The following is a 249,914-nucleotide window of genomic DNA, read 5'->3' on the forward strand; positions in this document are numbered from 1 at the left end:
ACAGAGTAGCAATGGAGACACTTTAGTGTTTTTAGATTTTTTTCATGGGAAAAAGAAGAAATCAGTTTGTCGAGTCGTATTTCCCTGAAATTAAGCTATGTTTATTTTCTTTAATTTTTTTTAATAAAATCTGATCCCCATATATATTGATCATCTGCGCCACTTGCTCATGCACCTTGTCAGACCTGCCTCAACCTAGACATGTAAGAAAGAAAGACCCTCGACTCCATTTGATTAAAGTGAAAGGTTCTTTTACTAAAGTCAAGCGGTTGTAGTGAAAGTAAAGCTAGATCATGCGCAAAGGTTATACTTTTTCCACTTTCCCTGCTCCCCCCACCAGTTCAACAGTGTCCAGTATTATTCCTTTTTGAATTTTTGGGAACCGCTTTGATGTTGGTGCTTCTCGATGTAGTTTCTCATTCTGTTCCAAGCCATCTGTCTTTGGCAGCTGATTTATTCCATTTTTCCACCTCTGGTTCTTGTCACCTTGTCTTTCCCCTTCCATTTGTCTTCCCCTTCCCATGTCCCAAATTTCTTCCCCTTACTTCCATTTAGTGCTGAAAGGTACATGAATATTTTCCCTTCAATTTAACTATTGCATAGTTTACTAAAATTACTAGTATCTTATATATCAGACAAGTTCATTTAATATGGTGAAGATAAAAGGACTCTTAAGTTGAACTTGGTGAATGTATCAACAAATTTTAAGCAAGAAGCTAAACAGTAAAATTGATCCCCCCCCCAAGAATTCTATTGAAAAGTTCATCACAAATGAAGGCAAATATACATGTCCCAGGATGATGTTTCAAGATCTAATCTGGGTTGGTCACTGGGACAGTTTTCCTAGCTTTCGGATTCGTGCTACAACCCATCCTCAGGGAACTTCTACCGGAACATGCTTTCATCAAAAATTCATCTATTCAGGCAGTATATACTTTATTCTTTTTACTGGATGTATTGGCAAATGTATTTAATAATTGCCAGACATAAACAGAATCCCATTCTTATTCTTTGCATTTAACTACTTTTCTTTGTAAAGATCAATGAAATAACGTTTTAAACTTTAATCTGATTGACTGGATACAGTTTTCATCAGATAATGCACTTATTGTATGATGCGATGATCTCTACATTTAAGTTGGCAATTTGTAAGGATAACCATGTCAGGGTGATCAATATTTGGAATTGTATTGTACGTACTGTACAGATAGTCCTCAACTTATGATTTTATTTTTTTTTAATTTAAATTTATATCCCGCTCTTCTCCGAAGACTCAGGGCAGCTTATACTGTGTTAAGCAATAGTCTTCATCCATTTGTATTATATAAAAAGTCAACTTTTATTGCCCCCAACAATCTGGGTCCTCATTTTACCTACCTTATAAAGGATGGAAGGCTGAGTCAACCTTGGGCCTGGTGGGACTTGAACTTGCAGTAATTGCAAGCAGCTGTGTTAATAACAGACAGACTTAGTCTGCTGAGCCACCAGAGGCCCTTATGATTGATCACTTAACAATCATTCAGTTACAATTTTTTAAAAAAGGAGGGCTTATAACCTGGATTCAAAGTTTCCATGGTTAGGCCTTCTCTGTAGTCACATGATTGAACTTTGAGCACTTGGCAACATGGCCATATTTATAGTCATTTGCAGTCACATTTTACAACAGTTTTGCCAAAAACTGGCACTTCTATTTTTGGCAAAATTGCACCCATAGAGAACTGTTAGTTCCCTTAATGACTGCAGGGATTTTCTTAATAACTGCTGCAAAATGGTCATAAAATGTTATAACCATTACAACATAAGATTTTAATGGGCAGGCTCTATTATAATTGTATGTCAAGGACAACCTGTGTGTTGAGGGTCTTAGGAATGAAAAGCATGACAGCATAGAAAGGACTGTAGAAATGTGGAAATACCATTTTTAAATAAATCCTATTGAACATAGTAGCATTGCCAATACAAAAACCACACGTATTTAGTTGCCATTCATTACTATGGTAACATCCAATACAGATTTAGATTAATCAAAAAAAGACTGGTATTATTAGATGATGAATGTACTTATGACAATAACTAAAGATACTGATATATACCTCACAAAGTTATATATGGATATCACAAACCAGATGAGGATTCTGTGGATTAAAGTTTAACGGATCTGGAGAGGACTACATTGATATAATACAAGCTAGAGATGGCCTAGCTTTAGCCAGTGTTTCCCAAAAATACTTTCTCTGCCTTTTTAAATTTTCTGACTTCGACAGATAACTCCCAATATCGAAGGTAGATCCACATGAGCTTTCCATTTTTATTTTTATTAGTATTTAATAAAGTGCTGCAAAAGGTATCATATCTGAAAATATCTTTCAGCCCAGCTTCCAGTTCCAGTTCCAAACCAATTGGATCAGTTGTTGCTTTGGCTAGCATTTTTTTCTCCACTGCCAACCGATGATATCTTGGCAGTACAAGGCTGCAATACATATCCTGCCTTTCCATTAAAGCTTCTTCAAACCCTTTTAGTAAAATAGTGGCTTTTGTTTGCCACTGATCTTCCTTCTCCAAGCAGTTCTTATACAAAGCACCTGCAGCACCAGAATCCTGCAGAATTCGCTTCTCTTGCTCCACCTTTGTACGCTCTTGTTCCAAAGTTCTTCTTTCTTCTACCAATTTGTAACTCTGAGAGATGAGTGCGTTGCGATAACTTAGGGTTCTGTTCCGTTCTTTCTCCAATTCTAATTCTAAGTGGGCAACCATTCTGCGGTTTTCTATAATTATATCGCGATATTTAGATTCAAGCTCTTTCTGTACAAAAGACAATTTTCTATAGACTTCTCTTTTCTCTTTTTCTATTTCTTTCTTAGATTCTCTGGACCAAATCCAACCTGTAAGACATTAAAATAACCTATAATGGTAAATACTAGGACTGGTTTCTAACTTACTGTTAAGCCAAACTTGATAAAGAATGCAACAAGTCTGAACTTATTTGAGATAGGACAAACATCTCTGAATTCTTCCAATCTTAGATCCACATTCTTCTGCAGAACTTTGTTTCTGTTCTACACTAAGCATACAATGAAAAAGCAAAATATTAGACACCTAACATTATTTCTGGTGAAATAATGTCAATAGAATAAAATGGAATCAGAGGTCAATGAGCTTATCCTCAGAGCAGGGTAAATCTTACAACTAGATACCTAACTGCATTGCATAGAAATGGATAGGGGAAGAAAATGAGGCTCTCTTAGAATAGTTCTCTATATGAAATTGTTTTCTCCTTCCAATTGACTTTTTAAAAATTGTGGCATAATGTAACATTTTTCTTCCTTTTTTATAACACATTGTAACTTATTATTTTCAATTTTTTAAAAATGTTCAATGCTTACTCAGGTTTTTCATTTTCAACCATTAATTATATTGCTAGGGATTTTTTACTATAGTAATGTCACTCTATGTATTGGTCTTCTATCTTTTCATTAGATGTAGTCCTCAATTTACAACCATTTGTTTAGTCACTGTTCAAAGCTACAACGGCATTGAAAAAAATTACCTATGACTGTTTTTCATATTTACGACCATCGCAGCATTCCTCTGATTACATGATCAAAATTTTAATAACTGCAGTGATTCAACTATGGAAAGAAAGGTCATAATATGGGGCAACTTAACAACTATCTTGCTTAGCAACAGAAATTTTGGGGTCAATTGTGATTGTTAGTTGAGGACTACCTGTAATCTCTTACCCCTCTCTTCATGGCTATTCATTTAATGATTGCACGTTTTATGTCAGCACAGATTATTTCCAAAAATGAAAGAGGCAGAAATAAAGGCACTAAGGGAAAGTTACATCTTATTTTTGTCAGGGGAAAGTATTATGGTCCCCTGTCCTTAAAATTATTTGGTACTGATACTGGCCATCGTGAATCCACAAGGTTGCCATCTTACCAGGAAGTAGTTGATAGGAACAGAACTGGTTGTCTCATCACATTAATCCAATGGGAAAAGGGGAGGAGGTTCACAGGAGAAATTCAGGTTCCTATGTTTCTGGTTGTCGTGAAGGAAGATGATGTCATGGAAAAGGGGATGATGCAGAATTGCAATACTTCTCTTTGATTGGGAAGATGGGAAGGGGGAAGAGGTGGTAGTCTAAGCATAAATGTCATCCAGTGCTCCTGCCAAAATCCTCCAAACTATCAAACATTTAATGTCCTGCATTGTTTCCAGGCAATAGTCCTGGAAAAAATGGCCAAGCACTAAAGAAGTGTGTTCTAGAACCATTATGAAGATTTTTATTTCTCTTCTATTTCTCACTTGCAAGCAGTACAATAGATTAAGGGGAGCAGAAGTCTATATAAACAATACTATTATGAGGAGGGACAAACAAGAGATGATGTTTCATTAGCTTGGATACTGATGTCCTGTTCCAGGTAAACATGATGTCATAATCTTTTTCACTGCAGTCAAGTGTTCATGAGTGTCTGAAAAATAGGAACAGGGTATACTCCCAAGACTAATTCTTAATAGATATGCCTCTAAGATCTTAAATTGGCCCCTAACTGGTCAGTGCAAATTAGAATGACTAGAGTGAACAAGGGACAGGAAGGATGTGGGAGGTTTCATTCAAATTGGTCTGGCGGTAGAGTTTTACAAACATTATCAAAGTGGGCTCAATAATGAGAAAAAAAATAAAATACGGAAAAATTCTTTTATTGAATTCTAGACTATAAACTGTTTTAGGCTGAAGATTTTGTAAACCTGCATGGCCATGAGTTAGAAGTAATCATACTTCTCCTACTGAATCCCTGTAACATTTCATTAGCCAAATTCTAGGCAGTTGGCTGACTGACAGAAAAAAGAAAGTTTGTTTCCTGCAAAGTCTGAGACTTGAGTATTTTCTTTGATAAAGGAAGAAATAAAAATGTTGTAGGGAATCTTTATGTTTTTAATACTACAGTGATGCTAGAGCTCCTGGGTTCAGGAAGCCTAGGAAGTCATTAAAATAAGCACAAAATATTTGTAGGATGATTCAGTGTTAACAATGGATAAGGAGAACAACTTAAATTTAAAAGTAATCAAAAAATTCAAATTTTATTTAAAAGTCACTTACGGAAGGCAGCCAATCCCAGCATTGGAACCAACAAAGCATAATTCCATTTGCTTCCATGATCTTCATTATTTCTTGCATTAGGCTGAATGTTCCAGTTAGGAGGAGGGTTATTTAAATTATTCATAGGCAAACCTTAAAATCAGAGAAAGCAACTCTTGAGATTCTTATCACCTAACGTTACACTTAGCTATTTAAACTATATAACTCTGATAGAATTCCCTGAAAAATTACTTATACCCATGACATAGTGAGAATACATGAAAAATATAAGGGAAAAACATATTGCTGCCAAATCTGAACACTCATATCTTTCATTATGCTTCCCCAAATAATAAAGATTTAGCCAGATCATCAGCTAGTTCCTTTAGCACTTTGGAATACAATTAATACACTCTTATATTTAAAATCATTCATAAGAAGCATATGTTTCCTGACCATGTTTCTGATGGTCTCAATCTTTAGTTCTGCCATTTTATCTATTCTTCATACTTTCTGGTAGAACCAGGGCTGATTTAGGGCTAAAGTCAAGTAGGCCAAATTAGAGGAACCAAATTTTAGGAATCCCTATTCTTATAATCTATTCAGAGAAGAAGGAAGTACACAAAGTGATATTGATATTCAAATCCTGAGAGGAACAGTTTTAACAGCAAGATACATTTAGCTGAAGAAAAAAATGGGGAGGGAGAGCTATAATAATCTTCAAATATCACAAGTGCTATTATTAAGAAAATGAAGCAGAATTTTTCTCTGTTGCTATGGAGAGCAGAATTCTGTCCAATGCATGGATGGGAAGTAAATTTTAGTCAAATATTAAACAAAAATTCAGGTAAGGCCTATTTGGTGATATATTAGACTATCTTTGGAAGGATAATCTAGTTTCTTCTCTGAATGTATTTTAGCAGAAGCTGAAAAATCATCTTTCAAAGACTATATCATACTCTGTATTAAATAGGGAGTTGGATTACATTATCTCCAAAGGTTCTTTCTGTGATGTACAGTAATTTTATATGCAACAGAATTATCTAATTCTGATATAGGCATATTTATATCCTACAGAAATTAACATAGTAATAGGCATGGTTAAAGAACAAAAACTTTTGGGGGGGTTACTAGAATTCCTAGGAAATGCATTCATAAATAAAACCTCTCAATTTCATATTTATGTCATTTAAAAACAATCCAATGTGTTTTCTCTAGCATCACTGGAGGAGTTGTAGTTAATCATCATGGGGTTACTCATCAGGGCTGAAGAACTCATTCCGTTTGTTGAGCCCATTTTTCCCCAATAAAATCCACCATTTAACTGACTATTCTTTAATAAAAAGTTTTGTGGAAATCTATAGGAAAAACTCTTCTTCTAAGAGAAAGATATGAAATGTTCCTTCACACAGATTTGTGTATATGTATGTAAACACACACACACACAAACATCTGTATCAAGGAACATTTCAGCATTTTACCAAAAAAATAGAATAGTTATTATACAGTATTACCCTCTTAAGTATAAATAGGATTAATATGGACTACAAAACTGTCAGGGCCCAATACTGTTAACTGCAGTTGTCAACTACGCATATTGTTTCACAAGCCTCCTCTCTTTTTATTAAACTAACGCCACTTGAAATAGAAAAACATGCAAACCCATACCAAAAAATCTTCACGAACATTAAATAAAGGTAAAAAGAAAACCCACGGCCAGAAGTTCTGGCAAAATAGCATTCCAAACCCTCCGTAGCAGCTACAGAGCCCATGAGCGTTCATTGCGCATGCGCAACGTACTCGTTTAGTGCGTTTTTTTTCTCCTCCAGGTTAAAGCCCCTTCATCGCGAGAGTCAAAACCATAGAAGACATCAACTATAACGGTTTTTCTTTTTCAAAATGGATTGTCCTGATGGTGTAGTAGAGTATTTAAAGCTTCGGAGCTTTCCGATCCTTTGATTTTCATACCTTTTCATGGAAACTTGGAAGCTCTCATAACTTTTCACAGAAACAACGAAGGCCTGAAATGATAAAAACCTACCTGAACAGATTTGTTTTGGGTTTTTCCTCGCACTGGTACTAACCAACCAGGTCTCTCCGTGGGACGCTTGCTCAGTTAGGCACCACTTTCCACACATGCGCAGTAGTGTAATGTCCTACCGGGTAGAAATGGCGCTGACTTTGGGGAGGCTGCGATATTTGCAGCTGTTCTGCAAGGTACGTCCTTGGTTCAGGCCGGATCAACTATAATAAATTTATATTTACCTTGCGCTCGAGGGTGGGTATTTCAGCTTCAGTCGGAGAACAGTGGCGGGATGTGCGACTTTATGGGCTTCGTATATTCAGCCCGGGTCAGGATAAGATACTGGAAGTTTCGGGTTTTTTTTTTTCCTGATGAGGCATTCCGTTCTCCAGCCATATTTCTACAAGGATATATTATATATATTATATATAAAATATCTTGTAAATGCTTTAAAAAGTATTTTTTTGTCCGTATATTTTCTTGTTGAGAGACCTGCGTTGAACTTTGTTCTTAAAAATAAGCGTATTTTGGTCTTGAGATTAAAACATAATTTACACAGTAACAACTTGCTAATATGGAGATGAGATGTCAGTTGACAGCGCTGATAAGTGACTTGTCTAAAATCTCAAAACATGATGACAAAGATTTGAGGTGATATAATATATTTGGATAAGGAAGAGGCCTTTTGGAAACCAAATACTGTATAAATGCAAGAGACACTAAAATGACAGAACCGACTTCTGCAAACCTAAAAGTATACATGACTACCACACAATCTTAGTAACAGTATTCCCACACGGGAATATTTTAATAGAATGCCTATACTTGTGAGTAAAATAAGGAAACATGCAAAATGCAAATAGTATGGCTAAGTTATATAAAGAGCCATTATTATGAGATCTTCTGCTTTGATGATTATGAGGCAAGAATGTCTGGAATATAGGACACTTCAAGTTAGTAAATATATTCTTATGTTCTAATTATATTTTTTCTAAGGACAGCCTAGTATCTTATGGACATGCTTCTCAATTTATTCTTAGAGTAGTAATGTTTGATAAAATATGGTTATTTTATTACAGTTGAATGTATTTAAATGAAAGAAATAGCTATTTCTTTTAAAATTTCGTTTTTACGAGAGATAAGCTCAGCATATTACACAACTAATACACTAATTTTTTTTAGGTTGATTTAGCCTCAAAATGAAAGATTCTTACGGCTGTATAGAGGCAAACTTCATTTTAACTATTGCTTCAAACACTGTTTCGAACCCATTACATGGGTCAGAAAGATCTAATACATCACCAAAATTGCAAAAAGAAAAAAAATTCCTTTACACAGAAACGTGTAGATATCTTTTACTAAAACCTAATAAATTTTAGATGCAACTGTCAAATACTGTGTTTTCCCAAAAATAAGATCCTGTCATAATTTTTTGAACCCTGAAATAAGCACTTGGCCTTATTGCCTTGTGCTCAAAAACCCGATTGGGTTAATTATCAGGGGATGTTTTATTTTGGGGAAAACAGATAGTTGTTTTATTTATTTATGCCATAAACTCTATCCTGTATGGTTAAGAGTATGTTATCAGAGTTTTGTCATTTGATCAAGAGTCATTCAATAGGGCAGAAGCTAAGTGCAAATTGTTAGATAATGTGTAAAAAAAAAGCCCTCGAAAATTGTGCAAATAATCAAAATGGGAAAATTGTTATGAATATTGATGGAGATATATTTACAGCATTATTGTAAGTGCTTGCATATAAAAAAGCAATATTTTGTGGCAATTATTAAAGATTTTTAAAATAGCAATAAAAGGTATAGCAAACTTTCAAAGGAATTTGAAATGCATGGAATGCAGCTTTGTCATTTATAATGCAAATTTAACTTTAGAAGAAAGTGAAGAAGCCTCCCCCCCCCAAATAATAGCATTTATTTCAATGCTCAGTGCATTGCTTAGCAAAATACGTTTTATAGTCCAAAGATAGGTTAATATCACACACATTACCATTTTCCAAATTGTTCTGACAAATCTTTTCAAGATGGCCAATGGAATTAATATATTGACAAGGTACATCAAGAACTGGCCTATTTTAAGAATTATTAATGAATAAGATCATGAGAAAATAGAAATATCATGGTCATAGTTCTCATTATGTGGGTACAGTCTGGGTACAATGAAGCACTGAACTTTATTATCTAAAATGTATTGCTGTGCCTTGGAAGTGGAGAGAAGGGTCTCTTTTATTTCTAATGCTGCTGAAATTTGAAAGAAATTGAGTGCAACCTTGGAAACAAACAAGTGGTGATGACGTTCCAATTTTTTTTTTTTGCCACTATTCTCAATACCAGAATTGACTGTCAAGAAGAGCTTTGGGAGTTCATGGGATTGATTCAAATACCGCTTATTAATCAAAACAACATTTTATTTAGGCAATATTTCACTATGCCAACTCAGCTAAATAAATATTCTTCACATTCTCTTACCTTATAAGCACTCTAGAAGTGATGATAAATCTATAAAGCAAAGTAAAAGTTTTATAAACTTTACTAAACTATATCTAAGCATTTCTAGGAGAAACTATATCTCTAGTAGCAAAGTAAAGCTTCTTGTACAATCTATCATGTTGGATAAATACAGGGGTGAAATGCTTCCGGATTGGCCAATCCGGTAGCGATAGTGGCGTGTGGTTCGGAGAACTGATAGCAAAAATCCCTGGCACCCCCGCCCATGCCCACCCAATCACCCGCTTGCTGCTTCTTTAAAAAAAATGCTTTTAAAAGGTAAAAAAAAAGGCTCTGACGATCACAGCTGAGCCACACGATCATCAGAGCCTTTTTTTACTTTTAAAAGCATTTTTTTACAACCTATTCGGCTGAATAGGTTGTAAAAAAATGCTTTTAAAAGTTAAAAAAAAAGATAGTGCGCCACAGCTGATCACCACCACCCCTGCGCACTGCTCTACTTACCCCATGCCTCCTTTTGGCATGCACTGCGTGTTCACCTTGTATTTGGTATGTGGTGTGCACTACAAATGCACGCGCATAGCACGCATGCACAGCGAGCAAACCAGTAGTAAACCAGTTCAGATTTCACCACTGGATAAATCTAAGCATTACTTCACATAGTTCTATTCCTGCTTCCTAACTATATACAGGTAAGAGAGTTAATTATGCCGCCTAAATTCTTTAGAAGATTCTTTTTTTGGTTGGTTGGATGTGGTCTTTTTTTCTTGACTTCATAGAAATTACCTGTGTTTAGTAGATTTGTTCCATGGCAGTCCTTTTTAGTGGATCTTTGGACCCCATTACTATTCATATTTTTTTCAAGTCTTTCCCCAGGCCCTCCAGAAAACAAAGCTTTAAAAGCCAACACTGCCTAGAATCTATCAGCCATTTCTCCTCCATTTCCTCTCATTCTCAAGATAATTTTTCTTTTAAGTCTCTACCTTCTTTTTTGCCAACTTAGCAGCAGTTGTCCTTTTCTTTAGGAAAGTTATGAAGTCATATGTGTTCATTCCTAGCTAATATTTGGTAAAATCAGGTAATATTGGGTATAGAAAGAATATTTTGGCTAGAACAACATATTAGCAAAAAGAAACTGCAGGCTATCAATCACCACGACTGCTGGAAAAGAGAATTTGTTTATAACAGATATTCAGCAATCATACTTGCATAATAGTAAAATGTTTTAGGGACAAGAGGGATTTATTCAAGAAATGTACATTTGTTCATGTTTTAAAGAAATTCTCACCTGTGATCTGATAGAGTTCTTATTAAATACTTGGATTCAAATATAATTTAAGTAATCTTTTTTAACAGCAGTAACTACTACTACTGCTATAGAAATCATATTTCTTTTCTTTGGAAAAATTCAATATTGGGGAATAATTTGAAAACTGAAAAAGCAGTCAAGCTTATTTTTCTGTTCTAGATTCTGAATGAAGAGAAAAATGGGTGACTCTTTAATATTGGCAACTACTATTTAGAATTTATTTTGATTTGGCTGATTTGCCATTATTTATTTAGCATATGGCATATACATAGACTAGCAATATAAATCAACATTTCAACATTTCAACCCAATAAAATTTCAACCCAATAAAAACATTTCAACCCAATAAAATATAAATGTCAAAAAGTATATGTTCAAATATCAATGCCTAGGCCATCTAACCATTGAAGCATAAACAAGCATTGTTTATATGAAAAAAAAAACCAGATACTAAACCGTTATATGCCCTTAGCTTACAGCCAGGCATGATGTGATCTATAGTTTGGCAAGGAACCCCACAGTCTCACTGAGTGGAGGATACTATGCTCCATTTATACAGAGTCCCAGCAGATGTCATGTGAGGTGCAAATTCTATTCAAAATTATCCATTGCTAACATGGTAGTTCAAAGCCTGGCACCGTTTTGTGCGGTCATTTATATGTCTTCCTATATAAATTTTTTACAGATTCTTACTATTATAGTCTTCCTGACATCTAAAACAAACTTTTTATGTTTGCTGTTTTGACAGTTCAATCCTGTTCAATCCAGTTCAATATGAAGAACAGAACTTTAAATATATTTGAAATGCCTGCAAATAGCGGATTTAATTATTAATTTAACTATAAATGTGATCTGATCTCCCCAAAAGGAAGAAAATAGACTCTGTATGGAGAAGAGAAAGTTTAGTGTATATATACCATATCCTATCTTTCTTATTACTTTAGTTTAAGAAGAAATATATTCTTATTGTTAAATGTTGTATAAAAGTAGTAGATTACTAAAAGTAGATATGAATTAATATTTATATTAACTTCATCTGACTAAAAGGGATAATAAACATTAATTTAGAATGAACATATTGGATGCACTATAATGTATCCATGTCCAGATTTTGTATTTTCCAGTATAACATTTAGCCCAGTACAAGAACAGGTTAAAAATCTAGATGGTATTTTGTCCACTTTTGTTGAAAAATGTTTGGAATGAATTCATAATTCTCCTTAACGTTTCTTATAATTTCCTTTTTTAAATATTTTGACAATTGCTGAGAAAATGTAACTACAGATATTAAATTTCTGCATACCATTTGGTTATGACGAGCTATGTCAGAAAAATATCATGAAATACAACTTGTTGCACTGTCCCAGGGTCATTTGATTGCCATGTGCAACCTTCCTACCTAGCTTCCGACAAGCAAAGTCAATGGGGAAAGTCAGATTTGCTCAAGGATTGCATGATTCACTTAACAACTGCAGTGATTCACTTAACAGCTGTGGCAAAAAAGGTTATAAAATGGAGTGCAACTCATTTAATAGCTTGTCTTGCTTAACAACTGAAATTTTTGGGATATCAATTTAGTTGTAAGGACACCAAAATGTTTGCTTACAACAATATGAGTATTAAGTATTGTTGTAAGCAACATTTTGGTGCCCTTACTACATTAGAAGATTTTAACTGTTATTCTTATCTTTCAGCAAAGGCCAGCCGCTTGTGATGTGTTTTCTCGTAATTTTCACTTCACGGCATATGGAAAGAAGAATGTGTCTGCCAAAGTATCTGATTCAGTAAGTTATTTCTGAATCACTTGTTAGAGTTTGCAATGATCCAAACAGCACACAAGTAAATAATTCAGCAGGATTCATTTATAGAAGAAACTGGTTTATATACAATAATATAAAACACGATGCATGTATACAATACCCATGCAGATCTTGCAATGTGGTAGCAAGAACAAGGACAAGTATAAGTACAAAATCACAGAAGCAATATTGCAAGGACAAACAAACTCATATATATACAAACTAGTTAAGCTAAGTAATGCCCAGGCTCCGAGCCGTCTCACATGGCTCATAATAGATCCTGTTTCTTAGTGACCAAATAGTTCCCATTGGCTGACCCAGCTCATAATTTCCTATACACTGACATCACTTACATGGCTTCTTCATCCAATCCAGATATGCTGAAAAAGATAAGACATTAAGTCCACAGATTGATCTAAATTGTAGTGTAGTTTATTTCTGAATGAGTTGTTTGGTTAGCAAACCATGATTTGTGGTTTAACAGTTGAATAGTTGTGGGTTATTCAATAAACCTTGGTTAAATAAGACATGGCTTTGCATGCATAGTGTACATTTAGCCAGAAACTGTATAGGGTATGCATTTGTAAATTTTAAAGCTGGATTTAAATAATCCCATCCTCAGTTTTCTTTTGAGGATTCTGGCATTTAGTCTTGTTTGTATAGATCAGTCAAATTGCAGTTTATTTATTTATATAATCTATCCACCTGTTCAAGTTAAATACTAAAGATATAGTGATAGCTTACAGATATGATAGAGCGTTTTGTTAACATGGGAAAGAATAGCAGCAAAGGATTAAGGACTTGAGTTTAATGGTGCTTCTAATTGTTTAAATTACAGAGGATCACAAAGCTGGGGAAGGAATATTATTAATCAAAACCTAAAGAGAAATATTTGAATTTTTTTCAGCATAGTGCTTATTGATTGTGTTACTCTCTAAATGTAAATTGAAATAATAATTTAAATTGTTTTGGGCTATTGCAAATATTTCATCTCAAGATATTCTGCTTTTTTGTTGTTCAGATTTCAACACAGTATCCTGTAGTGGACCATGAATTTGATGCAGTTGTAGTGGGTGCAGGTGGTGCAGGTTTGAGAGCTGCCTTTGGCTTGTCTGAGGCTGGGTTTAATACAGCATGTATTTCCAAATTATTCCCGACCAGATCTCATACTGTTGCTGCACAAGTAAGAGACCTCTTTTTTTAGTCTCTTTCAAATTAAAGGAAGGAAAATGAAGCATGCCGCAATTGCCATTTGCTACCTAGATTTATATTATATACAGATGTCATTGTTTAGCAAAATATTGAAAAACATTTTGAATTAGGTGCCTCAATTCCACTAATTTAAAGAATGTGTTCAAAACCTGGGACCATTATTCCCTTGTCATTGAGATTTCAAAGCTCTTCACATCTGCACATTTGCAGAGTTAAGACTTCTGCAGTGTCACAGTGGTTAGCTGTGGTCAAGTGATCATCATTTTCAGTATTCCATGTCAGTTTCCTCCAAGCAAAGTCAATGGGGAAGCCAGTAAGAAGTTGGAAATGGTTCCTGCTTCCACTGTTTTTCTGCTTACCTGTGGTCATTTTGATTCTTTGCTTAAGTAAGGAAATATCTCAGGAAGGTGACCAAATGGGTCATTGGTTGTCTAGTTAATGGTAATGCTTAAGGCCTATGTTATTCTGATTTTCATGCAGAATACAGTGAGTTATGCATTATATATTTATTTTGAATTGGAATATTAATTCCTGGTAAAATTTGAAACTAATGTTCACGAGACAGATCATCTGGAGCTTTGGAATCAAGTATTGTTTTAGGGTAATAACACCAAACTTAATTCTCCATATCATTTAATTGTAAACAAATTGATTTCCTTGATTGAGTTTACATTTAATAAGTGAGCTGGATAAATATAAATTACCATACATTTATTTAATTATATACTACATATTGTCCTAATTATGTGGCATTCAGTTCTCTTCTGGATGGGAATACATTCTCCTTTAACTATCCCATAATATAGAAATGGTCCTTGATTCCCAGCGGCATCTGGATTCCCAGATGTGCTTTTCCAATTGCCAACTGTTAACAATTTCTGTATCAGACATGCTTGATAAAACTTGATTATACCTTGACTGCAGCATGACTTGTTTGTAGCAATGCTCTCTCTCTCTCTCTCTCTCTCTCTCTCTCTCTCTCTCTCTCTCTAATAATATATATATAGTTAACTTTGAAGAGTGTTTAAAAAGTTCACCTGGGATTAAATACAAATAGATCCAGAATTCTAGCAGCATTTTATTTCAGTGTTGAATATATATATTGATTACCAAATTGTTTTTTGGACAGAATGCAGTGGTTAATTTTTTGTAGATCCTGAAGGGTTGAGGACATGATTAACTGAGAGACTGCTGTTCTTGACATGAACTTGCCTTGACTTAAAAGTCAGCAAAAGAAAATTTCTTAAAAGATCACTTTCTGATCTTTAGAGAAAAGAATTGTATTCAATCAATCATTTTTTATTTTAGGTGCCAGGGTCTTGCCATTTACTCAGATTTTTTTAAAATTTAGGTTATAACCGGGAAAGGCTAAACCTACTATGCAGTTCTTATTTTTTGATTTATGAAAAAAATATCTCATGTTGATCTCTGTACTAAAGTTATGATTTATTAACATTTTAACAATTTGCCTCTACAATGGCTTAATTTATAGGGAGGAATCAATGCTGCTTTGGGGAACATGGAAGATGATAACTGGCGATGGCATTTCTATGATACTGTGAAAGGCTCTGACTGGCTAGGAGATCAGGATGCAATTCATTATATGACAGAGCAGGCCCCTGCTTCAGTTATTGAGGTACAGTTACTTAGATTCCTTGACTGTCTACAAACATTTCCATTGATAACATAATTAGGGAAAACAGTTTCTTTAGCTAAATAGCTGTTTTTCTTACTTATAGTATCAATGTGAAAAATAGGATACATGAACATTTATTAGTTGACTGCTTTTATTTATCTTTTAATAAATAACTGTTACATGAAAAAAAAACAGAAAAACTGCTGATGACCATTAATTTCATTGAAGATATCCTTTCTGAAAGGACAATGCCAAACAAAATGTTTATATTTTATATTATTTAAAACAGTGGTCCCCATGCCCAGCTGGGAGGGAGAGGGGAACCAGACTCTGCAAATGGCGGGCTGGCGCTCATGTCTGCACATGTGCAGCTCAACTCACGCAAGCAGGCTGCTGCATACACACATGCCACACAGCTCCACTGCAAGTTCTCTCCATCCTCTCATACAGCCCAATTCTGAATAGGCCACAGCCAGGTTGTAGGCTGGGGCCTGGGGGTTGAGGACCCCGATTTAAAACCATTATATATTCATTGACAAGTTTCAGGTTTGGATCACCAAAAAATTTTATATGATTTTTCTAGATTGAGATACCCTACTTAATTGTCTGTTTTGCAATCTACCTAAGTTTACCTAGTAGTCTTCATTTCCTCTTTAGGTGTTTTAATTTTTTTTTCTTTTTGTGTTCTGTGTATCATTGAAAAATGGGGAACTATCATCCTTAGTAATCAGACTATTTTTATGATTTTGGTATCATTATGTCCAAACTTCCTTGTGAAAAAAAATTAATTCAGAATTGGTATTTCAGACCTATCCATACAGTTTTCTTACCAGTGCCACATAAGTGATTTGCCATTGCTTTATTTTGGGGTTGATTTTGTCATTTGTTCTAAGTGGGTCGGCTTTCTTCATGGTGGTACAGTCTTCCTGGTCCTTATCAGTACAGATAAGGACCTTCCCCTTTTAGTTTTACAAGCAAAGATGACATACCAAAAAGAAAAGTGGTTGCAGGTTTTGCGGGACTTGACATTTTTGATAGAACTTACATTGTTCTCCCCCAAAATAATAATAGATGCAGGGAAACTATTTTTTACGTGCAGTATAATGTGCAGAATATATTTTTATATTATTTTTCTACAGTGTGGTTCTCAATTTGTGAGAATTGAATTATCACAGTTGTTAAATATTATGTGGACTAATACAAAAGGCCTCAGGACATATTTAGGTCCCTAAATGGTGTCCATAAATTGCTAAACTTAAATAAATTAAATTAAATTAAATTAAATTAAATTACTGCATTTAAAAATGGCCAAGAACTCGTGATCACTAAATTTTATAATATTTCAGTACTTTTGCTTAAAATGAGACTGAGTGAAAATATCAATATCTTTTGAGATTAAAAACAAATATACATGTTTATTTACATGTTACAGCCTTCTTACAGTACAGTATTATCATAGTTCATGAGTAATTTTCAGTAACTTCTATTAAAACCCCCAGTTACATAATAATGCAGAAACTTGCAACAAAATATACTAAATAGATTAAAATGTTGCTTAGTTTAATCTCCTTTTATTTTACTTTATTTGTTTTTGGGAGCTGGGATATTTTCAGATGTATTATATGTCACTTTACTAATTTTCCTTGTCTTTATAAATGTAATTAAATTATTCATCTCATTTTGGATTCTTCAGCTAGAGAATTATGGTATGCCATTTAGCAGGACAGAAGATGGAAAGATCTATCAACGTGCTTTTGGAGGTCAGAGCCTTAAATTTGGGAAAGGAGGACAGGCTCACCGTTGCTGTTGTGTGGCTGATAGGACAGGTCACTCTCTGTTACATACACTGTATGGACGGGTAAGTAGTTATTTGTGGAGTGGGGAACAAAGATCACTAAAGTCATGATTAACAGTTGCCAAAAAAGCCATTACAGTCCTAGGTTACATTAATAGGGGGATAGAATTAAGACCACATGAAGTATTAGTACTGTTTTATAATCCCTTGGTAAGACCACACTTGGAATACTGCATCCAATTTTGGTCACCAGGATATAAAAAAAGATTTTGAGACTCTAGAAAAAATACAGAAAAGAGCAACAAAGATGATTAGTGGACTGGAGGCTTTGGCTTATATATAAGTGTTTGTCAACTAAAAGTCCTAGATCCCTCTCATAGTTATTACTATTGAGCCAGGTACCATCTAGTCTATACCTGTGCATTTGGTTCTGACTCTGAGCATATGGTATCAATCCAACTAATGTTTTGTTCACATGTCACTGATTATTACTGGGTAGTTCAATCCCACATTCTCACATAATTTTGGATTATTCTTAATATAAAGACATTTTAAGTCAAAGGTTTTAATAGAAATAGTTAAATGAAACAACTTCTCAATTCCTTGTGATATTATCAAGGCTCTTAATATTAATTATATATATGATTGCAAATATAATGCATCTACTTTCTTTTGTCCTGCTTTTTAACCTAAAAGCATAAGCAAAGCATTGAATACTGTCACATGAACACTTGGCAGTTATATGTAAATTTACAGTTAGCAATACTAGCACATTCCCCACGACAACTTCTATTGATAAAGATTTTTATTAATTGCATTCATTTATTCTGGTCATAAATTTTTATTGAAACATAAGAAACAGAATGTAGCACTGGAAATAGATTTTGAGATTCTGCCAGAAAAAAAATCTCAGGAATATAGAATCTTATGTTATATGAGAGTCATCTTAATTGTATTATAATTGAGAAAGTTTTCTAATCAAATTTGGCACTTTGTTTCTTAAGTTACTGGAAAACATTCTTACTGATTGTTAGTAAAAAAAAAAAAAAATCCTAACAATGTGTCCTTGGATGGCAGAACCATTTATCCAGGAAATTAATAGTCTGCTTTACTGCATATGCTCAAACGGGCTAGGCAGCCATCTGTTACAGATACTTTAATTTAGATTATTTCACTGAACAAAGACTTGAATTTGATAAATACATTCATTCATCCAATCAGTCAATTTCTATAGTTGCCCATCATCAATCGGTGATTCTGAGCAGCTTACAATTGAAAAAATATATTACTCTTAAGAATACTAAAAATATTTAAAAACTAAAAACATCCAGATTAAATGTAATAGGATAGGCTATTTGGCCAGTTAACAATATAGCCAGGAAGCAGGATGCTTGACACATTTAGTGGCCCAAGTTTGAGAACATAGTCAGGTTTTTAGAGTCTTACAAAAGGATAACATGGTTGGGGCCATTCTAATCTCCGAAGGAAGGATGTTCCATAAACAGGAGCCAAAAACCTTGTCTTTTGCTCTCCACCAGCTAATATTCTTTGACTGACAAGAACTGCAGTATCCCCATTCTGCAGAATCCATTGAATGCTTTTTTTAGGATTATTGCTTTAACATTCTCATAAACGTATTAAATATTTATAAAATACCTAAAATAGATAGGTTCTTAGCCAGATTTATGGTCCAAATAAACACTTTCTAATTACAGAATGAAATTAACATTGCTTAACTACTGAAATTAATACTTCGTTCTCTTTCTCTCACCATCAGTCACTCAGATATGATACCAGTTACTTTGTGGAATATTTTGCTCTTGATCTTCTAATGGAAAATGGAGAATGTTGTGGTATTATTGCACTTTGCATAGAAGATGGCACAATACATCGTTTTAGAGCAAAGAATACAGTTATTGCCACTGGGTAATATGTTAATAATCATATGAAGAAATGTCAATGCCAATATCTGGGCCTTCTTGTTTTAATTCATCCAGCATTATTATTTTTTCATATAATATAATATGCTAGTTTATATTCTTCCATGCATTTTTGCCTTCTAGATGAGATAGGGCATGAGAAATGTAATACAGCCCAAATCTTTCATACTTGAATGTAACTATAAAATTTTTGTTAAAATGGAATTATTATTATTATTATTATTGTTATTGTTATTGTTATTTGCATGGATGCAATCAATACTGGAGAGATGGTAGGCTCGCTTCACTGGATGTGTTCTAGCAGAAGTTAGACAGGAATTATTTACCCTAAATGCCTACATTGAGTATAGTATTAGGCTTGATAGCCTAAACAGTCAATAGTTCCAAATAGTTTCCATTAAGATGAGTTTCATTCTGATATAGGTTTATCAATATATGAAGAGCTGAGAGCTGCATTCAGCTGGGTTTTTTAAGGAAGTAATTTGAAGATGTCTGTTGACATGCTTTCATAAGAAATATCAGGGGTGATTGTTTTGGGTCCATTTTTCAGCCTTTGGACATTTACTTTCTGCAGCATTCTGATTTCTAATAATAAAACCTCTGATGTGCAAAGAAATTTCAAGATTGGTTTCAAAAATTATGATTTATTTTTATTGTCTATGAGCTGGGGAATGCTAAAGATGGAAAGTTGTCCAAGTTAAATGGCTTCTATTCCTACGACGAAGATGATGATGATGATTGTGTGTGTGTGTGTGTGTTAGTTTAAAAAAAAAAGAAAAATGGTGTTATTAAAATGTAACCATTTTGCTTTTAAATACCAGCTACATGATCTGAAGTATGTTGGTGGAAAGTCGAAACATGGGAATCTGATTTAAAACTCTGTATTTCAGACATACAATAAGCCACTCTTTGTGGAAGAATGGGATATTATGATCTATAATACTAAAGATCAGAAGGGAAAACTTAAAAGTGATTCATAAATGGTATAACTGCATGTTGCTAAGATGCAAGTTGCTAACTTGCATCTTATTGGCCCAAATATTGGAAGTGGAATGTTTTAAACATTAAAGAGATGACATTATTATCACATATATTGGCATTAATATTACTCATGAAACATTTTCTTTCTTGCCTTATGAGTAGTAGATACTAACTATGAACTTTTTCCAGAGGATATGGGCGCACATATTTTAGCTGTACTTCTGCACACACTTGTACTGGAGATGGCACAGCAATGGTTACAAGGGCAGGCCTACCTTGCCAGGATTTGGAATTTGTACAATTCCATCCCACAGGTAAAAACTATCTTATTCTGTTATAGAGAACTAAATTTTGCAGCAAATCCTTTTTTTTTCCTTAATTTTTTAAAATCAACATTTTGTGCAATAGAATATTATGTATGTCTATTCATTGTTTTTATTGGATAACCTCTTCAATAGATTGCAGGAATCTTGTATATCTTTAGCAATTTTAACAAAGTAAAGAAATATCCCATGAAGTTCTATTTAGCAAATTATTTAATTAGCTTCCAATTATTTGAGAATTTAGCAGATACAGGCAGACTCAAAAACATACTCCACAGTATGGAACTATTTTGTCCATGTTTATGGCCATTTTCTCAAAAAATTGTTCATTTTGTTTCTAGCATTGAACAGATTTTGAATGCAGTGGCTTAAGGAGCATCTTCCAATACTATGACTACAGTATAAAAAAATTTGAAATTTTGTTTTTGTAAAATTGTATTCTGAGCAAAATAAATTCTTAAATTTAGGCAAAATAAAAACATAAAAAGATTAACAGAGTAAAAATAAAGAAATAATTATTTTAATCAAATACAAATACCATATTTTTCAGACTATAAAACGCACTCTCCCCCCAAAAAAGTGGGTGGAAATTTCTGTGCATCTTATAGAACAAATATTGCAGCAGGGGAGTTGGTGCAGCACTGATCAGGGCTACAGCGAATGGGCAGTGTCGAATGGGCAGATTTTTTTTCTTGTTTTCCTCTTCTAAAGCTAATGTGCAAAGCATCTTATAGTCTGAAAAATTCAGTAGTCCTTAACTTACAGCTACTACTTATTTTTCACACTTATGAGTGTTGCAACATCTCCATAGTTATGTGATCAAATTCAGGAGTTTGGCAATTGAGTCATATTCAGTGGTGGAATTCAAATAATTTAACAACCGATTCTCTGCCCTAATGATTTCTTCCAACAACCAGTTCACCAACTGCTCAGAAAGTTAACAACCAGTTCTCCCTGGTGGTGTGAACTGGCTGAATCCCACCATTGGTCATATTTATGACAATTGCAGTTTCCTGGGGTCACTACCGGTTTTGCCCCAGTTCGGGCAAACTGGTAGTGGCAGCTGCAGGAGGCTCCACCACTCGCCCGGATGTCATCACAGATGCTCTGTACATGCACAAAAGTGCATACATGTGCTTACTGTTCGGAACCGGTAGAGAAGGTAAGTGGAACCCACTACTGTTTCACATGATACCTTAACAACCTTCTGACGAGCAAAGTCAATGGGGAAGCCAGATTAGTAACGGCTGTGTTACTAATCTAACAACTGTGGTGATTCACTTAACCACTGTGGTAAGAAAGGTTGTAAAATGGGGCAAAAGTCACTTAACAAATATTTCTCTTAGGGCTCAATTGTAAGTCAAAGACTATCTGTAGACAATAGAAAAAGGCAACCTTGAAATATCTAATTCACATTTCTATGGCAACTTACTGGCATGTTTCTTTTTCTAAGACCATGATTGTTTCTGAAAATAGTAATAGGAGAGGAATGGGAAGTAACTGAGATGTATCAATTATGAATACTGCATTTTTTGTTAATTATGAAATAACATAATTCTTACATCATCCACTACATAAGTTTGCATTATTTTCTCCACTTTCTAAAATGTATAAATATAAATGCTTCCTTTTGTCTGTAGTAGTCTCTTTCATTATTCTTTGAAGTGAGTCTCTCCAATGTGCATTGAGCAATACTGTAGTGAGTATAAAATAATTCCAGATTCTATGTGCAGTTTCTTATATGTGGTAAATTTAAAAAGAAGACGGATGTCCATCAAGGAAGTTTAAATTGCAATTAATTGGAGAACAGGTACTATTACTATTATAGTCATGTCATAATGATTGTAAAATGGGTAAGTCACGTGACTGACCTGATTTTATAACTATTTTTACAGTGCTTGTTAAGTGAATCACTGCAGTCATTAAGTGAATCCATTGTTAAGTGAATCCTGGTCATGTACACCCACAATTGAGCTCAAAATTTCCATTGCTAAGCAAGGCATTTGTTAAGTAGTCATGCCCCATTTTTGCCACAGTTATTAAGTGAATTACTGCAGTTGTTAAGTAACATGGTTCTTAACTGTGAATCTGTCTTCTCCATTAAAGTTGCAAAAGATGGTCACATAACCCAGGACACTGCAATAGTTATAAATACATATCAATTGTCAAGTATCTGAATTTGATCATGTGACCATGGAGAAGCTGCAATGGTCATAAGTGTGAAAAATGGTCATGTCATTTTTTCCAGTGCTTTTGTAGCTTCCAACAGTCACTAAATGAATGCTTGTAAATCACGAATTACTTGCAATTGTTAAGTAAACCAGTGTTTTGCCAATAATTGGAAGTAATTGCAGGTTTTTAGCAAATATAAAACTTAGTCACATGTGATTGTGGGATGTTGCCAAGCATCTGAAGTATAGTCAGATCCAGGTTGTAAATCCCTGTTTTTGGGTACATCGTAAATCAAAGACTACTTATATAAAATGTTCCTTGAAAGTTCGAAAGTCTTATTTATATCTTGCTTTCGGGATATAAATGTTAGGCATTGGCTTTCAAAATATAAGGTAAGTAGTGTTTTCATCACTTGCTCAAAGCTTTTCAATATTGGTCATGTTGAAAAGCTCAACAAGGTTGGAACTGGTTGTCCCAGGAAATCCCTGGAATAGGAAAGCTAAACTGGGAAAAGTTATAGCAAAACCCATTTTATATTGTCAAACTATGTGGATATGTCTGTAATCATTGGTAGTCAAGCTTGACTTGGAAGAAACTACTTGTATTAAGATAATTCAATAAATTTTATTGTCAGGGTTCCGACGGATGCCCTAATTAAATCATGAGCCTCGTCCCCTTTCACACTAGGTCATCTCTTTGTCAAGACAAGATACTGACATTTATAAAATTGTATTTTAAAAAAATCAGTAAATAATTGCCAGGCCATAATTTGAAGCTGACCTTTGTAGAGTATTGTTCAGTTAGGTATTACATTACATCAGATGTTATAGTAAATTTTGTTTTGGAGATGATAGATATCATTGATAAAATGTTGTAATTTTAATATATTTTGAAGGTATTTATGGAGCTGGCTGCCTTATTACAGAAGGCTGTCGTGGTGAAGGAGGTATTTTAATTAACAGTGAAGGAGAAAGATTTATGGAGAGATACGCTCCAGTTGCCAAAGATCTAGCTTCCCGAGATGTTGTATCTCGTTCTATGACTATTGAGATCCGTGAAGGAAGGCAAGTTTAATCTATCAAGTCCATAAATGTGATTATAAAAGTTGCAGAGTACGTTAGCTAATTCAACATATTGTATCTTAAAGAATAAAATAGTTTCTTGAAGAGAGTTACAAGGTTAATTTATAGATTTCTTAGGAGAAGGAGAATAAAAAACCCAGCTAAATTTTGGATTCCATAAATAGTCTCTGTGAAAAGCAATGAGAATACTGTACTGCTTCACTTTCATCAGTCAAAAAATCTTGGATTAAAATATGTTGAGTCACATAAATTTTTAAACAGAAATAACATTTTTCTAGTTTCTTTAAATGAATCTGCTTGCTGGCTTCAGTTAAATATAGAACAACCAAACTAATACTTTTCCTTTAGTGCAGTACTTCTCCTTTACAAATTTTTCTAAGTTTTTTTATTTTTATTTTTAAAAATGTCTCTTTGGTTAGTTTTCTATAGATAGAGGAATCTGAGGTGAGCAACATTGATAGTTAAATTGTCAAGCGCATACCTAATAAAGGCCACTATGTTGATGTTTCATGATGTTTTACTTCACGTTCAGATGTTGCTAAATGTTTCTTAATTCAATAGTGTTAATTTAATGAGTAAGATTATAGCAAAATGTGAGAACAAATTTAAATAAACCAAGTAAATATATGCACACATATTTTTCCATTATTTGCTTGCAAAATAAAGCACAGCACATCATTATTAAAACCCACCCATCCACAATTTAAAATCAGTTTCCCTATAGCTTTTTTTTTTAAAAAGCAGTGATTTAGCAGACTGACAGATATGAAGCTGCAATAAGTCATCTTTTTTGTTTAACTTGTGCTTAATTGCTTTTTTATTCTCTCAACACTCATTTACAGATAATCTTAAACAAATACATGTAAGGATGTCATTGTTCTGTGTTACTGTATTATTATACAGAAGGAAACAATAGAAAAAGAGCAACTCATTCATAAGCCAGAAAACATTCTAACTACAATGATCAATCAGAACATTCCAAATTAACTTGAAACAAAACCACCTGTTCTTGAAACAGAACTCTTAAAATGCTTAAGTTTTCTTTCATTTTTAGATACTTGGAACTTTTATTTTGAGGTTAGAATATTTCAAATTCGTTTTGCGCATCCTTGTTATAGATTTGTTCCATTTGTTGTTTTTACTTGTATTTGAACTATGTATGTATGTATGTATGTATGTATGTATGTATGTATGTATGTATGTATTACATTTTTATGCTGCCCATCTCATGGATACAGTAGGCAGCTTGCAATATAATAAAAAATAAAGTAAGACAAAGCAATTAAAATTCAGAGAATTAAATAGAAAAGCTAAAAAAATTGTAGCTACTAACGTCAAATCAAGTATAAGAAAAAATATTTAGCTCTATTTAACATCTTCTTTTAAAATAACAACAGAGGTTGTGGTCCTGACAAAGATCACGTGTACTTGCAATTGCACCATTTGCCACCACAGCAGCTAGCAATGCGTCTTCCTGGGATTTCAGAAACTGCTATGATATTTGCTGGTGTGGATGTCACAAAAGAACCTATTCCTGTCCTACCTACTGTGCATTACAATATGGGAGGTATCCCTACAAACTACAAAGGACAGGTAATTTTCAAAACAATTATTCATTCATTCATTAAATTTATATACTGTCCATCTCACTATTGAATTTTAATTTTAAATAGACTAGATGTTCATTTTTATACACTATTTAAAGTTTTGACAGTATATCGAAACAGATGCTCTCATTAATTTTCCTTCTGTGCCTTAATCTAGTGTCAACATTTTTTTTATTATAAGGTGCCATGTCTTGTCTATATACATTTGTGCATATGTGTGTATATATATATATTGACAGGTAATTACACATGCAAATGGCAAAGATCAAATAGTACCTGGTTTATATGCTTGTGGTGAAGCAGCTTCTGCCTCTGTTCATGGTGCTAATCGACTTGGTGCAAACTCACTTTTGGACTTGGTAGTCTTTGGTCGTGCCTGTGCTCTTACCATTGCAGAATTATGCAAACCTGGTAAGTCTTTTTAGTTTTTAACATTTAAAATGTGTACCTTAAATTTTGCAATGCTGTATTTTGTAACACACTTAAAAATTAAGAACACTTCATTTATGTCATAGAAAATTACATGTAGTCCTCAAGTTACGACTATAAGGGGGCCTGCCCATTGGGGTCAGAAGTAAGAACAAATGTAAATGAACTACCTTAAGTAACAGCTAGTCATCCTTGCTCTTCCCAGTGCATTTGTTAATTAAATATATGTGTCATTAATTGGAGCATGGGGTATCTGAGGGGTGGCCTACTTGCCTTGGGTCTCCCAAGGCCTCCTCCATCCTCTGAGATACTCTTGGCTCTGCTTTTGCCCCTTGGGTGGCCATACAAGCCTGTCACACAGTTGATTGTCTTGCCAGCAAGAAATAATGGGGAAGGAAACACTGGGCACACTTGCCTTTTGTAGTTCTGCCACTGTTTTTCCTCCTGCCAAGTTGATGTTCCTGCCTTTCTGGGCCAAAAAAGGAACCAGTTCCCTGGCTTTTTAGAGTTTTTTGCCCAAGTCCATTGGTCACCAATCAGCTGGCCATCAGGAATTTGCAAACTCCTGGCTAAGGCGGTAACTTCAGGACTAGCTTCCCCAAAGTTTTCCCTTGCTTTAACTCCCTTCCTTCCCCAGAAAGCCAGATTTCTTCAATAAACAAAACAAAAAAGCTGAAAGAGCCAAACTTGTTGATCTTTCTCCCCTCCCCAATTATGTGCCTAAACAAAACTTCTCACTTCTCTCCAATCTCTGTCCTTTTTAAAAACCTGAGTCCAGGCTGAAGAGTACAGGAAAGGAAGCAAGCAAGCAGAGAAACTTTTTCTGCAGCTTTTTGCCTTCAGCAGCTATATAAAAAAATCAGCTCAGAATTTTGCAAACCTTTTAACTGTTTGTCTGAGTGCCTGTAGAACCTAGCTAGGAATCTAAAGACAAGTCCTAGTTAGGTCCTACAGGCATTTAGACAAAAGGTTTGCAAAGACCCAGCTTCTGTCCCATTTTGCTGCAGCTGGCTAAACTTCCTGAATTTTAACTGCAAAAAGTATTTGTTTGTTTCTTTCCTTTCCCTACTCTTCAGTCTGCAATCAGGGTATGTTTTTTAACGGGACTAGAGATTAGAGGGCAAAGGTGGGGAGTTTAGCACTTTATGGTGGGGTAAAAAGATCAATGTCTATTTCTCTGAGCTTTTTTTTTTCTTTATTGAAGAAATATGACTGTGGGATGAAGGAGATTAAAGCAAGACAAAGATTTTGGGAAGTTTACTTGAAGCTACTGCCTTAACATATAGAGTCTGGTTTCCCAAAAGTCTGCAAGAGCCAGGAGAAGTTTGTACTCTCCCAGCAGCCATCTGATCAGGTCAGAAAGCTCTGAAAGCAGCCACCATTTTCCACAAAGAATTGTCAGTCCTGAAAATCGAAGCATTAAAATTGATGCTTAAGGTGGCAAGGGAACAGCTCCAAGTGCTGCGGGATTACATTGAGATGGGATGGGAGGAAGAGAGGTGAGGATGCTGCAGCATCCTTGTAATCAGTTGTAAGTGTCCCCATGGGGACACTACAGCCATCATAACTTTGAAACAAAGTCTTACATAACTTTGAGATGTTTTATTTTTTTGTAGTACAAAATTCAGAGAATATATGTTTCTAAATTCTCATTACCTCTGATGAACTTATCTAATGTTATTTGGGAGCTTGGCTGCTAAAGACATAATTCCTCAATGCTTTCCAAAATCAGCAGACAAAAAAACAAGTTTAAACAATGTGATCTAGAACATGCTAACTCTGTCAGAATGTGTTGGACAGGTAAAATTAATAAAGGGGGCTAATCCATTAAATAACTAACTTTACACCGTGAACAGATTTATAATCACCATCTTTAATTGTATACACAACTGAATGATCCCTTCCATTTTATTGATTTTTTTGAACGGTAGTGGCCAGTACAAATTGTTAGTTGTATAGAATGGATTCTTCTGTATTTTTATAAGATAGATGGGAATGTGGGTAATATTATCTTTGAGGGATCCTTAGTGTTGTCTGAGCTTGGTTGTTTTCTTGCAGACGTTTCATTACCCAAACTAGGTAACAGCATCAATGATGATATTAGCTAGTTTGGGTTATGAAACATCTGCAAGAAAATAAGCAAGCTCAGAGAGCACCAAGATCCCACCATGTCAACCCAGAGCTACAAATATTCTCTTGTTATCTTCTGTGTTCCCTGCAAAGAAACACTATGCAGTTAAATAATAATTATGCTTATTCTTGTTAGGGGAATCAGCTCCATCAATTAAATCAAATGCAGGTGAAGAATCTGTTGCAAATCTTGACAAATTGCGTTTTGCCAATGGAAATGTAAGAACATCAGAACTGAGACTTAATATGCAAAAAGTAAGTAAGATATTTGGATTGGAGGATAGGTTTTTAATCTGAACTTGCAGTATATGTTTAATTATTAACTCAATTTCAGAATGTTCTAAATATTTTTTCCCCAAAAATATCTATCCTTGACTTTTTCAAATTTAATACTAATGCATCCATCCATCCATAAGCTAAATTGTTCTGACCTGGGCTTCCTGATACAATAAAAGCATACAATGAGTCCCAAAAACCCTCTTTTTATTTCCACGGCTGTGAATTCTGCTCAATCAGAGCCTGTTCATTCCCAATCTGTTCATTCACAGAGGAGTCCCAAATAATTGTAAAGAGTCAGAAGGAAATCTGCCACAGTTCTTCAGGATAATGGTGATAAACACCTACCTTTATCTCTGTTGACAAGACCTAATAGGCAATTAAATTTGCAAAGCCACACAGAAGACAGAGTCAACACAGAGCTGCAGTCTTAAAACCACCCAGCACGAACAACAGTTGCTTCCTGCAAAGGGCTCAGGTGCCTTTGCTCCTCCTTTATGTCTTGTCGGAGGGGCCAATCATCTCCAAGCTCTACTCCTGAGTCGTCCCTTTTGTTTTAACTGTTTCCTTCCTTGTGGCAGCTCTGTGCATGTGCGCACTGGGAACAGGATCCCCCTGTTCCTCTGCCTTGCTGATGTCCGACTCTGGAGGCTCTGGAGTCTGCACGTAACTCCCAGATGGCCCTGGCCCCATCTGTGCCTCTGATGCAGAGCCCTCGTCCAAGCCTTCCCCAGACTCCAGGACTGGCCCATGTTCCTCCCCAGCATCTTCACTGTCTGACTCTGCTGGCAGCTCCACAGGCCACCGGCAACATAACACAACATAACATAAATATTAATAAATTATCAAGGCCTAATTTGATATGGTTGTTGGGTTCAGCAACTTAAATTGAAGTTTGTTTAGTGACAGAGTCCAAGGCCTTTTCCAAATTGCAAGACGGGCTCCTAAACCAACCTGCTTTCCAATTCCATAGTGTTTCTCCTCGCAGCTCAAAATGCTCTTCTTTTGCTGGAGAAATGGAAAAGCTACATCGCAAAAGGAAAAAATGTGCAGGGAAACCAAAGAAGAATCTCTGAAGTCATCAGTTTCCCCAATGTGAAGCAGGAGAGATCAACTCCATGAGGCAAGTTTGTGGGGCCTTTCCAACTTCTTATGAAAAAAAGTAAGAACTCACAAAGTTGGAAATGCTGATCTTTTCTTTTTTTTTAGCCCCATGAACTTGCCTCGTGAAGTTGCTTGGTCTCTCCTGTTCCACATTGTGACTACTTCAGCCACAAAGTGACTACTTCAGGGAATTCTTATATATTTTATTATTTTATAGGCTAGAGAGTTTGAATTCAAATTGAAAGGGAAGGAGAAAGAATACCATCTTGATGTGTGCCTCAAAATAGAGTTAAGAAGAGATTCATGAATAATTACTATTGAATTAGAAATGAAATAATTCATTCAGTTCATAATAATCTGTCAAAATTACCCTTAAATATTTTCAAGAAACAACATCAAAGTCTTGTACAACATCCAGGAAGTTATAGCTGATGGGCCACCTATATTACACTAGAATAAAAGTGTCAATTACATATTTGATATTTTCAGAAACTTGATAGAGAACCTATGTAAACCCATTTAATAATTGCACTGAATGAATTTCTATCAGTTTCAAAAAACTTCATCAAAAAGCTCTGCTTAGTGTTTCAATGAAAATATATTTAAATTGTTAAAAATCTGTAGAGAATGGTCTGAAACTGACTGTGATAATATATGAGATTCCAGAAAATATTCTTGACTTAACAATTTCTATGTATTGGAACAAAAAAGTATACTCCTGTTGGAAGCTTTAATAGCTTATTAAATATCCATTTCGTATTAATTTAGACATAATTTTGTGCAAAAATGAATTTGAAATATAATTGTGTAATCAAGCCTTTGAAAAATTCCTGAAGTTTGATTCTAATCACCTCCAACTAGTAGTTTACACAGGTAGAAAACAACTATATATTTGTCTTAAAAGTCTGTGGGTGAGCTTTTGGCAAATGTAGAAACTTAAATTCTTACTTAAAGCTATCAAAGAAAATGAATTGAAGTGCATTGCTCCTTCATTCTTTATAGACAATGCAAAGCCATGCTGCTGTGTTCCGTACAGGCCCTGTCTTAGAAGAAGGCTGTGAAAAAATGTCCAGAATTTATAAAGATTTGGATGATCTGAAAACATTTGATAGAGGTATTATTTCAATACAGATTTCATAAAAGTGTGAAAATTCATAAATTCTTTCATCCAGTTAACCTAAATGTATCTGCATCATAATTTTATTTAAACAAATCAGACTGGGTCAATTGATCTGCAGAAAAGTAACTTAAAAATGACCTCAACTGGGATCAGAATTTCCATTGCTAAGCAAAGACGTTGTTAGATGAAACAGCACGTGTCTACACAGCTTACTAACAGCAGTTCTGGCAATTCTCGGTGTGGTTGTTAAATCAGGATCAGGATTATTATTTGGTATGGTCCTCATGCTATTCCTACATACTCACTCTACTTCAACTCTTCACAGCTTCTCTCCCCTCTGCTTCTGTCCTTGCACTCTGTCATCTAACCAAATTGTATTATATCACCATCACTTACTTGATATTACCCCTGCCACCTGCAACTATCATATTCTTCGGCCTTGGCATGCAGTATCTGTTGATGCTGGGCTTGCCAACTGCTACCTCAGGCGGGCTCCTGATGGGTGTGCCCCACTTCGGCTGTCTCAGCATGCTGCACATTCCCATGTGTGAACACCCTGTCTGCTTATCAGGATTCCACCAGATGCAATTCATTGCCTCCTCCTAGCTTCCAGCCATGGTGCTGCAAAGCAGCTATTCATTCAACATGGTAGTGCCTTATGAGATACAAGAAAAACAAGGTAAGTGAGTTCTGCAGGTCATGACCTGGAGCAGTCATAGTCCAGACAGAGGTCCCCTGCTCAGCTTAGGTTATGCCTCTCTCCTGTCCTGATGTTCCTGTCTGGCTTGTGACAGGACTGCTGTGATCCCCATCCTTACTCCCATTCTACCTCTGTGTCTGCCTTCTCCATTTCTGTTCCTAAAGAAGAAAGTCAGCAATGAATACAAAGTTTTGTTTACAAGACACATGTTTAAGGACAGCCCTTAAAGCTGCAGGCTGATCAGGAGGCTTGCAGCCAGAGAGGTGACAGCAGGCAGGGGCAGGGACAAGCATGTATATAGGACCCTCGGCCCTCAGTGCTAACACTGCTGAAATAGGGCCTGCAGCAGAAAGGGCTATGTTTAATGGAATGATGTATTTTTTCCTTGTCTCAAACTTTTTTTAGCATGTAATTTTTATTGAAAATTTCAACAATAATAGTAAGAATTAATGCAAACTCTCAAGTAGAATGAAATGAAAGAGAAAGAGAGAAAGAAATTACAAACTAAAAGTGGAAAAAGGTAAAAGAAAAGAAAAAATGAAAAATGTAAAGATATAAAAAAAGTAGTTTCCAATCTTCACAACAGTTATAAGTACAATTATATTTTAGCCTCTCTAACATTATGTCATGACTCTTCTTTCTATAATCTATTCTGTCTAATCATCAAATTTGTAAATCTTAATTTTTTTTTTATGAAAAAAGTCCATAAGGGATTTTTAATCCTCACTAAACATAGATATTGTCTTTTCTTTAACCAAACAAGTCAGGTTAGCCATTTCAGCAAGTTCTTCATCTCCTCCAACTGTTTCTTTTTTATTGGTATTGTAGATAAAGATCTTTGTGCATTCAGTAATCTTGCTGCTATTATCAAATGTTATCAATTATAAAAACAATGTTCCATGGCTCTTTTCTAGCTCTTACCATCAGTTTCAGGGGGGAAAGTTATGATTTAAGATTAAAAGTTGAATATTCTTTTAAAATCCTCTGAATCTCTGCATTTGAGACCCATCTTTTCTAACTTTTTTACATATCCACTCAGCAGGGGTGAAATGCTCCCAGTTTGGACCGGATCAGCCGGTAGCAAAAATCCCTGCCCCTCCCCCCAATGCCCAGCTGAGCGACGCGATCATCAGAGCCTTTTTTTTTTTACTTTTAAAAGCATTTTTAAAACAACCTCTTTGGCTGAAGAGGTTGTAAAAAAATGCTTTTAAAGGGTTAAAAGAAGGCTCTGATGATCCCAGCTAAGGTGCCTGATCCTCAGAGGCCTTTTTTTTTTTACTTTTAAAAGCATTTTTTAAAAAGTAAAAAAGCTAAAGCCTGCTAGGCAAAAAATGGGGATGTAGGCAAAAAATGGGGGGGGGAGTTCGTTAGAGAGAGAGAAAGAAAGAGAAAGAAAGAAAAAGGAAGGAAGGAAGGAAGGAAAGGAAGGAAGGAAGGAAGGAAAGAGGGAAGAAAAAGGAGAGGAAGGAAGGACTACAAACCTGGCACTAGATGCCGCTTCAGAGGATAATCCAGGGCTGGAAGGAATCTGGAGGTCATCTAGTCCAACCCTGATCCAACAGGACATTGCTAGTGAGTTTCTGTCTTTTGATCCCCCAGTCACATGGTTACATAATCATATCCATCCAGTCACATGACCTGCCCACAGAACCAGTAGGAAAGAAATTTAGATTTCACCACTGCCACCAAGCATGATAAAATTAACCTTTTTCTCATTTCCAGCATAAATTTGAAGTACACTTATACATACTAGATAATGTTTTTAGTATTATACAACAGTATATCATTCAATAAAAATTCTCTTTATAATATAAATTTTATCCTTTCAACCACATATTTTCCCATTATTCCCATTTGTACATTATAATCAATGCTTTTAGTCCACTGTATCATATATTCCTCAACCTTTTCATATTGTTTCAAAGTGGAATAAATTACATATTTTAACAATTATATTTTATCCTTGCTCCGGATATCTTAATAAACAAAACATTTTACAGTATTCATTGCTGATTTCCTTCTTTATAAACAAAAATGGAAATGGCGGAGATGGGATAAGGACTGGGTGAGGAAGCACCCCAGCCCTGTCACCAATAAAGCAGAATATTTGTAACTCAGGGTTGAAATGAGGGATCCTTGGTGCTCTATGAGCTTGGTTGTTTTCTTGCAGACATCTCATTACCCAAACTAGGTAATACCATTAGTGCTTATAATGATGTTACCTAATTTGGGTAATGAAAAAAACTCAGAGAGCACAAAGGATCCCTGTCACAAGTCAGGGAGGAGCATCTGTAGAGGAGATGAATATAAGGGATGAGTCTGCTGCAGGTCACAATCTGCAGCTTGCAACTGTCTTACTTTTGCATACCTCTCAGGAGGAGCAACCCATTATAGAAAAACAGCTATTTTGCAACACTACAGCCAGGAGGTGTCCGTGAGTTACTTCAAGGCCCAGCACGCAAAAGCGGTATGCACTTGGAAATGTGTAGCAGAAAACCCAGCCTCTGAGATGGCAGTGGCAAGCCCAATGCTGACACTGCTGTCATGTTGAGGAAGAAGAGATATATGACAAAGGTCAGCTGTGGATGGCAGTGGGTAAGTAGTGGTAATGTATAGGATGGCCAAAAAGGAAGAGATGAGGTGATAGGTGGGGATCACAAAGGCCTTGCAAATTATGGCAGATTGTGAAGTTCAGCTGGGGCAATGGAGAGTGACAGGGATAGGTGGCTGAATGCAGGGTGGCCAAAATGGCTGAGCTGGAAGGGTATAACAGGGAAGGAGTTGAAATGTATCCTTAGCAGCCCACCTCCATTTATGACCGTATGGTATGTTTCAAATTGGGTCCAGTCATGTGATTATTTGCTTTATGATTGTCATGACTTACTACCATAATTGCCAGACTTAATTACGGTTGTAAGATGTGGACTACCTATGCATTACAGTCTTAGCACAGTAATCTTAAATTACAGGGAAAAGATTTTGGTTGAAAGTTTAGAAAAATAGTGGGACCAAATACTAAAAAAGTATGAGAGGTTTGCCTTTGTTGCAGATATTCAAACAGCAGTTAAGCAACCAACTGCTCGTGTTGCTTTAATTTAATTCCTCCACTGTTCAGGGTTGAAATCAGTGACTTAAATAGCTTCTTCCAATCCTGATTTGTAGAAAATTCTAAAAATAAATTAAGTCTGTGGCAGGAAGGGCTGAAGTTATAATTTATGCAAATTGGAGGTATTTGTGCAAATGTGTTAATATCCTTTTTATTCATCAAAGAAATTATTTTAAGAATGGTTTCTCCTCATTTTCATGGCAATTACTCAGTCTGTTTTGGTATTGGGCAAGTTGCAAGTACTGTAATGTAAATCAGCAAATGTGGTACTATAGAAATGAAATCTTTGAGGCAATCTATACAGCTGCAACTTTGATTTCCTTGCCTGCTGCTGCTTTTCAGGAACTGACATAACTAAAATGTCATTTGGAAAACTGCTCAGCTTTTGGAGATTTTTTGTTTTTGTTTTTTTTCTTGCAATCTAGCCACCCCCCTCAACTTATGCATGAGAAATTCACAATTCATTTCCTTACTCAGAAGTATACCTTGTGTTCAACATTTATTGTTAAATATATTTATCAAGCTGTATTTGAGTCTTAAAGAAGTATTAAACTTTTTCTGCTTTCTGTGATAGTACCATTAAATTATACCGAAGGAAGAATCTGGAGAATTGCTGAAGTTCTTTCTTCCTACAATTTCTAAAACTGTTCCATACTTCTTGTTGTACTTGTAGGTGTTGTTTGGAATACTGACTTGGTAGAGACTTTGGAACTACAAAATCTCATGCTGTGTGCTTTACAAACTATTTATGGAGCAGAAGCTCGAAAAGAGTCACGTGGAGCTCATGCTAGGGAGGACTATAAGGTACATATTTATTTAGAAGTAATTTCTTCAACTGCTATCATAAATACTCTTAGAGTAGGCAAGATAATATAGAGCTGTCAAAGTCTATTTCTCTGTCAAAGAAGCTTTACTTATATTGCATTTAATAGCTTAAGAAAGTATGTAAACAGGCTGTTTTCTTTCACTGAAATTATAAAAATACATAATGTCATTATCTTGATCACTTTTATGTATTTCACATTTCTTAGAAGGGATTCTTTTGCAAAATGGTATAGACCACCAACAAGGAGAATGTGACTGTCTTCCATATTTTTCCAAAGAGGCATTTATTATAGAAAAAGTCTGTCTGTCTGTCTTTCTGTCTGTTTATCCCATCCATCCTGTCACAAAAGTACTATTGCTACTTTGAAGTTACGTTGGTTTCTGTTGCTGCTACATGTCTTTCCTTGTCCAGTTTTTCTTTCCTCTCTATTGAGAGGTGAAAGGAAGATGCTTCACCAGCTGCTTTACTTGGAAGAGCTTACATTAGCAATAGCACTTAGATTTACATCCCATCCCATAGTGCTTTACAGCACTCCCTGGAGGTTTACAGTATGACTGTAATGGAGCCTGATCCAGCCCTTATATTGCCCCCAACAATCTGGATCCTCATTTTACTGACCTCAGAAAGATAGAGGCAGAGTCAACCTTGAGTCCTGTCAGGATCAAATTCCAGGCTATGGGCAAGCTTGCCTGCAATACTGCATTTTAACCACTGTACCACCAGTGGTACACTGTACCAGGTGGTACAGTGGTTAGAATATAAATTATCCTGTGAATGCAATTTGTAGAATACAAATTATCCTGTTAGAATTATCCTGTGATAATACAAATAGTCCTTGTAATATGACTGTAATGGAGCTTGATCCAGCCTTCCCAGGGCTTTCTGCATCTCCAAGACATCCTCCTGCTCTGCTTCATTGCTCTTGGGTCCCCATATGTCTTTTCCCATGACCGCCAGTTTCCCCAAGTTTTAGGCTTGATTCCTCCCCACCAGGCCAAATATCTTCCTCCATCTTACCTTTGAAGCAATGGAACAGGTTGCTTTGTCACTCATGATTCCTGAACCTTGCAGTTCTGAGGAATCTCATTAAGGCAGCAGAATGGAGTGGTTTGTCCCCCATATGCTTCTACAAACAAATGGAGGCAAAATTGAGCTGCTTCTGTGTTGGCCTTACAAACCCCTACATTTTGCTGCATTAATTTGCTGCACAATGCTGCAGAGAAGTAGTAGAAAGCTTCTATAGAGCTATGCACACTGTATTAAGGCAGCAAACTAGAGTGATTTGTCCCTGGGCCACAAAGCGGTCACCCAAAAACAGCAGCCATTTTGTCCCTACCCACTTCTGGATGGAGATTAAATGGCAGTCACAAGACAAACTCCCATTTTGCTGCCTTAATGAGATTGCACAGCAATCATGTCATGCAGCAAAACAACCTGTTGCAGCACTATTAAAGGCTTTGGAGCTCTTCAAAAGGTAAGTGAGGAGGAGTATGTAGGCCTAAAGGAATGGGAATTGGTTTAAGGCTTGCTAGGAATTGTTTGGGGAAGCAAATACTTGTAAGGACTGAGGAGGGGGAACGTAAGTGGGGATCCTGCACTTATGCATCCCTGTCAAATGGCAGTGCTGCAGTGGCATTTGGAGAGTCTGCCATAATTCCCAACATCTGTTAAGCAACAATTGTAAGTTGAGGACTACCTGTATCTTTAATATCATCAAACAACCTCTGCCTATCTCAGACATTGGGAAGGACTTGATAAAAATGCCAGATTCAGTCTAAACATGTGGCTGACTGCAATAAATCATAATAATAATAGAAAGCAAAGATGATACCAATAGTAATAGGCACTTTGGGGCAATCCCAAAATATCTGGAGCACCACTTGAGTATCACCAGCATTGACAAAATCACCGTCAGTCAATTGCAAAAGATGTTTTACTTGGAATAGCTTACATCCTGTGTTGACAGCTTTAACACTATAAAAGATAATAATAATAATATCAGTGTTGGAAGTCTTCTAATCCAACTGTTTTTGCCTCTCAGGCTCCAGAGGCTTTCTAGGAACCTGGGGATGGTGAAAACAGCCTCTTCCCCCCACCCCTGATGCCCTCTGAAGGCCGGAAACAGCCAGTGGGATTGGAAAGCCCATTTTTCGCTCTCCCTAGGCTCCAGAGGCTTTTAGGAGGCTAGGGAGGGCGAAAATGGCCTGCTTCCTGACTTCCGATAGGCCTGGAAGGCCTGAAAATCAGCTGACCGGTGCGTTCATGCGCGCTGCAGTTGAGGTAGGGCAACGTTTGCATGCCCACCAATATGGCTCCGCGTGCCACCTGTGGCACGCATGCCATAGGTTCTGCCATCACGGGACTAGAGGTAATATGAAAGCAATTTTCCAGTATATGAGAGGTTGTGACAGAAAAAAGGGGGTTGTCTTATTTTCCAACGAACAAGATAAGAAATAACAGATACAAGTTTATCAAAGAGAGATCCAACCTAGACTTATGGAGAATTTCCTGTCAGTGAGAACAGTAAATCAGTGGAACAGCTTGCCTCCAGAAATTATAGGTGCTCCATCACTGCAGGTTTTTAAGAAGAGATTGGACATTATCCAGAATGTATAGGATGTGAGCAGGGCATTGGACTAGAAGACCTTCATGGTCCCTTCCAATTCTGTTATTCTCTTATTGTAAAATATATAAGGGCTGGGTTATTTAATTAGTAGACACTTGAATCTGTTATCAGTGTGAGGGCGAACACTTATATTTACCATTTAAGGATGTTAAGCTAGTTGTGTTGTTTTGAAACATACATGATCTTATCTGAATGTGAGTTTCAAACATAATATACCCTCACTTGTATTTTATGTTCTAGGTTAGGATAGATGAATATGATTATTCTAAACCAATTCCAGGACAGCAGAAGAAAACATTTGAGCAGCATTGGAGAAAACACACTCTCTCTTATGTAGATGTGAAGACCGGGAAGGTATAAAACATTTCCTTAATTTTAATATTTATTTAGGTGTACTATTTCTAGTAATGGGTCTTGAAAGGAATGATTAAATAAATTATTAGAAATAATAGAGAATATTGTCCTTGAAGGATTTATATGTATGTCTTGCTTTTCCTTGAGAAATTGGAGCCTTAACTATGCCTTTTCCCATCTTTCCTTTTGTTTTGTTTTTTAATATTGAGGTATCCCTGGTACAGAAGGTATAAGCCATGGGTAGTCAACCTTTTTATACCTACCACCCACTTTTGTATCTCTGTTAGTAGTAAAATTTTCTAACCGCCCACCGGTTCCACGGTAATGCGCTGTGTATGCATGACACTCGCGCATCGTGGATTGGGTTTGGAGGGGGGGCGCCGGCTACCAGCTCTGCTTGTCTGTTACAGCTGGGTGGTGTGGGGGGAGATGCGCGAGCTATTCTGGGACGAGGCTCTTTTGTTTGCGGTTGCACTATAGTGCCATTTAGTTTCACTAACGTGAACTAAACTTATGCGCGGGCGATACAAAATAGTATATTTTCAGAAATTTAAATTGTCACGGGGAATTTTCCGAAAACCTAATGAAAATGTTTTAAATAATGCTATGAAATTTTTTTAAAAAGTCAATTAAATTAAAAAAAAGGAAAGTGCTTCAGTATGGGACAAAATCCCTACCGCCCACCATGAAAGTTGGAATGCCCACTAGTGGGCGGTAGGGACCAGGTTGACTGCCACTGGTATAAGCTAAAGATTACTATGTGAACTTCCTTGCATAATTGGGACCAGGAATTAGTAACCACATAGGGCGGTGGCCCCCAACCTTTTGGGTGCCAGGGACCAATTCTATGGGCAGTTTTTCTGCAGACTGAGGAGCATGGTTTTGCACATGCACGGATGGAGCTTCGCTGACTTTCACAGCCCTGTTCTATCTGCGGCCCAGGGGTTGAGCATATGTGACATAGATAATAGAGGCCATGTCTGGGAGTGGATGGCAGCTGATTTCTTCTTTTGTATCAGATGAATACACTGATGTTGGAAGTATTTGTAATAGAATTATAAACATGAATTCTGTTTTAGGACCACAGTAGGTCAGATAGATATACAGATAGTCCTCACTTAACATGCATTCAATCAGGAACCATTCAAAGTTACAACCGGTTCAAAGTTATGGCTGTTGTAGCACCTGCTTCATACCGGGGTCAAAATTTGGGCATTTGGCAATTAGCCCACATTTATAATCACAGTGTGTGCATTCAATGCTTCCAACCCACCTATTCTTCCATGTCTCCCCCATGTCTACTTTGCAATCTGCCTTTGTCAACCCTTGCAATCCTAGCTGACTTTCATTGTCTTCTTGCTCCCACTGCTGACCCAGGATCCAGGTCCTGGGCACACCCCCAGAACATGTGGAAAGCAGCCTTGCTTGCTGAAGAAAAGTTGCTGGGCCCAGCTGGGTGGGAGATGGGACAGAGCTAGCAACTTGTATAAGGCAGGAAAAGTGGGGAGTCCTCACCTAACAATTGTATTTTTCCTTATCTAATAACTTCACTGAGATGACTGGAACTCCAATCACTAAGCAACATAGTTATGTAATGTGTCACCTAATAACTACCTTTTTAGCAACATAAATTCCAGTTCCAGTTAAGGTAATTAAATGAGGTCTACCTCTATTTCATATTGGGACTACAAACTGGATGATTTGGGGTGACAGGCCAGATCCAGCTTATAGGCCATAGGTAACCAACCCCTAGTTTGGATCATCATTATATCAAAATACTGTCATATTGTATACAATCTTGTTTTTCTAAAGTCATCAGTGTGGCTTACAATACAAATAGTCCTCACTTAACAACTATAGTTGGGCTTCAAATTTTAATTATAATTAATTGTAGTTGTTAATCAGGTCACATGCTATCACTTGATTTTACTACAATTACTATTGTCATAAAGTGAGTCACAGTAGAGTAAGAAAATCATGTAATCATAAGCTGATCCATTCTCCTGAATGGGCATTTTTGCTGGAAAACAGCAAAATAGCCCATTGGATATTGCAGTCATATGACTTAGACTCTGCAGCCAGTCGTGAATGCAAGCCAATTGCCAAGCACTCTAAGTATGATTATGTAGCTGCAGGGAGATTGGTGCAGTGATTGTAATTTTGAGGATGGGTTGTAAGTAACTTTGTTGGGTCCATTATAATTTTGGTCAATAAATGATCAGTCATTAAGTGAGGACTACCTGTACTCCTACTCTTACTTTAAATAATTTCTAATACAGAGGTACCTCAATACTCAATTGCTTCAAAATTTTGGTACGCAACACATTTTCCTGTGAAAATGTCCTAGAATTTATAGTATTTTGGTACTCAACACACTGCAAAAGGAAGTGGGAGACAGCCGCAAAGAGTGGCCAAGAAATTGACCATGCTTGGAAAGTCACTGATATAGGAAAAGGGACAGATCGGATGTCCTTTCCAGCTGAAACAAAGGGTCATGTAAGTGACATGATTTGTTTGATACTCATCCTTTTTAGTACTTGTGCCTCCCGGAACCAAGTAAGGATGAATACTGAGGGTATATATTGGGTATATTGGCAAATATTGGGTATTTGCTAGATGAGGAAATTAAAATCTAATTTAATAGGACAGGAGATTGGGATAAAAGCTTCTTTATTCATGCTACAGGAGGTTAAATAAAACCTCTTGGTCCTGCTTAGATGGTATTTATTAAAAGGACTGGTCCTAAGTGAACAGCATCTTATGTATTTCTGACGCCACACAACTAGAGATACATGTAGAAGTATCTTGATTTGGCTTCAATAGTCTCAGTGCTTACTAAGCCACTTTATATCATAGGTAAAACTTACATTGGTGTATGATCTGGAAACTGAAGGTTCACAAAAGGTTAAATAAATATGACCTGAAGTTTAAATTAAAATTTTGCTATATAAGAATTTGTATTACTTAATTACAAAAATAAAAGATACAATTTTAGCATGAATGTGGTAATATTATAGACCTGATTTCTTTCATAGAATGTTTTTCACATAAATAAATTTTAAATATTTATGGTAATATATCATAATAAATAAATGTAAGTCATAAAATTTGAATTTTAACAAGATAAATGAAAGTATTAATAATACTTTATTAATACGATGAACTTTTTTTTTAAGGTTTCACTGGATTATAGACCTGTAATAGACGAAACCCTGAATGAAGATTGTGCTACAGTTCCACCAGCCATTCGGTCTTATTAGTTATTTTGATTTGAATTTTTGTTTTTAATGCATATACAAACATACCAGGCAAATGTTATCCATTGTAGTAGATAAAAGTAGCATGTTACTTTAAACCTTTCAAAATCCAAAATCTGCTCTAATTTTTTATGCTTGATGTATGAGAAAACTGAGTTTTGAGACGTGTGCTATATATTGCAATATCAAAATGTTCTTGCATGCGAGTCAGTTTCTAATTTTCTCAAGACACTAAGAATCTGCTTATTGTTGCATACATTATTTTCATTCTCCTGTAATAAATTTCTAGTGTGTTATATTAAGAAACTATATGCATGTGATGGAAATGGGCTTTTATTGAACATAAGAGCATCATCAAGACCAGCAATGTAGAGTATCATTTAATAGACTGATTTGTGCTTACAGAAATTTATCATTGCATTGTAACTTTTAGTAACTACATGGCATTTAAAAATATAATTGCTGCAGTCATCATTATTATGGGCTTTTCTTGTTTGTTACAAGCACTGAAACTATCCTTTTCATTTTAGTGAGGTATTGAATTAAAATGAGTTTTTTTGAAAAAAATTCAAAGTCAGTAAGATAAATAAAGATAAATTGGTAACTTGTGTAAGATCTTCCATATTCCGCTTACATGCTTTGCTGGCATCCTGTCATAAAATGGGAGGGAAGAGGAGCAATAGAATGTAGAGAGTAGCGATGAGCAGGAAGAAAGGGTGACAGCTCTGACAGAAACAGAGGTGTGAGAATTAGCATGTTCAAGGACACCTGGCCTGGGGAAAGAATGTGAAACTGCACCTCTTTACCTGTTTCAGGTGTGGCTTGGTAGAAATAAAGAGCGTCCAGGTAGTTGCCTCGATAAGCTTTACATGTTTATTCAGATGAATAAAAACATGCTGCTCAAAGCAGGATGGACCCCTGAACACACTGTGACACTCATATTTATATGTTTGCTAAATTATGTACTTCATCACCCAGAAGGACTTTCAGATTTTTTCTGGGCTGAGCCCATATGTCTAAGTTAGTCACACCCCTTGCAAATCCTGTTGGGCCACAAGAAATCCACTGATCCCCCTGCAATGCTAAATCTCTGGTCAATGGCACAATGGCCTAGCAGGGAGTCACAAGCAATGAGATCAGTTTCATGTCTAGACCTGGTCAACAGTGGGAAATATGTAAGAGCAATTCACTTGCGATCTGTTGTACAGCAATTCACTTGCAATCTGTTGTAGTACAAAAGTACTGTTTTGGCTCCAGTGGTGGGTTGCTCCCAGTTCTGTCCGGTTCTATAGAACCTGTAGTAAAACCGGCGGGAGGTTCCACCCACCCACCCCAATGTCATCAAGAGGACTTCTGCGCATGCGCAAAAGCATGAGTGCTCCTGTTGCGAACCAGTAGTAAAGGTAAGTAGAATCCTGTTTCCCCCGTTGCTTTCTAAGCACTTCCAGACATGGAGGGTTAGGTGATGCCAACCATTCCTCCCAGCTCTGGTCAACAGTAGGGCAACTTGGACGAGACATGCATCCTTTCACACAACACAGGTCACTCAAAGCAAAGCACAAGCTAAGAGGTGAGAGAAAATGGGGGAAAGTAAAATGATCTTCCTTATCTAGTTGTTAGCCATCCAGGGTAGAAAAGAACTAAATACAGGCAAACAATATAAACCCTGGTCCTCCAAAATTTAGAACCTGTTGAAGAGTCAAGAAGGAAGGTACCATCAGAAAATCCCACAGCACATTTAGTGCTTTTCTGGTTCTGGGCTTCCCAAAACCGAGCACCTGTCCTGCTGTGGTTACCAAAAATATTTTGCTGGTTTCAGGTGTGGCTCAATAGAAATAAAGACAGAGTCTAGGTAACAGTAACAGAGTTGGAAGGGAATATTTGCCTCAATATGCTTTAAGCGTTTATTCAGTTGAATAAAGACGGGTCCCTCAAAGCAAACGGGAACCCTGAACACACTGACATATATTTGCCAAATTATCTGCTTTATCACCCAGAAGGACTGGCACATTCCAGTCTAGGTAAGATAGAGAAGTACAGAAATATCCACAAGAGAAATGGTCATCCTTCTCCCTTGGAGATATTCGAAGGACATTTGGTGTCTCCTATCACTTCAACCAAATGGAGTCGAGAGTCTTTCCTAGAGTCCTGAACTGAGGCAGGCCTGACATTAGGCTAGATCTGCAGTAGCGGTCAACCTGGAGAGAAGCTTCTGCTAAGAGGACCATGCAAACAGTGTCAGCTGCCACATGTGTCCTGCACTGGCTTACATCGGCCCCCACATCCGGGCCATCCACACCTCAACACCTGCCTTGCTTCACGATGGCAGTCTTGTCCAGTAAGGCCCCATGTGGCTGCTGGCCCATTTGTTCTGGCATTGGTGCAGCACCAGGGCAGGGGGCTGAGCAATGCATGGTGCTCTGGCCACTAGGCAAGGTGGGGAGTAGAGCTACCCCACACCGGCTTATCTCAGGGCCCCAGTAGCCAGGCCATCCTCACCTCATGGTCGCAGCACTAACATTTCACTCTGCCTCCTATTCCCTTGTGGTTGCAAGTGGGCTGGTGGCCACACAGGGTCTTGCTGGATGGGTTTGGAACCGCCACCACGATACGAGGCAGTTGTTGGGGCGGGATGGCCTGGCTGCGGGAGCCCTGAAATAAGCTCTTGCAGGGCGGGTGGGACACCTCACCTTGTGTCGGCATCACAAGCAACTGGATGGAATAGGTGGATGACCAGCTGCTCAGGCACTTAAGTAGGGCTTATTTTTGGGTAGGGCTTATATCGGGTGCACATGTAGAAAACATGCTAGGGCTTATTTTTTTGGATAGGGCTTATTTTCAGGAAAACAAGATAATTCACATAACATCACAGGTATTGCTCTGGGCTTGAAATTGTACATTCACAGGCTCCATTAATGTGAAGATGATGGACAGAGCGAAGTCCCTAGAGGGAGCCTATCAGCATTAGGAATTTGACCTAAACTTTGATGTGAACTGTACTCCCTGGTCTGAGGTAATGCACTTCGGGTCACCATGCAGTCAGTATATGTGCTGCAAGAATAGCCTAGCCAGGACCTGGACTGAGAGAATCCTGGGATGTGCCACAAATGTGTCTGTTGCAAAACAACTCGGTAATAGTCCAGATTACAGTATTTCCAGTGCTTTCTCGTAACTGAACAATGAGATTTCTTCCCAAGGACTAGTGGGATTAGCCACTGGTCGCAGGAGTCCTGGGGATTTCCCAGGTAGCTGCTTCATCGAGCTGCACATGGGGCAGTTGACAGCATATGCCTCTAAGTTCTTTTTCTTTTTTGGTCACCAAAACTGCCTTTTCATTAGGTGAAGAGTCTTTACAAATCCAAAATGTCCTGCCCTCACGTCATTGCATCACTGTAGAATTAATGTCCTCTAGCTGGCTGGGATGTACACTATTACCTTTCCACATGAACACATCCTTTAAGAACAGGTTGATTTTGTTCTGCTGAAACCATTCATCTCCCACCAAAGCATCCCTTAATAGCACTAGGTCTTTGGGTGATTGCAGGGGAGATTCACTCTGCTGTCTTGTGGGGGCTGTTGCCCATAAACTGCTGTGATGGGATGTTGGCGTTAACTACTTTTTCTCAGACAAGCGCTCCCTGCATCACTAGAAACTGGTAATAGCCCAGGGGGCAATTATACACTGTTTTCCACTTGACGCCATCCCCTGTATCCTCAGTCAGTAGTTCACCTCTCTCAAGTCCAACTTAGTAAAATCCTCTTTTTGACCAGATAGTTTGTTTCTCATATGTGGGAGGAGATACATGTTCTAAATGCAAATACAATTTAGGCTCCTATAGTTCATGCATAGCCTAAGGGATCCATTTTCAAGATCATGGGGGAAACCATTAACTTCGTTGGCTAAATTAACCCCCTAGCTCTCTTTGTGTCTATAAACTCCCAGAGTTCTTCCATCTCCCTGGATGTCATTGAGTACATTTTCGATTTGGATAGCTTGGTCCCTTGCATTATCTCAATTGTGAAGTCTGTGGGTCTGGGGTGAGAGCATGTCTGATTCCTGTTTGCTAAAAATGTCCAGTAATTCACGTTATTCCTGTGGAATCAGTTCACCACCTCCCTTTAGTGCAGTGGTTCCCAACCTTTTGTTGGCCATGCCCCACCTAAGTATCTCTAAAATCCTGATGCCCCCCCCCCATGACATATAATTCTTACTATTCAAAAAGTGAACTCCTCATGTGGAGGAAGCCTAAAAGGCCATTAATTTGATTTAAACAAGGCCCCAAAGAAAACAGCATCCATGAAGGAGAGAGAGGAAAAAGAAGAAAGACAGTAGATGTACTGAGGAACTTTAAAAATAATACTATGAAGGGATATGAAAAAACATCAAAGTAAGTTTCAAAACATATAATAGAGAACTAAAATGCATAAATATAAAATAATTTTAATGGTGCAGAAAGAGGGAAATTTAAAAAACATTCTTAATTTATGAATAATAAGATTGTCATGAACGAAAGGGGGGTTGTAACCAGTGGTGGAATTCAAGTAATTTAACAACCGGTTTTCTGCCCTAATGATTTCTTCCAACAACCAGTTTGCCAAACTACTCAGAAAGTTAACAACCGGTTCTCCCGAAGTGGTACGAATTGGCTGAATCCCACCACTGGTTGTAACCTATGACCTCCCTACTCGCTCACTCGGTTTGAACCTGTAGCTTAGTGGGGAAATGCTTTGGCAGCTCAGTAGGTGGAGGTGAATCACACAGGCCTGGCAAGACCTACACATGTGTGGCCCAGCCCCAGATTGCTCTGAAAGGAAATGTCTTGTAAAACATGGCCTGGGAAAACACGGACTAAAAATAACCATAAATCTAACAATTTCTTACTTAAACTTGGGTCCTGGTTCTGTATCCTCACTGCTGGGCTTCCCCTAGTAGCCATCCTCTCTTTCTCCCCACAGAGCAGCTCTCCCTGCAACCACCCATTGCAAAGAGAGAGAGAGAGAGAGAGAGAGAGAGAGAGAGAGACTCTGCCAGTCTCATAATCCTTAGTGGGATTATGTCTTAGTCTGATTATCTGGCAGTTGCTCCCTCCTCCCCCCAGCTGGGATATCCTTTTCAGATCAGGCCCTAGAAAATGCACTTTAACAAAGACAACAATAGTTAAATGAAACACAGCTGTTTCATCACAAATATATATGAACAATTAGTGGGTTTTCAAAAATTCAGTTAATAGCTCATTTTCAAATTGCCCCCATTAAAAATCAAATTGCCCCACTGGGGGGTGTGGGCAGGGGTGAAATTAAAAAAAAATTCCCTAGCAATTCTGTGGCCGTGGCTTGTTGGGGGGAGGTCATATGACTGGGTGGGCGTGGCCAACTCGACATCACTCACATCAAGGAGCTCCTCACCAGCTCCTCTCCTCCGAGCCAGTCCTTGTTGCGAATGGTAGGAAAATGGGGAGGGGAATATTCCTGCCTACCATCCTTCCCTCAGTCTGTGCTGAGATTGAGGAATGGATGACAGGTAGGAAAATCCCCATCCCCATTTTCCTGCCTTTCACAAAAATGGTTCCATTCCAGCTGCTCCCCCTGCTCCGTTCGCTCCCTCCTGGGGACTACCTTAAAAGGGACAGGCTACAGCAACTCCATTGTGAATGGAGGGAGAAAAGTTAGCATTCTCTCTGCTGCATTTAACATTGAATTCTGTGGCAGAGAGAATGCTAACCTTTCTCCCTCCATTCAGAACGGAACCGCTGCTCCCTTTATGGTTCCCTCCTGGCCCCTTCCCTCCTGGGGACTACCTTAAACAGACAGGCTGCAGCAGCTCCGTTCTGATTGGAGGGAGAAAAGTTAGCATTCTCTCTCTGCATTTAACATTGAATTCTATGGAATATCGAGCAGCTGGAAGAGGTGACTAGCTACTGGCTGGGCATGGGTGGGGCCAAGGAGGGGTAATTATACCAGTTCGGCAAACTGATGCCCATAATTCCTAGCGGTTTTCCAGAACCGGTCCGAACCGATAGGATTTCACCCTTGGGTGTGGGCCCCACATTGGGAACCACTGCTTTCACTTTCCCGGCCACAGGTGCGTGGCTGGCCCTTAACACTTTCACTAGCCCCTGCTGGTTGGCAGGTTCCCTTCATACTTGCTACTTGTCTCTATCCTAACTTACTTTTCTACCATGCTAACCCTAGGGTTTGGTCATTCCTAGGATACAATGAAGTGAATAGTCTCTACACTTTGAGCTTCACTAGCTTAGTCAGGCAGGTCACTGGCACTCCACTTGTTATGGATCCATCCACTTGAGAAAATGCCATGGGCTACCTTAGCTTTCTCAGTCTTATCCCCAGCTTCTCTACTACCTGGAGACTAATTACACACCTTGTGCACCCTGAGTCCAATACGGCTGTAAGAACCCCCTTTACCCACAAGGAGGACACCACAATCTCCACCCTGGCCTTCATAGCAATGATGGTGCCTCTTACCATTGGGTAATCCTCTCTACTGCTGCCACTCTTGTAGAAGACTGGATCGCTTCTGGTGGCGGTCAGAGTTCCTTCCCCAATGGACTGGGGGGATAACTCTATGACCTGCTACCCCAACCGCATCTCCTTCTTCAACTCTGTGGGGGAAGTGAATGCTGGTCACGACGCAAGGCACTTGGCTGCTCAAAAGCCTTCCTTTCCACAAGCTGAAGCAAGATCCTGAGCTTTGGTGAGGTTTTCCTCCTGGTCAGGGGCACCCCCCCCCATTTCTTCTGGGTGCTGATATCTTTTCAGGCACTCAGCAAGGTCAGCTTTCTTGTGCTGTGTGCTTACAATACTCCATCAAGTCGATTTCCACTTAGTACCATGCCTGCAGATTCTGAGACACTTTGGAATTTGTGGTATAACTTCTTGTTTAATCATCAGGCTGGTCATCCCATCTCAGCAGCTGGCAACCCCAATTATGACTAGGGCTCAGAGGAAACTCAAATGTCAAATACTTATTCAGCACGCTAAAAGCAGTATCAGACCCACCAGACTGAGTGCATTTTTTGTGATGGTTTAGTGTGAGTAGGGGCCAAACTATATGACCTGGAGAGTCAGCGAACTATGGGCTTTTGAAAAAGACAACAGGATATTTTGGCTTCGTAAAAATCCTACATTTTGTAAAACACCAATTCTAGGGAACATTGAATATGTTATGAGGAAGATTAAACTGTATGGAGAAATGATGGGTTTAAGAATAAATAAATCACAGACAACACACTAAGAACATAAATGTGGAACATCAAAAGTAATTGGAATTTAAAACTGGTTTTAAAGATGTGAAAAAGGTATAGTACTTTGGGGTGACTCTTACTCAGGAAAATTCTAAGCTTAACAAAAATAATTATGGTAAAAAATGGAAAGAGATAAAATTGCATTGAAATAGATTGCAAAAATTAGATTCGTCATTAATGGGAAGAATTTCAGTAATTAAAATGAATGTACTATCTAGATTGTTATTTTTATTTCAGACTATATCAATATTGATCAAAGATTCCATTTCAAACAGTGGTAGAAATATATATCTAAATGTAATTGACAAAATAAAAAACCAAGAATTAAATATAAGCTGCTATAAGATTCTAAAGATAGAGGAGGTCTGGATTTGCTGGATCTTATGCTAGTTGTCTGGTATGATTAAAAGATTGGATAACTTTAAAAAAAATCAAGGCTGTTAAACCTAAAAGTTTTTGATTGAGATTGGGTGGCTTACTATATCTGTGATATGACAAAGTAAATGTTAATCCTGGTTTTAAGATTCATGCTATTAGATGATTGATTACATGTTGTTGATGGAACCATAAAAAAAGATTAGCTGATAAAGCGCCACTTAGGCTATCATCTTATGAAGGACTGCATAAAACAGAGATAATATCAGAATATAAATGGATGATATATCGAGACTAATTGATGTTGGAAAAAGAGGGATTTAAGATAAAGACATGAGAACAATTAGTAAGTGAAAGATTTGTTTGTGATTTGTTTAATTATTATAGCATTTTTGAAAATTTTAAATTTGTAAAGAAAATTGTTTTCACAGGAAGTAAACCCAAACTGGATGCTAATTTATGTTCAGGATTTGATTTCTAAAGTATATAAAATGTTACTCAAGATGAATCTAAAGTAGTGTCCCCCAAACTTTTGGGCACAAGGACTAATTCCAGAGATGGGCGAACCAGTAGTTAAGATTCTGCACAATTTGGTGAACTGGCAAACCCCACCACTCATTTTTCTGCCTGTTTTCCGGGCTGTTTTTTGCAAGTTTTTTTACCCATTTTGGGCCATTTTTTGAACCAAAAATGGCTCAAAAACAGCCTGAAAATGGCCTGAAAACAGCCCTAAAACAGCCTGAAAACAGCCCTGAAAATGGCCTCAAAACTGGCCTGAAAACAGCTTGAAAAACAGCATGAAAGCAACATGACCAGCTGGAAAATGACTTGAAAAATGGCCTAGAAAATGGTCTGAAAAACAGCCTGAAAACAACCTGAAAAACAGCCTGAGAACAGCCTGAAAAACAGCTTATTTTGGGGGCATTTTTGGGCTATTTGGGGGGTATTTGGGGGGCGATTTTCAGTCCAAAAACAGCTTGAAATTAGCCCCAAAATAGCCTGAAAAATGGCCTGAAAATGGCTTCAAAACATCCTGAAAATGGTAAAAAAAAAACAGGCCAAAAAACAGGCAGGGATGGGATCAGCCAGTGGTGGGATATATAACTGGCTGAATCCTACATCTGCCTTTTAGACAAGTGGCCGGGAGGCAAGGATGGGTGTGATGAGTGATGTCACCTACCCAGTCACATGATCAACTGGCCATGCCTACCCAGCCAGAGAACCAGTTAAGTTATTCAAGTTCCACCACTGACCAATTCTGTAGAGAAAGGTTTTTCTGCGGACAAGAGGGGGCATGGTTTTGCATGCTGCCTGCATCTTGCAAATGGGACTTCACTTGTTTGCACAGCCCAATTACTGAAATGTCATGGACTGGTGCCAGTCCATGGACCTGAGGTTGGGGACCCCTGATCTGGAAGATGAATATTTTAAAGAGTGTAGGTAAAATGGGCAATTTTTTTTGGGTATAATATAATGCTAGATAAATGGGAGAATATATGGCTGAATGGAGTAAAATTTAATTAAATTATAGTTTGAAAGGAAACTATTATAAAATGATGTATCATTAGTACTTGACTCCAGATAGACTAGCAAATATGTATAAAGGGATTTTTAGTAAGTGCTGGAAATGTACCCAAAATCCAGGTTCCTTTTATCATGTGTGCTGAACTTGCAAATATTTGAAAATGTATTGGCTAAACATAAAAATGACAATGCAAAATTATTTAAGATACAAATATTAGTGAAAAGTTTGAAAAACGTTTCTTTTAGGTCTGATGGACAAGCCAACTGATAAAAAAAATTAGAGTGCTATTCCTTCACATGGTGACAGCTGCAAGGATTGTTACTTGCCAAACACCTGAAAGAAAAATGGATGTCCACTATTGAAGAATGGATTTTGAAATTGATTGAATTAGCAGAGATGATGAAATTAACTGCTTTTATTAGAGATAATGGACTAGGCAGTTCTATAAGAGACTGGAAACCATTTTGGACTTTTTACACGCTAAATATAATAACAGATGGTTACAGAGGTATTTGAAGATTAGTGTAATGTTTAGCTTAACCTGTTGAGTACTTTTTCTTTTCTTTATATATATATATATATATATATATATATATATATATATATATATTTATATATATATATTTATATATATGTCATATACATGTAATTGTACATATACATCAGATCAGATCAGAGCAGCAAAAAGAAGCTACTCTGAAAAGCTAAAGAATCAATTTTCAGCAAATGAACCAGCAAACATGTGGAAAACTCTTAAAAATATCACCGGCTATGGCAAACCTCCTTCCCAGGCTGAAGGTAATCAACAACTGGCAGATGACCTGAATGAGTTTTACTGCAGGTTTGAAAGGAAACTACAGCCACCTATCTCCACAACCCCCATCTCAGACACACCAACAACAGCCAAGCCTCCTACAACTGACCCCATTTCATTGGGTTCACAACCCCTAGTGATCACAGAAAAGGAAGTGCAGGACCTATTTCACAGACAAAAGCCAGGAAAAGCTCCAGGCCCAGACAAGATAACTCCTTCTTGCTTAAAAGTCTGTGCTGGCCAATTGGTCCCATCTTCACCCATATTTTCAATAAATCACTAGAGATGTGCTATGTTCCTTCTTGCTTCAAACGCTCTACCATCATCCCAGTGCCAAGAAGCCCACCATCAAGGAACTGAATGACTACAGACCAGTTGCTCTAACATCTGTAGTCATGAAAACCTTTGAAAGGCTAATGCTTCCCTACCTGAAAACCACCACGGATCCGCTGTTAGACCCCTTGCAATTTGCATACCGAGCAAATAGACCAACAGATGATGCTGTTAATATGGCTCTGCACTACATCCTACAACATCTTGAGTCTCCAAAGACCTATGCAAGGGTCCTTTTGTAGACTTTAGTTCAGCATTCAATACCATCATTCCAGACATTCTTCTAACTAAGCTAAACCAGCTACAGGTACCGGAACAGACTTGTAAGTGGATCACAAGCTTCCTAACAAACAGGAAGGAGCAGGTGGAGCTAAGCAAGATCAAATCATATAACTGTACAATTAGCACAGGGCCCCCAAGGCTGTGTGCTCTCCCACTTCTCTTCTCTCTGTATACCAATGACTGCATCTCCAATGATCCATTTGTTAAGCTACTGAAGTTCGCAGATGACACAACAATGATTGGTCTCATTCGAGACAATGACGAATCCGCATATAGACGAGAGGTCGAACGACTAGCCTTGTGGTGCAACCAAAACAATCTGGAACTGAACACACTCAAAACCGTAGAAATGGTGGTAGACTTTAGGAAAAACCCTTCCATACTTCCACCTCTCACAATACTTGACAACACAGTATCAACAGTAGGAACCTTCAAATTTCTGGGTTCTATCATATCGCAAGATCTCAAATGGACAGCTAACATCAAAAACATCATTAAAAAAGGACAACAAAGAATGTTCTTTCTGCGCCAACTCAGTAAGCTCAAACTGCCCAAGGAGCTGCTGATCCAATTCTACAGAGGAATTATTGAGTCTGTCATTTGCACCTCTATAACTGTCTGGTTCGGTTCTGCAACCCAACAAGAAAAACACAGACTTCAGAGGATAATTAGAACTGCTGAAAAAATAATTGCTACCAACTTGCCTTCCATTGAGGACCTGTATACTGCACGAATCAAGAAGAGGGCCGTGAAAATATTTGCAGATCCCTCGCATCCTGGACATAAACTGTTTCAACTCCTACCCTCAAAACGACGCTATAGAGCACTGCACACCAGAACAACTAGACACAAGAACAGTTGTTTCCCGAAGGCCATCACTCTGCTAAACAAATAATTCCCTCAACATTGTCAGACTATTTACTGAATCTGCACTACTATTAATCGTTTCATAGTTCCCATCACCAATCTCTTTCCACTTATGACTGTATGACTATAACTTGTTGCTGGCAATCCTTATGATTTATATTGCTATATTGATCATCAATTGTGTTGTAAATGTTGTACCTTGATGAACGTATCTTTTCTTTTATGTACACTGAGAGCATATGCACCAAGACAAATTCCTTGTGTGTCCAATCACACTTGGCCAATAAAAATTCTATTCTATTCTATTCTACACATATGTAAAGGGTGAACAGAATTTACTGCTTTTTCTTCTTTCAGCCAGGATGGATCCTACATGTTAAATGTTAAATTTAATTGATCACTTTTTCCTCTTTTTTTGTACTCTTTTTTCTTTTTTGTTGTTAAAGTTGAATGTATGCTTTTGTTTTGTTTCTCTGTTTGTTTTCTGTTTTGTATTTTATTTTATATGATAAAACAGTTAATATTATAAATAATAAATAATATTAAAAAAAGAAAAATCATTAACTCAGTAATAGTCCAACTTGAACTGCCAAAAATTCTTGGGCGCATCTATCCGGTATTCTACTGTAGTTTGCTAAAATCAGCAACCAGTTGTCCCCTATAATAAACTTTTATTAGCCTAATTTCAAATTGCAAAATAGCCTGAAAGAAGAAATCCTCATGTATGATGTTTTAAAGAGGCGTTAAAAAAAAAAAGGAAAGCGGAAGAAATGTTGCCATTGCCTAAGTAGTTATAGGTGAAAACCTATCGTATTTCCGATTTTTCCTACAGCTACCAAAAATAGATTTGCCTCACCAAAAAGGACACACAAAAAAGGCATCAAAGTAACATCTACGGAAGCTCGTTTGCAAGGGAAGCATGCGCATTCATTCAAAAATGTGTCGGAGATTCGTTCGGTCCAACTCGGTTTTTCTTGTTATTGTCCACGTTGCTGTGTCATTGGTTTATTTTCTTTATTTTCTTGCTCGCTTTCAACTCTACCCGGTCTTCTTGATTGGTACTGCGGGCGACGAAGTTTTCTCAAGTCCGGGTCTTTCCTCATTTTTTTTGGTACTTCCATTGGCTGCCTCTACGCCGTTTCCTGGCTCCTCCTTTCAGCTCTCCACCTTCCGACGCCATGTATCACTCGCTGCCTCCTTTCCGCCGTTTTTATTGTGTGGCCCTCGCTGTCAAGTCTCAGTTCCGAAGTGTTCGTCTGCAGAGGTTTTGCTACAATCAGCCCCAGCAACGAGGAATGGTGAGCGCGTAATTCCTTGCGTCGGGGAAGGGGACGGAATAAATGCTGGAAGGTGACCTTGGACAGTCTCTGGGTGTCCCGGCTGCTAATATTAGGGGAGGAAAAGAGGGAAGACAGCGGGAATAGAAGGTGACTTGGACTCCTCCTTGACGAGATTCAATACTGCGGAGAAGGATGGGGAAATGACGCCATCAAGTTGAACGCCTCCCAAGTACACATGGTGGAAAGCCCTTATTGTTGAGGTGGTTTCTAAAATACGAATGTACAAATTATTTTATTTTGCATTCGATGCAAAATAAAAATCATGGACTTATAAAGTTCATGCCATTCTTATCAATACACTAATGCTAACAAAAAAATCCTTGTGACTATGCTATTGCTCATCTAATCAAAGAAAATGTATATGATGTCTTTCAGAATCAAACTTCAGACCTTTCAAAGTGGTATGGCTTATTTATACATGCCGTTTAAATGGCCTCCCATCTCAAACTAATGACTGGGTAGTGGGGATATTTTTTAATACACTTCGTTCACATCTTTTTGTTGTTAAAGTTGAATGTATGCTTTTGTTTTGTTTCTCTGTTTGTTTTCTGTTTTGTATTTTATTTTATATGATAAAACAGTTAATATTATAAATAATAAATAATATTAAAAAAAGAAAAATCATTAACTCAGTAATAGTCCAACTTGAACTGCCAAAAATTCTTGGGCGCATCTATCCGGTATTCTACTGTAGTTTGCTAAAATCAGCAACCAGTTGTCCCCTATAATAAACTTTTATTAGCCTAATTTCAAATTGCAAAATTGCCTGAAAGAAGAAATCCTCATGTATGATGTTTTAAAGAGGCGTTAAAAAAAAAAAAGGAAAGCGGAAGAAATGTTGCCATTGCCTAAGTAGTTATAGGTGAAAATCTATCGTATTTCCGATTTTTCCTACAGCTACCAAAAATAGATTTGCCTCACCAAAAAGGACACACAAAAAAGGCATCAAAGTAACATCTACGGAAGCTCGTTTGCAAGGGAAGCATGCGCATTCATTCAAAAATGTGTCGGAGATTCGTTCGGTCCAACTCGGTTTTTCTTGTTATTGTCCACGTTGCTGTGTCATTGGTTTATTTTCTTTATTTTCTTGCTCGCTTTCAACTCCACCCGGTCTTCTTGATTGGTACTGCGGGCGACGAAGTTTTCTCAAGTCCGGGTCTTTCCTCATTTTTTTTGGTACTTCCATTGGCTGCCTCTACGCCGTTTCCTGGCTCCTCCTTTCAGCTCTCCACCTTCCGACGCCATGTATCACTCGCTGCCTCCTTTCCGCCGTTTTTATTGTGTGGCCCTCGCTGTCAAGTCTCAGTTCCGAAGTGTTCGTCTGCAGAGGTTTTGCTACAATCAGCCCCAGCAACGAGGAATGGTGAGCGCGTAATTCCTTGCGTCGGGGAAGGGGACGGAATAAATGCTGGAAGGTGACCTTGGACAGTCTCTGGGTGTCCCGGCTGCTAATATTAGGGGAGGAAAAGAGGGAAGACAGCGGGAATAGAAGGTGACTTGGACTCCTCCTTGACGAGATTCAATACTGCGGAGAAGGATGGGGAAATGACGCCATCAAGTTGAACGCCTCCCAAGTACACATGGTGGAAAGCCCTTATTGTTGAAGTGGTTTCTAAAATACGAATGTACAAATTATTTTATTTTGCATTCGATGCAAAATAAAAATCATGGACTTATAAAGTTCATGCCATTCTTATCAATACACTAATGCTAACAAAAAAATCCTTGTGACTATGCTATTGCTCATCTAATCAAAGAAAATGTATATGATGTCTTTCAGAATCAAACTTCAGACCTTTCAAAGTGGTATGGCTTATTTATACATGCCGTTTAGATGGCCTCTCATCTCAAACTAATGACTGGGTAGTGGGGATATTTTTTAATACACTTCATTCACATCTGTTTGGAGATAAATTCTGCCAAAGTCTTCCAGGAAATTCTTGATTTGTTTTCTTGATAGCTTTATCTTCCAAAGAGAGAGAGCTATTAACCAGTAGAGAGCTCTTTGAATAAAATGGAAGTCACAGGAACAAGGGCATTATGTTTGTGTAAAGCTGACATTTTAAGGGAAATTAAATCTTCAAGAACTCTTGGTGTTAGTTTTGCCAAGATAAAAGAAGCGGGTAGGTTGAAACCAGGCTAGTCTACTACCTATGAGACAATAATGCTGTTTCTAAAAAAGTAACTCCACTGTATTGCATGAATGAGAGGATTTGATTTCTGTACTGTATAATAGCTTCTATTTGATATATAGAAATTCTTGAAATTCTATCATAATTATTTTGAGTAGTTTGCAATAAATTTAGCTATAAGAGACCTGCATCCTTATTTATTTAAGATATTTATATAGGTACTGCTCATTGGTATATTGGCTGTTTGTACCAATTTTAGTTTTTGCTGAGAGAAACTTTGACCCTTGGCGAGTTAGTGAAATACCAAATAACTTGCAAGAGAGCAGTTGTTCTTGTTCTGAAAAAAGAGGGAGAAGGGAAACTGCAAATACTAAGCTTGGAAGGATTTTAGAACAGGTCAGAAATATATTGATTTCTAAGATGTAGGCATATTTTGACAAAACTTTTAACAGATTACCCCATAACATACTGATTAGCAAACTAGTGTAATGAATATATAACTGACTCAAAAATTATTCTGAGTATTTATCAATGGTTTTCAACAAATTGAAGAGAAATATCAATTAGGAAGCTGCAGTATTTTTGGTTGTAGAAGTATTTTACTTTTCCAAATCATGGGCAGTTCTACATTTATTGCTCCAAAGTGAAATACGGATTTAAGTTCTACAGAGTCAGATTCTAACAGAAATGGAATCATTAATTGGCGGTAGGGGGAAGAACAGGAGTTCTCTTTCACTTGCTGTGTTCCCAAAAAGCTTTTATTAAATATTCAGAAAATTGCCATTTTTCTAAAAACTTGCATAAAACTTTTCGCTTCCAGTTCTGTGCTTTCAAATCAGTCCTTTTTCTGATGCTTTTACTGATCGTCTTTTTCCGGTTCTCCTGTAATTGTAAGGTATGCCCCTGAAATGTACCCTGTTTTCTTGGAATAGATATATATATAACGTATATGTTATATTGGTATTTCTGTTTTATCTTGCTGTACACTGCCCTGAGTCTTCGGAGAAGGGCGGTATAAAAATGTAAATAATAAATAAATAAATAAATAAATATGGCACTGTAATGCATAACAGTAGATTCTCCATTCAGTATTAATTCAGAGAAATATACACACCATAAAATAAAAGGCTGAAAAACTTGTAAAACATGTAATCTTTATTAGAACATATAATAATAGGATTGGAATGGAATGGACCTTGGATGTCTTCTAGTCCAACCCCTGACCGTGGCAGGTGATACTATACCAATCTGAACTTTCTTTGGGCTTGATGGGATGGATACACATGATCATAGAAAAAGAATAACAAAATAAAATAATTGAGTTGAAAGGGACTCCAGAGGTTCTTCAGTCCAATGCCCCCAAAGCAGGAGACCATATACCATTTCAGACAAACAGCTGTCCAATCTCTTCTTAAAAACCTCTTGTGATGGAATACCCACAACTTCAATGGACAAGCTATTCTACTGGTTAATTGTTCTCACTGCCAGGAAATTTCTTCTTAGTTCTAGGTTCTTTTTTTTTCTTGATTATATTTCATCCATTGCTTCTTGTCTTGCTTTCAGGTGCTTTGAAGAATAAGTTGATGCTGTCTTTTTTGTGGCAACCCCTAAGATATTGGAAGACTTATCATGTCACCCCTAGTCCTTCTTTTCAGTAGACTAGATCCTTCTTTTCAGTAGATTAGATCAGCAGTCTCCAACCTTTGCGGCTTGGTGGCCTAGTGGAGTAAGAGAAAGGGAAATGTGTCACACAAGTTTATATTAACCCATATGCATTCAAGGAGGATTTTCTTGGTTTTATCCACTCTTGTAGAGCTTGTTTGTGCTCATCTAAATAATGTTCTTAAATAGCTTCTCTTGTGGGAAGTTGGATTGTTACTTAGTGTGAGCACTTAGTGTGAGTAGTTTTACAATAGATGTGTATTTCTAATTTGCCCTCATTGCCTCTGTTGGTGGGAATATACAGGAAGGGTAACTTATTATTTTTTTCTTCCCTCGTTAATTTTATTCCTTCGAATATGTTTTTTATCTTTTGTGTGTATTCTCTAGTTGGTCCTCTAGATAGAAATTGGTTTGGTTTTCTTCTATGAAGCAATAAGAAGTGCAGTAATTAGAATCTGATAATTTCTAATTACAGTCATAGACTCTTGTCAAATTAGCTTTTAAGAAGGCAAATGAATCTACTATAACATATGAGGGCAATTTTATTATTGGACTGAAAATGAATATGGACAAAAATTGGTATAAAACTAAATAAATCTGGAGGGAAAATGTTTTATTAGGAGATACGTTAAATTGAAATGTAAAAGTATATATACATATACATATACATACATACATACATACATATATATATATATATATATATATATATATATATAGGTTTTGGCATATTCGGGACTTTTCCCGTGTACGGTTAAAAGTATCTAGGCGACGTTTCGATGAGGTCTCACTCGTCATCTTCATCTTAAGCACGAAGCCAAAAACTCCAGCCTGAAGAGGACGAGTGAAACCTCATCGAAACGTCGCCTAGATACTTTCAACCTTACACGGGAAAAGACCCAAATATGCCAAAACCTACATACTTTACCCGTGAAAACCTACGAAAATATATATATATATATATGTGTGTGTGTGTGTGTGTGTGTGTGTGTGTGTGTGTGTATATATGTGTATATGTGTATATATATATATATATATATATATGTATGTATGTATGTATGTATGTATATATATATTTATATAGGTACTGCTCATTGGTATATTGGCTGTTTGTACCAATTTTAGTTTTGCTAAGATAAAAGAAGTGGGTAGGTTGAAACCAGGCTAGTCTACTACCTATGAGACAATAATGCTGTTTCTAAAAAAGTAACTCCACTGTATTGCATGAATGAGAGGATATGATTTCTGTACTGTATAATAGCTTATATTTGATATATAGAAATTCTTGATTTGTTTTCTTGATAGCTTTATCTTCCAAAGAGAGAGAGCTATTAACCAGTAGAGAGCTCTTTGAATAAAATGGAAGTCACAGGAACAAGGGCATTATGTTTGTGTAAAGCTGACATTTTAAGGGAAATTAAATCTTCAAGAACTCTTGGTGTTAGTTTTGCTAAGATAAAAGAAGTGGGTAGGTTGAAACCAGGCTAGTCTACTACCTATGAGACAATAATGCTGTTTCTAAAAAAGTAACTCCACTGTATTGCATGAATGAGAGGATTTGATTTCTGTACTGTATAATAGCTTATATTTGATATATAGAAATTATTGAAATTCTATCATAATTATTTTGAGCAGTTTGCAATAAATTTAGCTATAAGAGACCTGCATCCTTATTTATTTAAGATATTTATATAGGTACTGCTCATTGGTATATTGGCTGTTTGTGCCAATTTTAGTTTTTGCTGAGAGAAACTTTGACCCTTGGCGAGTTAGTGAAATACCAAATAACTTACAAGAGAGCAGTTGTTCTTGTTCTGAAAAAAGAGGGAGAAGGGAAACTGCAAATACTAAGCTTGGAAGGATTTTAGAACAGGTCAGAAATATATTGATTTCTAAGATGTAGGTATATTTTGACAAAACTTTTAACAGATTACCCCATAACATACTGATTAGCAAACTAGTGTAATGAATATATAACTGACTCAAAAATTATTCTGAGTATTTATCAATGGTTTTCAACAAATTGAAGAGAAATATCAATTAGGAAGCTGCAGTATTTTTGGTTGTAAAAGTATTTTACTTTTCCAAATCATGGGCAGTTCTACATTTATTGCTCCGAAGTGAAATACGGACTTAAGTTCTACAGAGTCAGATTCTAACAGAAATGGAATCATTAATTGGCGGTAGGGGGAAGAACAGGAGTTCTCTTTCACTTGCTGTGTTCCCAAAAAGCTTTTATTAATTATTCAGAAAATTGCCATTTTTCTAAAAACTTGCATAAAACTTTTCGCTTCCAGTTCTGTGCTTTCAAATCAGTCCTTTTTCTGATGCTTTTACTGATCGTCTTTTTCCGGTTCTCCTGTAATTGTAAGGTATGCCCCTGAAATGTACCCTGTTTTCTTGGAATAGATATATATATATAACGTATATGTTATATTGGTATTTCTGTTTTATCTTGCTGTACACCGCCCTGAGTCTTCGGAGAAGGGCGGTATAAAAATGTAAATAATAAATAAATAAATAAATAAATAAATATGGCACTGTAATGCATAACAGTAGATTCTCCATTCAGTATTAATTCAGAGAAATATACACACCATAAAATAAAAGGCTGAAAAACTTGTAAAACATGTAATCTTTATTAGAACATATAATAATAGGATTGGAATGGAATGGATCTTGGATGTCTTCTAGTCCAACCCCTGACCATGGCAGGTGATACTATACCAATCTGAACTTTCTTTGGGCTTGATGAGATGGATACACATGATCATAGAAAAAGAATAACAAAATAAAATAATTGAGTTGAAAGGGACCCCAGAGGTTCTTCAGTCCAATGCCCCCAAAGCAGGAGACCATATACCATTTCAGACAAACAGCTGTCCAATCTCTTCTTAAAAACCTCTTGTGATGGAATACCCACAACTTCAATGGACAAGCTATTCTACTGGTTAATTGTTGTCATTGCCAGGAAATTTCTTCTTAGTTCTAGGTTCTTTTTTTTTCTTGATTATATTTCATCCATTGCTTCTTGTCTTGCTTTCAGGTGCTTTGAAGAATAAGTTGATGCTGTCTTTTTTGTGGCAACCCCTAAGATATTGGAAGACTTATCATGTCACCCCTAGTCCTTCTTTTCAGTAGACTAGATCCTTCTTTTCAGTAGACTAGATCAGCAGTCTCCAACCTTTGCGGCTTGGTGGCCTAGTGGAGTAAGAGAAAGGGAAATGTGTCACACAAGTTTATATTAACCCATATGCATTCAAGGAGGATTTTCTTGGTTTTATCCACTCTTGTAGAGCTTGTTTGTGCTCATCTAAATAATGTTCTTAAATAGCTTCTCTTGTGGGAAGTTGGATTGTTACTTAGTGTGAGCACTTAGTGTGAGTAGTTTTACAATAGATGTGTATTTCTAATTTGCCTCATTGCCTCTGTTGGTGGGAATATACAGGAAGGGTAACTTATTATTTTTTTCTTCCCTCGTTAATTTTATTCCTTCGAATATGTTTTTTATCTTTTGTGTGTATTCTCTAGTTGGTCCTCTAGATAGAAATTGGTTTGGTTTTCTTCTATGAAGCAATAAGAAGTGCAGTAATTAGAATCTGATAATTTCTAATTACAGTCATAGACTCTTGTCAAATTAGCTTTTAAGAAGGCAAATGAATCTATTATAACATATGAGGGCAATTTTATTATTGGACTGAAAATGAATATGGACAAAAATTGGTATAAAACTAAATAAATCTGGAGGGAAAATGTTTTATTAGGAGATACGTTAAATTGAAATGTAAAAGTATATATACATATACATATACATACATACATACATACATACATACATATATATATATATATATATATATATATATATATATAGGTTTTGGCATATTCGGGACTTTTCCGTATGCAGTTAAAAGTATCTGGCGGCGTTTGATGAGGTCTCACTCGTCATCTTCATCTTAAGCACGAAGCCAAAAACTCCAGCCTGAAGAGGACGAGTGAAACCTCATCGAAACGTCGCCTAGATACTTTCAACCTTACACGGGAAAAGACCCAAATATGCCAAAACCTACATACTTTACCCGTGAAAACCTACGAATATATATATATATATATATATATATGTGTGTGTGTGTGTGTGTGTGTGTATATATATATATATATGTATATATATATATATGTATGTATGTATGTATGTATGTATATATATATATATATATATATATATATGTTTTCTGAGGTTTGGTGTTTGTATGTAGGTCTTTGGTTATGGGTTTCTCGCGTAAAATTGGAAGTGTCTTGGCGGCGTTTTGACAAAGTCTCATTCGTCATCTTCATCTTAAGCACGAAGCCAAAAGCACCAGCCTGAAGATGATGAGTGTGACCTCGTCGAAACATTGCCAAGATACTCTCAACCTTACATGGGAAAAGACCCGAATATGTCAAGACCTACATACCTATACCCATGAAAACCTACGAATATATATATATATATATGTATGTATGTATGTATGTATGTATGTATGTATGTATGTATATGTATGTATGTATGTATATAAATGGTGGTAAGCGTTTAAATATGATGACACAAAAAATTTGTACCCAGATGACACACTGATCAAATAATGATGTAATGTTTGTTATAAAGAGACAAAAAAAAAGGAAGGCAAATGAATCTGCCCTTTTTTCATGCAGAATTGGATATTCAAAGTCTGTATGTCATAATCATCCCAAACAAACATGCACTTTAATCTCCATCCTTGCTAACATGCAAGTCACAGATGAAGATATAGTTTTTAATGCTGTTTTTAATAACAAAGCAACAAAGAAAGGAGTGTCTTAAAACTAGGTAATATTTATTTTGGCTAAATTACTTCCTATATTCTATTACTTTTACCCCTAAAATAACTGAGCAAAACAAAATCATGCTTGGTTTTGTAATATGCTTGTGTATTGCAATATATTATCTGACACAAATAATATACTTGATTTATATGTGTTTAATTACATCATTATATAATTATAACACAATGTAATAGCAAAACAAAGTAATTTATAATTAGTTGTTTTACAAAACAATTGAAAAAGCAACTGTGTTTATTCTTAATCTTCTGTTCTACTTTAATGATATGGTGCAATCCTGTATGGTGGCCAGTTGATTATCTAAAAGTAAATGTATAACTAATTGAGAAAAAATGCTTAAACTCTGACCTGTGATTTGGAAATAAGTTATCAAGAAAGCATATGCGTTTGGAAAGTTTTGTACACTATTTTGTAACCTTGAATTATTTTAAAGTTGCTCTTATCAGGTTTCTAGAATTTTCTTTAAGGTTAACTTCAGATGCAATTACAGTGGTACCTTGGTACTCGTCTTTAATTGGTTCCAGGAAGCATGATGAATACTAAAAAATGATGAGTACCAACAAATCACATGACTTACCACATGACCCTTTGTTTCAGGTAGGACTTCTATATGTCTCTTTTCCGACTTTCCAGCATGGCCGACTTCTTGTCCACTCTCCGCAGCCGTCACCCTTTTCCTATCATAGCATGTTGACTACCAAACAAATGATGAGTACCAGGACAACATTCCCTCATCAAAATATGTCAACTACCAAATTCAACGAGTTTGAAGCAGTCGAAATATCGAGGTACCATGAGAGTCCTCAACTTACCACCATTTGTTCAAGGACCATTCAAAATTACAACTGCACTGAAAAATAATGTGGTACAACTAACAGTTCTTGTATTTATAATCCTGACAGCATTCCCATAAGTTACATGATCAAAATTTGGGTGCTTGGCAAGGGACAGGTATTTTTGACAACTGCAGCATTCTAGGGTCACCATTTATGACCTTCCTAGCCAACTGCTATTAAGCAAACTCAATGGGGGAAGCCAGATTCACAGTGACTGCATGATTTACCATATTTTTCGGAGTACAAGATGCACTCCTTTTCCCCAAAATAGAGGGTGAAAATCTGAGTGTGTCTTATACTCCGAATGTAGCCCTCTCCAGCTTCTCAAATGGAGGTTTCAGAGGCCGAGAAAAGTATCAGAAAGGGAGCTTCAGAAAAAAAAACCCAAACGGAGCTTCACGGAGTTTAGAAAAAAAGCCCCAAACAGAGCTTCAGAAAAGAAGCCCTAAACAGAGCTTCAGAGGTTTTTTTTCTGAAGCTCTGTTTCAGATGCTTTTCTCAGCTCTGTTTCAGAGCTTCAGAGGCTTTCAGAGGCAGAAACATGTTTTTTTCTGAAACAGAGTTTCAGAGGCAGAAAAAGAAGCAAGGCAAAAGAGTTCACAACCAAGGAACCTGTTGCTAAAATTCACCTCTGGGAACGGCTGATTGGGGGTATTCTTTTTTCTTATTTTCCTTCCCAAAAACTAAATGAAAGGATATTCAAAGGCAGAGGAAGAAAGGGAAGAAGAAAATTGTCTTTGTGAGTTTAAAACTATCCTAAGAAAGATTGATATACTTGTGTGATTTTATGACATATTAAGAAAAGATTGTGGACAAGAAAGCTGTTTTTTATTATTTAAAATCTTCAAGAATAAAAGAAACTAAATTGTTATTTAAACAGGACAGAAACAAAATGCTACTTTGTTATTTGTGAATTGTAACTAAAGAGTGACATCCAGAGGCAGAGGAAGAAGTGCAAGAATCGAATAGTTTTCGTGATCTCAAGACTATTCCCAAGAAAATGGATATATTGGTGTGATCACACGATGGTTTAAAGAAAGGACTTTGGAGGGCTGACCTCATATTCAGAGGCGGAGGAAGAAATGCAAGAATCGAATAGTCTTTGTGATTTCAGGGCTATTCCCCAGAAGATAGATATGTTGGTGTGATCGAAAGACAGCTTTAAGAAACGACCTTGGAGGGCTGACCTCAGATTTAAATATATTAAAGAATTAAGCAGAGAACTTCGTCATTAGTAAAATATAAATGACAATTATAGAATAACTATTAATGATTTCTTGGGGAAGGGAGGAAAGGATTATAGGGAAAAATGGGGAAAGAGGGAAATGAGTGTTAAGTAATTTATATTGTAGAAATAAGGTTTTATGTTTTATGTTTTATTTTTCTCTTTTTTTTCCTTTTAAGAATATGCAATGGAATTTGAAATGATTTGTGATAAAACTTCCAAGGGAATAGTTGAATATAATGAGGGCAATTATTTGGAGAAATGATACCTTCCCCTTTTAATATTTATGTTTCTTATTGAGAATTGCTTATATGGAAATTCCTTAACATAAGTTATTTAGAGGTAGAGTAAGATGATAAGAGGAAATAGTCTTTGTGATTTCAGGACTATTCCTAAGAAAGATGGAAACGTCTATGCGATTGTAGGACAGCTTTAAGAAAGGGTTTTTAGATGGTCTAACCTCTGATTTAAAAGCAACATAGAATAATTTCAGTTCTGTGAAATTTAAGAAGCTAATAAAATAATTACTAATGATGTATTGATATATTTGGAACATAGCTGGGTAGGGTAAAAAGGCTTTAAAATATGGGGACTAGACTTGATTTAAATATGGATTTCAGAATGGTGGGATGGAACAGAATTCTTTTATTAGATATGTCCCTAAGAGGGAGAAGAAAATATATTGATACAATACAGTGGGGGTGAAATTTGAAATATGTTTAAGGATGTACCTGACTGATATCCTGTTCAAAATGATTTTTTTTTATGTGTATAAAAAATTGTTTTTTAAAAAAGAGATTTCTTCCTTCGGAACATATATATATTTAATTCCATGAATGTTTCTGTTGCAAAAGTTGAACAGATTTGTTGGCAAATCACCATGCGATGGAGTCAACTAAACTTTTGGCTTCTCGAGCCAGCCTCCAGCAACCATCAACCAACCAAATACTGACACCGACAGATCTGTTCAACTTTTGTGACAGAAATATTCATGGAATTATATATATACATATACATATACATATACATATACATATACATATACATACACATACACATACACATACACTTACACTTACACTTGCACTTGCACTTGCACTTACACATACATACATACATACATATATATATATATGTTCCAAAGGAAGAAATTGGCTGACATAGTTCCTGTTTGTTATGTTGCCTGCATTTATGACAAAAAATGGTGAGTTGGTAACACCGTGGAAATAAGAACCACATCTTATTTGTGTGCTTCCAGCGCCTTTAGTTACATCATCAGGTCAACAGTATCCATTACCAGAAATGACACTAAAGAATGGCGTGTAAATTCAATAATAAATAAGCGATCATTGGAATTTGGCAGTTCATACGAACAGTACGGATTTTGGCTTGGGAACCATATGGGATACCACTTTAGGCTTGGAAAACAAACAAGACAAAACAATAATAGAATGCATGTGACGTTGCCATAGCAACATCCTCAACTTTGTCCCAATTTTTAGGGATTTATATGTCAGCAATGAAAAATCAACCCTACTTTTTTAGGGGGTTTGAAACATGCTCTTTCTAATGAGAATGATTTAACAGATTTTCCAGAAGGTCTTTTTTTGTAAAAGCAGGCTGAAAATACCCTATTTTTGGCATTTTTACAAAAAAGTCAACTTTACACTAAATTTGTAAACTATTGGTAAGCAGGAGAATAATATTTTATATTAGAAAACCTTGTGTTGCTAAGTTATTACGCACAAAGTTTCACATTTCTCATACCTTTCCTTCCAGAGATACAAAAAGCCAAACTGATTAAAAAGATCTATTTCTACATGATATGTCAATACCATATTGTAGAAAGTGGTTGACTTCTTTCATTTGGATGTGCTTGATGCCAACTTTTTTTTTCATTCTGTTTCTTCTTATTGATTCACAGTATTTGAATTCTTTTAATTGGGGGACACATTTTTATACATGCCAGTTTAAAAACGAGTATTTATTGGTATCTTTAGTGTTCTTTTTTTAATTTACAGGCTTCTTCATTAATTTTTTCTTTTTAGGCTAGTCAATCATCGTTTAGAATTGAATATGATACTTTTGGTGAACTCAATGTTCCAAATGACAAGTATTATGGTGCACAGACTGTGAGATCTACAATGAATTTTAAGATTGGTGGTGCAACGGAACGGATGCCAGTAAGTTATTCAAACCTGAATTTATTCTCTGAATAAAATTAGAGCTAGTATAGATATATGTTTACTCAGAGTTAAGGATTAAAAAAATAGGTTTTCTAATTATGTCTGCTTCTTATAAACAAGCAAGTAAGTGAGAAAGTAGGCCAGTGTGCTGTTGCCGTTCCTAATCCTTAAATATGAATTAGTTAATACATACACAGAGCAATGCTAGCTTCTAAGATATATTTGTTATCTTTGTATTTTAGAATGCTCCACAATTGATTTTTATTCCTAATAGCTGAAAAGTAGTTAACAAGCAATTTCCAAAAGTGATTAGAAAAGGAAATATGCAAACTTAGTGTTCTTTTAAAGACCTCAATAGTGATTTCAGCAAGATCACTATACTATTATTTTCACTGTCTGGATCATTTGTGAGTGATCTGAAATATTCTTCTTATACAGAAAGGAATTATGAAGAGCTGAGTTACTCACTAGTTCTTTATTCCACCATTGTTGTTGACTACTCATCAGTTTGCCCTTTCTGCCAGAAAGTCGCTAATTATTTTGATTTGTATGAAAAAATTCTCATATAATAGCAATATTCATTGATAATTTATGTTGACCTAGCTATTAGATAGTGTCATCATATAAACCATTTTGTAAATAAAATAGAAAGTACTTTTAGCAAAACAAGAGTGTTGGATTTATATAGAAGATAGCATCTAAGTAAGATAGCCTCCATTAGGATAGTTTTCTATGTTTTGTATGCATTATTTTATATGTGAAATTTTACATTTTTCTTGAAAATTTTAGGTTCAAGTAATAAGAGCTTTTGGTATCTTAAAACGAGCAGCTGCTGAAGTAAACCAGGATTATGGCCTTGAAGCTAAGATTGCTAATGCCATTATAAATGCAGCAACTGAGGTAAGATATAACATGTATGTATGACATCCTGAAATATTGCATTTAATTTTGGTATATAGATGATGATTTTTTTGCATAAAGTGAGGTATTTGAACAGTAATTTCCATTTAGTTAGGTTTTAAAGTATCTAAGTCTCTTAAACTGTTCAAATATGCTAAAGATAATAAACAGAGTAAAAGATTAAAGCTGAAAAAGCCAGTAATGTGTTTTCTTAGCAAATTCTTTGTGGTGATTTGATAGACTAATTGAGGATCTACTCTTCTGAAATATTTGATTGCATTTTTAAAAGTTTAGTTGGGTTGGTAAACTTTGTGTGGGAGGGCCTTCAAAGTGGTAACCAATCCTAATGTTTCTCTGTGAGTTCCAAGTAAATTTTCAGAGCTAGGTCTTCAACATTTTCTGAAGGCTGGGACAGTGGAGATCCACCTCACCTCTGAGGGCAGAGAGTTCCAAATTCTTCATACTGTCCAATTTAAATTACTTCTTTTAAACTAGAGCTTCCTGTGCCTTGTCAATTTCTTTCTTGCAGGCTAAATGTATGCAGGATACCTAATGCCTGTTCCTTATACATTTAGTCCTTAGTTTACAACCATTCATTCAGCAATTGTTCAAAGTTATGGGGGAACTGAAAAGATGTAGTTTTGATTAGTCAAAGTTGTGGCCCTCATACATGATTACTATTTAACTGCCTGGCTTGCAATTATGATGTAAATGCACCATTTGGAAACTTTCCTGCTGGCTTCCCACAAGCAAAGTCAATGGATAAGCCAGCTGAGAAGGTTACAAGTTGTCCCAGTAAGTCACTTCCACTGCTTTTTCTTCCAAGGAGTCCACTATGGAGTTCCAGTTCCCAGGGATCTCATATTCTGCAGCACTTCTACCTGCTTGCATTCTGTATTCATACCTACCTGCAGCAACCCTTTCACAGCCTCCAGCTGCCCTCTTGTTGCCAACCCACCTGAGGCTGCTGTGAGTTCTCCCATGGCTCCTATCAACCCACCCATGCTTCCTTGTGCTGCATGGTACACATGCACACTTCGTTGCTTTGCTGGAACTCCCCCTTCTTCCTGCTTAATGACTCCCATAACCTATGGTTACAATGGCTGCTGGGATTGCTGTTGCTAAGCAATGTGGTCACATGATGTTGCGCTTTATGACCGTATCACTTAGCAATGGTGATTATGGCCCCAATTGCTATTGTAACTCAAGGACTGTATGTAAATTTTAAATTCCAGGCCTCCTATTATTCTGTGTTTTTTCCCCTAGGATATGTTTGTTTTTATTACATTGAACTTATTTGTTTATGGTTGGGTCTGTTTCTTGTTGACATCTATCTGTTTGCTATTTCAAACATAAAACTATATGTTTTTCCTTGATGCATATTATATAGGAACACAAATAATAAAGTGTATGTTTTATAGGTATCTGAAGGTAAATTAAATGATCACTTTCCTTTGGTGGTGTGGCAGACGGGATCTGGAACTCAGACTAACATGAATGTTAATGAAGTCATCAGCAACAGAGCTATTGAGATGCTAGGTGGTAAACTGGGAAGCAAGGACCCAGTGCATCCCAATGATCATGTTAATAAAAGCCAGGTCAATATATTCTTCCTTTTATTTTTCCTTTTTCTGCATTAGCAAATATCTGTAAGTCGATCACAATATTTATTAGATAGATGTTGCTTAGCTGGGCATAAAATATTCAGTGTGTCTCAACATGTGCATGCATGTGTAAACTTCATTGTATGGCTTGCTGCATTTCTTCAATAAAGTATGTTTATTGTTGCATAAAAACAATTAACTGTGGGATTTCATTGACTGAGAACTAACTTCCTGGTACAAAATATATAACTTTTATGTCTATGGAGATTCTCAGTCATCCAAGTCATGGTTGCCCCAAAGATGCTTTTTCAAGAGGCAACTGGATTTTCTTTGAATATGTTTTGCTTTTTATCCAAGAAACTTCTTGGATGAGAAGTGAAATGTCTACAAAGAAAAACAAGGAGATCCTGTTGCCTCTTGAAAAGCACCTTTGGGATGTATAACTTTTAGTAGCTGTCTGGAATGCTGCATATTGTGTGTAAGCTTGGTTGAGTTACTATTAGTATTTTGAATGACATACATGACAGTACCTGGAAAAGTGGAAGGTTTTCCTAATTTTTTTCAACTAGATGTTGAACATGTGTTATTAAGGACATGTGTTATTAAGGACCCCATTTTTAATTGAACCTAGGAACAGATGATCAATAATATTAAAATCAGTAACATAGTTTTGTAGAATAACTTTATTATTGCATCATTATCCTGTCACCGTGTCTCTCAACCACCCTCAAATGCTTAGTCTTTTTTGAACCCTATTTCTTAATTTAGCTGAAGCTCATGAAAGAAGCGTCCAGATAATAATTTGCTGTTTTTTGAATGTTAAAAGAGCTCAAATGATACATTTCCCACTGCGATGCATATTGCCGCAGCATTGGAAGTTCATGAAGTGCTGTTACCAGGGCTAAAGAAGCTCCAAGATGCCCTTGATGCCAAGTCAAAGGAATTTTCTACAATTATTAAAATTGGACGTACTCACACACAGGATGCAGTTCCTCTTACCCTTGGCCAGGTACAAATCATTTTACAGTTTTATACAATGAAAAAAATACTAATTTCTTGTTAGGAAATTCTTTGCGTACAATATGTATTTGCTAATTATAAAATAATGGGTAGGTAATTTAAACTTGTCACATGAAAAATATGCTATGAAATTTGCAATATTTCTTTTTATTTTTCTCAAGGAATTCAGTGCTTATGTGCAACAAGTTAAATATAGTATCACAAGAATCAAATCAGTCATGCCAAGAGTTTATGAACTGGCAGCTGGTGGCACTGCAGTTGGCACAGGACTGAATACAAGAATTGGTTTTGCTGAGAAGGTTGCATCTAAAATAGCTGCACTTACAAGTAAGAAAAGGCATTAAAAGTAATCTTGATGTAACCTTTAACTTGCTAGAATAAAAATGGGGGGAAATGGAAAATAAGAAGAAAATGAACCTGCTGTCTAATATCTTTTTGTTTTCATTCACTAAACTTTGTAAATTGGCATATTGTAGAAGTAACATGTATTATCAATGTTTATAGCAGCTGAATTGCTAGAAATGTGTCATAGTCCATTCTCACCCAAGAAGATTAGCTAGATCTGCTCAGGGCTAGTAACATCCTGGCTTCCTGTCAAGTTTTAGCTTTGTTATTTAAGGAATTTTCAAACTCCTCCAATTCAGCTGATTGTCAATAAACAGTCTCTCAGTAATACTAGTAGCCTTATATTTCTTCTAGAAGAAATGGAAATTATTTTCCTAATCTCCATAGGTAAGAGTCTTCTTCAAGCTGTCTTCATTCATTTTGTTAAAATGAGAACTCATGGAAAAATATATAATTTCTATTTTTAAATGCTAGTGCTCCTACTAGGAGACACCTAGTAAATGCCGTGCTAATAGTCTGGCAATCTATTTTCCCAACTTTATTTTTTCCATGCGATGTTAGTCTGGGAACCTTTAAAAATGGTGGTTGTCAAATTTTATTTAAGAACATCCACTCAGACCAAAATAAAATAGACTACATGTATTGATCATATAGTGTTTGAACTGTGCATAGGAATAAATAGAATGCTAATAATATCTTACTTCATTATTTTCTTTAGATTTGCCCTTTGTTACAGCTTCAAACAAATTTGAAGCCCTTGCAGCTCATGATGCCTTGGTTGAACTGAGTGGTGCAATGAATACTGTGGCTTGTAGCCTAATGAAGATAGCTAATGATATTCGTTTTCTTGGATCTGGTCCACGATGTGGTTTAGGAGAACTTATCTTGCCTGAAAATGAACCTGGAAGTAGTATTATGCCAGGTAACCTTGCCAAGATTTGATTGTTAACTTTGGGTGATAGTAAAAGACTGACAGTGTAATGCATTTATTAATTACAACCTGGCATATTCTTTTATATATGTTGTCAGTCATATTTTTTCAATACATAGTAAACAGGAATAGATTGAAGTGGAATAAAATGTATTACATAGACCACAAATTTATTAATAAATTTATTTCAATGGTTAAAATTTAAAAATTTATTATTTATAACAATTTCCCCCCTATTCAGTAAACTCCTGTTCATATTTATTTTTGAGTTAATCTTGTGCTAATGGTTAAGAATAAGGAATAATATTAATTAGATTTAATAATTCCAAAAGATATAAGTTTAAATTTATAGAATTGCAATAGTAGACACGAATTATTATAAAATGACATCAGATTATTCAAAGAAAACATAGTAACTACCATAGATAACGTGGATCTTTTGTGAAGTGTTGGAGACCAGATGGTATATCCTCAAATTATTACTACCTTAGTTCTATACTTTATTTTCATTAACAATGTTTTAATTCAGATGTGAACGAAGTGAGAAAAAGTGCTTTGCTTGCTTTGCTTCTTTAAGTAAAATGCTTAAGCATCTTGAGTTGCTCTTGAGCCTGCTCTTGAGTTGCCATAGGCCAGGGATGCTTTGCAAGTTGACACTTGACAGCATAGGAAAAACCAGTAAACAACGGAAGGAGCAAGCTAAATATAAACAACTGAAGAGCATATTTGACATATTTATTCTACAGTTAGAAAATAAACTGTGTGTTCAAAAAGATGTTCTAAGTCTACTGAAGTATTCAGCTGTTGTAAATGTGCCAAACATCACTGAGTCATTGAAGGAAATTGTGTTAATGTGAACCAAGTCCTCTTTCAAGAGTATATTTTTCTTAACTTTTAAAATGCTTTTTTTTTTAATTTAAAAGGTCCCTAAAAGTTACTATAAGTTCTGCATTATAAATCAAAATATATTTAGATCTTTTGGAGAGAGTACTTCATTGAATAATTTTTTGTACCATGTATTGCTCAGAGGTGATTATTTTCAAATTTAACCACTAAACTTTACTTACTGAATAAAATTACCATTCTATTACTTCTTTGTAGCTAATTTAAGTTACTATTATGGACTTCCAGGGAAGAAATGGTGAACTAAAGATGGCTCAGTTAAAAGAATCAATGATCTCGGCCGAATAAGAAGCCAGCAGATAGACTAGCTCTTTGTAATTCCTCTCTGGACAAGGAGAGATCACTCACACTTGCTCCATACAGTTCCTCATCACGAGGAGACTAAGATAGCAATCTCTGGTGGGTTTATTGTTCTGGGAGAAATTATTTTTCAAATGCTTCATTTTATGACGAAGGCCATTATCAATCGATATTAAATAGAATATTTCAAATTATCACACATGCATGTCTTACTTCAGTTGCTGCATTTATAATGGCATTAGTAAGTTCAATCTCAAGGCCATAATCGTGGTTTATTGCAGCAGGTGCTCATTTTACGATACCAAACATTCTTGTTTCTTGAACCTGAGATTTTAAAGAAAAATTTTAAGAGAGATGAAATTGCATATATAAAATATAAAAAACTATCTTAGTGTAAGCTATCCTATTTAAATGTTAGATTCCAAATAAATTCAACACTCTTGTTTAATGCACTTTCTCTTTCATTTGTGGCATGTTTGTGTGATGATAGTCTGTATCATAGCAATATCAACACATTCTTATAAAAGAATATTGCAATTATATCAGTTTTTTAAATATATAAAAAAACAATCTGGGACTTCTGTGAAGAAAGGGCAAAGTGGAACCCAACAAGTACAACAAAATAAAGAGCTAGTGAATAGACCAGTTTCTCATAATTGCTCTCTGGACAAGGAGAATACTTGGCATCACCCACAAGTCTTCCAGTCAGTTGATAAAAACAATGGAATAGCCATCGTTAAAGCTCTATTGGTGTTTTTAAAAGAACATATAGGTTTGCATATTTCTTTTTCTAATCACTTGGGGAAATTGCTTGTTGACTACTTTTTTAGCTATTAGAAATCTTTGGATCAATAAATTTTATATCACCAGGCAAGTTTCTTCCAATCCTTCATGAAAGAAATGTAAGGACTTTTTTTTTTTTTTTAGAATAAGTAGCAAAGGGGTGATTATAACTTTGGTTTTGGTAAGTTACAAACAATTAAGGGTCCAGATGAAATAAAAATAGAAATTAGAATAGATCAGAACAGAATAGAATAACAAATATGAATAAATACAGTAATCTTTATTGGCCAAGTGTGATTGGACACATAACAAATTTGTCTCCGGTGCATAAATTCTCAAACAATAAAATGATAGGTCATAAATCATAGTTAAAATCATTAATCATAAGATACAAACAACAAGTGATAAATCATAAGTTACCAATAGGAGAAGATAATAGAAAAGATGAGAAAAAGGATGAGAAGGTGGGTAAAATTAGAAGATGAGAAGTATAATAGCAATACAGCCTACTACATGGGTAAATATCTTTAGGCCTGAGACAGTGCTATGGGAATTGGGTATTCAACAGTGATGGCACGGGACAAATAGTCATTGTGTCCTGTTGTTTTGGCATGCAATGCCCTATATAGCAACATCCTGAGGGGAGAAGTTGAAACAGTTTATGTTCAGGATATGCGGGGTTGTTACATATTTTCTCAGCCCTCTTTCTGGTCCGTCTAGTATACAAATGCTCAATGGAAACTAGGCTGATTGCAATTGTTTTTTTCTGAAATCCTAACTATCCATTGAAGTCTGTAGCTATTCTGTTTGGTTGCTATGCCAAACCAGACAGTTTTGAGATAAAAATGATAGACTCAATAATTTCTCCGTAGAACTATATCAAGAGATCCTTAGGCAATCTGAACTTTCTGAGTTGATGCAGGAAGAATATTCTTTCTTGTTCTTTTCAATGATAGTTCTAATGTTAGGTGACCATTTCAAGTCCTGGGAGATAATGGATAAAGAAACTTGAAGATATCTACTGTTGATACTGTATTGCCTAATATTGTAAGAGGTGATAAATAGGAGAGATTCTTCCGAAATCATCTCTCTCCCAGTTTTAAGAGTGTTAAGCTCCAGATTGTTCCAGCTGCTCTAGAAGGCCAGTTGATCTACCTCTTGTCTATATGCAGACTCGTCGTTATATTGAATAAGACCAATGACTGTTATATCATCTGCAAATTTCAGTACTTTAGCAGAGGGAACACTTGAGATTCAGATATAAGTATATAGAGAGAAGACTAATGGAGAGGGCACACAGCCCTGGGGGGTTTCTGTGGTAATTGAACAGGTATTTGATGTGATTTTCCCTAGCTTCACTACTTCCTATTCATTAGAAAGCTTATAATCCATCTACAAATGTGGTCAGGCATAACTATCTGAGTTAGTTTAGAGAGAAGGATTTCAAGAATGATGGTCAATGTCAAGCTGAAGTGTACAAAAAGGATTCCTACATAGTTCTTTGGTGATTCAAGATGTTGTAAGATGTAGTACAGTGCCAGATCGACAGCATCATCTGCCAATCTATTTACATAGTAGGCAAATTGCAAGGGATCTAGCAGCAGATCCATGATGGCTTTCAGATGGGCTAGCACTAACCTTTTCAAGGTTTTCATTATTATGGATGTCAGAGCAGTCGGTCTGTCATGATTCAATTCCTTGATGGAGGATATTTTGGGCACCGAGATGATAATAGAGTGAAGCAAGAAGAGACATAACACCTCTCCAGTGATTTATTAAAGATGTGGGTGAAGATGGGGGCCACTTGATCAGCACAAACTTTCAAGCAAGAGGAAGTTACCCTATTTGGCTCTGATGCTTTTCCAGACTTTTGTTGAGAAACAGACCTCATACATCTTTTTCTGGGATCACCAGAGATGGGGGACCCAAGGGGATGGAGTCGGGTGTAGGAGACTGGGCTGTTGGTGGTGTATCTTGAGATGGAGAGGATAGCGATAATTGACAGTGGTCTCCTTTCAAACCTCAGTAGAACACATTCAGGTCATCTGTCAGTTGCCCATTCTCTTCAGCAAGGGAGGGAGGTCTGCTATAACCAGTGATACTTTTCAAGTTTTTCCACACATGGAAAAACTTGCTGGTTCATTTGTTGAGAAGCTTCCCTTCGCTGCCCTGATCTCCTTTGTTCCTGACCTGATTGTTCAGCATTCTATCTCCTTTCCTGTAGGCTTCCTCTTTGGCACGGTGTAGATGTTTGAGTTTAGCTGTGAACCAAGGTTTATTATTATTGTAGATGCTCACAAAATCTAATGTATGATGTCACAGTGTGAAGTCTGACAGGCATTCTGCCATCAAAGACTAGAAGGGAGGGAGGATAGATGGGACAATAAAGCTTAGTGTGAATATGATGGGAAACAGGGAGGGGTGAATAACAGGTGATAAAGACCAGAGAACTGGAAGCCATTTCGCACCAGAATCTAAGGCCTGAGAAAGAGTGTTGATTAACCCAAAACATCTCAGTGTTTTAAAAACACTTTGGCGAACTCGGAGGAAAACAGACTGGTCACAGGGAGGGCTGGGATGAAGGGAAACCTTTCTGTATCTTTTGAGCGTGGGAAACACAGAGCTAGCCTGACTTTATTACAGCAACATCTTTTGGGGTAAAAAGGCATGAGGCTGCTTCAAAAATGTTCCAGTCAGTGCATTCAAGGCAAGCCTGTAGCTTTAACTTTTTGTCTTCAGTCCAAGACTTCATTGTTTAACTATTGGTTTTATGATTTTAAGTCTTTGTCTATAAATTGCTACAAGGTAAAAATCATACAGTGACCACAGCTGCTCTTGGTAGCAATAGCACTTAAACTTATATACTGCTTCATAGTGCTTTACAGCTCTCTCTAAGCGGTTTGCAGAGTCAGCATATTGCCTCCAACAATCTGGGTCCTCATTTTATCAACCTTGGAAGGATGGAATGCTGAGTCAACCTTGAGCCTGGTGAGATTCGATCTGTCAAACTTCTGGCAGCCGTTGATCAGCAGAAGAAACCTACAGTACTACACTCTAACCACTGCACCACCACAGCTAATTTGGTAGAGAGCAATAGGCATCTTTTCATGTAGAGTAGCAGTGGTCTAAGATATTCTTGCTTCTTGTGAGACAGCTGACATACTGAGTATATCTTGGGCAGCTCTTAGGTTAAAGTTTCCTAATACAATGAGTAGGAGGTCTGGATATCTCTTCAGCCCACTGGATTTGGTCAGTTAAGATTTGCAGTGCTTTCTTTATTCTCCGGGACTGTAATAGGATATTCAAATAATAAATAGTGTCTCTAAGTTCACATCATAAAATGTCTTTAGTGACATTTTTATACCATCGGTTGTTAATATAAAAGCAGATATCCCCTCCCTTCTTTTTACCGGATGTTTCTGCAATTTTATCTGTTCTTTGAATCTGAAATCCTGGGATTTGCAAGCAGCTATCATTAATCAAATCCTTCAGCCATGTTTCAATGAAGCAGAGGGATGCTGAGTTAGAAAAGTCTGATTTGTTCCTATTTTAAAGGAACTGTTCATCTATCTTACAAGTGTGTGTAGATTAGTTAAATACAGCAAGGGGAAGGATATTTTCTTACGCCGTGTTTTTCTGAGTCTTTTTGTAAAATGCTGCACCTTCTTCTCTTCTTTTTTCTCTTCTGCTTCTTTCTAACTGCTGTGCTGAAAGAGATAATCCATTCCCTCAGTCAGAATTTCCTCCATATTTTGAAAAGGAGGAATAGTTCCAGAAATCTGCTTGTTATTTAAAGTCCAGTGTCTGATATTCAAAATCTCATTTCTTGAGTATGAAATTTGCAGAGTCACAGAGAATAACAGAAAACATCAGAACTACTAAAGAGCAATTCATCGAGGCTGCCATCAGCTGTGCCATCCTTCAGTTGTGTGATTTTGAAATGAATTCTTACCTGCGGGAAAATACTTTTTAATAAAAGTACCATATTTAAAGAAAATAGTTTTTAAAAATATAGGATGGAACTTGAATAAAGATTGGACATTAGAAGGAACTAGTAGGAACTAATAATTACATTTAAAGATTAAGAACACTTAAATTTGACTTATAATGCAGAATGGAGCAAAATACATTTGACATGTTGAAATGTATTTTTGAACAATGGACCCAAAAGTTAATTTTAAGAGTGCCTATTTCTATAAACAGACTGCGTTAAAAGATGTTATGGAAGAGGAACAAGTTTTGCCAGATAAAACAGTCTGGTCTGAAAAGTGGGTTTAAAACTAGCAGGCTCAAGAATTATAGAAAAATATGTTATAATGAATAAAGTGGCTGATGTCTTAATAATTAAAAGGGATATACAAATAACAAACCAAGAGAGAAATCTGGATAATTTTCCTATAATGGATTTGTGAAAGTTTTGAAGAATTTTGTGGGAAGGAACAAAGTAAAAATGAAACAAAATGAAATTTTAGTACATTTAATCAAGATTATTAAAAGCAAACTAAAGAAATATAAAGTTAGTTAAAATAGATATATTGTTATTTCTGGTAATCCTTGTGGATGTTTGCTGATCAGGCTGAAATGACAAGGTTTAAAAAATTGTTTATAGATTAAAATATAAGATATGGGGAAAAGAGATAATTTCTTATATTTTAGGATGTTATAAATTACTAAAATTGTTCGTGCTTGTGATGAGGGGAAAATTTATATATTTCTTTACTTAATTTTTTTTCTTTTTCTTTTCTGCACTATTTTTTTTCCCAGTTTGTATTAATTTTTTATCATTGTAATTTTAATTTTTAATAAAATCACTATCAAAAAAAATCCCAAAATAGGTTCAGCTATTTTATTTCCAGTACCCATGTTTTTTCTCAAGGCATTCAGCAGGGATTTGAAATTATTGTTTTTTGGATTCATAATAGATTTGGATTCATATCATCAACCCAATATTTTTGTAACATCCTCCTCCTCTCGATTTATATCCTGACTTTCATCCAAGAATTTAAGGTAGCTTTAAAGGAGGTTTCCTTCATTCTATTCCCACAGCATATGTTGTGAAAATGACTAGCCTAAAATCATTCAGTGAGTCCACAGCTAAGAATGAGCTTGAAACTGTCTTTGTTGTAGTCCAACACCTTAACTACAAGACTACACTTTACAGGAACATTTGATTCATTATTTGGTTGTCAGTTCCATTTGAGAATAAACAGCAAAATAAATATTGCAATGTTGAATAAATTAATTACAATCTTTGTCCCCTCACAGGAAAAGTAAATCCTACTCAGTGTGAGGCCATAACTATGGTAGCAGCACAGGTGATGGGAAATCATACTGCTGTTACAATAGGAGGCAGCAACGGTCATTTTGAATTGAATGTCTTTAAGCCTATGATTGTAAGTTTGCTAAAATTATAATATAATTGAATGACATAATTTCACTATTTTATAGAGATTAAAGAATTGTAATATCTAATGCTAGATAGATGCATTGGTGGAAAACACCTTCTGTACATAAGTTCATTTTAATTTTTGGTCCTAAATTTGATTTCATGTGTTACACTACACACAAGTACTCTTTGATTTGTGATCACAATTGAGCCCAAAATTTCTGTTGTTAAGTGAGATAGTTGTTAATAAATTTTGCCCCATTGTCCTACCCTCAGGTGCTTTAAAGAATAAATTGAGAAACTCTTCCCTGTGACAATTGTTCTATTGAACAACTACTTTGATGTCTCTTCTTAATCTTCTCTTGTGAGCTAAACATACCTAGTTACTTTAGCCATTCTTCATAGGATTTAGCCTCCAGATCAAAGATCATCTCTATTGCTCTTTTCTATACTCTTTCTATAGGGGTCACGGTGGCTCAGGGGCTAGGACATTGAGCTTGTCGATCGAAAGGTCGGCAGCTCAGCGGTTCAAATCCCTAGTGCTGCCGTGTTAAGGGGTGACCTCCCGTTACTTGTCCCAGCTTCTGCCAGCCTAGCAGTTTCAAAAGCACCTAAAAATAGAAAAATAGAAAAAATAGGGACCACCTTGGTGGGAAGGTAACAGTGTTCCGTGCACCTTTGGTGCTGAGTCATGCCAGCCACATGACCATGGAGACGTCTTTGGACATCGCTGGCTCTTTGGCTTGGAAACGGAGATGAGCACTGTCCCCTAGAGTCGGCAACGACTAGCACGTATGTGTGAGGGGAACCTTTATCTTTTACCTATACTCTTTCTACAGCCTAGGATTTTTTTTGAATTGTGGTAACCAGAACTGGATGTATATTTCAAATGTGACCTTGCCAATATAGCACATAGTAATTCTGTCATTACCTTGGTTTGATGCTATCCCTCTGCTGATGCAGCCTAGGCCTGCTTTAACTTTTTATTATATTTTTATCCTGTATCTGTACATCTGTTTTCTTCCTGCTTAAATATGGGATCTTGGTTTTCTTTCCACTAAACTGCATCTCATTGGATAGGGACCAATGCTCAAGTGTACCAAAATCCTTCTGAATTTTGAGTCTGTTTTTCAAAGTGCTTCATGAAATATGTGTCATCTGCAAATTTGATGAAGGCTCCTTCAATTCGCTTATCTAGGTTATTTATGAAGATGTTGAAGAGCATTGGGTCCAAGACAGAACCTTGGGGAACCCAATGCATACAATTCCATGTAAATGTAATTATACTGAGGACCACAAACTGAGTATAGTTGGTTTATCAAAAAGTAGGGAAGAAGGTGTTGTCTACACTATCAAATGCCTTCTTTTGGGCCTGTTACTTTATCATATAAATATTTATCTTTGATGTTCTGTTGTAATATAAAGCTCTTTTTAATCAATATACCAATAATTAAATTATTAATTATTTTTAATTTATTTAGATTAGAAATGTGCTACATTCTGCACAGCTCTTAGGAGATGCCTGTGTCTCTTTCACTGAAAATTGTGTAATTGGGATAGAAGCGAATACAGAAAGGATAAATAAATTAATGAATGAGTCATTGATGTTGGTGACTGCCCTTAATCCCCACATTGGTAAGTATCTAATAAATATGGAAAATGTTATGAAACATCACGTGACAGCAATGTGACATGGCGAGTTTCACACCCATGTCCTAGAGTATTGATAAGCAATGTAAACCAGTGTAATCAAAAATAAAATTAATAGTATTGAAAACTATATAGTTGTATCATTCTTGCAGGCAGTTGCTGATAATTACTGAAGTGGCTGGAGGGTGGGGAGAGGAGAAATGATAATATCAGAGTTCACAGATCTTGTTCCAAAACCTTTGCAAGAAAAAAACAACTACATAGATTTCTATGCTTCCTTCTGAGGGAAGTCACCCCTCCTAGAAGAATGAAATATTTTGAGAAATATTTAAAAAGGCAGAATATTATATTTCCCCTAAAAGAGAAATGGAAATCTTAAGGGAGACAGAAACTCAGACCTTTGGCTCCCTGCCCTCAGCAGATATTTTGTGCCCTTTAAGACTGGACCAATCTATCTACAAAACAAAAAAAACTTTAGCTCCAGGTTGATGGGATTATCCTTCAGTGCAAAGCCATTCAGCAACAATAGGAATTGCCAACAAGCCCCTTCATTGCATCAGCAAGCTTCAATCAAGCTTGACTCATAACCTACAAAATTAGCTATGACCCTGACAGCAACCAATAGAATGCACACTCTTGCCACAGGAACAGGAAGCTCAAGTTCAAAGCCCAGAGAGGGTATAAATAACCCTTACTCTCTACTCCATGTGTTCAGCTGCACCAAGACCATGAGCTCGATGGTTCTGCTTCATTAAACCATCTTTCCAATCAGCCTCCATGTTTCCAGTGTCTTTTTTTCCCACTTGGAACTGAACCAGATGGATATTTCTTTCAACACTTCCTTCCAACTATAATGCTCAACTGCAGATTATATTTCTTGTACTGTATACAATCATGATTTTTGTGTGTGTGTAAGTGCGTGGACATACATGTATGGACACAGGTGCATGCAAATGTATCTTGAAAACTACTACTCTTATAAATATTCTAAGAAGAAATAGGCAATATTCTTGGAGTTTTTTGAAAATGCAAATAACAGTCAAATTTATTTTCTTTCTAATGAAGTTGTAATGTCCCTTGATAAATGGGGAAAAAAGAGTTAACTCAATCTTTTCATCAGGGAAACATGACCCTATGACACTGCAATCATCATAATCGCCAAGTGTCCAAATTTTGATCATGGGGATGCTACAACAGTGCGTAAAATGGTCATAAATCACTTTTTTCAGTGCCATTATAAAGTGAAAGTCTTTAAATGAATGATTGTTAAGTCCACTGCTTCTGTGTGACCACCAATATGCCATTTAAGGCTGTGATTCAGGAAAAGCTATTAGGACTGATCTAAAATTATTAACATTACATTTATTTTACACTGGAACTAGCCCACTTAAATTATTCGTTTTCAGTTTGTAACTTCAACTTTCACTATCCTGGTTCAGTTTATGGGTTGCTACTTGCATTTGTACTCTACATTTGTGTGAACTGAACCCTTTTGATAGTACAATTTCTAATTGGTTGCCTTCGGTGACATGTCATGAAGTTGTTTCTTAGTGGTCCAAAATACAGACTGAACCTTACATTACATATTTTTCCTTTTTGTTAGGGTATGACAAAGCAGCCAAGATTGCCAAAACTGCACATAAGGAAGGAATGACATTAAAAGCAACTGCTATCAAACTTGGATTTCTTACAGCAGAAGAATTTGATCAATGGGTAAAGCCAGAAAATATGCTGGGTCCTAAGTGATGCTACTGTGTGTGATAAAACAGAATAAATAAATAAATAAATAATATAAATAAAATATATTCATGGTTGTGTTTCTATTCTTAAAATTAACGACACAAAAATAAGATACTGTAAAAAAAATGCAAGTATTAGTACAAGATGAAACAATCCAGGAAAAGTCTGCTTTATTTTCTACATTGTCAGATATATTGGAATCAAGACACACAAAAATAAAAGTTATATTTAGATCAAGTTGTTCCATTCTGACAAGACAGCGTGTATATTAAGGAATGGATATTTCTCATCTAAAGTAATATTTTATTTATTTATTTATAGTTGCAGTTAAATTTTATTATATTTTGTAGATATTTTTTTTTCTTTCCAGATAAAACAGTGATAAAATGTTCAATAAAGAATTATTCTCTTAAGCAAAAGCAATCCATTTGTTTTGATATGATTTATATTAGCTACTATGATACTCTTATCAGTTAAGTAAATTAATTCACATGTAATTTTTCTTCAACACATATGAAGTAGCTATTTTATTTAAAATACTTATGTATTAATATGACTTACATGCTGCTTTATTTATTTTTATTGATTTAAGAAAATGTATACAGCCACTCAATTTATTCAGTGACTCCAGACAACTTACAAATATAAGCCCAATACAAAAACAATAAAGAAGAAATAATGCCCTCATCTCCCTGGTGATAACTATTTAATAAAACATATGATGGGCTCCATCCCATTCTGGGGCCCTTAGGATCACTGCAAACCCATGTTTCAGCATCTTGCGAAAGAATGTCGAAGTGGGGGGCAGTCTTATCTCCAAGGTGGTAATGTTCAACAAAGAGGGAGCCATCACCGAGAAGGCGCTTCTACTTGGTCCTGCTAAATGGATCTTCTTAGGAAAGGGAACCCGTAGCATTCCCTGCCTACCTGCTATGGTGGATCAGGTAGATTATATTCAGTTTACACAATCCAATTCAGTTCAGTACAAGACAATGCAAACTTAAATAACAAATATCAAACGAATATGTAAACATCTAAATAACCCAATACTTACCAGACAAGTGTTTCCATTCCCTTACTAACAAAAACATCCTTGTAATTTAAACCCTCTGTTCCTTCAGTCTCCAAAGGCTTACCAAAGGCAACTGGTAAGCCAAGTGGAAAGCTCCTCTTCCACATGACTTCCATCTGCTCTTCTAGCAGAAGCCATGAAACTAAGACCCTCATAAGAAATTATTGTGCAACCATTGACAGTCACAGCTTGTAGTATGGTGAAGTTTACAAAACAGCAATTTTTAATGGATATAGATTTTTTTTAAATTGCCTAATAGGTAGCATAAGTAAAGACAGAATGCTTTCCGCATTTAAAGATGAGCATGGAGATCTACTGCAAATAGAAGTCTTTGTACAACTGGCAATATAACAAGAAATAGACTGGTTTCTATTGCAGCCCCCATAGGATGCCAGTGGCAAGCTCCAATTACCTTCATTCCATTCCATTCTTTTAATTCCATTCCATTTATCTCACTGCTTCAATAAAAAGCCATATCTTCCAAATCACCAAACTTGGGAAAGCATATTCCATAAAATAGGGGCAGTCACAAGATCCCACTAGGTGAGAGGATTTCAGGGAAGAGAGCTGGAGTATGCTTATTCTAGTGGGATAGGCAGATTGTTAGGGAGAAGCGTGCGAGCAAATAACTCGGTCCTATGCCATGTAAGGCTTTAAAACACTTTGAATTGCACCACTTTCTTTGGAGGAACGATCAAGAGCATCCTGTCATTGCATTAACAGTCTGGTTTAGAAACATTACTGTTTCAGGCAGGAAGACAGTGCAGTCGTGAGGAATGCAGAGATTATTGACATTTTACTGTCGTCTATCCAGGATATAGCATTTAAGTGATGCTTGAGCAGAGTATGCAGTATTGTCTGGAACACCACATTCTCTTCAGAACCTGTTTCCTTGTTACCTTCTGGGAGGCGGCATTATGGTATCCGAAGCAGAATAGATTCGGTCACAGTTTTGTTCCATATAGTATCAACCTTCTGAACTCTCAAGCTTCCTCTTTCTGATATGTATTCAAGATGGACAGAGATTTATATATATATATAAAGTAGTGGCCAAAATTGTTGAAACCTTTTGGGAAAAGTGTATTTTCTAAAACTAGCTAATACCATAACACCACTTTTTTTTTTTGGAATAGTACCATAAAATTACGTATCAATGGAAAGATAATTTAATAATGCAATGCAATAACTTTTTATGATTTATGATTTTTATGATTAGAATAGCAGTTACAGTAGAAAGAAGAAAAGTAAAACAGCTAGAAAAAATATACAAAAATTATCACAATCAGTTAATACTTAGTTGAGTAACCTTTAGCATGAATTATGGCCTTACAATGTCTTCCCATGGAGTAAACCAAGTGTTTTAGTTGGTATAACCAGCTGTTATAATGTGAAACCAAGACTGAATGCTTGCTTCTATTAATTGGATTTTATTGCTGGGTCGCTTCTGACTAATAAGTTTCTTTAGTTGGCTCTATAGATTTTCAATTGGGTTAAGATCTGGGCTATTCCCAGGCCCTTCCAGCAGTGGAATATGATTATCTTGAAACTCCCAAAAAAGTGGTATTACACACACACACACACACACACACACACACACACACACAAACCCGTGTGTATGTGAGTGAACTTAACACCGGTCATTTTGCCATCAATATTACCTAGAAATCCAGTATCATCTAGAAGGAAACCTTGACAACTGTACTAAGAACATGCCTACCTAAGGAAAACTAATCCCTCAGATCAGTAACATCTTGTTTGGTTTCAATTTATTCTTCTAAATTCAGGTCTTCCACATTCAGCCCTAAAGCTAATAACCTGGAAATATCATATCCCAAGCTCCAAAAAAGGAGATTTACAATGAATATCATCAGAATATTGTGCAGTAATTTTAAAGCTGCAAAAGATCTTTCCATTGACTTCACATTGACATTAAATAACATGGAAGACAAGAAGAAATTAGAACCAGTATCTTTATTGTAGTCAATGACAGTCTAGCAAGTTGAAATATCTAAATGCAGAATAATTTCCAAGAGGTCAAACAGAAATTCCTACAATTACATACTTGTAACACAAAGAAAATGGATCAATCAGAATGCAAGTCCAACTTACCACCCCATGAGTGAATAGCACTGTCTTATGTGTCTCACAGTATAGTATTTCTTTTAGTGTTTTTGTCTATCTACATGCCAAATTCTGGTCTAAATCTATACAGAAAAGGATAAAAGACAAACAACCTTACAGTCACTGAAACTGTAGTCCCAGCTTGGCTAAATTCAGAACATTGGACCTTGGCTGATAGTTGATAGCATCACCATCTTCTTTAGGTCAGCAGGAGATTCTGTCTTGAAGAATCTGTAGAACAAAATACTTAGAGGCACTTACAAGGTAATAAGGATAAGGATCCAATATAAAAACAATGATGTGAATAAATTCAATACTACCAACATTACCTACTATCATCAAGGAATTTCCAAAGAAAAGATTCAGACTCATATTAAAAGACACTGCAGTGGATAACTTTGGTATGGCATCACTCAAAGTAGCAATAAGCAAGCCTAGCAAATTTTGGGTATAGTTTTGACTGTATTACTAAAAAAATGCAGACAATATCCAGATATCACATAGATCCACTGAAGGCTGGATTATCAATTTGACAGTCCCAGAAAGCTCCCTTTGATATTTTTTTGTGGATGCAACTATGAAAAAATGTATTGCCTTTTTCCTCGATGAATACTGTGCTCTATACTGTATTTATCTTAAAATGATAAATTTGCCTCTAGTCCAGTGCCATAGTTGCTTAATCCATTTGTGCTCATATTTCATCACTCTAAACACTCATAACTAATCCACATACAATACAATGCTAGAAGCTCAAGCATGAAAAGAGATGCTTAGAAGTACATTACTGATTGACTAGGAAATAGTTATTCTATGTTTCAACCAGGCCAGTTATAATAAAAAATATTGACCAGATTTGAGAAAACCATCTCCAGTGTGCTAAAACCATTAATCTCCAGATGGTGGGTTGACTTAAATTTGACCTCTGGTCACTGTTCTTGTGCAGAGAAGCATGCTGCAACAATCTGAACTTTATTAAGTAGCGTTGCATCCATGGCAAAGCCATCGATTCTAGATCCTAGGTTTACATCAACCATTGTTTTTGGAAATTTGTTCAATTATGGCAATCTTAAGTAAAAGTTTTTATTACAATCTAAAACATTTTGTTTTAACTTTATACCCCAGCATAAGCACAAACCTTGGTTAAACTCTAGAAGTACCTGCTGTCATCTTCTCTCTTCTCAAAGTGACTCTCCTATCAAATAAGCTATTAATCAGGGTTATGTTCTTCAATTCAAGCCGTATTTATAAATAATTTATGGATGTTGAAAAATTATAGGCTTATTATTACACATACCAGCTAGAAACATTTCAGATGAACTTTTTAACATGTTGGAATTTATAATAACTGAGTCCAACATCTTTTTGTTAAAAAAAATCACACAATTAAATCGATTTGCTCTTTGTAATAATCAGCATATGTCAAAATGGATTATACAGTGCAATCACCTACATTTAAATGGGGTGGCAAATTCAAAAACAGAAGCACAATAATCTATACAAATATAAATATTTTTATGTACTACTTTTACACAAACAGTAAAACCAAAGTTTAAAACTCTGAATATATGATACAGAAAGAAAAGTAATGTTAATTTCTTAGTATTAATAAAAAATCTATAGTGCTATATATTTTCTAAAAACATCATTCATTCTTTATTTCACAACATAGTGTTATTTACGTGATATTGCAAAAGTATAGATTCAGCCCCCACAATTGTTTTTGCTCAGAAATGTATATGAAAAAACGTTCCTTTTGAACTTCATAATTATGTTGCAGGTATCTGTGGGAGTCCAAATTCATCCACCAGTACCCCATCCTGTGAGATTGAAAATACATTATTTATGATTAACTGTTGCTTTGTCCCCAAATTATGAAAACACATTTTAAATAGAGATTAATATCACAATAATCTTATTTAAATTCTGAATAATCTGCCCCAGCAAACAGGGAAATATTGTGTCCACATATATCAAACACTGATCTTATAAAAATTAAATACTTAACTGTGATATTATTGTTTTACGAAGTTAATTGAACAAAATGCTTAGTAAATTAACAATACAAACAGATATGCTATAAGCCCAAAATCCTATATGAGGATAACCAAAAAAAAATTCAGCTAACTTTCATATGAAAAAGGAAGTTAGTCAATTTGTGACCTGGAAGTTACTCCTGCAGGTATTGTAGGGATGTTTAAAATATTTCAGTCTTCACATGATTATCAAATGTGTTTTAAGTCTGGAGTAAAATACATGTGTTTGGAGAATTCTGTTATGAAGGCAGAGCAAATCATATTCTGATCCCAATAAAACAAAACCTGATCATTAAGAACAGTAATGGGGCTGTGATTGAAAATAATACCCAATCATAAATAACCAAATAGCAGGAGGATTGCTTTTTTAAAAAATAATATTTTTATCACAGATAAGATGATGTGGGAGTTAAAATGAACAAACCAGATAAACCTATGCTGACAACTGCAGGGCTATCAGCCTACCTGGTAAGTTACTTGTTTTAAAAAATTGCTAAGGAAAAATTAGTTTCATGAAGTTGGGGCAGTGCACTTTATGTACAATGTAAGCTTTGTTTTACTGGCAGACATACAAGGAATGTGTATGTATGCATGTTTATGTGTATACTACAATTCTTTGTTTTATTTTCAAATTTAGAAACTGCTCATCTCCCTCACAGAAGGACTTCATACAGAAATGTTGCTTAATGCTGTTGAAGTGTGAATTCAAGGTGTGCGTGTGTTTTCATACAATGTTTGTGCTTTGGCTGCTTGGGCCCTCTATACTTGCACTTTGCAAAGATGATTGGGGGGGGTGTTGGTTGGTTTGCTGAGTTCTACTTTATATAAGCACAGTGTGCATGTTCCCTTAATTTGGAATGCTAATTAATCAGTTGAGGTCTGAATAGCCTATTATGTACAAGCATAAATAACAGCAAACAACAATACAAGAAAACTGATGAGTATGCAACTGTGTTGCTTCATTCTGCTAAGTTTCAGAAAAAAATCAAAAGCTGTTTTTAGTATTCCCTATGTAGAATAGTATTTGTCCTAATGCTTTCAAAAATGTTTTAAAAATCATTCCTTCAACCTGTCTCTGCCCAAGTCAGGCTACCAAAGACAATACCTTTCTGAAATGTCCTCCCCAGCATCAGCAGCGGCAGCAGTAACTCAGTCAGCGGTTGCTCCTGGCGCGGCTCCATTTGTAGCCGTGTCCCAGCTGGGGGGGGGGCTCCAGTGATACTGGCATCCACTGGCCTGTGTTCCACTCAGGAAGGGCCAAAAGAGGAGTGAGAGTTCCAGCTGCAACCAGAGTCTTGGTGGCCCTGTGGGGAGAGCTTGTGTAGGCAGCCCCTCTCCTCCCTGCACATGGCCCTGGCAGATGGGCAGGCAGCTAGCCAGTCGGGGGGCGGGCAGTCTCCTTGGTATCATGGATGCCGCAGCAGTTAGGTGACCAAGGTTCAAGTGGTCCTGCCCCCTTGCCTCCCTCAAATAGACCCTGGTTTGCTACTTTAGCCAGTCAATCTCCTGGAGAAGCTGTTGGAGCATCTTGCTGTTTCACTATAGCAGGAACTGCAGGTTGTGCTCCAGTTCAAGGGCCACATGTCTCAAGGGATTGTTTCTGGCGGGGGGCATTGCCCAGGCTGGAGGCATCAGGTACAACGGGCAAGCCAGTTGCTCCATGTGGCCAGTGCAGCCAATGGCCCAATGGCAGGAAGCCCAAGTTCCTCACATGCTGCCATAGCCCTGGGGGCATCACAGGGAAGCCGAGCAGACACCACTTGAGCCACACTTGACCCCATGCCACTGATGCTCTTTGAAATGGATGGTCCCCAAGCTGGAACACAGTCTGCAATTCTTGCAGCAGTAAAACAGCAAGACACTCCGGGAGCTGCACCAGGAGACCGACTGTCTGAAGTGGTGCAACCAGGGTGCAGGCAGGGGGGAAAAGTCTAGGGCCACTCGAACCTCGCTTGCCTGACCACCGCAACTTCCATGTCACCAAGGAGACTGGCTGTACATCTGCCCACCTGCAAGAAGTGCATACAGTGTTTCCTGGGAAGGCAGGGGTCACCTATGCACACTCTCCCTATGGGCTGAGGTTCTAATCACGGCAGGGACTAATTCTCCCCTTTCAGCCTTTCCCGAGTAGGGCACTGGCCAGGGGATATAAGTAGAACTCTGTAACTGGGATGTGGCTACAATTGCAGCCCAGCCACAGGGGGAGCAACCATTAGTTGGGCTGCTGCCACTGCTAGTGCTGGAGGGGCTGTGCCATGTGTGTGTCACCACATCTTGTGGCCTGGCTCAGGCAGAGACAGGGCAAGTCATTCTTTGTCCTGCAAAGGGTAAGGGAGCCCAGGAGGATTGGTCTGGGAGGGAGGAAGATGTTCCACTTCCTGTCCCTCTTTGCCCTTTTGCTGCCTTTGCCCATTCCACCTGACCACCAGGAAGTGCATTTAATTGTCCTGTGCAGCAAATCACAAACGATTCACTAAGGGAAACAAACATTCCTTGGTGAATCACCCAGGACAATGGGGTGGGGCAGGAGTGCTGGCAGAGGTCTGCTGAGCATAAATGCCGGTGGTGGATTGGCTGCAGCCCATGTAAAAGTGAGTATGGAAATGCAGCCAGCATCAATTATCCCATTCCGACATGATATAAGACTGAGTAATTCTTCCAAAAATAATTGCTCGTCCCACATACTCCCACACAGAGGAGTGCTCCAGGTTCCTTCTTTTTCTTGCTATCTTATAGGACCAAGGAAGCATTCTTTTTCTGTGGTTGCCCCATTCTCTAGAACAATCTTTGGCAAGCTCCACACTTCTTGACTTTTAGCAATCATGGATACCTGGGTTTTTCTTGCAGGCATTATCAGCTCTTCTGATTGTTCTGTTATGTTGCTTACTCACTATTTTAAATATTATGTATGTTTAGTGTACATAGTGGGGTTTTTTTTGTTCTTTATTATTGTTCATTTTTTGCACACCACATTACCCAGAATTGTTTGAATTGGACAGCCTTACAAATCTAAATTTTTTTTTAAAATGTAATGTATTAGATGTAATATCTTACACTATGTCATAGATGAATTCATTTGTTATGTTTAAAATCATGATTTATAGGTTAGAATTATGTGAACTTCGTTCGTCCCTTTGCCTTTGTCAACATACTATGGTTACACCAATTGTTGTATTTGATATGAATTTAAGAAAACAATCCCTATTAAAGTGTTAGTAATCCATCAATTTACTATGCATAACTTCTCGAATTATCACAGCAATAAAAGATCAACAATGAAATTAAAAAAAACCCAAATACTTCCAATATGCCTATTGTCTGTTGCTTAAAAGATGGGCAATTTAGAAAAACCTTAACTTTTGGTGAATATTGCTCTCTAAATGTCTATTGATTTCTATGTGCTATGTTATAGTGGGAGTGAGGGGGTGAAGAATGACTCACTTTGTTTTTCACTTCAGTTGGCATGCCCTCTGGAATTGATGGAACACTTGCAGCTTCATCAAGATAGGAGCTGTCTTCATCAGCTAGAAGTTCATCACCTAGTGCTTCTAGTTCTAAAATTATGGAGGAGAGAAAATATCTAATAAATGACTGAAATTTGGAGTGAGGTTGTTATACCTGATTTAAATTCAAACAGGACAATAATTAAAAACCCTAACATCTCTGGAAAACTAATTAAAAGCCATTTATATATAGCTTTTACAAAAATATTTCCTTTTTGCAGACAAGCATTTTTATGAAACAACATACTATTCTGTAGTTTGATTACCTAGCTTCAAGATGCAGCAGGAGATCCACAATGAAAGACTGAATGCAATATACAGTAATACTTTTTTTGGTCTTTTCTTCATTTCTTTTTATTTGTTTGCTAGCAAATGGCTATAATAAATTGAAACTGAAGGGAATACAGACATTTTTATATTCGCTACGCTATTGACTCCCTCATAAAATACTTTCTGCTGTTTGCTTATAATCAAGACAATACAGTATAAATAGTAATTAAATTACCTATATACTGAACTCATCAAGCCATGGCTATACAACTACACCAATCTTTACTGATAACTCACCTGCCTCCAAGTCATCTTCATCTATCTCTGGGGTTCCATAACTACGACCCAATGCTTCTTGAATTTCACCAGCATCTTCCATCATATCTTCCAACTGATCTTGCAGGTCCTGGATTATAAAATATACATTCATCACAGTAGGAAAGATGTGTGGTTGTTCTGTCTTTCACCATGACAGAAAGAACTTATTTGCCTGAAACTAACAAGGCCTTCCTGTATTCTCCAGGTATATGGAAACAGGCGGGCATCTGTCACATAACACCCCAGACTTAACAATTGTTGACAAGAAAAACAAAGAAATCTGGATAGTGGATGTGGCAGGTACTACCACATCCACTATTCAGATTTTTTTTATCTTTCTTGTTTGAATTTTAGAGTCCCACAGCATTTTAGCTTCTTCATTTTCTATTGCTTTCTTTATTTTATGGACCCACTTATTTCTGCTTGCAGGCATTATTATTATTCCAGGCCAGAAAGAGGACTATAGAGTTTTTTTAAAAAGCAGCATTAAAACTCACCTCAATTTGATCAATTTTTACTTCCTTGTAAGCTTTTTTCATTTCTTTCACTCCTAGCTTCATAGCGTCAACCTAGAAAAATTATCAGGTAAAATAGTTAGACTCAATACTTATTGAATAAATAAATACAAATGTAATGAAAGGCAGTTTTACCGTTGTTTTTGTATCTTTTAGGGACTGGATTGTATAGTTGGCTTGTTCCATATTGAAAGATTGCTGGGCAAGATTATCCCGTTGGTTTTCATACCTATGTTAATAATATATAAGCTTAAAATCATGGAACAATTGCAGTACCACTTATCTTTCATAAATACTACAAATCGAACAGTGTAAATTTAAGTTCCAGCCTCCAAATTTAGAACTTGAAACAAAAATGAGCATGTGAATTCCTGTAATAAATCAAATCAAATTTTTATTATGGTCAAAGAGCAGCATAAATTCTTGTAGTAAATGTAACTAGCTTCCAACAATTAAAAAACAAAATCTCCTGATGACTAAATGGGTTTTCTTGAGTACAATATATTACTGTTTTGCGAGTGCGATCTTTGTAGATTTTCTTTACTTGCTAGATCAACCTATAATCCAAAATTCTCTAGTAGATTTCCATTCAAGTATCAACCATTAGCTTTTTGGGATCTGTGATAGTCAGCAAGGTGCTGCCATATTTTAATTCTGCATCTATTTAGTCTGAAGATTAAGTAAAAATTAGCTTTCAATTTAAATAGATACTGTTTTGAGTTACAAAGTTACTAGTTTATCAAAATACAAAATACGGAATACCAATAAAAATAACAATAATGGGGGGAAAGGAAGAGGAAACGATAAAGAGGAAAAAGTGTGTTATAAAAGAGAAAAGGAAAAGAAAAACAAAGAAAAACACTGACCTGATTTTTTTGGGCACAGTAGAATAAGCTAATAACATACAGCCTCACCTTTATTTTTACATAATAATATTTACTAGCCATTTCTATAATAACAAACTCATCAGCATAACTCAAAATCAAAGTTTCCTTTTTTCCACTTCAAGTGAAGTGGAAGAGCTGTTTCTAAACAGAAACCAAATTAACTGTATCTTTTCTTGAATCAAATTAATCAACTCCTCCTATCAATTTTTGCACCATTCACTCATTGTAGGAATCAAAGTGTCCTCCTATTTTTCTGCATAGAGTGTTCTTGCTGCTATCAATACGTATCATATCAAAGTTCCATTTTTTAAAAGTTCTCTGTTCCTTAAGCTAAAAAAAAATCTGCTTTTATCTTTAATTCACTTTAAGAATCTTCTGTATTAAAATTTAAATCTTAAGACAATATTTCTGTCCTTTATCACTAATTTGCTATAAATGGTAAAATGTTCCTAGTTTACATTTACATTTTAACATGTTTGAAATACCTTTATACATTTTTGACAATTTCTTTTGTGTTCGATACCAAGGGTTCATCATTTTATTAAAAAAAACTTTTAATTATAATTTAATGTAAATTTTAAACCTTTCATCACGTCTTGCCATTGTTCAAGCATTTTATTATATCCAAAATTCTTTGGCTATTGTATCATACAATGTTTCACATATTTATTCTCCAAGTTCAATTTCACTAACAACTTAGCAATATTTTCATCATTACCACACAGCAGAATTCCATTTTTTTCAAAGTCAAATCCATAAGATTTTTTATCTAATTTAAATCCTTTTTTCAATTGTAAATATGTAAAAAATGGTAGCTACATCCTAAGTTCTAATTCCAACTCCTCTTTAGATTTGAGGAAAGGGTCACCATAATTAAAAAATATTATTTGACCATAAGTCCACCAGTCTGGCCTTGCCATTTCTTTTCTAAAAAAAGCTTTCTGGGCTGACATCTAAAGAGGCCTCTTTGTAGAGAACCTTACGTTATATTTATTACAAACTCTAAGAATGGCAGGTCTAACAAAATGGTTGTTGAAAACAACATTTACTTAACCTTATCATAACATAAACAGGTGTGCCATCCAAATCTTAATTCATGGCCCTCCAGCTCGAGTAACCTCTTGTTTTGGAGAGTTATCTACTTTTTAAGCCAGATCAAACAACAGGCATCAAAGTAAAATTTCAAATCTAGTAAACCCAAACCTCCTCTTTCCTTAGCATCTTGCAATAATTTATATCTTTATTTTTTTCCCTTGTCATATAAATTTGAGATTTCCATCTGCCATTGTTTAAATGGAATATCAGTTATAAGTATTGGTAAAGCCTGAAACAGAAAAAGCATCTTTAGTAAAACATTCATTTTCATTACAGAGATTCTATCCAATAATGATAGTAGCAATTTATCTTCATTAATAAGACCTTTTTTGATATCATTCCAAAGAGGCACATTTATTTTGAAATACTTTAAAATTTATATTTGTCAATGTAACCCTAGGTATTTCACCTTTTTTCTCCACCAGGTTTTTGTTAATTTCATAGTCCTGGGAGATCATATTCTTAAAAAGCATTGTTGTTTTTTGTTTATTTATATTAAATCCTGCTAAAGCTCCAAACCCATTTAGTTCTACGACCATCAAATGTTCTGTGATGGTTTTATATATGTTCTATGATGGTTTTTGAGTTTTAAAAAAATATAGCTAAATAACCAGCCAATTCTCTAATATTCAAAATTTAAGGACCAATATATACAATAGGAAATAAGGGGCATCCTTGCCTTGTATGCTTTTTGATTTTACATGATTTAGTTAAGTCTCCATTAATAATAATTTTTGCTTGCTGTGATATAAATCACATTGACACCTTGAATAAATTTCTCCCAAAGTCCCTATCTTCCAGAACTTATAACATGAAAATTGTAACATAAAATTGTTGAAGGCCTCTTCATCCAAAAATATTAAAGCTGCCTGTTTCTCACTATGGTATTGTAAGTATTCAATAATATTCAAAACATTGTCTCAACTAACTTTTTGACAAAAAGCCAGATCTTCATGAATATATGACTGTAAAATCTTCAATCTTTCTGTCTAAAATTCATTGTTATTGGCTTCCTTTTTAATGGCTGAAGGAGTTGGTCATCAAAAATGATAATATTAATTTGTGAGACAATCTGGACTTTGCGCTTTACCTGCTTTCATTTTTTAATAGTTTTTGATATTTCAAAAGTAGTTACTGGATTATTCCCAGGGTGCTCCATGGACCCTCCAAAGATGGTACATCTTAGCCAGTGAAGTGGAAATCAACCTGGCTGAATTCCATGAGCAAACCACACTCTGGAGAAATGAGTGCCCAAAAAGGGAGGTGCTCCCCCCAAGCTGGCCAAGCCCTGTTGGGGCTCCATTGTGTACTTCTGCTGCAATAAAGAGGGAAACCAAGGGGTAGAGTGCCCCAACCTGTGGCCACCCATTGCCAACCGGCCCTGAGGCCTGCCAAAGAGAAAGTTCTGTCCAAGCTGAAGGAGATGAGTTAAAAAGGAGTGGCGCAATGAGAGGGAGGGAGCTCCGACCTAGAAGCCTCCAGCCGAGTAACAGCGAGGGATGACCTGATGGTAAGTGACACCATTATCTCCATGACCACTAGAATAGAACTAATGGTGGCTTCCTCAGGATGCAAGGGACTCCTGACTGCCTTGCTAGATCCTGGGTCTATCAGATGGTTAGCCCTGGTGTGGTGGGAAAACTGGGCATTTGGTTGAGGGAACTGAAAAACCCGAAATGTTCTCCCAGCTGGATGGAAAAATGGAAGAGGGGGTGGTCTGGGCAGTGGTGGGATTCCGCCAGTTTGCATTGGTTTGACTGAACCAGTTGTTAACTTTTTGCGCAGTTCAACAAACTGCCTAATCCCACCACTGGCTGCCACCATTCATCACTTCCCACTGACTCCTTGCCTGGCCTGAGAAGGTAAGGATGGTGGGAGAGGGAGAATCACTCCAAGTGGGGCTGGAAATCTCCGCAGTAGAAGGCAGTACAAGAAGTGGTGCAAGGAGTAGTGCAGCTTCGCCAGCCGGAGCAAGGTAATGGCGCTGTTGTGGTAAGATGGGGCGGCCAAAGTGGTGGCGATGGCTGGAGCCTTAGTGCAAGAGTGAAACGCCCCTGTACTTGCCTTTGCACAGCAACAGCATTATGCCTTCATTGCGCTCAAGGCCGTCCTTGCTTCCCGCCACTTCGGAATCAGAGCTGTAAGCCATGTCTGGGAAGCACTGTGGTGGAGAGAAGCAGCCAGGTCATCTCTTCCTTGGTCTTGCTGCCCGACAGTCAAGTTTTTAAAAAGATTTTTGCAGCAGGAAAAAGTGGGAGGCTACTTCCAGCCTTAGTTGGCATAGTTGAGCATGTCTCAGTTGTTTGAGGAGACATGCGACCTTCTATCCACTCTGAGACAATGGCCTGCCATGTTTGCTGCCGCGGCTGCCTCATGGCCTGCCCGCTGACCTGACTGCCACTGCCTCATAGCCTGTCCGCTAACATGAACTGGCCACTGCCACAGCCTCAAGGCCTGCCCACTGACTTGACCCACGCTTCCGCCGCTGTTGCCACCTCATGGCCAAAGTGGCCGGCCTGCTGCAGTGCCTTGCGCAACAGAGTGAAATTTACGTGCTTCACAATGGGAAGATGGGGTCCCCTCATCCTCCTGGAGCCCATTATGACGCGGAGCCACAATGCAACCCTGCCCCACTCACCCCTGGCAAAGCAGCAGCGTCAACCATGGCCAAGGCAGGTCAGTGGACAGGACATGAGGCGGCGACAAATGCAGCAGTCTTGGGGCAGAGAGCGTCTCCCCGAGCGACCGAGGCATGCCCAGCTGCACCAACAAAGGCCAGAAACAGCCACCCGCCGTTTCCTGCTGCAAAAATCTTTTTTAAAAAACTGAGTGTCGGCCAGACCCAGCAAGAAATGAGGCACCAGAGAATCAGACCCGGCTGCTTCTCTCTGCCACAGTGCTTCCCGGATACAAATTACAGCTCTGAGCCTGAAGTGGCAGGAGGCAAAGGCTGCCTTGAGCGCAAATGTACCGTGATGAAGGCGGAATGCTGTTGCTGTGCAAAGGCAAATACAGGGATTAGGGTTGTGCTATATATGGGTTTTATATAGCGTGACTAATTTCTTTAGAGTGACTAATTATTTAAATCAACCTTTGCTAACACAGAATATCACTAACATTGCAGATGATGTAATACTAGTCATTATGCAGCCATAGGTGCTATAAAGCAGCTAATAAAAACAATGAATTCTTGGAATATAAGTATCCAGAAAATATTTTAAAACAATTACAATAAATTATGGGAAAAGAACCCTGAAGATAAAAATATCTAAACGTTCTTGGCTAGTAAAATTAAGTTACTACCCAAGGTGAGTTTTTCATTTCAAAGGGTACCAATTTTAGTTTTAGACAAAAGTTTGCAGTCTTGGCAAAGAACAGTAAACAGATTTCTATAGAGTGAAGGGAAAAAAAGCAAGAGTAAAATTTAAAATTTTGCAAATTTGAAAAGACGAATTTGCACTTTCTAATCCTAAATTATGTTAATGTGCAATGCTGTCTATCATGCACAACAGAATGGATAAAATCCCCAAATAGTAACATATTATTCATGACTTGATAGGTATTTATAATATTAAAAAAAGAAAACTGTACGACAAGCTGAATGTGAAACTTCAAATAATAAATAAATTAAATAATCATAGTATATCAATAGGATGAGCTATGGAAAAAATTAATACAATTTACTTCAAGTTATAATTTAAGAGAAAATTGGTATTAAGAGATTATATATAATAACTCTGTCAATAAATACCAAAAGAGACAAATCATATAATAATATATGCTGAAAATGTCGTAAAGAAGGAACGTGTTATCATGTGTTGGCGAAAATCCCACAAAAGCATTGAAAAGAAATACATAAAAATATTCAAAAAATAATACCGTTCAATTCCAGGAAATAAATGAAAAAATACCACAATTTGTTAAGAGACATTCTAACAGCTGCAAGGGCAAATTTGGCATGACAGTGGAAAAGAGGAACTTTGCTGAGAACATATTACATAATAGGGCAAATTTAGATATTTGGATTTTAAGATAATAAAAAATAGCTTTCATAAGAAAGAAATCATAAGACTCCTGTTTTCTAGGCCAGCAGCTTTACCACTACACCAAATAGCTACCAAATCTCACATGAATGCCTCCAAAGAGTTTGTAGGACTAAATGTGCTACTAAATGTGTTACTATTGTGCATTCTGTAAGAATGCATGTTTGTAACTTGCAATTTGATGAAGTACCTAGACAACTCTGGTTTACTTTATGTATAGCTAGTCCTATGAAACTAGTACAATTCAGTTCCTTGAGCCTGCCTATAAAACTTGTCACAGCTTCAGTGATTCAGTTACAATTTTATGTTTGTGTTTTATTTCATTTATTTACTGTTAACTTGCAAAAAGAATTCTTTTCACCGAATGTAATAAAGAATCAAGAATCTGTTAGCACCTTTTCTTACAAACAATAAAAAGTGCTACTAGATTAATTTTTTTTGCTAACATAGACTCCTCCAATTAATAAAGAACTATACTTTCCCATTCCTTCCATTTATTCTAGCAAATAAGTTCCTTTTCTTTCCATCCTAAGAACCTTGCTTTTTTCAATTTTCTCTGACATAAAAAAAGAAACGGACTGCAATTTGGAAATTAGGGTTAGAGGCACCTAAGATGCAATATTCAATGCAAAATGAGCAACAAGACCATCTTATTCCCAAATCTAGTTGAAAAGAATGGCTGGATAGCAGCCTATTTAAAAATATAACTTTAGGACTCATGTTGATACCACTGAGATTGATGATCCGTTTGAACACAAATGTTTAGAGTGTAAGACACTTACATTCGCTTCTGTTTTAATACTCTCAGGGCTTTCTGCTTTACCATATTCTAAAAAATATATAAAAAAGCAGATGTTAAATTCAATAAGGATTAATAGCTGAATAGAAACATTTAATTAAACATATAATTAATTGTACTTTAAAATTTATATGCAAGCTTTTTGCTATAATGCCTAGAATCAATAAATACCAATAAGACATTCTTCGATAAGATTAGCAATAATCAACCAATTAAGCATATGTTTAAAAAATTCCAAAATTGTTTAATTAATTTTTCTTAAAATAATTCAAATCACATCATTTTCTTTGCTGTTACCTCTTTATCCTGATAACAATACTAGATGCGTTTTATTCATTATTTCATGTGGTGTGACAGAATACAGCATTAAGTACATAAAATTCACAAAAAAGGCATGTAAATGTGTATCAAAGTATAAAATACTGGGTATAGTGAATTATTTTTAAAAAGCACAATACAAATGAAGAATACAATTATGAATACAATTAAATTATGCAGAATGGCTAAACCTATAGCCAGATATCTAAATCATACAGCCATGGGACAACTAGTTTTTGCGGAGATACAGGGGACTTTCTGAGGGGCATTCCATTGCAGTATGATATAAAGTTTGCAGGACGTTCCCATAGTCGGAGTTAATGCTATTAAACAGCTCCCATTTTATTTCCAATGTTGGCAGTTGCATGGTAAGTTCAGATCTGATTGAGCATCATCCAGTTTTTCCTTGGAGGATCAAAGCTAAAGAGGCATTGTACTGGATCAGACACTAAATTAAACAGATCTGGGTTAGTAGCTGTCCATTCCTGGTGTCATGCTGTCTTAGTATAAAGTCTTCTCTGATTAATTGCTGTCCAAGTTTCCACTGTGGGTTCTGAAATTTGAGTCTGAGTATTTGATCATGATAGCCCTCATATATAGATAACAACTGGTTTGCCTTGCACTTCTGCCTCTCAATTTTTAAGGCTGATTGCCTTCTAAAGTGTGGGGTTGATATATTAGAACAGTGGCCCCCAAGCTTTTGGCCACCAGGGACCAGTTCCATGGAGAAAAGTTTTTCTGCGGACTGGAGGGGTGTGGTTTTGCATGCTGCCTGCATTCTGCAGATGGGCTTCGCTTGTTTGTGGGGACTGGTTGCTGGCATTGCCGCAGACAGGTGTTTGTTCACGGATCAGGGAGTGGGGATCCCTGTGTTAGATAGTACTATTCAGTAGCCATTCAGGAGGCATCGATTTAATAGTTCCTGAATAGTATGATTAAGCTGGGTGTCCACTGCTTTTGTGTGAGCACTATTTAATCATAAAGGGCTGCAATATTCAGCTGTCATATATACAAAAACCGGAGCTGATGTCACCTGTAGCATCTGCTCTCCAGCTAGTGCCAGAAAGTTTATGTAGAATATTGTTCCTGGTTTTTATTTTATCATAAATTATATCATAATTATATCATAATTATCCTGATGTATTCCCTATAAATTAAGGACTGGTCAAGGACCTGAATATTTTGCATTGAGATTAAACTTCATCAGCTGATTCCTAAATTCCACTTTTGGTGCATAGTTAACTTGTTTCAAGTGAAAAATGGCAACTTTGATTTTATTAATTTTGTTATTTTTAGCCTCCAGATTAAAAAAAATAGTCCATTTCTTTAAATATTTTTGGATGGCTTTTTCAGAGGTATTGAAGTCTTCAGACTGTTTTATTTGCACAATGTCATAGATGCATATATACTTTCTTGCAGCAGTGCCTGGCAGATCTGATATATAAATATTAAAAAGTAGTGGCTCCAGCACAGAACCTTGTGGCAAGTCGTCATTTAACCTATACGTCCAACAAATTTGGCCATCCAGATGTACTTCAATGTATCTGTTTGAAAGAATATTGTTGAATAGAATAACTGTTTTCTTATAAGGCATAATGTGTAAGAACTTTAGAATAATTCCTTCTTTCTGCACTATATCTTAGGCTGATAGTAGGTTGATGAACACAGCAACATATTTTTTTTCTTCATTGAAATCCATTTTCTATATGGGATATTAATCATACCACCTAATACCTTTTTAGCTAAATTCAGCCTTCCTATAGGTTTACATGTTCCTCGGTCAGGAGTTTAATCCTGGTTAAGATAAGTCTCTCCAGTAAATTATAAGTTGCTTAAGACTACTATCGGTCTAAAATCTTCCAAATATTTCTCCTCTTTACCAGGTTTCAGGATGGCTACAATTTGGGTTCTTTTTGAGTATTGTTGGAAGTCTCCCTGTTCATTGGATATCACTATAAAACTATGTGAGTTGGATATGTGTGGGTATTTAGCCCACAATATTTCAGAAATTCAGGATATACTCAGTGGTGGGACTCAAATAATCTAACAACTGGTTCTCAGCCTTAATGTCCGGCTGGGTGGGCATGGGTGTGGTGGGCGTGGCCAGGGTGTGTGACAGGCAGCACTCGGCCTCCTGCACCCCCCTGGGAGTAAAAATGGGCCATGGGGAGGGGGTGCATTGCATACCCCACCCCCAGTTTTGGGCCTAGTAGGCCTCCCTGCACCTCTCTATTTATTCCTTATGTTTTCTTGTAAGGATCATTACGACTAATATTGCCAACATTTCAGATTTCTTTCATGAACCTATCTCCCAGTTTTGTAAGCAGGGACCAATCCTTTTTGCTGGCATGTTGAAAATTTATTTGCGCCATAAGAATGTACCACTTTTCTCTTCTGGCGGAGTCTAGACACTGGAGGAGTTCATCAGCAACTTCAGGTTCATAACTCTCCGTATATTGTGTAACTGTGTATTCTTGGCTCCAGGTTGGGGTATATGTTTTTCTATAGCCCCTTGGGATATGATTCTTAACCACAGAAAGCAGCAATCCCACAAATCGATTGTAATTTTCTACCTTAGGGGATTCCCTAGAATGTTGAATAAATTCCATCAAGGCTTAGGGTTCTATCCTACATTTGAGATCTACACTCCAACATTTAATAACACAGGTCTGTGCTAACTTCCAAGGGATATCTTGAGTACTCTTTTGTTACAATGTAATCATCTATTGTGCATATACCTGGAGATAAAATGTAAATCAGGGTTATATTCCTTACTCCATCTGGCTGAATGGAACATACCCTTATCCTTAGCATCAAGGACCAAGAAGAGATTTTCAGTGCCCACTCACTGCCCTAGCATTTTACCATCTTAATTAGTCTCTCTGTGTCCCCATAATGTATTTCAGCTATTAAAATTGACCATAATTACTGGTCAATTATCATAATAGCATATTAGACAACATGCTATTATCCCATAGCTGTGTTAGTATTTTATATAAGTTGACAATTTCAATGTTGGAATTTTTTATTTGTGTGACAAATACATTCACTTCAGTATGACTTCTCATATCTTGTGCTTGACCTATGTTGTTTTTTACATAGGTTGTGATGCTTACATTGCATGGTTAGTAGCTGCAGCCAAAAAATATTCTAGAAGATTGCATCTGCTTTTAAATTGGGTTTCATCAGCACAATGAATTTCTTGTAGTAGGACAACATCCACTAAATAATCAATCATAAGTTGAAGTAAATCAGCTATAGCACGGCTCATACCTTCCACTTTAAATTATAATTTTTTTCAGGATATCTCCTATATCCTTTGTCACTTGGTTCTGAAAAGAGATGTTTTTATTTTAAGTATTTATGCTACTGCTTCTTTTTGGGAGATCCTTGTGAGATCCAGCAGCACAGATCATGTTGTCCAGGGTGCATCATGAGGCTAGTCTACATTATACTTTATTGCTACATGCAATAAAATGAACTATGTACATTCAATACATAAAGTAAATATATAACTTAATATAACAATAGTATATATTAAAAGGTGTGTAGCTGTTCTAAAAAGTTACAGACAGGTGCTCTCACTCAGAAATTCCTTCTGGTCACTGATTTCAAACCCAACAGACCCCACTTCTACCATGATTATACATTGTTATTCATTTGTTTTCTTCTGAATCTTGGTACATTAAAAAATTATCCTAAAGTCCTGATGTGACCATGAATCACTTCACCATAAAATTATTTACATCTTACCTTTGCAGGCCCCTCTCTCATTTTCTTCATTTGATCTTTATACTTCACCAACTCTGCATCAAGTCTAGAAATTTTCTTATCGATCGATTCTGCTCTGCTGTCCACCTTTAGTCAAGAATAACGAATAAAGAAGTTATTAAGTGGCAGCAAGACATTAGTCAAAATAAAAAATAAAAATATTCTTTATTTATTTTATTTATTCAAATATTAAACATGCAATCTAGCAAATTGTTACATTTGTTTATCAATAATAACTATTCACAAAAGGAATCACAAAAAAGAAATAAAAACCGAGGGGCTGCTTGAGAGATTTTTAAGAACTAAATTGACAGAGCTCTATCAGCTTATATAGAGAATGTAATAAAAAATAACTATGTTAAAAGCATTTATTTGTATACAATTAAGATTGCAGGGGACAAAGGGTTTTTATACTTGTCAAAAAAGATATGCAAATGTGAATAAACTTTAGTTTGAAATATGTTTAAATATTAATAGGCTGGTAGTTAGGCTTCTGTTTTGAGCTCTGAGCTTGGCAATTTGGTTGTAAACCTTTTGTCACCATTTGAGGAGACATCATCAGTGTGTTTTGAATTGAACAACTGAACAATTCAAAACACACTGATGATGTTTTCTCAAATGGTGACAAAATGTTTGCAACCAAATTACCAAGCTCAGAGCTCAAAACAATTGCCAAACTTTAGTTTATAACACAAATTCTAATTAAAACAATTAATCTCCACTTACACTGCTTAAAGAGCCTTAGCTACCGGTACACATAAGAGAAAAGGAACAATTGGGTCTGACACCGAGATTTCTTTATTGTTCCTCTGTGTGTCCCATCATCACTTCTAAATACTAAAAATGTAATCTTTGTCTTGAGATTTTCTTCCATAATATATCCTAAATTATGTTGGCTGAAATCCAAGAACTCATCAAAATATGTTCATGCACAGTATTATTTCACTCCCTATTCTCCAATCCCCCTAGTTTTGTACTAGCTTGCAAGGTAGAATGACAGTTATTATTTAGAAATCACAAGACACAAACAGGCAGAACTAACCACATTATTCTTAGAAGGGGTTAGTGGGCGCAATATGGATTATTTGATTTTACATAAATCACAACCACATCAGGCAAAGCACGTTCTCAGAATCTAGCCAACAATTTATTCAATAAACTATGATTAGGCAAACCATGGCTCAGCATAAAACATGAATTACTCACTACATCAAAACAATTCAAGTTAGAGCCAAGGAGCCATGAGACTGTTTAAAATGTCATAGAAACATGAGGACAACAGTATAATTTTAAAATATGAATGAATGGGACATATACACAATTCAGTGCTCACACTAGATTAAAAACACTTTATTTGATGAGTTAGTGGCCAGTAAATATTGTTCCCGAGAAAGCATCTGCTGTTCTGTTACCGTAGCGACTACGTCTTCCTAGATTAGAGCAGTGTTTCTCAACCTTGGCTCCTTTTAGGTGTGTAGACTTCATCTCCCAGAATTCCTTAACCAGCAGGTATGTCTGGGGAATTCTGGGTGTTGAAGTCTACACACCTTAAAAGGCCCAAGGTTGAGAAACATTGCCCTAGAATTGTCAAAAACAATTTAGCAAATCTGCCAATAGATATCTATGCTAAACTGTTCTGAAAAATGAGATTCAGTCTTCAGACCGGATGCGACGACGATTTTCTTCTCTAGAGAAGCCGGCAGTAACAGTGCTCCAGCCAGCACCCTCTCTCTCTGGTACCCACCGTGCCAATACAGTCCGTCAAATTCGGAGGTGGCGCCTTAGGCTTCGATTTACCGAACAAACGATTCATCTCAGCAACTAACCAGAGAAATACAGCCCAAACAGAAAACAAAGGGCGACTTCAAAAGTTTCACAACCCTATCAGACCCGGAAACTACCCATTGCGCCTGCTCAGGGATCTCCCCCTTCTGACACAGCGACCAATCAGCGGACAATAGAAACTGCGAGTAACATTTGGCTTAAAGACCGGAAGATGTTGAGAAAAAATGATTATAGGAAAATTAAAGTCTTCCGGGTTCCTTTGGAAAACACCGATGAGCTGGAGAGCTTGTTAGTAGAGCTAGGGCGTATTTGTTTCGAACAAGGAAAGGACGGAAATAAAATATGGAATAACAGGGACAGAGCAAAGCATTAGAGATATTTGTTATCTTCATTTTACTTTTGCAAAATAGTAGGCAAAATACTATGACAGGTTGGACTAGCTACAAGATCTGGACTCCAAACAACAACAACGGATAATGCAGAGATTTCACTTTGCTGAATCCAAAGTGGGTCCAAAGATCCAGGGGTCTTCTGGCTTAGTTTACTTTTAACAAACAATATAAAACATTTCCATGAATGTGTTCAGACTCTCTGTACATCTATTTCTTCCTTTCCATAGAATGCTGGAAAGACTCATGAAAATGTTATCCAGTATGTGTGAACAAATTATATAAAGTTAATGGTTCTTTGTACCACTGAAGCTTAGATTAAATATTTCATAATATTCAGATAATGTGGGTGCTTCATACAAATACAACCAATAGGAAAGACTTTGGTTGATTCATATAATAAATTAAGACATGAATTTATAAACCACAATGACTATTGTTTTTTCTGCAGTTCTAATTATCCTCTGACGTCTGTGTCTTTCTTGTTGGGTTGCAGAACCAAATCAGACAGTTATAAAGGTGCAGATGACAAACTCAATAATTCCTCTGTAGAACTGGATCAGCAGCTCCTTGGGCAGTTTGAGCTTTCTGAGTTGACACAGAAAGAACATTCTTTGTTGTGCTTTTTTGATAACGTTTTTGATGTTAGCTGTCTGTTTTAGATCTTGTGATATGGTAGAACCTAGAAATTTGAAGGTATCTACTGTTGATACTGTGTTGTCTAGTATTGTAAGAAGAGGAAGTATGGAAGGGTTTCTCCTAAAGTCTACCATCATTTCTATGGTTTTGAGTGTGTTCAGTTCCAGATTGTTCCGGTCGCACCACGAGGCTAGTTGTTCAACCTCCCGTCTGTATGTGGATTCATAATTGTCTCGAATGAGACCAATCACTATTGTGTCATCTGCAAACTTCAGTAGTTTAACAGATGGATCGTTAGAGATGCAGTCATTGGTATACAGAAAGAAGAGAGTGGGGAGAGCACACAGCCTTGGGGAACCCCATTTATTATGTTGAGCCAGCATGATTGGAGCTAATATCCATTTTTTCCCCACAATAATATACGAGCTACTTTCAGGGCAAGGTCAACTACAAATCTTGGGCAAGTGTATATGTAATGCTATTTTTTCACCAGTACGGACAATTCTTTTATCAATGCTATTTTTTTGGATTAAGAGAATGAAATCTCAGAATCAGAGTTCACATATTGCACTGAATTATGTTTTACATAATCAAGATTTTCTGAATAAACCATTGATTGTGTTCACAAAAGGAAATGAAATTCATGTTTTAAAACCACAATGACTTGATTGTAGAGATATTCAATATTTGGGTCCAAAACAGAAACATTCTTTGAATCCAGCACAGATATCCTCAACTCTTACCCATTTTGAATATTGTGCATTCCTATTAGGTTCCTACAAGAGACTTGAATGAAAACTTAAACTTGAATGAAATACATGGTTTAGTATGCTGCGTGAATTAGGTCTTATGTTCAGTTTGCATTTACAGAATAGGGTAATCTAAGGTAATAGAAGTTCCAATGTGCTCTTCAAATATTAAAATCATTTTACACATACACACTTGTTCTTAGAGTCAGTGTAATATACTACAGGCTCTGTTTCATTGTTGAATTGTGTTATCTTGAGCCCTATTAGCCCTTAAGCTAGCATAAAATTATACAGCATAAAACATGTTCCTCCAACTGATGATTGATATTCTTCACAGACACTGTATAAATAATTGATGCTTCCCTTACTTATAATGTACAGTACATGTTAAAGAGAGGGATTGATGGATTCCCCCATCTTTGTCTCTCTCCTTTTCTGAATAAGCATTACTAGCTAGCAGGGAACATCTACCAATCATTTTCCTTGCTTTCATTTATTTGCTGTAAGGTAGTAGATAAAAGTTAATCACTTTTAAGTTAATAAAGTTAATATGAGATGGAAATAAGGAAGACAAGAGTTCTGACTGATGGCTTGACCAACAGTTTAGTAAACTGTCAAAATTCATTCTGACTGCATGCAAATGTAGCTACAGTCAAAGAAGTTTAATTAGCAGTCAAAACAAGGCAGTTACAGAAGAATGCCACACCTATGTTCAAAAGCAATCCAAGGAGTAACTTGGGATATAGGGAGGCTTGCAGTATAGGGAGGCTTACACAACTGATACAGAAAACCTCTCACTTTACAGTAGGGTGTATTCCTCCTCTCCCCAATCTTATCTACTGCTATTGCCCATCAACTGCTTTTCAGATTGATATCTCTCTGAATTGCGGTCAGTTTGTAGACCAGTTAGATCTTTAAATAGCCCTGAGCAGGCGAGAGGCACATGCCAGTCTTAACCCAATTCAGCCAGTAGGTGCCAGACTAATCCCAGCCCTGGCGTGGGAGATGCAATGTCACCTGATTTCAATAACATCCAAATGTGCAGATTCTTCAGCACAAAAAATGCCTTGTTGCTTGGTGGGAAAAGCAGTATTTCAGCATTTAAAATATAGTTATGGATAACTTTAAGCTGTTTCAGTTATGAGTTTTGAATGAGATGAATACAATGTCATAAAGAGATGGCCGTAAAAAGAGATACTGGTGCAGACTCAAGTAAAGGAAATAAAAGCCAAAGAAAATTGCTAAACAAAAGATAAATATGGACTGTTTTACAGTGCCATTATGGATATTATGGATCTGTCCAGTTTAGAATTCCTCTATTTTTATGATTCATTGTATTGTATTAAAACATTGAACTGGATTAATGTTTCAAAACCATTTTGAGAAGCTGGAAGAAAAGCTCTTAATGTTCATTCTTGATCTGGATAAAATTGGGAGCCTTACAAACTGTATGTAAAGAATTATGGTTCCAAGTGCTTCTCCATTAGTCTACATCCAGGTACCACACTGAATTTGAAACAACCTAGTTATTTAGTCTAGCATGCTGAGTGAATTCAACCACGTTTATGATTCAGAGTGCTGTGAATATTCAAATACTGAGATTAATAAAGTATAATTATTTATAAATGTTGTGCAAAAGTAACATTTCAATTACTTCAAAACAGATAAACCTGCTGGATTTCAGGTCTCTTTTTTCTGTTGGAGACCAATCACTAAGTCTTGCTCTGATGGTATTAGCGCAATACGATTTGTATTGATACATAGGTGCAACCGGTACTTTGGACATTCAATTTGAACAGGCAAGCAAAAATGTACATATAGAATAAATGGCTAATTACGAAATAGGAGTGGAAAATCCGTTTATTACTGCTGGAACAGTCACCTCGACCTTCAAACTTGTGTCACTGTAGACTTTTTCTTTGACATGGTATGATGAAATAAACTATGTCTGCTAACAATTTCCCTTCTGCACAAATGAGTGTCTAACGCTGCCTGAACTTGGTTCTCAGAAATACCCAGCAGTGCCTTATTTGCAGTACAAGGAAGGCGGTATTTCTTTTCCCTCCAATCACCGCTATCAAAACGAGGGGCTGGTTATCGGAAGTTTTCTGGCGTCCCACCCCTTCTTCCCCATTTTTTCTAGGCGCCGGTCAGTTTCCGGACCAGAAGGAAGGAGAATCGGCTGCTGGTCATTTCAGAGGCTGCTCGAGCGGAGAGGTGCAGGAATGGCGGAACCTTGCGAGAGCTCGGCCGTGAGAGTAACGGTCACGTACGGTAAGAAGCCGTGCCAGAGAACGGGGTGGGGGTGGGAAAGGGGGGGGGGCGGTGGGCAAGTTTTCCTCGCTGACTTGTTGCGGATTGGCGGTGACAAGCCGCTGATCCTTGCCTGTCTCAGCCACGCATGACAGCCATCAGGCTAACTGGTTTGGGAGGAACGGTGTCCACGGATACTGTATAGGAATTTTTTTGTGTTTCTTGTGTTGATATTTCCGCCACCCATTTCCCTATCCTATTCCCATTTCTTTCGAATTTTGATCGAATTTAATCTACCACTTGGCCCGATGGTTACTTCTTCCAGCAGAAATAGCCATACTGTATTTTGGTGAGTGCCTGTATAAAAAAAAAATTGGTAAAGGTAAAACCAGATTTCGACTACTTCATGCTCCGGCTTTTACCTACCTGATGCTGGTCGACAGAGGCTATGGTCTGCTCCTAAAGAGTTGTTCATTAGACTGTTAAATTATAATGTTGTTAATTATTTTTTAAAATCTTATTTAAATTCTATAAAGCATGTTGGTCTCCTGAAATAAAGCAATGTATAGAAACATCAATAATAGTTGTATTACTAACAGTCATGAAGTTAACTAGGTGGCTTTAGCAACTAAATTCTCCATTTTCCAAAATCTACATTATGAATATAGTAACTGTGACCGATGTTATGGAATTATTGGAAATGGTACTGAGACACTAATTCACAATTCATAGTATGTATTAACATAAAAACATTTATGCAATCATAGTGAATGGCTGTAATTCACCGTACAATTACTAGCCTTCCCTATACAAAAAATTAAATATATGACAACCCATCAATTATTGGTTATCACATTAAACTAAAACTAAACTAAACTAAAACTAAAAATAAGGGCTGGAATAGCTCAGGCTGTAAGGAGCCTGTTATTAGAACACAATAGCCTGCAATTACTGCAGGTTCAAGCCCGGCCCAAGGTTGACTCAGCCTTCCATCCTTTATAAGGTAGGTAAAATGAGGACCCAGATTGTTGGGGGGGGCAATAAGTTGACTTTGTAAATGTACAAATAGAATGAGACTATTGCCTTATACACTGTAAGCCGCCCTGAGTCTTCGGAGAAGGGCGGGATATAAATGTAAATAAATAAATAAATAAAAAAATTATGGCTTATCTCACCTATGACCTAGGTTTTGTGGCATACCAACAACCATACAGATAGTCCTCAGCTTATGATCACAATTGAGCTAAAATTTCTGTTGGCAAGACAGTTAAGTAAATTTTGTCCCATTTTACAACCTTTCTTGTCAAAGTTATTAAATGAATCACTATAGTTGTTAAATTAGTAACATGGTTAAGTGGCTTTCCAATTAACATTGGTTATCAGAAGGTTGCAAAAAGTAATCACATGACCCCCAAGAAACTGTCATAAATATAAATAAGTTTTCAAGTGTCTGAATTTTGATAAAGAGACCACAGAGATGCTGCAACAAACCATGGTGGCACCATGGTTAGAATGCAGTACTGCAGACTACTTCTGCTGACTGCCAGTTGCCTGCAATTTGGCAATTCGAATCTCACCGGCTCAAGGTTGACTCAGCCTTCCATCCTTCTAGGGTCGGTAAAATGAGGACCCAGATTGTTGGGGGCAATATGCTGACTCTGTATACTGCTTAGAAAGGGCTGTAAAGCACTGTGAAGTGGTATATAAGTCTAAATGTTATTCCTATTGCTATCTATCTTCCCTTTCCAAAATGTGAACATCATGGTCCTCAAAAAATCATCCTTTTTCTTTTAAGTGCTTTTCTTTATACTGCTGCTCCTGATCCTGTGGTGTTGCTCTGAACTACTATGTAATGTTATACTGTGTTTCTCCGAAATAGGACCTGTCCAGATAATAAGCCCAATTGGCATGCCCCCCACCCTCCACAGGGAACACCATCCACATGGAATGGCCTCGTGGAGGCTGTTCCTACAAACCCTAGCTTGCGCGCCCCTTCTCTTAGTGGTGGCTGCAAAGAGCAGCTGCAAAAAAACTTTTGCCAGCCCTACCCCTGTTGACTTGGAACTGGGGGAAGGAGGACTGGCGGAGAAGCGAGACACGTGTCTTACCTGACTTCCAGTTCCTGCCATGCCTGGCGAGGGAGGGAGAAGAGATGGCAAGGGGAGCACTATTTCACTCCATGTGTCTCACTTCGCTGCCGCCCCACCCCTCCCCACATGCCACTCACCCTCACTGGCTGAGATCAGCAAGCTAGATTCAGAGAGCTGAATGTGCTGCCACCACCTGGGAGGAGAAGAGCATGAGAAATGGGCTCTCATGCAGCGCCTCCTCTCTCTCTTCTTCTCCTGAGTAGCAGGATGCATCCAGCTCACCGAATCTGGCCTGCTGATCTCAGGCAGCAGCAGCTCTGACCTGATCCTCGTCGGCAATGATGCAGGCAAGGACTGGCCATGCTGATCCCGCTTCATGGCTGCGCAGATACCATGCTACCAGCCACTGCTCGGAGCTCTGGCACTAGTCCCCCTCCCATGAGTCCCAGGTCAACAAGACTAGAGCTGGCAAGAGGTTTTTTGCGGGCGCCACTAAGAGAAGGGGTACGCGAGCTACGGTTTGCGAGAGGAGCTCCAGGATCCCGTTTTGCATGGATGACAGGTGCATGTGGGGCATGTTCCCCCCTTGCCTCCTCACCTCATGCTGTTCGCACGGGAAGCAACGAAAAAGCTGCACGATTGCAAGAGGCAGCAGCCTTAGCAGCACTGGCAAAGCAGCTGGTGGATGCTCCGGCACCAGTCCTTCTGCCAGGGGCTGAGATTTAGGGGCCTCCTGCACCTCAAAAATAATAAGACCACCGATAATAAGCCAAGGCCATAATTGGAGGGGGTGTCAAAAGAAAATAAGACCCTGTCTTATTTTCAGGGAAATACAGTAGAATACTTTATTTGGCCAAGTGTAATTAGACACAGAGGAATTTGTCTCTGGTGCAGAATATCTAATGAAACATGCAAAACAACAGAGTAATAATAATCATAATAATGATACCAATAAGAGGAGGTAGTAGAGAAGATGGGAAAGATAATAATATTACAGACATACTACATGGGTACATAGATATAAGACACAGTACTGTTCAGCAGAGTGATGGCTTGAGGGAAAAAAACTCTCATATCTGTAACCCTCAATAGACAAAATAGTGCATCATAGGACAAGAATTTTTGAATCAAAGTACTTCAAATGGAATAACTAACAGGATGCATCCAAAATCCAAAACCTATTACTATAGCAGACAAACTGAGCCTCTTAGGCTTTAATATTCCTTTTGCAACTGGATTCTTGATTTTCTTATTGACAGGTCTCAGTATGTGCGAGTTGAAACTAATATTTCTAGCACAACTTTCTTGAGCAAAGGTTCTCCACAGAGCTGTGTCCTAAGTCCGTGTTGTTCATTCTGCTGACCCATGACTGGTGTGCAACTGTAATGCAGTTTTAAGTTTTAAGGCAGCAGGTACTAATTGACTTCCGCCTGTGTAAAAGAAATGTTTAATTGTATTTGAGGACCTATTGGCTGCTTGTAATGTATGCTCCGGATGTGCCTTCTATGTTCCTTGCAAGTGGAAGACCACCCCAAGGTATCGAAATTCCTAACTTGTTCCCATCTATGTCCGTCAATTTTCCAGGAGTATTGGCTGGGTCTTTTAGCAAAAACTAAAATTTTTGATTTATCAGAGTTAAGAACCAACTTGTTCTGTCTACAATAGCCAAATGTTGCTGTAATTGCTCTCTTCAGTCCTATGGGAGTTTGTGAAATAGTAGCAGCATCGTTGGCATATAGGAGAATTGGGATTTTGCAGTGTGCTAGGTTAGGAGGGTGTAGATCAGAATTCTTTAAGAGATCGATCAGGGGGTTAATTTAGAAGTTAAAAAGGGAGAGGGACAGGATGCAATCCTGCCATACCCTTTTTTGAATCCTTACTGGGTCAGTTAAAGTCCATTGAGGATTACACTTCACTTTCAAGGTGGAATTGGCATACAATTTTTGTATGAAGAAAAGGAGGCGTTTATCGATTGTAGTACATTTTAATTTCTCCCATAGGGTGTTCCTGGATATTGAATCAAAGTCCTGCTTAAAATCAAGGAAGACCATGTAAAGAGAGGATTTTTTTATACATATATTTTTGTACCAGATGGTGAAGTACCATGGTATGATCCACCGTAGATCTTCCTTCTTTAAAACCGGCTTGTTCATCTTTGATTATCCCCCCTGAAATTAACCAGTCCTGAAGTTTATACTATAGGTGTTTGGCATACAATTTCTGATAACACTCAGAAGACTAATGGGTCGATAATTGTCTGGGTCATTTCTATTAGCCTTTTTATAGATTGGTATAATAATTGCTAATCCCCAATCTCTTGGCATATGGCCCGTTTTATCTATGAATGTAAACAGAGATACTGAAAGTGGAGCCATTAACTGGTGTTCTTTTGATTATTTCTGGGAGGACATTATCAGCACCAGGTGCCTTATTAGCCTTGAGGGCTCCAATCAACCAGGATATCTCTTCTGGTATAAGAGGGGGCTGGTAAGCAGTTTGGCTCGCCTTAGTTACATAATCGGGTCTGTATATAGCTCTTTAAAATATTCTTCTCAGGCTTGAATTAGGCACCTTATTAGTTGGGGGTAGGGGGGATTTCCCCAATCCTCTGATGATATACCAAAAAAGGGATGTACTTTTTGTCCTGACTGATGCAATTCATCTCTGCCAAGACTCCTTCAAAGCCACACTTTTCTTTTCTTTTAGGAGGATCTTATATTGTGCCTTCAACTGCTTAAATCTGAGTGTGATCCTCAGAAGGGTCATTTTTACTATTTCTGTCCTCCTTATATATCCTTTTTAGTTGCACACAATCTCTATCAAACCATTTTTTATTCTTTAAAACTGGCTTTTTGGAGTGAGCTAGAATTCTGTTAGTGAGAACTGATTTCAAATTTGAAATTAAAATTTCAAACTCCTCTAAGTATAGTCCTTCAAACTTATTTCTTAGTAGAGATGTAGGTAGTTCTATGGTTTCTGGAACTAACATCTATTTAGAAACTTCCTTTGCATTTTTCTTGGTCTATTTAATTTTTACCTCAGTATTTTGGTTCTGTAACCTGGGTAGGTAGATTGAGCCAGTCCTTAGAAATTTCTGGTGTAATGTAAGAGGATTAGTGAATTGTGATCGCTTTCCAGTCACTAGTCTACCTTCATCTTCTGTAAGAACTTCAGGAGGTCATATAATATTATCCAGTAATCAATTGTAGATTTTCTTTCTGCTCCCCAATACTTATAGTCTGCTGGGTAGTCACCCCATGTGAAACCGTTAAGGATACAAAGGTCTAAATGTATAGTCATCTGCCTTACACACAGACCTGCCCGGTTTGCCTTAGTATCTTTAAATTGTCTGGAATGCAGGGGTTCTGCTGGTACATTCTCATCGTAATGGATCTTAAATTGATTAAATAATGTTTGATTGTTTGGGCCCATCCTAGCGTTTAAGTCCCCCCACCAATAAGGGTATTTGTCAGGATAAAATCTTTTATGCCATTCCAAATCTTGCTGATCAAATTATTCTTATTAAGTGGAGGAATGTAGATATTAAAAAGCAAAATCTCCCTGTTTAAATAAGAGTAAGGTAGTCGCAAACCATTGCTTAAAAGATGGCATTGATACACATTTAAATTGCAGGGATGTATTTACTAATGTCAAGATACCCCTTTAACTCTCCCACCCACCTTACTTGAGACAGCTGGGAGAGAGTTACCCAATAACCATCTAACTATATCTCTGTGGAGGCCCAGGTTTCCTCTAAGAAAAGAATGTCAAATTGTGACATATAGTCAAAAAAAGTTGGTCTTTTGATGGGACAATCTAACCCGCTATATTCCAGGTTATAATGGAGAGGGGATCATCTTTTGCAGCTCATCAAGAAAATTGATTTATACAAAGGGAAGTTATAGGGTTGTAGCAATGACTTGAGATGCACAAAATTGGCCTTCTCTAAAAGGAGGGAAGCCCCCTCTAAATTCTGTGTAGACTCCTGGGAAAATTGTTCAAGGTAAGAGGATTTAGCATCTGGTAACAAGGCTTGCCATTCCGGTGCCTCTTCTCTAGGTGTAGAGCAGGGGGTTATTAGGGCTTGCTCCATTTGGCTTTGAGCTGATGAGAGTGATGTCCTCTCTTGATTTCTTGATGTGGTGCTGAAGGTATCATAGGATAATCCCATAAGGATGCTAACATCTCCTTCTCTACTGGGGCCTCTACTGGCCCTGTGTATCATGGTCCCATTCTTTTTTCCATTATCTCATATTCATACAAACCCTTGCCCCCTGGGAGAAAAGTAAGAGGCTCAATTATAGGGGAAACCAGATTAATAAGCAGTTCAGCTGTGTCGATTACGACCAATAAGGATTTCTTTAAATTTTCTAACTTGAATAGTATGTTATCTTGTTCTTTCCTTGGGAGAGTACCAAAAGCATTAATGAGACCAGTTTCTGTGGTGTTAAGTGCATCTTCACCAAACAAGGCTGGCTTACTCCCACTTTCTTCCTCTCTCTTTTCCAAGGTTGAGAATGGGGAAGAGACAGCAACCTTGGGAGCTCACATGTTAACAATTAGGGTTTAACCCTTTCCTCTGATGGGAAAGATTTGAAAGGAGGCTAGATGTGCCTTCATCTTAATAGTATGGTCAGCTGCTTGGAAGACAAAAGTATCCGCTTCCAATTTGGGGCTTCAGGAAGCTACTCCGCAACATGGAGATCAATCTGCCCCCATCTGACAGTGAAGAAGTTGGCTTAGGGAATTTAGTATAGAACTCTTGGTATTCCAGTATTCGTAATTAATTCTGTTATCAGAATTCTAAGCCGCAACCTGATGTGTTTGTAGTGAGCGATGTGATTGATGTAATTGTAGGTGAGATGTTTTACATCTTCCAATAAAACTTCCCTATTAATACCTTCTCCTCTTGTTGCCTTATCTGGAGAAGGACTGTTTTTCTGAGTGGGCTGCCACTTTTTAGCAGGCTCTTTTCTTGTTTCCTCTTCCTTATTCCGAGAATGGGATTTACACAAGTCTTCTATGTGGACTTTAGTGGGAATGCCTGTAGGCTGATGTTGTGCTTTTAGAAAAACAGCTATATCTTTTTTCAGTGTCTCTACATCATGGTGGATGGCTATTAGTTGTTCAAATATTGAAACAACTGTTTGCGCTGTGACAAGGCATTGCTTTGCCATAAACTCTGTTGTATTCTCCCACAGTAAGCTCTCCATACTCTGAATTAGTTTGTTCTTAACCTTTTAAGACTTTATCTCAGTCTCTATACTGGCTAGAGCTGGACTCCTTGTTTGTGAAAATAGCTGGCTGTCATTTTGTTCCCCTCCCCCCAGATCGGGAAAGTCTAATATCTGCTATTTTGTCAGATCTCTTTGCAGGTGCTGTTCTAACCTCTCCAGATTGTTGGAAATGGAGGGGGGATAATTTTACTTACAAATCTCTTGCCAGCAAAGTGCTCGCTGATTTTTGGTTGTTTTGCATTCTTCACTGATGGGAGAGATCCTGGGCTAGTGCCATGGCGCTGCTTTCTTTTCCCCATGCCTTATTAGTCCTCAGCAGACAAAACTTTGTCTGTGTTATGGTCTATGCTGTTATTGTCTCCGAAAAATATTATTTAAATAAAAAGGATCCAATGGGAATACTAAAAATTGATATAGTAAAATAAAACCAAGAGGAGCTGCTGCAAATACGCTCTCGCGGCAGCAGCAGCCCTGCGCCCTCCCCTTGTGAATTGTGAATCAACCTTGTGAATTCTCAAGCTTCCTCTTTCTACTATGTATTCAAGATGATCAGTGATTAATATTTATATGTATGTATATGTTAGGGTGTAGGTATATACATATGTATGTATATAGCGTATCCATATGTGTGTTATGTATGTGTATACTTTTGAGAGCAGGCAGCAGAATTTCATTTTTAATATGTGCCAGGGTGCCCACAGAAAAAAATGACAATAAAAGTTATCTTATTTTATGGGATTGAAATTTTAAGGAGCTTCAAACCAGCTGTTTTGGCAAAATTATGGCTATTGCAGTGTAGCCACATCTTCTGCAGCACCAACGTAGTCATTTGATTATGATTTCCAATACTCTCTGCTAACTTCCAACAAACAGTATATGGGGAAGCTTGCAGGGAATCTGAACCTACTCCCACTACTTTTTGTCTGCCTGTGGTCATTTGGTTTATTGGTTTAGGTAAGAAAATATCTCTGAAACAATGACCCAATGCATTCTTGCTTTTCTAACATGATATAATTTACAGAGCTCAAATTAAAATTAAATTAGAAATAAAAAATAAAAATGGAGTACTATAATACAAATTGAAACACTAATGATTAAATAGTAATCACTGTACTTTAATACTACTTTGCAAAAGTGTAAAAGAACATGATACTCAGTTGTAAAATAGAATAATACAAAACAAAATTTAAAATTAGATACATCTTTTTGTAGTGAGGTTGACTTATACATACCTTGTTTTGGTATCCATTTCTTACTAATAAGTCTTAAAAGTGATCTCGTCATTATGGTCTGCAAGAAAAATGAAATACAGAATTTCTGTAGTTTGTTTAGGATTGGGATTTAGAAGTAGAATAAATATAATTAATGGGACAAATGTTATAATAAAATTAACAGTAGAATCTATGTTAGCAACAGTTTCAGATGTTTCCAGATGAATGGGCTAAAGGTTCTCAGAAACTTCTGAAATTTTGGCATTTCTTTCCTTTCAGTTTGGTTCAGTATATTCTTTCTTATTTGCTTTAAGCTACAACAACTATAAGTATGCAATATTACTCAAATGAATTGTGGGATAACCAGTCAAACATATTTGCCAAGGAAATTTGTATTCAGACTATAAATACTCACATCCAGTGCATGCTCTTCAGAAAGGATACAAAATGAAATACTTTAAAAATGGCTATATTTTATCTCTAGTTTGGAAAAAACCCTAGTGAATACAAATGCTGAAAACAGCTGTTTTAACCTTAGAAATTTTCATGATCAGAATCTTTTCAATCAGAATAGAGCTGGAAAGGACCTTTGAGGTCTTCTAGTCCAGCTTCCTGCTCCAGCAGGAGAACCCTATACCATTTCAGACAAGTGACTATCCAGTCTTTTCCTAAAAACCATCAGTGATGAAGCACCCACAACTTCTGACAGCAAGCAGTTCCACTGGTTAATTGCTCCCACTGTTAAGTTTATCTTTAATTCTAGGTTGCTTCTTTCTTTGATTAGTTTCCATCCATTGTTTCTTGTCCTGCCCTCTAGTGCTTTGAAAAATAAATTGACCACCTTCTCTTTGTGGCAACCTCACAAATATTGGAATACTGCTGTCATGTCCCCCTTAGACCTTCTTTTCTCTAGACTAGTAAAATTCCAATTCCTGCAACTGTTCTTCATAGGTTTTTGTCTCCAGATCTTTAATCATCTTAGTTGCTCTTCTTTGCACTTTTTCCAAAGTCTCAACATTTTTTTTGTGTGTGTAATGTGACCAAGACTGAATGTAGAATTCCAGGTGTGGTCTTACTAAGACTTTATAAAGCGGTACTAATACTTCACGTGATTTTGATATTATGCCTCTGTTTATACAACCAAGGATTGTGTTAGATATTTTGGTTGCTCTCGCATACTGCTGGCTCATGTTTAAGTGATCATCTCTAGGACTTCAAGTCCCTCTTACAAAACTGTTTTTGAGCCAGTTTTCATCTAATCTGTACTTATACCTTTAGTTTTTCCTGTCTAAATATAAAACCTTGCTTTTCTCTACATTAAATTTCATTTTGTTAGATAGAGCCCATTGTTCAAGTTTGTCAAGATCTTTTTGGATCCTGGCGTTGCCTTCTGGGGTGTGGGCTATTCCTGCCAACTCAGTGTCATCTGCAAATTTGATGAGTTCCCCTTATATTTCCTCATCTAAGTCATTTATGAAGATATTGAAGAGTACTGGGCCTAAGATGGAACCTTGTGGTACCCCATTGCTTCCTTCCTTCCATGTAGATGTAGTACCATTAAGGACAATTCAAGTATGGTTGTCAGTTATTTGATCCTGGAAGGATCAGAGACTGTGAGTGTGGTGGTCTGTGGTAGATAAGAAGCCGTTGTAGATCTTCTACAAGTTAAATATAATAACATATTGTTAACAGAGAGTTTCGAAATTTAACTTCACTGTTGGATTACCTGTTAATTACCTTTTTTATACATAGATAGATAACAGGCCAATTGGTTGCAAATAGATTCGTAGATTTATAAATTGGGGACCTGTTTTGCAAGGGAGAGAGGGAAACATTGCTGTATACATCTACCAGTATTCAACTAGGAAGGACAAGATATGTGTTTTTGTCTTTTTTTAATGCACATTTTTTTCTAATAAGCTTTGGCTTATTAGTTCTGTTTTTCTAAAGTTTTTTGAAGTTTGTATTTTAATTTTCTGAATAAAATAAATTTTTTTGAAGAAAAGTAGTTTAGGTTTTTTTAAAACCTAAAACATATTTTAAAATATTAAAACCTCAGAAAAAAGCTACAGTATAATGATGAAAGATGACGAAGCGACAACCAATAATATTCAGATCAGACAGATCTGTTGTATGGACTTCATTGTCAAGGCCAAAAAATAATAATATTCAAAAGGTTTTTATTTAAAGCTGGAACAAAATTAAGGTTGAATCCATGGGGCTGACATTTGCATATAGTTTGATTTATACAGTAGGCTCCTATGTGTATATCAAATGACTGTCTTATCTGCATTAAATCAACTTTAATAGTAAAAATCCTTGAAATTTCTGCTGTTACCTAGTTTCTTAGATATTTCAGATTTAGAACTGTGCTTGGTCTGATCTTTGATAAGTCTAAAATCAGGGTAGGGTGTTTTTTTTTGGTGTTTTTTTTTAAGATTTTATATCTAGTTGTTTTCCCTGAATGTAATCTGAATATATTTTCATATTGTTTATCTTAGGAAGTGAAAAGCATAATCTTCAGGTTGCTTCTCAAGAAGATGGTCAACCAACAGTACATGATTTGGCTTTATTAACTGAGCAAGTAACTGGAGTTCCAGTTTCTTTTCAGAAACTGATATTTAAGGGTAAGTACAACTTCCATGTATATTCAGGCACAAGTCCTGTTAAATTCTATCAGGATTACTCCCAGATATAGAAATGTAAGTAAGGTGCTTGATATATTCAGTATTGAATATTCTACTTAGTTGGAAGATTGTGATAGTTAAAATAATTTCATATTTTATTCATCTGTGGATTGATTTTAAAATAATATAAATTTTATTGTTATTGAGGAAAATGTATAAGAATTTTTTACATAGAATTTTTTTCATAATATAAACTTTTTTATTTAACAGTAGTTGAAAAATAAAGATGATGTACATTAACAAAAATATCTGTAATATCCAAGAATGATGAAACCATTCCAAATTATTTTACTTGCTTTCTGTTTTTAATAATATTAAAGAAAATTAAAATTTAAACTATTTTTTAAATTTGAAATAAAATTGAAACGTTAAAATAATTTCTAACTTGATGGATTGAAAAGAATTTAATACAAAAATTATTTTGGTTTAAAAATATTGTGGGAGAAGATTTTTATAAAATATTTCATTCCTATAATGATACTTTATGCGTTTTTGGAGGTCTGCTTTTGTTTAAAGCAGACTTGTTCTGAATTCAGCATGCCTCCAAAATGCCACCTCTTTCCTGCCCCAGTCCCCAAAGCAGTAGTCTTGCATTTGGGATAGGAGGTTAATAATTTTATTGAAAACAGGTTGCACTTAGGTTTTTATAGACATATACTGTACCTACAAAGTGTAATATATATTTTAAGATAAAATTGTTTCATACATCATATTTTGAATACATTTAAAACTTTATTTTTGTTTTTGTTTGTTGAATTTCCCAAAATAAATTTGAGGTTTTGATTATTCTTTTTCTATTAGGAAAGTCATTGAAAGAAATGGAACAACCATTGTCAACACTTGGAGTGAAAAATGGTTGTAAAGTTATGCTGATTGGGAAAAGGGTAACTGTTTTTATGAAGTCTATATAGAATTTTGCAAATCAATGACATTGGTGAATATCCCTTACATAATAAATGTAGAATTGCTTTGTTTTCTAGTCTAACTGTAATTTTATACAGTTTTATAATTTTATACAGTTTTATATCCTCAAGGAACTAAGAGAACAATAAGAAAATTTAATTCTAGAATTATTGTTCTTGTTCTATTTAACCCCAAAAGCTTGTACAACTACCACCAAACAATTTTGGTTTGGTTATAGCAGTATAATTGGACTCACATATTGTTCAAAGTTGTGGTTTCTTCTTGCCCTGTGTTGTTGAATAAACCAGAGTGGCATGATTCACATTATATAGGAAGCATAAACCTAATAAATCATGTTAATAACAATGTATTGATGAAACATGAAAGAGTTCATTTAATAGAAAGTTGTTTTATAGTATACAAAAGGCAATAAATAATCAAGTTACAGCATTTAGGAAGGCTTACAAAATGAAGAGTGTAGTACTATCACTACTACTGTCACTACTAGTAGTAGCAAGCTTATAGGGCCTGGTCCTCACTGTGACATTCCATTGATGTGGGGGTAAGGAATGCATCAGCCTCTCATCATTCTCTGACTGGATGACAAATTATTTCTTGTGCTCCTGCCCTAGATCTAGTCAAGCTGCTTTCCTACATTAGTAGGGAGTTGGTAGTTACTGTATTGTTGTATTTGAAGTTGATAACAACTTTCTGTATATTTCTGCTATTTAATAAATTAATGTTTAATAGCATAATATAGTACTCTTTATATTTGTCTCACTTTATGAAAGAGCTTCAGTATTACAGTCCTTGAGCTAATGAGGTAGTTCATATTTTGCCCTTAATATAAACTGAATTTGAACTATCTAGCCCGCACCAATTAAAAATTAATTAATTAAAAATAAATTAAAACAATTAAATTTAAAATTAAAGATTAAATTAAAATTTAATTAAAATTAAATTAATTTTAATTAAAAGTTTTTTATTAAATTAAAATTAAATTAATCAAACAAAAGTTTGTAAGAAATTATTTACACAGAAAAATACCTTAAAATGTACTAATTTTCATGCAGTACTGATTTAGAAATTTCAGTTTTATGAACAGAACACTTTTAATCCAGAGACTTCTTCAGTGGTACAGTTTATTCACTATTGATAGTCCTCAATTTATGACCACAATTATGACCGGAGTTTTTCCATTGCTAAGCAGGACAGTTATTTTTGCTTTTATATATAATTTTATTAAATGTATCAAAAATAACATACACATTAAAAAGAAAATAGAGGAGAAAGATGAAAAGGGGTGGGGAATGAACTGTAGCATAAAGAGGGAAAAGGAAAAAAGTGTTACTGCCAACTTTTATTAAGCGGTACTTATACTTCATGTGGTTTTAATTCTATGCCTCTGATTCTACAATCAAGGATTGTATTAGATTTTTTTAGCAGCTGCCACATACTGGTGGTTCATGTTCAAGTGATTGTCCACTAGGACTCCAAAGTCTTTCTAAAAGTTACTGTTTTGAATAGAATAGAATTCTTTATTGGCCAAGTGTGATTGGACACACAAGGAATTTGTCTTTGGTGCATATGCTTTCAATGTACAAGATACATTCATCAAGAATCATAGATTCAATACTTAATGATAGTCATAGGGTACAAATAAGCAATCAAATCATACTAGGAAATTATCAATATAAATTGTAAGGCTACAAGCAACAAAGTTACAGTCATGCAGTCATAAGTGGGAGGAGATGGATGATAGGAATGATGAGAAGACTAATAGTAATAGTAATGCAGATTTAGTTAATAGTTTGACAGTGTTGAAGGAATTATTTATTTAGCAGAGTGATGGCATTTGGGAAAAAACTCTTCTTGTATCTAGTTGTTTTAACGTACAGTGCTCTTTAGCATCATTTTAAGGGTAGGAGTTGAAACAATTTATGTCCAGGATGTGAGGGGTCTGTAAGTATTTTCACAGCCCTCTTTTTGATTTGTGCAGTATACAGGTCCTCAATGGAAAGCAGGTTGGTAGCAATGTTTTTTTCTGCATTTCTAATTATCCTCTGAAGTCTGTGTCTGTCTTGTCAGGTTGCAGAACCAAACTAGACAGTTATAGAGGTGCAGATGACAGACTCAATAATTCCTCTGTAGAACTGGATCAGCAGCTCCTTGGGCAGTTTGAGCTTCCTGAGCTGGCACAGAAAGAACATTCTTTGTTGTGCTTTTTCAGTGACGTTTTTGATGTTAGGTGTCCATTTTAGGTCTTGAGATATGATAGAACCTAGACATTTGAAGGTCTCTACTGTTGATACTGTGTTGTCTAATATTGTAAGAAGTGGTAGTATGGAAAGATTTCTCCTAAAGTCTACCACCATTTCTACGGTTTTGAGTGTGTTCAGTTCCAGATTGTTCCAGTCGCACGCGAGGCTAGTTGTTCAACCTCCCGTCTGTATGTGGATTCATCGTTATCTCAAATGAGACCAATAACTGTTGTATCATCTGCAAATTTCAGTAGTTTAACAGATGGATTGTTTGAGATGGAATCATCTATATATATAAAAGCAAAAACCACTCACACGATAATCACGAAATCTGCAGAACCATAAAGCTTACAAACTTGAAATTTGCCGCGTATGGTTCCTCTTGGCTTCTAGGTGCTCACTAAAAAAGGATTTTTCTAAATGACCATCAGGGCATTAGTATTTCCTATGTTATTATTAACACGATCTGATGCTAAGGAGTTCTATTCCCGCTCCCCACCTGAAAAGAAATTTGCTCCGAATGCAAAACACAAGCAGAGAAGAGGAGTTTCACTTTCAGTTTTACTTTCACAGCAGCTTTAATACAGAACACTTGAGCTAAGCCACGACGAGGCTCCTTCCTGTCTCCTTCTTGCTCACACAGCAAATACTCTTTCACTTTCCAAACAGCCCTCTGATGCTAAGGAGTTCTACTCCCCCTTCCCATCTGAAAATAAATCTGTTCCATGCTCTGATGCTAAGATATTTTACTCCCCCTCCCCACCTGAAAAGAAATTTGCTCCGAATGCAAAACACAAGCAGAGAAGAGGAGTTTCACTTTCAGTTTTACTTTCACAGCAGCTTTAATACAGAACACTTGAGCTAAGCCACGACGAGGCTCCTTCCTGTCTCCTTCTTGCTCACACAGCAAATACTCTTTCACTTTCCAAACAGCCCTCTGATGCTAAGGAGTTCTACTCCCCCTTCCCATCTGAAAATAAATCTGTTCCATGCTCTGATGCTAAGATATTTTACTCCCCCTCCCCACCTAAAAAGAAATCTGTTCCAAATGCAAAAGACAAGCAGAGGAGAGGAGTGTCACTTTCAGTTTTATTTTCACAGCAGCAACCAGGGGATAGGATAGGTGAGACTTCTGTGAGGCAAGCCTGAGGGAGGGAAGGGATAGGATAGGAGATGTTTCTGTGGGGCAAGGCTGAGGGAGAGAAGGGGGATGGGATAGGGTTCTGTGGGGCAAGGCTGAGGGAGAGAAGGGGAGAGGAGAGGCCAATCATAACTACTCATTAATTTTCAAGATGTATATCAATTTATTAAGCCCGATCACATAGTTTCGTAGCGAAGTATGGGTATTCAGCTAGTTGATATATAGAAGAGAAGAGAAGTGGAAAGAGCACACATCCTTGGGGGGGGGGGGCTGTGCTAATTGTATAGGTGTCTGATGTGATTCTGCTTAGCTTCACCTGCTGCTTCCTGTCTGTTAGGAAGCTTATGATTCATTTACAGCTGTGTTCAGGTACCACTAGCTGATTTAGTTTAGTTAGAAGAATGTCCAGAATGATGGTATTGAATGCTGAACTAAAAAGAGGACCCTAGTGTAGGTCTTTGGAGAGTCAAGATGTTGCAGGATGTAGTGCAGCTCCATATTAACAGCATCATCTGTCGATCTATTTGCTCAGTATGCAAATTGCAGGGGGTCTAACAGTAGATCTGTGATGGTTTTCAGGTGGGACATCACTAGTCTTTCAAAGGTTTTCATAAGTAGAGATGTTAGAACAACTGATCTATAGTCATTCAGTTCCTTGATGGACAATTTCTTCAGCACTGGAATGATAGTGGAGCATTTGAAGCAAGAAGAAACATAGCACATCTCTAATGATTTATTGACGATTCAGGTGAAGATGGGGGCCAATTGGTCAGCACAGACTTTTAAGCAAGAAGGAGGTATCTTGTAGGGCATGGTGCTTTTCCTGGCTTTTTTCTGTGAAAAAGATCTTGCACTTCCTTTTCTGTGATCACCAGGGGTTGTGAGCCTAATGGAATGGGGTCAGTTCAGTGGTGGTTTGCTACCAGTTTCACCGGTTTGGAGGACCGGTAGCGGTAATTTGAGCTGATTCGGCGAACCATTAGTAATTGCTGGTTGGCCATTCCCCTGAACCGGTCCCTGCTCACTCGCCGCAGCTGCCCAACGCTTGCTCGCCTCATCCCCCTCCACCCAGTCACTCCTCACTTATACTGTGTGGGTCCTCGCTTGCAGCTTGCCTGCCTGAAGCACTGCGTCCCAACTGAGCAGCCCTGATCTGCCTGCCAGGTAAGCCTGTGAGTTGCGGCCTACCTAGCTGCCCATGTTCCCCCCCCCCGTCCCAGCCTGTCTCCCCTACTCCCTTCCCCGCAGCCTGTAGCCCTACCATTCTTGCCTGCCTTCCACATGGCCTTCCCAGTGTCCTCGAGACCAGCTTGTGAAGACAGGCAAGCCAGCCTGGCCACGGGGACCACCAAAAGGCAGGCAAGCATGGCAGGGCTGCAGGGAAGGAGCTAGCAGGCTTCTCCCTTCCCCAAAGCCCTGCCATGCTTGCCTGCCTTCCATACTGCCTTACTGGTGGCCAGCTTGTGAAGTCAGGCATGCGGAAGGCCACATGGAAGGCAGGCAAGCATGACTGGGCTTGGGGGGAATAAAATGGTTTACAGTTGATAAGTAAAGACTTTACATTTTCATTACAGAATTTATACATTATAGTTATATCCTGAGACCAGCTATTGTTGATATATAAACATATAAAGTATATAAAACTTGGGAGGCACCGGTCTACCTTCTTTAAAAATAGAGGCCCCGGTCTACCAATTGCCTTTTACTGAGAAGCCCCAGTTTACCAATTGCCTTTTACTGAGAGGCCCCGGTCTACCAAGTGCCTTTTACTGAGAGGCCCTGGTCTACCAAGTGCCTTTTTTTGGCAGGCACCAGTCTACCTTCTTTAAAAATAGAGGCACTGGTCTACTAGCTGCCTACAGCGCTGATCAGCTGTAGTGCGGCCCTTTGAAGTGCCACAGCAATCATTTAAGACCGTTTGCAGCTATATCACCACTGAGAGCTTCAGGGACAGAGAAGAGGAACAGCGAGGCATGGGCATTGGGGGAAGGGACAGGGATTTTTGCTACCGGTTCTCTGAACTACCTGCCCCAATCGCTACCGGATTGCACGATCCGGTCCGAACCGGGAGCATTTCACCCCTGGTTGTCATCGATTTCCTCATTTAGCCAAATCAATGAAGCAGAGAGCTGCTGAGCTGTAAAAATCAAAATTGCATCTGTTTAAAAGGAGTATTTCATCCATCTTATTAGCAAGTGAACGTAAATTAGTCAAAAGGATTGAAAGGAGAGGGGTTCCCCTTCCCCATTTCTTAGTCTATTCAAAATTTCCACTCTTTTACCTTAGTTGTCTCCTACATTTCCTTTTGGTGATCCATAGTTCTGGGGAACTTGCTTCTTCCTATGTTAGAATCTCCTCTGCATTTGTAAAGACAGGAGTGGGGGTGAGGTTACAGAAAGCTGCTCCTTAAAGGAACATTGCTTAATTCTTAGCAGATGGTTTCATAAATATGAAGCAGGTTTTGCCTAAGCTGTACTTTTACTTTTGATTTTTCCTGCCTAGGTATAAAACCTTGCTTTTTTCTACATTAAATTTCATTTTGTTGGATAAGGCCATTGTTCCAGTCTGTTAAGATCTTTTTGGATCCTGGTGTTGTCTTCTTGAGTATGGGTATTCCTGTCAGTTTAGTGACATCTGCAAATTTTATGAGTTCCCCTTATACTCCCTCATCTAAGTCATTTATGAAAATGTTGAAGACTACTGGGTCTAAGATAGAACCTTGTGGTCCCCAGCTTCTTACTTTCTGCCATGTAGTTGTAGTACTATTCTGAACTATTTGTTGAGTACAGTTTGTCAGCCAATTACAAATCCATATAGTGGCAAAACTGTCTATCCCACATTTTTCTAGCTTACCGAGAAGTAGGTTGTGGTCTACTTTGTCAAATGCCTTGCTGAAGTCTAAATATACTATGTCCACAGTATTTTGCTGGTCTACTAATTTGGTCACTTTTTCAAAGAAGGAAATAAGATTGATCTGGCATTGTCTGTTTTTATCAAACTGTGGTGGCTACTAATTGTAACGTTATTTGTTTCTAGATATTCTCAGATCGGTTATTTTTTCTAGTATCTTCCCAGATACTGATACTGATCTTCCCAGATACTAGGCTGATTGGTCTGTAATTTCCTGGTTTTTTCCTCTGTTTGAAGAACCATATCAGCTCTTTTCCAATCCTCAGGTAGTTTCCCAGGTGCTCCAGGATTTTTGAAAGATATGGTACACTGGTTCTGAGATAACATCTGCCAGCTCCTTCAGAGTTCTGGGATGTAATCCATGAGGTCTTGATGATTGTCTTGGCTCTCTCTTGTGGTCAGATATCCCATTACAGTCAAACAGCTTTAATTCTGATATTAATTCCTGTCCAATCATAAATTCTTCACAACAAACCTCTTAAAATCACTCGTTATAAAGTCTTTATTCAAAAACTTCAGGCAATCTGGCAAAGTCAATGTAAAAGGAATAGATTCCTCAGAAAAGTTTAAGTCATTATGTTTCATATTTCCTGTCTGCCATTTTAAAATCATGGAGCTTCCATAATGATGCAATTTGAAAAAAAATTTCAGGCCACAACTGAAAAATGTTCCCTTTAAAGTAGAAAAAATGAACTAAGAGACAGAAGATACATTTTATTGTCCATTTAAAAATAATTAAAAATCTCTGATTCTTCCATGGTGATTTTGCTTCTTGGTTGCCTGCCCCTAGCTCAGTGCTTCTCAAATAATGGGGCGGGCCCCCCGGGGGGGGGCGCGAGGCTCCGTAAAGGGGGGCGCATTTGACCTCGGCAAACACTGTCATAACAAGCTAAGCCCCGTGTTTACAGTCGTGCGGGGGGCGCGAAAGATGTTTTCTTCTTCCTAGGGGGGCATGACAGAAAATAATTGAGAAGCACTGCCCTAGCTGAAGCCTAACCCAGCATCTCCAAAGTTTTCCACAGGAATCCAGACACCCAGAGGATTGAGACAGGGAAGTTTCTTCTTCAGTTGCCTAGTGCCCATATTTTGATCATGTGCCTCTCGGGCTACTTCAACTATTGTTAGTTTGAGGACCAGTTATAAGTCACTTTTTAGTGTTGTTGTGACTTCAAATAGTCACTTAACAAATGGTTTAGGATAACCAGTAATTGCATCCAGTTTGCTTAGTAAAATTGTCTTAATCTTACTAGTTCTTTTAAAAATATCTTCTTTTCATTGGTTTATTATTTTTTAAAACTTTTACCAGAATTTTTCCAAAGAATCTTTACAGCTTTAAAACAGAATGATTTTTTCCTGCTGGGTTATAAGTGATAGGAATGGAGTCTAAAACCTTGGGCATCTTTTCTTTATTATGTCTAGCCATATCACAGCAATTTGATGGAAGCAAATATTACTCTCATACCGAAAGATGATTCAGATTTAATGCAGTTAAATAATTATAGGCCAATATCCTTATTGAATGCGGACTATAAAATAAATGTTTCAATAATAGCAGATAGATTAAAAAGGTTTTTGAATGTATTTATATATGTAGATGAGAATGGAGTTTTGTCAAAGAGGCAGATTAAAAACAATATGAGAATGATTTTGAACACATTGGATTATTATGAAATACATCCTGGAAAACAAATAGTGTTGATCTTTCTAGACACACAGAAAGCATTTGATAATGTTAATTGGCAGTTTATCTATTTTTATATCAAAATTCTCTGTTATGTCCTCATTTACCATCACCTTAGCTTATTGTTTGTGGTATATTTCTTTGATCATATTAATAAATTTCTCCCTAAAATTCATGAATTTTAATTGTAATAACATAAACTGCCAATTAACATCATCAAATGTTTTCTGTGCACCTAAAAAGATCTAGAAATTGATACAAGTTTAAGGCACTCCCTCTCGCTTATCCTCATAGAATAAAATCTTATTCTTCTCTGGAATGTCTATCAAGTTTCTTTTTCTCAAATAATTGTCAACCTTTTAGTATCCATGAAGAAAAAATCCTAAACTTGTCCTCTTGAGAGTTGTGTATTTATTTGGAACTCTTGTTTCAGTTGTGCTGAGAGAATTGGATTTAATCTATCATCATAATATAAATTGGTGCTATATTTGTATTCCATGGTTAATGTAAATTAAGTCCTTTACATTGTCAGTTTTTTGTGAAATTGCCTCAGTGCTTTGATATGTGATTTTATACATGATTGCATCTCTTGCTCTTCTTTTGTATCATCTATAACATTCATATCCTCCTTTATAACATCCTTAGAACATAATTGATCTATATCAGGGGTTGGCAACCTTAACCACTCAAAGAGCCACTTGGACCTGTTTCCTACAGAAAAAAAACACACTGGAAACCATAGACCCTGGGTGGGCTTGGCCAACTCAATGTCACTCACTCCCACCCAGTCACATGACCATGTAGCCATGCCAGAGGTGGGTTTCAATAGGTTCTGATCAGTTCTGGAGAACCGGTAGCAGAAATTTTGAGTAGTTCGGAGAACCAGTAGTAAAAATTTTGACTGGCTCCGCCCCATCTATTCTCTGCCTCCCAAGTCCCAGCTGATAGGAAGGAAATGGAGATTTTGCAGTAATCTTCCCCTAGATTGGGGAGGGAATGGAGATTTTACAGTATCCTTCCCCTGGAGTGGGAAGGGAATGGAGATTTTACAGTATCTTTCCCCCGCCATGCCCACCAAGCTGTGCCACGCCCACCAAGCCACATCCATGGAACCGGTAGTAAAAAATTTTGAAATCCACTATTGAGCCACGCCTACCCAGCCACAAACTATTCTGTCTCTCCCCCCCTCCCCCCCTCTGTGTATCACTCTGTATGTTTCTCTCTATGTCTCTCTCTCTCTATATGTGTGTGTGTGTGTGTGTGTGTGTGTGTGTGTCTTCTCCCTTCAGATGACAATCCTCTCCTTCCCCCCGCCTCCTCTTGTAGCTACCTTGGCCAGCTGTGGCTGAGCCGGGAGTGTTTGCATGCACACGGAGACTCCAGCCTGAAGTGGCAGGAAGCGAAGGCTGCCTTACGTACAAATGTGGTGCGAAGGCAGGTACAGAGCAGCTTCGCTTCTGCACTCTCCGGTGACCCTCTTCTTCCTCCTCAGGACGCCCAGGACAGCTGTGGCTTAACCGGAAGCATGCGTACACATGGGGAGACCCCCCTCAAGCGAGCGCCAAAGCTCAGGAAAGGCGCGTGTGGGGCAGACAGTGGCTCATTTACGGAGGGTCTCTCCGCGCATGCGCACGCTCCCAGCTCAGCCACAGACAGCCATGGAGTTATGAGAGGAGGGGGGAGGAAAGTGCAGGAGCAAAGCTGCCCTGTACCTGTCTTCATGCCACATTTACGCGTAAGGCAGCCTTCGCTTCCTGCCGCTTTGGGCTGGAGTCCAAAAAAGAAGTAAGAGGGGCAGGGAGTCGCGGCAGAGGGTCCAAAGAGCCACTTGTGACTCCGGAGCTGTGGGTTGCCGCCCCTGGTCTATGATTGGTCTATGCCTATTATTTGTAATAAAATGATTCTGCAATATAATCACATATTTGCTTCTTAGATGTAGGATTTGGAAGACATGTCATGAAAAAAATTGTCCTATCTTTCTTAGCCATAAATATAGCTTAACTTATTATAGCATCAATAATCAAGCAGAGGTTGTACTAAAAACCTTAGATTTGACAACTGGAGATTGTTATCTATAACCTAGCTATAGGTAAATATATATCAATTTGAAGCCAGAAAAGCTAGTTTAACATCTCACTTTTCCCATAGAATGCAGAGCAGTTGCACTCAGATCATAACGTTAGGAATCAGTTTAAGGCTAAATGGAATAGGATGTACTTATGCCACATAACTTCTTGCTCATTGTATGTTTTACTGTAAATTTTGTTGTGATTTATGGCTGACATTCAGTTGTTCCCTTATATATTGTTCTGTGATTATAATATTTTTACCTTTTATTTGAATGCATCCACCCCAGCAAACCAGGTACTTCATGATAGCAATGTTCTCTTCTCTTAACAGAACAGTCCTGAGGAGGAGACTGAATTAAAGAAATTAAAAGCTTTGGAGAAATCAGTGGAACAGCTTGCTCAAAAAATAGATGAAGTCAATAAAGATCTTAGAGAGATTCAGAAAGTAAGTTATTTTCATTTCAATAGTTAATATATATTTGTAAAAGTCAGTTTAGAATCTGACAAAATCTAACAAAATGTGTGGTCAAGGTATCTTTATATAAATATGAAAATGAATTTTCTTTGGAATGATTGCTATATAATATGTAGGCTCTGGAAGTATGACTCTGAGATGTGTGTAGATTAAGCATATTTTACTCTAGAATTGTGATAGATTTACTCTAATTGAGATTTTGGAAGGCACTTTCAGTGAGGGAAGAGTGATATGACTTTGACTATGATTGTTGTTAATATTATGATAGAGCCTAGATCTGAAAGTAACCCTCCCAATTAATGATGTGGACGTGTAAGAGGATGTGTGATCCGTACATGTGATATTGGGAAAGGGCTGTATAGATTCAGAGTTGAGACAGAAGACAGCCAGCTTGTGCAGCAGTAAGGAGAGAAGAAAATATGAGAGAATAGAAGTCTACATATAAAGGAAGTTTGAGTATGTGATGTTGATGAACAAATGAAAGTGAATGGTGTATCCAGATTTACTGATATATATTAGTAAATTTCATTTTTTTTGTATGAGTCAGTGCTTGTCTGCATAGAAAGTTAGCTTTTTGTATACATGGAATTAGTTAAGAAGTACAGATATTATAGGAACATAGCTCTTACAGCTGTTATAATAAAAATGCCTATTCCAATTAACTTATGAATAAGCACAATGTAAACAGTGTATTTTTCATATAGGATTTTCTTGCAAAGAATAATCAAACTGAAGCTCTTAGTCAGTTGGATAAGCGGATAAAGGGAACTGCTGAGCAGTTTATGAAAATTCTGGAACAAATAGATGCTATTGTAAGTAAATAATGACAACATATTGTGGTTAACTAAAAGAAATCAGTTCTTTAATTTTAAATGATGTTCACCTCAGAGTTATTAAGCGTGATTAATCATAATAGTCAATATAAATAAATTAATCTATAATCATCACTATAATGATATAACACCTTGTCACAGAGTTTAACAACCTTCAGTGGTCTAAGTAGTTCCTGTATCCCAACAAAATCTCCTGAATCGTTAAAAAATATTTTTAAATCCACAAGATTTTCTGAAATTTATATCAAGTTTTGTAGAATGTCAAATTCTCATGAGAGCTTGGCCATTTTATTTTATTTTATTTTCAATTGAATTCTTGGTGTTTATGAACGTGATTTTGGAAGATAAGCCATAGCTTCATAGATGTCTTGTAACCAAATCTTAATCTTTTAAATCATTGGTAGTAATATCTCCCTTTTGAGAAAACTACATTTTATTAGTTAAGTTTACTGTTAGCCATTTTTAATCCAGACTGTCAAGCCCTCAGAGGCTGGAATGCTCAGGAAACAAGAATCACTTGGATTTCTGGAAATATATTTATTGCTGGTAGTATAACTTTACGGAATTTTGAAAGCTAACCAAAATAATTCTCCTACATACAACTGTAACTAGAGTGAGTTTCTTTTTTTCCTTTCCCTAGACTCAAACATCCTTTCTATAATGGCCTTGTTTCTTACCTAAACTGTTTTGTTTCTCCCTCTCTGTTGCAAAACTCTGTATCTTGGAATTCATAGCCACCATGATTGCCATGGATCTATCCCAAGACATCCATGAAGAACTCCATATATAATCTTCATGTTGATTAGTGGCAAGGTGACCTGGTGGGGGACCTGTCAATATCCCCTTTGTCATGATCAGACCATGTCCTGGTGATCTTGAGATTCTGTTACACTGCCCCCCCACTGTGGGGAGCACTAAACTTATTCATGTCATCTGTCTCAGTGACTGATTAATCTGCTTGGATTCCAAAAAGAACTGGGGGAGATCCCAGAGACACTGCAGTATGTTCCTTTGGAAGTTTTGGCTGCAACTTGGAATCAGAGAATGCCTGAAGCACTGAACAGAATTCCAGAATTGAAATGCCATGGGAATGAAGTTACCCTATTAGGTGGAAGCAATTTGAGGAAGAAGATAGGATCTTTGGGGCTGTCTGTGCAACTACTTGCTTATTTGATCTCTGTCCCTCATGATTACTCAAAGCTTCCAGAACAGTGACTTCTGGATGAATGCAAGCCAGGGGTGCTATTCAGCAGGTTCTGACAGGTTCTGGAGAACCGGTAGCGGAAATTTTGAGTAGTAAAGAAAACCGGCAAATACCACCTCTGGCTGGCACCAGAGTGGGGTGGGAATGGAGATTTCGCAGTATCCTTCTTCTGCCACACCCACCCAGCCACGCCCACAGAACCAGTAGTAAAAAAATTTGAATTCCACCACTGGTGCAAGCAATGATTAAAGCATCACTGCAGGAGAGTGAATTCCTGACATCTTTTAAGGAATCAATGGTCTGCCCCTCCCTTAAGAAGCCATCATTCAAGTCCACTGTACTGGACAATTTCTATAGAAAGTGTTGGAAAAAGTGATTGTATTGCAGCTTCAAAGGGTCTTGGATGACATGGATTACCTAGCTTCCTTTCAGTCAGGTTTCAGGCCCGGTCATATGACAGAAGGAACATTGTCACACTAGTTGATGATCTCTGGTGACAATAGAATAGAGATAGTCCATCCATCCTTGTTCTCCTTGACCTCTGTAGATTTCAATACCATCAATCATTGTATCCTTTTGGACCAGCTGCCAGACTTGAGACTGGGCAATACTGTTTTAAGTTTTTTTTTCTGTGACCAATTACAATCTGTGTTAATAGGCTGCTTCTTTGTGAGGTTCTGCAGGGCATGGTATTCTCTCCACTCCTGTTTAGTATCTGCATGAAACTGCTGCATAAGATCACCCAACAGTATGGGATGAAATATCCTCAATATGCTGATGATACTCAGCTTTACAGCTTCACCCCTGATGACCCAAGCTATAGCTGTTCTTTCACAGTACCTGATGGCTGTGGGGCCTGATTGGGAGACAACAGATTTCAACCAAGCCTCGTAAAATAAGAGTGCTTGTAGATATGTGGAGCCTCAGGATCCATATGTTTATTGCCTTTGGATGGGGTGGAACTACCCCAGTTTAGGCCTAGGGCACAGCTGAGGGGTTCTCCTAAATTTATGACTCCTGCTCGAAGAACAGAGGCAATCATAGGTAGGAGAGCCTTTGCACATCTATTTTGGGCCAGTTACATCTGTTTTGGGCCAATTATATCATTTTCTGGATTGTGAGATCCTACACTGAGTCACTTACACTTTGATCCTCTCCTGCTTGGATTATTGCAATATGCTGTACTTGGGGCATTCTTGAAGTGTATTTGGAAGGTATGACTGGTCAAAAAGCATAGCACAGGCAATTACTGGATACTCCTACAATGACATATGTAACACTACTGTTATGTGAGGTGCATTGGCTGCCAATGTGTTTGTGAATGCAATTCAAGATGTTGGTTACTATCTTTAAAACCCTTTATGGCAAGGCTCTCAGATTCCTATGGAACTGTCTCCACCATGAGATCAGCCTGCTGAACTCTTGCTGTGGAAAGGGTCTATTGCATATCCCATCAGTCAAGGAATTTTGGCTGGTGTGATCCAGGAGAAGAACCTTTTCTGCCATGATTTTCGCCCTTTGGAACTTCATACCACCTCCTCTCTTTAGCCTTCAGAAAAAGCCTTAAAACCTGACTATGCTGGCTGGCATGGGGTCATGAGGGAGAAACTGTTGGCTGGAGGTAGTTAGTGCATTAACAAAGAAGGCATTTCCCCCCTCTCCTTCAAGCTTATGTTTTTAATTTGTTTTAATTTTTCTAATTTTAATCTCTTTTCTTATTCATAATTATTTGGATATTTGTGTATTTTATCTTACTATAAGGTACTCAGTGTCACCTCAGATTGCAAGATGGGCACAAATAAAGGGTCTGGGACAATTCTTCACTGCCAGTGGACCCTGCCCATTTCACCCTGAATTTTCCAGCATGACTGACCCACCCGCTCTTTGTCTACAGTTGTGTTCGAATTTAATGCCCAAACTATGGTGATATCACTGCTAGCAAAAACTCTCTGATATCCCCTTCTCATACTATCCAAATGCTACTGACAAAGCCTCTCATCCCACCCACTATTCAAACACTGCTGACAAAGCCTCTCTGTCACTCCCCATGCTGTCCAAATGCTACTGCAAAGTCTTTCTGTCACCCCTTCTCCTCGCCATCCAAAACTGGCAAACATGACTCTGCAGACCTCAGCACCCGGTATACCACCGTTGCTTTCTAACCCCACTCCTGCCAATGCCCCCTTGGCCTCTCCTCATCAGGCATATGGCAAAAGTGCACCAGAAGCTAGAAGCACCAGAGGCGCATTTAATCATCTGCCGGGGATGGTGGTGGAATTGGCCGTGACGATTTGGGTCACAATGCATTGGCCATGATTAGGCAACCTTGGAGAAGCAGCAGAGAAGTTCTGACAATGGTATGTCACCAGTGAAATATCAACTGTGAACAAAGGGCCATGATGGGTCAGCCATATTAGAAAATCTGCGGTGAAATGGGCAGGGTCATGTGGCCATGAAGAATTGTCTCATTCAGCAAATAAATTTCATAATAGTGCTGCATTATTAATTTTAAATAAAGCTTTGACTCCATTTCCAAAGAACAGCTGTGAAAAAAATAATTTGAAGCATCAGTTGATATTGATAGACTTCTGCTGGCATTCATTAAAATGTTGTCTAATAACACTCCTTACACTCAATTGATTGCTCTTAAGAAGAGACACGATACAAGGTCCTCAAGCTTTTTGAGGCAGCAAAACAAAAGAACTCTTCTCTAGCCTGGCATCTAATAGCTAGTCACTCTCACAGAATTCATACCTCACTAGAAGTCCATATACCTCCTACAATCTGGGAACTTCACTTTTGGAGAATGTATGAAGACACATACACCCCAGCAAGAATATAAGGTATATAGTGAAGGATTTACCTGAATGGCCCCCAGTTTCAGAGTCTGAAATTAAATCTCTCATTGGCCAATTCAGGACTGGGAAGGGTCCAGGAGCTGACTTTATTTCTGCTGAATTATTAAAGAACAATTTGGAGTGGTGGATACCAGTTCTGGCGGTGCTATTCCCTTATATCAACTCCACTGTCTCAGAAGATTGGGACTTGGCAATTGTTGTCCCAATTTTTAAAAAGGAAAAGAGAAATGACCCTGCCAATTACAGACCAATAAATCTGCTAAATATAATCAGCAAACTCTACAGCAAAGACCTCCAAGAGAAATGAAAGGAGTGGCTGAATATTGAGAACTTGATTACTGAACAGCAAGCTGGGTTTAGAGAGGGGAGAAGCACCATAGACGGTATTTTTCAAATGATTGAAAAATATTTATTGAATAGATCTGTATCATTATACACTGGATTTATAGATCTCAAGGCAGCCTTTGATATGGTTACCAGGACTAAGCTATGGGAGAAGTTGGAAGCTGCTTCAATTGAATTGAATTGAATTGTTTCATCTGTTATGTGCCTTACATACACATCTCTCAAGATGAGGTGTAATATGCAAGGGTCCCTCTCAAAGTCAGTTAAAACTCAAAAGGGGATTAAACCGGTGCATTTTGGCCCCCTTGCTTTTCAATTTCTATATAAACGACATGGTAAAATGGTTAAATAAACCAAATTACCCCCTCCCCAAAATATGTGATTGAAACATCTCCCTGCTGCTCTATATAGATGACACTGATTCCACAGGATACCAGTAGGCCTTAAAAGAGCCCTGCTAGCCCTCACCCAGTATTGTAATTAAAATAAACTGGACATAAATTATAAATTGCAAAAAGCCAAAACTCTATTCATGGTATCTCTCTACTCATAGTCGTAATATAGAGCAGGTAACCACCTTCAAATATCTCAATATTTACAATCAAGCAAAACAAACTTTGAGACAAAGGGTAAGAGGACATTGAAAAGTAAATGGTCTTAGGGAAAGCTCCGTTGTTTCTGGCTCCAGATGCCATTAGATATGTTGTTATTCAGGAAAGCATTAAAATAAATTGCTTCCTATTGACCAATAACTTTGTTCTACAGTATCAAAAAAAAATACAGAAGTTCTTGCTATGAAATAATGACGGTTCTTTGAATGTTCAACAGTGTGTAAAACCTATTTGAGCAATCCTTCAAAAACATAAGTTTAGGTGGGAAGATCACGCTTTCTATCTTTCTATCTTTATCTTCAGTTTCCTGAAATTACTACAGCATCATAGGAAAAACAAGTTACTGGTATTTTGGTTATTATTTTTTGCTTTGTCAAGATGTTCAGACTGGATTTGGCATTTTTGCCAGCTATCAAATTCTTTCCAAAGACCTTAAATAGGCAAATGTGGATGTTTGATAGTGTTAGAGGTATTGTCACTGGATGTAAGCTATTGTTGTTATTGTTTTTAAAACAAGTTTTTATTTATTTTTTAGTTTCCCCGCTATACATATACATAATTTATGAACAGAGTATTGGCCATATCATATCTTATACAATTCAATATATTCAAATATATTTTACTTAGTTACAGTTTTTGCCAAAATATTCTTTTTTATATAGTTTTTATTCATTTCCTAATATTTCCTTGCTCATTTTATTAAGTCACATCTTCTTTCGCCCTCAAGTTCTAATTTCTCCATTTTTATTCATATTCATTCCCTTTCATTCTTTTTTTTTTAACTATTTCAATTTTTATCCTAATATATTCAAATATATTTGGGGTGTCTGTCTTCCATTTCCTTTTCACAGCAGTCCTTTCTTCTCTTCTCCCTCCTTTCCCTCTCTCCTTTCTTCCTACCTCCTTTCTTCTCTCTTCTCCTACTCCTTCTCTACTTCCCCGTCCTTTCTCCCCCTCCACTCTACTTCCTCCCTATCTAATCTTCTCTCCTACTCTTATTTCCCCTACCTTTCCTCCTCTCCTCTCCTCTTCCCTTTCTTCTTTCTCTCTCCCTCTTTCTCCCTTTCCATCTTTCTCCTTCTTCTTATCTCTCTCTATTGCTGTATTTATTTTCAATATTTCTGGTGTCCAGACAACCCCAATTTTCTCATTTATTATGCATATTTCTCAAATTCCCCTCCTATATTTTAGTTATTAACATTGTCTTCCATCTCTTATTTTCTTAACGTTTTTGTTCACAATTCAATACTTATTATTTTCTTCCAATAGTGTACATCATTTACTAACATTTCAATTTTATTCTCTTTTACATCTTAATTTCAATCATTTTCATTTATAAACCATGCTATCTTTCACATTTCATCTGGTGGATTTTCCATTCTTTTATATATTTAAAATTTATTTCCTTGCCATCAACTTTAATTCTCTCTCATTCCATGCATTCTCAGACACAAACAGAAAAAAGAAAACATATATCCCATTATATATTCCATATATATTTACTTCTCTTTTTTTAATTTCCTTCATTTCAACCTTTTTTACTACCTTTTTACAATAATCCATATATTTCTTCTAATTTCAGAAAGAAAAAAAAGAAAGTTTCTACCACTATTTTAGTTTCTTTTCTACTATTCATTTTTCTCCTTCTTTTAACCATTTTCTTTCAGTCTCTCCCAGATCTCATCTCTTAATATTTTTCTCCCTTTCTCCTGTTCTTTCATCTTCTTCTTTCTTCCTTGCATCCTCTTTTCCACCTTTTTCTTACTCTTTTAATTTCCCCCCTGAATTTTTCACTATTTCCTCCTCTTCTCTTTATTCTGTCACTGCTAATCCCAGTGTAATCATCTATTTTTTTCACTCTTTTAATTTCCCCCCTCAATCTTTTCTCTTTTTCTTTTTTCCCTTTCTTTTTTAAAATATCTTTCCCTCTCTCCATTTTTATTTTTTCACTATCAATCCCAATATGATCATCTATATTATCCTCTCATTTCTTTTTAAACATTATATTTTTGTTCTTGTTTCCTCAAAAATTTTTCCTCATTTCTTTTTTTATTTTTAAGCCACAATTCTGCTTGTTTGTTCCCATTAAAAGACTCTCACACCATTTGAAGCATCTCTCATAATTCCTCCCAATTCTCCATATTTTTGATATGAGAAGAAAAATTTTTTAGATTTATTTATCTTAATTTATATATAGTCCAAATTCAAGTCCAAAATATTGTCGTCCCCCCCCCTTTTTTTTTTCTCTTTCCAAATGGAAGCCAGTTCAAATATTATTTCCCCCAAGTCTTCCTTAACTCCTCATATTCATCCTCCCAACTCTCCATGTTCTCAATTTAAGGAGAAAGAATTTTCAAATTTGTTACTTTGATTTATATATAATCCGAATTCGAGTCCATATAATATCCCTTTTCTTCTTTTCTTCGTTTCTGAAAATGTCCAATTCAAATGTTCCTTTAAGCTATTCCAATTGAAGTCTTTTCGATTCCACTCCCTTTTTTTACAATCTCGCTGCAGCTATATAAACAAAGCCTGCTTCTTACTTTCCCACGTTGGTCTAAATGATGCGATACTTTCTTTCCTCCAGCAGATGTCTCTCTCCAATTCACAAGTACTTCAGCAACAAAATGTCACTTGTTAATCCACAAAGTTAATTACTTCCTGTCTCAATCCTTTTGTTAGCAAACAATGTTTTCTTTCAATTTTCTTTTCCTTTTATTATTTTTGGTTTCTTCCAAAGCCAGTTTTAAATTCCGATGGAAAGTTTCCTTTTTGGGGCTTTAATCACAAAGTTCCGCTTTGCTTTTTGCTTTCTTCTCTTTATATTTCCGCGTGCCAATTAGCCGCTAAATTTCAAGTTGAAAATTCCTTTTAAGCTTTAATAATTTTTTTTCTTATCTGTGAGTTGGCCAATCACTCACCTGGTACCAATACTCCATTCAATCACCGCTCCTGCTCAAATTTCTTTGTGTGACCGCCCCAGCTTTTGACAGCTCTAATGGCTTTCTTCCCGTGCTGTTGAGTCGAAGGCTAATGTCGGCACTCCAGGGAATTTGCCACTTCCCTGTTTGCGCCGACCCGTGCCTCCCTTCTTCGCTGTCTCTACAAGACAGCTATGATCCATAAAGAACCCCCGAATGGCTGGGATATCGGCGTTTCCTCTTGAGCCCCGGGACCGCCGTCCCGCCGCTATGGTGGCCATGTCCCTTCCTCCGGATATAAGCTATTGTGAAAACACCTATGACTATTGGTGCCAGTTTTGCCTTTGTTTGCCACAGTCATTTAATTTCTATTTGTGAGTCTTTGTATTTTGGTGTTTTCTCTAGTTATTTCTCTTCTATTCTGCTGTCTCCAAGTACTATCAAATCCACTATCCAGACTTTTTTGTCTTTCTTATCAACAATTGTTAAGTCTGGGGATTTATGTGGCAAGTGCTGTCTGTTTGAATTCTAAAATAGCAGAGAACTTTAGCTTCTTCATATTCTATATTTTTATGCTCCTACCAGTTCTTGCTTGCAGGTAAATAATGTTTCTTACAGATCTTCTAATGCATCATTGTTACTACTTTTTCATGCCGTTGTTGTCACTGGATGTAAGCTATTCATAGTCTTTTGCATTTATTTATTTATTTATTTATTTATTTATTTATTTATTTATTTATTTATTTATTTATTTATTTATTTATTTATTTATTTATTGTTTCAATTTCTATACCGCCCTTCTCCCAAAGGACTCAGGGCGGTTTACAGCCAAAGTAAAGACAGTTAGGACCTGTTTAAAAGAAAAATTTAGAGTTGGTTGAAGAACTTAAAATCAATAAAACCCCTTATTAAAACCCCACTAGGCCAGTCCTGCACGGTGAAACAAAAATGTTTTCAGCTCGCGTCGAAAGGTCCGAAGATCAGGGAGTTGACGGATACCTGGTGGTAACTTGTTCCAGAGGGTTGGTGCCCCCACAGAGAAGGCCCTCCCCCTGGGCGCCATCAGCCAATATTGACTGGCCGACGGCACCCTGAGGAGAACCTCCCTATGGGAGCGCACTGGTCGATGGGAGGTCACGGGTAGCAGCAGGCGGTCCCATAAGTAACCCGGTCCTATGCCATGGAGCGCTTTGAAGGTGGTAACTAACACCTTGAATTGTACCCGAAAGACCACCGGAAGCCAGTGCAGCTTATCACTACATCTACTACCTTTACTTTCTTTTGCCACAGTTGTTCCTTCTGTTTGCAGGTCTTTGTATTTTGTTATCTTTTCTAGTTCTTTCTCTTCTATTCTGCTGTGTCCAGGTACTGACATATCTGCTATCCAGACCTTTTTGTCTTTTTTATTGTCAATTGTTAAGTCTTGAATGTTGTGTGGCAGATGCTTGTCTATTTGAATTCTAAAATTCCAGGCCACTTTAGTTTCTTCATTTTGTATAATTTTGTCTATTATGTGGTCCCACCAGGTTTTTTTTTTTTTTGCAGATAAATGGTATTTCTTACAGATATATACCATTGTTTCTACTTTGTCATGTGGTTGTTAATTGTCAATTTGTGCAGTCTTCTTGGACAGCAGCTAACTAGGTGGCCACTGTTTTTTTCAGCTTTTTAAAGAAGTGGTGCTATAATTATTAGATTTTCCTTCTGCCTTTTTATGTATCTCAAAGCATTATCGGAAGGATGGAGGTAGTTGTGAATGCACAGATGGCTACTTGAAACATCACAGTTAGAAGAAACATGTTCCTTTTTATTATAATCTTTGTGCATCTTATATATGAGTGATATATACTGCAGCTTCCTTTCTCTGGCCTGCTGTAGGAGTTCCCCTCTAGCCAAAAAAATTAGCAAACACAATTTTCTGAAGAATTAGGGTTGATATTCTTTTCACAATTATTCCGAAGACTAGAGAGAGGTTTTTTGACTAGAAAACTAATGAATGTGGTATTTCTGAAAACTAGAGAAACTGGTTCTACCTATTAGAAACATTGTGTTTGCTATGACTCACTGTACTAGGCAGTTGTTTGGCAGGCCTCTCAGCTGCTGCACAAAAAGGTAAACAATAAGTGGACCTGGACATGGTGGGGTGAGATGGTGAGAAGACCAGAACCATCTGGCCACGGCAACTTTGCATATGCTGGTTTGCCATAGGTGTGTGTGGCTGAGATGGGAGAAAGATGGGGTGGGAGTTATAGCACTGACAAAGCTATAACGGCAGACATGATACCAAACACCCAAATTGTGACCTGCAGGGGCAGTGCAATGGCTATAACCTTACAAAAATAGGACTAGGATTTTGACTAGAATGAAAATCAAAGTCTACACAATAAACAGCTTAATTTTCAAGCCACATTCCAGCTGCAGTAATAAAATTAGCAGTATAATGTTTTTCATGAATGATACTGCAGTTGGACTTGCTCATCATTGCAAGGAATGTTCAAAAATGTAAATCATTAATCCAATAAAGACCCTTTAAATGGGTCAGTCCATTCTGAAGATGTTTGTTGTCTTTCAAAACTTTTATAAAGTTATTAGTTTTCAGTCATTGTTTTATATGAATCGCCAACCAATTCAACTCTGCTATTTTTTAAAAGTTAAGACATAAAATCTCTGATTTGAATCACCACTGGCCGAGTACAGGTAATCTTAGAGATATAACTGTAATACATACAGCCTGCCTGATACAGTCACATGTCACAACAGTTATTATATGACACAGCTCAATTAACAACTTTCCCATCCCAGCATTCCCCATTGAATCATTTAACGAACATGCATGTTGTAAGTGGAGCACAGGTTGGCTCAGGGGAGGCTCTTGGAGGCCTAACATAGGCCCAGAATCATTTGCCCTGGCCCTCCCAAAGCTTCCCCCACTGCCCAAGATGCCCATGCTCCACTTCTACCCTTCCCAAAGACATTTTCCCATTCCTACTGTTAATGGGAAGGGTAGAAGTGGAGCATGGGCATTATGGACAGTGGGGGAAGCTGATGTTAATGCCCTGTTGTACTGCAACAAAGTTGGAAGTCAATGCTTCTTTTTCTTTTCTTTTCCCTACTTTCCCTCAATTCTCTCTCCCCTTTCCCTGCCCCTCTCACTGCTTTTCTTTTGTATTTTGCATTTTATAATACTTTATAACCTAATAAAAATGTTTGCATAAAAAAATCTAATATGCATTTACAGTTATGTCCTAGTTTTTTTTTAGAATAGAATAGAATAGAATTTTTATTGGCCAAGTGTGATTGGACACACAAGGAATTTGTCTTGGTGCATATGCTCTCAGTGTACATAAAAGAAAAGATACGTTCATCAAGGTACAACATTTACAACACAACTGATGGTCACTATATCAATATAAATCATAAGGATTGCCAGCAACAAGTTATAGTCATACAGTCATAAATGGAAAGAGATTGGTGATGGGAACTATGGGAAGATTAATAGTAGTGCAGATTCAGTAAATAGTTTGACAGTGTTGAGGGAATTATTTGTTTAGCAGAGTGATGGCCTTCGGGAAAAAACTGTTCTTGTGTCTAGTTGTTCTGGTGTGCAGTGCTCTATAGCGTCGTTTTGAGGGTAGGAGTTGAAACAGTTTATGTCCAGGATGCGAGAGGTCTGTAAATATTTTCACGGCCCTCTTCTTGATTCGTGCAGTATACAGGTCCTCAATGGAAGGCAGGTTGGTAGCAATTATTTTTTCTGCAGTTCTAATTATCCTCTGAAGTCTGTGTTTTTCTTGTTGGGTTGCAGAACCGAACCAGACAGTTATAGAGGTGCAAATGACAGACTCAATAATTCCTCTTTTCTTTCTATAATATTTGAAACTTAAGATGATAGCCCTTCCATGTCAAGTGGTCTGACTTCAAAAAAGTGCCCTGCTTGACCATCACGGATTTTGATGAAATTTTGTGTGAACATGTACATATGTCCCCAATCAACATTGGTAAAGTGTTACTTGTACCGATGGAATATTTGCGAAGATATAGGCATTTGTGTGACCCCATACCGCAGCCTTCTACAGTATGACTCTGAGGTTCCAGCAACTTTGAGACATAATATCTTGGGCAATATTTTGTTGAGAGAAACAAAACTTGGTCATCTTGTACAACTTTTTGTGCTCTATTAAACAAAATAATAAAAACATTCTCATGAGCGATCTCCATTTAGATAATTTGGAGGAAAGTTGACCGAAAATATTGCTGCTTGCAAAAAGGTTAAAGTTTGGCTTTTTATATCTCTGGAAGGAAAGGCATGATAATCATGAAACTTCGTGTGTAATAACTTAGCTACACAAAGTTTTCGACTATACAATTTCATTCTCCTACTGCTTTCCAATAGTTCACAAATTGAGTGTAAAAATTGACTTTTTTGTAAAAATGCCAAAAATAAGGTATTTTCAGCCCGCTTTTACAAAAAAAGACCCTCTGGAAACTCTGTTAAATCATTCTCATTAGAAAGAGCATGTTTCAACCCTCCTAAAATGTAGGCTTGGTTTTTCATCACTGACGTAAAAAGCCCTAACAACAGAGATAAAGTTGAGGATGTTGCTATGGCAATATCACATGCATTCTTTTAGTTTTTCATCTTGTTTGTTTTATATAGACACCATTACTACTATTATATTGCGTTAGTCCATGGTGACATTGTCATTACCAGTTCAGGCACCTGAACCAGCAATTCCCCGCCATTGGGGGCACGTCCAGTAACCGTGGAATACCAGCCACGGGTGGGTTTCTTGGTTCAGGATCCTAAGCCTGTAGTTTGGTTTCTTCCTTGAGGTTCCAAAGCCTTGTGTAGGTATCTGTCCAGTTCCCAATCCGATAATTGGGCAGCTTATCCTAGGTTCCCAAGCCTAAAGTGGGTATCTTATATAGTTCCCAAGCTGAAGTCCGTACTGTTCATATGAACTGCTAAATTTCAACCATTGCTTATTTATTATTGAATTTAGGTGCCATGTTCTTTAGTGCTGCTTCTGGGAATTGATAAGCTTAATATTTTGATGAATGGGTCAGATGCAGACAGAATGTGTGCCTGAGGCACAGACTGTGACATACCCTTTTGGTCTGAGTTCACAGAATTTGGAGAAACCAATTTCAGCACCATATTTGTTTCGATATGCCACATTCAGTTCTTTCAGATTGCACAGTAGCAACTGCTTTTTTTTGTGAACCTTGATGTCATCAAGCTGAATGGAAACACAATCCTTTTTGCTGGGGCACATCCTGCTAAATTTGTCATCCTTGCAGAAATTTCGAACTCTGTCGGCGATTTCCTTTGGCAGAGGTTTGCCAACTTTTGCATCTGGTAATGCACAAATGCCTCTCTCTTTCTTTATTTTTCTTGCTATTTTAACCATACATTCTGAAACGTTTTGGCTGTCATTGGTATCGACCAACTCTTTGGGGACAAAGTCAATGATTGAATTTTCATCGATCTATCAGATATTTTAATTTTCATTTTCATGTCTTCAATTAGGTCAGTGTAATACTGGCATGACTGGCATTTCTTAGCAGCAGACTCACCAGTTTGCCCCATATCTTCAACTGCTACTCCAGCAGCTAACATTATTTTGTCTGCTACCACTTTCTGCACACATTCAATTTTTCGTTTCACATAGCCAGTTTTATTCCTACTGCTCAACTTCTGAATTTTCAATGGAGAAGTCCCTAAAGTGGTCAAACTTCTATTAACAGTGTCCGAAATGTCCATATCATAATTATCCGACGACAAAGAGTCTGCTGTGCTTTGGACCATGGAAACATATTTGACTTTAGACCTGAAACAAATTTCTTGACCCAGCTTCGCATTTGTTTTCACCACTTTTGTTAAATCATTGGACATGGCTAGATCGACTTTCAATAGCCGATGTTTAGCTACGTGATTTTATTTGTCAAATGGGTTGGAGCACGACTTTTACAATACATTTAACCACTGTCATTAGTGGTAGAAGCACCGCTAGTAGACTAACAGTTTCATATAGCATGCAAGAGATGAATTACACACTTTAAACTCCAGCATAAATGAAATGACAACAATATAACAGAATGCATGTTGACGTACATGACATTACCATAGCAATGCCTCAATTTTGTCTCTATTGTTAGGGCTTTATATGTCAGCAATGAAAAACCAAGCCTACTTTTTTAAGGGGTTTTAAACATGCTCTTTCTAATGAGAATGATTTAACAGAGTTTCCAAAAGGTCTTTTTTTGTCAAAGCAGACTGAAAATACCCTATTTTTGGTATTTTTACAAAAATGTCAATTTTACACTCAATCTGTAAATTATTGGAAAGCAGTAGGAAAATGAAATTGTATATTCAAAAACCTTGTGTGCTAAGTTATTACGCACAAAATTTCACATTTATCATACCTTTCCTTTCAGAGATATAAAAAGCCAAACTTTAATCTTTTTTCCGAGCAGCACTATTTTCGGTCAATTTTGCTCCAAATTATCTAAATGGAGATCGCTCATGAGAATGTTTTTATTATTTTAATAGAGCACAAAAAGTTGTACAAGATGACCAAGTTTTATTTCTCTCAACAAAATATTGCCGGAGATATTATGTCTCAAATTTGCTGGAACCTCAGAGTCATACTTAGAAGGCTGCGGTATGGGGTCACGCAAATGCCTATATCTTCGCAAATATTGCATCAGCATACATAACACTTTACCAATGATTGGGGACATGTGTGCAAGTTCACACAAAATTTCATCAAAATCCAGGGTCATTCTTTCCAAGCCAGAGCTTGGGGGCTCCCAGCTACTGATTTTAACTTTTCCATCTTGATTAGGCTCAGATCTAGGAGAATTAAACCTCTTGTTCTTATTCCAACTGTTTGGATCTTTCAGTCTTATAGGAAGAATTACTTAATTATAAAATAACAATTAAAGGAAACTGTGTAAAAGAAACAGAAGGAATAGAAAGGAGGAAGAATTAATTATTTGTTAAAAATACCTACACAGGAACCTTGGCTATACTGTAGGGAGTATCTTAGTTAAAATTAAAAATGAGTAAATAGAAGAATATTTTAATTATCATGTTAGTATATAATCTCACTCATCTATCCAAAAAGAAACTGTAAATGATATTTTTCAAGAAACAAATTGCAGATCTTTCAGTGGAAATGAAGTGATAGTGATTTTCATAAAATTAATATATCTACAATTATGCCCCTTCTAGGAGATTCCTGCCCTGCCCTGTGAACAACTTTTTACTTCAGAGGATAAAGAAAGGCATCAAGTGAAGAATGGTTTAGATCAAACTATAAATGAAGTGAAACATCAAAATAATTATTGAGTTTATGTATAGTTAAACACATAGCTTAGACTCGGTCAAAATAGATTTTATTGAACTCAAAGCAGTCAAAATAATTTCATGGTAGGAGAAGCTACCTCTAGGCTATGACTCCATTTTTTTAGCGTTAGCTTTAGTCTACTATTACTTCCCTGGATGAACCAAATCTCACTGAATTGTTAATTATCTGAGGAGGCAGACAAGGAAACATAATTATTTCAGTGTTTTCCAAAGAATGCATAATCCAATGAGCTGCAAAATACTGTTGTGAGTTGTTGGTCAAAGGAATTTAATTAAGCATGATTTCAGTTTTAAATTAAAGCAAAACCCTTCATTATACAGGATTAATTTCTTGATTGTATCTGTTTTGTGAAAAAAGCTCATTGAAAAATGACTCCATAAAGATATTTAAGTAGCTGATATTAATATTTTGAAATCTTGTTTCTAAACCATTTGTTAGTGCTTTTCTTATTTGTTTTCAAATCCATGCCATCCATGTAGTTATCTTTAATTTTTATATCTTTATGAAAAAAATATGTTCTGCTGCATTGTGTTGACATTAGTTGAATGCTTTTATAAATCCTGAAAAGAGATTGCAAAATATCAAAAGTTCCAAATAAGAAAGCTTTTTCTGTCTCTCTCAAGAATATTGATAGGATCTGGAAAGAGAATATTTTTTTCTAATTAAGCAACATTTATCAGCAGTTTATTGACAGCTTCTTTAAAGCCTTCATTTATACATACATTTGTTCACATTTTTCTTCAGTAGACAAAGTAGGAGTAGGGAATTTGTTTTTTCCTTGTTCGCAAACTTTTGAAGCCATTAATCCATCTACCAGAATTCAACACTTAATAATGGGAGTCAGTTTACCTCTTAAATAACAAGGGCTCCAAGATGTCTATGGAGATTCTCAGTCATCCAGGTCATGGTTGTCTCATGGGTACTTTTTCAAGAGGCAACTGGACTTTCTTTGTTTTCCTTAAAGGCATTTCACTTCTCCTCCAAGATTTATTCTTTTCAGATTGTACCAGAAAATTTTAATCATACTTATTTTTATTCTTCTCAGATTCTACCAGACAACTTTAATGATAGTAAGCAAAAAAAGAAAGGGCTAGTGAAAAAAGTTCAGGTAAGTTCTATAATAGAGTGTTTTGCATGTAAAGCAGAGATTAGAAATCAGAAATTGTAAATGATTAAAAGTGGCATTGAGAGGTTTGTACCTTCAGAGATGCAAGATACGATGCAGCTTTAAAATAGATTTAGCTCAAGTCTTATTTCCTGTCTGGTGTATTCGGGAGGCTGACAGAATTCCAGTACAGAATCCTTTTTCACTTACATAACAAGTCTGTAGGATTGAATATGAGACATTTCATTTCCACCCAAGCCTTCACAGCTACAAGTTTACTGAGTCAGCACTGAAATAGCATCACATCCTTGGCCAAAGATGAAATTATCTCAAATCAATCAGTCCAAACCAAAGAAATAAAAGACCAGCAAACAATACATTGATTGAATAAGTAGAATAAGAGTATGCTGATGATACTGCATCCTGTACCATCAAATGACTTCATCCAATCATTTCATATAATATTTAAATGCGAGTGTTCAGAACCTTGCGGCATTCCACATTGCAAGGACCTAGGTCCAGTTTTCTCTTCCTCCACTAACACTACCTGGAAACAGCTGCAGAGACAAGAGAACCACCACTGCAAATAGTTCCTCCCAGTTCCTGAAGCCTGTCCAGCAAGTACTTATCTTTATTATTTCATGACAGTTAAATACACATTCATATTTGAAGAATAAAAAATAATTGAATATATAATTTAATATTTACAAATTTTTGCATTACAATAGATGACATTGATTACATAGACCTTTTTAATACAACTTATGTATTCTTATGTAATAATAGGTAAGAATTGTATACCTTTGTGTGTGTAAACTTGTGTGTTTGTACATTTGTTCCAGAAATCATCTTCAAAAAGGACTATGATAAAAATTAATTGAATTAATTACCAATCACTCCTGGTCCTTCTTTTCGCTAGACTACATATTCAGTTCTTGCAATTGTTCTTAATATGTTTTAGCCTCTAGACTCCTAATCATCTTTGTCTGTCTTCTCTGCATTCTATCCAGAGTCTCAACATCTTTTTTATAATATGGTGATCAAAACTAGATGCAGTATTCTGAGTGCGGTCTTAATAAAGCTTTATAAAGTGGTACTAATACTTCACATAATGATTATGTTCCTCTGTTAATGCAACTTAGGATTGTATTGGCTTTTTTGGTGGCTGCCGCACATTGCTGCCTCATATTTAAGTGATTGTCCACAAGGACTCCAAGATCCCTCTCACAGTTACTGTTATTGAGGCAGGTTTCACCTAATCGGTACTTGTACATTTAGTTTTTCTTGCTTAAGTGTAAAACGTTACTTTTTCTCTGTTGAATTTTATTTTATTAGATAACACCCAGTGTTCAAGTCTATAAAGATCCATCTGGATCTTAAGCCTATCTTCTGTGGTATTGGCTATTACTGCCAGTTTAGTGTCATCTACAAATTTGATGAGTTTCCCTTCTAATCCCTCATCTAAATCGTTTATGAAGATATTGAAGAGTCTTGGGCCTAAAATGGAATCTTGGGTACTCCACTGCTTACTTCCCTCCATGTAGATGTAGACCCATTGAGGACTACATGTTGAGTGTGGTTTGCCAACCAGTTACTTTGTCAAATGAAGGGACCTACACTTGGGAGGAGAAGGAAAATGAAAGGGAGAAAGAAAACTGTTATTATTATCATAACTATATTGAAGAAGATGCTCTAATAGAATCATCTGTGGTGTTTAGTGTAGAATTAATAACTAAAATAATTAAATCATCACTTTTATCTTAGAAACCTAGTAAGAATATTACATTTTGACAAATATTGCTCATCTTTATTTTTGTTTTCAGGCTTTTCTTGCACAATGTGATACAGTGGAAGGAAATATTGGTCAAGAAATGGATAAGCTACAGTCAAAGAATATGGTCCTTGCAGAATGAAGCTATTTTAAGTAACTAAGATAATGAACTGCTCTGTGAGCGAAAAGTTTGCTCTTGTTTTTGGAACAGTTATTCAAGTGTTCAAAATTTTAGTTTTAGCAATTTTGTGAAAGTGTTGCATGTTAGCTATTGTTTACTCATCAATATGTATTCTGGTCATGTTTAAGGATAGTCTTCAGACACACAACCCATCTCTATTTTGTTTATTAATTTTTCCCTTGCTACATTTCAATATATCTTTCTATGAACACACGTTTCAGCTGTTGTGGTTTCAATATTTTTATTTGTTCTATCTTTTAATAACTTTATGGATGTTGTCCAATCAAACAAATATCTTTTGTCATTATCATTGAAAATAAACTCAATAAACAATATATTACATTGCAACAAATGTCCTACTACATTATATGTGTATGAATATATGACATATATATGATTATATGTGTATGAATATATATGAAATATATATGATTATATGTGTATGGCAATATGTGTGTGTGTGTATATGATAATATATGTGAATATATATACACACCATTCATATATATATATATATATATATATATATATATATATATATATATATATATATATATATATATATATATATATATATATATATATATGTAGATCTTTAGTTATTGGGTTTTCTCCGTAAAATTTTACGCGGAGAAAACCAATAACCAAAGATCTACATACAAACACCAAAACCTCAGAAAACATATATATATATATATATATATATATATATATATATATATATATATATATATAGGTCTTTGGTTGTTCGGATTTTCTCCCGTGTAAAATTGGAAGTGTCTTGGCGACGTTTCGACGAAGTCTCATTCGTCATCTTCAGGCTTCAGCTTCGTGCTTCTGGGAGCAAGAACCTCAGAAAACATATATACCACACACATACACACACACACACACATACACACACACTGCATGGACAGTGGACAGTGGACTGGACTGCCCACAGCAGTGGCTGAGAGCAGCGCGGCGGACCAGCTGCATAGCAGCAAAGTGGAGTAGAATGCCCAGATCAGCACAATATACCTCAAAACCCCAGCAGTGGCCAGGCATCCAAAGGACAAGAAGGCAAGGAGGAAAAGAATAAGTACAAAATACTTGAGGACAGGGAGGAAAGGAATAAACTTTCAAGGCAGGGAGTAGAGGGTTAAGAGCAAAGCATCTCCTAGAAAACAGCCTGAGTTTTTCCCAAAAAGTGCTTATCACTTCATAAAGGGCCAAGAACTTGTGTAAATTTTTAAATTTAAAATCTAGATTTTTTCAAATTTCTAATTTTTTTCACTTAATCAATTTTTTATTTTTAAAGTCTTCCATTTTTAATCTTTTCCAAGTTTTAAATTTATTCTTTCAATTTTAATTTTTTTCAACTGTAAATTCTATTTTAATTTTTAAATATTTTTCAATTCTAAATTTCTTTTTTTATTTTTTTAAAAAATTAAAAAATATTTTTTCAATTGAAACTTTTTAATTGAAAATGTGGGGAATGTCCAGGGACATTGTCCTGGAGTAGGAGAATTTGGAAGGGATGTTGTTCTCTAAGCAGTAGGCCCTTACACAAAGCAGATCATAAACTAATCCTCTAAGATTACTTGTGTCATCCAAGCCTTCTGACTGGATCTGTAATAGACTGGGAGAGTATGCTTACTTATGTTTTTGAAGGCACGAGGGTTCTCTATTTGTGGATCAGCAATGGCTTCAGCTTGAATTCAGAGACATTTCTGCCCAACAACAAAGTTATTCTGTCCTTAAATGCTTTATATCCAGGCATTGTTTTTGGCCTCTTTGTGGATTTAAGTCTGCTCTGACTTTTTCTTTCAGTGAAGCCCAGTCTCATCCACATTTAAGAACTGAATAATTGCCCTCTACTACTATAATCTCATGCAGTTTGTCTGAAAAGTGTTAGGCAACTTCTTCATCAGCACTTGCAGCTTCACGTATTGTTCATATTGTTATAACAATTCAATTATTTTTGAAATCACATAAACCAGCCATGGCTGGCTCCAAGTGTCTCATGTACTCCTCATCTGCTCCTTACTTTAGTATTTCAAAAATGCTGCATGCCTTTGCTTGAATCAGATGAAAACTAATCAGAACTTTTCTTTTTGATCTGATTATCAATCCAAAACACAAATAACGTTTTTGTTTTCAAAACTAGGCCTGTACTACTTCTGGTGATTATGGCATGGAACTTATTTAATCACCTGTTTCACTGCTATCCTTAAGGATAGTGCAGGTGATAGACTGAGCCAATCCTTTCTCTCTTATGGTTTTTACCTACTCCCCCTCCTCATGGTTTTAATTATTTTCATTTTCAATTCAAATTGATACTTCTCCTTTGTTGCCTCCATGTTGGGCTGAAGTGAAGCTCAGCCACTTTCATTTATAGCCAAAGAAAAAATTGATGGAAAGTACAGTATCTTGTCCTATAGATAAACAGAGAGAAAGAGAAACTGGTTCGGAATTATTTATAGTAACATCAGGGTTATAATGGGGGTGCAAGAATGTGTTTTTCTTCTCTACCAAAAATTTGTGAAATTAAAGAATTTTTATCATGCCTTCTGACTGTCAGTTGCTGTTCATTGATGCGTTCTTCCAATCTTCTGCCTGTTTGTCCTACATAGTTCTTACACTGTATGTTGTAGATGAGTACTGTTTTTTCTTCTGGAATTTCTGGGTCTTTTTTATTGAATATTAAGTAAGACTATAACTTACCAGAAAACAGAGAAATAAGAAAGCAAATTAAGTTTGGGAAGGTGGAATATCCAGTGGGCTAATAACTCAGTATTATAAAGAACTGGAGGGTAAATTGCTAAAACTGTTGACAAAATAGTGAATGAAATTAGAAACAAAGTCAATACTATAAATGTATTATAAATGTAGGCAGAAGCATATATTATTCTGTTATAAAGGAAACAAACTATAGTTACATAGCCCAATCTCTTATTAAATGTTGATTACAATTTTTATACTTACAGTATAAACTGAACATTTAAAGAAATGTATGCCAGTTATAATTCATATGAACAAAACACATTACATTCCCAGAAGGAATATAAAGAACATTGGAAAGAGGTAAAGCGGCTGCAACCAGTGATCAAAGGGTGAGAGATCATCAGGGTGAGTGGTGAGAAGAAAAGCAATAAGAGAGTGAGCGGTGAGAGGACGAGCAGCTGGAACCAGTGATCAAGAGGTAACCAATGAGACAACCAAGCAGCCACTAGGAGACAAGTGAAAGATATGGACCAGAGAGAAAGCAAGTGGCTGCAAACTGGTGAATGAGAGGCTAAGAGATCACCCAGGTAACTGGAAAGAGGGTGAACAGCTCTGAGGATGATCAGCACCACAACAAGGGGTTTAGAGTGTTGAGAGTGGAGGAGGAGGAAGAGTACAGATAAAGTTAAATAAATTTTAAAAATCAAAGAAAAGAAAAAGAGGTAGAGAGGAGAAAAGAATGACATGGAGAGCTGCTTAATTCATTTGCATCTGTCTTCACACAAAAAGATAATAAAGCCCAACCTACCAAAAACATAACAGTAAAAAACAGACTAGGAATACAAATTGAAATAAGCAAGAAAATGTTAAGAGAACACCTGTCCACTCTAAATGAGTTTAAAACACTGGGACTGACGGATTACATCCCAGAGTTCTGAAGGAGCTGGTAGATGGTATCTCAGAACCATTTAATTCTATCTTTCATAGATCTTGGAGTACCAGGGAAATACCAGAGGACTGGAAAAAAGCTGATGTGGTTCCCATCTTCAAAAAATAAGAAAAAAAGATCAAGGAAGCTACAGACCAATCAGTCTGATATCAAGCCATGGTGGCCTAATGGTCAGAATACAGTATTGCTGCAGGTTAATTCTGCCGACTGCTGACTGTCAACAGTTCGATTCTCATGGCTCAAGGTTGACTCAGCCTTCCATTTGCTTTTCCTACTCTTTTATTGATTATGAAGACTACTCCATTTCTTCTGAGGATTTTTTGCCTGCAGTAGTATACTTGATAGTCATCTGAATTAAATTCACCCATTCTGTCCATTTTAATTTGCTGATTCCTAAGATGTCGATGTTCAGTCTTGTCATCTCTTGTCTGACCATGTCCAGCTTGCCTTGATTCATGGATTCCAGGTTCCTATGGAGAAAAAATCTTTACAGCATCGGACTTTCTTTTCGCTACCAGACGCATCCACAGCTGAGCATCCTTTGGCTTTGGCCCAGTCACTTCACTCTTTCTGGTGCTACTAGTACTAACCCTCTGCTCTTCCTCAGTAGCATATGGGACCTTCTGACCTGAGGGGCTCATCTTCCAGCATCATATCTTTTTTTTTTCTTTTGGTACTGTTCATGGGGTTTTCCTGGCAAAGATAGTGGCATGGGTTGCCATTATCCAGTGGATCACGTTTTGTCAGAACTCTCTGCTATGACCTGTCCATCTTGGGTGGCTCTGCATGGCATAGCTCATAGTTTTGTTGAACAACGCAAGCCTCTTTGCCACAACAAGGCAGTAATCCATGAAGGGGAGAATTATGCTTATATGATGCATATCTTGAAAGACTTACAAATTTTAAATAATGTGTGCCAATTACTATATTATGGATCCATTGTGAAATATCATATCATATCCTAGATCATATCATATCATATATATCACATCGTAACACAACACAACAGACCATAAGGAGTTGATCATCCCAGAAATTCTAATAAGGTTATTCTATACCCTTTAAAGATTTTGTTGCATCATTGTAAAGCAACAATTAATCACAACTTCAGTTCACAATGAAGGGAACATATATACTAAAATATTAGAATTAGTAGGAAACTTGCTAATGATATTTGATGTCTTGGTCTCTTGTTTGTATAACTGCACATGGTAAATATCTTTCCCATAACACTGACATATATATATATTGTGCCCTTTTGTGGTTAGAACATAAATATGCCATCATGGATGGTTATTGAGGTCACACTGACTAAATTCCTGAATTGTTACTGATACCTCATCCCACCAATGACAGTCTCTGGAAATTGTCAGAGTCCATCATTTGATCACTCCCCACCCCACTCTGGCTGAGAACGTGTATGTCATCCTCCAGGAAATCAAGTGGTAATTAAGAAGACAAATGGAAAAGATAACACCACAGAAAGAAGTCAGATTACATACACTGACCCTTACTATTGTGTGACCCGATGTAAATCCAGAAGTTAGTTTACATTCACTTACTTATACTATGGGAACATGCAAACCAGATTCCAGAATACGCAGATGCCAGAGTTGAGGATTTATGACTTTTTGGGTATAAGAGGACATCGCTTTCTGTCATAAGTTCGTAGTTCTTCCTTGCATGTATGTATGCACCATTATGTGTTTGGAACAGCTAACCATTTAAGCTTGATCAAGATTAAATGCTATTTTACTCAAGCCTCTGTTTAAGTCTCTTGATTGGCAGTTATGAGCTTAGACATATTAATAAATGGACTTTACAGTAACATAACACAACAGACCATAAGGAGTTGATCATCCCAGAAATTCTAATAAGGTTATTCTATACCCTTTAAAGATTTTGTTGCATCATTGTAAAGCAACAATTAATCACAACTTCAGTTCACATATACATCATATACAGCTGCAAACTTTGGTTTATTTCTGCCCAGTTATGTTCCACTTATTTCAGTTGCAAGAAGATATATCAACTTTGGAAAAAGAGGGGGGAGACGCTGGAAAATGAGAGTTATACTGTTTATTTACTTGATTGGATATTAATCCTGACATTATAGGAGCTTTTACTGGCATCTCCTGCATGACCTCCATGTCTTGCTGAAACACAGCAATCTGACTGAATTTCCATGGCAACCAAGGACCCTCCCAATATCCAATTCAAAGAAAGTGATGATAGAAGGAAATAGTTAACAGGACATTTCAAATTCTTAGATTCCCTAACTTGTCATACACTGAAGATAATACTTACAGTGTTTGATACAACATTGGTTAAATGTTTAGAAAGATAACTATTTTCCTTCTAGCTTTGCTCCAATGCAGAATATATTTTGTGGATTAATTTTATATAGATGATATAGAATATTATTTGTTCCTCAGTTTGGCTTTATATAATCTTGTAGTTTAACACAAAGATGTCACTGCTAGAACTGGTTGGGTAAAATTAATTACTAAGGATTTATGTAATGAATGTTAATATGGTCTATTTTTTTGGATTTAGGGTAATATGTGTATCCAGATATTGTAATGTATTAATTACAAGTTATGGTTTAGCACATCATATAAATATTATCATAGTTCAAAAATCATAATGAAACAAACATGTCTTAATGCAACATATTAATCCAGATTAGATTTGATAAATCCAGATTTCCACTGAATATAGAAGTAAACAGACTTGTCTCAAAAAGGGTTGGATGAAAGCAGGAGTAGTGAGAGACAGACATTACTTAGAATTGATACAGATTGGAGTAATCAGGTATTTGAATAGATTGGTTTACTTATTTAAGGTACCTAGCAACTTTATTTAAAGTACCTAGCAACCGCAAAGCTGAAATTAAATAGAATGAATTGAACCATATAGCCATAATCTCTCTGTAGTTATTTTTTTAATGCTTTGGCTGTCATTCTCGAGTTCCTCAACTACTACTTAGTACTGACTTCATTCTTTTTGTTTTAGGGCCCTCTAGGATAGGGGAGGCTTCTCTGGGGTAAGGCTGAGGGAGAGAATGAGATAGAATAGGGGAGGCTTCTCTGGGGCAAGGCTGAGGGAGAGAAGGGGATAGGATAGGGGAGGCTTCTGTGGGACAAGACTGAGGGAGAAAAGGGGATAGGATAGGGGAGGCTTTTCTGGGGCAAGGCTGAGGGAGAGAAGGAGATAGGATAGGGGAAGCTTCTGTGAGACAAGGCTGAGAGAGAGAAGGGGATAGGATACGGGAGGCTTCTGTGGGATAAGGCTGAGGGAGAGAAGGGGAGAGGAGAGACCAATCGTATCTACTCATTAATTTTCAAGCTGTAAGTGATGATTTATCAAGCCCGATCACAAAGTTTTATAGTGGAGCACGGGTAGTCAGCTAGTCTATTATATTCTACACTAGCCTATTTATTGGTAGAAGTGTGAGTGGGAGGATAGTTAAAAGGATACCAAAAATCACCTATTCGCAACCTGATGTCTTTTATCTATGTTGAACTACAATTCCTATCATGTCTATATAGCATGACCACCTCCAGGAAAAAACTTTGTAGATATACAGCAATAGGTGGGCTGATCTGCCTGGTATGAAACTTTGAAGGTCAAAAAGATGCATCTCAAAAAAAAAAGTGGTACTTGCTCTACTATTCAATTCTTTGAGAAAAATAAAACTAAAAGACAGACAAAAAAAGAAATGGATAATGACATACTGCAACTGCTTTGCAAAGATCAGTGAACAAAGAATGGTGACCAAGTTATTAAAAATTAGAAGTCCCCTCAATGATATGGGATAGTGCAGCAAGGACAAGGGATCATCTGCTAATGAATTAGTGCATGAGTCTGTTTATTCTCTCTTTGATTGCTCAGGGAAGCTGTATATCAATTTGAAAATCAAAAGGTTTTGTCAACATATATTCAGTTTGCATATAAACATTTTTAGTAGATATGATGTAAAAAGATGTACAGATTTCAAATTCAGTGACAAGTGTGGAACTCTCTCTAATGTCTCTTAAAGAAATAAAAAGTTTACTTCAGTTTATAAGGATTTCTTTTGAGTAAATGCATATAAGTTTTCTGTCTAAGTCACGTGCTGTAGGTTGCAGTGCCTAGGAGTATTCAATAAAACTCACATCAGACTACACACACATAGGATTGATCTGTAATTTGGGATCAGTTGGATTTAAAATACCTAAATCTAGGTTGCTATTTGTTTTCTTGGCATAAAACCCAGTCCTGGCACTCAACCAAAATTACTTCTGACTATATAGCCATAAAATTGTACTTCAATGGTCAAATTACGGAATTTTCCTCTGCATTTCTGCCATGTCTTCCAATAATTAAATATAAAGGAAATTAAATATATGAAATGAAGGAAGAGAGCTATTATTTAAATGCAATAAATTTTTCTTTTAAAAAATCAACAGTGTATTGAAAAAAAATGTATTTGTGCTCTGTAATTTGAACTTTTGTGATACATTTTGTACTATCTCTGAAATAAGACAAAATAAGAAAATACATTTCCATTTAGTGACTGACCTCAATCTTTGAATGAGGACCCTTCATGTAGCATTAGAAGGCAGAACTCCATTACACAGGCACACATTCTATTCAGTCTACTGAAATATTGATTTTTGACTGCATACATACAGAGTAAAATCAATATCCAGTGTATATAGCAGAGTAGTTACATTATAAAAGCCAATTCACCCACACTATATATAAGTGCATGCTCAAAGATTGGGGTGGAAAGGATGGGATCAAAAGGATGTATATGGGAAAACTAAAAGCAAAGCATAAAGGAAGGGAAGGGAAGGAAAGGAAAGGAAAAGGAAAAGGAAGAAGGCGGTAGAAGTCAAACAACGCTTTGGATGGAAGAAATTCACTAATGTACTGAAGATGAAGTCATTGAAGAAGAACAGGGAAAATAGAGAAAATGCTAAATATACATAAAAATGAAAGCTGATAACATGGATATAACCATGAAAGAATGCAGCAGACATCCAATACAAATAGCCTTCTTTACCAAGATTATTATTAAAGTACACATGTAGGAAGCTGCAATTAATTGAGTTATACGTAATTTTATGACAATGAAATATTTTGAAAAACCAAAGTACATTTGCAAGAGCATTTTTTAAAAATAACAGCTATATGTCCTCTAAGGCACATGGTTATACAAATGAACTATCACAGATGCATGACATTAGCCATAAATATGAATATTAGACTTGCTGTCTTGTTTATCATTCATTCAATACTTCTGAATTTATGTAAGAAACTAAATTAAACTCCAGGACCAACTTTACTATTTAGCTTATGTTCATTCTTATTCTCCCTCGGAAAAATATAAAAATATAATTATCCCTTTATTCATAATCCATTTTTTCTATATATTTAGATTCATAGGAGCGGGGAATCATTAATTAAATATGTGACAATTACTGTGACTTGTGGAAAAAAGAAATAATAAAAGGTATTTCTTTCATCAACAGCTATTAGCCACAATAACAAATAAAGTATAATTTCCATCTATATCAAGGTCAGTTCATGATGACATGTGGTATAAACATCCTGAGTAATTCCTTGTTCCTGGAAAAATAGACCTGAAGGCCATTAGTTAATGTGTGCCTGAGGGAGCTCCTCTGTATTTTTTCAAGTGGGTCCTGCCCTGAAGAAGCTACCAAGATGGATCTGTCATTACTATTCTTATGATCTTAATCAGAGTTATTTTAATTTGGGAAATTACCATCATAAGAAAGAAGTTGTAGTTATCATACAGGAGTAGCTCTTTTCCTAGATTTATTTTTTCCCATGGATAAGGATAGCTGTGCCTTTGTTGCTGCAATACTCAGCAAAGGAAAAAGAAAAAGGCCTTGAGAAAGATTTGGGATTCTGTGACTCTTCTTTGAATAACCAAGCGATCTTGTCTCCCTCTCCTCCTTCTGTCTGGCCATTTTTCTATGCTAATGGTTGAAAAATACACTGGTTTTTTGAATACTTTGAATATTGTTGTGTTTATATTTTTTCAGCTCAAGGCAGCATACACAATATCCCTTTCCTCATCTTTTAATGCCCAACAAACCTCTAAAGTTGGGTGGAGAAAAATTAACTCCAAATCATCCAGTATATTTCCACATCAGAAGGTGCATGGCTTCTCTAGTCCTAGTCCAATGTTGTAGCTACTACAAACTATATGCTTCTTTCACCTGTGGTTGCAGTGGTAGGTGGTAGGTGTAATATGAATAATAGCAGCTTAATGTGGACATCATAATACTGTGCCTAAACCTGTGCTTCCTTTTACACAGATTATGAGAGCTATTTGATTAATTCCATTTGATTGATAAGTTTCAAGGTTTTTTTTCAGTTCCCAAAACCAAATATTCATTTTGTTCTCTAACATCAGAAGATAATTTTAAACTGTTGTTTTAGAAAGCTCAAGAGAACGTTTCAATCTAGGCAAAGAAACTACCACCTTTTTCAGATAAAAACCAAGGCTCACAAAAGTGAATCCAAAGTGGTTAGAAAATTAATTAGACAGACATTGGTTAAATTATATTTATTCTGGCTCAACATTCGGATGTTACACAAAGGATACATTATGTGATTATAACATAAACAAGATAATGTATCAGTCATCTCAGTATAAATATTTCATAGGGTCTTTCACTTTCAAAAGGGGCTATACGTAGATCAACTTACTTCATTATAAAAATTAATTAAATCTATTTTAATTGTTATATTAAACATTGCACAAAACCTAAATTGATAATATTTCATTTAATAATATTTCATTTAATGGAGTTACAATAATTATTCATTCCCATACTGAACAATTTCCCTCTCCATCACATTAAAAATTACAATTATGTAACAATACATAGAGCCATAACCATAGTTTTGGCTGAAATTTTGGGTGAAATTTCAGGATGAGCATCTTATCATACAGGAATAAAAAGTCATTTGAAAAAGTTGAAAATAGCATACCATTAAGTTACATTAATATTAATATGTTAAGAGTTAAAGAGTATTGGAGTTGAAATTATATGCATATGGGAGCAAACTTAAAAAGCAAAAATAGATCTGCTGTTAGTTTAAATGTGCATGGCATGAAACATATTAAATACCCCAGAACATATAAAGAAACCATTATTTGCAGAAATTGTAGTCCTATAAACAAGGAAGAGAGAATGACAAACTCACAACACCCTACTGAGAAAACCTTAATAATTCAAGAAGCAAGAATAGTGCCACAGAACATTGAGTGCTAATTGGTTTATACTCTGCACAGCTGTGTTTCGCTTAACTATAGTTCGTTAAATAAACAAGTGGCTGAATTCAGATTATACTTAAACTATGATTTACAAACCACAGGAGCTTAGTTAGACAATATACAATACCAAAACAAAACAAGCAACATTGTGAAGTAACACCAATTATTCTGCAATTGTTAGGGCAAACATGTTTTGTCGAACTACTAAGAGTCCATTTGAATTCTTTTTCTTTTTTTTCAGCCAATCCATTTGCCCATTATTGCGGCAACAAAGAAGCATGTATTTTTGGGAGCATACTAACTACTTTTCACCTTAGCCTTTAATATAATAATCAGAGAAAGAAAAAAACGGTTGATCAAAACTTGGTACAGAAGGCTGACACTTGGTCACTCCGACTCCTTTTTCTCCTCTTCCTCAGGAGGTGGAACATATCTTCTCACTTCGCTGTGGTGGACCCACTCCTCCACTTCATCCATCTTCAGGTACAAGTAGTTGATCGAAGTCACTTTGAAAGGTCCCTTCCATCTCTGCTGAGAGGAATCATCCAACCATTTCAGAACAACCAAATCTCCAGCCTTGTATGGATGCAGTGCGAAATCAAGCTCAGCTTCTTCTGGATCGCTGTACTCAGAAGCCATGGTGAGAAGATGTGAAATCTGTCCTTGCACGAAGGATATATTTAACCTTCTCTATTCAGGGCCACACCTGATGGCTTAGCTGGCTGGCTGGCTGGCTGGCTGCTGCAAAATATGGTTCTGGATTGTCCCCTGGTTGGTAGAGGGGTCTTGTCAGGAGTAATTCTGAAAGATAATGAATCAAATTTGAATGAATTCTTAACTGATAATGTCCTCATCAGAAATAGTTTGGGGGCATAAAGCTGTAGCTAACTTTATTAATTAACAATTACCATGCTTTTGTCCATTACAATATATCTTGGTATTTTAAATTGGGAGTTATGGCAAGCATTTCATTCAATATAAGTGTATTTTATCTTCCCTATATAAACGTAGAACTGTGTTCTCCCTGCTCTGCTACTTTCTTCTTTTTTTATACAATATGAGGAAGGTTACAATGAAGAAGAATCACTGCCTAGGTTAGTGAGTGACTGCTGATTTACTTCTAGGAGCTTTCACACTTCACCCCTTAAGCCACTATGGGTTCTTGCTTACCACCATTTTCATTTCATTTCTATTTGCATGGGAAATGGAGATTTTGCAATATCCTTCCCCCAGGAGTGGGAAGAGAATGGAAAATTTGCAGTATCCTTCCCCTGCCACACCCACCAAGACACCATGCCTTGCCCACAGAACCGGTAGTAAAAAAATTTGGATTTCACCACTGCAGCAATCCTATCTGATTGCATGATGGTAAGTGTTTTGAGAGCACACAGTTACTTTTTTGTGGATTTTTCTGTTTTTTTACAAAACCAGAGGATGGCTGTTTGTCATTGAACATTGCTGCCTGCTAATTTGGGACAACCTGTTCTCTCATTAGTGGTAATTCTTATTGTAGTAATCAGGATCCAGGTATTTGCAAGGTGCAAAGATGTCTCTTTCTCTGTGCAGCATTTTATTACTTTTATACAGTTTTTACAAGCAGAATAAGGCAAACTGGTAACAGTGTTTTCATTGGTAGATTCCTCTCCCCCCTGAAATACCAACTAGGGGCCCTGGTGGTGAAGTCAAGGTGAAGTAATGCGAACCAAAGCCAGAATGAGATAATGCAGAGATGCAAGGTGCTAGGGAGTCAGTCCTTAGCACGGCCCTATACGACCTCTCACCTCTACATCCCATTCTGTTTTGCTTTGTTTGGCAAGACATCACCTTACAGGGGTTTAGTAAAAGGGTCATAATCAGGAGAGGAATATCCCTGCAATTGCTTATACAAGGCATAAACCAGCCCCTTAGGCAGCGTAGGAGGGGGTTTGGGACAAAATATGGCAATATATATGTTATAAAAAGAGGGAAGACACTGAGCAAAACAACATCCACCAATCAAAATACCACAAATGATGACTGAATAACGTAGGATATTTCCCAACCTGTAGGTAGCCAAGACCAAAGGCTTTCCCACCAAGATCCTAAAGTGTCAATTTTTAAATGAGAGGCCAAATTGTGTAAAATGTTAAGCTGATATGTGACTCTTCAAAAACTGTACTGTTTAAGACAGGAGAACTAATGTGAAGACAGTGAGGTTTTTTTTGTTTGAAGAAGTACAATTAACTATTTTTACACATTACATTTTCATGGACTGCTACCACTGGTGTATGCAACGGGATTGCGTTAGGGGGTGGATAATATGCAACTTCCCCCCAACTAGCTATAGTCTTATAGTTAAAGTCCCCTTTTAATAAAAACCCACTCAAACCAGTAAAGTTTTGAATTACCACAAGCTTGTGCCAGCCCCCTGGCATTTTGATGGAAAAAAGAATGACTAAAAAATGGATCTGTGAACAAAGTAGGTAAAATAAAAATAGCAGCATCTGTATGACTATTGCCTTCAGAAAGAGGACCAGGAAGGGATGAGTGACTGCGTATATGAGAGACAAAGTATATATGTTTCCGGTCTTGTAGCAGTTGCTGTAAAGTGAGAAATAGGGCCACAAGATTGGAGTAAATCCTGGGCGTGATAGAAGCACCTAGAAGATTAAAAATAAGTTGACACACCTACTGAGAGTCAGAGATTAAATTAAAAGGCTGTTGGGAAAAAGTGTAGAAAGCTAAGATAGCAGCAGACAATTCTGAGCATTGTGGCGAGGATTGCACTGCAGTGTAGGACACTTTCCAGATACCAGCATGAGGATCCTTGTAAGCAATTGCTCCTCTCGTTCGTCCTCCATCAGAAAAAACACTAAGAGCTTGCGACAACAGAGAGGAAGAAAGCAGTGGGCGGACAGGAAAGAAGGAAGTCAGTAAACAAGTAAGCCGAGGATCTTTAGGCAAATGATATGCAATACAACCCACAGTCAATTAAAGCAGGGGTCTCCAACCTTGGTCCCTTTAAGACTGGTGGACTTCAACTCCCAGACTCTGGGAGTTGAAGTCCACCAGTCTTAAAGGGACCAAGGTTGGAGACCCCTGAATTAAAGCACACTGAAGAGATAGGTTATTCTGAAAATAAAAGTGAAAATCAGATTTTGGGATAGGAAAAACAATATTTATTAAATCAGTCCCATTTCTATGACAAGCTTGAGTGCGCCCCAAGGTTATAAATTCAGCAATAGCTTGGATAAATGGCAAAACATTTTGGGATGGTGTATGGGATAAATAAAGCCATTCAATACAATACACTTTTTGCTCTTCTAAAACAGCTTCAAAAATAAAACAAACAATCTAAATGAGGTTTTTTGAGCCAATGCTCTGAAATATAATTAAGCATTTGAAACTTCAAAAATTTCCAGAAAGAAAAAGAAAATCAAAACTGTATTCAGAGCCAAAAACAGTGCAACTGCAAAGGCAGGTATCAGATGTCACCTTTTACCCCACTTTTCACAAGCTGGCTCAGCAGAGAAAAAAAAATGGTGAAAAGAACAAAAACCTGCAGCCCCCCCCCCTTGCTCCTCCAAGGGGGAAAAATCCTTCCATAAAAGAATGAAGGGGGGGAGTACAGGGAGAAAAAATGTTTAAACCACACAGAATTCTCACCTCCTTTTGCCTCTCAGCGTCCTTTCAATAAAACAACCCACTCTACATTTCTCTCTAGCCTCAACAACTCACAGACATTTTCCACAAATTTATCTCCCACATCCTCCATGGGAACTTTACTTACTTCACAACAGTAACAACAACAAAACCTTACAACTTACTGTTTATAGAAAGGGAATCTCTCTAAGGTGGGGTCAACACACAGGCATTCACAGGTCACTTATCACACCTTATGAGCTTCGGCACATTTCACACATATATGCACATTTGTACTGCAATCAGACCTTTTTTGTATAAACCAGTTTCACATACAAACAAATCATTCAATACACTCTTCCATTCAAATCAGTCATTATTATTTCAGGGAGCTTTTTCACAAGCCAATGAGCTCCGTTTTCTAAATAATTTTGTGTACTATTATTAAAGGATTTCATCCTCCATCCAGGTCTGGAAATTATTACACATACACACACATATACACCAGTAAACGACATTTCCAAAGTTGTGGCGTTTTGTTTTTTAAATCCTCACTTTTTATTTCCTTGGCCAACCTATAGCTCATTCTTGAAGCAGTGGGAAAACTCAGAGAGCAGTTTCAATCATAAATGTAATTGTGGGCTCTAACTACTCTCCGTTTCCCACAGCTCCAAGCTGAGAAGTTTACTTAAGTGCAGGCTGGCCAGACATATCACAATCAATTCAATCCAATTCAATTCTACATGCTATTATTATAGTTGCATATCAACAAAATAATTTTTAACAGAAATCACATCAAATTAATCAATTCAAATTATTGGAGTCTTCCCATTTAGTCAGGCTTTACATTTTTTATTACCTGCTAAATCCCGGGTGCGCGAATTTCGGTGAAGATATCATCCAACCAACCCCTGGAGGCCCAGTGGGGTCAAGATACTTTTCTTTTTTATTCTTAGTTCTTTCAGAGTTCTCTGGCTCTTTTGAAAATTGTAAATTATCAAGATCTTTATAACACTTTCCTTGAGGCTTGCTGCCTTGTGATAAAGCCGCTGCTAACAAATTGGATTGGTAAGAGAATGTTCCTATATCTTGACATGCTTTAATCATATCTGCCAAATCAAGATCTTTTCCAGTAGCTTCCAACCTTCCCTGCATATAGGTACTTCCCAACCCCATATCTGTAATTCCTTTTCTAAATTCTGTTAAAACTGCATATGACAAAGCGCGATATTCTACTATTTGAGCCCCATTCTGATCTACTTGTCCTGTAATGTGTACTGGACGAACAGAAAGCATATCAGCAATTTCTTCTATATTCTCCCCCCCCCCACCCCCCCTGTGCTTTTGTCTAACTGTTCCTTTAAAACTTGCCTAATGGGGGTGTACAGCGGCTGTGGAGATGCAATAGAATTAGCCCCTTCAGGAGGAGCTGATGGTTCAATCAAAGATGATTTCGGAGTGACAATTTTAATTTGATCATAATCAGGTGGAGAGCTTGTAGTTAATTAGTGCCCTGACAAAGTATCGGAGCCAAATTTTTCTATTGCTTGACGGCATTGATACCATCGATGGAGTATTTGCAATGGAGCCCGGCGTTCAAGATGTAAAGTATGCCCTATCTTAGCCCAATCTGGTAAACGGAGCGTCCCCTCTTCTGGATACCAGGGACAATGTTTCCCTACCTCCACCACCAGCTTCCTTATGTCGGCCTCAGGTGCCATCACACCAGACTTCTGCAACAGGAATTGGAGTTCCTGAACATCGGTTTGCTGGTGTTGAGACAGCGTGCAACCCATACTTACCACTGAGGGATCCCGTAGGATGAAAGGTGCACCAGGGGTCTATTCCAGACGATGGTAATATGTCGGCTGTTGCTCCCCGTGAAGGGTATCCTGTTTCGGGCGCCAGATGTGAAATCAGGGTCCAGGCATTTGCAAGGTGCGAAGATGTGTCTACTTTTATACAGTTTTTACAAGCAGAATAAGGCAAACTGGTAACAGTGTTTTCATTGGTAGATTCTTCTCCCCACTGAAATACCAACCAGGGGCCCTGGTGGTGAAGTCAAGGTGAGGTAATGCAAACCAAAGCCAGAATGAGATAATGCAGAGATACAAGGTGCGTAGGCAGGCAGTCCGTAGCAGTTTGCTGCACACGGCCCTATACCACGACTTCTCACCTCTACACTTAATTCATCCTTGGATCCTACAGCCAAGATAGTCATTTCCTAGTTCCTTTCTCTTAGTATTTTTTAGAGGGTATTTCTTCCTCTTCTCTTCCTATCAATGCAGCAATATGCAGCCAAAGTGATAGTTATTGGGGAAAGTATTTGGTCACAAATTTGCTCACATGTTTTTACTTTACTACCATTTTTGCAAAAAAAGAAAAAAAGTTTTAGTGTAGAAAGATTTGTGTCACTCCAGCCAGAAAATTTTGCAGCCAGAAAATTTTGTTTGTGGCAACCACTTAAAAGTTTTTGCAAATGACCAAACAAATACTATGTTAGATTGCACAGTGGCTGCACATACAGAGGTTGCAGGACAACATATTTAAAGGGCAATAGAATGGGGGAGGGTGATGTAAATTTACAATGGAAAAAGCAGCTGCATTCAGCTAATAGCAAAAACTTTTCTATAGGTAATAGAATGCATGGTCGACATGCCACAGCATACTGTATGGAATAGGAGGGCTTTAAAAAGAGTTTAAAATCATCAAGTGAGCCTCATATTAATTAATTGCTGGTGCTTGGTTTTTAAAACTGAAAGTAAGGAGGTTGTCCTTAGCAGAAGAAGCCCTACCTCTAATCTAAATATTTGAAAAGTTAATAGCCATTAAAATAGTTATAGACTTAACTGTATTATATTTTCCCACCCCACTCTGGGGCCAGCCAGAGGTGGTATTTGCCAGTTCTCTGAACTACTCAAAATTTCCACTACCGGTTTTCTGAACTGCTCAAAATTTCCGCTACTGGTTCTCCAGAACCTGGCAGAACCTGCTGGATTTCACCCCAGGATTGCTCGTGTGGAAAACTGGTGCAAAACCTATATAGAAGTTCCCTGAAATATAGCAATCTATTTTAGAAAAACATATTGCTATTACTTTCACTGTTTTTTAAATACTTTATATGATTTTGAAAGAAAAGGCCAGGATCTGATATACACTAGTCTGACTTAATCTACACTGATATTTTCAGACTGTTCTAGAATGGACAGTAAATAACCAATCTCTGGCTAAAAACATACAAGCTTATACCTATGACATCTCTTCATTTTTATTCTTTGTCGTATCCTCCAATTTTGATCAATTGTAAGAACAGTGCTACTCTCTTGTCTTATGGATTCCAATGGGACTTATTTCCTAGTAATTATACTTAGAACTACAACTTTATCCCAAAGGTGCTTTTTCAAGAGGCAAATGGACTTTCTGGTTTTTCTTTGAAGACATTTCACTTCTCATCAAAGAAGCTTCTTCAGCTCTTGCTGGTGGAGAATGGAAGGATTTATACTCCTTTCAGAGAGTTGGACATCTGCATTCTTTTAGTGAGTCATTAAGGTCACCTGGAGATTTATTTGTGTCATCAGGGTCACCTGAGTGGTGCAAATTGATGTGGAGCCTTCTTGGAACTGTTGAAAGGACTATGTTGTAGATTGGAGATAGATGATGTCGTATCCCACCCCCTTTGTTGAGAGAAGGCTGTTCAGTTTTGACATAGTTGGCTTCTTTGACCCCTCTTTCAAACCAGTTGTCTTCTCTGTTCAAAATGTGGACTTTACTGTCTTCAAACGAGTGGCCTGTATCTTTTAAATGCAGATGGGCTGCTGAATCTAGTCCCGATATGTTTATTCTACTATGTTGTGTCATGTGCTTATGAAGTGGTTGTTTTGTTTCCCCAATGTACAGATCTGCACATGGCTTGCTGTATTGTACTGCATATACCACATTGGTCAGTTTATGTCTGGGTGTTTTATCTTTGGGGTGGACAGGCTTCTGCCTTGTATTTTTGGTTTTGAAGTGTGCACATGTTATGTTGGCTGAAGATCCTCCTGAGCTTTTCTGATATTCCTGCAATGTATGAGATGATAACGTTGCTTCATTTATTGTTCTCTTCATGGTCTGTTATGGAGGAGCTCTTGTAGGGTCTTATCTGAGATATGATGAAGGCCCACTTGAGATATCCACACATTCTGAGGGCTTCCTTAATGTGTTTTTTCTTTTTCTTTCCCATCTTTGCTGGCAGGCAGGCCTTCAGCTCAATGCTGTACGGTTCTGATTACTTCCATTTTGTGTTCCAGTGGGTGGTGGGAATCAAAATGTAAATATTGATCTGTGTAGGTAGGTTTTCTAGAAACTTCAATGTTCTTCCTTAACATGTATCACACAGTCCAGGAAGGCTAGACTGTTTTCCTTAACATCTTCCCATGTAAATTTGATGTATCTGTCCATAGTGTTGATATGTTTGCTGAACACTTTCAATTCCTGTGTTTTGATCTTGACCAAAGTGTCATCCACATACCTATACCAATGAGTGGATGGAATTCCAGTGAAGGAGTCTAAGGCTTTGGTTCTACCTCTACCATATAGGTTGGCCACAATGGGGACTCAGGTGAACTCATGGCACAGGTCTATTTCTGTCTGTAGAAACCTTCATTGTATTTAAAATAGGTACTGGTCAAGCAGACATCCAGCATGGCACATTTGTGGTCTGGGCTGAGGTTGGTTCTGTCATTTAAGTTGCTGTCTTGTAGCAATCGTTTTTTCACTACCATGACAGCTTCAGTAATTGGAATGCAGGTGAAAAGTCACATCATAGGAAACTAACCTTGCTAGTGAAGTCCTGGGAATTGTTGGTGTGATGAGTAGTGTTGCCAACTAGAGGAGCTAATAAGGTGGTTAGATGTTTTGCAATGTTGTAGAATGTAGATGGTAGAGTGGATGCTGCTGACAATTGGTCTTAGTGGAATTCCCCCTTTGTGTATTTTGGGAGCCCATATATGCATGGGGTGGTTTCCTCAGGGTAAAGACGATAATATTGTGGCTTGTTGATGGCATTGTTTTTTAATAGTGTTGCAAAAAAATCAATGACATTTTTCTTGTAACTAATGGTGGGGTCTCTCTTCAGCAGTTTCATATATAATAATAATAATAATAATAATAATAATAATAATAATAATAATAATAATAATAATAATAATAATAATAATAACAACAACAACAACAACAACAACAACAACAACAATAACAATAATATCAGAGTTGGAAGTGACTTTGGAGATCTTCTAGTCCAACCCCCTACACCATTTCAGACAAATGGCTATCCAACATTTTCTTAAAAATTTCCAGTGTTGGAGCATTTACAACTTCTGCAGGCAAGTTGTTCCACTGATTAATTATTCTAACTGTCAGGAAATTTCTCCTTAGTTCTAGGTTGCTTCTCTCCTTGATTAGTTTCCACCCATTGCTTCTTGTTCTACCATCAGGTGCTTTGGAGAATAGTTTGAGTCCCTCTTCTTTGTGGCAACCCCTGAGATATTGGAACACTGCTATCATGTTTCCCCTAGTCCAGTGATTCCCAAACTGTGAGCCGCGGCTCCCCAGGGAGCCGCGCCACTGCCACAAGGGCGCCGCGAAGAAGCAGCGTCCGCTCCACACGCGGTGCCGCGAGATCCCAGACGCACAAAGCTGGACACGGCCGCAGCAACCGGGACTCGCACACCGCAACTCGAGACAACTCCAAAAGCCAAGGGACCCCCACGCAGCCGCACCCACACACCCCCGCGGGGCAGGCCACAGCAGGCAGGAAGACGGCAGACGCCGACGACGGACCAAAGGAGAAGCGCGAGCTCCGGCCCCGCCTGCCCGCCTGAACCACAGCGCCCGCCCAGACCCGCTGCCTGACGAAGCAATGGCGCACCTCCCCTCCAGTCTGCCCGTGACGCCACTGGCCTCCCAGACCACCCGACACGCTGCCCAACACGGCCGCGGCCACCACGCTCGACGGCATCGGGAAAGAGGGGCTGCGCAGAAAATAGCAAAACCACCCCGTTGGTTCCTCCCAGGTGAGCCAGGCTGGAGGCGAGAACAGCCACCTCCTCCACAAGGCGGAGACCCGAGGGAACAAGGGGATCGCGAGAGGCCAAACTCCGAGACCGAAGCAGGGACCCCCACGCCTGGGAAAGTTCCACAGAGGCCGCTCCCATCAAAGGAGACGGCGCGTCCATCAGCAAAACATGAGTATGCCAAACACTTTGTAGAAACAGACTTTTTGATTAAACTCACATACCTATGTGATATCTTTGAAAAGTTGAATGTGTTGAATCTCTCTTTACAAGGAGGCAATATGCACATTTTAAAGTTAACAGAAAAGATTTCAGCTTTCAGAAAAAAATTCAGAAAAAAAGACAAAAATTAAAAAAAAAATCGGATGTACCTATTAAGGGAGCCGCGGAAAAAATCCGAAGTGTTATGGGAGCCGCAAACCGAAAAAGATTGGGAACCTCTGCCCTAGTCCTTCTTTTCATTAAACTAGGCATACTCGGTTCTTGCAACCGTTCTTCATATGTTTTAGCCTCCAGTCCCCTAATCATCTTTGTTGCTCTTCTCTGCAATCTTTCTAGAGTCTCAACATCTTTTTTACATCGTGGCAACCAAAACTTAATGCAACATTCCAAGTGTGGCCTTACCAAGGCATTATAAAGTGGCACTAACGTTTCACATGATCTTGATTCTATCCCTCTGTTTATGCAGCCCAGAACTGTGTTGGCTTTTTTAGCAGCAGCTGCACACTGCTGGCTCATATCTAAATGGTTGTCCACTAGGACTCCAAGATCCCTCTCACAGTTACTACTATTGAGCAAGGTACCACATATCTGGTACCTGTGCATTTTATTTTTTTGGCCTAAATGTAGAACCTTACTTTTTTCACTGTTGAATTTCATTTTGTTAGATAGTGCCCAATGTTCAAGTCTGTCAAGATCTTTCTGTAACTTGAGCCTATCTTCTGGAGTATTGGCTATCCCTGCCAGCTTGGTGTCATCTGCAAATTTGATGAGTTCCCCATCTTCAGATATCCTTCAGAAGATTGTTCACCTTACCCTTGTAGTCATCTGTGTTCAGGATGACTGTCAGAGCTAAAGAAGCTTCTTGAATGAGAAGCAAATTGTCTTCAAAGAAAAACCAGAAAGTCCAGTTGCCACTTGAAAAATCACCTTTGGAACAACCATTACTTGGATGACTGAGAATCACATTGATCAGGAACTTTGAATTCGGTTAAAAATAAATTTGATGGTGGTCTGAGCGAGAAACTAGAATAACAAAAGGAACCAAGGCCTTAGAAAGCTGAAACTGTGACAATATAAGCTTTGTTTTGTACTAGCATGTCTTCTCATATTCATTCCCCAACAATAAGCGCACAAAGATTATTTTAGGGCACAGTTACAAATCAGTTCTTAATATAAGTCTTCTATTAAATGAAGAAACAGATATTTATCAAGTAAAAAATCACTCTGAAGACCTTTTAAATTACCTACAAAAATCTTGTCCTGATTATCTTATTTCCCCCTTTTTATTGTTGTTGTTATTGTTATTATTAGTATTATTCTCTCTGTTGCTTTGCATGTACATTGAGTACTTCTGTACTGGAGACAAATTCCTTGAATGTCTAATGACACTTGGCCAAATAGAATATTCAATTTAATTCAATTCTTAAATTAGTAACATGATTGTTAAGAGGATTTGGTTTCCCCATTGACTTTGCTTGTCAGAAGGTTGCAAACTTGATCACACGACTCTTGGACACTGCAACTGTCATGTGAGTCAGTTGTCAGGCATCCAAATGAAAAATCATGCGACCATGAGGATGCTGAAATGGTCATAAGTGTGAAAAATTGTCATGTCACTTTTTAAAGACTTTGAATGGTCACTAAATGAACTGTTGTAAGTTGATGACTACTTGTACATTCTGATCTTAGTAATTTTTTGTTGCTTCTCTCCAGTTTTCTGTTTATTAGCTGTTTTGTTATGTGGTTTTAATCCAATGTTAGCTGCCTAGGTTTGAATTTTTGAATTGGGCATAAATTTTACAAATATTAAATAGCCTACCTTTACTGTTTTATGGGTACACACACTAATCAGCACAGTAATTGGTACTTATTTTTCTTCTGAATTTTCTTTTACATGAAATTGCATTATTTAGTCTAAGTTTCCAGATATTATTCTGTATACCTTCTAATTTTCTATCTTCCTTTCTAACAATGAAAAGACACAATAATATCTCTATCTATATTCAGTGTATCATTTTTTATAACAAGAATGTTGTGTCTGACTGGAAGTTAGATAAACCCAGAAGTACATTGTACGTGTCTTATTTTCAGTAAACAAACTTTTGTTTATTTTTTGCTATGTTCGAATCAAGGACTATTTAAGCAAACAAGCCAGAGACAAATAAATGTGGGTTTAAGGACTTTCTGATATTACCAACAATAAAGACATTTTTTTTTGCTCGTTTTTCTCTGATCAAAAATTATAAGATTTCAGCAATGATGAAACTTAAGAGTAGCAGAACTGCCAACTAACCTTTCTGCCAAAGCTACTTTTTAAGATCTACTATCGTAGAGGAGAAATGTATTGCTGATTACTTTTGCATGGTGCTATGCCATATTTTAACTGCTGTTTATTTGTATCCCACCTTTATTACTTTTCTAAATAACTCAAGATGGTAAAAGTACCTAAAATGTTTTCCTCTATTTTCTTCACAACAACAATCTTATGAGGTGGGTTGGATTAAAATCCATTACAGAGGCTGGTGAGCCCAGCACAAAACACCGTGGGATGTCCCCTGATACCACTAGATGAGATCGCTAGGGCTTGCTGCCTTAGAAGAGTGAGGAAAATACTGAGACGACTCTCACCCTGGTCACCACTTCTTTACCCTCCTACCATTGGGAAGAAGATGCAGAAGCATAGCCAGCTGCATAAACAGGCTGAAGAACAGTTTTTATCCATGAGCTGTCAGACTCCTGAATACGAAATAACACCATAAGTGCGTAGTATGATGGATTTGCAGGGCATGTTGCACATGTTTACACTAGTACAATAGGACTGGGTGTTTTGTCAATATGATTTATTGGATTAGGGATTTTCTGTTTTCACTGTGAGTTGTTTTGTGTTGGGGGGGTGCGCTGAGGGAGCTCAACCAATCTCATTGTACCTATGCCATCTCAGATAAGTGACTGTCCAATCTCTTCTTTAAAACTTCCAGTAATGGAGCTCCCACTGGATTTCCGAAGGCAAGCTGTTCCACTGGTTGTCTTCATTGTTAGGAAGTGTCTCCTTAATTTCAGGTTGCTTCTTTCTTTGATTAGTTTCCAGCCATTATTTCTTGTCCTGCCCTCTGGTGCTTTGGAGAATAATTTGATCCTTCTTTTCTTTGTGGCAGCCACTCAAATACTGAAATACTGCTATCATGTCATTCCTAATTCTTATTTTCTTTAGACTAGTCAGACCCAAAACCTGCAGCCATTCTTCATATGGTTTAATCTCCAGACTTTTGGTCATCTTAGTTGCTCTTCTCTGAACTTTTTCCAGAGTCTCAACATCTTTTTTATAATATGGTGACCAAAATTGATTGCAATATTCCAGGTGTGGTCTTATTAAGATTTTGTAAAGCAGCATTAATGCTTCACGTGATCTTGATTCTATGCCTGTGTTTATACAACCCAGGATTGTAATAGCATTTTTGGCTGCTGCTGCACATTGCTGGCTCATATTCAAATGATCATTCACTAGGACCTCAAGGTCTCTCTCACGGTTACTGTTTTTGAGCCAGGTCCTGCCTAATCTGTACTTATTCCTTTGATTTTTCCTGCCTAAATGTTATACTTTGCTTTTCCCCACATTAAAATTCATTTTGTTGCATAGAGTCATTGTTCAAGTTTGCCAAGAACTTTTTGGATCCCGAGTTTGTCTTCTGGGGTGTTCCTGCCAGTTTAGTATCATCTGCAGATTTAATGAGTTCCCCTTCTATTCTCTCATCTAAGTCATCTATAAAGATGTTGAAGAGTATTGGGCCTAAGATGAGCCTTGTAGTACCCCACTGCTTACTTCTCTCCATGTGGATGTAGTACCATTAAGGTCTATTCATTGAGTATGATTTGTCAGCCAGCTAGAAATCCATCTGATGGTGATGTTGTCTATGTGACATAGGTTCAGATAGAGGTATAGTTGTGCATGTGTGTGAGGTGCTGCATATGTTGAGGGTAGCATGAATCAGTAAGGGTGCCTTCAGGTGTCGAGGTTGATACAAAATATTAATTTTTGCACTTTTCGCCCCTCAACCATTCTTATTTGATGCTGTTGTAGTATGTATTTGATATTGTTTTTCCATCTTCATCTGGATCTGCCTCGTGTTCTTTAACCTTCTCTTTTTACGTATACATTATATGATATGAAACTTCCCAAACATTCCCAAACTTTCTCTCCAGATGGGCAAATCATTTTATCATTTGTCTTTGTAGGTAGTTTTTTATTGGTTTTATTCCAATTCTTTCCTTATAGTCTCATTCCTGACTTTATCCCTTCTAGTCATTCCACCAATGTGGAAATGTTTTCTCAAACATTTAATTCCTGTAATAGCTAACTTTTGTTATCCTTTATTGTGTCCGTGTTTGGCACTGGTAACGTAAAGTGGGGATTGATATGCTTTTATTAGGAAGCTTTACCAATAACAAATCTAGTGGAGGTGACGGTATTCCAGCTGTGCTATTTAAAATCCTAAAGATGATGCTGTTAAAGTGCCGTACTTTCCTGAAAATTTGGAAAACTCAACAATGACTACAGGATTGGAAAAGGTCAGTTTCAATTCCAAAGAAGGGCAATCCCAAAGAATTTTCCAACTACTGTACAATTGCACTGATTTCACACACTAGCACGGTCATGTTCAAAATCCTATAAACCATGCTTCAGCAATATATGAACTGAGAATACTAGAAGTACAAACTGGGTTTCAAAGAGACAGGAACTAAAGATCAAATTGCCATCATTTAGTGGATTATGGAGAAAGCTAGGGAGTCTCAGAAAAGCATCTATTTCTGCTTCACTAACTACTCTAAGCCTTTGCTAGATCACAACAAACTGTGGCAAGTTCTTAAAGAGATGGGAGTTCCAGGCCACCTTCCCTGTTTGCTGAGGGATCTGTAATGTGGTTCAAGAAGAAATGGTTAGAACCAGACATGGAACAACAGATTGGTTTAAACTAGGGAAAAGATGACAACAAGGTTGTATATTGTCCTCCTGCTGATTTAACTTACATGCAGAGTACTTTTGAGAAATGCCAGGCTGGCTGAATCACAAGCCAGAAGATTGCCAGGAGAAATATCACTTAAGATATGCAAACGATACCACTCTAATGGCAGAAAGTGAAGAGGAACTAAAGAATCTCTTGATAAATGTGAAAGAGAATGCAAAAGTTGGCTCAAAACCCAACATTAAAAAAAACTAAGATCATGGCATCAGGTCTCATTACTTTCTGGTAAACAGAAGGGGAAGAAATGGAAGCAGTGACAGATTTCATTTTCTTGGGCTCCAGATGGCAAGATCACCCCAGATGGCAACTGCAGCCATGAAATTAAGACACTTGCTCCTTAGGAGGAAAGTGTGAGATATAAGACCAAATATTTTAATCCTCACAATTCATAAACAAGTCTGGTTCACAAAATCAAAGGTTTATTGGAGATAAAAGGAAGAAAAATAAAAAGCAGTTGCAAGTGCGGCCTCTTATACCCTTCCCAAATGGATTGAGTTCAAAGAGAGCAAGAATCAGTTTTCAAGCTACACGTTTTATACTCCTAACAATGCACACCATGCTTAAGAAACTCCCCACTAACCCCATTATTCTACTAAGTCATTTATTTAAGTTATTTCATCTTCTAAAGGGTCATGATGACAATTTCTCTGGAGGAACAGATATCTTATCTTGTTTGCTAGTAGCTTCGTCCTTGGTGGATGTTCCTATCTAACTGAATTGTGACCTTGCCTTGGACATATGTTCTTCTCTTCCAAGAAAGATTTTTAGCAAGTCATCACGTACTGTTTCACTGAATACAATTTGTGGTCATTTTACAACAGTAAGAACATCATAGCTTTTTAATACATTATACTTTATAAAAGAGTAACCTATTATTCATTTCCTTCAAAAGCTATGGCAAATCTAGACAGCGTATTAAAAAGCAGAGACATTATCTAATCAACAAAGGTCTATATAGTCAAAGCTATAATTTTCCCAGTAATAATGTACGGCTTTGAGAGTTGGACCCTAAAGGTGGCTAAGCACTAAAGATTTGATGCTTTTGGGTTATGGTGTTGGAGAAGACTCTTGACAGTCCCTTGGACTACCTAGAGATCGAATCATTCAATCCTAAAGAAAACAAACCCTGACTTTCTGAAGGACAGAAACTGAAGCTCAAATATTTTGGCCACCAAATAAGAACACAGGACTCTTTGAAAAAAAATAGAAAGCAAAGGAGGAGACAGCAGATGATTAGATCGTGAAATAGTGTCATTGATGTGAGCATGGGTTTGGGCAAACTCCCGGAGATAGTGAAGGATTGGGAGAAGGGCTGGTTTGCTGTTCATGAGTTTGCAGAAAATTGACCAAGACTTAGCAACTGAATTATAAGAAAGAGTTCACAGAAGAGCAACAAAGATGAATAGGGAGAGTGAAGTAGGGAGTGAGTGAGTAGTGAGTATATGACAAATGGTTGCGAGAATCAGGAATGCCTAGTATAATAGAACAGCATGGATGACATAGCAGTCTTCCAATGTTTGAGGGATTGTCACAGAGAGGAAGGGTCAATCTATTCTCCAAAGTACTGTTGGAAGAAAGATCCATCTGGGTTCAGTTCCAAGTGGGGAAAAAACACTGGAAACATGGAGACTGCTTGGAAAGATGGTTTAATGGTGGACAGGAGCACATGGTTTGAGTTCCTGAACAGAAAAGGGCTGAGATGCTGAGCATGCCCTGGCTTTATGCTCTCTCTAAGCTTTGAACTTCCCGGGGCACAGGAAAAGTATCCTGATTGGTTGTCAAACTCCCAGGGGGTGGGGGTTTTAGCTAGACTTGTTGGCTGATGTAATCTTCCCAGATGTCATGGGGTGAGTTTTTGTTGCTAGATGGGTCCTATTGTGTTGCAGATGATGGTCCATTGACAAAGGTGGGGAGAATGAGTTTCTGCCTCTGGCCCATTGACAAAGGTGGGGGAAGGCAGGAACCTGCAGGGAGCTGCTTTGTCCTTAAAACATGTTTCTCAATTTCTCATCCAGGGAAATATAATATTCTGCCCTTTTTAATATTTCCTAAAATATTTTATTCTTCTAGGAGGGGGGTGGGTGCTAACTTCCTACACGCTTTTTACAGTAAAAACATGGAAGAAATTTTATTTTTTCCAAAACTTCTCCCATTGTTTTGTTCTAAATGTTTTTTTAAAAAATGCCTCTATCATACAATTGTTTACTTCTGTCAGGAAATTGAACTAGAAGACTTCCAAAGCCCCTTTCAAGTCTTGTTATTCTGTATTGTTTCATAACACACTGATAGAACACCAAAAGTGCTGATTTATTTAGTTAGATAATGCTTCTATATAGATTATAGAACTATTTACCTATTAAACTTTTTAAAATAGTAATTTATATATATTTCCCATTTATATAAAACCTGAATTACAGAAGAATCTTATAGCTATATCAAATCTTACTCCTTCAGAATCAGGCAGAATTCATATCTAACCCAGGAAAATACAAATATACGTCAAAATCATCTAAATATTTCGGCTTCATATTCCTGCATCAAAAACAAATTCCTTGTGTGTCCAATCACACTTGGCCAATAAAGAATTCTATTCTATTCTATTCTATTCTATTCTATTCTATTCTATTCTATTCTATTCTATTCTAATTCGTGTTAAGAAATTTCTTTATGGCATTATCTTCAATCTCAAGAGATTTGCATTTTCCTTGGTAGATTAGTTTTGAACCGATCACCACCACCCCACCCCACCCAAATTGAAACAGCAATAACAGAGAATTATTATTTCGAGACAAGACTCCGCGTGACGTATAATCTCTGCGACTATGGCGCAATTCTGATCGCGTTTTTTTTTTTTTTACCTTGAGTCTCGTGGCAGAGAAATCGGCAAAGGAGAAAGGTTTTTGTTTTGCAGTCATGGCTACTTCGAGTTCGGGCCGAGAACCGCGGCGATCTGTGGGTACTTTGGGACAAGAGGAGCTGCGGAGATTAATGCGAGCCAAACAGCGCGAATCGGCTGCGGGGAAAAGGAAAATTGACTCTCCCTACGTTAGATATCCTGTCTTATCTTCGGGCGAGATGCCCCCCCCTTTGCAAAAACAGGGATTTTTTTTTGAGTTTTGTCTGTCTCGGTTACTCACCGGAAGTGACAGTGAACTAAATCTCGTTCCGCGGCGCTTCTTTTTCTGTAGGGTAGGCATTTTAGTTCATTATAGCTATCCTGCATATTGTGTTTTTTTGAAGTAATCAATAGCGTGTTATGCACGTTTGAAGCAAAAACACAAGACTGCAATCTGATCAAAATGTCTTCCTAAAGGAATGTGTTAACTGGCTGGAAAAACTTTTGCATTTCCTTTAAGCTCCTCCCTCTTAGTTCTTAGACTTACCTACATTTTCCTTTCTGCTACAACACATCTGGCAGGATGTTTAATATGCTATACTGTGGAAGAATAAAAGGATTTGGTAAAATACCTAAATGTAGTCTAGTGGCCAGTTTACATTCAGGTGAAGAGCAGATTCCTCCAGCAATCAGTTTTCTCCATTCTCTACAGGTAATCCTTGACTTAACGACTACAGTTGAGCACAAAATTTGTTTTAATAAGGGAGACATTCATTAAGTGACTTTTGCCCCATTTTATGACCTTTCTTGCCACAGTTGTTAAATGAATCACTGCAATTGTTAAGTTAGCAACATGGTTGTTAAGTGAATCTGGCATCCCCATTGACTGCTTATCAGAAGGTCTCAAAAAGTGATCACATAAGCACAGGACACTGCAATAAATATGAGTCAATTGACAGGCATCTGAATTTTGATCATGTCACCATGGGGATGCTGCAACAGTCATAAGTGTGAAAAACAGTGATAAGTCACTTTTTTCTGTGCTGTTGTAACTTCGAATGATCTCCAAATGAACTGTCGTAAGTCGAGGACTATCTGTATTGTTCAAATGGCAAGTCCTGTTTTTATTGATTTGCTGCATTTTTACTGGCAAAAGTAGTAGTAGTATATTTTGTTTCAATAAAACATAATTAAAGTGATAACATTCAGGCTCATGAGGGAATTTAAAGCCTGCATTTAACAGAGCTTACAAACACTAATCCAAACTGATTTTTAAAAAGAAAATATAATTTGTGATCAGATTGCTTTAGTTACCTGCATTTGGTTCTTCCAGGGGTTCCTTGGAAAAAAAAATAGCAATTCTGGTATTGTACTTCAAGATTTAGTCATAGAAAAAGATGTATCTGCATTGCAGTGGTATGTTTTAAAAAATGCTGTAGTTTTGAGAGATTATTTTTGAAATTATTTTCTTAATTGCAAAACTACATATAACAGTTTGGGGAATTTAAGTTGCTGTCTGTGCAATGTGACTGTGAAGAATGAACTGCTGTGGCAAACACATGCTCTTGGAAAGCAGCACAAGGAGGTAAGAGAAGTTTAATATGTATCATACTGTAAGAATACATTAATTTTTCACTTTTAATATATCTGATTTGGTTCCTCTAACTATTCTGTCATTTAGTCAATATATTGTTAAAATAGTGGAAACATTTAGTGCATCCACATAGACCAAGCTTTCTTGGCTATCTTGATAGTCCATTTCATCCAGCACATGCAGGAAAACCTGTAGGACAGCAATGAAATAATGGTAAACTGTAGCCCCTTATGAAAAATTATCATAGAAAATAAGGAGAACCAGTTCAAAAGAATTGCTTCTACCTGTAATTGATTCTGATACTTTGTATAACTTTTTGATTGGATAGGTTTTTGTGGTATTTCTATTTTTTTAATTTGGGTAAGGCAGAACCATAGAGTGAAGAGGACTGGAATGGAGTAGAGTACAGGTAGTCCTCAAGTTACAAATGTAATGGAGCCTGCCAGTTACATTTGTAACCCAAGGATTTGTAGGAGTGAATCATGTAACTTATCCGTGATCACTCACTCCTTTTGAGCATGCATTTGCTAATCAAATGCGCAGATTGTTAAGTGCACATGAGGTATCTCAGAATGGGGGAAGGCCATGGGATGCTTAATGATGGAACAGGCCACGGGTGAAATCTAAAAATTTTCCCTACCGGTTCTATGGGTGTGGCTTAATTGGTGGGTGTGGCTTGGTGGTCAGATGACTGGGTGGGTGTGGCCAATAACAATAAATAATAAAAATAATAAACAAAGTATACAAAACAATAAGAGGTACCAAAAACCAACTTTCACACTTTACACACACACAAAACACAACACAACTGACTCACACACAATGTAAAAGCAGCTGCACTTCACCCAAAATGGCCCCTGCAACAAGCAGGAACCTCACCCAGTCACAAAAAGCTCAAAAACCAACTTTCACACTTTACACACATACAACACAACACAACATAACTGACTCACACACAATGTAAAAGTGCTGCACTTCACCCAAAATGGCCCCTGCAACAAGCAGGAACCTCACACTTTCACACTTTACACACACACAACACAACACAATTGACACACACACACACACACACACACACACACAAAATGCTACATACAGCTTTGTGAGATTTTGTGTGTTTGTGTAGTCAGAGTGAAACACTACAGAAACATACCAAATCTCAGAAAGCTGCACAGATATTTTATTATTTTGTTTTATTTATATTTTTTAGATCAGGGGTCTCCAACCTTACTAACTTTAAGGTTTATAGACTTCAACTCACAGAGTTCCTCAGCCAGCAAAGCAGGCAGATTGAGTTGCTCACTGAGGAGATGGATTGCAGGCAGGCAGTTTCAGTTGCTAGCTGAAGCAACTGATGTAAAGTATGGCTTTGCCAGCCCAAAAGGAGCACCAATAAGGTAAGTGGGGAGGGGTGGGGGCTCTTGTAAGAGGTTATTTAAAAATGATTTTAAAAGCCTGTGATGATCAGGAAACTCATCTGGGATTGCCAGAGGAAAAAATGGTTTTAAAAGGCTCCTCCGACGATCCCAGCTGAAGTTGCCTGCGCAGCCCAGAACCTCTTAAAAGGATTTTTTTTACAAGCTCTTCGGCTGAAGAGTTTGTAGAAAACATGTTTTTTAAGATTCTGGTGATGAGGAACTCAGCTGGGATCGCCAGAGGAGCCTTTTAAAACCTTTTTTTTAACAACCACTTCGGCCAAAGAGGTTGTGAAAAAAAAAAGTTTAATGGGTTCTGATGATCCCAGCTGAGCCGCAGGATCATAAAAGGCTTTTTTTTAACTTTTAAAGGCATCTTTTTGGCTGAAGAAAAGATGCTTTTAAAAGTAAAAAAAACAAACCTCTGATGATGGCGCGGCTCAGCAGGAAGCGGGGCCAGGGATTTTTGCTACTGGTTCTCAGAACCATCAGCTGCCATCGCTACCGGATCGGGCGAGCCGGCCTGAACCAGGAGCATTTCACCTCTGGAACAGGCCACTTGTTTCAGAGCACCCTATGCCTCCAACCACCCACAGATACCTCATGCAATTGCTTCCCCCCACCATCCTGCTACACTGGGTCTCCACAAGCAGGCATGTGGAGACTCCTTCCTTTTCAAAGATCTAGTGAGCTGTCTTCTCTTCAGCCTGTCTTATTTCTTTGCCTATTCCCAGTGAGCAGAGGGAGAGCAGGATGAGCATGTGCTGCTCAGCTTCTCTGACTCACAAAGGCTGCCTGCCACTTCTGGAATGGCGGGCAGTCTCGGTGAGTTTCCTCCCAAAGGCTTCCAGACTCAGCTGGAAAAGCATTTGCATGCTGAAGTGAGGCTTTGGGGCAAAAGAGCCTGGAAGCCTTTTTGCACACAGACTGGAAGCTTTTGAGTGCCCTGATCTCACCACCAGATTTCAGGCACCCATTCTCTGCAAAAGTGGATGGGTGCTTGAAATCGTGCAAGATCATGGCCCTCAGAAGTTTCCAGTCTCCAGACGAAAAGTGTTTGAGTGCCTATGGGGCATTTGGAAATGGAGTGATATCACTCCGTTTCCAAGCGCCCCATTGGCACACAAACATTGCACAGTCAGGAAGAAACAGGCAAAGGTAGAGAAAATCACATTGAGAACCTGGACAATTTGCTTATGTGATTGTCCGGGTGCTCAGTGGGATTGTCTAGGTGCTTGATGTGATTTTCTACATGCAGATTCATCACTGTGTCAAATGAGACCAATGACTGTTGTATCAACTGAAAGCTCCACTACTTTGTCAGAAGAATCCTTAGAAATACAATCATTGGTATATAGAGAGCAACGGAAGGAACAAACAGGCCTGAGCGGACCTGTACTGATTATCCAGGTGCTTGCTGTGATTTTTCGCTAGTTTCCTCTGTTGCTTCCTATTTGTCAAAAAGCTAGTAATCCACCTACAAGTATGGACAGGTACAACTAGCTGAATCAGTTTAGAGTGAAGAATTTGTGGAATGATGGTATTGAATCTACAAAAAGGACCTTTGCATAGGTCCTGGTGATTCAAGATGTTGCAAGATTACAATGCCATATTGATAGCATCATCTGACAGTCTACTTGCTTGATAGGCAAACAGCAAAGGGTCTAACAGCAGATTTGTGAAGATTTTCAGGTGAGCCAGTACTAACCTCTCAAAGGTCTTCATAACTGCAGATGTCAGGGCAATCAGTCTGAATTTATTCAGCTCCCTAATAGAGAGTTTCTTGGGAACTAAGATGATAGTGGAGCGTTTGAAGATCATGGATTTATTTTTATAAAAAATGAAATCGATATATTTTTCTGTTAATGTTAGAACAGAAATAAGTACAATAGATTGTAACAGAACAATACAGGTAATCTTCAATTTACAACCATTTATTTAATGACTTTTCAAAGTTACAGCGGCATTTTAAAAAGTGACTTATGACCATTTTTCACACTTAATGCCATTGCAGCTTCCCCATGGTCATGTGATCAAAATTCAGAAGCTTAGTAACTGATTTATTACATTGACTGTAATGTCCTAGAATGAAGTTATCAATTTTTGCAATCTTCTGACAAGCAAAGTCAAGCTGGATTCACGTTATTAATTCATGTAACATAACATGGATTCATGTTACTAAATTAGCAATTGGAATGATTCACTTAACTCTGTCTAGAAAGCTCATAAAATGGGGCAAAACTCACTTAACTGTCTCATTTAGTAATGGAAATTTTGGGCTCAATTGTGATTGTAGGTCAAGGACTACCTGAATTTTAAAATACAGTTTAATGCTATATTGAGTATAAATTTGTTCTTGTAAACAATGAAATGGAAAAGAGAATACCCATTTTCCTAATTGTTTTATATAAATACAGTCATGTGAAAAAATAAGTACACCTGCTTTGTGTTCTATGGTTTTACATCTGGTTCTTAGTAGTTCTTAAAAGAATCAATTACAATCAATCAGAATAGAGATAAAAGAGACATTGGAGGTCTTCTAGTCCAACCCCTTGCTCAAGCAGGAGACCCTATATCATTTCAGACAAGTGGCTGTCCAGACTTAAAAACCTCCAGGGATGAAGCACTACAATTTCTGAAGGCAAGCTGTTCTAGTGGTTAATTATCCTCATTGTTAGGAAGTTTCTCTTTAATTCCAGGTTGCTTCTCTCCTTGATTAGTTTCCACCCATTGTTTCTTATCCTGCCCTCTGGTACTTTGGAAAATAAGTTGACTCCCTTTATTTACATAACCCTGACTCTCCTCTTTATGGCAACCTCTCAAGTAATTGGATACTGCTATCATGTCCCCCCCCCCAGTCCTTCTTTTTCTCTAGACTAACAGAACCCAAATCCTGCAACTGTTCTTCATATATTTTAACCTGCAGGCCTTCAATCATCTTAGTTGCTCTTCTTTGCACTTTTTCCAAAGTCTTAAAATCTTTTTTGTAATGTGACCAAAACTGGATGCAGTATTCCGAGTGTGGCCTTACTAAGGCTGTATAAAGTGGTACTAATATTTCATGTCATTTTGATTCTATGTTTCTATAACCAAGGATGGTATTTCCCATCTAAGTATAAAACCTTGCTTTTCGCCACATTAAAATTTCATTTTGTTGGATAAGGCCCATTGTTCAAGTCTGTCAAGATCTTTTTGGATCCTGACTTTGTCTTCTGGGATGTTGGCTATTCCTCCCAGCTTAGTGTCATCAGCAAATTTGATGAGTTCCCCTTCTTTTCCCTCATCTAAGTCATTTATGAAGATATTGAAGAGTACTGGGCCTAAGACCTGTAGCCAGTTACAAATCTATCTGTTAGTCATGCTGTGTATTCCACATTTTTCTAGCTTATCAGGAAGTAGGTTGTCAATATCAGATAGGTGTTTTCTAATCCTTTTCTTGTTTATTTTAATTTTTATTTCTAGTCTTGTCTTTTACAGTTACGTTTTTGGAGGGTTGGGCTATAGTTTCTTTTTGCATGAAGAGTGATGCAAAGAATGATTTAAGCAGTTCTGCTCTCTCTCTCTCTGTTACTCCCTTGCCATCTTTTCTCTTAAGTGGACCTATGTTTCCTTGACTGTTTCCTTGTCATTTATATGTTGAAAGAAACTTTTCTAATTATCTTTGATTTTTGTTGCAAGTCTTTGTTCATTCTGAGCCTTTGCTTTCCTGACTTCATCTTTGCAGATTTGGGCTATCCACTCTGCCTTAGTTATCTGTCCCTCCATTTTTTTGTATTTTGCCTTTTCGCCTTTCAGTTTATCAGAGAGATCTTTGTGCAACCATGTGGTTTCTTCTTGACTTTCTTTTTATTGTTCAGTGGTATTGTGCTGGACTGCACTTTTATGATCATATTTTTTAGTTTCCCATGGTTCTAGATTTCCCTTTAAGATTTTCATCCATGGAATTTTTCTTAGACTTTCTCTGAATTTGTTGAAATCAGCTCTTTTAAAGTTTAACATAAAGGCTGGATTTTGTTCTGTTGCTAGTGTTTGCATTATATTGAATTCCAATATATGGTCACTCTTACCCAAAGTTCTGGCAACTTCAACTCCCTCTATCACTTCTTCTCTATTAGTAAGAATTAAGTCCAGTATAGCTTTTCCACTAGTTCCCTCCTCTACCTTTTGGATGACAAATTTGTCAACTAAGTAGAACTGTTCGATATCCCACTTACTGCAGAGTTCGGCTCCCAGTTAATACCAAGGTAGTTAAAATCTCCCTTTACTACTGTGGTATATTTCCTACATTTATTGTTCAGCAAAATGTTCATCTATTTCTTCTGCTTGGTTGTGTGGCCTGTAGTAAGTATACGCCTATAGCAATGTCATTCTTTTTTCCATTCATATTGACTCATATAGATGCTAGGAGGTTTTGATCCTTCATGGATTTTTGTAGAAATGTAGCAATCTTTTATATATAATTCAACTCCACCCCCTCTTTTGTTAGGTCTGTTTTTGTTGTTGTTGTTGTTGAATACTTTGTATCTTCCATCAGTACATTTCAGTCATGAGTTTCATAACTCCTGCTTCATTAATGGCAACTATTACATATCTACCTTCATGTACTAGTACTTCAAGTTCATCCTGTTTGTTACCTAAACTTTGAGTGTTCGTATATGAGCCTTGGGTATATTTCTTACATCTTCTATCTCCTACTTTGAAACTGGGTTTTCCATCCTTTCCATCAGTTTCTGCTTCACTGTGTTTTCCCCCTTTTTTCCTTTCTCTTTATTTCCTACCTCCTTATATAATTGGTTATTTCTTGGTTTTTGTTTGGAATTAGGTTCTAAGGATGTTGAAGACTTTCCCCATCTATTTTAATTTAAAGCCCTTCTGATATGATGAGCCAGTCATTTTCTGAATATATTATTTGTAGTTCTTGAGAGTTTGCTCCATCCCTTCCCACTAGGGTGAATAAAAATCAATGATTATTTTTTAAAAAACATTAAAAATGGATTTTTTAAAATTTAAATCTATTTTTTTTATTTAAATCGTGTTTTTTTATTTTTAATCAAATTTATTTTAATAAAATGCTTTTGGAGTAAAAATCTACTTAAAGATAGTTTTCTATTTAAGATACATTAATAATTTGGTTTATTCAGCATGAAATGGAGCTTAGTTATGTAGCATGAGGCTGTATATTCTGCAATATTTACCTTTTTGGTAAACTCATGCAATGAATCCAAGCTCTGCAAGCTGAGATAACATGCACTGCATTGATGCATTCACACAATTTCAGAGTAACCGTGAGATAAATCTTAAAACAAAGTTCCAGAATATTCCTTTGTCCCACTGTTTTGTAAATCTATGTACACTACAAACTGTAAGATTGTTTGAAGAGAAATACATCTGTACCACCAGGCTCTTAAGTGTGAGGAGGATGTATTTCTATGCAGCTTATAAATATAATATAAAAAAACACCTATCATTTCAAATCCATTATGGCAGCGCCTGTTAGTGGGCTCCACTCATCTGCTGCCCGCCACATCCCCCATCTTGTTGTGTCACTGCCGCATCACCAGCTATCCATTAAAGTGAATGGGATTCTTGGTGAGTCAATAGAGCGTCAGTGGAGGAGCTGCTGCAGGACAGAGATGACAGTTGCTCTTTAAAAAATATGATTTAAATAGAGTTGATTTTAATCAAGCCTTTTTACTAGTGATTTAAATCATGATTTAAATCAAATCCACTCTGCTTGCCAGTAGTGCTTCATGTAGGTAGTGCAGATCAGAAAACTCCTAAAACTTCAGTTTTTAGAGAAGTCAATTGATCATCAGCATTTGATTAGCAGCATCTGGCTGTTATTTAGCCTCTTCATGCCAATGGAAGCAGTAAGGGTGTACTTAGATTTTCACATGTGGCTTCTCCATTTTGGCTTTCTTTTTTTTAAATAAAAATCATGGTGTGATATATCAAATATTGTTGTTCATTTGAAGTTGTATTTTCCTATTTTTAACACTGCTAAGGATCAGATGATTTTTCTTCTTCTTGTGCCATATCCATCATCGGCCGTTGGTGATCATGTTGGCAATCCTGTTTTTGTCAACAGCCGTATGAAAAAGTGCTGCTGTGTTTTGTCCAAACCAGTCCCTTAGATTTTGAAGCTACGATGTTCTTCTTCTGCCTGGACCTCGTTTGCCTTTAATCTTTCCCTATTTTTCTGGGTGTCGCATCACATGTCCAAAATATTCTAACTTTCGCTTTTTAATGGCTTCAATTATTTCCCTTTGCTTTCCCAGGCCACTTATCACCTCATTTGTGATATTGTCAACCCAGCTTATACGTAACAGTTGTCTGTAAATCCACATTTCAAATGCTTCTATCCTGTTTCCCCCCAAATAAGACATCTAATAATAAGCCCAATTGGGCTTTTGAGCACATGGCAATAAGGCCAAGCGCTTATTTCAGGGTTCAAAAAACATAAGATAGGGTCTTATTTTCAGGGAAACACGGTAGTTTCTTCAAGTGGTTTTCTGTCAGAGACTAACTCTACTCTGTAGAGCAGGATAGAAAAGATTTAACCTGATAAGCCTGATTTTCAGTCTTAGGCTTATGTCGTGACTGCAGAAGATCTTTTTCATTTTGAAGAATGTTATTATTATTATTATTATTATTTATTACATTTGTATACCGCCCATCTCCCGAAGGACTCAGGGCGGTTCACAGTCAAAAAAACAGCAGAAAACATATAATACATAAAAAACAGCCAAAAGAATAGACAGCCAAATTCAATTGATGCTCCAACCTCCAAACACAAACTTAAAACCTCATTTAAACCCCTTTTTTTAAAAATCCCAATTTAAAACTACATTCAAGCTAGTCCTGCTCTTCGAAACAGCAACATCTTCAGCTCGCGGCGGAAGGACTTGAGATCGGGGAGTTGACGAAGCCCCAGAGGGAGCTCGTTCCAGAGGGTAGGGGCCCCCACAGAGAAGGCCCTCCCCCTAGAGGTCGCCAGCCGACATTGTTTAGCTGACGGTATCCGGAGGAGGCCTTCTCTGTGAGAGCGCACTGGTCGGTGAGAGGCTAATGGTGGCAGTAGGTGGTCCCGTAAATATTCTGGCCCTAGGCCATGGAGCGTTTTAAAGGTGATGACAAGTACCTTGAAGTGAACCCGGAAGACCACTGGGAGCCAGTGCAGATTACGCAGGAGGGGTGTTACATGGGAGCCAAAAGGTGCTCCCTCTATCACCCGCGCAGCCGCATTCTGGACCAGTTGGAGTCTCCGGATACACTTCAAGGGGAGCCCCATGTAGAGAGCATTACAGTAGTCCAGGCGGGATGTAACAAGGGCATGAGCAACCGTGCATAAGGAAGCCCGATCCAGAAAGGGCGAACTGGCGATCAGGCGAACCTGATGAAAGGCTCCCCTGGTGACGGCTATCATATGATCTTCTAAAGACAGCCGTGCATCCAGGAGGACGCCCAGATTACGAGCCCTTTCCGTGGGGGCCAATAGTTCGCCCCCAATGGTCAGTGATGGAATTAGCTGACTGTACCGGGCCGCCGGCATCCACAGCCACTTGGTCTTGGTGGGATTGAGTCTGAGTCTGTTCCTCCCCATCCAGACCTGTACGGCCTCCAGGCACTGCGACATCACTTCAACAGCCTCGTTGGGGTGGTTAGGGGTGGAAATATAGAGCTGAGTATCATCAGCGTATAGATGACAACTCACCCCAAGACCACGGATGATCTCACCCAGCGGCTTCATATAGATGTTGAACAGAAGAGGCGAGAGAACCGACCCTTGCGGCACTCCACATAAGAGGCGCCTTGGGGTCGATCTCTGTCCCCCCGTCAACACCGTCTGCGACCGGTCGGAGAGGTAGGAGGAGAACCACCGATGAACAGTGGCCCCTCACTCCAAGTTCCTCGAGTCGGCGCAGCAGGATACCATGATCAATGGTATCAATGGTATCAAAAGCCGCTGAGAGATCTAATAGGACCAAGACAGAGGAACAACCTCTGTCTCGAGCCCTCAAGAGATCATCAACCAGCGCGACCAAGGCTGTTTCCGTGCTGTGACCAGGCCGGAAACCGGACTGGAATGGATCAAGATAGACAGTTTCATCCAGGTACTGGGGCAACTGTCGTGCAACCACACTCTCGACAACCTTTGCCAAAAAGCGAAGGTTGGAGACCGGACAATAATTTGCTAAACTAGCTGGGTCAAGGGAAGGCTTCTTGAGGAGGGGCCTCACCATCGCCTCTTTCAAGGCGGCAGGGAAAACACCCTCCATCAAAGAAGCGTTCACGATTTTCTGGAGCCAGCCTCGTGTCACTTCCCGGGTGGCCAATACCAACCAGGAGGGACACGGGTCCAATAAACATGTGGTCGCATTCAATCTCCCCATTAACCTGTCCATGTCCTCAGGGACCACAGGATCAAACTCATCCCAGATAATAACATCAAGACCTGCCTCCCCCACCCCGTCCGGATCCACCCAGTCTGTGTCCAGCCCTTCCCGAATCTGAGCGATTTTATCAAACAGATATTGTCCAAATTCCTCAGCTCGACCCTTTAAGGGATCCTCTACCGCTCCCTGATGCAGGAGCGAGCGGGTCACCCTAAACAGGGCAGCTGGGCGGTTATGTTGTTCAAGCTTTCTCTAACCGTGTCTTTACTTCATGATCACGTCCCAGCTTTCATGTAAATTAAAACCGAAGTACGTGATCCTTTCAACTTTTTCTAGTGGTATTACTTCTGAATTTTTCAATGGTAAATTAATGGGTTGTTTGCTGACGACCATGATCTTGCTTTTTGAGGTGTTAAGCTTCAAGCTGTATTTTTCAGATATTTCTGAGACTCTGTTGATGAGAAGCTGAAGGTCTTCATGCTTACTGGCAAGCAGAACTGTACCATCAGCATATCTTAAATTGTTGATCCGAACACCGTTTACTTTGAGGCTAGCATCAATATTTTCCAGTGCTTCATTGAAAATTGACTCTGAGTAGATATTAAACAACAGCAGAGACAGAATACAGCCCTGTCTGACCCCTCTTTGTATTTCTGCATCATATGAGTAGTTTTGGCCTCGTCTCATATTTGCTACCTGATGCCATATAGATTCTTTATGATTCAGATCTCTTTGTCATCTAGTCCCACTTGTTTCAGGATTTGTAATATTTGTGTCTTATTTTATTAAATGCGTTTTCAAAATCAATGAAGCACATATAAACACGGTAATTGACATCTCTACAGCGCTATACAAGAACTTGAATGCTAAATAAGGCATCTCGTGTACCAAGATCGTTTCTGAAACCAAATTGTGTGTTACTTAGACACTTCTCAGTTTTGTTGTACATTCTTGTGTGAATTATTCTCAGGAATATTTTCAGGGCATGACTCATTAAGCTTCTTGTTCTGTATTCGGTACACTTCTTTGCATTTATTTTTGGGGGGATTGTCACAAAGGTTGACTTTAGCCAATCATCTTTCCTGTTTTCGTATATTCAATTGAAGAGCTGCAGTAAACATTTCTTCCCATTCTCTTCCAGCAATTTTAAATTTCTACTGGGCTATCATCAGGTCCTGTGGCTTTTCTTGTTTTTGCTATTTTTTATTACATGTTCAATCTCCTACATAATGATGTTTGGTCCAGTTGTTATTCTTTCTATATCAATATCATCCCGAGTGTCCTCAAAAAGTTCTTCAGTATATTCCTTCCATCTTTTTCGTTTTTCATCCTCATCCAAGTTGATTTTCCCCTCCTTGTCAACTAAGTTGTTGTTTTTCTTTTTGTAGACACCTGCTGCTGCTTCCATTTGTTTGTGTAAGTTGAAATTATCATGAATACGTTCTGTCTCTTCTATTTCTTTGCATCTCTTTGCAAACCACTTTTCTTTTCCCAATCGAATTTTTCTCCAAATTGTTTTCTGCAATTCATTGTATTTTTCTTTGTTTTATTTTTGTAAGAGCTGCTTTCAGCCATGAGATGAACATTTCATCCATTATCCACTGTTGTTTCTTATGATACCTCTCTCTTTGTTTTGAGCTGATTTTTTTTACTATGTCTTAATATGTAAATCCATAGAACTCAAACACCGTGCACTTTCTTTTTCACATGACTGCACAAGGGTTCTTTCAGTTGCACTTTTTCCTTCTTGGTATTGGTATTTTTGGTATTTCTGCTATGATTTTGAGCCCTGGAAATAATCCTCAGGTATTTTATTTGCTGGTTTACTTTTTTTTTCTAGAAACTTGAATCAAAAGATATTAAATATTCTACATCCAAATCATTTACTGACACTTCATCTCCTCCCAAAAAAAGAAAGTCAGAAACAAGAATTCTAGATCAAAAGAAAGGACAAGGTATGGAAAACTCCTTTGTGCTTGCTATATTTGTAATTTGATTTGTAGCTTTTAAAATCTGACAGTTAAAGTCTGCTGCATATAAATTTGACTTTATAAAATTTCTTGTGTATTGGCTAAGTCCAGTTAGATTATAGAAGGAAGCAATGTTTTATGGGTTTAGTCAATATTGTCATTTCTGGAATTTCTAATTTGTATTTAGTGGGGGACATGCCCTTCTCTCTCGGTTCCTGCAGGCCCTCCTCTTGTTATAGGCTGGTAATGTAGCAGCTCTTTTTCAAGCTTCACAATATTAAAATTATGAAGCAAAATCAGTGACCCAAACCCAATGCCTATGGCCTTTTGACTGAAGAAAAAAATATAACCTGAGAGTACCACATTAAAACACTGGGAAGAGAGAGCGATAATATGCTTATTGAATTGGTTTAACTGAATTTTATTTGGTAGGTAGCAAATAGAAAATTATGAGATTGAGTAATAGTAATTCTTCAGTTTGTGATTATGTATGGTATTGTGCAAACTAATGTTACATGTTGGCTTTGACTGGTTGCATTTTTGCTTATTAAGTTGTGCCTGTAAACAAATTGATCAAACTTTTGTCAGAAAAATATATTTTGACTGACAGAAATAATTGTCATCTGAATTTGATGTTGAACTAATTGGAAAAAGGAGTGTTTAAATCTCCCAAGTTATGAATTGAGTTTGTTGCACAGAATATATTTAAATCATTTGAAATTTTATTTATCATATTGTTTTTGATGGAGCCTAACTAAAATAATACAAATAATTCTTTTTGCATATAATTTCTATACAAGAGGAAGGGAAGTAGGGGTGATTGCACTAATTCCTGTTCTTATCATTCTCTTTGTGGAGTTTCTCCTCTTCTGTTCTCCAAATTATAATGAGAGAGCCAGGTCTTCAGTGCTTTTCAGAAAGCTGGGAGGCTAGAGGCTTGTTAAGGTTAAGGGAGAAGAGTGTTCCATAAAGCAAGAGCTACCATAGAAGAGGCACACTTCTTAATTCCTATATGGTAGGAATGTTTAAGGGAAAGTCTAGCTGCATTTCCCTTAAACCTGCCACCTGCCCAGCTAGGGGTAGAGATATATAATTGGATCCCAATGATTTCATGTAGGTTTTAAAAAGAAACAGCTCTGAGGCATCCCACATTGCAGTGCTTCACTCTCTTCCCCTACCAATACTAACTGGATATAGTCGAGGAAGGAGGCGAACCACTGTAACACAGTGCCTCTGATTCCCAATTCCTGAAGCTGGTCTGAAGGATACATGGTTGATAGTATTGAAAACCACTGAGAGGGCCAGAATGGTTGCATGATTCTCACCCTAGCCCTCCAAAGGTCATTGACAACTTCAATCAATGCCTGTTTTGATGCTGTGCCCTTTTTGAACCTAGATTGAAAATAATCCAGATAGTTTGCTTCATCCAGGGACCTTTGTAGCTATGAGTCAACCAACCTCTTAGCAACCTTCCCTAAAAAGGGAAAGTTGGAGCCTGAATGAAAATTGTCTAATATTGTGAGATCCAATGATGGCCTCTTGAGAAAAATGTAACCCTACTACCCAGAGGTGAAATGTAAAATTTGTTACTACCGGTTTTGTGGGCGTGGCTTGGTGTGTGTGTGTTATGTGACTGGGTGGGCGTGGCCAACTTTTTTTTTAAACTTTTAAAAGTATTTTTTCTACAACCTCTCCAGCCGAAGAGGTTGTAAAAAATGCTTTTAATAGCCTCTGATGATCAGGCAACTCAGCTGGGATCACCAGAGGAGCTTTTTAAAAGCATTTTTTTAGAAACCTCTTCAGCCGAAGAGGCTGTAGAAAAATGCTTCTAAAGGGTTCTGACGATCCCAGCTGTGTTGCCTGATCACCAGAATCTTTTAAAAGCGTTTTTTAAACAGCCTCTTCAGCCGAAGAGACTGTAGAAAAAATGCTTCTGAAGGGTTCTGATAATCCCAGCTGAGCTGTGTGATCAACAGAGGCTTTTTTTTTCCTTTTAAAAGCATTTTTTCGGCCAAAGATGATAACGCGGCTCAGCTGGGCATGGGGGGGCAGGGATTTTTGCTACCGGTTCTCTGAACTACCTGCCGCCATCACTACCGGATCTGTCACCTCCAAAGAGTCCGGCCAGCCAGAGTCCAGCTCTATTCAAAGTTGAGCAATTTTGCCTCATGAATACTGGGTATATTCCTCAAAGTGACACTTCAAAGACCCATTGGGTGCATCAAGTGCCTGGAGTGGGCTGAATGAGTAGGCCAGTGATGGCGAACCTTTTAGGGATCAAGTGCCCAAACTGCAACCCAAAACCTACTTATTTATCACAAAATACCAACATGGCAATTTAACCTAAATAATGAGCTTTTGTGAGGAATTTCAATCACTCTTTCACAACTTGACTTCTTCCTGGTGGTACTAGATTTTTTTAACAGCACAACTCAGGAATGATGGGAGTGTAGCGCAGTAGCCTCTGGAGGACCATCACATACTCCTTCCTTCCTTCCTTCCTTCCTTCCTTCCTTCCTTCCTTCCTTCCTTCCTTCCTTCCTTCCTTCCTACCTACCTACCTACCTACCTACCTACCTACCTACCTACCTACCTATGTCCTCCTCTGATTTCACCCTTCCTTCCTTTAATCCTGTATATTATGGTTCGTTATTGTTAGTATTTAGATTAAAGAATGCTGTGTAACTCAGCAAAAATAACAGCAGCTGTTGTTTGTGGCTGCAGCTATCCCAGGCAGTTATTTTTACACACACACACACACACACACACACACACACACACACACGTATTTTTATTCCACTTTTCCTGGGTCCTTGAGAAAGGAATGGCATCTTTTCCCATCCTTGTCTTTAATAAACCCTAACCTGCCTCATAGCCTTTTAGTTACTGTTGTCCCACCTTGCTTCCCCCTCCCCTTAAAAAAAGGCTAGGGAAGAAAGCTGGAAGGGGAGAATCTAAAGGGGAGGGAAGACCCAGGCAGATCCCTCTCTGAATAGCCTCCCTCCCAGATTTCAACTGATTTCCTCTCCAAGCCTCCAACAAACAGACCCCATCCACCTTTTTGGACTCAGGACCACCAAACCTTTATTTCCCCCATTTATTGAGGGAAATTAGATTTTTATTGGGTCTTCCCCCTGTCACATGCCAAAAGGAAAGCCCAGATGGGCTTCTCCTTCTAGAAGCCCTCCTATCCTGCTTCCTGCTCCCTTTCCCCTACCCCCCACTTAATCCCACTTCGGGACAGAGGAGCGTGTGCTAGAAACATGTGTTGGGGTGACGTGGGAGCACACCTTCTGACCCTCTGGCACTTGGCCCGCAACTCTGCACTTCTCCAGGCCTGGCTTGCTGAGGAGGGGGGGAGCAGCCCTCACGTTTCCGCTGCCCCCCCCCCACAGCCACAACCATACTGCCTGATTTCCTCAAAGGCACGGTGCATTTCAAAGGCGGCAGATCATGTCTGGACGTGCAAGACTTGGCCCAGGCTTCTCTACCATCCGACTGACCAATGGGGGCATTTCTGCCAGGCCAGTCCCCCACTCCCCCTGGGCTTCTGTGCTCAGCGTTCGGCTGGGGTAGGGGAGTGCTTCCCCATGCCGCCCCTTCTTTCTGTTAGTTCTGCTGACGAGAGAAGAGGAAAGCCAGGCTTGGGAGATGGCCCCACCCTGCAAGATCCACCCCTGCCATTCTCTCCCAGCACTCTTTGCTGGTGGCAAAAGCAAATGTACTGCGACGAAGGCGGAATCCTGTTGCCGTGCAAAGGCAAGTGCAGGGGCACTTTGCTTCCATACTAAGGCTCCCACCATCGCCACCACTGTAACAGGGCGACAGCTCTTTCATCCCTCTGCCACAACAGGGTGACAGAGAGCCGCAGCAGAGGGATGAAAGAGTCACATTGTGGCTCTGCATTGTAATGGACATTAGGAGGAGGATGAGACCCATTTCCCCCATTGTGAAACAGGCAAGGGAAAAACTTCACTCAATCAATTCCAACTTCGCAAGATCTTTTTCTTTTGCGAGAAATTGGAATTGATTGAGTGAAACACAATGGAGAAATGTGATTGGATCTGTGCTGGGGCGACTGCGCATGTGCCCATAGAGAGGGCTCTGCGTGCCACAGGTACGTCATCACAGGAATAGGCTCTACAAGTAATCTTCAATTTAACAATTGTATTGGAACCTGGAATTTCCATTGTAAGACTCATGACATGGTTAGCCAAGCACTCATTAACCAAATCATAAAGATTTTACAATTTTTTTGTGCCAGTCATTAAGTGAATGTGATGGTGATTAAGCAAATTAATTCCTATTCCTATGGGTGATTTTTTGTTTGGGGTAGTCTGCATATTTTCTCAGGGTGTCTGGCCTTGGGAAGCTGGTACAAACTGGGTCTGAGCTGCTGTGGAGTTTATCACCTGCCATTTCCCCCTTCCCCAATTTCCTATTAAGTACACACATAGCTTTATTGCCCTTACATCCTCCCCCCTCCCTTTCTAGCCTTTGATGGCAGGATGCCTGTGAAGTGCCAGGCCAAACAAGGCAGAGTTGACAGCCAGGAAGTTGACTTTAGATCAGTCATTCTATCTCATCTCAACCCACTCGTAGGCTTGTTGTTATGGGGAAAAATACTATACCATGTTTGAGTTGATAAAAAAAAGGATGGGATAAAATATTATATACTATATATAAAGCTACTATTGATATATATCTGATTAGTATCTTTGTTTTCAGATTGTAATGACCACCCTCAAGCAGTTTCATCTAAGTAAGTTGTTACCTCTTTTTGCACTTACCCTTCTCTTCACAAGTAAAGATATAAAATAGAATTTGTTTTCTATATTTTTTGAACAAAATTACTATGCAGAGGAAATGGCTATAAGTTAAGTTTTGGTGTGACAAACTAGCAGGTTTGTTAACTGTTTTATTGTTGATTTCAGTTTTCTGCAGATGTTTAAAGCATAGTGCCATTATACTAAGGAGTCTTGTTCTAAACAGTTTGCTACAGTAAAAAATGGCAAAGCTTCAGGAAAAGACTGTATTACGGTTGAAATGCTGAAAACTGGTGGTCACAGTTTACACAAGATGTTAAGAAAGCTATATTCAAGATGCTTCAGAGAAAAAAAAGATACCTGATACATGGAAAAATGCTGAAGTGATTCTTATACATAAGAAGGGGACCCAAGATGATTTAAAGAAATTTTTCAGTAAGCCTTCTTTCAGTCATCTACAAGGTTTTCACCAATATAATAGTAAAAAGAATATTGAGAACATTAAATGATGTATAGTCAAAAATGGCTACAGCACAATGGATCACATCCAGATTGTTCAGCAAGTCATTGAAAGGCACATGAGTACCCCATGCCTCTGTGCATGGCTTTCATTGACTACAAAAAGATATTTGACTCAGTATTTCAGCAAGCAGTAATTAACGCTTTGCTCAACCAAGGCATAGAGACTGCTTATATAAACTTACTAGAATCAATATAAGAAAAAATAGTGATGACAATTTGCCTTAATTATCTTAAAAATAGAAATCAACATAGAATGAATTGTATGACAAGGTGATACAATATCATCTAACCTTTTCTCAGCCTGCCTTGAAGAAGTATTTTGCAAACTGGACTGGGCAAAAGATGGAATAAAATCAATAATGCCTTTTTAAATAATTTAAGATTTACAGATAATATTGTTCTCTTCTCACAAAACCCAGAAAGTTACAAAGATACATACAAGAGCTGCACAAAGTAGGAGAACCATATCCTTAAAAATAAACCTGCAAAAGAGCCAGGTCATGTTTAATAAATTCATCAAAGTAAGAATCATTGTTATATCTGGAGAAGATCTAGGAATAATAGATCACTATATATACCTTGGCCAACAGATCTCAATGGAAGGTGATACAATAAAGGAAATAGAATGGTGTGTTAAATGTGGTTGGCAGGCATTTGGCAAGCTAAGAGTAATTTTCAAGAATAACCTTCCCCATATCTGAAAAAGTTTTTGATCAGTGTGTGCTATAGATCTGTTCTATATGCCAGTGAAACATGGACAGTAACCTCACTATCAATATTACCAATACGTATCTTTGTGCTACCAGAAGCACAAAGAGCCATGGAAAGATAGATGCTCAGCATCACAAGACAAGATAGAAAGACCTGTACATTTTATTCATTTATTTTATTTATTTAAATTTTACATGAATTAGAGAACAAACGAAGGCTACAATATTGTCAAGAGAGTAAAAGAACTGAAATGGAAATGGGCTGGTGACATAGAAAGAACTGATGACAGGTGGACAAATGGATTCCATTTGATAAAAAACATTTACAGAAAAGACCTAAAACAAGATGGATCAATGACATCGGCAAGTATTGTAGGACCAACTGGCAAAAGAAAGTTCAAGACTCTATTGGTTAAAAACATGTGGAAGAAGCCATCCTTCAGTGGATAGACAGTGGATAGAATGATGATATATGAATAGTAATCTATAATCTCTGTTAAAATAAAATTTTGCACAGTATTCTATAAGAATGAGTATATTTTTAAAATTGTTCAGGTGTTTATCTTATGCTCTGAGTATTAATGTTATTCCTGTGTGGTAGATTGGCATGAGAACTGAGACAACACTATAGATCAAACAGTTGGCTTTTTGAACATTATGAATTGCATGCAAAAACAGTGAATAACTGATTCAACATGCGTTGCTGTAGGACAAACCACTTTTGCAGCAGCTTTGTGATCACAGAAATGCATTTTAAAAATAGAAGTAGAAAAACGAGTTGATTGTCCGAATTCTGATTTGTATTGTGACTGCATTTTAAAATTTTTGCCTTTCTTTTTTAGGCTGCCCCAAAATTTTTTCGACAAAATTGAGCAAACAGAAGTCGAAATAGTCTCTTCAAAAGGTTCAAGTGCTGTCTTACTAGAAAATTATAAAACAGAGGAAGGAAAGAAAGAAGAGATGACAAAAGAAATTAGGGAGAGGAACAGCAAAACTTCATTGTCAACCACAGCTCAATTATCTTCAGATCTTGTTCCAAAAGCAGAACTTGTGGCCTGTTCGTCAACAGGTAAGATTAGCATTTTTAGATACCATCAAATAACTATACCAAAAAAACCCAAACCTCATGATACAAGGTCACTAGAGCAAAGATGACATGAAGGTTTAGCTTCTAGGTATATGCAAAGCACTTTGACACAAAATCCTTGACTTTTGCAATTTTGTGCAAAATTTGTGGGGAGAAGTTCTCTGGGCCAATATGGGAGTGGACAGTTATGTCCCTACTATGAGGTTATCTGGAGGGAATTTTGAAGAAAAGAAGCAAGTGTTTAAGTAGTGCCGACAGTAAAGAAGTCATTCCATACATTGGAGTGCAAGATATGAAACTAATAATTGCTGCTTAGAACTTTTGAATTTAGAGCTTATCTAGTATTTCTCTGGTGTAGTGGTGACTAGTGATAAATATCAGGTTGCCTGTCTATTTGTCTCTGAGGCGATCTCCATATCCCACTCCCATTTTTTATTTAGTTTATTTTTTATTCACTATTGTAGAGAAGGTTATTGTTTAGCTAAATAATAGTGAGAAAGAGAAGGATTTCTTTATCCTACCTTTTCACTGTTTTTCAGGTCAACCCTTATTTGAGTTTAAAAGCCTACCTCCTCCCCTGAATCAATACATGAAGCAGTCCTCAAGAGGCAGTAACAGCATAGTCCAATGTCATCAGTTAATGGTATTCCATAAGCATCACTCATTGAGATGGAAGGTGACAGATTTTGCTGCCTTCTCTCTTTGATTGGCCTTGACTCCAGGTTTTTTCATGAAGTATTTTCAGCAGTATCATAGTTTCAGGAGACAGAGGGAAAGAGTTAGGTGTTTAAACAGGCTGGAATTCTTATTTCTTCCACATTTCTTCCCTGGGGTTTGTGCCTAGGCAGGCTCAGCACTTTCCATGTCAAAAGCCTGAACATGACTGACATGACAGATGAGGTGTGCATGGATATGAACTAATAGTAGACCCAGAATATGAGAATCAGTCTGGAACAATTTATTAATATCCCAGTTAGTGCTAACATGGTCACCAGTGCTTTTGCAGACACATGCTGTAGTTAACTGATTGTTAGCATTGAATGTGAAGTAGAGCAGGAGGAGCTCAACCTACTTCACCAGTGGATCTCTTGGAATGTCTCCATAAATGGGCATCCACATCTGGGCAAAGGAAGTAAATATTGAAATGAATAATGAAAATGCTGCATTGCAAGAATAGAATAGTTCTGTATAGAAATAGTAGCATCATTTGTACAAAGATGACATTGCATTTATTGTCATAGTTTGCTATGGGTGCTGTTCTTTCCACCTATATCTGTTCAAACTGCATTAATTTAATTTCAATATCAAACCAGAATTACTTGCTCAGTTCCTTCTAAACTTGATCTTTCGGTGTCAATTTACATGGAAAGAATCTTAAACCAATGTTTTTCAGTTTATTCCTGTACTATTCACAATATATCTATTTTGGTAGTAAATCACATATTTTTAGGCTGTGCTTAAGTATAACCTTGTGTTTTGTAGACTCCTTGGAGAACAATGCTTTAACTACTCCTCAGCTATCCCATTCAGAATCTGTACAGAAGGCAGAACCACAAGAAAAAAATCACCAAAGGTCAAGTATCTAGAACAAAAATTAAGTCTAATATTTTAATCTGAATTATTATGCCCGTAATTAGAATTAAGTATGGACTAGTACATTTAATTAATATTATCAGAAAATTAAATTACTTATTATAGCATTATTATATGTTTTTGCTTAATTGACAACTGGAAGTGGCAACTCTCACTAAGCAATTTGATTGCTAAGTGAAAGATTATATGACTGTGACAGACTTACAATGTCACTTCCCATTCAGTTGTTAAGTGAAACAGCAAGTTGTTAAGACCTCATATGACTGTGACTTGTGATTTTACTGCTGGCTTTTTCATTGACTTTGCTTTTCAGAAGTTGGTTTTGAACTGCATAAATGTTGATTATATGGGCAATAGATAATGCAGTGTTTGTAAACACTCACTGGTTCAAAGTGCCCAAAAATTGATTATGTGACCATGGGGATGCTGCAATAGTTGTAAATGAGAGAACTGGTTGTAACGTTACTTTTTCAGCATTGTCATAACAGGTTAGTTGTTGTTTAGTTGTTAAACAGGATAATTGCTAGGCAAGATCTTCCTGTAGTTATTACAAACATTGCAATTCAGTATCTCCTCAAAATTTATGATAAAGTTTTATATGAATTTTTGCCCTCAATATTGCCATTGCTTAAATGGTGCATAGTTGCCAAAATAGAAATTGTTTGAAATAAAAACATCAATTCTATGACAAAGATTCTCCCCTAACGATGACAATTGTAATTTCTCCCATTTTAACATAGCTGAACATAATTTATCAGAATGTATAATGTATAATATGTATAAATATGAATTATACAATTCATGTTAGCTACATGTATTGAGCTAAAGTGAAAAAGTATTTTACTTTTTCTCAATCTTAAAACCAGTTCTTTACATCAGTTTCCTTTGATTTTTCATTATTGTATTCTTTATTTTAATATAACCAAAACAATCCTTCCTGGCATTATAAATAATAATAGATATGAATATCCATACATTTGCTATTGCTATTATCATTATTAGAAAACTTAGGATCCTCAGTCCTCCATAACTGAATATTATTTTAAAAATTTGTCAAAGATGAGACAGTGTTTCCAGTCAGTAGATGAAATATTTCAGTGAGTTGGCTTTGGAAGTGTATACTAATTTCTATTTGTGTTTTCCTTTAGTAGAAATCAACATACAGAATATGAGTTATTTTTGTTGGACAGAGATATCTTATTGCTTTGTATTTTTATTTCTCTCATTGGGTTCCATACTTTTCTTTAAAGAATCTAATGGCAGTTTGAAAAGTATGTATTACTTTGCCAAGCTATATGACATCTTGCTGGTTAGCCCTAGAAACCAAAGCAGATCTCTATCATACCAATGTGTATTCAGAATTGTGATTTTGATTTTACAACCATGGTACAACTATTTTCCCAAGCATTTTTGAGATAGCAAATGATATATTTCTCTTGGGTAAAAGAGAAGATTTTAGGCGTTTCTGGTTAGTTCACATGAGAGGTTACAATTCTTCAAAAAGGCAGGTATAAAACAATCCTGGATAATGATAGGATTTCCATGATTGTATTTTAAGAATAGAAATAGAAACATGGTTAAAATTTCATTATGTAATATTATGCAATAAAGGTATATAATTTAGATTTGAAGCACAAAATAATATAAAATGTTAGTTATTTTCATTTCATAAGAAAATATGGTTCAGGAGTTTTTGATCCTGATTAATATTTTTACATTTTTGGATCAAATAGTCCTTAATCTAAAACAAAGGAAACTTTTAAAAAAACTGCAAGCTAAAAATACAAACTAGGGAAAAGAAAAAAATCTATACTTATCAATAGTCACTGGCTTTCCAATGCATTTATTAATATAATACGAACAATGCAAGATAGTGTAAAGTATCACAGAATTTGTGCCATAATTACCGTAATACATATTGCTACTTCCTTGGGTGGTAGAAAAAAATTGCCTTTTCCAAAATGGACCACAAATTCCTTGACAACTAGAAAAATTTCCAGTTTCTTATCATTATTTTTGCCACTCCTCATGCTCAGTACAACCATGATTAAATATATTATGGTAGTTGGTGTAGCATAAATGAAATCAAATATTTATTAGTCATAGACCAGCATAAGGTGTAGCATAAAACCTCAGGATTTACATCACAGAACTTGAATAATTTAAAATATTAAAAGTATTAAAATATTTTTAAAGTATTAAAATAATTTAAATAATATTTGGGAACATACAGACTTTAGGATTCTGGTTAAGAGAATTTTCTTAATTTGATGTTAAGGCTTAGAATAACTAAACCTTTATAATATATCAATAATTATAAAATGAATGTTAATATTTCAGGTACTTGTCACTTAACCACAATTGAGCCAGGAATTTTGGTTGTAAGTTGTTACCATCATTAAGACTTGATTTTAATACAATTTTATGACAGTCATAAAGCAAGTCACCATAGTTGTTTAGTGGTCATTAAACAAATCCATTCTCTTAAATGGGCATTTTTTGTTGGAAACCAGCAAAAAAACATTAGAAACCAGCAAAAAATGCCACATATCGCTGTCATATTAGTGTGGGACAGTGCAGCCAGTCATAAACACAAGTTGGTTACCAAACATCTGAATGTGATCATATGATTGCAAGAGGTGTTGCAGAAGCCGAAACATCAAGGAAAAGTCATATGTAACTTATAGGGGTCTGTTTTAATTTCAAATGGTCATTAAATGACTGGTCATTAAGCAAAGACTACTTGTATTGTATTTTGAGATGGATTTATGTTGGCTTAAGTACTTAAGATGGCTTAAGTACTATGATCTTTACTTACTCTTACTTTCAGTTTAAATAGTTCATTTGTTAACAGTATTTCAAGGTATTAATTATTGCCTTAATATTTCAGAAGAGATAACACTGCAGAGGCCTTACCAGAGGGATTTTTTGATGATCCAGAAGTGGATGCAAAGGCGAGTATTTAATTGTTTCAGCTCATACGAGTTCTTTGGCATGTGACACATTTTGTGTTTTGCCTACATCATAACTTATATTATTGCTGTGGCAATAAATAGGATAACCATCTTATTTATTGGAATAAGAATACCATTGAAGCCTCTTTGAGGTCTTAAAGCAAAAGGCAGGATATATATCAAGCAAACAAATAAATGAATGATCCAAGGACTTCTAGTTGCTGTAATGAAATAGGTCCTAAAATTGTTGATATGCTTCTCTATGACTTGAGTGATACTGCAAAATGTAACTGATATTTTAATATTATTATTGATATAGTAACCTGAATAGTTCTCTCTAGATCTAATCTTCCATAAGTTGATGTTGAATGCCTTTTATGATGTATTCATTGAAATATCAACAATTGGAATGGAATGAGCAACTATACATTTGTGGAAAAGAAGAGACTGGAGAGATATTGTCCAGAATAGTACTGGATTTGGTCCATAGGCTTGGTCTAGAACAGGAGTCTGCAATCTTAAATACTCAAAGAGCCATTTGGACCCATTTCCCACAGAAAAGAAAACACAGGGAGCCACAAAACCTGGGTGGCTGTGGCACAACTCAATGTCACTCACTCCCACCCAGTCACATGACATCCTCCAACCATGCCTACCCAGCCGGTCATTGGGGAGAGAACTGGTTGTTAAATTATTTGCAACGCCCAGCCCTGCCTCACCCCTCCCCTCCCAACCACCTCTTGCCCCAGCTGCTTGCTTCAACATATTTATAGTTCTGTAAAAATGTTGTTCCTCTCTCTCTCCTTCCCTCCCTCCTTCCCTCCCTCCCTCCCTCCCTCCCTCCCTCCCTCCCTCTCTGGCTCTCTGTCTATCTGTGTCTCCTCTCTCTGTCTCTCTCTCTCTCTCTTTTCCTCCCTCCCTCCCTCCCTCCCTCTTGTCTCTCTCTCTTTCTCTCCCTCTCCCTCTCTCTCTTTCTTTCTTTCTATTTCTGTCTTTCTCTCTCTTTCTCTCTCTCTTTCTGTATCTGTCTTTCCCTCCTTACCCTTCTTTTTCTGTCTCTCTCTCTCTTTCCCTCTCTCCCTCTCCATCTCTTTCTCTCTGTATCTATCTCTGTCTCTCTCTTTCCCTCCTTCCCTGTCTCTCCCCCTCCCTCTCTCTCTTTCTCTGGCTCTCTCTCCATCTCTTTCTGTATCCTCTCTCTTTCTCTTTCCCTCCCCCTTTCTCTATCTCTCTGTCTCTGTCTGTCTCTCTCTCTCTCTTTCTCTGTCTCTTGTCTCTCTTTCTCTCCTCTCTCTCTCTCTCTCTCTCCCTCCCTCCTCCCTTCCTCTCTCTTTCTCTGCCTGTCTTTCTCTCTCTCTGTCCCCTGGGGAAGAAGGAACCCCTGAACTGGTGCTGGGTGGTGGGAATCTGACATCTGGAGGCCAACAAGCCCAGGAGCAGCACACCAATGATCAGCTGATCAGTGGAGAGCTGGCTGCTGGTGGGGAGTCGGGGCATCACAACAGAGGCAGCTCTGCAAAAAAAGCAATTGAAATTTGGGACGCGAGAGTGAGTCGCCGTTGTCAGGGGCAAGTGGGGCAGGGTCGCGTTGTGGCTCTGCATTGTAATGGGCTCCAGGACGAGGGAACTCCGTCTCCCCAGTTGTGAAGTGCGCTAAATTTCACTGTGCTGCGCAAGGCGCTGCAAGAGCAGCGAACTGGCATGGAGGCAGCAACAGCAAATGTACCGCAACGAAAGCGGAATGCTGTTTCCACGAAAGGGAAGTGCAGGGGTGCTTCGCTCCAACATTAAGGCTCTGGCCATCACCACCACTGTGACAGGGTGACAGCTCTTTCATTCCTCTGCTGCAACAGGGAGCTGCAGCAGAGGGATGAAAGAGCCACATGTGGCTATGGAACCACAGGTTGCTGACACCTGGTCTAAAAGATTTCCAAGATGTCTTCCAATCCTATTATTCTATGTCCTATGAAGACTGTTTGAGCCGGGCAAAGATAGATAAAATTTGATTTCTGATCTTTTGAGAACAGCTGGTGAGGAATCCATCACCTTCAGGAATTGGAGGGATATTTGTGTTTCCAACTGTATTGGTTGGAAACATGCAGAAGAAACCTTCATCCTGCAGTGAATAGACAATGGCTAAAATGATGGTGATGATTTGTGCTGTGTAGAGAGTCTAGTCCAATGATGGTGAACCTTTTAAAGACCGAGTGCCAAAACTGCAACCCAAAACCTACTTATTTATCGCAAAGTGCCAACATTAAGGGGCGTGCATAAGAGCACAAAAGTGCCTACCGTTCCTGTCCTATTGTTCCCTTCATTATATCAAATTAACATAGCTGTTGCATACTTTTACTTATATATATATATATATATATATTTCTTTCATGATGTGTTGTTTTTTATTTATGACAATGTTTGTGTATACTGTTATGACAAAATGAAATAAACAAAAAACAAAAAAATGGCAATTTAACCTGAATATTGAGGTTTTATTACTTAAAATAATGATAAACAAGGCAGAGTTCAGCTAATTGTTCTAAGAAAAAGTGATAAATGCACTTTTATGCCCTTTATTTTTTTCTGCTTTTGAAATTTAAGTTTAGCACCAATAAAAAAGAAAAACTTTTGTAATATCATTTCTCTTTCCCTCCCTCTCTCTCTCTGCCTGTTTTTCTCTCTTTTCCTCCCCCTTCTCTTTCTTTTTTGCTCCCTCCCTCCCTCTGCCCCCCCTCTTTCTCTCCCTTTCTCTGTTTCTCTCTCTTTCCCTCCCTCTGTTTCTGCCTCTTTCTGTTTCCCCCTCTCTCTCTCCCTCCCCCTTTGCCTGTTTCTCTCTCTCTCTTTCCCTCCCTCCCTCCCTTTCTCTCTCTCTCTCTCTCCCCCCCCCCTCTGTTTCTCTCTCTCCCTCTCCTGGGGGAGGGGAAGGAAACCCTGAGCTGGTGATTGGAATCTGATGTCTGGAGCCTGGCAAGCCTGGATGTTAATTGCTTTTTTCCCCCAAGCCGAGATGATGCAGTTGTATTGTGGCTCCGCGCCGTAATGGGCTTCAGGAGGAGGGGACCCCGTCTCCCCCATTGTGAAGTGCGTTAATGAAAAAGTTCACTCAATTAATTCCAACTTTGCAAGATCTTTTTCTTTCGTGAAAAGTTGGAATTGATTGAGTGAAAAAATTTTTTGTCTCACAAACTTGTTTCCCTGCAAATAGCGGCAGGAAATGCGAAAGAGAAACCAGATGGAGCTGGGCTGGGGCGACAGCGCGCGTGCCACCTCTGGCATGCGTGCCATAGATTCACCACTATGGCCTTAGGCTATGTTGCAGAAATGATAGATAAATGCAGTAAATTATCCACATATTGTTATTGCATTATATAAAAATGAATTGATCACATTACAATATTTACAAAAATATAATTTCTTCTGCCTATCATACAAAATTCCATTACTTTCTTCTCTTTATTAACTTTAATGTGCTATTTACATGCTATTCTTCCTTTCAGTCAATCAACCAATTAATCAGTATATACAAGATTTAGTCAGATCTTGCAAATATACAATTTACTGATACTTTAAATAGATACATAATAAGGACAAAATTCCTTTGCCATCAAGTAGATTTGCTATATATGATCTTAAGTCAGATTACTCCCAATGAGCTGTGAATTATTGAGTTGAAATTGATAAGCAGACTCTCCTTTGCCTGTAACATGTCATAGATTTGAAACAATATGCATTTTTAGTTGTTGATAAGAATTAGAAAAATAATGTGTGTTTGTGTACACGATTTATAGGACAATGTGTGTATTTGTGTATGTGTGCACATGATATATATATAGTGTGTGTGTATGTATTGAGAGTACATCTTTGATTGTAATCAAATTGTCAGTATTATTGGCCTTTTCAGTTGTCTTATATTCTGCCTATTAAATTTTTGCATGTTGGGTACCTATTAAAAACCTGTTAGTGAGAGAGTATATTTCTGGAAATGTAAATCTTTCTTTGGTGCTCATTCCCTCTTTCCCCATTTTTTGCTGTCTGAACAGTATATAGTAGAATTGACCTTTGGATTTCCTGCATGCAAAAAAAGTAACTCTTGCCACTGAAGTGGGGGGAAAAGCATTCTCAATGAAACTTTATTCATGGAGGAAAAGAGTTATTTATTTATTTATTTATTTATTCGATTTGTATACCGCCCTTCTCCCAGTCGGGGGAAACGGCCGTCAGGACTGGGTAACTTCTCCTCGTTGCTGATTGGACCGAGTCATTAATTTGTTGTTTGTGGTCCACGCCTCCTCCTATTTCCCTCCAGCTTTTTCGACTCGGTTATGCTACGGACCGAATGTGTTAGCTTTTACCTCAGGCTTGGTAGCCAGGCTTAGAGGTTTGAAGAGTTGTTTGTCTTTTTTATTTTTCCTCCTTTTAGTTCATTATTGTTTACAGTAGTTTTTTCTTTGGATTTTTATATATTTTTATATATATATTTTTTATATATTTTATATTTGTTGGAATCGGCAAACGACAGGAGAAGGGACTGGCTCCCGAGCCCGCTGAGGGCCGCCTCGGCGTTTTCGCCGGCTTGACAGCTGCAGAAAGCACTCACGGGCTTGTCCCCGACGCGCGAAGAGCCGCAATTACAGTGAACGATTTCGGAGAGGCTCACGGGCAGGTCCCCGAAGCGCTCTTGATTGGCGGCTCTTTCTCTCTCTCTCTCTCTTCATTTCTGCCTCGCTCCCTCTCGCACCAGCAAGGAAAGATCTCAGAGAAACTTGCAAGGCCGCGCTAAACGCCGCGAGGCAAGCGGCCCGCCCAGCCTCTTATTTGGCATTTTTGTTTTTGAGGCTAGAGGCACACGAAGGAGCTCATTCGATTGCCTTTCCAGGATCGGGCTAGCAATCAAGCTGCGGCCGATGGAGAGCGTGGCCAGAGGGGAAAAAAAAAAAAGAGAGAGAGAGAGAAGCTTTGACGCTTACCGCTTGAGTCCCAGCTACCAATATACTAGCCGCCAGCTGGAAAGCGGCGCATTGACGGCCTGAATCTTCTGCAGTCTCCACAGGGAGCCGGTCATTTAGCAAAAACCGTGAGTAGGCCGCAGCGGCCGTAAATTGACGGGAGAATTTAAAAATGGCGGACGCCATTAATACACAGTCAGATTTGCCGGCTTCACCTCAGGAGGCCTTATGGCAGGATGATCCCGGGGAGGGCCCATCTTCAGCCCCCCAGGTTTCCTCCCCTAGAGGTCGAAAGTATCTCGCACCAAGGCCAAGAAGGGGGCGCGGGCAGAGGAGAGGCGCCATAGGGTGCTCGAAAGAGTTTTTTCCAAGGCCTCCAAGAGGGCTCACAGGTCCCCTTTGCCAAAGGAGAGGGAGAAGCAGAATACTGTAGTCCTTCCTGCCCCCCCAGGCCCAGATCTATTCTCCCAGCCAATGCAAGGGTCTGGATCCTGGTCCCCAGACAGGACTTCCCCCTTGCCTATGGGTCAAACTGGATCTACCCCATTGTTCCGCACTCTCTCTGAGATGGAACTTCAAAATTATACTGGGGTCCCACCGGCCCAATCTGCAAATGTGACCCAAGGAGTTGGGCTCCTATGCATCAAGCAGATACCGGATTGCCCCAGCTGCCAGTGTTTCAGCTTCCTGACTCCTTTGGGCTAATGATCCAACAGGCCATACGTCAGGAGTTAGCTCAATTCCTTCAGCGGGAGACTACGTCCTCTTCCTCTTCCAAATCCCGTAGTGGGGGAAAAAGGAGAGAAACTTCTACTTCAGCATCAGCTATGTTCAGTTCTCAAAGAGAAAAATCAATTGAGGAGGACAGCCAGGCCTCTATATCTGAAGAGGAAGATACTGGAGAGGCCTTGTCAGAGGACGAGAGTCTTGGGCTGGATCAGCCTTCATTTGTGGGGCTCTTTAAGCCCCACCTGTTTCGTTCACTCCTGTTCAAAGCCCTAGCAACCATGGGTTTAGGTGGTGTTCCGCCCCCCCCCCCCAGCAAACCTCCAGCCCTGCCTAGCACTTCAATTAACCTATTTGTGGAACCCACGGTAGTAGCAGAAACCATTCCTGCACCTAAAATGTTTGTTGACGTGGTCCAGCATCAGTGGTCCCATCCGGGTTCGGGCTCTAACCCCAATGCTACAGACAAAAAATTCTATAATTGTGCTCCGGATCTTGAAAACATCTTGCAGGTGCCCACTATGGATGCTCCGGTAGTGGCCCTAATAATGGCCTCTCACGTCACGGGTCCAGAGAACGAGGCTCTTCTTCGTCTGGAAGATAAAAGAGCTGACCAATCTTTGGTCAAATCCCATCAAGCCTCGGCCTGGGCCGTCAGGTCCTCCATCGCGTCTTCCTTTTTTAATAGAGCATCTATTATGTGGCTCAAGCAGCTTCAGAGCCGTTTACCGGCATCAGACATGAGGGCTCATCAGGACCTTAACAAGGTTATTGCAGCCTTAGAATTCTCCGCCGATTCGACACTGAACACAGCCCGTTTTTCAGCCAAATCCATCAGGTCTACGGTCACATCCCGCAGGCTCTTATGTCTGCGCCACTGGCGGGCGGACACCAGAAATAAGTGGCGCCTAGCTTCCTCCCCCTACGCAGGCTCGCACTTATTCGGCGCCTCTCTAGACCCGATCCTAGTGGAAACCAAGGACAAGAAAAAGGTGTTACCCTCTTTATCTCGACGGGGGGAACTACGACAACAGCCCTATTTTTGCCCCTCAGCCTCCCCGGCTTCTTCTTCTTCTTCCTTTCGTGGCCAGGAATTCGGAGGGTCGGGGTTTCGACGACAGAGATTTTCATCGTACAGAGGAAACTCCCAACGGGCCGATCAGGTTAGAACAGGAGCCAAATTCACTGCCCGTAAACCTTTCCGAGGGGGGCGGGGTAAACCGTACAACCGTTTCAAATAGTCCCGCAGCGGATCTCCCCATTGGAGGCCAGTTGGCTTATTTCTCTTCCCAATGGGATTCTTCCACTTCAGACCGATGGGTCCGTGAGACCATTCGACAAGGTCTGGTCTTAGAGTTGCTTTCCACCCCCCCGATGGTTTTCGTTTGTTGCCCTGTTTCCTATCGCAGCTCAAGCGCTTCCCTTGTGGAGTCTGCGGTCAAACATCTGCTGGCTATCTGGGCCATTCAATTGGTCCCTATTGATCAACAGAAACAGGGCTTCTATTCCAGGTTCTTCGTAGTAAGCAAACCGTCGGGTGGCTGGAGAGCTATTCTAGATCTTAAGGCCCTTAACAAATACATTGTGTACCACCGCTTCAAAATGCACTCTTTACGTTCCATCTTGGAGTGCATTAGACAGGGAGATTACATGGCCTCCATTGATTTAACGGAAGCCTACTTACATATTCCCATTAGACGAGATCACCGTAGGTTCCTCCGATTTTGCTTCAATGGCTCTCACTATCAATACAGGGCCTTACCCTTCGGGTTGTCCTCGGCCCCCAGGGTCTTCACAAAAATCATGGCGGTGCTAATGGCCCACATTCGGGGGATTCCGGTTAGGCTTCAGGCCTACCTGGATGATATTCTCATTCTGTCAACGGCTAAGGAAACGGCAAATAGGGATATCTCTTTGACCATTGAAGCATTACAATCACACGGGTTCTCGATTAACTGGGAGAAGAGCCACCTTATCCCCTCTACCTCCATTGTCCACTTGGGGGCACAAATTGATTCACAAAGGTCGATGGTCTATCTGTCGGTCGAACGTCAGATTAGTTTAGCCGAGTTAGCTAGCCTCTCTAGCGTGTCACGGTCAGTCCCCTTAGAACAACTCTCCCAGCTCCTGGGGAAAATGGTGTCGTCATACGATATTATTCCATAGTCTCGCCTCCACAGTCGGCCTCTGCAGTGGTTCCTCTTGCCACACCAGAGGAAACGGTGCAGTTCATCCAAACGACGGGTGAATCTTCCACAGGAGGTGGCCGACTCTTTGGCTTGATGTAATCCAGAGGTGGTGGCCAGGGGCTCGGTCTTCAGGGAACCAGTGAGGGACGTGATCACCACCGACGCCAGTCTGTCGGGCTGGGGAGCACATCTCGATCAACACCTAGCCCAAGGCAAGTGATCTCCCTCGGAAGTCCGTCACGGCATCAACTTTCTAGAGCTGCGCGCCATCCGTCTGGCACTTCTAGCCTTCGAGGAGCTCATCTGGGACAGGAATGTCCTTGTCCTCACGGACAACGTGACGGCAAAGGCGCACATAAACAGGTGGGGTGGCACTCACTCTCGCACGTTAATGACGGAAACACCCTCAGTCATTGGGCCGAGTCCCACCTGCGCTCATTGAAGGTGGAACATATTGCGGGGACGGACAATTGCACGGCGGACTCCCTCAGCCATCAGACTATCGACCAATCGGAATGGTATTTGTCCCAGCGAATTTCCACGAGTTGTCATCCCGTTTCAGGCTCCCTTTGGTGGACTTGTTCTCCTCCGAGACCAACAATCAAGTGCCTCGGTTCTTTTCGAGGTTTCCCTCTCGGGGAGCGGAGTCAGTGGACGCCCTATGCAGCAAATGGCCTCTGGGCCTTCTATATGCCTTCCCACCAATTCCACTGATCCCCAGAGTAATACGAAAGCTCCTCACGGAGAAGGCAGAGTTAATATTGGTCGCCCCCTTCTGGCCCAGGAGACCCTGGTTTGCGGACCTGATGACCCTATCAATCCGGGACCCATGGAGAATCCCGGACAACCAGGTGTCTCTCTGCCAGGGACCAGTTCGACATCCCGAACCGCAATGGCTACGCCTAGCCGTGTGGAGATTGAGCGGAGCATCTTAGCTAGGGCAAAGGTTCCTGATCAGGCCATCCCCACCATGCTGGCCTCTCGCCGAGACTCTACCAAAAGAATTTATGAGGCCACGTGGCGCACATTTGATGTGTGGTGCTCATCTCAAGGTATAACAGCCTCCTCGGCTTCTGTCTTACACATTCTGGCCTTTCTCCAGCGAGGTCTCGATTCCGGGCTGGCGACCAATACACTCAAGAGACAGGTAGCGGCGCTTTCCTCAGTGCTAAGATGTGGTTCTCTTATATCCCTTTCAAAAGAACCTCTCATTCAACAGTTCCTCCGGGGGGCTACTAATGTCAACCCGCCTGTTGTCCACCGCTTCCCATTTTGGCGATTGAACGCGGTGCTCAATGCTCTGACTAAGACGCCGTTTGAACCACTTAGAGAATCCTCTCTTCGTTTTCTGTCACTGAAAGTCTCCTTTCTGATAGCCATCACCTCGGCCTGCAGGATTTCGGAATTATCGGCCCTATCAATTCGTCACGACCTCTGCACTTTCTTCAACGATAGGGTAGTACTACATCTGGACTCTACTTTCCTCCTGAAGGTTAACAGTCAATTCCATAGGGCACAAGAAATCGTACTGCCTAATTTTTGCCCAAATCCCAGGCACCACTTAGAAAAGGTGTGGCACACTCTAGACGTACGGAGAGCATTGAAAATTTACATTGAACGGACATCGGCTTTCCATAAAACAGAGGCTCTCTTCGTATCGTTCCAACCACTGTCTCTGGGTTAGAAGGTGACCAAATCGGTTCTGGCTAGGTGGATCAGGGCGACAATAGCCATAGCATATGAGAGTCAGTCTCTCCCAGTGCCGCGCAATATTACGGCACACTCTACCAGGAGCGCAGCCTCTTCTGCCGCTTGGGGCGCCCAGGCATCAATCGATAAGATCTGCAGAGCGGCGACGTGGTCCACTCCCTCTTCGTTCATTCGACACTACAGGGTGGACTCCTATGCGTCGGCAGATGCAGCGTTTGGCAGACGTGTCCTGCAGACGGTTCTTTCTCACCAACTATGACAAGCCGCTATCATCCCTCCCGGTAGGACATTGGGCTTTGGTATGTCCCAGTCCTGACGGCCGTTTCCCCCGACTGGGAGAAGGGAACGTTGTCTTACCTGAACGTCCCTTCTTGGAGAGGGGGAAACGGCCGTCAGTCCCACCCAAGGCGACTGTCTAACCTGGGTTCTGGGGCGGGAGGACGCTAATTATCTCTCATTTCAGTATGACACGACGGCCTGCAGTCGGATCCTCGCCGAAAAATCTGGAGGGAAATAGGAGGAGGCGGGGACCACAAACAACAAATTAATGACTCAGTCCAATCAGCAACGAGGAGAAGTTACCCAGTCCTGACGGCCGTTTCCCCCTCTCCAAGAAGGGACGTTCGGGTAAGACAACGTTCCCTTCTCCCGAGGACTCAGGGCGGTTCACAGCCAGTAAAAATACAGATAATACAAGTTAAGAACAATATAAAAAAACTGATTCAAATTTATGGCCTAAAAACGAAAATAAGAATAAAACCCCATTTAAAAACTGCATTTAAGTTAGGATAATCATTATTGGGCAAATTTGAGGAAGAAAGAAAGTCTACCACTGAAAAAGTACATGTAACAAAGATAATAATGCTTGTTGAATTTTAATTTTGCCTTGTATGTGTGTTCTAGGTGCGCAAGGTTGACACTCCAAAGGATCAGATGGACAAAGAATGGGACGAATTCCAGAAAGCTATGAGACAAATCAATACAGTAAGTTAGTATTCCCTATTTTGAAATTAATGCATATGCAAAAATGAAATTTGGCAGAAGGAATCTTATCTGCCAGTCTCAATGCAGTTTACATGGTAGATGAGTGGACAAGACAGGAATTGGAAGGATCGTCCCATATACAAGCTCCATCATACATTAGAAATTCTGATTTTCTTTTCTGATGGCTCTAAATGCAAATCAAACATTCCTGTATGAAGATGCTAAATTATTCTAATCCTTTGAACTTAATAATAATATACCATGTTACCCAAATGGTTTTCAATTGGCAAATTGCTTTTTATCTGTTTCTTTTATGGTGTCCATGTCAAAGGAAATTCTGAAACATATTGACTTTTTAAAGTATTTTTCCACTGGCACTTGGGACATTTCTCTCCTCTTTTTGGGGGGAGGTGGGATGCAGTCCCTGATCCCTGTTTTCTTTTTGTTAACTCTTTTAAGAGTTAAGACTTAGGAGGGAAGATTTTGCTGCCAGGGGAAATGTATATGGACTGGCCCAGAGTTTTAATTACAGTGAAAAGAAAGGAAACTTTACATTGTTGTATTTCTCTATCTTCCATGAAAGTCAAAGAAATACCTTCAGAAAATTGAGCCTAAAATTGCTATTTTTTTAAAATTCTGAATTAGATTTCAGAAGCAATAGTGGCTGAAGAAGATGAAGAAGGGCGACTTGACCGTCAAATTGGAGAAATTGATGAACAAATGTATGTAGCTCAAATTTTGTCTTCAAATGGTATTTATGAACAGAGTTTCTCAAAAACTACTTAAATAATTTTTTATATTGCTTTGGTAAGACTATACTTGAAATACTGCAGCCAGTTTTAATCTACACAATACGAAAAAGATGTTGAGACTCTAGAGTGCAAAGAAGAGCAGCAAAGATGATTAGGGGGCTGGAGCCTAAAACATGATGAATGGTTTCAGGAACTTGGTATGTCTGGTCTAATGAAGAGAAGGACTAGGGAGACATGATAGCAGTCTTCCAATATTTGAGGGGCTATCACAGAGAAGAGAGGGATCAACCTATTCTCCAAAGCAAGACAAAAGCAACAGATGGAAACTTATTAGGTAAAGATCCAACCTAGAACTAGGGAGAAATTTCCTAAAAAGGAGAACAGATAATCAGTGGTATAGTTTGCATCCAAAAGTTGTATGTGCTCCATCACTGGAGATTTTTAATTTATTTATTAAATGGTTGTTTGGGCCCAATCTAGCACTGAGGTCCCCTCCCATTTATTTGTATATGTTTCCCTATCCAGACTTCAATTATACATAGTCTACCTAGTCTCAACTCCTTTGGTTTTCAACTTATTGATGTTCAATAATTGAGAGCATAACATGAATTAAACCTGTGTAGCAATCTTCTCATTCTGTCTGGCTTTGACATCAGTCCCATGCCATATGCATAAAGCAGAATGTTTATAAATTTGCTTTTAACTTTAAATATATGCATATTGGTTCTGAATTTAGCTATAAAGGTTTATTCTAAATTGCCCCATATATCATGGAAATAATACATAGACATTTGTGGAGGTATATTTAACATCACAGTTACAGAGGCCTTAAACTGGAATACTGTATAACAGCTAGAAAAAGTGAAGAGGCACCTTCGATCATTTCTGTTCCCTATTCATTCTTCCTTGATCAATATGGCCAAATCCCCTATTGCCTGGCCTTTTTCTTTTACATTCCATATTAGGTTGACCCAGGACTTAAAGTCAGATATTGAAATCTGTTTACCTCTAGCTGTTAAGCAGATGTCTTCTATTGCAATTGGAAAGAAATTCAGATAGATCACATAGAAATAGAGAGCAACATATTGTAATAGTATATTTGGAATTTTTTGGCTGCAGTTCAAGAGAAAATTCTGAACTAATTTTAATTATTTTCAAAATAATTAAAGCAGAAATATAGAAATTTATTTTCTTTTATTCAAATTAGAACACAGAGAAAGAAGTCACAGACTGCATGGATGCTTCTTAGCCCATGACCTACGCAACTGTTAGACAACTAATTTTCTGAAAAATTATGTTTTGGAAACAAAACATGTAGAATAAAGGTGGTTAGTTTTTTTACATTTTCAGCATATTGCTTATGCCAAATTGATCCTTTTTATTTGCTGTGTTCCTTAGCCAATCTGTATTTCTGTAATGAAAATGTAGTTTCAGGTTTCTAAATCCAAGCCAGAAAAAAACAGTAATTAACTGGCTCCACTGCAATTATATAAGGGTTTTAATAAAATGTTCTTTACATGAAGCTGCATTCCATGAATGTATAAGGTTTATGTTTTTACCTTTTCACTTAATCAGAAAAAGAGGGCAAACTCTTTATTTTATTTTATCTTAGAGAATGTTTCCGTCGTGTTGAACAACTGCGTGACCGCCAGGAAATAAGAAAAGATAAATTAAAGGAAGCCATGAGTCAAACAGTCACACAGACTAAAGAAGATGATATTGATAGTAATGATGAAGGTGAATTGCAGGACTTGCTGTCTCAAGACTGGAGAGCAAAAGGAACAATATTGTAAATGCCTGAGAAGAGGAAATAATTTTATAATTGTGACTTTGTTCTTTTATCGTGTACTAACACTTTTCATACATACATATGTATATATATTAAGTCTGGTAGGTATTAAAACTATCTGTTGAATGTCATAAAATATTTTTTAAAAAACTATTATAGCTGTTATGTAAACAAAAAAATATTTTATTCGAGCCACTACTGTGCTAGCAGTAGCTTTTAAATATGCATTGAAATGTTCTCTTTTTTTGTCTGAAGGCAGATCAACATAAAAACAAGTGTTTACCAGTTAGAACTGTTTTGTAATCTTAAATAGAAACCTGTTTACTTTTATTTCCTGCACTTAACATATGCCACAGTTGTTATCTCCATATTATATTGGAAACTTAATGTTAACTTGTGTTTCCTCAGATTGATAAATTAGCTATTAGCTCAGTCATCTTTTATAAATCTAAATCTATTGCTTCACAGAAATCAGTTTCCAAATTCACTGAAATTTACTAGTTGTGCATTTTGTAACCTTGCATTGAATAACTGTTTATTTGATGAAGGCATTCATTAGCAAATATCAGCGAATATACCAAAGTATAATCCTGGGAAACGATCCCCCATTAAATTGAACATCATGAGTCTTCCAAGTAAATATATTCTTTACACACAATGATAGATCTTCCTTCTTTCCTCCTGCATGATGGACACACTCCTCAAGATTATTAAGTGATGCTCAGTGGGAAAAGAGACTTAATGTTTTTATAAATTTCTCTAAATTACATTCAGCCAATACTAGGAATGAAAATTTGTGGTTTAGCTGGATTAAACTGGCAGTAAACAAATGATTACAGAATAAATTAGTTTCAGAAACAATTGATAATGTGGCCCCCTAATCTAAAATCTCTAAATTCCACTTGTTTCATTTTCATTACATTCATTCGTTTTGTCACATAATACATGGGATTCTTCCACAATCCTCTTTAAGAAACACCGAATTTATAAACATAAAACTTCATTATTAGTTAAATAATAATAATTAGTTAATATAATAATTTATAATACTTGCTGCCTGTATAGAAGAAATTAAGCTTAAAGGTTTTAATTTAATTTCTGCATTAATTAATAAAATAGGGAGGAGAGCACACAACCGTAACCAAGTTTTGGTATAATTGTAATATATGCTTCATTAAATTAAGATGATAAAATACCACTTTTAGAAATGTCAACTATGTAGCTGATAAAACTTACTTCTTATACTTAATACCATTCTATAGGAAATCTATCCAGACTTGATGCTTTATTCTTATTAAATACCACTTTTTTAACTCCTCCATAGTGAATTATCATTGAAAATATAATTATAGCTTTAAAACATTTATCCATCAAATAAATGTTAAGTTTTATCCAAAATTTGAGTTATTTCTTTTTTAAAAATAGAACTTTTAAGAGAAGCATATAGCTTTTTTCTATCTTTGATGGTTTGTAACAATCTTTTTCTTTATTTTTCTGCAAGCAATTTGACAAGCTGCTTGCTTAAATTTTCAACATTTGATCAGAATTTGCTGTGATATCATTACACTCATTTGTTGTCTCTCTACATTACATATAGATTGGTGATAAAAATCTGGTCATTACCCAACATTTTCAATTTATTTATCAGATTAATCTCATGCATACTTTAAAATATCTTTATAAATGATGTGTATGCAATAATTGGACAAACATAATTTGCATAAGATTCCAACTCAAGATTAAAGTACAAGTAATTTCTGCATTATATTCAAAGTACTATATTGAAATCTTCTTTGTTCACTATCAGAAGAGGCAAAATATCTCCTTTCAGATAGTTCAGTAAGGAATTGAATTTCTAAATTTAAATTATGTTGAACTGATTTCAGTTATGCATATTTGATATATTGAAATAATATTAAGGAACCCCCCAAATTAATCAAATTTTAAAAATTGGAACAGGATAACTCACCATGACCAGGTACAAAGGTTGTATTCAGCAGGTTCTGATCAGTTCTGGAGAACCGGTAGTGGAAATTTAGAGTAGCTTTGAGAACCGGTAAATACCACCTCTGACTGGCCCCACCCTCATCTATTCTCTTCCTCCTGAGTCGCAGCTGATCGGGAGGAAATGGGGATTTTGCAGTAACCTTCCCCTGGAGGGGGGTGGGAATGGAGATTTTACAGCATCCTTCCGCTGCCACGCCCACTAAGCCATGTCGTGCCCACCAAGCTACAGCCACAGAACCAGTAGTAAAAAGATTTGAATCCCACCACTGATCAGGTGGGGCATGGCTGGCTGGGCATGGCAGAAATCAGCATGAATAATACGGCAAGGATGACTCAGTGCAGCCGGGTCGATGTAAATGGGTAGGCACAACTGGATGAGCACAGCTGGTTTGGCATAGAACAAGTCATCCCAAGCAACCAGATGTGGGGACAACTTGGCACTCCACAGGAGAAATATCGCCCCCAATGCTCCAGCCAATGGGATGCAGGGATGGGGACAATTCATGATGAGGGGAATCGCTATCATGAGACAATTTGGATGAAGCCAGGAGAAAAGAGTTATTTCCTCCCAACCCAGGAGAATTATGGTCCCATTCTCTGCTCAAGGCACAGTGCAGTAGCAGAGCTCATAATTAGGATTGGCTTGCCCCAGCAGGTGCCTTCCTGCCTCCCAAGGTGGGAAGCACAACCTGGCAAGCACCCAAACTGCATGTCACAACAAGCCATCCACTCTGCTCTGCTGCTACCATTCTAGAGTTGACTGGGATATCAGTAAGAGAGCTCCATGAAATGGCTGATCCTTTGTATGCAGCTTCCTTTACAAAGACGGGAGGGAGAAGCATGCTTCTCTGGGGTGGGGATGGGGTGAGAGAAAAGCAACAGGAGTCTGAGAAAGACTGGTTGACAAGATTCTAAGAAAAAAATCCACTGGCCTTGTTTCTGTTGGGCTTAAAGATTTATTGCACCAAATCCTAACCCTAACTCTAACCCTAACCTAACAGGCAACAGCAGAGAAGATGGTCTCTTCCCCCAGAGGAAAGTTGGTGGACCTGCGCCTGCCTTAAAACATAGTATAGAACAATGACTATGTTAGTGTTCTGTCTCCTTCCCTACTTCAGATCCATGAGTTGGCCTTCAGCCAGTGGATTCACGGCTCTTATCAGTCCTGGCAGAGAAATCGCAGCTGCCTGCCGAAGTTCAAACAAATGACTCATGTAACAAGACTTTCAGCTCTTTTTGAAACGGATCAGCTAAACTTTGCTTCCTGTAGAGTGAGAGCAGTCCCAAAGCTCCTTATATATCCTGTATATATTAGAGAGGCGGCATCATCAAAAGGAAGGGTGGGACAGGAGCCCCACCCTTCCTTTTGATGACGGCGCCTCTCTAATCTTCTGAAGCACGGGTCAAGCCAAGCTTGATTATTATTATCAGCTGGGTCTGAAGGTGTAGCCTGGGGAAGGGAGGAATCAGGTGATGACGGCCTCATTATGAACTCCGACTGGTCTGGTTCTGGCTCCTGGAGCCGAGCCAAAGGAATCGGTGCTCCTGAGGTAACCCTTACTGACCCCCCTCACCCTCCGAGTCACTTTTGGGCATGGGGCCAGGTTCAGAGGCTGGAGTCACAACAGTCAGGGTTCCAAATAATGCATCCATCAAAAGCAGAACTCCAATGCAGGTAGATTCCTCAAACAACATGTTTATTGGACACATCATACTGCCGTGATGGTGAACCTATGGCACGCGTGCCACAGTGGCACACGTAGCCATATCAGTGGGCTGGCTCAGCCCCAGCATGCATACGCACACCAGCTGGGCCCACCAGAAGTAGAGAAATAGGCTGTTTCCTGCCTCCGGAGGGCCTGCAGGGGATGGGGAGGCCTGTTTTTCTTTCTCACCTTCCAGAACCTCTGCATCTAGGCCCTCTAGAGGCCCGAAACAGCCCGTTTCCCAACTTCCGGTTGGACAGGAAGTGACTTTTTTTGCTGTCCCCAGCCTCCAGAGACTCCTAGAGTGGCTCTGGAGGCTGGGGACAGCAAAAACGTCACTTTCTGTCCAACCGGAAGTTGGGAAACGGGCCATTTTGGGCCTACAGAGGGCCTCTGAGGGGGTGGGGAAGGCTGTTTTCACCCTCCCCATATGCATAGAGAGGACCTGGAGCCAGGTGAGAAAGAAAAACGGGTCTACCGGGTCATCGCGTGCCAGGAACGGGGGGGAGCAGGGTTGCGCGCACAGTGCAGGGTGCATAGAATTATGGGTATGGGCACGCGCATGCACGAATCTTCCTTCCACCCCCACCCCCATCCTGGCACACGATGACAAAAAGGTTAGCCATCACTGTCATATTTGTTGTGTCTTGTCCGATCTCACCACAGCCGGGGCCTTCTTATCTGCTTCCGAACACGGAGGAATGTCCTAGTATGCCTCCCGGCCCCAGCCCTGGCTCCATGCCCAGACAGGCTGAAGAGGAGGAAAAACCTCCAGCCCCCAGCTCTGGCTCCATGCCCAGGCAAACGGAGCAACTAGACCCCTCCCCCTCCTCCACAGCATGTGAGCCTGAGGGAGGTCAATTGCCAACAGCTGCCAACTGGAGTGACCCTCGCGTCAGAAGACTTGATAGGCGGAGGCAACAGAAGGAAGGGAGGGGCAGGCCTGGATAAGTGCTGAGTCATGGAGCCACACCCCATGGCCTATATAAAGGATCTGCTTTCTGGCATTCTCTGAGTCAGGCAAAGTCTAAACATATCTTGCTGAAGTCACTTTCTGGTCTCCTGCCTGCCCTGAGGACTTTGCTAGGACTTTGGCAGAGCTGCAGAGGCACGCCTGATTCGGATTTCCCTGATCCGGCCGTCAGCGGAGGACTGGGACACGACAATATTGGCATAAGCTAGTGAAAACCAATTCTAAAAGTTCTTGCGGTTTCCCCCCTAATTAAAAGAGCAAATCTTTCCCTCCTCAAATGTCATTGGTCAGATTGTCCAATGAAAGTAACTGGGAGGCTGCTTGGTCACTCCTCACTCATTTGCCACCTGTTGGGATGATCTTAGTTCCCACAAGAAACACTTTGTTTTGACTGGTAGCCGGTCTATCTACTTCCCCCCTCCCTTCTCCCTTTCAAATGAGGCAGGAAAAGCTTCAGCCGGGTTCACTTCAGAGTTGACAGTCTATGGATATTGTCAGACATTCAGGTCATGGTTTTCTCAAAGGTGGTTTTACAAGAGGCAACAGGACTTTCTGGTTTTTCTTTGAAGATATTTTGCTTCTCGTCCATGAAGCTTCTTCAAGTTTGAAGTTTGCAGGAAGCAGTTTTCTCCGAGTCCGACTTCTGCCTTGACAGATCTCTGGAGAGGAGGAAGGGATGGCAGGGAAGCTATGTGAGGGAAGGTTGCCCCAATAAGCCAGCATCCTTACCATACACAATTGGAAACAGGGATTCCCTTTTGAGAAAGGCCATCCTCCCTTATGCAGGACCTGGGGGAACCCCTGCCTCCTCTTGGTCTTCAGAGATCTGTCAAGGCAGAAGTTAGACTCAGAGCATACTGCTTTCTGCAAACTCTCTTCTGTGCTTCCAAACACAGCAGCATTGTCCTCCTGCTTTCCTGGGAGGTGGCACCGGACCAGGAAATGCCAACAACATCTGCAACTGGGAGAAAAACATCTCCTTTGGTATGCTGTGCACACACACCCACACCATTCCAAACTTGGAGATTTTTATCTACACCCGAGATTGCACAGTGCAATCATGCCTGGGTTTGGGGAAAAGGCCTTCTTCTTCCTCTGTGGATAAAAATCCCCAAATGTGGAAAGCTGTGTGTGTGTGTGTGTGTGTGTGTGTGTGTGCGTGTGTGTGTGCACGCATGCCTACCAGCAGTTTGGGGAGGCAAGGAGCTTATGGGGCACCTAATTGTCCTCACGTCAAGTTAGCTGATGTTACTTTTCTGTCCTGACCCAGCTGTCCCGAGTCAGCTGTGCCCAGTAAGCAGTGTCAAGCCGACCACACACACCAGCCACGCCCACCTAGTCACAGCCACTCCTACCTGGCTGCTGTAAGTCATCATAGTCTTACATGCAACTGGCCCATGATGCTGATATGGCCTTCAATTAAATTGAGTTTGACACCCCTAATTAGCATCTCAAGTATTGTTCCAAGGCAACATTCATATGTTCGCCTCCCCCATTTTTCTGGGTATTATGGGAGGAGCTAAGCTCTTGGGCAGTGCCAAGTAGTTTTAGGAATTCCTGCCAAAATTGTGAAATGAATTGGACTCCGTGATCTGAAATGATGCGTTCCGGGGCTCCATGAAGTCTATATACATGTTGCACAGACAGCTTGGTTAGGTTTCATGCTGAGGGAATCTTAGTGCATGGCACAAAATTTACTTGTTTGGAGAAAAGGTCAGTTATCTAAACTACTGTATTTTCTGAGGCTTCTGATAGTTCTACAATAAAGTCCATAGAGTTTTCCTTCAAGGAGCATGGAGTTTTGCCACTAGCTGAAGGTTCTTCCCCAGATGTCTTTTGGCCAATGCACAGATAGGACACCTAGCCACATAGGTTTCAATGTCCTTTCTCAGAGATGGTCACCAGAATTGATGTTTCATGAGGTGTAGGGTTTTTACAAACCCAGAGTGACCCACCATTTTTGAATCATGGTTTTTCTGGAAGATTATGGTTTGTTGGCTTTCCAGGACATACAGTTTGGCCCCCATCCAAGCTAAGCAATCCCGTAAATTGCAGTTGGCTTTGTGGGCTTTGAACAACTCATCTTTCTAATGCAACTTTTAATGCTGTAAGCAATTTATCCGGCCTCTGCAAAGTGGGTTTTCCTTGCCCTTTAGTTATGCTAATTGCTGGGAGGGGATGACCAGTCTGATAACTTTTGCTTTAAAGTCATTATATTGGGGTAGCCACAAAAGGGCCTTGGCCAGAAAATTTCTTCCCTCCCCCCCCCCCAGGTAGATACTGCAATGTGAAATTGAAACTGAGCCCAGCACTTGTTTTGGGGGCAGTCTTCTGGGGGGTTCTCAAGGCTTCCAGATTTTTAAATGAAAAAATAAATTTAAAATTTGAAGGTATAAAAATTGGAAAAAAAATTGAAAACAGAACTTTTAATTTAAAAAAAAATTACAAAAGTTCTTGGCCCATTATGAAGTGATATGTACTTTACAATGACATAATATATATATGTTTATATATATAACATACATATTAAAGGTAAAGGTAAAGGTTCCCCTCGCACATATGTGCTAGTCGTTGCCGACTCTAGAGTAGAGTCGTATAGTATACTAGTATAGTATACAGTACGACTATATATACGACTATAATATAGTATAGTATACTAGGGTAGAGTTGCATACTATACTAGTGTAGTATAGTATAGTATAATAACAATACATATATATTAATAACATAACATACATATTACTATGTTATAAATATATATGTATAATATATATGTATTGTTATTATATTATACTATACTATACTATACTACACCACACCACACTACACTACACTACACTACACTATACTATTATATTACTATAATGTTATGATACATGAAGGCAGTCATGATATAGTTGCCATTACCGAAACTTGGTGGAGTGAAATTCATGACTGAAATTACTGATGGAAGGATACAAACTATTCAAAAGAAACAATAAAAGAAGAAATGATAGAGGGTATTGAAGTTGCAGGAACTTTTGGGAAGAGTGAAATGCCATATTACAATTCTATATAAAACAGACATAAGCAACAGAACATAACCAAACCAATGTTTTAGACTTTAAAAGAGCTAATTTTAACAAACTCAGAGAGCTTGGGAAGGATGAAAATCTTAAAGGTCAAATCAACTTACAAAGCATGGGAAACTGAAAAATATGATTATAAAACCCCAGTCCAGTTCAATACCACAAAAAAAGAAAACTAAGAAAATCAAAAATAAAACAACATGGTTTGCACAAAGCACTCTCAGACCAACTAACTAAAGCAGAATATCAACAAACCACTCAAACTTGCAAAGGTGAATTTAGGAAAGCTAAGGTTTTGAATGAAGTAAGACTTGCAACAAATGTTAAAAACAATAAAAAATGTTTCTTTCAACATATAAAAACAAGGTTGGGGAGGGGAATCAAAGAAACTATTGGTCCACTAATGAGAGAAGATGGCAAAGAAGTATCAAGCAGTGGAGAGAAAACAGAACTGCTTAATTCATACTTCGCATCTGTCTTCATGCAAAAAGAAAACACTACTCAATTTACCAAAAACAGAATTGTAAATCACACGTTAGGAATGCAAATTAAAATATGCAAAAATAAAGTAAGAGAACACTTGTCAACTCTAGATGGTTCCAAATCAGAGTTCTGAAGAAATTGGCTGACATGATTTCAGAACAATTGAAATATATCTTCCAAAATTCTTGGATTACCAGGGAATTACCAAGGGCTTGAAAAGGGCTGATATGGTCCCCATCTTCAAAAAAAGAAATAAAAAACAGATCCAGGAGATTATAGACCAATCAGCCTGACATTAATACCTGGGAAAATAAAACATTATGTAACACAGTTTTTGTTCCTGGCTTCTAAGTATTATATTTCAACTGCTTATGTCTAAAGCAGAGGTGGGTTTCAGCAGGTTCTGACCAGTTCTGGAGAACCGGTAGCAGAAATTTTGAGTAGTTCAGAGAACCAGTAGTAAAAATTCTGACTGGCCCCGCCCCCGTCTATTCTCTGTCTCCCAAGTCCCAGCTGATTGGGAAGAAATGAGGATTTTACAGTATCCTTCCTCTGGAGTGGGGTGGGAATGGAGATTTTGCAGTATCCTTCCCCTGCCACTCCCACCAAGCCACACCCACAGAATCGTTATAAAATTTTTTGAAACCCTCCACTGGTCTAAAGCCTATGAAAATATGGGTATATTCATCACAAACTAATTTTGTGACCACATCTTACAACAGTTTCATATTTATAGAGACAAAATAGGTGAATTTTTATCTTTTTAAGAAGTTAGAGAAAGAACAATGTATACTTGCACAACAAATACACAAAGACAGTTGAAACCACTCAAAAGGGTTTCGGAAATGAGTACCATGTTTTTTCCCCCATAAAGAGGGTGAAAATCTGGGTGCATCTTATACTTCAAATGTAGCCCTGCCCAGCTTCTCAAACGGAGGTTTTAGAGGCTGAAAAAAAGCATCAGAAATGGAGCTTCAGAAAAAAAGCCCCAAACGGACCTTCATGAAGCTTAGAAAAAAAGCCCCAAACAGAGCTTCAGAAAAGAAGCTCCCAAACAGAGCTTCAGAGGCTTTCAGAGGCAGAGAAAAGTTTTTTTCTGAAACAGAGTTTCAGAGGCAGAAAAAAAAGCAAAAAAAGCAAGGCACAGAGCTCACAACCAAGGAACCTGTTGCTAAAATTCACCTCTGGGAACAGCTGATTGGGGGTATTCTGGGAGGCCGATCCACCTGCCAATCAGCTTTTTTCTTATTTTCCTTCCCAAAAACTAAGGTGCGTCTTATACTCCGGTGGGTCTTATACTCTGAAAAATATGGTAAATTTGTCAAGATGAGCATCCAGAATATGGACTTTAAGGGACATTCTGTATCCCATTTTGGCATAATTCTTATGAGAGATTGAGCAGCTGGTAATTGCCCACTGCAACAAAATTGTTCCAAGCCACTTTCTCTGTCCTGTTCAGTTTCTTGGCAAATTCGTCATACTCTATGACAGTGGTCCGCAACCCTAAACACTCAAAAAGCCATTTGGACCCGTGTCCCACAGAAAAGAAAACACCAGGAGCCAATAATTTAACAAATAGTGTGACTGGATGGGCGTGGCCAACACAACATCACTCACTCCCACACAGTCACATGACCTACCCAGCCATGCCTACGCAGCCAGTCATTAGGGCAGAGAACTGGTTGTTAAATTATTTGCCCCGCCTAACCCCTCCCCTCCCAGCCACCTCTTGCCACACCTTGGGTGTGTTGTTCACTTCTCTCTTTCTTTTTCTTTCTTTCTTTCTTTCTTTCTTTCTTTCTTTCTTTCTTTCTTTCTTTCTTTCTTTCTTTCTTTCTTCCTCTCTCTTTCTCTTTCTTTCTTTCTTTCTCTCTCACTCTTTCGCTTTTTCTCTTTCTTTGTCTCTCTCTCTCTCTCTCTGTCTCTGTGTCACACTCTTTCTTTCTTTCTTTCTTTCTTTCTTCCTTTCTTTTTCTTTTTTTCTCACTCTTACTCTCTTTCTCTCTGTCTCTCTGTGTCACTGTCTCTCTCTCTGTCTCTGCCTGTCTGTCTCTCTTCCTCTCTCTGTCTCTCTCAATCTCTCGCTCCCTCCGTCTCCCCCACTCCCCACCCCCACTTCCCAACCCACATACCCAGGGAATAACTGTAAGGAACTTATGCAACGTTCTCTCTCTGTCTCCTTGATTTCAAAGTGCTCTTCTCTCACTAAAATTGAGGGAGGAGGTGGTTCAGTAGCAGGTCTTAACTGAGCTATGAAAAGGCTTTAAAAGGGTGCAGTGGTGGGTTGCTACCGCTTCGCCCCGGATCAAGCGAACTGATAGTGGCAGCAGTGGGAGGCTCTGCCCACCCACCTGGATGCTTCTGCACATGCACAGAAGTGTTATACGCACACATGAGTGCGCACGCACCCACGAATTTACCGGTAGAAACATGCTCCTGAGTGAAATCCTGGGATTAGAAAACTTACAACTCCGTCGACTTCGACATGACCTGTGTTTATTGCAATATCCTTCCTGTAAATGACTACTTCAGCTTCAATCGCAATATTACAAGAGCAAAAAATAGATTCAAGCTTAATGTCAACTGCTTCAAACTTGATTGCAGAAAATATGACTTCTGTAACAGAGTTGTTAACGCTTGGAACTCATTACCTGATTCCATAGTCTCTACTCAAAATCCCAAAAGCTTCAACCAAAAACTGTCTACTATTGACCTCACCCCATTCCTAAGAGGATAATAAGGGGCGTGCATAAGAGCACAAAAGTGCCTACCGTTCCCGTCCTATTGTTCTTTCATTATATCAAATTAATATAGCTGATGCATATATATATATATATATATATATATATATATTCTTCATGATATGTTTTTTTTTTACTTATGACAATGTTTTTGTATACTGTTGTGACAAAATGAAATAAAAAAAGAAAAAGAAAAGAAACACTGGGTGAATGCACTTTCCCTCTCAGCTCCCAATACATTCCAAGCATTCCCCTCCCCGCTCCCTTCATTTTGTTGTCAAGTTGCAAGTAGTGGTGTGTTATGAGTCAGCCTTGACAATAGATTTTTTTTTTTGTCTTTTTAATTTTCTTTGTCAGGTTGATTGGTTTCAATTCTTTGTTTGGCAAGACTGCACTTTTAGCAATCATTTCTTCATTTTCTTTGGTGCACTGTGGCTTCCCAGGTTCAACCGGTTATGGATAGTTTAAAGAAAAAAGAGAAATGAGCCTTTTCTGTTTTAGCTAGTAACGCTGTGCTATTAAAGAATTATTTCCACAGATGATAAAATCACAGTTAAGATATAATATGACAATATTTGTTTGTGGATAGATTTGCAGATTACACAAAATATTATATTTTGATCTGTTGCCTTAAGGCTAGGCTTCTGCTGACCAATTTCTTTTTAGAAAACCTACATTACTGCTGCCAACAAGGATTCACTGCACCCACTGCCTCAAGAGACGCGTTGCTAAGGAAACTAACACATCAGTGCCACCAGCTCCAATGCTGCTTCCCCTCTGCTAACCACCAAACAGCTGATCAGCACACCTTTGTGACCTACGATTATTTCAATTTAGTAATGTAGTTCTTTCCCCTCAACAGGTTGTGCAAGACTGATATAAAATAAAGTTTGATAACCTGGTTTTCTGGCTTTCAGTAAAATACCAATCCAAGTAATGCTACAACCTATGTTCAGGACAGAGGTTATTGCTTTCTCACTTGGATAATTATTAGGAAATTCTGTACTTATTGTGTAATTAATATAGTAATTTTATTTCTTTGATAAAGATTTCCCCTAATAATTACCTTTACGCGAGAAAAAGAATCATATTATATAAACTGATAATACTTGCTTGGGTTTCAAAGTTGCTTGTTTTTCCCTTGAGGAAGAAAAAGTTTTGCTTCTCATCCAAGAAGTTCCATCAATTCTGTCTGGATGATGATGATAGTGGAGCAATGGAAGGATTAGTTCTGATAGGTTGTTGGGGGTGGGTGGGATGCAGAAGGATTATATTTCTTTGCAGTCATCTTGGTCATTAGCACTGTCTCTGAGAACAGTTGAGGCCACTTTAGGGATTCAACTGTTCCCTCAGAGTCCCTGAATCAGAGTGTAATTGGTTGTGGAATCTTCTTTAAACTGCTGAAAGGACTGCTATTGTAGAGAGGAAATAATTGGTGTCGTATTTCTCTCCCTCAATTGGGGGAGGTTGTTCAATTCTAAAATTGATAGCCTCTTTTTTTGTTGTTAGTTGTGAAGTCGTGTCCGACCTATTGCGACCCCATGGACAACGTTCCTCCAGGCCTTCCTACCTTCTCCCATCCTCTGGAGTCCATTTAAGCTCACACCTACTGCTTCAGTTTTACTCTCTTTCAAACCAATGTTCCCCTCTATCTAGATTGTGGACTTTGCTATCTTCAAAAGAATGGTCTTTGTCTTTCAAATGCAGAGAGACTACTGAATTGTCCTGATAGGTTTATTCTCCTATGTTGTGCCATATGTTTGTGAAGTAGTTGTTTCGTTTCTCCAATGTACAGAACTGCACATGTCTCACTGCATTGTATTGCATATATCACATATATCAATTTATGTTTGGGTGTTTTATCTTTGGGGTGAAAAAATGTCGGCCTTAGTGTATACTTGTGTGTAAATTGTATATAAATTCTCTTCTGAGCCTTATAAGTAGCAGTGTCTTTCATACAAAGCAGTGTCATATGGGAAAAGAAATAAAAATTAAAAGTCTCAAGTTTCTTTATTTTGACTATTGATTAGAAAAACAAAGCTTTGAAGCAGTGGTCACCAACTGATGGTCCGTGGACCACTGATGATCTGTGAGAAAATTTTGGTGGTCGGTGGAGAAATTTTCGCACCTGAACGGCTGCCCAGGGGCAGTGGGGAGGTTCAGCTGCCTTTGGGACCGGCCATGTGGAGGGTGGAAATCTGTGCACAAAAAGACAAAAAAAACCCAACCCAGCACCATTATTTCATTCCTTGCCATCTGGAATGAAATAATGGTAGTGTTGCAGCAGCGGGGGAGGGGGCGGCGCAAGCGAGCCAAAGTGCTTGAGATGGCTGGGTCGGGCTCTTTGAGAGATCTGAGCTTGCAGGGAGGCGATCTGGCATCCGCCTCCCTCCAAGCTCTCCTCTCCAGGAACCCGACCCAAGCTTCCCGGGCTGTTTCTTCCAGCCCTTGTTGGTGCTCCTGCACCTCGGTCTCTCGTCTCCCCGAGAAAGAGTGGGAGAAAGAGAGAGAAAGAGAGTGGGAGAGAGAGAAAGTGAATGAGAGAAAGAAAGGGGGGAGAGAGAAAGAGAATGAGAGAGAAAGAGAAGGGGAGAGAGGGGGAGAAAGATGGAGAGAGAGAGAAAGAGAGAGAGGGAGAGAAAGAGCGGGAAAGAGCGGGAGAGAAAGAAAGAGAGAAACGGGGGAGAGAAAGAGAGTTGACAGAATGAGTGGGAGAGAGAGAGAGGGGAGAGAGAAAGAGGGGAGAGAGAGAAAGGGAGAGAAAGAGAAAGGGAGAGAGAAAGAGAATGCAAGAGAAAGAGAGGGGAGAGAAAGAAAGAGAGGAGAGAGAGAGGAAAGGGGAGAGAGAAAGAGAAAGAGGAGGGAGAGAGAGAGGGAGAGAGAGAGAAAGGGGAGAGAAAGAAAATGAGAGACAAAGAGAGGAGGGAGGGAGAAAGAGAGGGGGAGAGGGGGAGAAAGAAAGAGAAAGAGAGAGAGGGAGAGAAAGAACGAGAGAAAGGGGGAGAGAGAGAGATGACAGAATGAGTGGGAGAGAGAGAAAGGGGGGAGAGAGAATGAGAGAATGAGAGAGAAAAAAAGGTGGAGAGGGGAGGGGGGGAAAGAGAGAAAGAGAGAGGAGGGACAGTGCCTGAAGGACCCCATCCTGTCACTAGGAGTCCAGGCGCTTCAGCAAGCAGCACGCTGGATTCATATTAGTGGTCCCCGGGATTTAAAATTATGGACTTGGTGGTCCCTGAGGTCCAAAAGGTTGGGGACCACTGCTTTGAAGAGTACAGTTACAGCCTTTCCACTACAGTATTAGTGTAAGTATTAGGTTAGAATTTACTAAAAAATTAGTTATAAAATATAAAGTCATTGTATGGATAATAATTAAATTGTATGTTTTAAGATTTTAAATATGAAATTAAATTTGGGTGAAAGTATAAAGAGTTAATATGTATAGAAATAGCTAACATAAAATATAAAATGATTATATCATTCAAATTTATAGGTATACCGTTAATAATTGATATAATAATAATTAATGCAACACAAGTAGTTCTTAAGGCACGATCATTAATTCAATGACTGTTCAAAGTTATGATGTCATAGAATGAAAGACTTTATGACCAATTTTTGATCAGCCACTACAGCATGCTCTAGGTCACCTGAACATAATTCCGGTGTTTTGCAACCAGTACATGACAGAGGAATCAGACATGGTGCATAATCTTACTTTCATCTCCTAGCCACAGAGAGAAAAGTATGCCTTCCTTCCTCTGTCGCTCCCTCTTGGATTTTTAGCAAAGAATTTCTACAAAAAGACAAAAGCTGATGATCAGCTTTGTTACAGTATGATAATAGGTTTTAAAATTAATTGGCAAGGTCTAGTTACCTTTGGTGTTATAGAAGGAGATAAAAACGCCCTGGCTCCAATCAGTGGGAAAACTTGCAGAGTTGTTTATGTGAGTGAATAGGAAAATAGGAACCCACCAATCCTAATTCTTTCTTAATCATCCCAGAGGCTGAAATTCCTTTTGGGATTTTTCCAGGTTTTATTTGTGAAAGGAAATCATTGACCTCAAATGTTGGGAAGAACATTTTGACAGTAACTCAGGGATGAATTCTTTAACTTTTCAATTGCAAAAATACCCTGTAGGAATCTATCATCCCTGATATATGACCGTCCAATCTTCATTTAAATTCTGTTCCTGTATATAAAAGTGTATCCCTTTCAGAGGCACCACTATCACTGAACAATTCTTAAACTTATATGGATATTTTGGAACATGTCTGAACAGTTAGACAGAATACAATCTGTCAATATCAACCCTAAAGCATAATTCCCATAATTAAATGCAATATTTTAGGTGCAAACTAACAATGGAGAATTGACAGGAACAATGAGTTCACTTGATAGTCTGTTGTTTCAACCAAATAATGCTTTTTCCTTTTTAAAGTCGCATCCTACTCTTGGGTCTTTTTCAGTCTGCAATTCTAATGTTTTTCATATTTGTTTTGGAAGTTGAACACTAAGCTTATGTTCCCTAACATAAAATACAGGCTGTCTGCCAAGGCATTCTGTGAAACTAATCTCTGGCACTGCTAACTTAGCTGATAAAATAGCCTAGAGCATTGATACCCAAGATCATCAAATGAAACATTAACTATTCCAACTCCAAATATCCTTCCTGAAGAAGGATATTCTTGGTAAAAAAAATTCTTTTAACCAGTTGCCAAGGAAAGAATAAGCAATTATTTTTAAAAGATTAGTGCTTTCTCAGCTCTGCTAAACTCTGATGATGTTCAGATCTGTCAAAATTCAGAAGTAAATCAGGTATAGCATTCAACACAAATTTCAGTGCTTCTGAAAAACAGGCTATACAACATCATATAAATGCTTAAGTACTCTCCGGCTTGGGAAAATTGCTGAAACAAATTTTATCCTTCACTGCTATCCCATTTGTCTCATGACTTGTTCCAACTCCTCTCAGTGCCTCTTGGGAGGCACTGCCTCAAATCTTCTGACTCAAAAATTGAGTATTTGAGGTTATCCTGATTCTGAGTGAATCTCACTCTGTACTCTGCACTTGGTCTATTAACTACAATTATGTCAATTACATCCCATAGTCACAGGTCAGTCTCAACATTGTTTATTTAATTTTTATCCCCTGCTTTTATTACTTTATAAGTAACTCATTGCAGCAAATATACATAATACTTCTTAACCCTTCTCTTTCTCCCCTACAACAATAACTGTGATATGGGTTGGGCTGGCAATGATTACCACACAAACTACACAAAATTAGCTGGATTCTAACCATTCAATTTCTCCTACAGAAGGCTATTGTTCTTAATTGCCTCGTGAGAGGCAGCCTAAAAGCTTTCCTTAAAATGTTGTATTTTTATTTACAGAATACTGTACAGAATAACAAAGTTTAAAGGGAGCTCTTGGAAATCTGCTAGTCCAACCCTCTGCGTGGCCAGATGCGTCACGCACAGGCCACACCCACCCCAGCTCAGTGAAGGGGAAAAAACATCACGATATGTCACATGATGGCAACATGACATTGTGAGTTTGACATCTGTGCCCTAGGCCATTCTGAACAAATGGCTATCCAATCTCCTTAAAAAACTCCAGTGATGGAAAATCCATAACTTTTGGAGGTAAGTTGTTCCACTGATTAATTTTTCTTAGTATCAGGAAATTTCTCCTTAATTCTGGGTTATTATCTCTTTGATAATAAGCTTCCATCAATTACTTCTTGACCTGGCCTCAGATGCTTTGAGAATAGGTTGACCTCCTCTGTGATAGCAAGACTACTATTATGTCATCCCTAGTCCTTCTCCTTTTTAGAGTAAACATACACAATTCCTGCTACTGTTCATCTTATGCTTTAGTCTCCAAACTGCTAATCATCTGTGTTGCTCTTCTCTGCACTCTTTTCTAGAGTCTCAACATCTTTTTTGTATCGTGGTAACTAAAACTGGATGCAATTTTCCAAATGTGGTCTTACTGGTGCAGTATAAAACATTACTATCACTTTATGTGATCTTGAAACTCTCCAACGTTGATGCAGCCTAGAACTGCACTGGTTTTTTCCAGCAGCTGCAGTACACTACTGGCTCATATTTAACTGGTTGTTCACTAGGACACCTAGATCCCTCTCTCGGTTGGGCCAGATGATACCTATTCTATATGTGCGCATTCTTTTTTGTTTAAAAGTCTTTTTTCAAGAAGTCAAGTTACATCTACTCCAGTACAGAGTTGTATGTTGAGAGTTTGAATATTATAAAGCAGGAGTATCCAATCCCTGGGACGCAGCCCACAATGGACCATAGCCCATTTGGAACCAGGCCACACAAGGAGTGGATGAGTGCTTGACTGCATCCGCAGTTCCACTTGCATGAACGGTGGTCACTTGTGCTCGCATGCAAAGCTCCATTTATGTAAATGGAGGACCAACATACAAGACTAAACCTAAAACATATAACAAGATAACAAGAAAGGGCCTATCATTCACACAAAACCATCCTCTTTCTCCTACAACAATAACTGTGATATGGGTTGGGCTGGCAATGATTACCACACAAACTACACAAAATTAGCTGGATTCTAACCATTCAATTTCTCCTACAGAAGGCTATTGTTCTTAATTGCCTCGTGAGAGGCAGCCTAAAAGCTTTCCTTAAAATGTTGTATTTTTATTTACAGAATACTGTACAGAATAACAAAGTTTAAAGGGAGCTCTTGGAAATCTGCTAGTCCAACCCTCTGCGTGGCCAGATGCGTCACGCACAGGCCACACCCACCCCAGCTCAGTGAAGGGGAAAAAACATCACGATATGTCACATGATGGCAACATGACATTGTGAGTTTGACATCTGTGCCCTAGGCCATTCTGAACAAATGGCTATCCAATCTCCTTAAAAAACTCCAGTGATGGAAAATCCATAACTTTTGGAGGTAAGTTGTTCCACTGATTAATTTTTCTTAGTATCAGGAAATTTCTCCTTAATTCTGGGTTATTATCTCTTTGATAATAAGCTTCCATCAATTACTTCTTGACCTGGCCTCAGATGCTTTGAGAATAGGTTGACCTCCTCTGTGATAGCAAGACTACTATTATGTCATCCCTAGTCCTTCTCCTTTTTAGAGTAAACATACACAATTCCTGCTACTGTTCATCTTATGCTTTAGTCTCCAAACTGCTAATCATCTGTGTTGCTCTTCTCTGCACTCTTTTCTAGAGTCTCAACATCTTTTTTGTATCGTGGTAACCAAAACTGGATGCAATTTTCCAAATGTGGTCTTACTGGTGCAGTATAAAACATTACTATCACTTTATGTGATCTTGAAACTCTCCAACGTTGATGCAGCCTAGAACTGCACTGGTTTTTTCCAGCAGCTGCAGTACACTACTGGCTCATATTTAACTGGTTGTTCACTAGGACACCTAGATCCCTCTCTCGGTTGGGCCAGATGATACCTATTCTATATGTGCGCATTCTTTTTTGTTTAAAAGTCTTTTTTCAAGAAGTCAAGTTACATCTACTCCAGTACAGAGTTGTATGTTGAGAGTTTGAATATTATAAAGCAGGAGTATCCAATCCCTGGGACGCAGCCCACATTGGACCATAGCCCATTTGGAACCAGGCCACACAAGGAGTGGATGAGTGCTTGACTGCATCCGCAGTTCCACTTGCATGAACGGTGGTCACTTGTGCTCGCATGCAAAGCTCCATTTATGTAAATGGAGGACCAACATACAAGACTAAACCTAAAACATATAACAAGATAACAAGAAAGGGCCTATCATTCACACAAAACCATCCTCTTTCTCCCTACAACAATAACTGTGATATGGGTTGGGCTGGCAATGATTACCACACAAACTACACAAAATTAGCTGGATTCTAACCATTCAATTTCTCCTACAGAAGGCTATTGTTCTTAATTGCCTCGTGAGAGGCAGCCTAAAAGCTTTCCTTAAAATGTTGTATTTTTATTTACAGAATACTGTACAGAATAACAAAGTTTAAAGGGAGCTCTTGGAAATCTGCTAGTCCAACCCTCTGCGTGGCCAGATGCGTCACGCACAGGCCACACCCACCCCAGCTCAGTGAAGGGGAAAAAACATCACGATATGTCACATGATGGCAACATGACATTGTGAGTTTGACATCTGTGCCCTAGGCCATTCTGAACAAATGGCTATCCAATCTCCTTAAAAAACTCCAGTGATGGAAAATCCATAACTTTTGGAGGTAAGTTGTTCCACTGATTAATTTTTCTTAGTATCAGGAAATTTCTCCTTAATTCTGGGTTATTATCTCTTTGATAATAAGCTTCCATCAATTACTTCTTGACCTGGCCTCAGATGCTTTGAGAATAGGTTGACCTCCTCTGTGATAGCAAGACTACTATTATGTCATCCCTAGTCCTTCTCCTTTTTAGAGTAAACATACACAATTCCTGCTACTGTTCATCTTATGCTTTAGTCTCCAAACTGCTAATCATCTGTGTTGCTCTTCTGCACTCTTTCTAGAGTCTCAACATCTTTTTTGTATCGTGGTAACTAAAACTGGATGCAATTTTCCAAATGTGGTCTTACTGGTGCAGTATAAAACATTACTATCACTTTATGTGATCTTGAAACTCTCCAACGTTGATGCAGCCTAGAACTGCACTGGTTTTTCCAGCAGCTGCAGTACACTACTGGCTCATATTTAACTGGTTGTTCACTAGGACACCTAGATCCCTCTCTCGGTTGGGCCAGATGATACCTATTCTATATGTGCGCATTCTTTTTTGTTTAAAAGTCTTTTTTCAAGAAGTCAAGTTACATCTACTCCAGTACAGAGTTGTATGTTGAGAGTTTGAATATTATAAAGCAGGAGTATCCAATCCCTGGGACGCAGCCCACAATGGACCATAGCCCATTTGGAACCAGGCCACACAAGGAGTGGATGAGTGCTTGACTGCATCCGCAGTTCCACTTGCATGAACGGTGGTCACTTGTGCTCGCATGCAAAGCTCCATTTATGTAAATGGAGGACCAACATACAAGACTAAACCTAAAACATATAACAAGATAACAAGAAAGGGCCTATCATTCACACAAAACCATCCTCTTTCTCTCCTCTTAGACTGTTATAAAGCACAGGTACTTCTATAGAAAGTGCCTTTAGCAAAAAAAGGACTACTCCTCATAAAGACTGGCAAGAATTTTTGGAAAATAACTGGCTCCGCTCATCTGAAGGGTTTTAAAATTGGAGGGGTAAAGAAATCAACATATAGGACTAAACCTAAAGCATATAAGAAGATAAAAAGAAAGGGAGTGGTGAACAAGGGGCACATAAGTACATATCAGGAGTTACAGAAGCAAAAGTAGGATCAACCATAAAGGGCTCAAATGCCAATAGTATGATGAATAAACAGGGAGGGCTTGAAATCCTAGTATATGAGAGCAACTAGGATATTGTAGTTTTTACTGAAACTTGGTAGGATGGAATCCATGACAAATGGAATAAAATAAATTGTTCCAAAGAAACAGACCTTTTATGCAAAATGAAAAAAATAGCCTGACCAATCCAAAGCAGCACAAGGGAGATAGAACAGGTATACAAAGTCATAATAGGCAAGGAATTAGTAATGGAATACATAGCCACCCTGGATGAGTACATATCACCTGGTCCAGATGGTTTAAATTCAGTGTTCAGAAGAAGCTGGCATATGTAATCTTAGAGTCACGGAATGTTTCAATGCTCCTGTAGCACAGGGGAAATGCCAGAAGATTGGAAAAGAGCTGATATGGTTCCAATCAACAAAAAGGAAGAAAAAATGGATTGAGGAAATTATAGGCCAATAAGTTTGACATCAATACCTGGAAGAATCAGTGTAATTAGTAGACCAATGAAATGCAGTGAAATACAATATAGTATACTTGGACATCAGTAAGGCATGTAAAAAGTAGACCACAGTTTACTTCTTGGTAAGGTAGAATAATGCGGGATAGACAATTCCACCCACTAGATGCATTTGCAATTGGCTGACCAACTACACCCAGTGTGAAGCCCTCAATGGAACTATATCTACATGTAGTACAGAATGTTAGGTGTTTTTTTTAGGCTCAGTACTCTTCAACATCTTTATAAATTATCTAGACAAGAGGATAGAAAGGTATATCATCAGATTTCCAGATAACATCAAGCTGGGGAGAATTGCTAACACTTTGGAAGATAGACTGAAGATTCAGAAGGAACTTGACAGACTTAAACATCTTACACAATGCAGTTCAATGGTGAGAAAAGTAAGGTCTAGCACTTAAGCAGCAAAAACTGAATGCATGCATAACAAATGGGTGACATCTGGCTCAACAACAGTAACAGAGAAATCTAGGGACTTAATGAACCACCACTTAAGTATGAGGCAGTAATGAGCTGTATCTGCCAAAAAAGCCAATGCATTCCTAGGCTACATCAACAGAGAGATAATTTCAAGACATTGATAGTCCAGACATTCTTCTAACTAAGCTAAACCAGCTACAAGTACCGGAACAGGCTTGTAAGTGGATCACAAGCTTCCTAACAAACAGGAAGCAGCAGGTGAAGCTAAGCAAGATCACATCAAATACCTGTACAATTAGCACAGGGCCCCCCCAAGGCTGTGTGCTCTCCCCACTTCTCTTCTCTCTGTATACCAATGACTGCATCTCCAATGATCCATCAGTTAAGCTACTGAAGTTCGCAGATGACACAACAGTGATTGGTCTCATTCGAGACAATGACGAATCCGCATATAGACGAGAGGTCGAACGACTAGCCTTGTGGTGCAACCAAAACAATCTGGAACTGAACACACTCAAAACTGTAGAAATGGTGGTAGACTTTAGGAAAAACCCTTCCATACTTCCACCTCTCACAATACTTGACAACACAGTATCAACAATAGAAACCTTCAAATTTCTGGGTTCTATCATATCGCAAGATCTCAAATGGACAGCTAACATCAAAAACATCATTAAAAAAGGACAACAAAGAATGTTCTTTTTGTGCCAACTCAGTAAGCTCAAACTGCCCAAGGAGCTGCTGATCCAATTCTACAGAGAAATTTTGAGTCTGTCATTTGCACCTCTATAACTGTCTGGTTCGGTTCTGCAACCCAACAAGAAAAACACAGACTTCAGAGGATAATTAGAACTGCAGAAAAAATAATTGCTACCAACTTGCCTTCCATTGAGGACCTGTATACTGCACGAATCAAGAAGAGGGCCGTGAAAATATTTGCAGATCCCTCGCATCCTGGACATAAACTGTTTCAACTCCTATCCTCAAAACGACGCTATAGAGCACTGCACACCAGAACAACTAGACACAAGAACAGTTTTTTCCCGAAGGCCATCACTCTGCTAAACAAATAATTCCCTCAACACTGTCAGACTATTTACTGAATCTGCACTACTATTAATCGTTTCATAGTTCCCATCACCAATCTCTTTCCACTTATGACTGTATGACTATAACTTGTTGCTGGCAATCCTTATGATTTATATTGATATATTGATCATCAATTGTGTTGTAAATGTTGTACCTTGATGAACGTATCTTTTCTTTTATGTACACTGAGAGCATATGCACCAAGACAAATTCCTTGTGTGTCCAATCACACTTGGCCAATAAAAAAATCTATTCTATTCTATATTACACTGGTGAGACCACATTTTGAATAGTGCATCCAGTTCTGGTCACCATGATACAAGAAAGATGTTGAGACCCTAGAAAGAGTGTAGACAAGAGCAACAAAGATGATAAAGGGTCTGGTGGTTAAATTGTATAATAAATGATTGAGAGAACTATGTCTAGTCTAACAAAAACAATAACTAGGGATGATATGATAGGAGTCTTACTATCAGAAAGAAGAGGGAGTTGACCTATTCTTCAAAGAACCTGAGGACAAGACAAGAAGTAATAAGAGGAAGATTATTAAAGAGACATCCAATCTAGAATTAAGGAAAAACTTAATTATACCAAGACAAATTCCTTGTGTGTCCAATCACACACTTGGCCAATAAAAAAATTCTATTCTATCTATTCTATTCCTGGCAACAAGAAAAAATAATCAGTGGAATGGCTTACATTTGGAAATTGTGGTCCTCCATCACTGAAAGTTTTCAAGAAAAACCAGGACAGCTATTTATTCAGAATGGTATGAGATCTTCTGCTATAGCAGGAAGTTAGATTTGAAGACCTCCAATGTCCTTTCCAAACCTATTACTGTATCTTCTATGGGATGAGGAAATCACAGCATTCTGACTGCTCCTAAACAAACTTGATTTGAAAGGAAAGAAGCACTTAATTTAAATGATGGGCAGGAAAACCTGAGTTGCTGAGCATTCACAAGTGCCTCTAAAGTCTCTCTTTGAATCCTGACAGAACACAAGAAAGATGAGAAAGAAATGCAGCTCAGCTTACGAAGTGATTGTAATTGGAAATAGTGTGAAAGATTCATGTCTATAATATATATGGGTGTGCAGATTATTGCAAAATGGAAGAGAGAGATTGGAAGCAGGCTTAAGACTAGTCAAATTCAAGGAACAAAGTAAAGGTTGACGATCAATCTGTATCAACTGTCCCTCAGTCATCTAGCAAAGAAGGACTCCTGAGCATTTGTTTTGCCAAGAGTATACTTTGTTTGTTGTTGTTGTTAGTTGCGAAGTCATGTCCAACCCATTGCGACCCGTGGATAATGTTCCTCCAGGCCTTCCTGTCCTCTACCATCCCCCAAAGACCATTAAGCTCACGGACTGCTTCAGTGAGTCCATCCAGCCACCTCGTTCTCTCGTCCCATTTTTCTTCTGCCCTCAATCTTTCCCAGCATTAGGTTCTTCTCCAGTGAGTCCTTCTTTCTCATTAGGTGGCCAAAGTATTTGAGTTTCATCTTCAGGATCTGGCCTTCTAAAGAGCAGTCAGGATTGATATCCTCTAGGACTGACCAGTTTGATCGCCTTTACTGAAGCTTAAGTGGTTACAGAAGTAGTATAAGCTGAATCTGAGATTTTCCTGTGCAAACAACACAAAGAAACGTTCTCCCTCCCTCGAGCACCCCTGATTATCTGCAAATGTCCAATCAGGTGCTTATATATTCTTCAGGAAACAAGTGCTTGGTTGCATATTGTTAATGTCTTTGGCTGGCTGGAGCTTCTCATACAACTCAGCTGGGTTTCCATCCCCCCTTTCCTTCACATTCCAATCTCCCCCCCACCCACAAGTAATGTCTGGTGCCAGATCATGAAACTTGGTAGATGAGATGCAGCCATGACAATCTGTTCCAAGTAAACAGGAAATCCTTCTACACGGGTCAGTTTTAAATCAATTGACTAAATGCCTATGTTAAGTTCGGGCAATTAAGAGGCAGGAGACGGTACAAGTGACAACAGCTCTTTAGTTTATTGTGGTCCCAGCAGCAAACAACAGGCAAAACCCCTCTTTAAATACTGTTTTGGCTGGAGCTTCAACCAATCAGCAACGTGCTTGTTCCCGCCCAAACTTCCCTCCTAAAGTTTAAATACATTACACTCCTTCCCTCCCAGAATGCATTGTACCAATATTTACATAGAATTTGCATGTTATTTTTCCACGTAGTCACGCAGGTAGACAGGGCGTCTCCTAACTCTTTCTGACCTGCGCAATTCATTCCCTGGGAGTGAGTCGAGCTGGTCGGAGGGACTGTTTGTTCCTCCCACTCCTCCTCTGGGCCGTCCAGCCCTGGATTATTTGCAAAGTCGTCCCTGCTGTCTTCAGGAGGAGCCAGTTGGCGTCGCTGGACTTCTTCGGACTCAGATAAGTCCTCCGCTCACCTCGGGTTTGAGTTAGCTGTTGGTTCAAATATTGGGTAGTCAGGGTCTGGCTGTTTGGTTTCTGGATTGTCTGGTGCTCTTTTTCTTAATTGATCTATATGGCCATCCCCCATGTCTACTACATATGATTTCGGCCTGGTTATCCCTATAATTGTTCCTTTTAACCATGCTGGGCCTTCACTATAGTTATGTGCCCATACGGGGTCACCTGTTGTCATTTCTCTGGTTTTTTCCCTTATACCTTTGAATCCGTCAGGGGTGTATGTTGGGTTTAATCGATCCAAGGGGCACCTGAGCTTCCTACCCATCAATAGTTCTGATGGGCTGCGGCTGGTTGCACACAAGGGGTTCTATGTTGGACTGCCAGGAAGGTATCAATTTTGGTTTGCCAATCTCCTGGACTTATTCTAGATAGCGCTTCCTTGGCGCTCCGAACGAAACGTTCTGCAAGTCCGTTCGTCGCCGGGTGGAAAGGCGCCGAGAGGACATGTCGGATGCCCTCTTCCGCTAAGTACCCCTCAAACTGGGTTGCTGTGAATTGTGGGCCATTGTCGGATACTAGAGTATCGGGCAGCCCGTGTGTTACAAATAGATGCCTCAGGACTGTGCTAACTGCTTCAGCTGTTGTGGTTTTCATAGGTATGATTTCTAACCATTTCGAGTAGGCATCTACCACAATTAAAAAGGTCTGCCCATGGAATGGCCCGGCGAAATCTATGTGAATCCTGGACCATGGGCCCTGGGGTTTCTCCCATTCCCTTATGGGGGCTGTAGGGGGTAGTGGCCTTGATTCTTGGCAGGCTTGGCATTTCCCTACCCAGTCGCGAATGTCATTATCCATCAGTGGCCACCATACATAGCTCCTCGCTAAACTCTTCATCCTCACTATCCCCGGGTGGCCCACATGCAACAGTTCCAACACATGCCCTCGTAATTTTTCCGGAATAACCACTCTATCCCCCCATAACAGACACCCCCCTTGTACCGACAATTCCGAACATTTTTTTGCAAAGTCTTTGAAACGCTCTCCCGGCGCAGCGGGCCATCCCCTCTGTACCCAACCGATCACAGTCCTTATGATAATATCCTTGTAAGATGCCCTAGCCACTTCCTTAGATGTGACTGGGCCAAAGTCCAAAGAGTCAATTAGTAGGATGGGTATTCCAGGGGTTGGGTCTTCGATGGTCTCTGGTAAAGGGCATCTACTTAAAGCATCCGCATGCCCTAATTCCTTGCCCGGGCGGTGGAGCAATTTGTACGAATATGCTGCTAGGAAAATGGTCCAACGGGTCAGCCTGGGTGAAAGTGCAACCGGTGTTGGACGGTCGCCTGCTAAAAGTCCCAGTAAGGGTCTATGGTCCGTGACTATTTCGAATTCCCGCCCAAATAGGTACTCGTGGAATTTTTTAACCCCCGAAACTATGGCCAGGGCCTCTCTGTCTAGTTGGCTGTAGTTCCTTTCTGCTGTGGACATCGTGCGGGAGAAATATGCTATGGGGGCCTCCGATCTGTTTGGTAACCTATGGCTGAGGACAGCCCCTACCCCATAGGGCGATGCATCACAAACTAATACTAGTGGTAATGTCCCATTGTACAGGATGAGTAGGCTATCTCTGGACAAGAGATTCTTAACGCCCTTGAATGCCCTAGCCTCAGTCTTGCCCCACGTCCAAACAGCTTTTTTCGCTAGCAGTTTATGAAGCGGTTCGGCTACTGTTGCCTTATTTCGCAAGAAAACCGCATAGAAGTTTACAAGCCCTAAAAATGCCTGTAGCTCAGTCTTATTTTTTGGAGCCAGAGCCTTTCTGATGGCTCGCACTTTGCTCTCTGTGGGGTGGATGCCTTCTCTGTCTATCCGGTACCCTAGGAATTCTACAGATTCGACTCCTATCTGGCATTTGTTAAGTTTAACCTTAAGTCCTGCAGACCTGAAAATGCCCAAAACCTTCCGTAGTTTGACCCCTAGCTCATCTAAGTTCTCTGCTGACACTAGTACGTCGTCGAAATATGGCACGACACCCGGTATTCCCTGTAGCAGCCGTTCCATTAGGTTTTGGAATAACCCTGGGGCTACGCTGACTCCAAACTGGAGTCGAGTGCATTTAAAGGCGCCTCGATGTGTTACAATCGTCTGCGCCTCGGCTGTACCGTTGTCTACTGGTAATTGTTAGTAGGCTTGAGCCAAATCGAGTTTGGCGAAAACCTGTCCTTGCCCTAATGAGTGCAACAGATGTTGCACTATGGGAACGGGGTATGCACTTTTTTGCAACGCTTTGTTAAGGGTTGCCTTGTAATCAGCACAAATCCGGACTGATCCGTCCGGTTTGACTGGGGTCACTATGGGTGTCTCCCATTTTGCATGGTTGACGGGGACCAGTATTCCCTGGTTTACTAATTTGTCTAGTTCCCTGTCAATCTTGGGCTTAAGGGCGAAGGGGACCCTCCTAGCCTTTAACCTAATGGGGGCCACCTGGGGATCCAAATTAAACGAAATAGGGGTCCCCACGTACTTGCCCAGGCAGTCCTGGAAGACGTCCTCAAATTCCTTCAGCAATTCATCCTTTAGGTTGACTCCACTGCTGTGAACCCCGGTTACTTCCATGCCCAAAGCTCTGAACCAGTCCAGTCCTAGCAAACTCGGTAGGGCTCCATCTACGATGGTGATCGGCAGGGTTTTCTTGAATTGTCCATACTTCACTCTGATGGACGTAACTCCTCGAACAGGGATCCGGTTTCCCTGGTAGTCTTGCACTCTCAGCTTTTGGGTTTGCAGCTGGCGTTTCACGATGTCTGGCAGGTCCCTCGCGATGGTGTCCCAAGACATAATCGTGATTGATGAGCCGGTGTCCACCTCTATTTTGCACGGCACTCCTTCAATGTATGTCTTGGTGAATATCTTCTTTTCTAGTCGTGTCGATGCGTGGCCCATTCTTACAGTGGTCTGATTCAACTTTGCGCCCTTTTTGAATGGACCAATCCCTGGACACTTCATTGCTCCGGAGCTCTGATTGGTCAGTTTGAATTTCTGGCGGGACGGTTGAGAGGCTCGACAGGCCTGAGCTATATGTCCTTTCTTTTCACACCGCCGACAAATTGTGTCTTTGAACCTGCAATTTTGTCGTTGGTGTTGGCCCCCGCAACTCACACATTCGTCCCAGTCGCCTCTCTCCGACCTCCCGGTGTGGAAAACCTCTTCCTCTTCCTCACCGTCTGTTTCGGCCTGGACTTCCTTGCTGTGGACCGGCGTTGTTTTCGCCCCGGCACTCGGCGTGTTCGGCTTTTGTAAGGTTTCCACCGCTTTGGTGGACATCTCGTGTGCCCTGGCTTCATCCAAGGCTATCGCCAGGGTTAGGTTGCTTTTGGATAGCAACCGCCTTTGTAGTCGGATGTCCCTGACCCCACAAATGAGTTGTTCGAGTAGGGAGTCCTCCAAATCTCTGTACTCACAGTGGTTCGCGGCTTTCCTTAATGCGGCCATGTACACGCTTATCGATTCGCCCTCTTGCTGTATCCTTTGCCTCAACTCGAACCGTTGAACAAACTTTGATGGCACCGGCGCGTAATGTGCTCGCAGTGTCGTTTGCAGCATTTGCCATGGTACCGATTGTACCGGCATTGGTTCCGACAGCGACTCGATGGTATCGAAGACTTCTGGTCCGCAGTGGCTCAGGAAGTAAGCGCGTTTCCGATTATCCGAGACTCCTTGCAGTTCATTTGCTTCGAGGAAACACTCGAAACGAGCCATGTACGACCCCCATTTCTCCTTGGCTGGGTCAAATGGCACTGGCGGTGTATAGCTAGACATCGCTATGTATCCGCTCTCGATACTGGCTGGGTTTGAGAATTCTTTACTCCTTCAGCTCTTTTCCTATCTCACTGCCTCAACATCCCACCTTCGTCGCCAATGTTAAGTTCGGGCAATGAAGAGGCAGGAGATGGTACAAGTGACAACAGCTCTTTAGTTTATTGTGGTCCCAGCAGCAAACAACAGGCAAAACCCCTCTTTAAATACTGTTTTGGCTGGAGCTTCAACCAATGAGCAACATGCTTGTTCCCGCCCAAACTTCCCTCCTAAAGTTTAAATACATTACAGCCTATCTCTTCCATAGGCTACTAGGAGTTTCATTTCCAAGATTTAAAGCTACTCACCTTGGCAGCTGTTATTTTCTTTGTAGCTAAATAGTTTTTTTTCATAGTTCGCTCTTTTTATGAGTCCTGAAATGCCATATTGTGTTCTTGTTAAACAAACACATTCTTGTACTAATGCCTTCTGATTGAGATTTCCATGTTACTGGTTCCTAATTCTCATATCTAAGGTTCGGAAAGAGAATGAAACAAGAAAGAACACAGTTCTCCTAAGCTGAGGGATGAAACAGGTGAAGAAGTGGAAATAAGAAAGCTATGAGATTGGATCACATGTCTACTGTACCTCCTTTTTTATAATAGCACTGGAAGGGTTTAAGTGCCTGTGCCTTTAAAAAAATGCAAGCATTCCCAGTCTGTTAAATCTAGTGCAGTAATGGCTAACCTTTTTGGCATCATGTGCCAAAAGCAGGGAAAGCGCAGGGATCGTGCGTGCTCGTGCCCACACCCATAATTCAATGCCCCCCGCGCCCCACACTCCCCCCGCTTTTGGCACGCAACGGCAAAAAGGTTACCGGTGGGCCCAGTAGGCCCGTTTTTCACCCTCCCCAGGCTCCATAGTCTTTCTTGGAGCCTGGGGAGGGCAAAAACAGCCTCCCCCTCCCCGGAGGCCCTCTGGAGGCCAGAAACGACCCGTTTCCTGACTTCCAGTGGGACCTGAAGGCCTGAAAATCAGCTGGCCAGCGCGTGCATGTACGCTGGAGCTGAGCTAGGGCAATGCTTGCGTGCCCACACATGTGGCATGCATGCCATAGGTTCGTCATCACGGATCTAGTGGAAAATGCAGAAACCATTTGGGACATGAAGTCCACAACTAAAATGTCCCATGCCATGTAGGAGCATAAAGGTGACAAGCAGCAACTGGAACTGCATTCAGAAATCTCCTGAGAGCGAGTGCAGGTCATGTGGCATCGGTACCTAAAACTGCACAAACTGCAGCATTCTGGACATTCTGGTGACAAGGGAATAATGGCAATATCTGCCAATTCCTGATCAAGTTGTCACAAGTTTTGGGATTCAGTATAGGTGCTTGTAACATGGAATCATCCCCTGCCGATCCCCATGCCTGCATTACCCTTATAACACTCAGCATCTCTGACCCTGACCCCCAACTTAGAAAAAAAGAAAAAAAATAGTCTCTCAAAACTCTTCAATCTGCAGAAAGCCTCCTCTGTCTCCCACCTGGGAAGGGGCAAACACAACTAGATAACTAATCTCTCAATACATCCTTCCCAAACAATTCCATATTAAAAAAAACCAGTTCCAAACCATCCAGTTCCAGATTCTTCTCATGTCTTCAGAAACAAGAAGGAAGTAATATCAGAATTACCACAAATTACAAGCATATAAACCACAGTTAGTTCTGATGTGTATTAAGCCCAAATTTCTAGTGAAGAAAGATGATAAGATAAATGCTTAAAAGGTTGTTATCCCATATGATCAATCATATGACATGTTGTGCAGTTTTTCTAACATACCAATGATCTGCTTTTATTTCTACTGCTGGGACAAGACAGTTCTGGGAAGACTTGGGTGCTTGAAGATCTTCACCATTTCACAAGAAGGCATACTACTGCCATTTAAACTTACTGAATATTGGGCTATAAAAGTAGATATCTTGAGCTAATGTAGAGGGCCTCTCTAGCCCCATACCCATAGAGTTCCAATCTGTGACCTGTTTCTCACACTATATAGGGGAGGGGGAAACTTGAAAAAACATGGGATTCTCACGGGGACCAGTTCTTGATTACTATTGATCAACTACCCTCTTCAATTCATTTCTACATTCTAAACCTCCAATATCTGGTCCTCCAGCACAAATACTTGGCCTTGCTGAAATATTGGGGGGGAAAGTAAGATATCCCTTCAGATAGCTAAAGCATTTCTATACAAAGGAGATAATAGATTTGTACTTTGTTACCCTCAAAGGAAGGATGAAAGCTAATAGGTTGAAATGGCAGGGAAATATATTCAGGCTACTGGTCTAGGACAACTCCCGCACCAAGTTGCCTTTGCCAACTCACGGCCACCAAGTCATCACAGGACAGCTCAACAGGGTCAATTTGCCATGGGAACAACTCACTGCAAGCAGCCAGAGGGAGAAGCGGGCAGGCAAGTAGGCAAGGGAGTGGGGTAGGCAGACCACAAAATGGCAGTGTTGGCTGGGGGCTTTCCACTGGAGGGAAAACTGGTTAGTTGGAGTGACAGTTTGGTGGCCAGGGACTTCCCATTTTCATGCTCCCTTCGCTGTGTCACCATGCTGAGTTCAGAGTTCAGTCTGTTTGGGCTGTTCACCAGCAGTGGCAGTGTTTGAACTATTTGGGAGTGGTGACAGTGAATGAGGTGGGTGGTGGGGAGACAGTGGGGAGGAGACAACAGCAGCCAGGTGCATTTCATTTTCACACCAGCCTGCCACTGGTGCCACCCACTGGTGCCACCCCAAATAGCCCAAATATCGCTGGCACCGAATAGGTCAAACTCTGAGCATCCCAGAGCTTGGCACAGCAGCAGTGATGGTGGTGGCATGGGTTGTGAAAATGGGAAGCCCTGGGCACTTCTGTTGCCATTCAGCACTTTGCTCACCTACCAGGCTCTTTCTCCAGTAGGAAGTCCCTGGCTGCCGCTGCTTTGTGCTCTTCCCAGCCAGTCACTTGCCCACCTGCCCAGCTATTCCTCTGGCAGTCCATGATGAGTTGTCCCCCTATTGAATTGTCTATATTGAATAATTCAATTAGAATTATTTTACTCTTTTCTTTTTTTTCTCTAAATGTTTCTTTGGGCTTTTATATAAAAGTTTCACTGATACCTATATTCTTTGTCATTTCCCAAATCCTCATCTGAGTTTGTATAATAACACACCACTAGATTTTTTAAAATAATTATATGCTGTAAAGACATACTATCTAGTTTGATATGTAAAGCTAGTAGTGACTAATCATGACATCACGAATAAATCCAGCCTTGATCTCAAAATTTGGCTACTCTTTCTTCTCTCATGACTTGGGCGTTGTTCAAATTATAAAATATCAGAGCTTTTCAATCAAACAGAGGGAATCTTTTCATTCATATTACTTTGCTGATCTTTCTAAATAATATTCTGTAAATAACCTGT

At 38.2% G+C, this 249,914-nt stretch overlaps 6 protein-coding genes and 1 long non-coding RNA gene across 12 annotated transcripts; 4 read left to right on the plus strand and 3 right to left on the minus strand.

Moving 5' to 3' along the window:
* Positions 1 to 229: 229 nt before the first annotated feature.
* CCDC127 (coiled-coil domain containing 127) lies at positions 230 to 7,232 on the minus strand. Of its 4 annotated transcripts, none has more exons than XM_058183795.1 (3): positions 7,125 to 7,232; positions 5,105 to 5,236; positions 230 to 2,882 (listed from the first exon to the last, which is right to left on the minus strand). In XM_058183795.1, exons 1-3 carry the CDS (start codon positions 7,219 to 7,221, stop codon positions 2,206 to 2,208), a joined length of 906 nt encoding a protein of 301 aa, XP_058039778.1. In that variant the 5' UTR covers positions 7,222 to 7,232; the 3' UTR covers positions 230 to 2,205. The 4 variants fall into 4 exon arrangements, with proteins under 4 accessions (XP_058039778.1, XP_058039780.1, XP_058039781.1 ...); XM_058183797.1 differs by having other exon boundaries at positions 7,052 to 7,150; XM_058183798.1 differs by lacking the exon at positions 7,125 to 7,232 and adding an exon at positions 6,884 to 7,025.
* Positions 7,193 to 41,954, plus strand: SDHA (succinate dehydrogenase complex flavoprotein subunit A). Its single transcript, XM_058183787.1, has 15 exons — positions 7,193 to 7,300; positions 12,570 to 12,659; positions 13,696 to 13,857; positions 15,379 to 15,522; positions 17,216 to 17,380; positions 19,095 to 19,243; positions 20,428 to 20,552; positions 23,629 to 23,797; positions 25,213 to 25,408; positions 25,662 to 25,833; positions 28,118 to 28,236; positions 30,364 to 30,475; positions 34,961 to 35,091; positions 37,980 to 38,093; positions 41,270 to 41,954. Exons 1-15 carry the CDS (start codon positions 7,220 to 7,222, stop codon positions 41,351 to 41,353), a joined length of 2,013 nt encoding a protein of 670 aa, XP_058039770.1. The 5' UTR covers positions 7,193 to 7,219; the 3' UTR covers positions 41,354 to 41,954.
* A 13,340-nt stretch (positions 41,955 to 55,294) lies between these two features.
* On the plus strand, positions 55,295 to 82,676 carry FH (fumarate hydratase). Of its 2 annotated transcripts, XM_058181020.1 has the most exons (11): positions 55,376 to 55,511; positions 63,400 to 63,590; positions 66,912 to 67,046; positions 67,839 to 67,949; positions 69,371 to 69,547; positions 70,380 to 70,562; positions 70,735 to 70,900; positions 71,637 to 71,840; positions 79,101 to 79,228; positions 80,703 to 80,856; positions 82,475 to 82,676. In XM_058181020.1, exons 3-11 carry the CDS (start codon positions 67,008 to 67,010, stop codon positions 82,615 to 82,617), a joined length of 1,305 nt encoding a protein of 434 aa, XP_058037003.1. In that variant the 5' UTR covers positions 55,376 to 55,511; positions 63,400 to 63,590; positions 66,912 to 67,007; the 3' UTR covers positions 82,618 to 82,676. The 2 variants fall into 2 exon arrangements, with proteins under 2 accessions (XP_058037002.1, XP_058037003.1); XM_058181019.1 differs by lacking the exon at positions 63,400 to 63,590 and having other exon boundaries at positions 55,295 to 55,511.
* Positions 82,677 to 87,192: 4,516 nt separating this feature from the next.
* CHMP5 (charged multivesicular body protein 5) lies at positions 87,193 to 105,255 on the minus strand. The gene is made up of 8 exons (XM_058181022.1): positions 105,101 to 105,255; positions 103,339 to 103,443; positions 99,251 to 99,297; positions 92,579 to 92,672; positions 92,426 to 92,497; positions 91,908 to 92,016; positions 91,279 to 91,391; positions 87,193 to 87,621 (listed from the first exon to the last, which is right to left on the minus strand). Exons 1-8 carry the CDS (start codon positions 105,167 to 105,169, stop codon positions 87,571 to 87,573), a joined length of 660 nt encoding a protein of 219 aa, XP_058037005.1. The 5' UTR covers positions 105,170 to 105,255; the 3' UTR covers positions 87,193 to 87,570.
* A 3,780-nt stretch (positions 105,256 to 109,035) lies between these two features.
* BAG1 (BAG cochaperone 1) lies at positions 109,036 to 151,390 on the plus strand. Its single transcript, XM_058182234.1, has 7 exons — positions 109,036 to 109,192; positions 120,211 to 120,336; positions 121,198 to 121,280; positions 131,693 to 131,806; positions 132,541 to 132,648; positions 149,027 to 149,089; positions 150,910 to 151,390. Exons 1-7 carry the CDS (start codon positions 109,144 to 109,146, stop codon positions 150,997 to 150,999), a joined length of 633 nt encoding a protein of 210 aa, XP_058038217.1. The 5' UTR covers positions 109,036 to 109,143; the 3' UTR covers positions 151,000 to 151,390.
* A 9,871-nt stretch (positions 151,391 to 161,261) lies between these two features.
* Positions 161,262 to 180,328, minus strand: LOC131196843 (uncharacterized). The gene is made up of 3 exons (XR_009154835.1): positions 180,045 to 180,328; positions 179,766 to 179,920; positions 161,262 to 162,791 (listed from the first exon to the last, which is right to left on the minus strand). It is a non-coding gene; the product is annotated as an uncharacterized LOC131196843 (long non-coding RNA).
* On the plus strand, positions 179,767 to 217,917 carry ZNF830 (zinc finger protein 830). 2 transcript variants are annotated; one of them, XM_058180244.1, is made up of 11 exons: positions 179,822 to 179,957; positions 181,229 to 181,328; positions 192,537 to 192,564; positions 192,989 to 193,103; positions 197,847 to 197,880; positions 199,959 to 200,185; positions 201,686 to 201,776; positions 204,687 to 204,750; positions 215,222 to 215,302; positions 215,948 to 216,024; positions 217,667 to 217,917. In XM_058180244.1, the coding sequence occupies exons 2-11, from the start codon at positions 181,282 to 181,284 to the stop codon at positions 217,845 to 217,847; spliced, it is 945 nt and encodes a 314-aa protein (XP_058036227.1). In that variant the 5' UTR covers positions 179,822 to 179,957; positions 181,229 to 181,281; the 3' UTR covers positions 217,848 to 217,917. The 2 variants fall into 2 exon arrangements, with proteins under 2 accessions (XP_058036226.1, XP_058036227.1); XM_058180243.1 differs by lacking the exon at positions 192,537 to 192,564 and having other exon boundaries at positions 179,767 to 179,957.
* Positions 217,918 to 249,914: the final 31,997 nt, after the last annotated feature.

This window comes from Ahaetulla prasina, chromosome 4 (genome assembly GCF_028640845.1).
Source record: "Ahaetulla prasina isolate Xishuangbanna chromosome 4, ASM2864084v1, whole genome shotgun sequence".
Classification (NCBI taxonomy): Eukaryota; Metazoa; Chordata; class Lepidosauria; order Squamata; family Colubridae; genus Ahaetulla; species Ahaetulla prasina.

What these genes read in the sequence shown, in the direction of transcription:
- ZNF830 (XM_058180243.1), top strand. Translation starts at nt 179,821, where the DNA reads ATGGCTACTTCGAGTTCGGGCCGAGAACCGCGGCGATCTGTGGGTACT. An exon ending in CAAGAAAAAAATCACCAAAG is followed by an intron (nt 201,777 to 204,686) that starts GTCAAGTATCTA and finishes TTAATATTTCAG; the next exon opens with AAGAGATAACACTGCAGAGG. An exon ending in CTATGAGACAAATCAATACA is followed by an intron (nt 215,303 to 215,947) that starts GTAAGTTAGTAT and finishes ATTCTGAATTAG; the next exon opens with ATTTCAGAAGCAATAGTGGC.
- SDHA (XM_058183787.1), top strand. Translation starts at nt 7,220, where the DNA reads ATGCGCAGTAGTGTAATGTCCTACCGGGTAGAAATGGCGCTGACTTTG. An exon ending in AATACAGTTATTGCCACTGG is followed by an intron (nt 19,244 to 20,427) that starts GTAATATGTTAA and finishes AACTTTTTCCAG; the next exon opens with AGGATATGGGCGCACATATT. An exon ending in TAGATGTGAAGACCGGGAAG is followed by an intron (nt 38,094 to 41,269) that starts GTATAAAACATT and finishes TTTTTTTTTAAG; the next exon opens with GTTTCACTGGATTATAGACC.
- CHMP5 (XM_058181022.1), bottom strand. Translation starts at nt 105,169, where the DNA reads ATGAATCGTTTGTTCGGTAAATCGAAGCCTAAGGCGCCACCTCCGAAT. An exon ending in TGAAGATGACTTGGAGGCAG is followed by an intron (nt 91,392 to 91,907) that starts GTGAGTTATCAG and finishes CCATAATTTTAG; the next exon opens with AACTAGAAGCACTAGGTGAT. An exon ending in CAACTGAAGTGAAAAACAAA is followed by an intron (nt 87,622 to 91,278) that starts GTGAGTCATTCT and finishes TCAATCTCACAG; the next exon opens with GATGGGGTACTGGTGGATGA.
- CCDC127 (XM_058183795.1), bottom strand. Translation starts at nt 7,221, where the DNA reads ATGTGTGGAAAGTGGTGCCTAACTGAGCAAGCGTCCCACGGAGAGACC. An exon ending in CCCAAAACAAATCTGTTCAG is followed by an intron (nt 5,237 to 7,124) that starts GTAGGTTTTTAT and finishes TCTGATTTTAAG; the next exon opens with GTTTGCCTATGAATAATTTA. An exon ending in GCTGGGATTGGCTGCCTTCC is followed by an intron (nt 2,883 to 5,104) that starts GTAAGTGACTTT and finishes AATGTCTTACAG; the next exon opens with GTTGGATTTGGTCCAGAGAA.
- BAG1 (XM_058182234.1), top strand. Translation starts at nt 109,144, where the DNA reads ATGGCGGAACCTTGCGAGAGCTCGGCCGTGAGAGTAACGGTCACGTAC. An exon ending in TTATGCTGATTGGGAAAAGG is followed by an intron (nt 121,281 to 131,692) that starts GTAACTGTTTTT and finishes TTCTCTTAACAG; the next exon opens with AACAGTCCTGAGGAGGAGAC. An exon ending in GGCTAGTGAAAAAAGTTCAG is followed by an intron (nt 149,090 to 150,909) that starts GTAAGTTCTATA and finishes TTTTGTTTTCAG; the next exon opens with GCTTTTCTTGCACAATGTGA.
- FH (XM_058181019.1), top strand. Translation starts at nt 55,392, where the DNA reads ATGTATCACTCGCTGCCTCCTTTCCGCCGTTTTTATTGTGTGGCCCTC. An exon ending in AGCCCCAGCAACGAGGAATG is followed by an intron (nt 55,512 to 66,911) that starts GTGAGCGCGTAA and finishes TTTTCTTTTTAG; the next exon opens with GCTAGTCAATCATCGTTTAG. An exon ending in TGCCCTTAATCCCCACATTG is followed by an intron (nt 80,857 to 82,474) that starts GTAAGTATCTAA and finishes CCTTTTTGTTAG; the next exon opens with GGTATGACAAAGCAGCCAAG.